Here is a 288,358-nt window from a genome sequence, read left to right as displayed (position 1 = left end):
ACAGCACAGAACAAAAGTTTTCGTTTGGTGATTTGTGATTTGTTGAGCTGTTTGAAAAGATGCATTTGAAAGTACCTGCCACTGTACTCCATTTATGTTCACTGCTCTTTAGTAGCACGAGCTAGATGCTGAAGTACCACGAGAGCAGCTCTTCCATCTGCACCATTAATGTATAAAAAGCAATGACTCACTAGTTAAACTACTACTTAAATACTCATTTACTTTAGGTGTCAGAACACCATTCCACATCATTCCAGTGCACTTTAACTCCTGCTTACAGCAGTAGAAGTAAAGAATTGACCACATAGTGCTGGGTGTATCTATACTAGAGATGTCAGTATCGGACCGATACCGATACGCAGTGTTGGGAAGGTTACTTTTAAAATGTATTCCATTACAGATTACAGAATACATACCCCAAAATGTATTCTGTAACGTATTCCGTTACGTTACTCAATGAGAGTAACGTATTCTGATTACTTTGGATTACTTAATATATTATCATGCTGTTTACAACTACATGAATGTACTATTGCTGTGATTTATTACTGTTACTGAAGGTCCGCGGCTCCAAACCGTAGTAAAGGGACCTCTGGCTAATACGGTGGGTTCTGTGTCGGGCTCGTAGCCGAAAACTAGCTTTAATAGCTCAATAGCTTACTTACAACTGGGCTGTCAGGCACTCTTCTTGGCTGCAGTGGTTATTATTATATTTACATGCTTCCAGCTCCCGTTTTTGCTCGATGACAGCTCGTACTTTTCCTTTTTCTCCCTCCCTCGCTCACAGACACATAACGGGTATGGCAGTCCATTCTCCCTGCAGCACGGACTACACTGCCTATGATGCTACATTCTTTAGAGCTATGCCTGTAGCATTCTGTCTATTAGCTTAGCACAACAACAACAGGCGCTTTCTCACCCAGGAAACACGCAGAGAGAGAGCGTCACCCTGTAACCATGGCAACCGTAACGCTGCCACCTGGAACAACAGAACGTAGCTGTCAAACAAAACCCAAACAGTCCTGACCCGCCACAATATGAAACAGGGAAGTACCGCCGTGTAATCCATTTATTTCAACAAAGTAACTGTATTCTAAATACCACCTTTTTAAACGGTAACTGTAACGGAATACAGTTACTCATATTTTGTATTTTAAATACGTAACGGCGGTACATGTATTCCGTTACTCCCCAACACTGCCGATACGTAATATCGGATCGGTTCATCTCTACTTCTAACATTTATTTATTTATTTATTGAAGTTTAAGACTGCCCAGTCTCAAATTGCTCGATAACTTTATATTGATAAATGACTGGGTGCAATGTGAAAAACGAAAAACAACAAGCAACTATCTGGTTCCTTTTAATTGTGCCTAAAGTTTTAGCGTCTTCATTATGTCTACAACTTAACTGTTAAATATTACCATATTTAAAAACTGCTGCGAATGTCTAAATGGATTTCACAAACTGCACAGACAACACCCGATGCTTGCAACTAACTTGAATGGTACAAAGAAATGAGGCTGTGAAAGGGACAGATTTTTCCTGAAACTGAAAACAGAATTAATTAGAGAAATTATGTTGAGTATTACTCTCAAATTTTTGGTGAAGTTACTTTATCTCTACTGGATATATAAATAAGCATCTGTTTTCTCACCCTGGTAATAAAAGCTACATTTGTTAATAATTTGTTTGCCTGAAAATGTTAACTTATTGATTCATTATTCCAATTCACTAACTAGATTCACTAATCTGTGCTGAGCGAAAAGAAAAATAAAATCCAAACCCCAAATGTTATTTATAATGTAGGAAGCGATATTTTTCTGGGCCTGGTGCTTGATACGTGTTACTGGCGAGTACTGGCCAGCTATAAACTATGTGAAGTGAGGTGAGGTCACCTTGAGAGTTTTCAAAAGCTGCCAGCAGTGGAAATGTTTTTCAGTGGAAATACTTCATTGAAAACATTAGTGGTAAACACTGAGTCATCAACCCTTCTAAATCAGCAGGGACATCTTCAAAAACTGGTCGACTGCTGTGCTCAAATTATACCGTTGGCCATTTGGAAGTATATTTTCTTGCAATAATCAAACCCAATTTCAGGAAAAGTAGAAATTCAAAAATCAAGGTACTGTTGAGTATACAGTTATCAGACTGATAAAGTGGGTAAAACAACACTGTAAATGACAAGCCGTTATTATTTAAAACATCGACTGAGTGTTCAAATGTCTCATATACCAACAACCACAACTGGATGCATTGCCCAATATCCAAATTATGGATTTCGTCCCTCAGAGATTTAGGTTATAATACTGGCCATCTGCCATTGTATGCAGTCCTGTTTATCCTGTTGTTTTCCCTTGGAGGACTATTTTCTTTCTTTCTTTGTTTTAGGATATAAAATGATCTGCATGTGGACAAATCAGAAGGAAAAATATTGAAAAAGATCTTGTATAAATGCAGATGGCGAGTAACTTTGACAAATGTTGGTTTTTTTTTAAGTATTGTCGAGTGTTTATTTTTCACGTGGCATTTTGCAAAGTGCCTGTTGTTTCAGCAGAGTCCATGGCTGAGTTCTCTAATTTGCTCCAGCTTTGGCTTCACTCTACCATGTAAATGCAATTAACTTGCTGACAAAGTAGTTCTTCTGGCAGAACTGTTGTCTGACTTTTGCATTAAGAAATGAAGAAATAGAGAAGTAGGAAAGTGATCCAAAAATAAAAAGATTAATCGCTTTGCCAGGCCTCGCTATAGGAAGCGGTTACTCGGAGAAGGTTACAGCCATTCGCCTTTTGAAGTCACACTGATTTCACCGAGTTGGTTCTACTGGTGTTTTTTGATTTGCACACAAGTATTTTTATCCTAATCTTACTTGACAAGGTTAATTTTGTGAGGCCCAGTATACAGTGAAACAGACTGCTGACCTTTTGACTTACAGATTCGCAGTCTACTTTTAATTAGGTTCCACGTTCAATTCATTACTTTGCTTTTCTAATACAGGCAGATTGCAAAAAGCAGATATATTAGATGTGATGTAACCTGAGTAGGTTAACCGCACATTGCTCCCCCAAGATTAAGACTGATTGCCCAGCCTTACTCTTGAAAAGGTTGCGTCAACCTTCAGTTAAAACTTTCTCCACAGTGATCATATTATGGGCTGAACAAGTAATGTAAATGTTAGTATAATGTTGGTTAGGTCAAGAGCCAGTATGTTAATGTCCGGGTGTCTAATTTGCATTGTTTCCTCAAGGGTCAGACATTACTTCTCATAAATGCATCATTACGCTTGTATTTCACTTCTGCCTTTAGGCCAGTATCAGACAGGTGTCACCTTGATTAGAGATGGATGTTACAGCCTCATAGGCTAGTAAATGCAGCATAAATCAATGTACAATTATAAAAGTGTGTGTTGATGTATAAAATTATTTTTGAAACAGGTTCTAAACATAGCACAATTTAAAAACTAAACTAAAAATGACTATATTAATTTGGGACAACGTAAAGACGCAGAGCAGATGTAGATATTGTACTATGAATATGACCAGCTGTCAGGGCCGTAAGCACTCTGAGGATATTGTGGCAATGAACCTTGGGGACACTGTTGGAGCATCTGTTATTGAGAATGCCAGGGCTCAGACCCCCTTAAAGTAAGACTGAAATTGATACTGACAGAGAAGCTCTTATGAATGTCACGGGATCCTGAATGCGATGACAAATTGTATTGTGGGTAGAGTTTAGGATTCTGGTGACAAAGTGTCATCTTGCATTAGCTTGCTGAAGATTGGCGGATCAGGCTAAACAAGGTGGCACTGAGGTGGAGAGAGGCAGTCAGCAGATGAGTCGGTTCACTCCTGACAAGCTTACGCTGCTCATGCTCGGAGTGGAAGAGCCGGTGCAGCCAAGCATTTTTTTTTCTTTCCCAGTTTCTGGGCTTTGGACTTTTCTACACTGGCTGAGAGACCTCAGCATACAACAACAACAACAACAAAACAGATAAAAAAAACCCACACACATACAGATTGAGCAGTACATATTAACCATGCAGATGAGCATGCTTAAAACACATATAATAATTTGTGATTTATTTTTCCAAAAATTTGCTTTTGTTGATTTTTATGCATTTTCTTCAGTTTGACTCACCGATCCACCTTTTCCACCACATTTTGGAATCCACGATGCCACGGGCTGAAACTCTTAAGAGCCATGTGTCAAAAAGGAAAAAAAATTCTTTATATCACACAGAAACAATCAGATTAAAGTTTAAACCTCTTTTGCTTATCAAACCTTCCTATCCACAGTATAAACTTGGAACAGGTGTAACATTCAATCTCCCCACGGCACCATGTTGGAATCAGAAAAATACGGTGATAAAATAAAGAAACCAGCTGAGATTTACCTCTTTCCATTACCTGCATGTTATTTTTAGCAATTCTTTGAGCAATCCTGGATCTAGGAAAGTAACTCAAGTTGGCTGTGCTTTTATATGTACACGCAACTTCACTATTCATTCAATTTCCACATTTATGCCCCTTAAAATCTTTCCAAGTCTTTCCACTGTTCACTGCTGTTGTTGTTGTTGTTGTTTTTAAGTGCGATATACTTTCTTTGATTCTATTAATTACATTTATATTTTTAGCACATTTTATACTCTTGTTTATTTTATTCAATTAAAATGCTGCTCAATATCCAGCAAATCACCTTGTTAACCTGAATTATTACTTATGGGATTAAAATGATTGATTTCAAAGGCAGGTTATTTTGGATGCTTTAATCCCCTTAATATATTTTCAAAGCTGCTTTTTTATGATTTACTGCTCATGTATGATTCCTCTTATACTGTGAGAGAAACAAATTTGTGGCTCTCTGTCATAATCATCCATTTCCTGCCAAAGCGTTCAGCTGAAAAGCAGGACATCTTTTGCTGTCCTTTCCTAACCTTCGCTGCGAGTTAGGGAAAAATAGGCCAAACATGTGGCTAAAGATTAGTGAAATCTATTGTGAAAACCCGCTTTATTCTATGCCATGCCTATGTCTCTTCTGCTTCTCAAACACATCAAACATCTGAGATGTATTCGGTACTACAGCAGGATAAAAATAACAAATGGTGTGAAGCAGATTCAGAAAATTGTCCTTGCTATATTATGATATTAATTTAATTTGTGTTTGCAATTTACAATTTGAAAGGACAATGTGACATCTCCCTGCATCCAAAGTAGGAAAAAATGTGTTATCTTAAAATAGCTAATTAGATTTCTGATACAAATACTGACATGCTAAACGGGCTTCTCCTACCAGTGTCCTTCATGGACCATACCCATGTTTATGATTGTTATTAATCCTTCCAACAGAGTGGAAACATCTCGCTGTCTGTGTAGAGAGCTCATCAGTTAGATCTAAAATGATGTTAATCATATGGCCTCGAGTTATTTCTCACTAAGAATTAATTTTCTTGTCTTTAGCTTCTTGATTAGTCTGGCCTTATGCATGTATTGTAAAAAAAAAAAGTAAAAACCTAGGGGCTATGTGTAACCCTTTAAATCTGTTAAATGAGATATGTCCGATGCTGGCATGATAACAAATTATGATTTTGCATAAGGTTGCTGCAGCCAAAATTATTGTATCGAGTATATGAGTCATTTTCTAAAAGACCTCTATTACAGTATATCTCCATATCTCTACAATGGTATCTGCTCAGTGAGAAATGAGATATGCTAAAAAATGTTTGTTTTGGGAGGGTTTAATCTCCACTGAGAGAAACTTGCCACACTGAGAGGTTTCTGGGGGGTGATGACAAATAGAAAGTTCGGTAGCTGTATGATCAGCTTATTTGAGGCGCCAAAGATGGAGCACCACTATTAACTGCACAGCAAGTTTTCATCGTCCTGGTCGGTAGACTCGGGGGACAGCTCCGTTAAACAGCAGGTTTTTCTGCATGTAATTAATGTGGGAAACCTTTACTTCATTTCTTGTTTTGTTTTTTTTTTAAATTTTGTTTTGTTTTTGTAGGTGGAAAATTAAAATGACCCTTTTCTCTCCAGTAAACTTGAAAGATTGTGTATAGATGGAAGCGGAAATCATATAAAACACGTTTGCTGCTCTGAATTTCAGAAAGAAAGATCCAGATGCTCACAACTGGTATCGGTTTAACATTGCCCTTTCCTTCTCAGCACTGACAGAAAGTTTGGCTTCACGTAATAAAACAAACACTGAGGTAATCTGAGATAGGCTGAGCAAATAAAATAACACATTAAATTCCTTACAGCTTGACTTTGATTTTTTTTTTTTCGCAACTCTTAATTGCATTGTTGGCATTGCTTCAGTTTCACCCTGAGATATCTTTAATAAAGGCCTTGCACTAAGTGCCTTGACTGTGGGACAGGGACGAGGGGGGGTTGCCTTGGACTGACAGTGACATATTCTCTCTAACCTGGCACTAACACTGCCACATGTTCTCGGTGTACTTAGCGCAAATAAGATGAATACAGTAAGCAGTCAAAGAACAGGAGTGCAAGCCAGATCGTATTCTTCAGAAGAGAGGGAATCTCATTTATCTATAAGGGGTTTAAAAAGTGATATTTAAAAACTTAAAATGGTTACAAACTAGCAATGTACATGATATGTCTCACCAGGCAGAGGAAAGGCTACCAGCCTCTACTAAGGTGGAAACTAAAATGTAGGAAGTCAATTAGGACTCTTAATTACTCAACATTGATGTGTAATTATTACATTGATTCATTTTTGGGAACTAATTAATACAGCATCATTTCTGAATATTTTGGTGTCCTAGGAGATTTGATGATTGCGCTTAGCTGATTTCATGTCTGACTTTTCACTTTAATATTTTATTAGCATTAAAATAGCTTTTAATGGTACTATTTAACACTACTACTAACTTAAAGTTAAGTTTAAGAACTCCTGCTCTGTGTCATGATCACCTATCAGTTTGTATATTTAAATGCCTGTTATCTTTTACCAGTTTTCACCATAATTTAGAAAACTATATAGATTGTTTACAAATATACACTCAATGGCCACTGTAGGTTATTGAAAATAATAAGCCCATTACATTGCAGCAACTCGGTGCATTTAACCATGTTGACAGGATCAAGATGACCTGCTGGCCACTTCAAATATTTGGTGGCATCATCAGATTGGCATCATGGATGTGTAGCGGACAAAGCTGCCCCAACTGTGCGATGGTATCAGTTCACTATGGACCAAAATCTCAGAGCAATACTTCCAGCATCCTTTTGAACTATGTCATGAAGAATTAAGACAGTTCTGAAGGCAAAAGGGTTTCCAACTCAGAACTACCAAAGTGTACTTAATAAAGTGACCAGTGAATGTGTGAGTGAATGTTTTATAATACACAGAGGGAGAAAGAATGTCAAAGTCTGACAGTGTCAATCCTTTAGAGAAATTCGGGACAGGATTTAGAGTTTGACAAAATACAACATGAACAAAACATCAGGCTGTCCTCAGTGTTGTAGAGCTGTGTTGACCTGCTACAAGAACTAGACCAAGACATCCTCTTACTTACCTCATGCACTCTTGAATCATTCTGACCACATCATCAGTGACATTATGATAGATTGAGGATGCAGCTGTTGGTCCTCATAATCTTTCTTTTTTCCAAATACAAACTATTTTTTCCAAGTATTGACTCACTGACTGCATCATACAAGTTGAGGACAAACTCTGTTATCCATATCCAGATTAGGGTTTATCCCCCCGTATGGATTAAATTATAATATCAGCATAGAACATTGCTTCACCTACTAACCTGTTTACCCAGTTACCTGTATATTTATACATGTTATTGTTTCATGTGATTAAAAAAACCCCTCATATGTAAGAGAATTATGAGTGTTTGCCAATATCAGGCATTAGCTCCTAACAGTCATGGTTTCCCAGACCTCTACCACCCATCTCTTCTCCATCCTTTTGCTCTCTCACTCTCTCCTCTGCCTGTGTATGCAGGTATGTGTTTAACTCCGCTTGTGTGTTCCAGAGGCGAAGCCTTACCTGGTTCTTCAACTGTCCTGCCTATTCAACTGGAGATTGTTTGATTGGTAGCGTGGTTCAGCACCTAGTTTTGGTACAGTGATGATGTCAGTGAAGTCTGTCATGCTTGTGTTTGGACTTTCTGGTCTTTTCCCCTCTACACACACCTTTGGGGAAAGGTCAAGAAGGAAAGGACACATGTGGAAAAAAAACCTGAGCTTGGAAGAAAACCTCTCGGATAACCTGCCCGTCCCCTAAATTATCCAAACACTGACAATATGATGAACTAAATGTTTCCATGTGTTGATGTCTATGTCCAGGCAGAGAGGGATAGATACATTAGGGTTTTTGTTTGTTTGCTTGTTTAGTGGTCTAAGTAAATGAAATTCCGATGCCTTAGAAAGACTTTGAGTAGTGAAAAACAGTCTATTCACACTGACCTTCACTCTCCCCAGTTATTTTAATTTTAAGTCCTTTTTTTTAAATTATTTTTTTCTTCTCTTTCCTGCAGTTTAGCTACAGAAACACCTGCTTCAGGTGTTATCAGTCCATTCAATGGATGCTATTAGCTGATATCAGATCATATTCAGATTGAGGATCACTAACAGGAGTATGGGAAGACCCCTGAATCCACTCTCGCTGAATCCACTGGAAATCAGTTTGAGTGGATATAATAGCTTTGAGATATATATGTAGATATTATTACATGTTTTATGGCGCTAGCTTAAAGTTGCCTTGTAAAAGTTAGCATATATTGCAGTAACGCAGTTACTATCTAAAGGATGTTATGACAGAATTATTAGCTTCTGTCATGGCTATTTAAGTTGATAGTTAATTAAGTTACCAGTAAAATTATTAATCACAGCCACAGATTTGAAATAAACATGCCGATTAGCTTAAGTGCATTTATATTCAATATGTGCTAGTTCCAGCGCTTCATTTAAACTGTATGAGACTCAGCCAGGGTCGATAAAATAAAATTCCACATTTCTGAACAAAGTCTGACTCCTTTAATCCTGCATGAGAAACCTCAGGATGCAGATTTATAGACCTTCCTTCCTGCTGGCACATCTGTCACACCTGAGAATCAGCTAGAAGTTTACACTAACATTTATATTTAATGCAACCACAGCCAGACTTAAGTTAAGCTCTCTGTCTGTGTGTCTCTGCTGGACATTTATAATCAGGTTTGAGTCAGGCTGCATTGAGTGTGAGACTTTTCTCAGTTGAAAACATGTTGAAGATGGTTCACAATTTAGGAGCCTAATGATGAATGTATTAATAGGTTTTACTAATTTATTAATAAGTTTTACATTGTTTGTTTTTGTTTAGTACAAAGAACAGATTTCAGAAGAAAAGCAAAGAGAAGCATTGTCACTTCATCCTTAATACTTTTAAGTTGCATCGGCTACAGTTTGGAAACCTGTGTTTAGTGCTGCACCAATAGGCAGCATGTCTAATTATTACATCACTGTGCTTTTTTCCTGTTGCTCTTTCAGAGCCGGATTGTAAATCAAAAGGTCTTTAAAAGCTTTTTTTTCTGCCTCAATCCTGAGCGCTGATGGCATGCAATTTTTTAAAGTGACATTCTGAGAAGCAAAGGTGAGCAACAATACTTATGTGCGTTTAACATATTTATCATTTATATACCAGTCTTGTATTCACTCGACATTTTCCAGGATGGTGTCTGGCAGTTTCTTCATCCACAGAAGTTTCATTTATCAGTGTGGGACTGCTGTGTCCCCTGAACAAAAATTCATTCTTTCTCACACAATGTTCATTTACAGAAATGTTTTAGAGAAATGGATTTCTCTACCATAGGGTGAGCTAGTGAGTTTCCATAGATTGTATGAATATATTTATTAAACGAAGACAAGTGTTTGTCCTTTTCTCCTTTAGACAGTGAATGATACTAAAGGCAGGCAGTCAATAGTAGGAGAAGACAAGAAGCAGAAGTACTTGCAGAGACAACTGCACTGAGGGTACAGCTGACCCTGAATTGGAAACATTGTTTCCAATTATGTTATCTGATAGTTTAAGAACTTACATTATGTAATCAAAATGTAAGTAATGACCAATTACAAAAACAGGAAAGCAGACAGAAAAAGTAATTGTGTTACATACACCTTATGTACAAAGACAGCTACATGTAGTCTGAAAAGTCTGAAAAAGTTTTGTCAAGTTTGCAAGTCTGTGAGCACGAGACATTCTCACATGTATTCACACATTTTCTTAACTAATTATCCAGTTCAGGATCACAGAGGTGCTGGAGGTGGATATGTTAAACAAATAAACCTTACAACAACCTGCATCCATGTACATAGTTTCCCACAGGATGAGAAAAACAAAATGATCAAACTGTGGAACACTGTGGAACATGTTTATGTCCTGGTGTTTCAGAGGAGGCTGGAGGCGCTGAAAGGATCCCCTACCAGTTCCTGGTAAATCAAAGCAGAACCATAAATGTTGTTGGACTGCATGATGGCCTTACCAGGGAGGAACCAGTTAGAAGCTGCTTTTAAAGTAGCTGAACAGATTTCATCTCAAGTAAGTGATTAACAATGGTTTGTTCATTTGTTCTGCCACTCAAAGGACATTTAAGAACATTTTTTAAATCTTTAGTTGAATATCATTCGAGTGACTCTTATCGTCATTTGCAATGATGGACATATTCTTCATGTTCATCCTGCTATTTAGTAAATTGTATGTGGCTGTTAGATCAGATGGTTGTTATCATATTACATAAGTATTTCTTACATATCAATCAGATGCTGTACAGTACAATACTGCTCACACGGGGGAGGGATAACTATGGCATTTCAATCTCATTACACACTGAAGTTGCATGATGCAAATAAAATGACGAAATCCTGTTTTTTTGTGCTTTATTGTCCTCAAACCAGGCGACAAGGCCGATGGCATTCAGAAGTCGGGGAAGAAATATTTGAGGCCGTGTACTGAAAGGGTATTTTATCCTGTTATCATAAGACATCTGGAGTGACAGCTTCTACAACTCAGTTTTTCGTTGTCCTTGAATAAAGCTTAGTCTAAGAGCTCTGCTGTTGATATTCAACACAAAGAGAAAAGCTCACATGTTCGAATTTATTTACGATTACAAAAAAATTACAAGATGAAACAACTTTTACAGGTTTGATATTCTTTGATGTTTGTTATCAAGTGATGGGATTTCATTTAAAAGGTTTCTATGTCCCAATGAGCCACTTATGTATCCTAGATAATTGTTTTTCTTTTTGTCACAGGAGACCTACCGCTACTACACAAGTCTGCAGTCAGTGCTAACTAGTGAGGGGTATTTCCAAACACAAATGCAGTTGGGTAAAAAGATCAACCAAAAAACTGGCAGCCTGCACAACCACAGATGTGCTTCTGAGCTAGAAGCTCTATCCACGTTCACTTCTACCTAAACACAACAAGTTCTTAGAGAAACTTGCTAACTGAGGACAGGCACTCCTGCACAAACTGACATAATATAACCCCAGATAGACCCCAGCCAGAAGGTGAACTAACTAATTTAGTTAAAGACAATATGGCACCAAATGTACCTAGCACCTCTAACTAGCCTGCACAAACCTGACATTTCTTTTCCACAAGTTAAATGGTTAAATGAATAGAAGTTAAATGACTACAAACATAAAAACCACTAGTTACCAAACAGGAGTTCCCTAACACAGAGTGTTACTTGTACAAAGCTGATATCAAGAGATGTAAAAGACTAAGCTACCTGAGACACTGCATTGAATTGCTGTGTAAATCCTAATTACGACACCTGAGTGATTTCACCTGACATATTCTTCTTTTTCCTTTTGGTAGATCAAAGTAGCTCGTGCTGCTTCTGCAACTTTCATTTTGATGCCAAGAACAAGAACACTTCAAACAAGTGGCGTTAATGGTCTCAGTGCACAGTGTGCCAGTCATGGTCACGCGCAACACGTGGTTTTAAAAGCAACATGTGTCTTTAGTTACTGATAAAAAACTTGCTAGGATTTTGTATTGAATATCAACAGAAAGTAAAAAAAAAAACATTTTAGTACAACATTCAAGTAATGTCTTTAACCTGTGCAGTGTGTTGAGGTGGTGCACACAATCACTTCATTCACTGCAGTAAACACTGACTGCTAGCTAACACTCTCTCTGTCTCTGTGGTTACATCACATTATTAGCTTTGTAAACAGCTTCCAAAGATACTGCCATAGCCCAGTGTGGCTGTAACAGTTTCATTGTTAGCAAATCATTTTATATTTTTGTTAGTTGTAGTTGTAGTTGATGTTTTACAGTCCTGCATGGCTCCTTGCACATTCCTATAATTCACTGAAGTGTAGTTTAAAATGCACATTGCATTCAGCCTGCACCGCCACTATTTATTTATTTTTTTACTTTGTTACCTTCAAATATGTCATGAATAAGGTTTACTTGCTGGAGATTTGATGGGTCAGGTGGACGATACAGTCAAAGACATACTTAAATATGCAACTTTTTTTCATGCAAGAATCCTTGTTTGATTTTTGTTTGCATTCATATTTTTGAACCAAATATTGAACATGACTATGATAGAATGGAGACCTGGCCAGGGTGTACATTGGTTTTCACTCAAGGATGCCAGGACAGAGCTCAACCCCACCACGAGCCTGGGTGGATACGTGGTTATAAATTGAAAGGACTGATAATGAATATGATTATTACATGAAAATTGAGTTATAATACTAGATATTTGTTAGATCCAGCAAGAGTAATATGGATTAATGTCTGAATTGCTAACCCTAACCCTAGCTCAACAAGCAATAATGTCCTGAACTGTCAGTATTATTACACTCTGTGAGCGTGCGTAGCTTTGATCACGGTTTCAGTTATAAAAGGAAAAGGAAAAGACAAACAAAAAAAAAAAGAAGCAAGAAAAAAAGCGTAACATTGTGAGGTCATTTTCTTCCCAGCTCACCAGACTTCGAAGAAAAATGGACCAATAAGCACATGTTAGATTGTTAATTGTGTACTTGTTTTAGTATGAATCTGTACAGTTAAGCGGCATTATCAAAAATAAAACATCTGTATCTTTAACACATTCACAGAGGAAGAGGACACAAATGGAGGACAGAGGGGCTGTATTAAGGCCAAAAATCCAAATCTTCAGTCAAAAACATGCAGTGGTTACAAACAGAAAGACAACCAGTCCATTGAACAATCCACAGGGGTCATAGAGAGAATTTAAACAGTATTAAAAAAAATAGCTGGACAAGCAACTGAGTATATTCACTGAATTACAATCACTTACAGAGAAAAAAACTCTTAAAGTGAGCATGCAAACTGAGCACAATACAGAAAGACCAGAGATTACAAAAGAAAACAGAAAATGAATTCAACCTTACTGAGAGTAAAGCCTCTTTTACAAATCTGAGAAAAATGTTTGTCACGACAAAACGTCTTTTCAAGGCCTTGGTATTTCATTTATTTAGAACACTGTACTGCATGTTTGATAAATTGCACAAGAACATGTATGAAAAGTCTTGATGCAACTTGATGTATTTATTCCTCTAGACATAGACATTAATACAATATAATATAATAATTTAGGGGACGGGCAGGTTATCCGAGAGGTTTTCTCCCAAGCTCAAGTTTTTCTTCCACATGTGTCCTTTCCTTCTTGAAACTTTCTCCAAAGGTTTCCACAAAGACAAAGGTGTGTGTAGAGAGGAAAAGACTGGAAAGTCTAAACACTAGTATGACAGATTTCACTGACATCATCACTGTGCCAAAACTCGGTGCTAAGCAACGCTTCCAATCAAACAATCTCCAGGTGAATAGGCAGGACAGTTGAAGAACCAGGTAAGGCTTCGCCTCTGGAACACACAAGCGGAGTTAAACACATACCTGCATACACAGGCAGAGGAGAGAGTGAGAGAGAAAACGATGGAGAAGAGATGGGTGGTAGAGGTATGGGAAACCATGACTGTTAGGAGCTAATGCCTGACACTGACAAACATTCATAATTCAAACTCATAATTCTCTTACATATGAGGGGTTAGGGGGATTTTTCTACCCTGTTTTTTGGTTTGTTTGTTTGTTTTTTTGATCCCATGAAACAATAACATTGGGTAAACAGGTAACAGGTAACTGGGTAAACAAGATAATAGATGAAGCAATGTTCCATGCTGATATTATAATTTAATCCATACGGGGGATAAATCCTAATCTGGATATGGATAATAGCATTTCTCCTCAATGATGTGGTGAGAATGCTTCAAGAGTGCCTGAGGTGAGTAAGAGGATGTTTTTGGTCTATTTCTTGTAGCAGGTCAACACACCTGTACAACACTGAGGACAGCCTGATGTTTTGTTCATGTTATATTGATTGACACTGTCAGACTTTGACATTCTTTCTCCCTCTGTGTATTATAAAACATTCCCTCACACATTCACTGGTCACTTTATTAGGTACACTTTGGTAGTTCTGGATTGCCTTCAGTCTCAATTCTTTGTTACATAGTTCGAAAGCATGCTGGAAACATTCCTCAGAGATTTCGGTCCGTAGTGATAGCATCACATAGTTGGGGCAGATTTGTCCGCTACACATCCATGATGCCAATCTGATGATGCCTCCACATATTTGAAGTTTGAACTTCATTAATCATTTTACTGGTAACTTAATTAACTAGTATCTTAATTAGCCACTTTTTCGGTCGACATTTCGGTCATAACATCCATTAAATCAGCTGTCCCCAACCAACGGGCCTCGGACCGGTACCAGTCCGTGAGTCGTTTGGTACCGGGCCGCGAGAGTTGAGGCTCAGGTGTGAAATGTATCATTTTCAGGGTTTTTATTGGTTTTCAGCATTATTTTGGTATCGTTTTTATCGTTTACTCGGTTTTCCTTGGTCTTTTCACGTGTGTTATGAATAAATTTTCTTTTTTTCGGTACCAGTACTAGTTTTATTTTGTTGTATTTATCCGCGACACCTTAAAGGCCTGTCCATGAAAATATTGTCGGGCATAAACTGGTCCGTGGCGCAAAAAAGGTTGGGGACCGCTGCCTTAAATGGTAACCGCTTAAGTACAATAGACGCTAACTTTTACACTGAATTATTGCTATTGGAGCTTGGTTTTGTTTGTTTTGTTGTTTCTAATAGTTTCGTCTCACTGTCTTCAGCGTTGTTCAATAACCACCTTACTTCTTGTAGTTCTCTCAACCGTTTCTCCTCTTGATGATTGATCTGTTTTTATTGAAAAGCCATCAAAATACTGAATGCTGCTATGAAATAGTTTTCAAATCTGTGCAATAATGTTTGTTCATGTGCAGTGATACCTTTTCATGTGCCATATATACAACTTGTTTATAGTGATCTTGCATATAGCATATGGGACTTTTAAACATGTTGACTGGATGTGTGCAAAATGTGTATTTAGTGTGTGAAGTGAATGTTTTCTTAATGGAAACCACCCTTTTTGAGATCTGTTTCTTACATTGGTGAAATTCAGTTTTGTTGTATTCCTTTTTACAGTGACATTAAAGGGAATCTTGAATCTGAATAGGCTGGACTACATAGTCATAGCCTAGTCATAGACATAATTTCCTTAGGAATTAATAAAGTATTCTGATTCATGCGCCCGGGAAAGGCTTCCAATCTAAAGCATATAGAGACAGACAAACATTCACGAGCACATTAAGGCTCTTGGGATCTTATTACAAACCTTCTTGCTACAAAGTCATTCAACATAAAGTGTGGGCAGGTGATAATGGCAGTTTCATTTTTGTTGTTGTTGTTGTTGTTATTGTTTTGAAGGATTATAGAAAAGTTCTTACTTTTGTTCTCATGCAAAACATTATCCTCATAGCATTCAAAACACAACAAAACCACAAGAAGCTAATTAACAAATCTGCAGAGTCTTGCATTTGATCCCTGGATTTCATTTTTAGACTGCAATAGCGATAATGATCTTTTCTTTCATTGAGCAGAGATTACATTTCAAATAATATTTCAAAAACTGTTGAACGGGGTCAATAAAATGCCACAGTACTTTGAACAGATTAAATGGCCACCACTGGAGGAACACTATTATACCCCCCGCTGCTTATAACAGTTATTGGGTATACGTGGCTTATTGAAAGGAACTGCAGAGAATTTTGATGCCTAAATTTAGATGGGTAAGATTGTCATCAAAGATGTTCTAGTACTGGAAACACAAACAAGCGGCTGATTGTAGAAAAGGGCTTTTTGATAAGAAAAACAAAGCATCTTTTGGTGTCAAACTGTCACTGAACAGCAATGATTAAGGTATTACAAAAAAATTACGTTTTCAAACAAAAATGTGGATACTGCTGCTGTTGTCACATGAAATGACAGTTGGGATCTAGAGAGTGCGATCGTGAAAAGAATATTTTTGTTCACCTGACATGGGAAATCAACTCGCCTAACAAATGACATGATTACATTTCCTGATTGTATTTTTTAAATTTCAAGAAATTAAAGGTCCCCACATTTGTCCCCACATCTGTAACTTCTGTCGGTGCTGTGCTTTTTGGAAACCGAATTTCCCAGAGGAACCCACCCGAGGGATTAATAAAGTTTTATCTTATCTTATCTTATCTTATTTCCAAAATAATGCAGTTTTCTGTATTGTACTGGCTCTGTTTTGTAGGCATTTATCGGCAGGGTATAAAAAAGGATAATTTCTTTTGTATCTTGTGTGTGTGTGTGAGTGCTTAAACTGTTAATAACACTAAAAGAATGGTGGGCCTTTTGCCTCTTTTTTCCATGGAGGAACAGAATAGGACACAAGAGCACAAATTAGATGCTATTGTTTTGTGCTGATTGATTTAGATAAATTTGCCCTGAAATACAGCATAATTAGCTCACAAGGGCTTTGCAAATTCATTGCAGTAGTCAGGGCATTCCTCTCTGCAGGGAGACTAACTCTGCATCATTTACCACTTATTGTACCTGCATGTTAAGACCAGTGAAATCAGATATTATAATGGTACTGCTGTACAAGAGGCCAAATAGGTTTTTCAGGCTGCTGCTGTAGAATTAAGGTGGTAATTACGGAGACAAATCACTTCAGCTTATCCCAACTGTGGGAAAATTGGAAAACCAATTTCCGAACACATTAAAGGCATTTCAGTACACACATCACAAATAGGTATCCAAGGCAAATCACATGTTGTGTAAAGATATTCTCTATTATTGTAACATACAATAAACAAATTTAACGTCTATAATATTTGGTATTTTGTGACTCACTGCTAACTTTATTACTGTAATTGTGTCAGTAAGATACATATATTTATAGTGCTTAACTAATTTTGTACAAAATTCATCATACAAATGAAAAAAACTATTTTGAAATTTAGAAAAATCTGCCATAGCTTGTTTAAAACTAAAAATGATATTGTTATTTATTAGGCACCTTTTTCATCTCATATTGACCTGCACATTGGATTTGTGCAGTTAGAAAAAAAATCCACCAGTAAAACAATTTTTATTGTTGAGCAATACAAATAAATAACTGTAATTAGGCAGCTTAATTAAAAAAATAATAACAACAATAATTATATGTTAACATTAAAAATACCACTTTAATTAAAGAGCTTGGACATGCTGGCGGGTTTACCATTGTAGAAGCATTAAAATTGATTTTGGTGATTACCAAATTACCATTTGGTAATCACCAATGGTGGTCTACTGAATTTATTAGACATAGACTTGATTAATCACACACCAGGGAAATCCACGGTTGCAGCAGCATATGGGTCAACAAGAAAACAGGAATTAGAGATATAGTAGAAATATAAAAAATAAAGAGAAAAAGTTTAGACACAAAAAAGTCAAGAAACTTTACAAGATTTTTATCTTTTTTTTTTTATCAATTTCTCTCTCTATATATATCAATTTATATATAGAAAATGAATATAAAGAGTTTTTCTATCATCACAGTTAGATTCAAGTACTTTCCTTCACACCATGTTCATCATCTTCAACACATTGTCAGCTGTCAGCGTCACCTTGTTTGTCTACAGCAAGCAAGAGCCAGATAAGTTTAAAAAAAGCATTACATCATTCACACAGCCAACAACAACTGTTGAACACCACACTTTAGACTGATGAAATCTTTTGTTGGGGGGAAAACAAACATTAAAACAAGAGTTATGTAAACCAATGCACTCAAAAATTCCTAGAAGAATGCAGAGATAGCAAAGGATATATTGGTCTTACTTCTTTGTTCTTACTTCAGCATGTCCAGGAAAATGAGACTGCTTCGTAAACTGTGTAGAAGAACACAGTTCTTCGGCACCACCTGATCGTCTTGCAGAGCATGTGTAGGCTTAAGTCTATCAACAGAGACAACCTCCTGCCGACCTCCAAAGTCCAAAAGGAAATGCTTTTGGCCCGGTTGAATAACCCCGAACGGGCCTTCATACAGTGGATGCAATGGAGGTCTATGGGCATCGTGCCTGACGAAAACAAACTGAGAAGAGTCCAACGGCCTTGGAACAATAGTGTCGAGCAGGCAATGGTGGACCGGGCCAGGAACAGAAAATGAGTTTCTTGGGGGATGGATACTACCTTTCTGCTCTCAGGCAGGAATTCCTGTAGGACCAGTTCAGCCGGGAAAACCCAGAGGTCTTCTTTAACTGCGCTGCACAATCCCACAGAAGATGGTCAACCCAGTTGCCACCTGTTAGAGAAGCCTGGAGAGTGGCCTCGAGTTACCGGTGAAACCGCTCGCACATTACGTCGGGGTCACCATTGTGGAGGTAAACACAGACGACACTAGAGCTCTCACTTCTCACTCCAGCTTTATTCTTCACCTCTTAACAACTGACCACATCGTACCACAAAACTCAGAAAAACACTTCCTCAACACTGGGTGTGAGTGGAGCCCTCTAGTGGCCCACCACAAACTAAAATTTGATGTCAAATACTGGTAGCAATAAAATTAAATCTAATCAAGTCTCACAAAAAATTCCATCAGAAATCAAAGAAAACCATATTCTCACTCACTAATAGTTTGTCAGGGCTTGACTCAACAGAATTACCTTTTTAGTCTTCTTAAAAATTGTCAGCATCAATCAGCTATGTAAAGAGTTTATTATTATAATTCGTCAAATCTAGTACCTTGCCTTCTCACTTGTGTGTAGTAAGTGCACTGATAATGAAACCTGATGGCTGTAAGAATCTCATTATTTTATTTTTTACTTCATTACAATAGTCTTATAGATTATTGATTATGGCATAATCAAAAGTTAAACATGCAATTAAAATTGGTGATCACATTTTTCTTTAAAGCAGAGCACTGCCATTATGAGCACGGCATCTAGAAATACAATTTAATGTTTGAATTATGGCACACGATCAGCAAATGCATCTCTGAAATTCAAATGTGGTGAAATTCAGTTATCGTTATGTGGGGATTCAGATGGAGCTGTTTGGACTTGGGGCTTTTCATTCATTTATTCACCATCGAGCTGCTCAGCTGTATTACTGAAATGATGCGCTGTGACAGTCTTAAGCTATTTTTATCTCAATTCTCCATCGTATTGAGAAATTACAGCTGCTATACAATGGAAAAGTCATGGATTTCCAAGCGACAGTGAACTGAACTTGATATAGCTCATAAAACTATCTAAGCCGAGTATTGAGTTTTGTTCCACTGTGACCTGTAGATCAAAGTAATGGACTGTTGGAGGCTGTGCACTTCAAACTAAAGAGGCTACTGAGAAGTTTAATGGTTTTGGGCAGGCTCTTAATTACCGGACAGTTTCCCCCGAGTGATTCCTCTCTTATGGCATAGCAAGGCAATTGTACATTTTCACCTGATCGATACAATGGGGATGTTGAATAAAAAGCTTGATGAATAAGCTCCATCAAATCAATTAAGACAAAGTTATTCAGAGCAGCAGCAATACAATATATTAGCCTCTTATGCCATAAGGTTGCAATAATACATATTTCATTAACAAAACGGCTCTTTCCAGACATTCCAGATTTGCACCATCAATATGATCGTCACCACTTTTTCAACACTTGTCTTATGACTCGATGATTTGTTTTATATTTGCCAGAAGTTTACAGGAGAGGATTCTTCGGGAAGTGCAGCCTGTTTGTCCACAACAAGCTGCCCTTGTTCTCTCTGTTGTTGTGGGCGTCTTGCACGAATGCTCTGATAATGGTCTGATGACTTTTTGTTCCAACAAGTTCAGCGGGTCAGACGTGTCATCCATTTTACTTTGGCGAGAGCTGGTATTGATCTCTTCTAAGTGTAGCTTCTTTTTCTCTCTTAGCAGGGATTTCTGTGGCAGTGAGAGAAAATACTTCTCTCCCTATTTGCCTGGGCCACACTCACTGTATGCATTAAATCCAAGCAACTGAATAGTGAACTCTACAGCAAATTGATTTTTTCTTTTACAGTAAAGTGAAAGTGCATTAACCACCACAGGTGCTGAACCAATTTTATTTTATTTTTTAGTACACCAAATAAGCAAAGGTTTAATCTAGCATAAATCCATACATCTGGTATAATGTATGAAGAATAATACACTTAGGATAATTTAAATAAAGAAAATGAGACTTTACTTGTATGAAATTTAAAATGTGATATATTAACAGTGATCTAGAACTGAAATTAGGATCATTATCCAAGTGTGCCAACAACTGGAGCGCCTGTCTAACACATCTTATTACAGCTCCGCAATGATTTTGCCAGTTTTGCTTGGTACAGCAGTTTGAGATCTAAACTTAGAACAAAATGCAGTTATGGAAAACAATATCACAGAGTTATGAAATGCACCCACTCCAACTCATATCAACTGGAACGAATTCAGAAAGATGGAACTTCTGGCGGTACACCTTAGTGTTTCAATACTTGTGTTTATTGACAACAATAGTCTATACAAAGCTTTCATGGTCACTGGCTCATGTGCTTTAACAGAAAGTGCCTATTAATCATGCAGCAAAAAGTTCCCTTTACACTGCTGTTTATACACATGCAGACCTATGGATATGCAAACAACACACAGCAGCCCTAAAGACGTCACATATAAAGTACTAATAAATAAACCAATGGACGAGCCAGAAGTAAACAAGCTGCCATTTTTGATGACATCTCCCTATAATATATTAATTAAAATATTTTATTTCAATGTTATGCACTCCTTTCTAAGACCATGCACTTTACATCAATTTCCTGGGTCTGCGGAAGACCAAGATATGTGTTGGGGTCAGTGATCTGTTATCAATCCAAATCTCACCATCTGTTAGGGCCCTAGGCAAAAATTTACAGGGTGCCCCTCTAACCAATGTTTATCACCATTCGATAATACATAACCTAAAACAAAGAAAAAACAGCAATATGTAAATTTTATAACTTGACAGTTAACTCAGTGGGACGCAGGTTTCACCAGTTAACTACAGAAAAAGGTAGTGTCCAAATCTGTTAAATTTACCCCTGCAAATTTTCTACTCCATAAAACATGCGATCAAGTTAATTGGTTATGAAGCGCTAATGATAGCTTCTTTCAGCCTGCTAGCTATGCTAACAAGTCAGCAGCAGCTGTGTTTATTCCAAACTAAGCTAATTCATGTGAAACCTCAAAGTAAACAAACAAATAATATAATCCTAGTGGAAGGGATGTCATTCAGTGTTGCCAACTTAGCGACTTTGTCGCTATATTTAGCGAGTTTTCAGACCCCCTAGCGACTTTTTTTCTAAAAAAAAGTCGCTAAAAAAGACGTGAAAGACATTACAAAAAACAATAATTGCTAAAAGAAATTTAATTTGTAGTTCTAAATAAATTCTAAATGCATTTAGGACGTTTTTTGCTCACTTTATGTCTCGTCCACGATGTTATTTCTCTCTCCAGCAGCATAGGTTACAATTACATTATCATGACCAATTATGCAAATTAGGTGATGACATCATTTAGCAACTTCTAGCGACTTTTAGGACAACCAATAGCGATTTTCCTTACTGAGGAGTTGGCAACACACTTCAAGTGTGTCTCCCCTACATTTAACCCTAGACTAGCAGCATGTAGTTATTTACCATTATATTTGATCATTACTATCAGATCCACTCAGCACTGGCTCGAGGATAGCTTTTCATCCTATTTGATGAATGTTTTTGTTGTTGTTGTAATTAGTTTTGTTTAAACAGAATTATGCATAAAGTAAGTGCAGTGAGGTGGAGCCTTCTACTGTTATTGCAAATATTTCACATTGCCACTGCAGTAACGTTTGTCAGGGAGGCTAATGTGCAGTTGTTTAGCTTACTGAAACAGGTAAGTTGAGCTACAATAGCTAGCTTCTTAGTGAGCTAATGTAAGTGAGCTAGGATGGAGTTGGACAGTTAATTAACATACTCTGGTGTCATAGTGAAATATAACATTAGTTGCTTTAAACAGTGACATCTAACACAAAGCCAAACACAAAGCTAACACCGCACGCATAACATTATCATAGGATACACCTATAGTAATGATTCTATAGAACACACAAATCACAGAAACCTAAATAATATGCATGTATAATATTGACATGAGCATTATTATTATGTTTTCACCACTTTAGGATTGTACCAATTGATCTGCGAATTAATTCAAAGAAGTAATCAGTTACTCAGAATAAAACAATCAGTACACATACAGAAAAAAGTTTGTTTTGCTAAAACCTTTTCACAACCCAAAGATTAATAAGCTGTCAAGGACAAGCAGTTTTTGTCGTGCTATCCTTTTTTTAATGACCCATTTCCACAAGAAGAATTTGTGCTACATGGTAATGATCAAAAACCTGTGACTCGTACTCTGATGGTATATAAAACGGATGTTTTGAGATGAAGGGCTGCCTTTGAATATTCTGACTGGTTTAAGACATATAAGCTTTATTCATCTGTCCATTACTTTATATAACAATATGATATATAATAATAGAGGACTTTAGCAGGGCGTTTTTACAATATGTGCAGTCACTCAGTTAAAATGTAAAAATACAGTAAAAGTACATTATAGTCATTTTAATAATATTAAATTATTATACAGTTGTTGGGGTTTTTTTTAGCTAGTCATCCACATCTGCCAAAAACACATTTTGCTTTTCAAGTGCAGTTCGTCATAAGGTCGCTGTAGTTCTCAGCAACCAGATAACTGTTCATTACCATACCTTTTTCTAAATTCTTCTTTCATCCAGCCGACTGAAATATTAGTGAGTGCCATTTGATATTCGCCTTTAATCCTGTTTGTAGAATTTCTTTGAATGTCTACATCTTTCTAAGAATGAAGAAGACACACAATTTTTTCCAACACCAGCTGAATAATTTAGTTAAATGAGACTGCCCTGAAAATCAAAGAGTGTGCTTGTCTGTAGCGGTGAAGTACCTTAGGTATGATCATGCTGCTCTTCGTCAGCTCAGTGTACTTAAAAGTCATTTTGCACACGTTTCATCACTCATGCATAACTTTTCTTTGAGCCACATGGCCAAAGACAGTGAATAATGTTATCCTGATTTTTTTTTATGGGGGATCACTTTTTTGCCAGTTTTTTAAATGTTTTATTTGGGGGTTTTTAATACTATATCCTCTATGTTCTCTTTTCAGGTCATATCTTTATTTGTTGACTGAGAATATTCATTAACTAATCTTAAAGATGCAAATATGCCACAGTGTCTAAAACAGTTTCTCCTGTTTTCAACAGTTGATATGTGATGTTAAGCAAAAACATTGCTCCTTTTCAGGAGCAATGTAAGAAATGCTGTGCTTCTGTCACTGGGCTCAGGGGTGAGCTAGTACAGACACTCAGCTCACTGCATGACTTTGAGAAGTTCTACAAGACCTCCGTTAGTCAACCCTCTGGACTAAGCTGGATGTGAATGATTTGAGGCAGACAGAGATATCATCCATCAGCCACTTCACCTGGGCCTAATGGCCTGCTGCAGACAGGCATGTTTGACTGTGTTTGATGTGTGCATACTACATATCCACCTACTCCTTTTATGTCAAAATATCAGCGGGCAGCAGCGTGTACGGGCTCACAAATGGATTTTTTAATCCAGTTGTTTGCTAGAAGATCTTTCAACCCCCTAGTTTTGAAGCCCAAGCCAAAAATGTACTTAAACACGAGCATTCCCTTAGACCCCTGTCTCCCTTTTACCCCGTGGCTGTCTTTGTGTGTTTTGACTGGCTGAAACATTTCCGTGGCAGAGACAAAGAGATGAAGGCAGGGAAGGAAGAGGACACCAGGAAAGCTCAAATAATGAGATGTCAAGCAGGGCAGTCCATAATTGTTAATTACATTTATTCCAGTGCTTTTGGAATACAGCCACGATGCTTTCAGGAATATAAAGTGGTGTCCTCAACATGTTCCAGGTCCAGCCTTTTAAATGAGTCTGAGTGATCACTCCTGAAATTCAATAAGTAGTAGTAGTACAGACAGGCCACACATGGACATACACAGAATAAAGACAGATGTTTAAAAGCGAGATAGATAAAGTCTGAATGAAACGAATGAAACTAAATGAAATACTGGCTTTATTATAATAACTGCCACGTGCACCCAGTCCATACAGTGGGGTCCAGAAAGACTGTTTCTTCATTAAAGAAGAATTTATGCTATCGAAGCCACCAAGACAGGCTGCACTAGTTTGACATTGTGTACCCATCAAACATGGCTCTGTTTAATGTCAACTGGAGAACACTCCCAGGATGTTTGCTTTGACTACACTGTTTGCTTGTTCTTGTCTTTAACTGGCAGATTAGATGATTTTTTTTCCCCAACTTTTTTCCTCCACTTGAACTTGTGTTGCTGGAAATAGAGGTCACTTTCCTCAGCATGTGAAAGCAATTAAAAAGAAAGTCTGTTATTCCCAAGTTTCAGCTCATCCCGCCCGTGATTCTGCATCTCCTAAAGAAAACTAGAACAGGTTTTATTGTGAAAGTCGGTAAATTATTCCTACCAAACAGTGCCTTATTTGACTACCAAAGAGAAACTGTCAATCTTCTCTCTTTTCTGTCACTCCAAAACAGATTGTTGTTGCAGTAAAGCTAGATAAGGCCCAGTAGTACTGCAAGCATGTCTCTTGTTTTGCAGTCAACAACTCCTTCTTTTACATGCATGCACAAGCACATACTCTGATGCACATATACCTTCCCAGTTTTGCTTGCCACCCCCAAACCATCTGCTGTCAGACATTGGTAATTAGTTTTATGGTGTTCTTGGCAGCCAGAGAATAGCTTCACGATAATTACCCTTTTATTGTGTTGTATTCTATTGTTAATGTTGTTGTTGTTTTGTGGCTTGTCCTAATTAAAAGTTTGGAGCTTCGTGGAATTAACACGGGCTGCCCTTTTTGTCCTTCTAAATTGCTTATCCTGCAAAGCTAACATTAAAAGGATATGATGGATGGAATGAGTGACTTGAGCAGATATGGTGTCGAACACTAAAGCGTCTCAGTAATGGAACAGACTAAATCCTCCAGACTACAATACACCAGAGTTTCTTTCTCTGCTGCAATGACTATGAGGTTTCCAGGTTGCCTGTATTTCTCTCAAAGAAGAAACTATCATCACTATTTTCTCACCCAAAGGTGCTGGAAACAACCTGCCTCGTTTGTTCAGATTTCTTTGACATTTCTTTATTTCCTGCTGCTGTGCAATCTCCAGGGACTTGCACGAGTCAATATCCTTCCAGCATTTCTCACCGAGCTGTTTGTTTAAATGGGTTTTAAGTTGACAGGTGGTCAGAGTTGGCTTTCTCAAGCCTCAACCGTGACGCGACGCCTGACATTCAACAACACACATTAACCTATATTAAAAGACGCGACTGATCTTATGGAAATGCAGGCATTCGCTGATCGCACAGATTAAATTGATCAGAAATGGGGCGCGTGAACATCACCAGTGTTCTGGTTTGCTCAAAACAGCGAGGCTGTTTGCATGTAATATTCCCACCCTGAATCGAATTCATTTTCTGTGCCCGCAATGAGTTTTTACTCTTAACAAGGAAGATTTTTGCATTTTACATTACAGTATGCGGCTGAAAAGATTGTGTCAGCTCTGTATTTTTCCCTGATTAAAAAATCAAAGTCTGCAGGCAAACGTTATCTCCTTTTTGCCGTCAGCCTTTCTTTTTTGCACAATTGCACGCAATCGGTAGTATGGTGGCAAGCAATAAGTGGTATGTGTGATACAGCCTCGATGGCTGATTGCTAGATCTTTAAGTCCCAGTTTAACTAGCAATCAAAATTGTTTTTTTGAGACTGCCTCAGTCTTTTCCTGATATCTGCTCTGCAAACTTAAATAAAAATTCTTAGATTTTAAAATAACAACTTGTTCTTTGTCTCCTTCTGGTGCACACAAACAATTAAAAACTAGCTTTGAATTTATGCACAAGGCACAGTCACCACTAGCCATAACACTAAAACACATTAGTGCTTTTTCTTCATGAATTGGTTAAGATCCATGCTTTTTATACACTACATGATTTAAATAGTCAGCTGTCAGTAGTGGTTACATCTGTATGTCAAGGCAGCCTCGATGATCTTGTAGCCAATAAAACATTTATTGTCTTATAACAGTGACTCACTGAAATGTTAAAATGAGAGGCACTTTTTTAAATTTGCAAGTGGTATGTATATTAATATATGATAAGCAGCCACACGCAAATATCTTCTCTTCCGGTTAATTATTACAATTAAATTGCAGTAAAGCATTTGGCAAATGAAGAAGAACATATAGGAAACTAATAAATGATTAATGAAGCATCACAGTGACGTTGGGAGTAACACACTGCAAAGTGATATATTATTTTAAAGTCATATGTAAAATATCCATCCATTCACTTTGCTGGTGCTCTTTGTCCTCCTTGTTAGGAGAAATAATTGTTATGCTTGTATGTGAAGTCTAAGATTATGTTGTTTACTGGTACTTATCTGATAATGCCTCATGTATCTGGCTAACACAGAAGTAATGGGTTGTGTAAAAGGAGTGAATAAGTAAAGTGCTGTTTTCAAATGCTGAAAGAAATGCTTCACGCTTACTTTGAAAAAAAATGTAATAGTGGACATTACACATTGTAAACTTTAATGGGCATTGTGTGAAATAAATACATATCAAAACCTTAACGCAAATGTGTTTAGTTTGGAAATATTTTCTAGCTCTTCTTCTGCTAAACAATAAAACATGACATTAGTGGATCATTGTCCTTTTAATTTTCCCCACATTTCCCTTTTCCCTAATTGCCCAAGTTTAACTTTACTTTAACATTACACCCTCTTCCTTAGCCTAAATGTCAGAGCATTACATATTTATGCTGGCTAATGACCTGTGCTGACAAAAGAGTGAGATATACAGAGAGTAATGATTTGCACTCAGAGGGGGCTCTAGTGAGGGCTGGACAGTCTGTGTCCTCTAATAGGGCCTGTCTCCAATGATTAGGGATTGTTGACAGGGGAAGTTGTAGTGCCTAGCACCAGATGGAGCGCTCTGTTTCTTTTTTCCTTTTATTACCATCACAATCTATGCTTACGAGTAAGTTCTAGCCCACACGCGCGCGCACGCAAACGAACACACGCGCGCGCACATACTTTTGCTCATTATGTCAAATATCAGATTGTGAAACAAACACTGTCAAGTCAGGGAGGAGAGCTTGGCTGTCTTTCCTCCCACGCCTTTTGAAAACTTCTGGGTCTCAGGGCCACATTGGCAATCACACTCCAGCTCTCTCATCATTACATCCTGGTTCACAGCGCAGCATCAGTACTTTCTTTCCTGAACCACGCTGGAACCTAACTAATTAGGCTGTCATCTCTATTCTCTTGTCTTTGAGGCTTCTAGATTTTCTGTGATTAGCTTTCTTTATTTTTTCATTTCCATTTCTAAAATGCTCCACAGGCCACAAACTCTTTTCTGTCTAAATTAATCAACAGTATCCTCTCCCCTCCTGGTAAAAAAAAAGAAAAAGCCCAGACCTTGAACTAATTGTAAAGGGATGACTGTTTCAAAGTCTTTTCCTTCCAGCAGACAAAACGTCCAATTCTCTTTTCGGTATTACAGTGCTTACTCTTTTCCAGTCTTCCCCATGCCTCTACAGATCAAACCCAGGTTCCCCCAGGGCTTACAGTTCTCAGCCACTGCAGGTTGTAATTGACCTGCACCTCTGACCTGCGCCTGTGCGCAAACTGTACAATCATAATTTAGTAGACAGCGTATGCTGAATACCTATGTCTTGGGCCGGGTGCTGAGGGCTAAATTAATTTGTATGAAAGTCAAGGATAACTAATGGACAGCCTGGACAAATAATGCAGCAAGAGACCTTGTATTCCACAGTAATTCAAACACACAAGGCTTTATTTGATTATATATTCCTCACAAATGCATACTCATCCCCATATGCAAAAGGGGACCTAATGGCATACTAATGCACAGTGTTACCCATTATGCATGAACCGTTTGAGCCTAAGCTACCATGAAAGCCAATCAAACCATAGCCTTCCAAATTCCACAGCGTGCCTTATGTTCGGAACAGTTTATTCTCTTGAAATCAGCAATTAATTGCATAGAGTTAATTGCAGACTGAACTGCAGATGACCTCTACTGCTCTGTTGCTGCAGGATGTGTGTGTACCCTAAGAGAAGAGTGTAATAGATGTACCCAAAGAGAAAGGATGCACTCAGGGGATTAGTATGGGCTCTCTTGTTGCAACTAAAGCTAGGATATGATCCTTGAAGATAATACCTGGCTGAAATATTGAAAAGCCACCGAATCATATTGTGCCCATCAGTACGGATAGAGGTTAAGGCACAGAGCCTCAACCTTCAAAGGCATTTTAAGCTCTGGAAAATTCGATCCAGCTTTGTCATTATCCATCATTTGTGACCATTAACCTATGACACATGGCATACCCTACCAATCATCTCCTGTTATAAATGACTCTGTCCTGTGAAACAATGCCATTTTTATGCCTTAACATGAAAGTCCACATGGGATTAAAAAGAAAAAAAGAAGAAGAAATTAAAGCAAGTAGTTACATTGCCTTGCTTCTTGTCACATGTAATGATGGTTGAATAGCTAGACTGTGTTGGTCGATGGGCTTGCCCAAGCGCATGCCAGCTCTGGCCTTAATTGACTATGATTATAACTAATGGCTATATTGATGTACATTTTCTCCCCAGCAAAATTGTTCAGTTAGAATCAAGCAAATTCTGTAGCTCCTCAGGCAGTCCCCGAACCCTCCTTTTTTCCACACTGTATTTAGCCAAGATAGCGCATTAGTGCACATCTGCTGTGCGAGTTTGTGTTTGTGTGTCTGTGCCAGTGCATGAGACAGAGAGAGAGAGAAAACAAGAAAGAGTGTGTTTATAATAGGGTTTAACTGTATAGCTGGTCACCTGCTTACCTTTAAACCGCAATCAAAACTCATATAAACCTTTTTCTCAAAACCAGCTTTGAAATGACTTCCTACATTGTGAAACCTCTAAAAATGAGTGCTATTAGGTTTGTTTACAATATTACAGGGTGATATATTCTCTCATTAGTAATGCTAGATTATACGCAGTACTGAAATGATACCTTTCTGGTCTTTTGTTTCTCCATAAATGAAAACGCTGATGTTTTTTTAAAACATTTAGCTCATACAGCCCTGGCATATTAAAATTAAGAGAATCATGTGCAAATATGTGCTGTAAGGATTTCACCAATTTTGTTAGATGGCTGCATTATTCATCGAACAAGACTTGCCTCTGGTAAAATTCTCAACCCTGCAACTTTGAAAGTTGTTTTTGTTTGTGGAAAAACCTCTCTATCGCTTACAACCACATCCTCTCAGGCACTGCTTGCTTTGGGCCAACAACACAGTGTGTCAGATTCATAGTGTGTTTCATTGGATCAATTACAGCTCTTTGGGAAAAGAGTTGAACAAACCCCTATTGTATTAAAATCAACATGTTGCCGCTATTGGTACAGTGGGGCAAAAAAGTATTTAGTCAGCCACCGATTGTGCAAGTTCCCCCACTTAAAATGATGACAGAGGTCAGTAATTTGCACCAGAGGTACACTTCAACTGTGAGAGACAGAATGTGAAAAAAAAATCCATGAATTCACATGGTAGGATTTGTAAAGAATTTATTCGTAAATCAGGGGGGAAAATAAGTATTTGGTCACCTCAAACAAGGAAAATCCCTGGCTCTCACAGACCTGTAACGTCTTCTGTAAGAAGCTTTTCTGTCCCCCACTCGTTACCTGTATGAATGGCACCTGTTTGACCTCATCATCTGTATAAAAGACACCTGTCCACAGCCTCAACCAGTCAGACTCCAAACTCCGCCATGGCCAAGACCAAAGAGCTTTCGAAGGACACCAGGAAAAGAATTGTAGACCTGCACCAGACTGGGAAGAGTGAATCTACAATAGGCAAGCAGCTTGGTGTGAAAAAATCAACTGTGGGAGCAATCATCAGAAAATGGAAGACATACAAGACCACTGATAATCTCCCTCGATCTGGGGCTCCACGCAAGATCTCATCCCGTGGGGTCAAAATGATCGTGAGAACGGTGAGCAAAGATCCCAGAACCACACGGGGGGACCTGGTGAATGACCTGCAGAGAGCTGGGACCAAAGTAACAAAGGTCACCATCAGTAACACACTACAACGGCAGGGAATCAAATCCCGCAGTGCCAGACGTGTTCCGCTGCTGAAGCCAGTGCATGTCCAGGCCCGTCTGAAGTTTGCCAGAGAGCACATGGATGATACAGCAGAGGATTGGGAGAATGTCATGTGGTCAGATGAAACCAAAGTAGAACTTTTTGGTATAAACTCAACTCGTCGTGTTTGGAGGAAGAAGAATACTGAGTTGCATCCCAAGAACACCATACCTACTGTGAAGCATGGGGGTGGAAACATCATGCTATGGGGCTGTTTTTCTGCCAAGGGGACAGGACGACTGATCCGTGTTAAGGACAGAATGAATGGGGCCAAGTATCGTGAGATTTTGAGCCAAAACCTCCTTCCATCAGTGAGAACTTTGAAGATGAAACGAGGCTGGGTCTTCCAACATGACAATGATCCAAAACACACCGCCCGGGCAACAAAGGAGTGGCTCCGTAAGAAGCATTTGAAAGTCCTGGAGTGGCCTAGCCAGTCTCCAGACCTCAACCCCATAGAAAATCTGTGGCGGGAGTTGAAAGTCCGTGTTGCTCGGCGACAGCCCCAAAACATCACTGCTCTTGAGAAGATCTGCATGGAGGAATGGGCCAAAATACCAGCTACTGTGTGTGCAAACCTGGTAAAGACCTATAGTAAACGTTTGACCTCTGTTATTGCCAACAAAGGTTATGTTACAAAGTATTGAGTTGTATTTTTGTTATTGACCAAATACTTATTTTCCACCCTGATTTACGAATAAATTCTTTACAAATCCTACCATGTGAATTCATGGATTTTTTTTTCACATTCTGTCTCTCACAGTTGAAGTGTACCTCTGGTGCAAATTACTGACCTCTGTCATCATTTTAAGTGGGGGAACTTGCACAATCGGTGGCTGACTAAATACTTTTTTGCCCCACTGTATATTGATTTGTCCCTTAAAGGGTAATTCTTATCATATAGAATGGGTATTTAAACTAATAAAGGTTTTTAGGGTTTACTTTCAGCTATCTCTCTTTTCTACTAGCTTCTACTCTCATAAACATATTCTCATGTACACACAGATATACACATTGTACTCATCAAATCAAGCCATGTCTCCATGGAAACTGGAGTTGAATAAAGAGATTGCCTTAATCACTTGATAAGTAGTACAAACTCTGCTCTCGTCTTGCCAAAGACATTCCCTTTCCAATATAATTTCAAATTCACTGTGTGAAATATGTGGAGCCATTTCATTCTATTACCCAGAGTTATACATGGTGACATCTGGGACAGCTCTCCAATATGTTGTACTTGAGGTTAATTAAAAATGTAATGGTCAAGTCTGTATTTCTAATAGAGCTGACAGGAGCTCATAATTCATTCAGATTGATTAGATATTAAACCACTGGTCTGTATAACAGTAGTTGCAGATTAGGATATATATATATATATATATATATATATATATATATATATATATATATATATATATATATATATATATATAGATAGATAGATAGATAGATAGATAGATACTGTATTGTGCATTAGTATCTAGTTGTATATAACAAGATGCTTTTCAAGTAGTGCCTGCTCAGGATTTTTGCATAAACGATCACCTCCAGTTTAAACCACAAACAAAGCTACTTTGCATAAAATTGCTTCTTTGCATCTACTTTAGAAGCTACTTGATGTTGAACTTAGAGGCTAAAACATACTGCTAAGCAATCAAGACAAATTTCTCCAAGGCCCCAGATGGCAAATTGCACTGTCAAATCTTTAGGTATAAAATAGTGGTTAATGATTTGTCACATTTCTGTTGTGCTGAGCTGATAATTGAACAGAGCTCTCTGAATTTAACTGACTGTTACAAATGCTTATTATGAGAAATGACAACCTAGGTGCTGTTGATCCTTTTATTAGAATTGTTAATGTGCAAGCGTGTATTATGAGAAAGCAACAAACGTGATTTACTGCTTTTAGCGGGCAAAAAATAAAATAAAAATTAAAAAAACACTGATTGATGTGCCAGTTTTTAAAGTCTTTCTACGCATCACAAACAGAACTACACAGACTCTATCTGTGCTATCCATCCCGCTCCCCTGAGGCATTGCTCTGATGTGGATAAAGTGAAGAATTATCACTTGCCTGCTGTACCTGGGTTTCATTGCATATTTTCATTCCGGTGTGATTTATTGCATTAAAAGGAGAAAGAATGACAAGTAATGAAAAGGGAGGGCTGAATTTCTGGTTTGCACATTAACCAAATTTCGCAAATCCTTTTCAGACATAGATAACAACATTGGGGTAATCCTAAAACCAGTCTCAAAGATTTAAAAAGGCAATTCTGCAAGTGTCTTCACACTTGTTCACCATGTTTTGTTTTGTTTTTTAACTATTATAGACTTGAATATGGAGAATGCAGCAGAAGTCCTTTTTTATTTTAATTTACCTTTTATTTGTAATCAAACTGTCAAAAGCCCATAGTAGTTTTTTTCATTCTTTATGCTTGTGAATGGTTATTGTTTATTCTGAAACCAGATTTAACATGACTTGATAAACCAAAGGATAAGATATGGGAGTTTGAAGGCTAAAATTAATTCCTCTTTGAAATGCTGTGCTTCTTTTCTTCTGAAAGGCAAAAGAGAAAATATCATTTGTTTCATGTAAACACTGCAAGACACATTTCCTTCTTCGCCACTAAGATTTAGTCATGGAAGCTTGCACTTCTGAGCAGAGTGATTTCAGGCACAAGCTTATATTTTCTTCCGCTCATGCTTTGGCAAAAGACATTATACCTGTCCAAATATAAGTAAAACAACATTCGACATGTATGGAAAAACTCATGAACAGTAACAGGGAAAATACCTCCACTAAAATCCACTAAAAGCATAAATATCAGGCCACATTTCCAAAGTGATTATAGCATTGTAAAAATATGCCTTTTTCTTCATGCTAGTGGCAAACACTAGAATATTGTTAACGCTTCATTAAAATACTGTCCTGAGCATAGACCATTTAAAAGATGGATGTAGCTAGTATGAGTCACCCACTGGTTTGTGAAATCCCATTTGGAAGCATTGAGATGAACGTTTTCACTGCTGCATTTTTGCTGTTTTGAAACCGTTTGTGATGAGACGGGGAAAGCCTGAGAGTAGGACTGCGTGCTCATTGGTTAAAGACTTGTTAATCACAAGTTGTTACCCAGTGGACATACCCCGGATAGTCCTCCTTTCCAAGACACAATATGACCAAAATTTTAAAACTAGACTTTTTATGACCTGAACTGAGCAACTGAACCCACAAACTCATCATAAGTGTTTACCACATGTATCACCCACTGGTGATCATTAAAAAGAATATAGGTTTAAGGCACATTCTTGTCAAGCGATCAGATCAGTTCCAGAGTTTGAACTTCCCGGGATTCTGATTAATAGATTTTACAGTCTTCATGTACAGAGTGTAAGAAATGAAGGCCCGAGTAAAAGAAAAAGTAAACTAATTACTAACTAAAAGTATCATATTTGCAAAAATCAGGCTTATAGTTCATTGAAGCAAACTATAAATTCACCTCTAACTTCAGTCTGTAGGCAGCACTGCAAAATTTGAGGCACATACACCAAATTTTAATGGGTTCTTTCCCTTTCTCATCTCTACATTAACTTCCATGTAAATAAGTTGAGTACTTTTTGTGTAATCCTACTAGAAGTCAATGTGGCAAACAAATAGTAATGCAAACATAACCTCCTTGGCAGAAGCAATAAAAACTCTCATTAAGTCAAGGAGTGAAATGGATCTGCAGCACTTAAGCTTAAACCCGAAAAAGACGGAAGACAAATCACATGAATAACAAGTAATATCGTAAATAACATTTGGGAATGAATGAAGCTGTCCGTCTTCACTAAAAGTAAGATGAGCATAAAAACCAAAAATCTAAGCTGACAAGCTTGAACAGGTGACACATTTTACTTATGCAAAGTGTTCATTTAGTGGAATAATAGGCAGCGCCTTCGTTCTACTTTGCCTTTCTCAGTGATCTGATCCTGTATTCAGCATGTGTCTACAACAGCCTCGCTTTGCAACCATGCAAAACATTTTTAGTTCTTCATCAATTTTTTCAAGTGTCTGCACCTCAAGCAGCCCAGTGACAACAATGAACTGAAATGAGAGGTACTATTACCTAAGTAACCTTTTTAACTGTATATACCAGTTTTCTAAAACTGACGTACTCACTGTGATCAAACCAGGTTCAAAGAAATGTTCATCTGTCTTATCAAACACCTCAGTTATCTCAAATCATATTAAAATGTTCAGTGGCATTGTCACAGTCACTGTAATTTCCTTATGCTTGTATAATGGCACTACAAAGTCTTAATCATAATCCTTTTTTTGTGAGTTTTTGCCATAATTAAAATGGGCACAAATGATCTATTACCATCTGCATGCCACTGTTGTCCCCTCTTTGTTCACAAAAACATGTCCAAGTTATCTTTTATTCCTAAAGCTAGCACATTTTTTTCCCCTGAACAACACATTTGTTGCCAAATTGTTGTGGCCAAAATCATCTCCAAGATGCAAGGAGAGCAAAAGTGTCTGCATGTTGTGTGCTTATCTTTTTATTTTACGTTGATGTGATTTTGCTTAGTTGTTTTTTGTGGCATGTACATATGTCCGGTGACTTATGTTGCAAGCCAATTTCCCCAAGGGGACAAATAACTGTAACCATCTATCTGATCGTCAGACCAAGATTAAAGAAATCTACTACTTCTTACAAGCTACACTCAAATTCAAATGCATGTATTGCGAAACTGACTATTTTATTTATTAATAAATCTACGTAGAGTGCACGCACACATGCATTCACAGCAAAAGATGCTAATGGTAATGACAGTAGTCTCTATATAATCCCACCTAGCTCACATTTTGTAACATGTCTATTGCTGCACTGACAAGATTTGCTTTTGAGAACACTGTGTTTGGAGCACTGCTACATTATTTTCAGACTTAGGGGTGCTTACAGATGCAAGGCCCCAGTCTCCCACTCTCCTGCCCCCACCATTCATTTGAAAGACAAACAGACTTTCCATCTGTCTAAAAGAAGCTGTCCATTCTAATCGATGTCTATGTGACACCTTATCCCTCTTCTTAGCTTAGTCTTAGCAAAGACAGGACATCTGTGAGAAAGAACAGGTGGAAGACATAGTAAATGCCCTCAGGGTGGAATCAAACCCCGGACTCTGCATTAGCTTCATGGCATATGGCTAATGGCCACTGGTATACTTCACCCCAGTGAATACTTAAATGTTTTGATTGATACATAATAAAGTTTTTGTTAATTAACATACTTATACCAGTTGCATATTGACTTAGTTAAAAATTGAGAGCCACTGTTCACAGTACAATATAATAAGTTGGCTCAGTATAAACATATTAGGCCATAAAACTATCCAATAACTTATTTATGCACATATTACAAAATACAGCACCTTATCATTAAGGTTCTCTTAGGGAACTAAACCCAACTGTATAAAGTTAGTCCCGCTAGGCTATCCTACTAGCTAAGTTAACTAAAGTAAACAAGATAAACAATGTGATGCTACTGGAAGTCACAATGTTCGACCGTTTGGGAGTGATGGGAAAGAGAAGAGAGCAGGGAGAGACAGGACAAAATAGGAGAGAGACGGAGCCAGAGTTTCATAATAGCTAATGATTAAATACAGCACTGGTGTGTAAACACACAGGGAGTGAAAAGAGGTAATGGCTTCACGAGAAGCCCTCCCAGCAGCCTAAACCTATTGCAACATAACTAAGGTATGGTTAAGGGTCACCTGATCCAGCCCTACCTATAAGCTTTATCAAAAAGAGAAGTTTTAAGCTTAATCTCAACAGCACAGAGTGTTTGTCTCCTCAATCCAAACTGGGAGCTTGTTTCATAGTTAAGCCCCCTATAGTTGAAGGCTGCTTATTCAACTTTTAAAAACTCCAGAACTCACCAGTAAGCCAGCACTCTGAGAGCGATTTGCTTTGTTTGGATTATCATAATGTACTGTGAGGTCTTTAAGATATGAAAGGGGCATTAATATTTAAGCTTTTATATGTGAAGCTAAAGATATTAAATTGAAGTCTGAATGTAACGGGGAGCTAATAAAGGGAAGTTAACATGGGAGATGTATGATCTCTCTTTTTAGTCTGACTTAATAATGTCAGTGTAGCATTCTGGATCAACTAAAAACTTTTCAGGGAGCTGTCAGAGAACTAACTAACTAATCTTGACTGGTTTCTCTTTTGTTGTTTTCAGATTACTGCAATCATTACAATCAATTCCTTTTGAAGGGAAACCTCTTGCAGTGGCAGTTACAAAGTTTCAATAATAAAATAAATAGCTATATTTAAACACATGGAGACACAAAAGTATATAGACACTCAGTCACACAAAGTTTCCCTTTTGTGTGAAAAATTATTCCATATTACTAAAAATGTAACTAGCTCCTGTGAGCTTTTCAAGGTTTGAAGGCATTCTGAGGATTTTAGGATCATTTTTGCCTTTTTCATCAGTCTAAAATTAAATCCAAGCGCAGTCAGCTGACTCATGCTTTCCTTTACAAATCACGTAAAGCAACTTCCAGCGTGTTACCACGCATAAGTACATCAGCAATGTACATTCTATATTTTGTCAATCACAAATGTTTAAAGTGCTTTAAAATTTGTTCAGTTTCAAACGCAAATGTTTGACGCGAAGCTTCAGCATATAAATAACACCAACATAACACTCGCAGTCTGCTACACAGCAGCTGTAGTAGCAACAGGACACAGCAATATAGCTGTAAGTTTAGACAGGTCATTTATCACATGTAACACAGCATGTGCTCGTCATCTGTATGTGGCTGGTAGAGTAATGGTTAGAAAAAGATATTGCAGCAATTGAGAGTTTCTTTTATGTAGCTGAAAATCATGCAAGCCTCAAGGCACGCTCACAATAAGTTCAGGTCTTTCAGTCAATTCCATGGCCACAGGTGTGAAAACCAAACATGTAGGCATGCAGACTGCTTGTACAAACATTTGCGAATGAATGGGTTGCTCTCAGGAGCTCAGTGAATTCCAGCATAGTGCTCTGATAGGATGCCACCTGTGCAACAAGTCCAGTTGTGAAATTTCCTCGCTACTAAATATTTCACAGTCAACTGTTAGTGGTATTACAACAAAGTGGAAGAGACTGGGAATCGCGGCAACTCAGCAACTCAGCAACTCAGCCACAAAGTCGTAGGCCATGTAAATCACAGAGCGGGCTCAACGGATGCTGAGGTGCATAGTGTGCAAATTTGAACAACTTTCCCAAACTTCATGTGACCTTCACATTAGCTCAATAACAGTGTGTAGAGAAATTCATGGAATGGGTTTCCATGGCTGAGCAGCTGCATCCATGCCTTACATCACCAAGTGCAAGGATAGCATCGGCTGCAGTGGTATAAAGCACTCTGCCAAGGGACACTAGAGCAGTGGAGACTTGTTCTATAGAAGGATAAATCATGCTTCTCCATCTACTCTAATCTGATGGCCGAGTCTGGGTTTGGTGGTTGCTAGGCAATGGCACTAGTCTGACTGTATTGTGCCAAGTGTAAAGTAAGGTGAAGGGAGATTTATGGGGTTGTTTTTTTAGGAGTTGGGCCCGGCCCCTTAGATACACTGAAAGGAACTCTTAACGCTTCAGCATACCAAGAACTTTTGGACAATTTCATGGTCCCAACTTGGGACCATGAAATTGTGGGAATAGTTTGGGGATGGCCACTTCCTGTTCCAACATTACTGCGCACCAGTGCACAAAGTAAGATCCATAAAGACATGAATGAGAAGTTTAGTGTGGAAGAACTTGACTGGCCTGCACAGAGTCCTGATCGCAACCTGACAGAACAACTTTGGGATGAATTAGAGCGGAAACTGAAAGTCAGGCCTTCTCGTCCAACATCAGTTACTCACCTCACAAATGACCTAAAATTCCCCTAAACACTCCTAAATCTTGTGGAGCTCGTATAGATGCAAAGCGTGGGCAGACACCATATTAAACCCTATGGATTAAGAATGGAAGTTCATATACATGTAAAGGCAGACGTGTATATGAACATTTTTATTTATGTAATGTTTTCTGTGGGATAGCATTCCTGTCTGAAGTGATGGGAAAATATTTTAATAACCTGTCTGAGAAATGTGGTGGTAAAAAAAAACCCTTAACCTGTAGTATGTGAGAAAATATCTGAGTAGCTTTATTCTGTGGAAATTCTGCCAAATTGAGTTTTCTTATAAGCTTTGGTGTCACCTGGGAAACGAGGGTTATCTGTCGACTCAACAATTGGTTGTTTTAATTGGTATTCGCCCAACAGCGCTGTCAGACTCAAGGATTTAAAAGAGAATCACAAATCATAATCCTGCTTTTACAAGATTTTAAGTTGTTGAAAGCCCCGGTGATTCTTTAAACTTTCTGTACAAGCAGACACCTCAGTGGATGCGTACTATGCAAGGCCTCGAGAGCCCTCGCCACAGGGCTTCGACAGCATGCGCTTTGATGTGTGGTTAGATGCATAGACACTGAGAGAGGAAGACAGGCAGAGAGAGGGAACAAGCAAGTATTAAGTTGAAGGCCATGTTAGTTTGAATCTACACTCTCAAGCCTGAGAAAAGCCTTTCAAGTAAAGGAGAATACTGAAGAAAAGTCACTGGAGGAAAAACTGCACTATCAACAAAGTGTAATCGGGTCATTTTCATAATTACTCATTTACTGATGTTTAGCAACCAACAGACAACAAGATGAGCCTTGCATAGCCCCTAATAATGTGTATGCTCTAAATCAAATGCTTTGCTTTTTTTTTTTTTGGGGGGGGGGGGCTGCCAGAGATTCAGTGTATTAATAAGGAAGAGTTATTTTTTAACTTGCAACATTTTTATTTTAAAAAATCTATGAACAGCTAATGTCTATTCTCTGTAAAAAAAACAACCAACCAAACAAACAAACAAAAACAAAACCCTGAAAACTATTTAATAAATGAAAGTAATAAGTGAAGAAAAAAAGCAGTAAAATATTTTGTGATTTGTAAACAATCGAGAATCCAAATGTTTCCTCTCTTCAATATGTGGCCTGAAATATATAAATGTATTGTTTTTTGTTTTGCTTTTAATATATGATCTTAATATACAAACATCATATGAGTTTTAAGAGATGATGCATGAGCAGCATAGCTAAGCAATGGCTCCCCTAATTTGTGAGACATATGTTCCACTCACTCACATTTATAGCAATATGTCACTGTTAGTAGGACAGGTCTTGCCAACCCTTCGAGATAAAAAATATGAGGAGGGTGATTTTATTTAAAAGCTCATTTAGCATTCATGTATAGTACCTTTAGCCCAGGTTCCTAATGGCCTGTATCCCCTTGGATTTGTAAGAAGATGTATGAAAATGCAAATATATCAGCAGGAAGTGCACTCAGCTGTCTTGGCATGGAGAAAGATTTGATAGAATTGCATTAAAAACTCAGACTTCAGGGGGGAACCTTTGGCTTATTTTAAACATTTAACCACTGGGACACTTGAATTGTGTGCAATGTCAGGAGAATTGAAAATTATGACTATTCAGTACTGTTTTGATTTTATTCTAACTGATAATGTCAAATTAAAATGCAACACTCTTCTCTGACAGTTCTTTACATATCGAAAACACCTGCAGAAAAGCTATATAAGTGCACTTTTATTTGCAACAGTACCCTTTAGATAGGCATGCAAGCTATCCATCTATAAGTATTCAAGGAGAAGCTAATGCTAACATGTGTACAATGATTGAGACAAAAATCTGGAATGGAGATGCTTGAATATGAGATCTCATTATCTAATTCCTATTTCCTTTATCCCTTCTCAACATTTCAGTTACCTCTAAAGCACCTAGTGCACCACTACGATGTGTGCTGGGGTATTTAAAGAGAGAAATTAATTGTTTTTCTTTCATTTTGGTGAATTAATGAAGTTTGCAGGAAACAAAGAAACTCCAGAGAATTTATGTTCACAGATTATGTTATTGGGTTGTAATATTCTTTCTGACATAGAGTTTTACAGAGACACACACATCCAAATGCACTGTTCCTCCACTTTCTGTGTTTACCCAATTCAATAATGAACCTCCTGTTATATGACAGACTAAAATTGTGGGTATACTTTGCTGTGCAAAACCAGTTTAACCCTTATATATTGTAAGTGATCCAAAATACACAAAAATGAAAGTATGTTAAAGTTCTAGATCGCTCTGCACATAATACAATTTTTTGTACGTTGAGGGTGTTTTGCTTCGTATTTCACAAGTATCCATTCATATGGATTTTTGACCCCCCCAGACCAGTGATGGTTTTTTGTGAATTCTGAAACACTGTACATGTCATACGTGTATTTTTATGAGACAGTGGAGACAGAATTCAAGGATGAACTTGACACTATCAGAAGACAGTGTTTTTGTTCCCATGACATTTGCCCAGATTCCCACAGAGACAGGCACCTGCTGATCTTTGAAGGATCACGGAGGAAACTTGAAACAGTGAAACAGTAAAACAGCATAAAGGATGCTTCACATGCAATGCAACAACAGTATCTATTCAGCGACTGTGGCACACTGTGATGCATGACCAATCAAAACCAAATGTGCAGAGGCCATAAGAGCGATTATATATGTTGCATCTGCACTTAAAAGAACCTGCAATTTAACAAAATAACCTTAAAAAAGAATGAATTCATTCTGACCTAACGGAGATTAAACCAACTGAGAGCTAATTGAGATTAAAATAGACATCAAAAGAGGGGTTAGAGGGTCATGAGAGTATAAAGGCAGCTAAGAAGCCATTTCAGTGAGTGTATGAAACCAAGTCGCACACACACACACAGTTTCCTACCACTGCTGCTGCACAAAATAAGTGTTTCACTAAGTATTTTTTGTTCTCTAAGTGTTGACATGATATTTATGATGATTTTTATGATATAGCAGTTAGAACATCACTGTAACGGTCATACATGATTGTATAAAAAGGTCCAACAGCTTTAGAATTTGTTTGCCATTTTCTTTAAAATATATTTCGGTCATCGTGGCTATTATCTTTTCATGTCTTAAGTAAACAGTACATCTATTATTATAGATATTTTACCTCAAAAATGACCGTTCCAAAGTCTAAAAAATAGACTCTCCCTGATCACTAATGCATTTATAGATTATAAATCAATATATAGTTTAAAATTTGGTATAGACACATGACCTGGACCTATACTGTGAAAGCATTGAGTACTTATCAGGGTTATAAATGGTACTAGTGTACTAGTGGCTTGTTAAGGGTTTATCCCAGGGTACTGCTAATTACTCCAACCCTAACAAGAGGTAATACAATCCCAAATGATTTCCTCTGGACAGCTGGGACCGAATGTAGGAAACACGCTTATCAGGTGCTGTAATGTGTCTTCGGTAAGTGTTGGTTCATGAATGTGTGGAAGTCCACTGTCTCCTTGTCAGCAGATGTCAGCTGGACGTCTGCCAAGCCGGCCCAAGCAAGCCTTTTTGTTTTTTCTTCTTTTTCTTTCCTTTTCCTTTTCACAGCAATCTCACTGTAGAGCTATGTAGAGAGAAAAATGCGGTATTTCAACATAAGTTAACTTTCTTTATTGAAACAAAGCTACAAGGAACCGCTATGCATATCCAGAGTGACAAAGTGACACGGTCAATTGTTACAGTATATGACTCGTGTCAGAAACTCACATATTTAATGTTTTCTTGTGAGTGGACTTAAGTTAGCAAAGTAAGAGTGAACATACACCACAGAGAGCCTAATATTTGCTTGAAGTCTAGAGTTTCCCACGGTTTTCACAAGCTGTCTGATAAATGAGAGCACGCTGTGGGAGGCATATTAATCACTGAAGCTCAACACTGAGACACAAAATCCTCTTTTGTTTTTATACTCAGCCCACCTAGCTAGGTTTTATAGTACTAAGGGTCAGTCTTTAGTAACACCAGGCACACTGTTTTTTGGGGATTTCTTTTTATTTACAGCACTCAAAGGATGAGCATGTGTGCATATGTGTCTGTGTTTGTGTAAAGTTCAGGCCTCGGGTTTGTGAGCTTAAACCTTTTTCTTCTTGCGCACATACTGTCAGAAACTCTGGTAAGATAAACACCTTGCATGCCTGGCAGATATCACACCTTCTGCATCGCATCTGCAGTTCTTAAAGTGGGAACTTGTAGGGAGAGATGAGCAGTGCAATAATGTATAATAACCCATTTAACACTGGTGTAAAGGATCATTTCCTTGTATTTAATTTGCTGGAAAGCTGCACCAGATGAAAAAAAGATCAGAACCAATCACCACAGGCCAATACATTCAATTTGAGCACAACTCAGTTAGGGGCACGCTGATGTTAACTGCACAGTTTAACCTTCACCACAGATGATGATTATGAGCTGTGATTACTTATAATTCTTCAGCGGCTGATTCGAGTACTATAAACATATTTTCCGAGTTTCTCTAAAAATAACCGTGCAGTTTCTTTTTTTTCCTCTTTTCCTTTCCTTGTTTTGTCAAGTAGGAGGACCTTTACTTTCTTTTTTTGATTGCTTGAGCATGGCCCCTGAGTTGGGAGCTTGCTCAACTTGATCCGCTTTTTTCATTCTCACTGCTTGCCAATTTTCCTGACAACTGAAGCAGAATACAGACGGAGAGAGAGAGAAAAGGAGGTTTGAGGCTGACGCAAAAGCATGACAGTCTGTCTCTGCCCTTTGTGATGGCTGTGGTCACCCTTTAAGCAACACCCCCAACATCCCCTCCTTTTTTCCTCCCGCTAGCCTTACCAGAACAGGGTTTATCATCTGTGATGAAGTATCCGTGGTCTGGGAGGGATCAGCCCTGGATGTTTATTACATTAGGTCAGCATGTACTAATGGAGAAACTCCTGCAGACCATGTCATCATCACAGGGCAAAAACCGATACTAAGCAGTATTACCTCTTCCTCTTCTTGCCCTTTCTGTTCTTTTCTTTTTTCTTTTCAAAAGGTTAAAAAAGCGCACACATACACACACACATTCACATTAACACAAGAAGGGTCATAAACAGAAACAATTTTTTTATATTACTGTGTTTACTTCTGTAAATGTTTCATTATATATTAATATATAGTCCCTTTCTCTCATATGCAGTATTGCACAAAGATTTTATTTCACTAATTCATATTTTGTTAGAATAATGATAAACAGCTTTTATTGCATTGACAGTGCGTTTTGGGTCATTCTTATACTAAAAAATAATCCTGATGCCAGTCAATCATTAACGAGATTCTGTTGCGCAGTGGATCAAAATCTGCTCTGCATTCATCAGTTTTGATAAGATCCCCTCAAACAAGCCTCAGACCATGACAGAGCCTCCACCGTGCTTTATAGATGGCTGTAGACACTCACTGTTGTACCTCTCTCCTGACCTCCACACAGAAGGACAGCAATTTCAAATTTAGATTCATCACTCAATCTAAATTTCCATTCTCATCAGGCTTCAGCAGACAGTAATTCTTAAGGATATAATTTTCAGATACCGTTCATAAATAGTTCTCACTACTTCATTGGTCCTCCTTATCCGGTTTCCTTAGATTTTTTTACGACACACTGTAAACCATGCTGAGATAAGTTTTTGTTAGGTGTCTTTTTATGCTAGAATGTTTCATAGGTCAGTGTCAAGTGGCATAACAAACAGAAAACATGATCAGGTACAAGGACTAGACTGAAAATAAGATTTAAAAAGAAAAAAAGCACCTAATGTCTAAGGGAAAGTGCAACTAGTCAAGACCACTTCAAAAAAAAATAATACAAGAAAGTGCTTAGAAGTAAAACTTAAACTCTATATGGTCTACTATAGACTGTCTATTATAAGTTTTCACAATACTCTAAGATTCTAAATATTTGGCATGAAGTAATGAAAGAATCAGGTAAAATATTTTAAAAATCAGTGTTTAGTATACTATTGTGTTTGTCTGCTTATGTTAAATGAGAATGCACCTTTATATAAGATATGCATGTGCTTTGCCCCAGCAGTGACTTTGCTCTGACTTGTGCTGTTCAGGTGTTTGACAAAGAATAAGCTGCCAACTCACCGGAGGCCCACAATTAGCGCTGAGCAGCTGCTAAGCTTTCTGTGCCATAACAATTCACACTCTGTGGACACAGACTGTCAGCCTTGCGAGATCAGCTGTACAGAGCCATAAGCTTACTTGTCTTCTTTCCTAGTTTCAGTCTCCTCTCCTAGATTTGTGAATGTATGCAGGAAGGCAGTACACCTTCTACTTTTATGCTGAATGCTAAGTGCCAGTGATCCGTCCCAGAGCATGCCACACATTAAAGTGACTTTCATTCATTTTCATCAGTGTGCCTTAGGATGGACACATTCCTTCAATTTCAACTGCTTGTTGACCCCCCGCAGAACTGGCCCATAGGTAACCCTGGCTAGTGCAACATCAATAGCCATGGTGGCACCATTAATGAGACACGCTAGCTGTGTGTGATGTGAATCATAGGGAGGGCTGTAGGGTGCCTGCGCTGTGCTAGGCACACCATGTTTAATGAATATTAGGAAAGTCAGAAAAAGCCTGGACAGATGGTATCTCTTGAGGCATTTCCTGTTGGGAGCAACTGTCACAAGTAGAACTAGTTACCTTAAATCATCCAGTCAGATACTGTGGATCTGCACCAACATCATCATCATTATAAAAGTGCACAGAAAGGCATATACAGTAGCCACATGAATTTTTCTCCTGCTTAATTTAGCTGTAGTCTTTATAATATCTGACATTCTTTCAAGACATTTAGAAAGCAGCACCTCAGTCAATACGTGCCACACTGTGGCCAAGCTGTCTCCAGGGTTACAATTCTCCCTGTTAAGAGTCAAGTCAGAATAATCCTTGTCCGTGTTTCAACCACTAATGCCAGAAAATAAATTAATATATTTTAATTAATAAACAGGAATGACACTGTTTCTTTTGAAAAAGATACTTATTGTAGTTTGAGATGCTTTGCAAGAAATGTTAACTAGCTTGTCCAGTCTGCTTTGGTGGATGAAATTCTGCTCAAAAGAGCGAGCACACTGAGCAACATGTCTTTTTTTTTTTTTTAAATATGCAGTCGGCTTCCACACAATCATCTACAATAGCAGAAGCTAAGTAATCCCAAAAGCAGCTGAATGACATTTAATCGCTGGTGAAGGTACGATGCAAAACATTTGAGCTTTAAATATGCCGAAATGTATTAACAAAGACTTTATATTCAAATACCGCTTACACACACAGACATTGGATTCTGTGACACACACTGGAATAACGTGTAGTACCAGTGAGCCCGACATCATGGAGCATGAGTTACAGTAGCAATTTATGCTGGCGCTGCCAGGTGTTACTGTATAAGCCAATGTTTACATAAGTGTGTGGTGTGGAAATACCTTCAAAGCAGAACAGATAAAGGAACGCGGAATGTGTTATGCACTGTATATTGCGGTGAAAAGTATTTCCTGGAAGCAGGACAAGTACCTGCCTCGGCGCCTCTTATTTTCTGTGAATTTTCTCTCGAAGGTGTGAAGGTGCGTATCTGCTCAGAGAGAGAAAACATGTTGCTACCGTAGCAAAACAAACAGGATAAATCTCACCAGCAGAGGCAGTGGTGCAGAGACGAGCCTGACAACAGCCACAGGGCCCAGCGTCTACTGCACTCTGCCTAATCAAGCAGTCATTTGAAAACGTTGTCACTTGTAACATGGTAAAAAGAAGAGTGTGGAAATACAGTTTCGGGTGCCCTTGCAAACAATAGAAAGATATTAAAAAAGAGTGAGGGCTTTGTTTGTTTCTTTGTTTTATGAGTTGCAGCAGAGCAGAGCTTAGAAAAGAGGAATACAAGCATGATTAGTAGAAAACCTGATTCATTGCTGTGAGCATTTCAAGAAAAACAAAGTGTGCAAAGTTTGGAATGTCGTCATGTGACCACTGAATAGCAGTTTTCAGGGCAATTAACAGTGCCCCTGCCAGTTAGTGTAGACTTACCCTGTCTCTTTATCTACTGTAAAATCTAAGTGGCAACGAATCAGCATCGGAATATGCCAAATGTGGATTTAGACAAAAAAAATGTTTAAAACCTTGAAAGCTAACATTGGTGATCAAAAATCCTCAATATGGCTCCAAAAAGTATTCTTAAATTACTTTAAGATCAAAAAAGAAGAACGTGTGATGAAGGACAGTCATACTTTTCATTGACATGTCCTCTCTGTAGCCATGAGACGAGGTTCAACCTTTCATCAACACAGAAATAATTATCTCCACCTTGGGGAGATATTTTATTTTCGCTCCCAAACACATCACTGAGATGTTCATTGTAATGTTATGGGAAGATGACTGGTTCAGTCATGTGCTATTTTGTATATTATCACCTTTTAGAGACTAGCATAAAGTGGAAAAAGGTCCCATACTTGGCACAGAAATATATAATGAAGATTTTAAAATAGATCACATTGACTTTCCTGACGGTTTAAAAACAATACCACTCTTACAACTCTCTGCTTGAATTATTTCATTTCTTTTGGTACACCTGCATTCCTGTAAAGCATTTATTCCTTCAGTGTTTTTTTTCTAGTGTTGCATGATGCAGTGAGACAGCAATAGCAAATGACCTTCTACTTTTTTCTTTCCCCTCAGTTAAGGGTCTCATAATTACTGGCCTTTACTGCCACTGCATTTCAATGACTCTCTTTCAAGTCAGAATAACTCAAGGTTTAACTTTAATCATTTATTCTAAATAATTTCATTAAACCCATCATGGTGAAAAGTCCACAATTACATTAAAAGGAAGGAAATTCATTGAAAGAGAAAAAAAAATAGTAAAAGTGGGAACTGTGGAAGAATGTTCAGTACAGTCCACCTTCTTTGAATCTTAAGTATAAAGCTTTAAAGTCTGTCTGCTTCATATTTTGTTACATTCCCTATTAGCTGTAGTATTGAATCTATACACTTTCATAGTCTAAGACCAAGCCAAGAATTTTCTAACGTGTGCTAAAAAAAAAAAGATAAATACAAAGAGGATAAGCTGGCTGTAAACCATTACTTAGCCAGCTGTCTAAGCCCCAGTCACACAGGCCTAGAGACCAGTCGGTGACCATCTGGTGGCCACTGGTCACGATGTTAAAAATGTTTATTCCCCAGCTGATTAGTGAGTGGTTGATAGAAGTTGCTGGCAATTTCTAGGGTAAAATTGGTCAAAAAGAGGTACATAGTGCTGCACTGAAAAAATGTACAATTACTTTGGTTGCTAGAAGACAAGGAAACAAATTGTATGTAAACTGAAACTGTGAAAAGTGTGAAGCAAACCAGAAACAGACAAACTTCTGCTCTCAAAATAAAAGCTGAGCAACTAGCACTTTTAAAAAGACACAACTTTTATTGTGAAGGAGAGTGGTCTTTTAGCTTGTTAAGCTACTGCTCGGAGAATAAATGGCAAGCGTTTTGTAGACAAATAGGGGTCTTCCATCAGATGACCCTGAGCCACCTTTGGCTATGCTGCTATAGGCTAAGACTGCTATGGGACTGCCCATGACGCGCAGATATTCTTCTTCAGTTAGGGATATTCAAACACTTGGGGAGTGAAAAGATCTATTGCCATTTTTTTTCCTTCTCGCTCCTGTTGTTTGTTTCTCCTTTCTTTCTTTCCCCTCACTCCCCAAGCAGATAACTACCCCTCACTGAGCCTAGTACTTGCTCACAGGGTTGTGCACCACTGTTGTGATTTGGTGCTACATTTTAGCATTTGTTATGCGAAGCACTTTGTGATATTTATCCTGAAGCCTATAATATTTTTTTTTCCTCAATTACTTACTTTACTTGCTATATAAATAAAAGTATAGGGGGCAGCCCACATCATATCCAAATAACACATTTATTTGGTTTAAAAGCAGGCACTGGGATATTTCAATCTCATTTGAATGCCATTCTCCTTGCCTATAACCAAAGCTAGCATCATAAGATAAATCATTCACACGATAAAATGTTGTCAAAAGAGCAGCGCTCAACTTGGGGACATGATGTTGCTGACACAATATATGAGGCTAATCTACTGCATGTTGCTCATACATATCTTAATTATCCATTGAAGAGACCGTATTATACTTTTTTATTATTGTATTTTCTTCTCTTTCATGCCGCACGCTCTGTTTAGAGAGTCAAGAGATTTCCCACTTCCTTTCTGCAATGTATCCTTGTGCTAAATGAAAAAGAAAATTACTTTAAATAACTATTAGCCATCATTAGCAATCAGCTAGTAAGTAATCCAAAGGAAACACGTTAGAATAACAGACACTGGGGAGAAAAAAAAAATCTTGCATGTGTAGATGCGTTCGCCAAAGCTGAGGACTTAATGGAAACCATGTTTATAGCTCCCAGTTCTTGTGTCTGTGGTACCAGTGTTTCCATCAAGTACGCCTCTCTGCAGAAAATCCTTCAGCCTTACCAAGCTTTGTAAGGCAAATTAAACAATGTTCAAATTTAGCCTCTCCACCCTCCAGCTGAAGAAAGACGACTTTTGTTCTTCTCCCACCCGTGAAAAACGTAGAGCAACAAACTTGCTGTGAAAATAAAAATAAGGTTCATGCGAGGAGATGAAAGAAAAACTCGGGAACATCTGGCAAGCAGACGATGGCAGGTTAAGGTAAACAGAATGTCCTTTTATGGTAGTACTCCTACTCTCCTCAGAATCAGAGGTATGATGTGGAACACCTTCAAAGGAGTGAGGGGCCAGCACATCTTGTTTTAATTTTTCCTCTCACTGGCAGACATGCTCTTTGGCCATAATACACCCCCCTAAAGAGTATACTAGACATAGTCTCATACAACTGTGCACTTAATAGGGAGTCGTGCCTGCTTTTCCCCAAAACAAACGCTTTAGTCAAAATATGCATGCGATACAATGCAGACATTCCCAGCCTTGCATATTTTCAGTGTGACCTTCTGAGGGACCGGAGCGGGAGTAGATTAATTAGTTCACGGCCAGCCCTGGAAACCTCATGCCAGACCTGCATGTCAGCCTGTACAACATCTGGCAGCAGGCATCTGGTGCCATACATCAAACTAGCTCCTCCACGTTCCACGCCCATCACACTGAATGCTGGCCTGATCAAACTAACTTCTAAAACTAACATTTGTTTTACAGAGGAAAAGGGGCACTGAATTGTCCAGAGGCAGAACAAGAATATTTTTAAAGGTCGATGCCAGTCCAAGAAGTGCAAGTCTACTGCATCTGCCTGGTTTTAGGCAAAATATTGAAAAAGAGGAAATGTGTGCATAGGAATGCTTGTTCATCCAGTTTGCGTGTGTGCGTGCATGTGTTGGTGTGTATGCAACCAATTCCAAGCTAAGGCTCCCACCCCGATACCCCCAGCTGCTCCGTGTATCCCCCGTGCCAAAGCCTTTGATGTGACTAGCAGAAATGTCATGAACCTACAAGCACTCCAACCGCTTAGAAAGCTCTAATGAACAGAATAAAAACACAACCCCTAAATCAGTGAGCAGGCAGCAGCATCCCTGTAGCTGTCACACTGATATCAGACGGGGTCTGCCCTCCATGCCGAAGCTGCAGGAGAAAAAAGCCTTCCCCTGTGATAATAGGTAGCAGGCTTAGGGCTGTTAAACTGGGTCATTTAGTGGCACGTGTAACAGTAGAGTTCTCCTCTCCTTTGTCTCATTTTTCTCATTTTCACTCTTCACCCCATAGTCCTTTTATTGCTTCAGCAGAGCAACACCACCCACTATCGCCCCCAACCCCTGATAAAATTAACTACATTCCTCTCCAGTGATACCACCAAGTATTGCTGCTGGTTATAGAGAACATGTCTGACTGCCGTGTTTTTATCATCACGAAGCGCCGTGCTGAATGGAGCGGCCTGTCTGTCTCCTCGTGTGTGGTATTCCGTTATCATATTCCATTGAGTTATGGCTTTCTTATTCTGTAATGGGGGAAAAAAAGAGATTGTTACCTCTGCTGCTTTTTCCTGGTGTGCATGGTGCTATACTCAGCGGTGGAGTATAATTGAATGATTTTGTAAAGGGGATCAATGAGATTAGGGATTGTGTTTATTCCTCTGTCGCTCTGGATTAGTGGTCGTTTTATATCTGTCTTGAAGAATACTATGTACAGTACACACATTTAACACAAAGACACACATACACATATGTACAATGGTTGATAGCAATGAGGTGCTAAAGCTATACATGTGCTTATCAAAGAGCAAAGGAATTTCTTTTTAAATTACAGCAAATTATGAGTCATCTTCATGTTTATGTAAGAAACCTATACATTTTTATTTTGGTTGTATTTGTACGTCGAGGCTTTCCGTATGCTTTGTTATTGTGCTTGTATGTACCTTGGTACACGTGTTAGCATTCTCCGGGGTATCAAAGCAGCTTTAGAGGAGAGCGTTCTGGGAATTTTTCTCATGGACTGCATTCTAAAAGACTGGGGTAGGCTCAGACGTTTATAATGTAGGGAAAGCCCCGAGGCCGGTCTATCTGGTGTTATATGGGTAAAAGGAGAGTTTGCTATTATTAACCTTGTTATGAATCACTTTCCTTCTACCAATCCACCAGTAATCCTAATAATCCAAGCTTGTGCTCCCATCCCTGTGTAATAAGTGCCAGATGCCGATAGTACAGATAAACAGCAAACCTGTGTTTTTATCCAAGAAAAATAAAGCAGAGAGGCCCACTGGAATCCACATGCTGTGATGAAAGAATGTGAAAACAAAAGCACGCATAAGAGGAGAAAATCTCTCAATACTGAGAAAATAACCCTCATAATACTCATGTGGACAGATTTGTTTTTAAGTGGCACAAAATTATTTGAGAATATTTTGGTTTTTACAACCCCAGTTTCTGGGAACCAGTGATGTTAAAGATTATATCTTAGCAATAGGCATCAGCTCTTACTTAAATAGCATTCATTATGTTTAAGTAAGCAAGTTATGGCAAGTTAAGAGAGTTTAGCTGAAGTTGGACCAGCTAAACAAGGAAACCTAAAGGGAAAAAGAGAAAAAGAGGGAAAAAAAGAGGGCACATTTGCACTTTAGGCAAAAAATGTACGCATTAAGAAACATACTTACACATGATGGTGCTTAAGTATTATAGTGATTTGTGTGATTCTGTACTGCAGGCACTTGAACATCTACTCAGAATCTACAATTTAAAGAGACAGTATTAGCCACAAATGTAACTGATTATCACCTGGGTCAAAAAAGTATAGGTAATGTATTTGTGCAATTTTTGTGAATACGGACGCTAATTTTAGGGCATGTGGATTTCTGGCTTAGCAATCACTCACCTGCTATCTCCTTTGTCCTCTCCAGGGTCTGGGGAAATGTGTCCCTGGGGGTCTAACCTTATTTAAAGATCATGGGATAAACCAAGTAGGAAGTTGGGCGGGGGGAGTTGCTTGGCATTTTTAAGTGCTGTTTGAGATTTGTAGGATTATATTGTTTAAATGAAAATATAGGGTTTATGGGTGCTTTTGGGTGATTGTCTTAATTATAAATTATAATATACAAAATGGTTATATGGCTTAATTGCCTGTTTGGGAATTTTGGAAACACCCCTGGCATATTATGAGCAAAATGTTGCCCATCAGCAGCTGGGTATAAAAGGCTGCCAATTACAGCTGATTTTTTTTTTTTTTTTTTTTTTTTTGCTGCTGGTATAGGGCACCAGTGCTGCACAGAGCTATCATGTTAAGCTTTGTAAATTAAAGCTTTGATAAATAAAATAGCAAACTTGGGCTGTATTAAATCCTGTCTTTGCCTGCAGTGATTGTAGCCTGGCTGCTCAATGTGGGTGTAACACATCCAATGCTTACTATAATCACATTTTCCAACAATGCAAAAATGCATTACTGTGCTAGATTTTAGTAATCACAATACATCTACACTTATGTCACTCCTGGCAGTACAAAGATTCTTCAGTTATATGCACAGTGGGTAGATAAAATACATAAAGAAATAAAAATAAAGAAATCAAACATGCCCTTCTCTTCCTGCTAACTTTCACTGCAAACAGCTGATTTCAGCTTGTGTGCAGGGAAGAGAAAAATAGTGCAGTGTCTAAAACTTTTGAGGAGGGGAGATATGGGCATTGGGTTTTTTTTGTTTGTTTTGTTTTTATTGCAGGAAAAGATAAGAGCACTGGGGTTGACTGCAAAGTGCATCCAGTACAGAAAATTCAGTCGGAGCTGAGCATAAGCCCATCTCAGCTCAGCACCCAGAGCCTGATCGTCATCAGGTAACAAAGTCAATAATGAACAGCTTGTGGTATTGCGCCCTCCATTTCTCCCTGTAAATGTTTCTATGGTAGAAGCATCACTCTGAAGTCTCTTTGGGCTGGATTTCAGCTTTGCTGAGTGTTGTCAGCTTTGTCTTTAAACTAAAAGAAACACAACAAAAAGACAGTTTTTATGTCCTCATTAGGATAGTGATTTGTGTAGGTGTGTGGGACTGTAGCCTAAGGTTCATATTGTTAACTGGTAATTATGTGCAACTGCATTTCAGCGCATGTTACAGAGTAATGCAAAAGTATTATAACAGGTAGCGTAACAAATTAAATTCTCCAGAGAGCATTTAAGTCCCATAATGCATTACTGCATAAAAATGTTATGTATTGCATTTTTTTGAGTCATGACCTGAAAAAACCCCCCAAAAAAACTGACTGACTTGTGCTAGCGTCAAAACCCTGGCACCGGCACAACACCATATAATTGTCAGGGCTAAATTTGGAAAGTTGGAACCGCTGACGTCAGTAGCAACGGGAGCTGCTACTGCATTAAATTCACCCGTAGTTAACAGATGCAGCCTGCAGTTTTTGTCTACCATGATGTTCTTTCCACGGCAATTATCCCGACATCTACTCTGTATGTAACATTTGCTTCAAGAAACTCCAAGTGAGAGTCTCCTGGTTCTCAAAAGGCACCAAAGCAGAACTAGTTCTGGTATGGGCACTGAGTCAGCGCAAAATAGGTAAGACAGAGCGTAAAGCAGTGGAGCATTTTTCAGAGGTCTTTTTGGATTGCATGTACTGGAGTCTAGTGGGATAGAAGTTTAAAGAGAAGAGTACTTGGGGTGCAACAAAAAAAGAGGACTTTTCTGTTCATATAGCTCACAAACGTTCAACGAGGAATCCTGATGCACAGCTTGTAAAGACAGCGCTTTAGTTCAGTGGAATTCTTTTTGGTTTACACTGAAACAAAACATTTCAGTGGGAAAGAAAAAACGAAATGTTGGCTACTTTTATATGGGACCTACAACTAAGTGACACTTTTCAAGTGAGCCAGTTAATTAAACTAATTCTCAGAAATGTCACTTCAGCAGCACGTCTCAGTAGATGTTATTGAATTGTTTCTTTTGTCTCTTCTGACAGTGATTCATTTTGGGAGGCGAAAGAGGCGAAAGAGTCCGTCTGACCCACTTAGAGGAATGCTTTGTTTCCTTTTTCCTTACAGCTGAAAAATACTTTGGCCTTGACTAATACTCCCACACAGTACCTTGCCTTTAAGGTTTTTACATGCCCCTTGCTCACACACTGTTCAGCGCTGTCTTGTGATCTGAGACACGCCAACAATGCATTTCCAGCATTTTCTTTTTTCATCCTTCGTTAATTCAAGGCCCACTGTGTTTAAGACGAAATATAAGAATTTTAAACTGTAGAAAGTGCAGCACAATATGGGAAAATTAGCATAAAATATCTACTTCAAAGTGGGTTGAAGACAAGTTTGATTGCAGTGATGAAGAGGGTAATAATGACATCCAAGCACTGATGTCTATGAAGATTAAACGCAGATGTCTTAATAGTCCCACTGCTGTTTTAATGCCAAATATATCTTTTTAACACAACAGAATGCTAAGTCGCGGTCTTCAGTTTGCATTGTTTAAACATCAACTGTGCCTTTGTTTACCACCTAGCAGCCTATCAGCATCCTTCCTCCACAGACAGGAAAAACAAGAGAACGGATAGCGAGGAAGAATCGATCATAGTAATGGTTTTTCCCTGTGGCGAGTGAAGCCCGGGCAGGTGACATATCCACCCCCATCATACACATCACAGCACTCCATCACCTCTGTCAGCCACAACACCAGACTGCTCATTCTATCCAGTATATTGGCCCTTTACCTTATCTCTCCGACCAATCCTTTTTGGTCTTTATCCCACCCCCTCAACCAATTTAAATTCTCAAGCTTCACTTTAACCAAGTCAGAAGCCCTTTATCAAACCAAGCGGTCAAATTAATAGCCGCTACCTTTACATATAACATCAGAAGGATAAGCAAGGCAAGTGGGACAAAGGCATGACTCCTGCTGCTGTTCTTCAATACCCTTCTGGAAACAAAGTCAAGCACAAGAATCATTTGCACGGTTAAAGAAATATGTAATATTATGGTGTTTTCTTGGTGGACATAGAGTCCACATTGCACTCATTAAAGCTCTAAAGTAATTAATCTAGTTTCACATTTTCACACTTTTGCAGCGCTTGTTAACGCTCAGTCATACTAATCAGCTGAAATAAATTACATTAGACTTGAAAAGAAGTTGTGCAATTAATTCAAGTCGCATTTGGTCCTTATTATCACATAAGAAAAAATAATAAAAGCAACTTTCTGTCCCTTAAGACATATTTTCAAATAAAATATCAAGAGCTAAATAACTATACTCATTTATAAGATGTAACTTCTCTTTGATCTCACCATTCTGTTAAATAAAATGGCATGAGTATGACCGAGCACCGTCTGCTTTGTTGAAAGGATGATAATGGCGATGACTTGTTCACATGGTATCTTTATGTCTGGCTAATGGTGGCCCCCATTAGTCAGAAATGTGTAATTGCATGAGTCAGAAAGCTAACAGCTTCTTCGTGTCTCCCTTCTTGTCAGTCTGTACATCACACCGACTACAGAAGAGGGCAGTCTGCCAGCTCAAACTGCAGAGTCCTGATTCTTTATCTGATCTGTGTGTGCGTTTGTGCGTGCGTGTGTGTGTGTATGTGTGGGGGCGCCTCTGTAATTGTGTGCATATGTGCTCATTTCATGCTCACTTCTTATTTATTGATCTTTTTGTCTCATTATTTGTATATTTGTCTTCAGTCCAGCATTATTGCTAATAATTGCCCTCTGGAATAAATCATCCAGGAGGCTATAAAGTAGTCAGCCCATATACTGTACAATGAAGCATATCTCAGATACATATTAACTAAATTGTGATGTTTATTAGCAGAGTAAGGATAATTGTATAAGCAGCTGACCAATGAGATGAAACCAAACAGGTTCAACCAGCCTCACAAAGACTGAAAGTGTGCTGAGATTATTTCTATAAGCAGCAGTTTTGGTGACTTTTCAATGGAAAACAAATGAGCTCATTTGTACTTGAAAGCCTTTCTCCAATATTACAAATTACTGGAGTAAAAATAGCATTTATTCATTTATCCCTTGTGGAGATGCGAGATATTAGATAAACCTTTCTCAAAGCACATGTAACTGGAGAAGGAGAGCTGCACTCTGTGTTTGTTTGGTTCTTTTTTTAAAGTTTAAATGTAATTTTAATCAAATGTAATCAGACACCATGTAGTGAAAACAATTAGCATGAGTATAACTTTTGTATGCACTCATAATATGAAATTTTGCTTTTCTAAAAAACATTACTTCATTACTGCACATTAGTCCGTCAGAAAATGAAACTGTAAAGTTTAAAAGCTGCTCGGGTCCTTTTTGCTTGTTCAGCTTGTGAACGAGTGGCTTTCTCTCTTTTCATCTTTTCAAAGTCATTTGCAGTTTTGGTCATGTCACGTTACATGTTATTTGGCACTCAGACACAATGGCACCAGTGTCTGCTTACCTTCAAAAATACAGAGGTTGGCATCTACGCCTACTACTTCATCTTATCACTTCTTAACCCAGTGATATTGTGAGTACTCCTATTACAACCATGTCAGCTACACAAGGAAGCCACATCTGACAGGAGTCCCTATGCAGTTTGAAATAAAACTGTCCCTTAGCTAAAATATTGCTGCTTATAAATAATTAATGTGATGGCATTTCCTATTTTTTTCCTTGTTTTTCTTCCTTGTTTTTTTGAGGCATAATTAAAATCTCAGGAGCCCTCTGACTGTGCTGGGGATTAATCTCCCATGGCAGGTCTCCATCTGCAGACTGGATCATCAGCCATCCCTCTCTGCATTAGCCCCCAACTGTGCAACTGTCTGCCCATCCCTTTATCATCAGGCTTTAGCGTGATGCAGAGGGGCTCACTTGGGAAAGGAGTGGGAGATGAGAGACAAGGTAGGCAACAGAAAGAAGGAGATGTTGATAGAGGTTGCTGTTGAACAGCAGCAATAAGTCATTATTTTTGAGCTTCATTTCCCCCTAAATGACCCTCTCCACAACGATAGCTTCCTAATAGTAGATACATTTTTAATGCAAATAGTTGAGATTGTGATTGTAAATTTCTCTTTCTTGTGATGTTACTCTTAGGGTGGTGAGGCTGGAAGCCTTTCAGAAAGTCCATCTGCACTTGCTATGAAGACATCAATACACCAATAGGGCAATTATTTATTTATCTTTTTTTTAATTGAAAAAAAAAGAGATAAAATGGAGTAAATTTGGATTAAAATGCAAACTTTATCGGTTGAGCTAATTGAGCATAGCATTAGTTCAGGCAGACCACAATCTCAGTTCTTCGGCTGATCTTCATGCTGGTGATTGGTACATTTGTGTATTTTTAGTGGCGGAGATAATATTTTTTCCCAGTCCGCTGCCAATTCCTCTGCCGGGCAAATTCGGACTCATTTGGCATCAAAATACACAACGACAGGTTTGCTACATTCAAAACATAGCTACACAATAGCAACAAGCAGTATGTAGGTTTGGTACATATGTGTAAGCGGAACAGAAAGCATTCCTTAAATGAGCAATGCAATATGACAGCAGTCAGTCACAGGGACCCATGGGTTTATAATTCTCCCAGGCTTTGAATTGGAAAGCGTCTCTTCATCTAAATAGCCAAGTATTTGGCTGCTTCACAGTCCAGGCGATTTAGCAAGCCCTGGGCTCCAGCATGCAAGATATGGTTGATCCAATTTAGGCCATGCTCAATCAACCTAATTCTACAGGGGACACGGCGGCTGGATACTGCAGTGTGTGCAAGAATGGATTGCTCAACAAAGCAGCTTTTAAAGGTCATGTTTTCGCTGCAGCCATGCCTACAAGATCCTTATAGAAGGCACATTTTGGAAACCGAGTCCTGTATGTAAATTCATTTTAAGTCTCTGTATTAACAGTGATTTATGCTGCGAGCCTAAGGGGCCCCAGTTTTGACTCAGAAAGAAAGTGTGAAATGCTGTATGACATCAGCAAGGCCCCGTTTATGGAAGGCGCACGTCTCTGCGAATAACACTGACACTACAAGTATCCGAAGCACTTCTGAATAAATAAATAAAAGCAGCAAGCTCTTGTTTCCCTGTTTACTCTCGCTTTCTTTCTCTTGTTGACACAACGTAATCACTTGCTAATGCTGTAACTTGTCACAAACGTATGCATGTGCGCACGTCAACAAGGTTTCCATGTTTCTTCCTAAGATCCTCATCTTTCTCATGGGGAGAGCGGTGTCATGCTTTTGCTTCTGCCATACAAGGAGCCAATTATATTATCAGCGTGGGACCTCGGCTTGACATCGCATGTCCTGATGGTATAATGAAATAAAAGAGGTTTCACATACATGCCCCCACTGCGTCCTTGACGTTTGGATATGTCTACTTTGCAGTTTCTGTAATTTGCGTGAAAGGTATGTTTTCAAAGATACCGTGGAGATGAGCGTTCTCCACAGGGGAGCGGCGACTCTGGCAACCAATTCGAGGGGCAGCTTATGGAGGCAGAGAATGCTATACTCCACATTTTGAAATTTGCTTTTGTGGTCCATATATTTTTTTTTTAAGTTGAATTGGAAAGAATATTGTAGGAATGGAAGAGCTGCATGATCAGTATTGTCCTTAACTTGGTCTGCTTATAAAGCTTAAATAGTCAGTTTAAATAACAAATAAAGAAAGAAATACCTAACATGAACAACAACATATGACATATTACACTGTGTCACATAACAAATATCAAGCCATAATGCAAAAACAGCCTTTGAAAAACCAAGTACACTCTTACTGCTCCATAGGAATTAAGAGTGTAAATAGCAGCCAGGTACTTCTAATCAGAAGCACTTGTTTAACTGATCATCAGCAAGTGTGAGCACGTCTATAATGGCAGGTCTGGAATATTCAGGTGTGTGCCAACACAATGCTAAGGTTATTACTCATTAAAGACATCAACAGTCTTAGATGGGTTATAAGCCTGTTTCCAAACAATTTCGAGTCCGTCATTCTAAACTGAGAACTATTATTCACAAGTGAAAAACATTTAAGACAGATGCAGATCTTCCTAGGAGTGGATGCTCCAGCAAATTCACCCCAAGATCAGACCATAAGAAGAAAATGCAAAATACGAAAAAGCTACATATCAGACTCTACAGGTATGTTAAAATTTAAATTCTTTTAATTTCCATCCATCCATCCATCCGCTTCCACTTATCCTTTTCAGGGTCGTGGTGGGCGCTGGAGCCTATCCCAGCTGTCATAGGGCGAGAGGCGGGGTACACCCTGGACAGGTCGCCAGTCTGCCGCAGGGCCAACACATAGGGATAGACAACCATTCACACTCACATTCACACCCAGTGGCAATTTGGACTATCCAATTAACCTATCCCCACAAGCTGCATGTCTTTGGACGGTGGGAGGAAGCCAGAGTACCTGGAGGGAACCCACACAAACACGGGGAGAACATGCAAACTAAACACACAAAAAGACCCCGGCCTGATAGTGGAATTGAACTCAGGACCTTCTTGCTGTGCGGCAACAGTGCTAACCACCGTGCCACTTGCAGTTGTCCAGTCAAAGTCCAGACCTCAACATAATTGAAATGCTATGGTTTTAATCTTTAAGACAGCTTATGTGCATAAACAAAAAACTTGCAAAACTCAATGAACTGAAGCGATACCGTAAGGAAAAGTGGGCTAAAGTTCCTCCACACTGATATAATAAGACATGACTAATAAGGTCATGTAGGAAATGATTACTTCGTTTCATTACTGATAAATATGGTCTACAAACTACCAGGCTATGGGTTATACCTAGATTTCCCCAAATAAATTCAGTTTGACTTTCTTAGTTAAATAAATGCCATGGTGTAATATGTCATTTGCTCATTTGAGGTTGTATTTACCTAATATTAAGACCTGGTAAGATACTGACTGGTACTTATGCCAGTCTATGTATTCTACTTTTCTACTGCAGGCTTCATTCACCCAATCACACACACACAGTCCACAGTTACAGAAGTGCTTTCCTCTATGTCTAAGCACTTTTTTATCTAACATTCACACACACACGCACACACTCCGATGAACATATTCAGCCTTCATTTATTTCCCCAAAGATACTTTGACATACAGACTATAGAAGAGGGGGATTGAGCCACTGATTGGTGGACGATCTGCTCAAGCTCCTGAACCACAGCTGCCCCTGAGCCAGAACCAGATGATGTTTCATTATGTCCTGATATGTAAAATCTTATTTTTACCATGATTATAATATAGTGCTCTAAATGTTATAAGTCAGTAGGAGTTTCCCAGTTCTGTCCTGCTTTCTGATACTCACTGTTGGATGTTTGTCTTCCTGCAAATTCATCCACTTCACATAGTTTCTGCATTTCTCTCAAAGGTGTCATTCCAAAATTGGTCAATCTCAGCTCTGGCCTTTTTATTTTCTGTCCTTTTTCCCCCCTTACAGCTGGGAGTTCACCCAAGATGTTTCTTCTTTTATTTATGTATTTTATTATGTATTTTTTACAGCCTATGAGCCAGAGTATGGAGTGCATTTTTGGCTGTTTCTAAAACATCACTTATAAACTTCTTCCTGTAGTTCGTATCCATCCTGGAACCAAGAACATGTCTGTTTTCATCCCTAGTTTATTTACAGTTTCAATTTGTCACTTGCAGAGTACTTGGCTTGCATCTTTTCACAGACAAGTTGTATCTTATAAGGTAAAGTACTGCATGGCAAATCATATTGGCAATTTGAATTTGCAATGTGAAACAAAGGTTGGCATCGAAATCATCGTCTTGATGACAAGGAGAATTTTACTGACTGTTGGAAGTCATTTAATCTAACATACAAAGTTTTACCGCAGTCAGGAATGTTTGTTGTAAATGTTCAACATGCTGCTATAAAATGTGCCAAGCAGTGCTTGATGCTGGCGCTTAAAACATGCTTGTTATAATGAGATCTCCCACCAACAAACAGATGTGGCGAACCAGCATTATGTGAAGTTAACATCTGTAGATAATTGGATGGTGTAGCTTTTTGTGGAAAACATATTGTGGGCCCCTGTTCCTCAGTGAGAAGTCATTATCAATGTTTATGTTAATAGCTTTGCCATACCAAAGCAGCATGTGCTCTTGGACTGAAGGGGGTTTGGACGACTATTTTTGTTTTCCATTTCTTAGTCATAGGTGCATTGCTGCTTAGATTTTCAAAAGTACTGAATATCAAATTTCACTTCACTCACTAGATGGCTTGACCTAAAAACTAAACTTACATTAATTTTAAGTCTTTTTAAAACAGCTTTATTAACCTATACCCAAAATGTATGAGGACAGAAAATATTTTAATGGACAGCATCACCCATCTTGTATCCTCTTTTTATGTCTTTCTCAATAAGGTTTGCACTTGACTGTAGTTTTATCACATTTACATTCAGCTTGATGGTAAATTCAATGCATCATTCATCCATTTCACATAATAAGTGTAACCAAGGACTAGGCATGAAACATGAATGCAGCACGATAGGCAATTGAAAATGTTTGCGGTTAAGCTTGGAATGAAGGTAATTTAACATGTCAAGCAATGAAAATGACTTGAAGTGATGAAGGCTGCAATAGGTAATCATTTGTTTTCAGTCTCCTCCTGAACACTAACAGCTCACACATCCATCCAGTCATTTCCTTGTAAATAAACCTCAAGTATAAAGCGTGCAGACAGCTGTGGCCAGTTCATTTCCTGCTTGACTAAATGTTAAGATGGGCAAGTTGTGATATACTGTAAATGATTCAAACTTGTGTTGTGTGTATAGAGAGGTGGCCAATATGCCTCTAGCATCTCTGAATACTCTGTGACCTCAAGCACCCTTGGGGTTTTCATGCAGCAGATCTTTTAGAAAAATAGAAAAAGATGCCTGAGAGAGAAGTCCTGCTTTGGTGTAGGAAACAAGGGGGGACTGCAGGGCACATTTAAGCTAAACATAGGTAAATAGCTTCATACGCTGATGTTCACAGTGGCAATGTGGAGAAGCCAGAGTGTTATTTTGCTTGTAGACCAAATTTGCAATTTTGTATTGCTTCATTCAGTCAGTCTGGTAGTGTGTGCACATGCCATTAGCAATTTAGGAGCTTTGTTTCTACTATTAACTTTAACAGAGCTGACCTGTGTGTTGATCACAATGATATCTTGCTATACTGGTAAAATAGAAAGTCATACAACTCCTATTTCAATCATCCAGCACTCTTAACAGAGGGAGGTAACATCGCAGATTTTACTCCTACTAAATATAAAGTTGGGATCTGGGTGCTTCCCAATCGTGTGTGAGCTAGAAAGCAGCAGAACTCCTCTGACCATTCAAGGTAAACTAACTGAAAATGGGCACACCACCAAACCCATAATTGTGGGACAAATAAAAAAATAATCTAAGCTGTGATTGAGAGCAGATGCTTTAGTCTACTCTGTGTTAAATATATACAATGGAAGGATACCGCATTAAAACAGGTTTCATCCAAACAGAATTAAAGACCATGGCAGCAACTTTTGTTTACTTCTGCCCGGCTCACAATCTGAATCCATGCCCGGAAGATTTCAGCCTGTTTTGTAGACAAATGTTGGTTTACATGTTTACCATTCGAAGTAACAGGCGAGCTAATTAAAAGTGAGAACAAGAGACTCCTGAGCTTCAGTGGTTGCTGGCATACTTGGACATGCTTAGTACTCCATACAGCTGTAAAGTGTTATTTAATATGGTTCCATGTATTTCTATTAACTAGGCTTAAAGTAAACACATTTAACACTTTTAAAAAAGAAACACTCCCATGCTCCAAATTAATTAGATGTATTAGACAATATATTCACATCAGGTACCAGCCCATCTGGTACCAAGAACCATGCCATGTTCAAAGTCACAAATCGCCTTTCTTCTCTATTCTGTGCTCGGTTTGGACTTCAGTGGGTCATCTTGACTATGCTGACATGCATAAATGCATTGAGTTGCTGCCATGTGTCTGGCTGATTAGACATTTGCATTAACAAGCAGTTGAATAGGCGTACCTAACAAAGTGACTTGTGAGTGTGTGTAAGTATACTGCACAGAGTCCGAGTGTAGCTTTAGGTTTAAGTCAGTCTTTAAAGTCTTTCAACAAACTGATACAATATGACTATATAAATAAAGCAATGAAGTCATATTTCAGTGTTTATCCCTGGTGTTTACACGTTTCATAGTAATGTCATAGAATACACTAAGAAAACAGGGAATTAACAATTTAACAAAAATAATAAATAAATAAAACATTAAGCAGTCACTCAGCCCAAAAGAAGGTAGTACTGAGGTAAAAAAAAAAAGAAAAAAAAAAGTAGTGTTTCTACTGAAGATGTAAATATCACTGGATGAAAATCTAGGTATGTTTAGCTTTTGTGTTCAAGGCAGGAATGTTTTGCCTAGATTATATTAGTTATATACAATAAATGACTTACACTTAGTATTTTTTTATTGTAGTGAAAGTTTCTTCATAATCAGGAATGGGTCATATAGTCATCTGCTTTGACACCTATGATGCTGTAACTTGTTCTAAACAGGCAAAGTATTAATTGTTTTCAACACAAATTAGTATATAAGTACCTGAAGAAATGTTTTGTAATGGCAATAGAGTGATATAGCATGTAATTATCTCCCACTGTCTTGGGCTGATAAGGAAAAAAAATGCCAAGTGTCAAAAATGTTAATCTGGGTATTAGACGAGAGGGAAGATGCATGTCTCAGGCTGGGAATTAATTTTCAAACACTTTCATTTGGGCGCTGTGATTGAAATAACTCCCTGACTGAAAAAAAGAAACTTTTCAATGAATTTCATTTGTTTTAATAGCAAAAAAAAAAAAACCCAAACAAACAAACTCAGCAGTGTTTGCACTGTAACTGTATAACTTTATAGTGGTAAAAACTTGTTCAGATTGCAAAGAGTGCAGAGATTGCAGTTTTTGGATATAAAAAGGCCATAACTGCTATCGTGGAATATCTGAGAAAATGTGTTGTTATCTGTTAAAGCTTTTAAGCCATTGTCTAAAGCCAATGTTTAATGGCCAAATAAAACTGGAAGGGAAGATTTGAATGTTTTCAGAATAATGTGGTATTACTGATGTATTAATCTTATTTGACAGCAGTTTGAAAAAATCTCAATTAGGCAACACAAAGTGCTTCTGTTAACAAAGAAAGACCACTGAACAATCTGAACAAGCATAAGAGCCTACAATTCAGCAAATGTATTCTATTTTATTCCAGCTTTTCTCTCCATGATTATGACCTTTCTTTGGACTTTTCCTATAGCTAAGCAAATAAAAGTATATAGCAATATTTTCTGTGAAGTCTCACAGTTTTTTTTATGCAAGCTATACAAAGCGCATCTAAAAAATTCTGGCCATAAAACTTATTATCGCAATCGATATCAAAGGGCAGTCCTGGGGGAATACAATGCCAACTGGGAACAAGTATGACTTATTGCCGGCAGCGTAGACCAAGCTCTCACTACAGTTGCATGGGGACTAAATAGCCACTAACAGCATTCCCAGTACTCCATACTCCCACGGCACTTACCACAGGACAACCAGAGTGATACGGTTGATGCTTTTTTCAAGACCACAAATCAGACTGGTTCAGTAAATCTATATATTCCCTCAAGTGTCCTTGAAAGGATAAAGAGTTGCTCCAGTGTTAAACTCAGAACCAGGTGATGATCAGCTGGCAGCTCACTTCCTTTCTTCACTGAGTGTCCAAGACATACAGCTACAGATGTGAAGATATGATTTCAAAATCAGTAATCAGCCTCTGACCTAGGGTGTCCTGGTGCCAACTAGAGATGGCACGATACCACTTTTTAATGTCCGATACCGATTCCGATATCATAAATTTGGATATCTGCCGATACCGATATGAATCCGATATTTTGTAATCAATAAAACTGTTTTTTTTATAAATATCTTGTTGCATTTTGTATAAGTTCATTATCAAGTTTTAAAAAAACGAGAGACTGAAGCTATTCTGACATACCTGTATGCAAAAAATACACTGCACCCAAAACATTTTATAGTTCAGCAACACTGATCAATCTACTAAATTTAAACCTACACCATTCCCCCTATTCTGGTATTTTTCTGGTATTTTAAAGAGTACTTAGTGAAAATATTAAGCAACCTATCTAATAGGGTTGCCAACTCCCTGCAAAAATATTAGGGAACCACCCCCTGCCCTCCACCTCATGATGCTTAATCGATGTAATCAACTTTAATTTAATGCAAGTGTAAAACAAATGCACAGAAATGAATTATTTTTCTACAATAATTGAATAGATTCAACATCTTTCTTCAACAGAATTGCAGACTACATAGATGGTACCTTCCCAAAGGAAAAGGTACTATAGCTTACTAAGGTGTATATAGGACTTATTCCTTACTATATACAATAATGGATTTCTATACATTTAATCAGATGACCACTTTTGTTGTAAGATTCAGATAATTATTTATTCAAAGTTTTTAAATGACATAACAAAGAAAAGTATTTCTTTGTGCCCCCCTTTCCCTGTTAATGCCCAACCTGGCCCCCCTGGCAAAACTTTGCTAGACCTGCCCCTGCACAGTTACCAGCTGCCAGCTCAGTGATTCCTGAGATTAGGCACAAAACAGGTTTTAATTTTCTAAAATATATTTTTTGGTTTTTCAAAAACATATTTATATATAATTGTTACACAAAGTTTTGGCTGTCTCACCATGTTTTGGTACAATCTCCCAGGTGTAACATTTTTTAATAATTTATGTTTTTGCTGGAGAAGTGCAAGGTTTTTGTCAACACCGTCAGACACAAAGAAATGCAAAAATATATATTTTAAATTAAGTTGTTTCAGCTATTTTGACTATTAGCAGCTTCTCTGTTGTTTATGCACATATGTTTTCAAAGTAATTATACCACATTTAAAAGTAAGATTGTTTTGGCTTTTTATTATTAGAGTTACAGTCATACATATTTTCAGAAGCTTGTATTTAATCTCTATAAGAAACAATCATATTAAGCAGCATGCAAATTACACATTTATTGAGAAAATTACGTATTTTTATTGGAAGATCATGAGGGAGGAAAATATATGGTTCTCCAAAAGAGAAAAATAAACCAAAACTCCATATTATGGAGTTGACAAGGTGCTGACGGTGGTGACACAAATCTGACGGTGGTGACACACTAGTAGAAAACAAGATATTATTTCTTTCAAAATGACCATTAAACCTTAGCAACCTTTGTAATATCACAAGACACATAATAACAATTCTGTTTTTGCACATGTCAAGTTCTACACCTTAGCAGTTCACCAGCAAGTAGCTACCTACCACTCCTTGATTCCTAAAGTACTCTGTGATTGTGTGTTTAGACCCTGCTGGACTTTCTCTCCTTTTGACTCTCAGTGCTTTCTTCCAAAACCTTCTCTTCTGCCTTTTTTCTCTTTCCTTCAGATCACTGATGTTCTTTATTTTTCTCTTTTTCACTCTATTTCTCCATCTTTCCCTTTCCTTTATGAGAAACTCTTTCTTCAACTTGGGCTGGCTGTTAATTTTTTTTCTCTCCTTCTTTTTTGATCCTCCCTGTTCCTTCTCTTTCGTTCCTCTACTGACAGGTTCCCCTTTGCTATTCTAGCCTGAAATGTACCATTTTGTAATTACTATAATTTTTCTGAATCTTATGCTTTTTTACAGATTAAGGATGAATATTCACAACACAATTATGCATTAAACAATAGAGATGCTATCCGGTCTTTAAGTCTGATGTCATTAGCCGTTTCCAGGTCCAAACTCTGCTGCAGATCCCAAAGTCAAAGGAACTCTGCGGCATCACTGAGAGTTACAAACTGTCTAAATTCTTTCATCTTTAATAAAATGATCAGTGTGGCTGCTCTACCAGGTGTAACATCCAGGCATCCATGAAAACAGAATATATGAAATTTAACAGAGTTAGAAGTTAGATTGCTTGTTTCCACCTGAACATGATATACCAGCTCTGCTGCCACTTCCAACATAAATGGAGACAGAAAATTAAACAGCAGTGACTATTGTCAGGTTACTGAAGTTGGGCTAGCTGGTATATAGTGATATGCTACATGATCGTTAGCGACACAGCTATGTTAGCATAATATAAACACAGTGAAGCTGGAGGATGAATGCTAACTTGATAAAAGTTAACGTGAGGGTTCCCGATGGTTAAGCCGACAGTGATCACTGACTTTTTTTAGGGGCTTGTTCAGATGTAATAGAACAAGATAAAAAGCATTAAAACATTTTAACAGCACAACAGGCTTAATAAACAGAGTAGTTTAGGCCCGGAAGCAGGATTCATACATCATCACTTAAAGACCAACTCTCGGGGCACAGCTAGCTCAGTAGATGCCACATGATCGGAAGGTTGGGCATTCAAATCCAATGAACAGCGGCTATCCTGGATTTGTAGCTGCCCACTGCATCACTGAGTGAATGGGTTAAATGCAGAGGACTAAGCATTTTCCTACAGGATTAATAATGTATACATAAACAATGAGATTCAAGATAAGACAAATTTGATAATATTTCACACATCTGTGAAGCAGAAATATCAGTAAAATACACAGGAAGTAATATATCTGAAATATTAGTAAAAAATAACTTAATATAAATGGTGAATAGCACACTTTTGTGGCATTTGTCAACACCATTAGAAAAAGGGTCGACACCGTCAGACAAAAATCCTGATGGTGTTGACATCTGATGGTGTTGACAAAATACCCTACTTTCTCTCATAACACTTGTTTTTCTGACAGATGCCATCTTGTTTTTCATCAGTTTCTTATGGCTTCTACAATCTACCTAAATTGAGCTCTTTTTATAAAACAAAAATAACTCAATCTTGTATTACATCGACTTCGGTGTTGACGCACCGTTGTGACACAGAGTTTTATCAGAAAGGTGTGCAATAAATGAAAAAAAAAAAAATTTATCGCAGCAGTGACCTCATGGCATGTGTATGAAACAGGAAGTGGTAAAGGGGTCCTCAGAGTGTAAGCTACCCACAATAATTCCTGATTCTTTTGTACTTTTAAAATCTGATAATCACTTAAAAAATATGTAAAAATAAATTTTCAATTGCATATTTTGATATTATATAAGGTATTGACTTAAATACTTAGTGACGAGAGCCATGATGTTTAATTTTACATTACTTTTATTTTTTTTTTTCTGTATTTTAAAATTATCACACCTGCTTATGGACAATGGATTTTTAAGGTACTGGTAATGTATTGTACCATTTAAAATAAATATATATGTATAAAAAATGCAAAATCATACTTTTGTTGTATAAAAATTGCCTTGGTTGGTCTTTTAGGCAGTTGGGTTAACACTTGTATGCATATTTTTCACCACAAAATTGGGTTTTATCTGCCGGACATGTTTTGTCCCTTATCTCAAGAATCACTGAGCTACACAGAAAAGGATCCTGGTGTTATTTGTCTCTCAGAAACAGTTCATAACTTCCCTTCAACTCATTCGTGTCACCTAAAAGGTAAAGCTGTTTCTCCAGTAAGGACAGTAAGGACATCTCCTGGTTCCAAAACCTGTCTTGTACGTTGATGTGAGTCTGACTGTATGTATTAAACCTCACGGAGAGAGCGCTTCAAAATAATAATAATAATAATAATAATAATAATAATAATAATAATAATAATAATAATAATAATAATAATAATAAATACATTCAAGTTGAAGTTTTAAAGAACTTAATTGAACAGCACCGTGGTGCAGTGATTAGCATCGTCAACTCACAGCAACAGTTTCCTGGGTTTGAATCTAGCCTGGAGTCTTTCTGTGTGGGGTTTACAGGTTTTCCCCACGTCTGAGTGGATTCTCTCAGAGTACTCCAGCTTCTTCAAAAAGACATGTTTTTGGTTAGGTTAACTGTTGATTCTAAATGGACTACAACTGTGAACGGTTCTGTTAGCCCTATGACAGACTGGTGACCCTGAAGTGAATAAGCAGAAGAAATGGATAGATGAATGGAAGAGCTTTTCATTTAAGCATTCTCTTAATATCTTTGAGCATTCCCTTTCTACGAAAGTAAACAACTGATCTATAAAGCACTCTTTAGCAAGATTCTTCAAGAGCTAATGAGCAGTTGTGAGGTACCAAATAATAGTATGGCACAGGCAAGAATTTAGACTAGTTGAACATAAATAGCAGTAATCTTATGCTGCCTTTAATTAGACTTAGACAATTTTATACCACCAGCAGTGCTAATAAGTGTTACCGTGGTAAGCGTCGATGTAGACTACATATTATCCACCTACGCACTCTTCATCAGCTCACCAGCACCCTCCACCTACTGATGAAGCTGTCACAGCCACTATCAGTGTTTTTCGTTTTGCAACAGTGAAGGACCTGTGGGAACAGCTGTGCATGCTCACGTGAAAGAAAGGCAATATATATGTGCTTGTATGTGAGTGTGTGTGAATGAAAAAATCTAAAGCTCTGTGTTGGCGTGATGAATTAGAGTTGCATGATCTTATGTTTAAGACCTTAAGAAAATCCTGTCATACAATAACACAGTCTTTTTTTTTAATAATCTCCACACTAAGTCATGACAGAGAGATAAAATTAGAGATCCATTATGTGCGGATGTCTCTTTTAAATACTTCTATCTTACTGATGTGTACTCAGCCCGCACTATCGCCCCACTCACCTCGACCCTCCACTAGCACTGCTTCTCTCCGTCTCTTTATTAGACTTAATGCTGATAAATGAGCCGGTTCTTACCCATTTCTTATTCTGAGCAGCTTCGTTGGATTTACTTCACAATATCTTTTCCCTTCTTTAGTTATGTACTTGAGGTTTTCTTAATTGCACCAAAGGTTGTGTTTTATACGCCTAACAAGACAAAAACCAGCCTTTTTATACTAGAAGCTGGTGCAAGACAAATCAGATCATTTTTAAAAATATTTTTATTACACAATAGTTTTTTCCTGTATGTAACTGTATGGCATGATCATCAGAAAACCTTTCAAAATGTTAAAAGGAAAAATACTGGAGTAGTTATTGCAGATTAGAAAAGAACACTACAATTGCTAATTTTTACCTTGGAGACCTAAACTCTTTAAAGCATTCCCATTTATGTAAATGAACACTACTATTCTCCCAACAGTTTTCGAGAACATTATTATAATTACCATAATTATATATTGTAAAAAAAAAAAAAAGGGGGGGGGGGGGGGGGACTGAAGAAGTGTCTCGACTGCCTCACTGTGCAGTGTACACTTGCACAATTTTCTTCAGATACACTAACTCTTTTCAAAAACTTCTTCTGTCTCTCTGCAGCGTTTTTCTCTGTAGCTCTACAGAAGGCGCAACGGTAACAGAAAGAACTTTGTTCAAGCAAGAGAGAGGTGACGTGCTTTACTGATGTTGCTGGCTGCTGCTGTGTGATGCTGGGATGCCATAACTAGGTCAGGCCTCCCAGCCTGATTTAGGCATCATGTGAGATTCCACGGAGAGTTCTCTTTAATACTAACATGGGTGAGAAGAAGATGGATTTGTGAGAACATCTTGTTCTGCGGGTGTGGCATGGTAGATAAACACTTCCTGGTGAGATAGCTGAGCAGAGATTCATCAGCAGCTCAGTGGGTCTAAGACATTCACAGTCCAGCTGGTATTCTCTCAGAGCTAGTGATGCCACAGAATTACACTTGAAATCTTACCACTTGTGTCCACCTTGGTCGGTAGTTTGTTTCTAACACAGATAAAAGGCGGCAGTCTACAACCTTCACCCACCCTACAGTGCCTTGCCCTTGGGTTACCTCTGGGTTGCAGAGCTGTTCATGTACATAGTTTAATCAAACTGGCAGGGCAGCCACTGCTGACAGGGTTGGTTATTTGAGCACACTGTGTTCTGTTGCTGGCTATTCAACTCTCTTCATTCCTTAACACTGGAATCAACGTTTAGGGTTACAAAGACAGATTAGCTACACCTTCGATCACAGAGTCAAGAGTACTAACCAGGAACGCTCTCCTGCGCTTGTTGATCTAACATTTCAGGAAGGTTTCTGCTTCATTACAGTCATCAGACATAGGTGATAGTACTTATATAGTAATATAAGAATTTAAACTTCGGTGGCATGCAAGAATCTTCTCTGATTAAAGCTCCTAATAGCATTTTGTCTTCTGTCACTGAGTGAGAATATTTTAGACCTCAAGCACTTTAATTTAAAATGTCATGATTCCTCTCGGTGGTACCTCGGGCTTCTTGTGCATTCAAGTGGAAGCATTTGACTGTATTTGCAAGCAGGCACAGTTTCTGCACATGATCTGGGTGCCTGCACAGTGGAGAGTGGAAATGTGGGAGACAGCATTAACCTATCATGTGTTAGAGCTTCCTGCTGAAGCTCATTGGTAGCAGGTGAAAGGAAGCTGCTGATAACGTGTCACGTGTCACGTAAATAGCAAAATAGCACATGATCGTCTATAGCTCTGCTACAATTACTGCAGGGCACGAGAGACGGAGCACACTTAGAGTGAAACTCTGTGAAGAAAAATGTTTTATTCCTCACTTGTGGGTTGACTGAATGCTGTAGCTTTCCATGTGTTGTTAATTGCAAAATTCTGCTTGACCTTGCCAAACAACAGATTTTGAGAGGAAAAACTATTTTAGAGGCATTGCTTTTTTCCCCCTTTTTTCAGAAGAGAATGTGTGTGGGCCTTGATATTTATCTGAACTTTAGAAACAGAGGTCTAAAAATAAAGCTAAATGTACTTAGAGCAGAACTGTCGTGCATTAACATATACCCAGGAAGCAAGCTAGGCCGTAGCTCAGTGTAACCATGTTTGAGGATGTGTATATACAAGCGTGTCTCTCCTCTGCCTTTGGGAAACTAGCTTTCTCAGCAAACTACACAATAAAGGGAAGCTGCTGTTGCTAACAGTTAACACTACAGAATGAGTAGAATGCCTTTCAGTGAAGAGAACATTTAGGACTAAAAGAATGCAGAAAACAGGCTACTTTAGCTGTCATCCTACCCACGTATTACCAACTGAGGTCCCCAATGTAAAAAAAAAAATAATTTACTGTAAGAAACAATCATAATAACGAAATAATAGAATAGGAAAACGTATTTCTTCTCAAGCAATATTATTTATGAAGTTAATTCCATGTAAAAATAAAAAAAGAGGCTACTGTTATTACTGCAAAGTTTAAATGAATTAAAATCTAGATTTTTCTGTAATAGAACAACCCACATTATTATTTTGCATTATATTTACAATTTAGCTCTAATATCACTTAGTTTTCAAGTAATTTCAACTAAACATTATTTATCTTGCATTTAAATTATGAAACCAATCAGGGTCATTTTGACCTCAATATAAAATGACTGAAATAAACACACAGCCAGCCCAGAGATGTGTTCTCTCCAGCAGGTTCTGGGTTTGCCCCAGGGTCTCTAAGGACATGGCTGAAACCCCTCAACTAAGAAGCACCCGCGAGGCATCCTGGTCACATACTCAACCATTTCAACTGGCTCCTTTTAATGTGGAAGAAAGGAGCCAATTCTGGCTCAATTCTGCGGCCTGGAGGAAGCTGATTTCAGACGCTTGTACCTGCAATCTCCTTCTTTCAGTCACAGTTCACAGCTCGTGGCCATAGGTAAGAGTAGGATCTTTAAATCAACAGCCTCACTCTCTCTTCATCACAACTGACTGGTACAGGGTCCACGTTACTGGAGATGTTAAACCAATCCATCTGTCAATCTCCTCCTCCACTTTCTCCTAACAAGACGGAGAGACTTAACTCCTCCACTTGGGGCAGCAACTCGTTTCTGTTCCAAAGCGGCCACTCCGACTCTTTTAGTTGATAACAGAGGTGTTCATTTTCATCCAAGCCGCTTCATACCACCCAGCGCCACCTGGAGGTCATTTATCAATGAAGCTAAGCAAACCAAATCTTCTGCAAAAACCAGAGATGAGAAACCCTAATTATCTATTTGCCACCCACTGGCAGTGCCTAAAAAATCTTTCAATACATATTATGAACAGAATCTGTTAAAAAGGGCAGAGACCCTCAGCAGAGTCTGACTTATTGACTTTGACTTATTGGTGGCAACGCAAACAAAGCTCTCACTATAATTGTATAGAGACTGGAATCAACTAACAGCTAAAGCTAAACACACACACTACAGGCAATTATAGCACAGGATTCTCCTTATGCTATGGTCAGTCCGCGCTGGCATGTGACAGGAGGAGAAAACAGCCACTACCTTCCTATCAAGAGCAAAGGTAACACATCTTTTAAGTAGGTTTTTCCAACCAAGCCTTAGTCACAGCCAACTCACTCCTAGGAGAGTCATTGCTGTTCAGATTGGGGTTTGCAATGTAGCCGCGGCAGCTCTCCTTTTCATATGTGGCATGACCAGGGAAAGCCCCAGCTTAGGTAGTTGCTCCAATGTCCTGATAACTTCCAAGTTCTCTATCTAGAAGGTGAAGGCAGCGATGGTATTTTTGCTTCTTTAAAATGACAACGTGCCCCTGCAATGTTTGATACAGGGTTACTTTAATTTAGAAACCAAACATCAACAACTTAATTAGTTAAAATTATTTGTGTATGTGCACTGGCTTTTCACTGGGATTCCCTGGGACTGCAAAACATTTCTATTTTTAAAAAAACATGGAAGCAGAAATAGAAAACAAAGGTGATATTATTGAATATTATTGAATTTAGAATTAAATTAACTGATACTGGTATCGGAACAGAATTTGCAGGCCCTGTTATGTCTTATCTGCCTTGAAATGGCAGATTAGAGGGCCTATTTGAAATTATTTTTAATTTTATTCTGCTATATCATATAGGGCAATTATTTTCTCTATTGTTTTGCAGGTTATTTAGGTAGAACTGCAAAAGTGGCTTCCTTTTTTGCAATCACACCGAGGGGAATTCTACCATGCTGTAGATGAGCTTCTGTTCATTTTTCTATTTTAAGCATACGCTCCAATGTTGTGCAAGCTGGTGATCTCTGATAAACACTTTTCTTTGGCCAGACTATTAGCTCTGCTTTGTGCTTTAAACTAGTTTTAGCTCGTTTCCTGTTAGGATCATGAGTCACAAGGCCTGATCAATGAAGCCTCATACCGAGTAGTGCACAATCATTTCAATCAGAGTCAGGGATGGTGGGTTGAGTGGACTGAAGAAAGTCAGCACACTACCACCCACTATGGTCACCCTGCCTGGATAGCCTCTGGATGCTGGTAAATGGGCATGAGCGTGGACATTCACATGGTGAGTCAGCTTAATAAGCTTTGTAAGTGGGTAGGCAGCAGTTAGGTCATCTCAGCAGGGCTCAGATAAACATGCAGCAAAGTCTGAGGACATTACTCCTTTGGCTCTGCAATCTAGTACCGTTTATCTATGTGTCAGTATTGTAAGAACAGACAGTACAGTGTCATCCAAAAGTTTCATTAGGCATAATCGTGAGAGATTATAATGTCAAGCAATAAAGGCAGTTCAGAGGTGCAGAGTCTCTCCCTCTCTCTCTCAGACACACACTCACACAAAGAAAGGGAAATGTGCATTACAAAGGTTTCATCATCTGGTTAGCTAAAGAAAATTCTTTGAACAGAAAGGTCATATAAAACATCAACAGTTTGTGCCTTCACTGGATTTTTCAAATATAATACACCTCAATCAATACTCCAAACTCCTTCCTGCCTCCTCCCTTACTTCTCTTACTCTCTCTGTATCTTCCTAAATGTACCCACATTTACAGACATGCACGCATGCATGCTTGCTCATCCCTTTTCTCCAGGACTAATTACTTTAAATGAAAAAAGCTCTCCTTTGGGGCACCAATTTCACCCAGTGTCTGATGAGCAGAAATTACATGTCTAATGGAATGGAATAGTTGTTCAAATTGAAGAAATGAAACACACTTTTTTATCTTGGTGCCACCTTAAATTAGATTTTAATTTGGACCACACTCACGCATAATAGAGTGCTGCAAGCCTTCTTTGGCACCTCTCCTAATTGCTCGTGGCTTTCTTATTTCTGCAGATCGCCTGCTGTATCCGTTATCAACTCCACTGGCTGCCATGTTAAGCAAGATTGTGTGTGTGAGGCAGAAACGGGATGTCGAGACACTGGCTGAAGCAGAACCACTTCCTGTGTCCAAACCTTTCTTGAAAGTGGAACTGTGACTTAAACTCTAAGAGAAAAAAATGCCTGAGGCAGAATCCTTCATCGTGGAGGAAATGCTGTATGGTCCTGCTTTTTGTTGAAGGGCCTGCCTGCTGGGTTGTACCCTGCCAACCAGAGCAATTTTGGCTTGCTTTTGACTGAATCTCTAGTTTTATGGGGGGGGGGGAAAGTTCACCAACTGATAGCGGGCGATTTCTGCACTGCAGTGTGATTCTGCATGCTCAGAAGTGGATAATATGACCATTTTATATTTCTTTATTTTTGAGAAATTTACTCCGTGGACAGATGTGCTTTATACACATAATGAGCTGAGATAAGGAGTATTTTAAACTGATTGATTGTAATCTGCTTGTCACATAGGCACACAGCCAGCCTGTGGGAGACAGAATTCCATCTAAGTGAGCAAACTTACAAATTCAGCAGGTGATCAAATAATGATTCCCCCCACTGTAAATGTTGGACTTCACTTTGACTTATTGCAGCTTAATAATAATAAAGCTGTTGACACATATCAGCATGAGGTAAAACTCGATTATTTGCTGGGTTGCAGTCGTATAATTAGGCAAATAAAATGCATGGTGTGTACAGTGCTATTATTACTTACTATATATACTATATATTGACTTGTATATACTGCCAACGTTGATTCTTCACAGCACAAACTCTCTTAGTCAAGCATTCTTGTAATTTCTTTAAATTATTTTCAAGAATAGTTCTGCGAGTGTCTTGAAGGACATTCACAGCTCTTCTTTCCGTTCTCTGTCAAAATGATCCCACACTGCTTCAATAATATTGACACCTGGGCTCTGGGGAGGCTCATTATGACTGCTAGTATTCCACTGTGCGTAATTCTAACCAGGTATCCTTTTACTGCACTGGCACCGTGTTTGGGTTTATTGTCATGCTGAAAAATAAGATCAGATGTACAGTGGATCAAAATCTGTCTACACTTAGAAATCATAGCGAAATATCACTTTTTTTTTCAGCCAATGATTTCTACTGGATTTAACCAACAAAATTGGAATAAATTATATGCACTTAATATGATGATTTGGTAGGAAAAGGCTACTAACACAGTGCCTAAGGATACATTTTAAAACAGGTTCTTTCTTTTTTTAAACTGTTGTGTGTTTTATTAATTTGGTTAAGTTACTTGTTTATGCTAGAATTAAGTTAACAAGCAAAGAAATATTCCTGTAATCATGGTTATATACAACAATTGGACACAAAAATAAGAAAATTTGCTTCCGTGGAAGAAAAACATAAAGAAATGACCTATGCACAGTGCTCTATATAGAATATGTTATTAGCCACAAAGGGTGCCCGAATCTAAGATAGTAGAGCAGGTCGACTACCTATCGGAAAATCAGTGGACTGATCCCTGACTCCTCCAGTCCACATGCCGAAGTATCCTTGGACAAGACACTGAACCCTGAGTTGCCCCCAATGCATCCATCAGAGTGTGAGTGTGTGTGCAAATGTTAGAAAGTGCTAGGCATCGATGAAAGCACCGTATTAATGTGTGCATGTGATTGGGTGAATGAGGCTTGCAGTAGAAAGCGCTTTGAGTGCTCAACTAAGTAGAGGGGCGCCATATAAGTACCAGTCCATTTACCATTCAAAGCTGTGAAGCCAGCCATTAGTTTGTGAAGTTTTGACTGAGAATACATTTTAATGAGTCACTAAAATGCACGAACAACTAGCAGCAGGCATTGGTAAGACAGTTTTAAAGTCATTACCTTTTACAAGTTAGCTTTTGCACCCATATGGCGGCCGTGAAGTAGATTGCACATTTTGACACCTTGGGGTTAAGTTTTCAGCCCCAGAGGCTCCCAATTATTCTAAAAACATTATGCAAACCACAACATGACATATAACCTGCAATGCTTAATTATAGTAGGAAAGGTTTAGACTGAGAATAAACTTTAAATAATTATTTATTTTGTAGAGGGGGGTGTTACTGTTGAGTGCTGGTTAGTAGTCTTTTTACTGGATTTACTTGATTATCAGAGGTAGTGAGCCATTTGTTGGTCGCATTTCCTGACTCATGGGTCTAGTTAGGCAAAGAAGAGTGACCACATTGTGTGAATATATTGGTAGTCTAATGCTTGGCTTGTAAATGCCTGCACTATTACCACCCGCAGCAGCACAGAGAAACACAAGGCTGTTAAATTTTAACAGGATTTCTTTTTTTCCTTGCTCTTTTGGGGGAGGAGTGGATGAAGCTGAGGAATGTTTGCTTTGCCTCCTCCATCTGAGCTTATCTGAAAACATGTCTGAGTTACAAAAAAGGGTGAAAGGAAAGACAAGATACAGCTGCCAAAGTTAAAAATAAACAGAAACTGCACTTACAGGAAGAGAGCTGGAGAGCTTTATAGAGGCAGCTTCAAGAGGCTCTGACCTCATGGCCTAGAGGTCGCACTGTGTGTGTGAGAGACAGAGACAGAAGAGAGATGATTTAGAAAGTCTGCAAATTTTGAAAGTTCTGAACAAACTTTTGCAGCACAAAAGGCTGCTAAAGATAGAGTTCTGATTGAATTCAACTCATATTTTTTTTCATTATTGTATGAAAATATACAACTTCCACATTAAAAACATTCAAATAGTGTATTTTATATTGTATGTGTGTAAAATACAGATGATGTGCGTGTGAATAAACATCAAGTTACATGGAATGAAAACGCAACAATACAAAAACATTCATTCAGTCGAATTCTTCCCCCATTTTTAACGTTCATCTCCACTCAGGATTGTGGGCAACCAATTCTAATACCAGCACACTTTCAATAATAAATGAAAAATGTCTTTATCTAGTCTTATTAAGATTCTGCTACAACCCGCTATGGGCTGGTATATTAAAAAAAAAAAGATAGAGGGAGAAAAAAGCTTTTATGTCATACATGAGGGAATACTGGCAGCTGTCAAGATACTTCTCTGATAATGTGAGCTGGGTAGACAAGGCAGATATGTTGAAAGAATTGCAGTAACAAAAGTAAGTTATCAACAGGACTATATCCTGGCTCTTTAGCTACACCACCTAACTGAATTAATGCCCCAGTGCTCTCTTTTGTACATTTTCTAGTTGAAGAAATGTGAAAAAATCCCATACATATTGTGCAAGCAAATGAAAATTGAGTTATGTATAACTTTAACTGTTTTGTGCGTGTGCATGACATGACAGCTATATAGTGGAAAATTTGTCAACTCATTTTCATTAAAATGTATTCTGCCTCTCTTTTGGTTAATTAGTCCTCTCATTCACTTGAATTGGGAAGGTATATAATAATTAGGGAATCAGATGTATTATTATTGTTATTAATAGGAACAATTTATCCATACAACATATAGTTGGATTATTGTTTTTGGAACAATCCCAACAATTATCAAGACACCATTTTTATTACTATCATCATTATTATTTGTGTCCCATCTTCTGTATGAGGTTGGATGCTAGAAATTGTTTAGATCTTCACTGATTACTATAGTACATTTTACATAAAATTTGTGCGAATGTAAAAGTATTTCTCAAACTCACCCATTCATAATGCAGCTGTCCACACATACCATGTAATTTAACTGCATTAATTTCCAGTATTTATTTATTCTTTGTGGCTTAAGCTTGATTTTTCTTTTTTTTCTTTTTTTGCATGAGAATAAACAGATCCAACCAATCACATGGCTTCATTTGGCAAAAATTGCTCTCAGAATTCAAAAATTGCGTGGATACTAAATATACTATACTTTCGGCTCTCTATACTTCTGCCTCCTCAGATGTGGACCGAACTCTGTCAACAAGAGCTCAAACTGCCCCGCCGACATTCTGAAATGTGTATGAAAGCAGTCGTGATACAGCTTCAACTCCTTCAACCATGAAATTCTCCCTGCTCTGCTTTCTCTTGAGAATGGGGTGGATGAACCCAGAATCTCCGTTTTCTCCTATTCTTCTTTAGAAACATCCGAACCAGCTCATCATCACTCAACGTCAATTTCTTTTTGCAGTGTGTTTTTTGAGTAGAAATTTTTTGCGTGTACGTATGTTACACAACTCATTTGTAATTTCATGTTGTTTTTTCGCAACAGATTCAGTGTCCGACTGCTACACAATGCTTTACTCTTCAAGAATCATCAGGAACAAGGCTCCTAGAAAGCAAAAGGTAAACTCCTGCTAATAACATGTTATTTAAAACTTAAATCCCAAAATAATTCACCATTGTGTTAGTTTGTCATATTGGACCAAACATCAGCTATAGGATTGTAACCCTAGAAGCTGGAATGTTATTCTCAAAATAGAAGAATTAGGCTGGTGCAATATAAGCATGGGTGGAGAAGCAAACATCTTGTTGTGGTAGAGAGAGGTAAGCCACTGAGATATTGTTTCATGTAAGTTTTAATACCTATAAATAAAGTGCACATCAGGTTATTATTTTTTTAAGTTTTGCTTCAGTTATGTGTTGGCTGTAACATGAGAATTTCATTTCCTTTATATCAACTGATTGTTTGCCCAGCTTACCTACACTCCTGTCTGCCTACATAATTTCCCCAGCACAGTGAAAAACGGCTGGCATTTTCAGCCATATAATGCTTGCGGGATGAATGCAGATGCTACTCTAAACTATTTGGTTGAAGGACAAAAGAAGAAATGCATTACATTTACAAATACAGCATAAAGTGTGTTGCATGGAGAATTACCTGCTATAAATGAAAGCGCAAGCAGGAGAGGAAGAGATAAAGTGAGAGGGTAAAAATAGAGGAGTGCTCCCACCATTTGCAGATTTGTTGTGTGAAATAGCGGGCCATTATCTGGACAGCCAGGAAGGTTTAGCACAGTGTGAGGAATGCGAAGGTGAGTCCCGGCGTGTAATTAACAGATAAAACTGTTGGTTCATTAAATGCATATGCAGTGTCATGCATTTACTATGCCAGTATTGATCGTCCGGACATCTCCACGCACCTCCCTGCTCACCGGACTTCTGACACACTACATCCATCACGCCACCTACCTCCACCATATTTATAGAATTTTAATTAGCTCTGAGCTCAAGCCAACATCATTAGCTTTTCTGTCTTGTTTTTTTTTTTTTTTTCAGCAAACAGCCGTGCACGGTAATAATGGTGCTCTTAAGAAGTGGGTACAAGGACACAGCATCACAGAGATATAGCACAGGAAAAAAGGTTGACAGTTTAAAATGACTATGAAAAATGGAAGCTATAGAGGTAAAAAAAAAAAAAACAAAAACAAAAAAAAAACCAGCATGTGGAATGCATTCAGTAATGTCACCTTGGAATAATTTCAGTATGATTAAATGAGTAGCTCAAACAATACCTGTGTGATGACAGCATCTAAAAAAAAGTAAAGAAGCTGGGCGCGAAATTCTTCTATCTCCACCCTAAAAGACAAGACTGTCATGTTTAGCCTTCAAACATGACCTGACTTACATAAAAAGATGTTGGAAACAAACTATATTGTACAGAATACATTTTCTAAACAATACCAGTTCTACTAGTACACGTGTTATGCATTTTAAAATCCATTTTTGCACGTGAAAAAAAAAGAAGACAGGAACAGTCTTTGGTTTAAGTCAACTTTTTTACTGTAATCACGCTCAGCTATTGAGGTAACGCAATCAGAGACGCCCAAAGAGACAATCACCAGAAATTTAAAATATAAACTTGCATGTTACAAAAAAAACCCCCTTAGTCCTCAGTGTTCTATCATATGCACCACAAAACGATGAAAAACAGCTGTTGACTCATAACTAATTGTGTGCGTGAAAGCAGTCTCATTGTGTATGCTTTCCTAAATTTGCCCTTGGCCGTACAGAGAGGCACTTTTCAGCACCCCCACTGTAAATTCACTCTGATCCTGTGATTCATGGATATGACCCCGTGGTCTGTTGGGAGTTTTCACACACACACATTCACTCATGGCCATTATGAACGCACACTATCACACAATGCTCACTTAAGGGTGACCTAATTAAGCCCGCAGATAGGTGTAATTACTGGCAACCTTGATCTGCCCCATTTTCCATTGTTGTGGCTACTTGCTGGCAATGGACTGAGTCACTGTGTGCCATTGCAGCTTTCGCTCAGACTTCTTTTTTTTGTCCATTAGATGCACAAGTCCACAGGCACACAAATAACAGCTATAGATAAATTTAGCCCTGCCGTGCTGTTGACTGTTTCATAGAACTCTGTATAAGATTGAGGGCCTCTTCACTTGATTTGATGTTGAAAAAGTTCTGAAACAGTTATTCAAATAAATTAAGGTTCCCTTTTATTTGCGAGCAACTCTTGTTTCCCTCTTCTCTGAGCATGTGCATTATGTGTGTTTGAATTTAATATGCTGATATATTGTATGCACAGATTTGAAGTAGTTACCAACCTAGAGCCTGGTATTGCATACTTGCTGTTTACACACAGTGGAGCTCTTCAAAGCTACATATCTTGCTCTGGCAACAACCTTGAATTTCACATTCTAACAATGATTCCAGAGTGTGTACATAAATACTGATATCAAGTCAAAACTGAATATTTGACTCTCCTTAAGATGCGGAGCTAAAAGTCAAATATTCAGTGGTTATTATACAGAGCATTTCTACACTGAGCACTCAAAACACTTTATACAACTCTCCTCATTCACCAAAGCAGTTTTTTTCTAAGGTTTTTGCTTTCTATGTAATATTCATACACAGATGCATTGGAGGGTTTCTATTTTACCCAAGGATGTTTGGCATGCAGACAGGAGCAGCCAGAGATCAAACCACCAACCTTCTGATTAGTAGACTACCTGCTCTACCTCCTGAGCTACAGCCACCCCAGACAGACAGATGGATTTTTTTTAATAATCTGCAAGTAGTTGTTGCAACCAACTGATCGTGCAGTCCCCCATCAACCTCTGGATGACCACTTTCAGATGCAAGGTAATTCCACAGGTCACTTGGTGGGAGACAGCCTGATTCCAAGCAATCCCAGTCTAACATGGACTGCAGTCGTTCAGCGTCAGAGCCAGTCTGTACCAATGAGAGCAACTTATCTATGATGCGCCTCTTTTCAATGGGGGACTTGACTTGATTGTTAAGAGCGGACAGAAGGACGGACCCACACTGGACCCACACTGGAATGTTTTCACAAGTTTTCACTGCTATCTTGGCTTACAGGTCTCTGGATTTGTGAAGAGGTGTGGACAGAAATAGTGATTAACCCAGGGCAAGATGAACAGACAGACAGAGCAGACTGAGGCCAAGCACGTTACCTGGCTTATCTAGCAACGTGGCAATGACCGAGTCTGTGCTTCACCCTTAAATAATCTGCTTCCAGAGCCACTGATGAGTTGCAGGTGAGTTGATTACTAAATGCTTACAGGTGAGTGACTTACCAGGAGGCGGTTAAAAAAAACAGGAAGGAGCCACCTCAAAGGTAAATAACGCACACATATAGACAGAGAGAGATAGAGAGAACAAGAATGAGCAAAAAACCAAGGGCACGAGGAAAAAGAAAAAAACAGACGGGACAACACGAGAGACGACAGGGACCATGACAACAATGGGTTGTTAGCTGGTTTCATTTGGGTTAGATTCCTGTATAAAAACAAGATCACCAAGCACCTGCGACATATAGCAGTGAAATTGCCATTCTGCAGCTACTATGTCACTATTTGCATCACAATTTCTGAATCTCTGTTTCAGATATATGAGGTTCTGGTTAGACTCCGAACAAACGCAGTTAATGTGAATTTCTATTTGAATTAAGTTCATGTGAATTTAGACAAATTTGCAGTTTACCCCAGTTTATCACAATTAGTCACTGTAGGCATGTAATTGCTGACTTGACCTCATTCAGTCACAAACTAATAGCAGCCTGATAGGAGACTGACTCCATCATTTTGTCGTTTTCACGCAGTCTTGACGCACAAAAGAAGATGGCATCTGACTGCGAGCGGTCACAGGGACGGTCCCTCCCTTTGAAGCAACCATTTCAAAGGCGACAAGACTGCAACTTCATTCCACACAATCACATTAATTTGAGTCTCCAACCGTGTGTGGCTGGAGCGTTACAATCCACATCCAAATGTCTGATAATAAAGAGAGCAGTCATGTGTTTGAAAACAATAGCTCTACTAAGAAAAGGCTAAACACGGGTGTGTGCGATTTATGTAAATTGCGGATGGGCTGAGAGAGATCGCTAATATGAAAAGTTATCACACGAGCTGACATCTGTGGTACCTATTCGCTGTAGGCACTGCAAGTAATTAATCACAGGCACCTGGTAATGTATTCATTCAGTGACAGTGACCCTCAAAAGGTGAAACTTCCCAAGGCGCCGGTCACTCTTTGAGATGTGTATTTGCACTATGCAATGAGTGCTCCTCACTCAGAACCACTTAATCAATATGTACATATTAAATAGGTCCCTTGCAAGACTGAAATTTAATGTGCTTAAAAGAACCTTATTAATGTACAGAAATTATTCACCAGCAATCTACAACATTTAAAAGAAACTATTTACTTTCTTACCAATCTGTTATTTGCTTCTTATTTTTAAGCATTAAATGTTTTATTAAAATCGTTTTTCTAGTTATGGAAAAGAGCCACATGCAGACACATTTCACACCACTGAGTAGAATTAAAGCAAAATGCTACATTCATTCCCTACTTGTTGGAACTGCTGATAGCGATGCTTTGATTTGACCTCTTGGTGGAGAGGATGAAAGGTTAGAGAAAAGGAATGACTGCCAAATGTACTTGCATTGATTTCTCCTCCTCCATTATTCGTCTACCTGCCACTCACAGTGGATGGAGTGATTTCTGGGATGTTGGTCTGGCAATCAATGAAAGAAGAAGAAGTACCTCTTCTTCTTGGTGTGCAGGAGAAAAGGGAAAAAAGGGAACCTTGTCCCTGTTTAAAGGGAAAGGCACAGACAGAGAGGAACAGCAGGGGAACAGGTGATCCTGCATGTTAAGCAAATACAATAGGTCGAGGTTGCCTCTTTGCAGAATGAGATGTGTGTGGTGAGCAGATGTTGAAAGTGAAACATTGTGACAAAGGGTAATTACTAAGGCTGACAACAGCACTGCATTAGATTACCTTGCGGCCAGTGAGATGGAGGTTAAAATGACCAACCAGTAGCAGTGCAAAAATCCCCACACCAACACAAATCTGTTCAATTCTGTTTATCCATATAAAAAACGATTTGCCATTTTCAGAGTTATGTCACAGACTGTTTCTGAGCAACTGCCAGACATCCTGTGGAGACTCCAGGAAATTACTGCATCCAGCCAAGAAAGAGTCCAGCACACAACCCCGTGCAAAATGGCAAATTGTCGTCCATGCACAACCATTGAGATTTAGAGAGCTGCTGGTAGACAGATTTTGTCCTCTCTGCAACATCTATATGAAAGGCATAGTGTGTGTCTTTGTGTGCTTGTATGTGGTTGTCTACATGTGTGTATATGTGCATGACTTCATAGTGGCAGATCACTCAGAGAACTGGGCTATAGGTCACCTACATTTTGGCATCACTGTACACACAATGTCTGTAAAGAAGTGAAGAAAATCGAGGGAAAACTGACTTAAAGCATAAAAATACACTTTTACATACATAAATCACAGATGAATTGTGAATCGTTATATACAACTCTATGCGGCTGCAAGGCTTTTAATATAGACACAGCTTTAAACAGAGCCTGAATAGCAGTTTTGCCCTATTATCTTTGTGCCAAGCCAAACTAATTGCCTGCCTTTTCTGCAGTTTACACACCACAGATGTGACAGCAATTTCAATCTCATCATCAAATTCTGTAGCAGAAATTATTTTATTTGTCCATTTTTTAGTCCGTTTTTGACTCTTATTACAAACCGACCTCTTTTTTAAAAAGCTATAAAGCAGCGGTATGGAGGGAAATGTTTGTGTACATAAATGGTTTCTGGATTTGATAAACATAGCTGTTAAAATTGATTAAAATGCACCAAACTGACCTTGCTGGAAGATGCTAAACTTTCCAGAAAAGAAGATACATCTGTTGAAGTACAGTGCAATACTCTGATTCTTTTTTCTTTTTTTCCCAATTGATTATTCTATATATCTACTCAGTTGAATCTGGTCTTCACAGACATCTATCACTTGGTTGTCAATCGTCTGGGAACGCAAGATGAGTGAACTCAATGGGGCACCGCCGATTTTAGTGATGTTACTACTTTTGAGTCACTTTAATGAGATATGGGGTCAAACCCTGTGTTTTCCTCAGTAAACATCATCATTTTTCTCTATCTCTGCTCTGCTCCTTATCTGATGGCACTGCTGTTACACTAAAAGCCTTTGGATAGGAGGATGAAGGCTGACAGCAAATCAATAAATTGTATACTGTTGGAATCAGTGTTGGTGGATTTATATATATATATATTAAGAAAGTCTTTAGAGCTCAGTTTCAGAACATGAAAGGGATCAACATGTAAGGAGTGTTGGTGTGCTTTAACTTCTCCAGACTTTGGTATAAAGAAACAGCAAAGTGGTCACAGGGCTTAGTAGGAGATTTGCTGCTGTGCCATATTGGATTTTTTGCTACCATGGTGGATATATTTATTCAAAGATAATGAAGTTGCAAACTTATGCGTCCTTATATGCATGCTGTGTTTGCAGCTTTTACTTATTTTGTCCCACTGAGCCTTGTCAATAACCTCAGAAAGGGTCAGTCCCAGTTGATGCTCATGTTTGGCATGGTATTTTCAGAATAAGTGGAAAGGGATGGGTTTGTTTGAAAACACTACACAAAAAGCAAATTCCTGAAATGGTTAATATTTTATATTTACCTCAGTAATCTTATTTATTTATTTATTTATTTTAATTTGAGTAGTTACTTATGGCTTAAAACTTCCTCAAGTATCCTCATCAATATGTAAATTTTTTGTTATGGCCATTGAGCTTAGAGATTTGAGGGGGCTGAGATTTGGCTGCACGCTTTTTGCTCATCCTGTTTTGACACCTACAGTGTCAAAATACTCCCCGAGTAAAACGCGCAATGCACCAATTAAATTCCACATTAAAACTGTGTGGTTATCAGGGCATAACCCCTTGGTGAGATTATGTTTTGTAGTCAGCTGAAGTCTCTTTCTGCATCCAGCTAAGAGACAGGCGGTGAGGCAAGAAGTAGCAGCTCACGCAGAAGGTGGTCTGATCAGCCTTATAGATCTTCACTGCAGGGGTTGCGCACTGAGAGCCTAGTTAGACGAGTCTTTGCACCAACTTAATGCCTAACATCAGTCCCCGAAATCAACTCACTCCCATGAAAATTGTCTCCCCTCTTCGGGTGCGTATGTCAGGCACTCTGCCTGTCTTCTTTATGCTCTTAATCTACCTGTTTATCCTCCCCTCCTCTGCCTGTCTGAACCACCTACATCTCTTTCTTTCTACTCAGGCAACTTGCTCAGTGCTGATCCTTGCATGTTCAGCTGTTAAATTCTAGCAGTTCGTCAAACACGACACCAAGATTTTGCAGAGGGCTCACTTTGTTCGTGATAACTACACAAGAAAACACTTTGTCAGGTCCCCTTTTTTTCCATTTCATCAAAGCAAATATATCGGGGCCACTGTACTAATATGCGGCGCTTTTGACGGGCAACGTCACACAGAGGCTCGGTTAGATGTTCCTTCTTTTTCTGGAGTCTGCCTGCACTAATAATGCCCTACTGATATTACATTTATTGTCTGTGTTTTGTGTGTGTGCTGGGGCAATCATGAAACAGATTATGACGTGCTGACTTTTGAAAGACAAAATTTGTGGAAATAATTGCAGCATCATACCAGCAAGACCAAAACAAGCTGTGAGTTTCCCTCAAAACATCGTTCAAAGCTTAACCACCTATCCCAAAGTGAGATGTGTGTATACCTCAGCTGGATGAACAGTAATGAACAGGAACCACACTTTATGATCATCATGCCTGCTGCTGCACTCTAGCATTCGACTTATTGTACTTCTGTATTCTGTTCAACAAAGGCCAACACAAGCAGGATCCTCAACCACAAATCTAAACAGTATTCTGAGTGTGGAGCTTGAGGTATCAGTATCAGTTTGAGGCTTGTTGTTGTGATGGACACCTAAAACAGTTTATTCTCACTATCTTATTACTCACTATATTGTTGTGTCACTAATTGTTTTGAGGGGAAAACAATTTGTCACCAAGCTTAACTAATTACTTCACCATATTCCCAATACGAGTCAATGGCGTCCTTGTGTCCACTTATTACAACAAAGCAACAACCTGCCACAATGGAAAATTAAGCCAGCATGAAAATACCAGAAACTGAATCCCCTTTGGTGGCCACTTATATGCGGCTTCAAATAGTGAGTCAGTTCCCACAGACCGCCCAGGCAGTTCAATAAGGAGAGATCATTTGGAGGAATTGAACATGATTTACTGAGATTCAGAATTCAATTAAGCTGCCTGGCTATTAGACTCCGATGACCCATCACAGCAGAACAGAATCAGCAATAGGAATTAGGACAGGACTCCTCCAGAGTCTAGACGCTGGTGGTGGTGAAGATGAAGATCGGGGCTTGGCGATGGGGAGGAAGTGAGTTGCACAAAGGAGAGTCTAAAAGGCCGAGTTACAGAAGAGCGGTGAGATTTAAAGTACGCAGAACAGAAGCTGATTGACTCGGAGCAGGAGGGCAGGAACATGGTTGACTAGAGCAATGATGTCAGCGCTGAATTTGAAAGCGCGGGTAAGGGGAAGTGCAGAACACCCAGGAAAGCAGGCAGGGGAGCTTCATTATTAAAGTTAAACTGAGCAACTTCATCATCGCCATCTTGGTATTTTGAAACTGGACTTTAACCAATCAGTATGCACTTTACAATGTTCTTTACCTGAAGTTTTATTTTGTATGGCATTAGTGTGTAAAATACAGTAAGACCATAAACTCATAAGTATTTACTGAGATCATCCACACTCAGTAGAACATAATGACAAAATCAAAACCAATTGATTAAAAATTAAAAACGAAAGTTTCCCATTGATCAAATCACCTGATCTAATGATTTGTAGCAGTCTCTATGGCAGATATTACAGCTTCGGGTCTTCTTGGGTAAGTCTTTACCAGTTTTGCAATTCTGCATTTTTGCACTTTTTCCCATCCTCCTGGAAGAACCTGTGAAGGTTCATAAGTTATGAAGTGAAGCATCTGCGAAGTGTTATCTTCAGGTCTCTTCACAGATATTCTGGAGCTTTCAAGTCTGCACTTGGCTGTGGTACTCAAAGACAGACAGTGACTTGTTCAGAAGACATTCCAGAATTGCCTTCACTGCACACTTTGGTTCACGATTGTGCACAGAAAGAATCTCAGGTCAGGGAGGGGGGGTTTTCATCAAAGACTTCTCTGTTTTTGGCTGCATTTATTCTTTCTTCGGTTTTCAGTTACTCAAATTGGAGAAATTTTGTAGTTTTGTTATTTTGAGCTATTTAGTGTGGATTCATGAAAAAAAGAATCCATATGGCACTGTTGCCTTCCACCTAGAGGATTCTGGGTTTGAATCTAGCAGCCAGCTGAGGCCTGTGTGGAATTTGCATGTGCTCCCTGTGCCTGCGTGGGTTCTTTCCAGTTATTCTGGCTTCCTCCCACAGTCCAAAGAGATGCAGGTGTGAAGGTGAACATGACTGGCGACTTGTCCATGTTGTACCCCGCCTCTCACTCTGTGACAGTTGGGATAAGCTCCAACACCCCCATGTGACCTTAAATGTCATGAGCAGTTAAAATATAGATGAATAGATGGATGGTGTTTCATACCTTAATTAACTGTGAAGAAAGTGAATGAATCTCAGTACTTTCTGAAGTAACTGTAATATTGTATTAATCGCACATTAATATCAGCACAGCAAATAAAAAGTAAAATAAAATAACTGATTTTGTTTTGCAATAAAACAAGAGAATGAATTCTGTGTAGGTACTCTACTGTCAGTAATTACAGGTTCATTTCAATTAATTAATATAGCATTTTTATATATATTCCTTAGACTGCTTTTTTATTTGAACCTTTTTGACTAATTAAGACCAAGGTATCTCACCGAGGCTTTCTGCTGCCAGGCAGAATTATCTAATTAATATGTAAGTCGCACAGTGCACTTGAGTTTCAGTGATAGAGAACTCCCGGAAGAAAAACAATACCTCAAGCAAACAATGTAACAAGTGCTTTAGGGTCTATGAAAGTACACGTTTAAATTAACACATTCTGCTAAATTGTACTTTATACAATAAAAATATTTAGTAAAATTATCTTCTCTAATTATCTTCTCTCTAGGAAAATCGATATAGTTATTAGAAATGTACATACATTAAAAAATAGCCATACACAGTATGAATTGTCCTACAGTTTTATGCCATGCCCACCATCCATACATCACTAACAGTGATAAAATGTCTGAATCAGTGAAACTACGAGCTTTAAATAGACTATAATTACTTTAGTCGGTTTCACTCACTCCATTGGCAGAGAATCTTGTTAGGTTAAGTGACACCAAATATCATTAAAGAGTGTATAACTACAGTCTGGCGCATGCCACATCAGAGTATGATGAGGCTTCTGCCACAACTCTTCAAATCGCTTCCCTATCGAGACCTCAAAGACTAATTGAAGTGATTTCAGGTGTTCAGTAAGACATGCGACAGACAGCGAGGAGTCTTTACAAAAATCAGCCATCTTCTATAAGTAGTCCCCACAGTCCCCCTCCTCAGCTGGTGCTTTACTCACATAAAGGGGAAGTGTGACATCTAGTGTCTCTCATAGTAATAACATCTTGGATTTGTGCAGCTAAATGATGCATGGTTATTCTGGGATGCACATTATTTTAGTCTGGTTCTAAATGATACAACCAAATCAGTACCTCAGGAAGTCTGTTTCTTTTCTTTACTTGAGAAGCTATGCATCTTCATGTCAGGCTCATGCATTCACAACAAATAGCTATATGTTCAGCAAGAAATGTATAGATGCCCGCCCAGAGAGCTTCACCCAAGCTTGATGATATGGAGGCATTTTGCACAATATGATGGACGGGCTACTTACAGTGTTCCATGTTCTCAAAGATGCTGCTAATGGGAGAAGTGGGGAAAGGTCTGTGGAGGCTTGGGGACTACGTGCCCAAATTGACTTACCTTTCATTATGCTTCTAGCTACATTCCACAAACCTTTGGGCACCTCCAAGATTCTACTCAATTCCATTCAATGCAATTTTATTTATATAGAACCAGATCACAACAACAGAGATGCTTCAAGATGCTTAATGTTGCAATGTAAAGACCCTACAATAACATAAAGAAACCCCAACAATTAGACCACACCCTATAAGGAACCAGTGGTGACTGTGGAAAGGAAAAAGGAAGAAACCTCCAGCAGAGCCAGGCTCTGGGAAGGATAGTCATCTGCCGCAACCAGCAGGGGGCTATCTGGCATACTTCAGTCACCATCACTGGATCTAGCTCTATCAAAAGCTGTTCAGCTTGTTGAAGTACTTCAGGACACATCTCAGAATTAAAAAGATTACTCAGTTTTTGATGAGTTATGGAGAGAGGTCTTAGGCAGCTCACAAACACAGTATTAGTATTGGAATAGTGGGGGGAAAATGGCATCAGATGACCAGCTCCAGACTAAAAGGCTCAGCTGTTGGTAAGAGTGACCAATAGGACAAAGATGGTTTAAGAAATTGCATCTTCAATCCAATCCTTGACTCTTTGACTGGTGACTTGCAGAAGCATTTCTTCAAGCCCAACTGCAATTTGAGAGGTGTTCAGACACTCCATCCTAACAGTGACAGCTTTTTATAAGAATTTCTGCTTTGTTTTCTTATTTGCAGAGATATATGACTTGGATGATCTCAAACATGAGCTGCACACAAGTCAAAAGGATTTTGTAAAAACTGACCAGGATACTGGAAATACTTAATTTCTTGAACCTTTCAAAAAGGTGTAAGTGAATTACAAGTAATTTGATGAGATTATGTGGTCTGTAGATTTTTAAATTATGCATATCTACTGAGCATTTGTATTAATGCACAACACGACAGAGGAACTATTAGCACTTTGAGCATTTACTCTTGCAGCCCTACACCTTTTTAAATGTACTGCGACAATACATACAAAATGTATGTACAGTGCCCCAGGAAGGCACTACTCCATATTGAACTCGGATTTAGCCAAGTGTCCTCAGACAGTCTGTTGGAAGGAGAAAACATCCTATCTGGAAAGATTGTTTTCACAGTATGACAAAAACTAATTACAAGCAATAAATTAATTTCACGCTACTGCTTTAGAATTAATTGCATCCTTACAGAAGTAACTGGAAGTGATGGTTCAAACGGGCCTGATAAGGGTGGACACACAAAATAGTCTATTGAATTTTGTGGCTTATCAGTGTCATTGCTTTGCGTAGGAAGGCATTTCATAGCAATTAAAGAAAATAATCTAAAATTCTCTTTGTTGTTATTTTAATTGCTGGTTGGGTATTTTTGTCATGCATTTCCAGCAGCACGTATTGCATTAGGGCAGCTGTGCATGCTGTTTTGTACAGCAGGCCCTTCTTATGTTTGTTATGGGGGGTTTTGTTTTGTTTTTATATATAAAAATGTGTGAAAATAAAATCTTTGTAGTGAACTAGTAAGGCAGGATAGGGTCTTTTTAATTTTGATGAAACTGCCACGTCAATCTCTCCCACCCTGCTTCTCAGTTTAAACATACTTGAGACATATCACAGTCATTGAGTGGTCAGCACCTATAATTAAACTGTCAAATGATTTTGCTTATCGGCTATCTTTCACACCCTTGATCTCGAGGCTAAGTCATCACTGTGAGCAATTCCAGAGTCATGAGTTCATAACACCAAAAGAGTTGCTATATTAGCAAGTTTTAAACATCTAAACTGCTTGAAAAGAAAAGAATCAGGGTTATGGCTTTAAAAATACTTAGGAATCTGAAACAAAGACACTTTTTATTGCAGATTACTACAAGATCAGTCATCAACAAAAGGGTTTTACCTTAGTAGAGAACATTTCCTTTTTAAAATATGGGTAGAAGAGCTGCTTTCTCTGCTTGGATCGCATTCTTCAGATATTTGGGTTAAGCTTTTTTTTGTGGAGGGGGGTCATTATTTTCAGTTAGGTGACTTATGTTCAAGATCACCTAATTAGTCCCTTTGGGATTTTGAGCAAAAACCCTTCATGTTCACATGTTGTTCACATCTCCCCATAATTGTGACAGTATTATTTTAATCTGTACAGATATTGTTGCATTTCTTTCACTGTTTGATCAGGGTGACATTTTTTCCAGGAATTAATTTCACCATTTGTTCTTCTCTCTGCCATCATATTTTATACTCATCATCACAATGTGACAGATGGCCCTTTCCAGAGCCTGCGATTGCATATTTCGAGCCTCAGGTGTCCTTTGTACGTCATCATATTGATAAATTGCATCAGAGACTGGTGACTTGTTTATAACTTCAATGCTTAATTACATTATCTATAAATTAATCCAAAGTGTTACGAGAACTCTGGGGAATTTCAGTTGAGGTTTCAATACATTTTTCATTGAATATTATTTATTCACAGAGGTTTTTGAATAACAAAGCAAAGTTTGTTATCTATACTATCTGACCATTTAAAACTAATTATTGATAATTGTTCAATTACACTAATTGGGCCATTGCATAAATTTCCTGTAACCAGAAACTTTATGTCTAAAGAAGTCATTTACTGTTTACAAAATAGAGTTTGTTACCATGATTACAGTTAGAACTTTTTAACAATAGGGTAGAACAATGTTGCCATAATAACACCAGTGCACCAACTGGATCTGCCAAAGACTGAAAGTAATTATTAGCCAAGGAGTTGAGGAGTTGGAACATTGAACTCATTGTATTACGCAAGCTATCTGTGCCCCACCCTGTAAAACATTCACCAGAGTGCACACAAAGCCCGAGCACAATAAGCAACCAGGCTGCGACCTTTCTGTACAACCAGAAAAAAAGAATGAGGACGTTTTTTTAAAAAACAAACTAAAATTTAAATAAACAGTGAAGACTATAAGCACAAACAGCAGTGCTTATAGTTGTACAGCTACATAAATGCTTATTGCATGTGTGCTGACTATGGTATTTTATAATCTTCATCTTGCACTTATAGTTCCTTTAAATGTAGAAAAAGAAAAAAACAACTGCTACTGTAGCAAAAATTAAACAACACTCTTTAATGTTAATGTCAAATTACAACTAAAACCACATAATATACATATAAGGTATACAGTTTTTTGACTGGGTTTTTCCTGTGCGGCCAGTTATATTTAGTTTCGGGCAGTGTCAGTAACACCTTACCCCTCCGGTTCACACCCTTGTGCAGATTTAAACAGGACTACTGTTGGGAATGTTGCAATAACCTGACTGACAGCGAGCTCAAACTGCACCCGTCTGACAGTCAGGGAGTTGAAGTAAATCATGGTTACACACAATTACTGTGTAAAATAGACCATTATAAATGTGTAGTTTTACATTAAATATTGTGAAATATTAGAAAAGATTATTTTGTTTCATTATTTGTTTTACTTCAAATATATCGGCAAAGCCTGAAATTCAATAAGGATAAAAAAACAGCAACATGACTGAAATAGAAATGCATTCTTTTTTTACACCAGACAACGATTAATAAACAAAGTTTTTTAAAAAAATACCAAAGTTCCTACTAACTGATAGAAAGACAAACATGTTAATACTCAGTAGCCGCATTTCAACCCAAAATAACAAGAACTTCTAGTCCCAAGAGCTTTTTTTGTCTGTACTCCCACCAATGTCTTCAGACCCACAAAGCTTAAGCAGATGTCGTGCAATTAAATATGAAAAAGCAACACCAGTTTTGTTGTTCTCCATCTCCCTTCACTGCTCTCTGATAGTTAAGTCAGAGAGCAGATAAGTTAGATAAGTTTAAGTTAATGATTACCAACAATTTATGTGGTAAACCTTGAAGGCAGTGTGATTTTTATGAGAAGTTGCTTTCCAACCAGAAACACTGCAATCCCTGGACCAAAGGCTCCTGAAGTGTCACAAAGTGCTACCCTCCAAAAATATAAAGATATGAAATCATTTTTCCAAGAACTTCATTTAGACCTTGGTTCCTGAGGTACAAACCTCCAAAAGACTGCAGTCCCTGTGGTGGAAACGCGGCTATTAACATACAACATAAAGTATGCACAACCAACAGCATCTACATCATTTTCAGTGCAAATGACTTTTACATAAAAAAAAAAACTAAAATAACAACAACAAAGCCATAAAGCAACTAAGAGCAATAGCATATACACACCAGCACCACCTGCCTGTTCTTTTTTTACATTCTTACCCCAGTAACAAGCCAAGCATTCAAACCCAATCTGCATCTTTTACAGCTTAAAGTAAACAATATTATCTGGAGTGTCACTTTTCATGTCTTTCTGCAGACCTCTGCAAGAGTTTTGAACTTTGGTCCGAGTGTGTTCAGAAAGTCAAGGTTATCATTGTCATTATTATCACTGCAGCATCCGACAGAGCCAGCTACAGAGCCACGTCCCTCGAACCCGTAGGAGTGGATGATATCATCTGCGTATCGCCCATCCTCCTCTGTTCCCATTTGGATCAATTTCTGGAAGACACAGGCAGTTTGTTATTACTCCTTGGACTAAGCCTGGACGATAGGAGCAAGCATACAACACTTTCAAAGCTGCTCGGGATATGACTGACGGACGGATATTACACATCGAGCAAACAGATCAACAACAGGTTAGAGAAATAATATCTTTCACCAAAGGCTGAGAAATATTGAGGTTTACACAGGATGCTATCACAGCTTAGAGAAGAAGATAATATTACAAATGGGAGTCAACTTATCTGTAACAGGTAACACATTATTAAACTGCAGAAAAAGAAACTTCTCATGCTCTCTTTTTCACTTTTTATGCAAACTTCTGCCACTAAAACAAATAAATAATATGTTTGTAATCATAAAATAACAATACCTGATGTAGATAGCGGCCATTTGTTTCCCAATTATACAGAAGAGCTGGGTCCATGTTGTGTTGTCTGTAGTCAAAGTCTACACCACTACCAACAAGCTGACCATAGGATTGACGATCTATGGTCATGTCATACTGGCCGGTATAGTAATCCTGCATATTAGCTGCAGAAAAATCAGTCCTTCCATGCATCCCATTCTCATGAACACCAAGGGTTCCAATAGTGCTTCCACTCTTGTTCCCGATCCATGAAGGATTCATCATTACACCCTTGACAGAACCCTTTGCTGCCTGGTCAATCTCAAAAGGGGGACCACTGATGAGACTTGCATCCTGTCAATCAAAGCAAACGTGGCAATTAAATAAATGAAGCAGAAGGGGAAAAGAAAAGAAGCAAATATGGTTTCCTTGTGAGTAACGGTAAGCCAAGGCAATGCTTCCCCATTACTGTCCTTACCACTTCGTCCCCTGGGGCCTCCGTGTTGGATTTGAGTAGGATTCCTCCTGTGTCTGCTGAGTCGTCAAGTTGCAACTTCTCTCTCTTTGTTAGACAGAAAAATGCAAGGAGCAGGACTGCAACAACAAAGCAAGCGTGTTCAAAATGACAGCTCACAGAGTACTTTTATGCGCGGTAAGCGTCACAAGAATGAGCATAGCAGCATTATACACTACACTATTGTATGCAAAATTGCTTTTTGCATATTGGAAACTGAACAAACTACGAAAGAACCTCCAGCTAACCCTTACTACTTATAATTACAGTGGAAGACTCACAGAGCAGTAGGAGGAGGGCCACAGGCAACAGCATAGTCAGTATTCCCTGCGGTCCGAGCGACACAGACCTGTCCTTGCCAGGGCAGACGCCATTCTTGCACTTGCAGACTCTCAGATTCACTGTCTGTGTTTTGCCACTGCCCTGAAGATCTGTAACAGTCAGGTCAACGGTGTGCATCCCCAAATAAAGCGGTTTGAGCTGCTCCAATGTAGCTGCAGTGTCTAAGAAGGAAACGCGTGATAATTATAAAGACTCAAGCTTAACCAAGAAAAGCAACAAAAAAAGACTGAAAGACTTGTTTCAGGCTACATCATGTGACTTTAACATATACTTAATACTAAGATTTGTAATAAAATATTTATACTTCATAAAACAGAGTATTACTGTGTGAATGTATGTGATTTATGATTTTACTGTCCATGCAGTAAAACCCATGTCCACATTTTTAGCCCCCAACATATACTAATCTACTCGTTTTCAAAAGTGCACAAACAAAACAAAAGATGCGTCGACAAGTTCACGCAGTTCCAAGTCTTTTTCTCAACTACATTTGTTCTTCATTACATATTTACTTCTGAAAACCGAGTATTCAGAGAGTTGTGAAACAAAACAGCTCCGCAACACCCCCACATATTTGTTTCTTTTCTCACCACTGGAATGATACCATGTCACATTTTGGATCATGCTGTACATAGCGTACTACAAGCATTTGTAAAGAATTCTTTTCGTTCCCGTTTGATTAAAAAGATACACTTTGCACTTCATCGTGTACAAAGACAGCCACTTACCATTAAGACTTTTCACAGACCATGTGCCATCTTTGTTATTTGGTAAACTGAAGGTGAATGGAGAAGAAAAGGGACTCTGATCTTTGTCTTCGGCCACCACCACCACAAAGCCGAGCACTCCATCCTTCTGACACAACGTGAGCTCACTAGGAATCGTAGGAATGTTGTCGTTTTCATCCTCCACCCAAATGACAACTGTTCCTGTTGCTGACTTGGAGCCTGAAACACAACAGCATTACTGGTTCTCACGTAGTCGTGTGGACATGTTGGCACACAGGAACAATGGAACACGCCATTTTCATTACAATAACGCGGTGTGCAAGTTTTAAGTTCTGCCAAGCACTGGGATATGTGCCCAATTTCCACAAAACACTCGAAGGAACATGAGTCATTGTAAATGACTAGCCACTTGATTTTTTTTCCAACAGGTTTTATCTTGTCAACAGGTGTTCTCATGAAAAATAAAGCCGTTCAGACAAACAGCTCAAGGTGGAGCTTGTACTTTTAACAACTTAGTCACACAAATGATACCTTAAATGATCTGGCAAATATTCATCAGGTAATATAGAATTGAGTACAGAAAGGACCACTTGTGTATTGTTGAAGGTTGTGTTTTCTTCATCAGTACTGAAGTGCCCACAAAAAACTTACTAGCATCAACAGCCCTCACTGTGATGTTGTAAAACCCATCGTGAACAAGCGGTGACTCTCTGTCAATTGTGTTTGCCACCCTCAGCTCTCCCGTGTCTTTGTCGACATTGATCCAGGAGCCCGGGTCTGTAACCTTGAAATACCTAAGAGACAAAAAAGTACTTGTGCATTACTCGCATGTTCACTTTTGTAGTCCAAGTCACAAGAACATTAAGTGTTATTGGGGCAAATTGAAGTCCTTACTTGATGCCTTTGCTGCTCTTGGTCTCAGGGTCTGTAGCTGTATAAGTTCCTATCACTGTGCCATTTGGTGTGTTCTCTTTGACATTGAAGCGGATCGAAGGAGCAGAGAATTCTGGGCCTTCATCGACATCGGTGACACTGACCTTCACAGGGATGGAGTTCCAACTGGCGCTGCCGCCACTCAGCGGTGCTTGATTTTGTGCCGTGATCTGAAGCTGTACACTGTTCGTCTTCTCATAATCTAATGGCTGAAAAAAAAGGAAGACATTTAAAAGTTTATGACTATAAATCAGTTTTATAAAGCCGGACTTTCCGTTAGATGTGATCCATGTAAAATGCTACTACCAACATTACTAAATGATAATAATGAATTTAATAAGAAGTCAGTCTCACCTTTGAGACGTACAGAAGCCCTTCATTTGTTTGGGGGTCAGTAACAATCCTGAAATTTCCATTTTCATTTCCTTGAGTAATGACAAACTTTGATATCCAGTTTGGTGTGTTTATCAAATCTTTATCTTGAACTGGAATCCGAAGTAGAAGTTTTTCACTTTCATTCTCTTGCACAGCGACATCATACTAAAAGAAAAAACACGTTTTTTGGGGGGGGAGGGGAGATTACTAAACAACCAATGTTCATGGAAAATAAGTATGACAAATGTAAGTATTAGTTATTCAGCCAGATTAGATACTGACAGTTTTTTCAAACACTTACAGATGTTTTCATGAAGGTTGGCGGGTTGTCATTGATGTCACTCAGAACAATTGTTGCTGTTGATGTGGCAACCAGACCATTTGCTGCACCATCCATATCCTGGATTTGTACAACCACCAAATGGTTGTCTGTTAACTTAAAAAGAAATGTTGCAAAAATATCATAAGGAAAATATGTTTATAAAGCACTTGTATCATCTTCTTCAAAGCTATTTTCATTTAAATAAAGTTCACAGGTTTCACTGATGCAGAAGCAGTGCTCACCTCTCTGTCTAGGGTGTTGGTTTTTGTTGTGATGACACCTGTTTTCGGGTGAATGGCAAACATGGCTGTTCCAGTTAGGAGTGTATACCTAATCTTCACATGGTCGGTGCCAATTTGGTCTTTGTCGGTTGTATTCACCTTTCCCACCACAGTCCCTGTATTGGAAACCATGATCATTTAGAGCAACTGCACTGAAAGTCAAACACCACAGACTTATCTGTTACTGTATTTTGCTTTTCTCACCTACACTACAGTGCTCAGGAACCGTAAACTGTAGTGGACCTACAAACTCCGGTGGATTGTCATTTACATCATCTACAATCACTTTCAATGGCAGTTTATCATCTCTCTCCTGATTTGTGTTCCTGTCCCAAGCACGCACCACAAACTATAAACGAAAAAGACAAACATGTAAGCAAAGTAAAAGGCAAAAACATTATAAGACATATATAAATTGTGTCACTTCCAGGTTTGAGTGAACAATATAAAAAAAATGCATAATAGAGAATCAAAACTAACAAGTTGACAATCCGTAATTATTTTATTTAATGATAAATCGTTCTTTTTGAATGACTGCTGAACAGTAATGCAACTGACTAAAAACCTTTCATGTTCACACTCACACTATATATTGGGAACGCCTCACGGTCCACTGATTGGAGCAAGAGCAGATCCCCTGTGTCTCTGTTCAGTCTGAACACTCCAGTTGGATATGTAGTGACTCCTTCTCCTTCGATAGTATAGAACAAATTATATTTGGCTGAGGTATCTGACACCAGCTACAGGAAAAACCAAATAAAACACACATATTAAAGAAAACAAAAACAACTAAAATTCTGCTATTCAATTTTCATAAAGCAGCCTACTGTGAGCTCTTTCAGCTCGTAGCGTTATTAAATAGATCAAAACTGTAGACAGTTTCCAATCTGACATGCTGGTAATGTAACTTAAAAAAGAACATCAAAGGAAATAATCACTTTGTCGGCTGAATTTAATTAACAGGTGTGACTCCTGAAATAATCAGATAATTTAAGGGGGGAAGTGAGAAAAGAGAACAATGTGTACTGAAAATAAACATTTAAATAGCACAGTGCTTATAAATGATATGAATTACACATTTAATTTACCGTTTCGATTATTTTTGGATAGGGTCCTTCATAATTCTCCACTACAGTGAGGTTCGGAGGTGCCCAGCGTCTTTTAGACCGACTCAGGAATCTTTGGACTCGTTGCTGTGAAATTCCAACAAGTCAGGATATGTTAGAAAAAAAAAGCACCATGCTTTCTGAGCTGTATAAACGGCTCACAATATGCAGTTGCCTTACATGTTTTTTCAGCATTGTACTGCGGACAAGGTGAACTTCCATCTTACTTTCCGGTCCACTATTGTTCTGAGCAAACACAAAAAATGTCCGTCCGCTTTCTGCCACTGAGACAGACGTTAAAGCTACCACTGCTCCATTACTGTTTATTGTAAAACTCGGGTCCTTCACAGTTAACTGCGTTGATTTGGCATCACAGCCGACGGTTTCAACTGAAAACCGAGAAAGAGAAAGTTAAAAAGAGCCATAAAACACAAAACAGTCGGCCTACAACACTTTTTCACACAGACGGAATGAAAAAAAAAAGTAAGCAGAGCAGCACCTTTTGCTACTTGGTATTCAGGTGGAATTGTTTCAGGTACAATTACGTAGAGAGAACTCGAGAGAGAGCACGACTCCACACAGGACAGGATCTGAAGGTGAAAGTGAGTTTCAAACTGGCTTGTCGCGTTTAAAAGTTGCTATAGCAAACAGCACTGACAGAAGTAACCGACAGCAAAGCGTATTGGTGATGTAGGAGTGCTATAAAACTAAACTAGACGCACTTACCAGCATTAGGCAGATGGTGGAAATTAAAACTCTCCCCATCTTTGGAAGAAAAAAAAGTAAAAGGCTGACTTTGTCCTGGGTCCAAGTGGGGAGAGTCCGGTTAGTGTTTCAGAGTAATAGAAAACAAATGCGTCTAGTCTACTCGAGAGTTTCGTCTCTTGTCTGTTGCTTCACTTCTCTGTTAATGCGAAAAGGCAGGCGTTTCTCAGACGGCTCTATCTGTCGCTGCTGGGTGAGTCAGCAGACACACCTTTGCTGACACACCCAAGTGAAATTTCAAACAAGCGAAGTACCTTTGGGCTGTGCTCGCTGGTGTCTGCTGAGAAAGCCAACTCCCTCAAAGCTGCTGATATTCGCGTTTTTCCCGCCAGCAGGGGGAAACATTACTCTTTTACTGGAAGACATTAAACCGCTCTTTTATTTCCAATTAAAGAGTTTTAGCAGGAGTATAAGAGCTAAAATACATATAATTAAAGCTTTAAGCACTATTTGTATACATCCATGCATATAACGCAAAAACAATAGTCGTATACTAGCGCATGCTGCAGGTACACTTATTTGAAGAAATACTGGTCTGTCTGCTTTTTTTTTTTCTTTTGTCAAGACTTGTTCCAGGTCTACACAGAAAATTGACCCCTACGTCCTCCTCTCTCCTTTAGCTCTACTCTGTAGGAGGAGCACACTTGAGCTCCTCTCTGAACACCACAGGAATTTGAGCCGAATGAACCCTGGTGTGGGAGAGGCTGTGGTTCCCACAGCAAAACGCTCACAATCTTTAGAAACTGCTGATAAAAGTGAAGAGACAAAAACGATGGACCTATGTCCATCTGGATATACTTTAATAGTTAGATTGTTATTAAAGGAGCTTTTTGAAAGCAGGATATATGGGTCTGCAACAGGAAAGGTGAGAAAAATGTCAGGAAGACGGTGGGAGTCATGGGCGTGGACATAATGAAGACTTTAAGGCTTTAACGCTTTACCAGCAAATGCAAAACAGACACAGTAAAACCCCATGCGATGTTATTCCCGAGATAAAAAAAGTAAAAGCTAACTGCTATCGTACTCAGGCTTCTGTGTGTTCTCAGAATTAAAAGTCTAAACAAGCCTATGTGTAACAAACTTATCACATTTCCAGTTATTCAGCTGGTTTAATCATTACTGATGAAATATCCCCCACAGTATCCTGATAAGATTACTCATAACTGATGTTTTTAGATTGTACTTGCAGAGTTGTGCAGTGACGAGAAAGCATGTAACCTTTCTCTGGAAGACATTTTCCTTTTTTAGGTTCAAATGAAATTCCTAAGATGTCATATGACCTCATGCATTTTACTCCCAAAATGCAGTTTTCTGTTAGTTTGAACTCATCTGTTACGAAATGGTGTGTTTTGCCAAGACTCCACGTAAATGCTGGGGAGCTAAGACATGATGTTGTGAGATGCAGTGTTTTAAAGGAAGTGAAAAGCTTACAAAGGGAGTATAAAGGTATCTGAGCTGCCACTTCACTGGGTGTGGACAACACATGTTCAAGTCCCGCACATGCAAGGTTTCCTACCACTGCTTTGAAAGCACACACTAGTATGCATTAAGCAGGTTTTGTGTTCTAAGTGCTTATTAATGTTGCATTAATACTGATAATTAGATGCTAGTTATGAGGATTCTTCAATGAAATTGAATATTTTTATTTCATTTGTTAACATTTAATCCCAAAAAATACTCTTGCCATGCAACCCTGCTTTAATTAAAGATTAATCTTGTGTTTATTAATGTCAGATAGGCTTGCTATATATTCTAAATAGTTCTATAGTTCAAAATTTGATATAAAAACTTATTATCAGCAAATTATTGACTTGAGTCAAGTTTGATCCTGAACATACTGCGAGGACATGAAATATCAACAGTACACAAGGGTTAATTCAGCGGCTCGGTTTATGACTGTGACACACGTTACAAAGTTTCTGGATCCACCCAAAGCAGCTACAACACCCAGTTTTCTCCACCCTTTGCATGAGTATCAAATAAAGTACTCGCGTCATCACGTGTACGAAAGTAGTATTCTACTGAAACCATTTGAGGATTAATTCACTGATGCCAAAGTCATTATTACTAATACCTTTGTGATTTGTAGCGTGTACTCTGTAATCTAGACTGATCATTCTGAAACGTGAAATGATTTCCTGAAAGATTTTCCTCTAGAGCAGTCACCTGTGTCTACATAGACATGTTGAATTAGTCTGTGTTCATAAGGACTAATACATCAACCAGTTATTTGATCAGTGCACAAGCAAATATCCTTCTGTATGTATTCCTGAATGTTTACTGCACTCAAATCGGCCAAAGAGGTTTCAGTGTTGTTGTTGTTTCTCAGAGTTTCGGTGTTGTCAGCTTACTTCTGCTGCATTTCAAAACTCACTTTTAGTTTGGCACCGCATAATTTAAGAGCCTCGTTTTTTTCTGTCTCCTGCTTTTCATGATCTGTTATAAATGATCTGTCATAAATCATGTGACACCATCAAAACCACTCTCTGTGTTTTTAAATACTAAGAAAGCCATGGAATGAATGATTGATTGCTTATAAAAAAAAAAACAGCAATTGCATAATTCCCCCATATTATGTGATATATTGCCTCCGTGGTGCTCCCTACCACCCAAAAGTCATTGGGAATTCTTGGTAACAGCCAATGGTTTTTCAGTCTGCTGCTACAGATCTATCAGCATTCAGAGTTGTGGCCAACCAGCACTTGTATCACCACCAAGATTTCACTTAGACTCCACCAAGAAACCCAATCTATTCACTAACTAAGACATTTTAAAAAAAGTCAGTTATAGTATTTCTCATTGCAAATAATACCAGCATAAGCTATGTTTGCGACTTGTGATACCATATATCACAACCTATTGTATAGCTTGTTGCAAAAAATATGCATACATGGCACAAAACATCAGGATCGACATAACAAGGTGGTCATGACTAGATATAAATGGTGATAATATAATATACACAGGTGGCTCAAGCCAAATTCTTGGAATTTTCCTTTTTTTTCTGGCATTTCTTTCTCACCATTATGGTTGTGAATCTTACTTCATGGGATAGGTCGTCTAAATCGAAATCAAGCAAGGTTAGAGAGAGCAATGAAGGAAGGCCATGGCCATAATCCATGATGCCAGAGAGAACCCTGAATAGCATAAAAATGTGTGAAAATGAAAAGAAGAAGACCACAGATTCATGCATATAGTGTAGTGAAGGAGGACATGCAGAGGGTGTCATGGTCCTGGGTCGTGTGACCCAGTGTTTTATGCATCTTTTGTATTTATTTATGCTTTAGCTTAGTTCGTCTAGTTAATTTCTAGGGTGCTGTTTAGCCCTTTGTTTCTTAGTTGTTTGTCCTCTCCCTGTACTCAGTCTCCCTGGTTCATGCGTCTACCTGTCATGCGTCATGTCTGCGTGGTTATATTTAGTTCATGTCATGTCTAATCTCCATGTTTCCTCTTTTACTTTGAAAGTCTGTATTCAATGTCAGTGTATTTAGTTTCACTTCTCCTGTCCTGTCTTTAGGTTCATGTGTGTCAGCTGTGCTCCCATGTGTGGCCACTTCCCCTGATCATCCCTCATGTGTATTTAGTCTCTGGCTGTTTCCCAATTCAGGGTCTGCAGCCTTAAAGGCCGGATTTTAAGGCCGATTACGTCACTGCGACGCAACGAAGGCTGTCCCAATTCAAAGGCTGCTCAAAATGCGGCCCTCAAATGCGTCCTTAATTTCCCTGAATTTTAAGGACGTGGCGGTGTAGACTTCGTGGCCCAACATATCCCAGAATGCATAGCGCGGCGGTGGATGTGGATAATTTTGCCGAAAAAAAACGGCGGATGAAGGGCGGCCGAAGAGTAAACTTTAAGTAAGTACTGAATATTATGTCACTTATCTATGTGCAAATGTTTAATAACAAAGAACATTAAAACATTACTGCTGGCCACATGTCGGCAAAGTTATGTGACATTAGTGACATTTGTACTAACTTGGTTTTAAAGCCTTTACTTCAAAATATACGCCGTTCAATAGCTGAGCTTAATCTTACAGAGAATGATCAAAGCTCATGTAGAAACAAACAAACAAATGAACAAAAGATTTTCTCCTTCATTTCTGTCAAACAAAGCTGTATGAAACGTTTCCAGCTGTTAGTATCATGGTTGCTGGGCAACCTGGGCAGCGCAACGGAGGCTAGACCGTCCCATTTCACAAGCCTCGCACTTCCGGCCTTAGCGGTCTTTAAGTACGCGGCCCTTGAACATCGTTGAGGCTGCGTACTTTAAGGCTGCAGACCCTGAATTGGGATACAGCCTCTGTGTTTCATGCAGTCTGTGTCGCGTCGTCTGTGTTCCCACCCTCCATGTCCTCACAGCCAGTCTTTACAGTCATCGTCATGGTTTTCTGAGTCTTCATAGCTTATCAGTATCTGCTTCCAGTTTAGTTTAAGTTCAGTTTAGTCACGGTATTTCTGCTTTGTTTGAAACCTGTCATCAGCCATAATAAAGGCTCGCTTTCAGTTTAAGTTTACTCTGGTCTACTCTCTTGTGTTCGCACCTGGGTCCACCACACACACCACCACACGGTCTGTCTCCTCAGATCGTGACAGAGGGCTTGTGTGTGAGAGGAGGATAACAGGGATAATGTGAGATGGAGGCAGATGATCCATAGTGGCGACCCTTAAGGGTACAGTCAAAAAAGAAGATTATTATTTCAACCTGAGATTCCTTGCCTTTGGCCCATTTTGTGTGAAGAACATATAAAATATTTAAGTGGCTTCAGACTCTCACCAACCCACCCAGCCCTCACATGTTCGAGTCCACTGAACCGAAGGGTCATACAAGGCTAGAAGCACTTTGCCCTTTCACCCTGTCCTCCTCCTAGATCACCTGCTATTAGTATTTCTGTGTACATTTGGTCTGTGTGAGTGTGTGTGTGTGTTTATTGTTCTAAGGTGAATCTACCTTCACATCTCACCTACTATTGTTAAGTTGTTGCCATGGTTTAACTGTTGTAAATTTTAAGATGGTAAACAATACTGAGATATATAATCACAGTCCTAAATACACTCCATTTACTTTAAATACGAACTAGTGTGGCTTCAGGGCAGTAACCAGCTAAAATAAACAAAACAGCAATGAACCAGTTAAACCTACTGTGCAATCCTATGACTGATTCCTTATCAAAGTGAAACTGGAACAACGACAAAACAAACAAAGTCTACACAATCTCTTAGGGCAGCAGATCAGCATGTCCCTGTAAAAAATAAAAGTAAATAAAAATTGCTGTATGGCAGTTGCAAACCTGAGTTAAGCCTTTTATTGATAATAGCAATAACAAATTGAAATTTGGGTAACTGTCAATATTAGAGATATTTTTACCCAGAATCCATTTTGCAGAATATCGACTGCTGGATTTTTATTGTCACAGTGTTAATGCCTTTGTGGATGTTTGGTTCTCCAAGCTCACCACTTTTACACTCTTTAAGAATATAACAGGCAGTTTCTCAAAACATATTACCAGGAACCCTCCAAACCTCTTCGTTTTGCACTGTCTTGGTTTTTAATAAAATGCTGACTTTCTTTTGGGACCTTCTGGATGAGTAGTCAGTGGACTCTTGGAGTAATTATGGTTGGCCAGCAATTCCTGGGAAGATTCACCACTGTTCCAGTATTTCTCCAATTGTGAATAACGGCTCTCACCGTGGTTCTCTGGAGTCCCAAAGCCATAGAAATGGCATTGTAAGACTTGCTGCTGCTTTAGGTGGTGAAACAATGTGTAGATTTTTGAGGTTTTTAGCATGCTTTACTTTGTCAGAGAGGGTTCCATTTAAGGGATTTGCTGCTCTTCGTCTCAGGACACTGACATTCACAGGGATGGAGTTCCAACTGGCACTGCTGCCATTCAGCGGTGCTTGATTTTGTGCTGTGATCTGAAGCTGGACATTGTTGGTCTTCTCATAATCTAATGGCTGAAAAAAAGAGACATTTAAAAGTTCATGAATATAAATTCGTTTTATAAAGGCGGACTTTCCGTTAAATGTGATCCATGTAAAATGCTACTACCAACATTACTTCAATTTTATTTATGTAGCGCCAAATCGCAACAACAGTCACCTCAAGGCGCTTTATATTGTACCGTACAATAATATAAGATTGTTATAATGATAATAATGAATTTAATAAGAAGTCAGTCTCACCTTTGAGACGTACAGAAGCCCTTCATTTGTTTGGGGGTCAGTAACAATCCTGAAATTTCCATTTTCATTTCCTTGAGTAATGACAAACTTTGATATCCAGTTTGGTGTGTTTATCAAATCGTTATCTTGAACTGGAATCTGAAGTAGAAGTTTTTCACTTTCATTCTCTTGCACAGCGACATCATACTAAAAGAAAAAACACGTTTTTTTGGGGGGGAGGGGAGATTACTAAACAACCAATGTTCATGGAAAATAAGTATGACAAATGTAAGTATTAGTTATTCAGCCAGATTAGATACCGACAGTTTTTTCAAACACTTACAGATGTTTTCATGAAGGTTGGCGGGTTGTCATTGATGTCACTCAGAACAATTGTTGCTGTTGATGTGGCAACCAGACCATTTGCTGCACCATCCATATCCTGGATTTGTACAACCACCAAATGGTTGTCTTTTAACTTAAAAAGAAATGTTGCAAAATATAATAAGGACAACATGTCAATGCTATTTTCATTTAAATAAAGTTCACAGGTTTCACTGATGCAGAAGCAGTGCTCACCTCTCTGTCTAGGGTGTTGGTTGTTGTTGAAATGACACCTGTTTCCGGATGAATGACAAACATGGCTGTTCCAGTTAGGAGTGTATACCTAATCTTCACATGGTCGGTGCCAATTTGGTCTTTGTCGGTTGTATTCACCTTTCCCACCACAGTCCCTGTATTGGAAACCATGATCATTTAGAGCAACTGCACTGAAAGTCAAACACCACAGATTTATCTGTTACTGTATTTTGCTTTTCTCACCTACACTACAGTGCTCAGGAACCGTAAACTGTAGTGGACCTACAAACTCCGGTGGATTGTCATTTACATCATCTACAACCACTTTCAATGGCAGATTATCATCTCTCTCCTCAATTGTGTTCCTGTCCCAAGCACGCACCACAAACTATAAACGAAAAAGACAAACGTGTAAGCAAAGTAAAAGGCAAAAACATTATAAGACATATATAAATTGTGTCACTTCCAGGTTTGAGTGAACAATATAAAAAAAATGCATAATAGAGAATCAAAACTAACAAGTTGACAATCCGTAATTATTTTAATTAATGATAAATCGTTCTTTTTGAATGACTGCTGAACAGTAATGCAACTGACTAAAAACCTTTCATGTTCACACTCACACTATATACTGGGAACGCCTCACGGTCCACTGATTTGAGCAAGAACAGATCCCCTGTGTATTTGTCCAGTCTGAACACTCCAGTTGGATATGTAGTGACTCCTTCTCCTTCGATAGTATAGAACAAATTATATTTGGCTGAGGTATCTGACACCAGCTACAGGAAAAACCAAATAAAACACACATATTAAAGAAAACAAAAACAACTAAAATTCTGTTATTCAATTTTCATAAAGCAGCCTACTGTGAGCTCTTTCAGCTCGTAGAGTTATTAAATAGATCAAAACTGTAGACAGTTTCCAATCTGACATGCTGGTAATGTAACTTAAAAAAGAACATCAAAGGAAATAATCACTTTGTCAGCTGAATTTAATTAACAGGTGTGACTCCTGAAATAATCAGATGATTTGAGGGGGGAAGTGAGAAAAGAGAACAATGTGTACTGACAATAAACATTTGAATAGCACAGTGCTTATAAATGATATGAATTATACATTTAATTTACCCTTTCGATTAGTTTTGGATAGGGTCCTTCATAATTCTCCACTACAGTGAGGTTCGGAGGTGCCCAGCGTCTTTTAGACCGACTCAGGAATCTTTGGACTCGTTGCTGTGACATTCCAACAAGTCAGGATATGTTAGAAAAAAACGCACCATGCTTTCTGAGCTGTATAAACGGCTCACAATATGCAGTTGCCTTACATGTTTTTTCAGCATTGTACTGCGGACAAGGTGAACTTCCATCTTACTTTCCGGTCCACTATTGTCCTGAGCAAACACAAAAAATGTCCGTCCTCTTTCTGCCACTGAGACAGACGTTAAAGCTACCACTGCTCCATTACTGTTTATTGTAAAACTCGGGTCCTTCACAGTTAACTGCGTTGATTTGGCATCACAGCCGACGGTTTCAACTGAAAACCGAGAAAGAGAAAGTTAAAAAGAGCCATAAAACACAAAACAGTCGGCCTACAACACTTTTTCCAAAAAAAAAAGTAAGCAGAGCAGCACCTTTTGCTACTTGGTATTCAGGTGGAATTGTTTCAGGTACAATTACATAGAGAGACCTCGGGAGAGAGCACGACTCCACACAGGACAGGATCTGAAGGTGAAAGTGAGTTTCAAACTGGCTTGTCGTATTTTAATGGTGTTAATGCTTCTGAGCATTAACTTTGTTGCTATAGCAAACAGCACTGACAGAAGTAACAGACAGCAAGCATTAAGAGAAATGTATTGTAGGCGAGACTGAGGATCACTGCAGCCCTTTGTGTATCTGCAATTACAGCTCACAGAATATTTGTGCTGGGATTGTTACATATTGACATTAAACCTTGTGTATCAACTACAAATATTTATCAGTATATCACAATTGTAATTCAGTTAATTTCCCTCTCACAGCGATAATGCTTTTATCACTGACTGTCTTGAAAAGCTGAAAAATGAGTAGTACAGGGAAAATGCAGTTATTTTTTATCCGTAGGATAGCTTTAACACTTTTTAATAAGATTTTACAATCCTCCCTACCCCAGTTATGCATACTTAAAACTAGTTGTAGCAGTATAGTGGTTTAAAGTTAGCATAGTTGGAATGCCTTAAATTTTACCTAAGACATGGCTCTTTAAAAAAAAATACAGGTTACATGACTTAACAAGTATCAGTACTAATCAAAGTAGACAAGTGATGAAATAAAATACTGGAAATCATCGATTTTACTGTAAACTCTGAATTCTTCTTCATACAGCTTTGCAATTTCACTTGCAAGGTCAGAGTGAGTTTTCGTACATGGAACTAATTACATGTAAGGTAATCCCTACTTACTTAGCTTTTGCGTTGAACCTTTGTTATAATACCCATGGTCATCCCTAACAGTGGAATAAAGAAAACTAGAAACACTTACCAACATTAGGCAGGTGCTGGAAATAAAACATTTTGCCATTTTTGAATAAAAAAGAAGACGCTTTGTCACTTGTCTGTGCCCCCGCTTCTAACAGGTGGTCATTTATCAGCTGCAGTATCTGTTGCAACAAGTGAAATTTCAAACAAGCACAGTACCTTTGGACTGTGCTCCTCATTGCCAACTGTGAAAAACAACTCCCCCCAAAAGTTCCAAATATTTTTACGATATATATATATAGTTTTTTCCCTGAAACATTACTCTTTTACTGCAATACACAGCTAAAAATGTAATTTTCCCTTGCTACAAATACACGTGAGGCATGTTGCATTTATCAAAGTGACCAGGTCTCCAAAAAAGTAAATGTGAGCCAAACACTGTATTTGTGTCTGTCAATGTGGGACATGTTAGTAATGACAGGGGTTGGACAGTTTGGTGTCCAAATTAAAAAATAAAAAGGACATATATAAATGTGCCAGTATACCAGATTTGTAATTAGCATGTAAAGGTCAAATAAATGATGGTCAACTCCTTTGCTAAGTAAGGGTAAAGTGAATTTGTTCTTGTGGTCTCATTTGATACTCTTTATATACCCCTCTATTTTTTTTTTCTAGTTGCTTAACTGTCTGGGAACCATCATTGGACTTCAATATGCATCCATAGACTATCAGTTTTCTTCTTTTCTTGGTCTCATCCTCCCCACATGCTGTTTAAACCAGTGTTCTGTGTTTCCCCTTTAATTTCCCAGTTTGGTGTTGTTAGCTCCAGCCAGCTTTGTTTCATATTTTCTGTAAGCTCCAGCAGTAAAGCTGTGTTTTTTTTTTTTTAGTTTAGTTCTGCTTCTGAGTCTTGCATTTGGATCCAAATTCTACAAAGCAGGACATTGTTGACATTGCAGTTACATGAGATCACCCTATGCATTTTGCATATGAATGCATCAGTACAAAGCAATAGTAATAGTCTTATAACACTATGGCATGCTACAAGTATAGGCGCCTGTCTGCTTGTTTGTGGAGGCTTATCTCAGGTCTACACAGAGACTGACCCCTGCTTGCTCCTCCTCTCTTGACTGCAGCTCTACTGTGTAGGAGGAACAAACTTGAGCTCCACTCTGAACACCACAGGAATTTGATCTGAATGAAGCCTGGTGTGGGGGAGACTGTGTAACCACAGCCAAACACTCATTATCTCTATAAACTGTTGATAAAAGTGAAGCAGCAGAAACTCTGGCCCTACTTCATTTAAACTACGTCCAGTTCGGAAATACTCTACTGGCTTGACCTTGTTTACTAAAGCATTTTGAAGGCAGGATATATGGGCCTGCAACAGGAAAGGTGAGAAAATGTCAGGAAGACTTATGGTGGGAGTCATGGGCGTGGACATAATGAAAGTGCTTACATCTTTAACGCTTTACCAGCAAATGCAAAACAGACACAGCAAAATACCATGTGATTTTATTATATAAAAAAAACCGTTAATTATCGTTGTGCTCAGGCTTCTGTGTGTTTACAGAATTTAGAGTCTAAGCGAGCCTGTGTGGAAGACACCTATTGTACTTCTGGTTATTCAGCCGGTCTCCCTATTTCTGACTACTTTTTCCCTACAGTATCCTGGTAAGATTAGTCATAACAGATGTTTTTACATTCTATAAGTAACCATGTTTTGCTTTTGCTGAGTTGTGCAGTTTGGAGAAAGCCAAAATGTGAACTTTCTCTGAAATATTTTCAGCCATTTTTTTCACTTCCAATTAAATTCACCCAGTGTCTTTTCTGTCATTAAAACATGACTTCATCCAGTAAGCTCTTCTAGTCTGAACACATACATTGCAAAATGATGACAAAGAAATGTCCTTGTTTGTTTGCCAGGATTCCACCCAAATGCTGCAGGGCTCAGACCAAATGTTTTGAGAAGCAACATTTTAAAGGTACTGAGTGCTAGCACTAATTGAACTGCTCACTTTGCGAAAGTGACACACATGTCCCCGAGGTAAGAACGTTCTTCAATCCACCTAAAACACCTACCACACCCAGCTTTCATCACCCTTTGGATGAGTGCCGAATGAGGCATTCACGTCATGTGTAGGAGAGATGTATTCAGGTGAAACAAGGTGCTTAAGAGTATTGAATCTTTAATACTAGTGTATTATTACTAACAACTACGTGTCTGGGAGTGTGTGCTGGACAAACTGAAGAATGTGAAGTGTCATAATCAAAAATGTTCCTCAAAAACTGTCACATGTGTCTGCTTAAAAGGTTGAACTGGCTTTTGTTCATAAGAACTACTACATTAAACAGTTATTTGGTCATTATCTAAGACAGTTTAGCACCACATCCTTACCCTCAGACTTTTAATCATATGACGCAATCGAAACCATCCACCTCTGTGTTGTGTTTTTAAATGCTCACCAAGAAAGGTACCGCATAAATTATAGAAAGAAAGATTGCCGGTTGTGTAATTCCAGTATTATCAGAAACATGTCTAATTTCTTTGTTAATGCAAAATAAGTAATCAGATTAATTTCCTATTGTACTGTCGCAACACGCCTTTGACCATTCAGGATAAACGTTGCGTGTGGCCTAGCAACCAAACTGTGAGTGTGCCAACAGCTAGTCGAGCTGGGAACCCAGGAGTCAGTGGTGCACTCTTTAGGAATTTCACGGGCACTGGTAAAGTTTTTCAGATAAGTGGGAAAGCACGTTAGCCAAAAGGACTGTGATACATTTTTAGGTGCACAAAAAAGGAAAGAAAAGAAGAAAAAAAAAGAATGTAGTGTGGAAGTGGAAATAGTCAAATAGTCTATAGTTTGGATTCACGCGGTCCATTTTGGAGTCTTTCCCTCTCGTTTCGGTCTAGTTCATATTGTTTTTAATAACAAACAATGGGCTGCTCGGAGATAATACAGACCAGAATAAAATGGACATAGGACTCCACCTTTCTCCGCCTGCTATCAGCAGTCATGAGTAACCAGAGTGGGGGGGAAGAACCGCCCAGCGCTGTAAAACTTCTTCCTCCCCCTCTGGACGGTCAAAGTGTAAACGCAGTTAACAATAGGCTACAGATGCAGTCAAACTGAAGCCGAACTCTTACTCAGGGATTGACAACATTTTGTTTTATTTCTAGACGCGATGGGATCACTAAAGAAAAGCAGCATTTTTATTCTCCTGGCGTTCTTTCAAGCTGTAAGTAACACATTCAGTACGTGCAATGTATTGCTACGCATTTAGTGTCGAATGCAGAAAAGCGGATCTATACAGGTGTGGCTCTGGCTTGTGGTGTCTATGTGAGCGCTAAAGATGCCGAAGATGATATGTCCTTAATCTTCCTGTTAAAAAAAAAGAGAAAGAAAAAAAGAGAAGCGTTTTCATCACTTTTATCACTTTTATTCGAAGGTCACAGGACAGTTCATTTGGTTTATTTCGCCATACGGGACGTGGGAGGAAAGTTTCGGGGAACAAAGTCTTAATCAGGTCCACTTGTAAGACAGACGTAATGATTACATTATCAGATATTCTGCTACATCATAACACAGTGGGAATAATGTGCAGATTGTATTGTGTTTGGACTTCACATTATATAGATAAATAGATAGATAGATAGATAGATAGATAGATAGATAGACAGATTTGTATAATAATGTACCTTTTCCTCGCTTTTTGTTCATTTGCAGCTTGTTTCGGTGGGAGCAGAAGGAAATGGACGACTGCTGCACAGGCAGAAGAGACACTGGATCGCACCGCCCCGAAAGCTATATGAGAACCATGATTACACCGGCCTTAATTGCTTTGCTAGAGTGTGTATTTATTTTCTGAAAAATTCCATTGTAAAATTAATGTTTTTCATCTAACAGATATAAATATACATATTTATATGTATATTATTTTCCATAGTCATACAAATATTTTTATGCTGGCAAAGCAACAGTTTAATGTGTTTTAATGTATTTTACTGTGTGAAACAAATCATTTTCAAGAGCTGCATGTCCTTCAGCCACCTTTGCTTTTCACTTACTTGCCTTTAACAAGAATATGTGAGAGTTGCTTCAGATGCAGATACTGGCAGACGGCCATATTCATAATGAGTCAGTTCCGACACAGAGACAAATGACAGATACTGCTTTGTGCGCTTTTATTTATTTATTTTTTTACACAACCCTGTTTATTGTTCTAAAGTGTATTAATCTTCATAACTCACCTACTAATGTTAAGTAACTGCAGAGTTTAACTGATGTATGCACAGATGGTCTCAAAGCAGTCTGAATGACAACCTGCAATATTCGTCATGCTTATATTTGTCAGAAATATATTCTACTATAATTATGATTTTAAAAATACAACTTTTTAAATATATGGTATAATATGTTCAGTAAATGTTTTCTTACGTTGTTAACTGAAGGTTTTGGCCTTCCAGATGGATTCATTCTGTTTGTGTATCTGAATTTCAGATTCGCTCTGATAAGGAGGAGTATGCGAAGATGCTCTACTATATAACAGGGCCTGGTGCTGACCAGGACCCTGTTGGTAGATTTCGTATTGACCATAGCACCGGCTGTTTGAGAGTCTATTCTATTCTGGATCGAGAGGAGATTGCCTTCTATCGTGTAAGAGTCAAATCCTCTTTATAAAGAGCCATGAGTTACAAAGTGAATCAGTTTTTAATACAGTTGTGCTTTATAGTTAAGAGGTGTGGCAAGATACATCAATGGGACCCAGGCTGAAAACTACATTGACCTTAATATCACCGTTGATGATGAGAATGACAACTCGCCAGTCATTCAATTACAGCAAGTTGGATATGTCAATGAATCTAGTCGATCAGGTATGTTAAGATTTGTTTGTGTCTTTTTTTATTTGATGGATCACAAAAACAATCCTGTCCTTAACTGAATTCATTTACCGGAGTTGCTATTTTTCATTTACCTTCGATTTCCTAGGTGTTGTTATCATGAAAATAATAGCTACTGATGCCGATGATGAGAGAACAAAGAACGCCCAGCTCTCATACAGCATTGTTGAGCAGGCTAACACAGCTGGGTTGTTCTGGATGAACTCTCACACTGGAGAGCTCACGGTTCAAAGTACCTCACTGGATCGGGAGGTGAGCCCATTTATGACCTTTTAGGTATTGTGAAAATCATCTTGCGCCTCTACAATTATTTAATGGAAAAGCTTGCAACTCACAAGACTGTAGTCAAATCAGTAACAGTATGTAGATTTTGTCACAGCCCACAAGTTCATCATAGTACGACCTCATATTATAAACGTAATTTGTAAGAAATTAGTCAAATTTTATTCACCACACTGTGTGTACATATTCCAACATATTCATCTGTGAAATAATCATTTCTAACTTTTGTTTTTAGAAACAAGATACATATAAGTTAATGATTAAAGTCTGTGATTTAAATGGAGACCCAGGAGGACGAACGTCAACTGGAGAAGTCGAGATCCGACTTCTCGACATAAATGACAACATTCCAACGCTGGAAAAAGAAACCGTAGGTCTTCCACATTTACCACATCCAGCCCTTCTTTTCTTGTGTTAAGTTTTTCTTGTTTTTTGTTTTCATAGTGGTCAACAGTAAGCTTTTTTCAAAAACAATTGTTGTTCATGTGCACTTTATTTGCAGTATGAAGGGCGTATTGAAGAGAACACTGTCGGTGTGGAAGTTATGAGGATAAAAGCCATTGATATGGACCTAATTCACACAGACAACTGGCTTGCTGCTTACCAAATCGTTTCAGGGAATGAGGGAGGTTATTTCGATATCACTACGGATGCAAAAACCAATGAGGGAATTATCATGGTTCGGAAGGTAAAGAGTGCTGTGGAAATTAGAGGTAAAAGGAAAAATGTGTTTCGACCAGCAGAGTCAAAATTCATGCATTACCCTTTTATCTACAGGCTCTCGACTATGAGGAACTGAAGGTGATGAACTTGCATGTCATGGTTTCCAACAAAGCAGCGTATAATTTTGGCAGCAGTCAGTCTGCAACAGGGGCAACAGGTATCAAAACCTACCCAGTCACAATTAATGTGGTCAATCAGAAGGAGGGACCTCGTTTCCAACCAAGCGTAAAAGTGGTGACTGTCTCAGAGGAGTACACATCCACCTCCCTCAGCAAAGTCATAACTAATTACGCTGCTATTGACACTGACACACAAAAGATTGCCACCAACGTGAGGTACAGTTAAACTGAAAGTGTCGCCTGCGCATATATCAACTAATTCTTACACTGAATATGAAAAGTTTCTTTTTGTTCTTACATTAATTTACGTGTGTTCTTCAAGGTATGCCAAACACCGTGACATTGACAACTGGTTGATTATCGATGAAAAGACAGCAGATATCAGGCTGAGTAAACTCCCTGACCGAGAGTCCGTGCACTTGATCAATGGAACATATTATGCAGAAATTATATGCATGACCAATGGTGAGTTCTGTCAACACGGCAGCAAACATCAGTCTAATCAGGAGTAATATCGTACCCAACAGATTAATATTGATCTTACACTGGCTTTCAGATCTGCCCTCAAAAACTGCTACGGGGACCATAGCTATTCAGGTGGAGGACTTCAATGATCACTGCCCAACACTGACCTCTAAAACTCAGACCATGTGCCTTCAGGATAGCGTGATCTATGTCACTGCTGTAGATGAAGACCACTTCCCCAATTCATCACCATTTGAATTTACTGTGGTTGAAGAGGGCACCACGGGGAAGTGGAGAGTGGAGCATTTTAATGGTAATGCCATGTAAACAATCACTGTACGGCAAAGTCCAGCAAAAGCTTGTTAGCTCAACCGTCTGAGCTTCCTTTAAGAGTAAAGGCATTTATGGACAAATTGTATATTGTGTTTTAGAAAAAAATAGTTTCTTGCTATTTTTTTAAGCATTTATTTTGAGCGTTATCCATGTGCACTTCCTTACACGTTGCAAGACAAAAAGTAAACACTTTGTGCAGTATTTTTTTCATAATTTACTAATTTCTTTCTTCAGAAACTACAGTCATTCTGCGAGAAGAAAACTATGTGTGGCCTGGCGTCCACAAAGTGACACTGAAGATCACAGACCAGCAGGGAAAGTCATGTGCTGATGCTCAGATAATAGATTTGACTGTATGTACCTGCAATAAAAACACCAGATCCTGTGTGTCGCGCTCTACGTCGACTGCAACTTTTGGAGCTGGGGGGATTCTGCTGATGTTGCTGGGACTGCTGCTGCTGCTTTGTGAGTAAAGCCCTTGTTTGAGGATTTTACTCTTCCTAGTTTATGGGGGGGGGGGGGGGGGGGTTCTCCATACTTTCATTTAAAAGGTTGCCTAATTATACATGTTGCAGCAGGCCTAGAGAGACTGACTAATGTGAATAGTTGTGTCATGCACAGATGCCGGTTATTTCATGAATACATTCCTTTCCTGTTAAATCTGTTTATTCAGTTAAAGTAATTCATTGATTATTGGACTTAATTTGACCTAATCAGTCAAGCCTATTTTGATCTAGTGGAAAATGTGCCTGTTTTTCAGTGGTGCCTCTCCTGTTGCTCTTCTGCCTGTGTGGGAGTACAGCGGCTATCGGCGATTTCAAGTCTATTCCATACGACACAAAGCAACAGCTGATCTCATATCACACTGAAGGACAGGGAGAAGACAAGGTATTACTGTAGTTTTGATGTGTGCAGGCACCTTCAACTCTGAACGTTTGATAATCATATTTATCTGACTGGATCCCACTCTTCTCTTGCAGGAGGTTCCTCTTATGCATGTCCCAGTGGAGGTTGATGGTGGTGCAGTGACTAAGGATGTCAACATGTTTGAGGGACATGGATACTATGGAGGGCTGGCTGAGTCAGGAGGAGCAGCAGGTGGAAGAGGGCCCTATAAAGGCAGTGCTATATACACATCCAATATGACAGCTGACAACATGAACCTGTACAACCAGTACAAATACTCCAGTGGACAGAATATGGACTTCCTGAATACAGGAACGATGGCCAGACAAGATATGAATTTCTCTCAATACAGAGGTGGGGCATGGGATGGCATAGCTCTATCTGAAGAATTTCTATGGGACTACTATTCAAGAGTAAGTGATCCCTAAGTTAAGTTGAAATTGCAGTCTTTCAGGTCAAATAAAGACATAATGTCTGAAGCTGTAACATATTCTTTTTCTTCCCCACTTCTTTGCAGAAATCGGATCATGCTGCACAGCAACCTCAGGTGAAGGACAGCATGCTGATCCACAACTATGAGGGTCAAGAGTCGCTGGCAGGTTCTGTAGGCTGCTGCAGCCTTCTTGAAAATGATGATGATCTTGCATTCCTTAATGACCTCGGGCCTAAATTCAAAACTCTGGCTGAGATTTGCCAGGGATCCACCATGGTCACTGAATCTGTAGATGTGGCAGTTTCTTCCACTCCAGTCAGACCCGTCTCTCCTTTCAGGCCTTCCACATCCACACACACACATGTCCGTAGTCACACAGAAACCATCAGGGACAGGGATCGCGTCAATATTAACACCCTAAATACCTCCAATGTATCATCCGGCTCTTCTACCGTTATCCAGGAGGAACGTATCACTGGGAGAGCACAGAGTTCAGCAACTCTTCCCAATGTACACGTCCAGGACAACATAGTGATTCCCAGTCAGACACTGCTCATACAGCAACCTGCTATGTACTATGCTGCTACGCCCATGTATGTAGTCGAGTCCAAGCCCCAAGTAATGCTTGTGGCAGGAGGCACGCAGCAGGCAGTGGGTTCAGTAGGCCAAGCTGGGCTAAGTCATGGGCTGGTGCAAGTCAGTGGCCTCCAAAGTTCTCAGGGTGTGGTACTTGTCGATAGACAGGGAGGAATGGGTGAAGCAACTGGGCAGGCAGCACAAGGACTTTCACGAGGAACCATCTCCAGGTCTAGACAACTATTAGTGGTGGAGAATGGATCCTCGGGAGGAGAGCAAGGTGTGCATTTAGCGCAGGGCGTTGTGCAGACTGGACAAAGGTCTGCAGAGCAGGGCTTTGAAGTCCGAAGTGTGCCAGTGAAAGCTCAGGGTTTTTCAGTGGGGTCGCACAGTTCTCTAGGGTCAAATGAGGAAGCTAAGCTGACAGTCACACCCAAGTCACAAGGGACCAAGAGAGTGGTTGTGCAGCAGAAAAAGATCTTGGTGACAGAGAGAAATTTGGAGTCTAGTTCAAGAGCTTAGAGCAACCATTTTCTGTAGCCTCGCTACAAATATTACTCCTGTTTTGACATGTAATGATATACTGACTGGACTGGAATGTACTACAGTACATCAACATGCTGTATTTCTATTAATGCAGATTATTAATTGTGGTATAAACTGGAGTTTGGTCTGCTTGACCTAAAGTCTTATACTGCAGGTTCTCATCCATCAACCTGAGAAGTTAGTATGTAATGCGGACTGTAAGGTGCACTTAGCCATCAGAGGCTGAAATTTCAAACTGAAACTAGTTAAAATAACATCTCCTCTTTTTCTATACCAAGCTTGTATTTGTTTTGAATGATATGTCAAAATTCAGTTCTGTCAACAGCAGGGGAATACAATACAGTGTTGACTATAGAGAGGGAAAAAAGTGTAACATTTCTACACGGTCTTACATGACTTGTGTTATTAGAATCCAGCCGAGGGAAAAAAACAAAACATTGAGTGCACTTAACAGATCTATATGTGCTACATTTTTTTTAGGTACAAAACTAATATGGCTTCGGGGCAGTAAAACAACTAGTCCTAAACCAGTTTTACGTGAACTTTGTGTACTTTAAAAAGAGAAAGTAAAGTAAAAGCAAGTCTACACCCTTACCTTGGGCAGCAATAACTGTCAGATCATTGCATATCCTGTCTATTATAGCTTCCAGCCTGCCAAGCTGCTGTAGGAGCAGGAACTGCTGCACTGTTTTTAAGTGGTTACGGTACTGAATTAGTCAATAGCCAGAAATCACATGCACAAACTTGATATTCAATTAAAGCGCAACAGATAGGTCTAAACAGATACATCCACACTCCAAGAAAAACACAACGTGAGCGCTATAAATCTTAGTAAAAGACTTTTTGCAATGAAAATTCCCACGCAAGATTGTTCTCTGCTTAGCGATAATTTCTTCAAACGAACACGGTTTTTGGCACAGGAGGAGGCTGTAGATTTTTCATTTATCTTTAAAGGCTGTCAATATTATATTTATTGCACAGACTGATGTATTATTTTAGTGTGTTGTGATTTTTAAGGTGCTTAATTTGTACATTGGTATATTTGTTTAGCCATGACTAAAGTTGTCGTGCTAACTGTTAGATTGTTCGCCTACTTCATAATGTGTTCAGAAGCTGTACAGAAACTAGATAAATACTGAGTGTGCTCAAATAACACATCCTCTATTTGAATTGTTGCACTATTTTTATATTTTTCCTGAAAGTATGCATTTTTTATATATATATATATAAGTATTAATTCCATGAGATCTAAGTGCCAAAGCTGAAGAAATGTATTTTGTGGGATCATTACCAGATTGATTTTGTGTGTGTGTGTGTGTGTGTGTGTGTGTGTGTGTGTGTGTGTGTGTGTGTGTGGGTGTGTGTGTGTGTGTGTGTGGGTGTGTGTGAGATGGGATGGGCTTGCCAGTTTAATGCTGCTTTTCTTGCTACTGACCTGTATTTTTAAACCTGCTTTCTAAAATGCTGTAAGAATATAGCAGTGCACTGCTAATCCACGGGGATAATGAAGAAGATGTTTTTATTTTAAGGGGTTTTTCAACTTGTATCACAATAAACTCAAACAAAAAAGAATCTGCTTTACACGTTTTATTTTCTGATTTCACACATGACACGATTTATCGTACATCTTTGAGTTAAAAAAAAGTTAAGAACTAAGTTTCTGTTCTTTTTACAACATTATAAGCTTTTGGATGTCATGTGATATGCAACATTATGCAAATTGCTATCCAGAGGACTGTTTTGCAAAATATCAAACATTATACTATTTGCCAGATAGAATGAAAATGAGCATTAATTGGTATTTAATTGTTATTGTTAAGTTATTTATATTTATATAAACATATTTCATATTTGTAATATATTTTATTATATATTTCATATATAAACAATTTAGTTTCAGATTCTTTGGTTACATTTGAAAAAGTTTATTCAATAGTAAACATAAATGGAAAAAATAGTCCTTATTTGAATCTAACCATAAGCTGATATAATAGTTCTACATAGGTTGTTAATTGAAAGAGACAGTGTATGTAGAGCAATTCTTCAAAGTTAAAAACTTTTTTTTTCCAATAATGTGTTTTAAGCATATGGCTTGGTGATCACCAACAAATTGACTGCATATTTGCATGTCAACTAAAACATGCCGCAGGTAGAGACGTTAAAATTAGCATTAGCTTCAGGGTTTTCCAACCCGACAGGAGTGTTTCTGCATAGAAGGGATACAACAGGTTTCTCTGTAGTTGACTGACAAAGGTTCATTCATGCTTCACATAAACAGAGGAGAAAGTAAAGTAGAAACTCAGGTTTCAGTTACTGATAATGCAGGAACAGCGCTTTCCTTTTTTGTGTCTTTTTTTTCCCTTCGAGAAACAAAGTAAGCATTATATGCTCGCTATCTGCGAAGTGCACAAAGTAAGAGGGTGTTCTGCCTTTAGCTCAAATTTCAGATAGCAGTCTGTCCGCATAGGGTGTCTGGGTGTTAATGCTTGACTGACTGAGCTAGTGTGTGGTATGGAAACAAACAAAAAAAAAAGGTAATTACAACTTCAAATGTATCATTAAATGTCAGAAATAGTAATCAAATTAAGAAAACAGTACTGTTCAATAACTTCAAGTGCTAGAGAATACATTAGCATCACAGAGGCTGCACAGGGGACAGATCACAGCCTGTCAAGTATGTGTATTTGAGAAGCCGAGGCTCAGTTTATCCATATTGAATGTGGGGAAGCATTGTTTCGAGCTCTCAGAGGGTTCTCGACATATGGCCTTTTTGATGTGGAAGAAGGCAGCTCTTGTTGCCACTGAAATCCAAAATTGGCATTAAGGTTATAATCATTAAACATGTTTTTTAAAATTATTGGGGCGTTGTTTTGTTTAATTCCCTAAATAAAATGTAGTTGTGATACATAGTTTAATCAACAGTTCCAACCGTCTTTTTTAAGCCCATTTAATGCTTTGTTTCTGGCGACAATGCACTGCTTTGTTTCTTTGCTCCTCTGTAGACAGAAGTGGATCACTTGCAAAGTTTTTCTTTTCAAACCTCAGTCTGAGCTGTCAACATACAAAGCATTAAAGTAGACACAGCTCTGAGCAACTTTGCTAATGAGCTTTTCTTCTTTTGTGACATACAAGAAAAAGGTGGCTCAATTTATGACCTGTAATTTGTCATTTGTTCCCATGTAAGGTAATCTGACCAAAAGCTTGTAATGGGCCAGATCTGTTTCTCAGTCATAAAAACAACTTCCTTGTTTTCTTTCCTTTGGGATAACTGGTTCAGAAGTAGTATTCTGTGTTGTTCCCTGGATAATTTACCCAAAATAAAGTTTTTATTTATTGACATTCTGTCTGTCTCTTTTCTCTCTCTCTCTCTCCGATGGAAAATTTTGGATTCAAAGTTCAGACTTGGGTGTGTCAAGAAGCATAAAATATTTCTCGTTTAAAAAACTTTTCACGCACTTTGAAAGGTGCGTGTGAAAGTCACAACCCTGACATGTTCCTTTGATATTACGCATTATAGTGTGAGATTATCAGCGATCACTGTGTGCTTTGAAATTCTTTTTTAACTTTTCCTTTGTGCACTGTACAGGCTGTTTATTCGCTGTTGCCGGGAACCTTCCTACTTGGGTTGGGCTTCTTTGTCTTTGATTGGATGGGTGGCAATCTGATACCTGCTTGCAAAACAATGCAATAGATCAAGATGTCACGAGCTGTGTGGGTTGTACATATTTCGACGTAGCTTTTGCACATTATATACCTTTGAAAAAAGAAACCGGACAAGAAGTACAGATTGGATCTTTTATTAGAGACATGAGGAAAAGAATGCACGTTTGAGTTATTGTTACAAAACTGTACTTGCTTGTTGACACTGACATAGCATGACTTGGATAACTTTAGATTCTAACACCATTCACTGTCATTGTCAGTAAAGGCTATATTTATATTCAGCGCAATATAGGCTAAACAACTATAGTTGACCATTATCTGCACACCACAACATTTATTGAAATCAGCATCCCTAGCGTACATCTTGTGGTCTCATTGCACTCCAACAGCTGTTATTATTAGGAACTGGCTCATTGCGTTTTAGAATCAGTGGTGAACATCATGGCGGACTTCTTCATCATCCTCCATTTCATCTTCTTCGTATTCACCCATTTCATCAGCGGTGGCATCCTGGTACTGCTGATACTCAGACACAAGGTCATTCATGTTGCTCTCGGCCTCAGTGAACTCCATCTCATCCATTCCCTCCCCTGTGTACCAGTGGAGGAAAGCCTTGCGGCGGAACATGGCGGTGAACTGCTCTGAGATCCTCCTGAACAGCTCCTGGATGGCGGTGCTGTTACCAATGAAGGTGGCGGACATCTTGAGGCCACGGGGCGGGATGTCGCAAACTGCAGTCTTGACATTATTTGGAATCCATTCCACAAAGTAGCTGCTGTTTTTGTTTTGCACACTCAGCATCTGCTCATCCACTTCTTTCATTGACATACGGCCACGGAAGATGGCTGCCACGGTGAGGTAGCGTCCGTGACGGGGGTCACACGCTGCCATCATGTTCTTGGCATCGAACATTTGCTGTGTGAGCTCTGGCACGGAGAGGGCACGATACTGCTGACTGCCCCTGCTTGTCAGAGGTGCAAAGCCCGGCATGAAGAAATGCAAGCGGGGGAAGGGCACCATGTTGACAGCTAGCTTACGGAGGTCAGCGTTGAGCTGTCCAGGGAAGCGGAGACACGTTGTCACACCACTCATGGTGGCTGATACCAGGTGGTTAAGATCTCCATAGGTGGGTGTGGTTAGCTTTAAAGTGCGGAAGCAGATATCATACAAAGCTTCGTTATCAATGCTAAAGGTCTCATCTGTATTTTCCACTAGCTGGTGTACAGAGAGAGTGGCATTGTAGGGCTCCACCACAGTGTCAGACACTTTCGGGGAAGGCATGACACTGAAGGTGTTCATAATGCGATCAGGATACTCCTCACGGATTTTGCTGATGAGCAGTGTGCCCATTCCTGAACCTGTGCCTCCACCCAGGGAGTGGGTGAGCTGAAAGCCCTGAAGGCAGTCGCAGTTTTCGGACTCCTTTCTCACCACATCTAGCACAGAGTCCACCAGCTCAGCTCCTTCGGTGTAGTGACCTTTAGCCCAGTTATTTCCTGCTCCACTTTGACCTGCATGAAATAATTTTTAAAGACAATTGATGTTGAAAAATATTGTTTTAGTTAACACATCTATACACATAAAGGTTTTACATTTGTGACCAAAGAATCAATTGACTGACACGAAATCTTGCACAGACAATAGTGATACACAATGGATCATAATAAATTAGTGATTATTTAACTTTTTATCTGGCATCAAGATGAAGTTGATAGTTTTGATATGTCTTGTCAGTTGTTGGATACAAAATATGTTACAGTTATTCATAATTATAGCCCAACAATTTATCGATACGTTGATACTATCAGCTGATATTTGCTATTTGCCAATCTATCAGTATCAGCATTAATAAAAGAGACAGGAGAAACACCCTTCAACCATGTTATGAGTGTTGTGGCTGCATAGTTTGTCCACCAGAGGGCACTCTGCAACTTCCCTGTACGCAGTAGATATTCACAGCACTACAAAGATCATAGAATATCGGTATCTGTATTGGTCTTGAAAATCATCGACTGGATGGTTCGCCATGAAATTAAGACCAGTGGTCAACACTTATTATGCCATAATTTTGTCAAACGTTGCCAAATGAAACTGGCAAGATAATAAAGGTTCCCACTTGTCTGATATGTATCGACAAGCTAAGCAAAACAGCAGCTGTTGTGAAATTTTGGATATTTCCATGTGTGCACTACCAGTTCACTCAAAACAAAAGTGAGCCTTGGTGTAGTTTTACAAAACTTCTTAGAAAGCTGATTAAAACTTGGCAACCAATTTGTAATTCAAAATAACTTATTTCTCTGGAAAGCATCAGTAAGTGATTTATCTGCCATTTTCAACTTGTTAGCACTTGTTATCCAGTGACAAAATAGATTGCCATCTTGGGATAAATGTTTTTGGCCCTCATATTATTATTTGCTTTCTGTTCTGCTGCAGAATCTCCACATAGACTGTATTTTTGCTAAGTCACCACAAGAGCTGTCTCAGTCGACACATGGGCAATGCATCACCGAGGGACTGCAGGAGATGTGTGCCCAGAATATATAGTACTGTGCAGTGCAGTGGAAACGAAGTGCAGCTTCATTGTCTGTGACAGTAGGTCAGACACATGCTGCACACATGCACGGATGACTCACACATGTGGAGTCGGTTCAGGATGAACGGTCTGATCCCGATTTATTGTCAACTCACCGAAAACAAAGTTGTCAGGCCTGAATAGCTGCCCAAATGGACCAGAGCGAACTGAATCCATGGTTCCTGGTTCCAGGTCCACCAGAATGGCTCGGGGCACAAATTTGCTGCCTTTGAATTCGAGGACAGGGAGGGATGTGGAGGGGTAATGGATGGAAGGGTGGAGTAAAATATCGACAGTCTCAGTAACCTCAGCAACACTGGCAGTAAACCATGAAGAAAAACCTCAGCATATTTCAAAAGATTCGCAAGCAGCATTTCCTTAAAGATACAAGCCTGTCAATTAAGCTAGGAATTCAAAGCGTCTTCTGTTCTTTTCCTGCTTTTTGCCTTGCCCCACCCTTTCTGTCTGTCACCCTTCTTGCAAAACTGCTGCAGCGTGCTGCACAGCTTAATCTAAACCAGTGGGGCTTTCAAAGTGCTGAGTCTTGCAGGATGTATTCAGACACAGAAGCAGTCTTCGTTGACTCTGCCTCATTTCGCTTTCTTGCTCAGTGCTGAAGTTTTTATGTTGCTTATGAATCTGCACTTTTTATTTTAAGGACAATTTGTTTTGTTCAGTCTGCATTAGGTAGTTACCTCGCTGGTGACACTGAAGCCAGCATGCAACGTGGAAACAAAGAATCAATAATGCATGCTGCTGGGAAATAGGATATGGGTAGGTTGTTGTCCTTTATTGCCAATGCAGATGAGTAAAGGGTTTGATATCAACCCTGGGTGCATGTGGATTGAGATGTTGACCGAAAACATGAGGCCTAATGATGAAACACAAATACTAATTCTTTATTATCCCTGCGCCTTTATTTACCAGGCACTGATTGACTGCTTGATGTACGGCAGCTGTGAGCAACAAAGCAGGTTGTATTTAGAAGGACCTGCAACACAGGCACCAGTAAAATCAGATACTGAGCATGAGTTCAGCTATACTGAGACTGCAGATACCTGTGCTCCCTATAGAAAGACAGAGGGGGAGGGGTGAGACAAGGACACAGAAAGAGAGATTTTTAGCAGGTGCACTGTCCTCATTTGTGTCCCTTCACTCATAGCAGAACCTAGTTTCCACTGCAGCTAAATTAGTGACATGAGCAAACTGTTACAGTCAAATGAGGTCTGTGTAGCATAAGGCCATGCAAGAATAATGATCAGTGGTTAACAAAGCTGCTTTGTGTATAGTGGAAAATTCAGATGCAAGCATGTGGTTTATATTAAAGCAACCTTTTCTTTCTCACCTGATGCCTCATTGTAGTAGACATTTATCCTCTCCAACTGCAGCTCACTGTCACCTTGGTAACTACCGGTTGGATCGATGCCATGTTCATCACTTATCACCTCCCAGAACTAAGACGAGGCAAACAAATTACTATTCATTAGCATTAAACATTAATTAATTTACTTATTTTTTTAAAGTAACACAGCAAAAACGAAAACATGAAGCAAGTTTGAAGTGTGTGCGTCAGGCCTTGTTTTAGCTTTTGCGCATCTGGTGACACAATGACGCGCAGCAGCGCAGGCCACATCACCTGAAAGATCAACCAGACTGAACCGCTCCATATAGGTATGTTAAGCCGTGATTGGTCGATATTAAACTCTTAAAGACAGATTTGTAATCACTTCGATTTAAATGTGCCAAACTAACAGCGCTTTGTAAACTATTAAGGCACACAGACGCGGTGGCGTTCCGCATTTAAATGAAAATTACTCCTTTAAATCCCTTCTTCAGAGATTAAATGAAGACATTTATACCTTGGCCCCAATCTGATTTCCGCACTGACCAGCCTGGATGTGAACGATTTCCCTCATGGTGAACTGCGGGTGCGTGCAGACAGCGTCCTTTCTCGACTTTAACTGGCGTCCACTCTTCAGTGTCTTGCCGCGGTGTTTCTCAAAATCAGGACTTGCCTCATTTCTCGGGTGAGTGTTGAGCCGGCGAGATAGATAAACGTGCTGCTGGTCAGATGACGTTATACACAACGCAGCATCCTCAGCATCCCTGTCAGCCAATGGGAGCGCCCCGGTTTGATGCAGTGGACCAGCGGATCATGCCGCATCATGGCCCTGACATCACCCTGTCCCATACAGGCAAGCATAAAAAAGGGGGTTGGCTTTCTCACTCGAATGGGGATGTTTTAAAAGATCCACATAATTAATTTCGCTATTAGAAGATGTCAGACTTTACCAGTTTAATGCTCCAGACTGCAGCTGCTGATTCATCCCAGTCGTCTTTTAAGCAGCTACCTGTAGAAACGAGGCCAGTTTTTAAGGCTCATGTGGGTTTTAAGGCTCAGCTAAGGCTAGTAGCGCACCTTTCCTTAGAAGGCACAGATTCTCCAGCTAGTTGTGCCACTGTATGTTACCTAAATGAATTAAATAACCGACTCTATGTAAGACTGGTCCTCAAGAGATAAGAGGTAAAAGTCATCTCTAGAGCACATTACACTTTACATTTGATGCAGGCTAAAAAGGAAAATATCTTAACATTTAGGAAACGCGAGGAGTTATAAATCCTACTTTCTGATGCAATTGATTGCGAAATGTCTCAGCTTGTCTATAACGACTTGAAGCCTAAGGGCTTCAAGTCGTTATAGACTGCATTCAAGTTCGCCTATTTCCCCCTTCTTCATCTTCTTTGAATGCCATTATTAGAATACTTGAATAGACTTTTACTTTAAAAATGATTTTTGTAAAAGACGCAGAGAAGTCATAAATGTCATAAAAACACATCAATATCAACAGTTGATCAATAAATAGTGGTTTATTTTAACAACAGGTATGGCTTATATACAAGTGCATGATGACTGTTAAACTGAAAACAATATGAAACCAAACAACTGGAATTTATAAATGGTACAATCCATGTTTTTTTTTTGTTTTTTTTTGTTATCATTTTATTTATTTTACATTCATTTAAATCTCCCCTTTAAAGAGATCTTAAGTCGCATGGTTAAGAGAAGCAACACCTGAAATGTGTATACTGGGGCCGTCCTATGTGAGACTTTCATCTGCCGGGTTCAAAACAAGTCCTTGCTAAGATCCAGGATCCTTCATCTTATTTAAGCTCGATGTTTCCACACATTTACCGTATTTACAAAAGACAATCTTCTTCTTCCTCCTCTTTTTTGCTTGCTTTTCCAACAATTAAAAAATCCTATTCTATCGCTGGTGCTAACATTGCTTTGGATTACTTTCACTAAACTTTCATTTCGCTTCAAACAGAGCCAAATAAAAGGATTATTAACAAAAAAGTGTAGTTACTCCCATCTGCACGGAAGAAACGTGAGGAAGCAACATATCTCAGAAGACACTGGTTGCATCGTGCTGTGTCATTAACGTTACAGATGTCGCGTGGGATTTAGTTGATACACACTTCAATTTTTGCAATACACACTTAGATAGAGAGAGATCAACATTCACCGAGGAGGATTCCGAGTAAAATGAAGCTACTGACCACTGCAGTCCACCCACTCTCAACTGCAGATGCCAAGATTTCCTTATTAAATCTAGTGTCAACACCCTTTTCAACATTGTAGACTGCATGCTGATCTATTGCGTGCAGTCTACAATGTTGAAAAGGGTGTTGTCAACTCCAACAAAATCTGACATCACACGATTGCAGGTCATTGTGCTTTCACGTGTAGCAGCACAGCATACACAGGTTTAAATGATCTCAAGAAATATTTAAACAATATTAATGACTAGATGGTCGTCGTTCACAGCCACCCTAGATCAATCAAAAAGTGGAGCCATCGTGGTGTGATTTAAGCTGCATTTGAGTAAAACAACCACAGGTAGGCTTTTGCAATCATTCAAATAAATATCAAAGGATATGCAGGCTTTAGTCAGTGCAAAGTTGAGTTTGATAAAAGCAAAACTTAATTCTAGTGACTGAAGTAGCTGTAAGGTTTACGGAAAATCTTCCGTCAAGTCGGCTGTTGCGTTTGACTCCTGAATGACACCTTAATAGAACTCCAAATACTCCCTGGATATAAGTATTTATGATACACTGTGATCATTTTAGCACATTTGAAATGACAACACATCACTCAGTTGGCTCTAAAGTTTTACAGTACAGTGTAATTATTATTATTATTATTAATAATAATGATCATTATTACGAGGATTGTTGTAAACAGTGGATTATCTGTAATCACACATCCTTCCTTAGACAAATATTACAACCTCCAAAGCACAAAGTACTACAACAACTGTCAAGTTTCACACACATTTAAGTCAAGTATAATGTTGTCCTCAGACGGACATGGGCTTTGGAAGGAAAAGTGCCTCCTCAAGCAGAAGTCTATCAATTTAAGAATATCAGTCGGTTAATCTGACTGAACGGTTGTGACCTGTATTTTTAAAATGTCGTTTTGACAAATGTAAGAAGTATTGCATTTTTTTTTCCTTCTTTTAAGGTAAACTTAGTTGTGCATGTGAAAGTATGAACACCCCGACGTTAATAAGCTCTTAATGTCGGACCACGATTCGGAAAACACAAGGTTAGTGGTGCTGCGACATTTGGCAATCACGTCAAACATTTTCGGGTTTAGGTTCAAAAATAATTTTTTTTTAGGATTTGATTTTTTTTTCTTCTTCTTTTTTTTTTTTTTAAGCTTTTTTGTTTGTTGCCGACACATTCACAATAAATTGTCATGCTTAGTCCCCACTTCGAAAGATAAAGTGCCACCACACCGAGGTGCCACGAATACTGTAAGAATGAAGTATAGCTCTGTACAATAAGGGCACGCCATGAGAGATTATTCAAAACAATACTTGGAATTAAAAAAAACCAAAACAATCAAGCGTAACAAGTAATTATCAATATACTTACATTAATACATTTACAAAAAAAATCAAAAAACGTTTGCATACCATAAATTTCATTGGCTTGAATGATTGGAAAAATAAAAGTTTTTTCTGACCGACAAAATGTGGGTCATTCTTTCTCACCCACATCACTGCTCATATGCATCACAGATATGCTTTCTGTCAATTTTAATTCATCAAATGGTGATAAATTGTTCATTCTTCTTCTTTACTTCCTAGTTTTGGAATAGGTATCCACATATAGCCTATAGCAGGGGAGAGCACTTAACAGTATTCTCCCAAACAGGCAAATACTATGTCACTAAAGTTTTGGCACTATTTCTACACTTTATTTTGGTCAGGGTAGTTTTTTGGCATTTTCTTTTTAAGAAAAAAAAAACTATTCCAATTCTGATTGCTTACCTCTATAGCAACAAAAAGCACTTTGTAACATTCAGATTTACTTGTCCATACATATAAAGCAACCTTTTTGTACAAATATCTTGACATTACCTTTGAGCACAAGTACCAGTGATTTTTGTTTGTTTGTTTGCTATTAGTACCATTGCATTTCTTCCCCAGTGCTGATGACACGTCTCAGTAATTATGGGAATTGCTTTAAGTCTCTTAAAAATGACAGTGATTTTGTCCCCGTTCATTTACGTCAGAGTAGTTAAAACGCTGGTGATTTCCAGTGACATTCAACGAAGCGCAGAAGTTACTGTCACATTGTCACATACCAGCCTGTGGCATTCTCCCGCTTGCATGGTCTCATTAGGTGGCTAAATGCACATAAGGGTGCAGCAGCACTGAAAAAACTAAATACAAAAAAAACCCCAAAACAAAACAAAACCAAAAAAAAAAAAAAACTGAAACTTTGCAAACATGTTAACTCAACTCCAGGTGGGGAACAGTCTTCATTAAGTGCCTGCAGTCTAAGCAGGCCAGTTCCTGTTCCCATTGATGCAATGTTCATGTGGGTGGCTGCATCCTGGTGAGACAATTAAAGCTTCAATTCCTGGCTGAAGAAGTGGATCACGATGATGCCATGCCATTGACAGTGCTGTTTTCTGTGCTGGCACTGTCCCTGTCCCTGATCGAGAGAACACCCGAGTCTATGGGGGAGGACACCGTCCAGTCCATTAGAGAGGAGGGAGTTGCGTCTGTGGAGGCTGAATCTGTGATGGAAGATGGTACTGAATCTAAGACGAGGCGAGCGGCTGATCGTGGTTCAGTGTCTGTGACAGTCAGAGTGGTTGATTCTAGAGTGGAGGTACGTGCAATGTCTGTGACGGGGAGAATGGAAGGAGACTGTGCTGCATTGTTGACTGTATTTATGACAGCGCGAGTGGAAGAGTCCTCTGAGTCAGTGGATGGAGGAGGTGTGTTTGGAGGTAAAACGTATTTTTCTTCAACGCAGGGAGAGGTAGAATCTAACTGAGGTGGCCGGGAGTCTATGAGAAGGAGGGTGGTTTGATCTCTTACGGAAGGAGGAGATAAATCCTCATCTCCTCCATCCATAGGAGAAGGAGGACTGTCTCTTATGGAAGGGGGAGAAGGAAAACCCGCTGAAGTGGCGTGAGTATCCTTGAGCAAAGGCGGGTCAGATGTTGTGCTTATATTTTCAATGTCATTATCCAGCGGGTTCGGAGATTTTAAAGTGGAGCTCGGTGGGGGCTCGATGATGGGCGTGGTGCAGATCAGCAAAGAGGAGGGTACAGTTTGAGGGACGGGGGGAGTTGAAGGATCCAATGAAGCAGCAGGTGTAATTTCTGCTTCTCTTGTTGGGGATTCACCACTGTCGTTCATTACAGGTAGGGATGAATCTAACAGTGGTTCCACAGACTCCAGGACGATTGCAGGAGGTTCTTCTGCAGCAGCTAAAAGTGGGTCTGTGACACACGGGGCTTTGTGTAAAGGAGTGGAAGACAGCAGGTGCTCTTTACTGCCCTGTGTGACGGCGTCTTTACCCAGTGTCATCATGTTGCCCGTAGATGAAGATGAAACCGAGTGGCCGTTGGGATCTTTAGGGCCAGCCACACAGGAGTGCATCTCGATTAACTGCATACCTCCAGTCAAATCACTAGCTGAAGAGGCAGTAGAGTCCATGATGATGATGGGCGCTTCATGAAGTGGTGTGTCACGCACTCTTGTGTAGTCCCTGGTGCTGTCAGATGTGTGCAGCAATCCAGGTTTCCTCGGGGGAAGCAGGGGTGGACGGGTGTAGTTCTCGACATCAGCCAGGGTCTCGGGGAGTGGCTGATTGCGCGTTTCAGGCAACAGGAGAATGCAGATGATACAGATGAGAGTGCAGCAGGCAAAAATTATGTGATGAAGGAAATAGCCCTTCTGATTGTGGAGTTCCATGATGGGTTCAGTAAGCATGCCAAAGCCAGCGCTGGCCAGGACCAAGCCTAAACCACCACCCCTATGGGAAGACAGAATATTTATTAGCTTGTAATATCAATAGAGAATTGGGATGATCTCACAAACCTTTAAAACCTCTCACAAATATTGAAATTACTGCAATTTAAGGGAATCACAAACTGCACGTTGTTCTGGAAAGCTAAATCTTGTATTTAAAAGCAGTTTTGTTTTACCCTCCTCTTCATTTCTGCCTTTTTCCCGAGGATCAGCAGAGAGTGCTGCAGTACCGTCTAACACCCTCTACTCCATGTTGGAAATTCCCTTTCCTGTCATTGCCAAAGTTAGCCACTAGATGGTGCACTTCACACATTGTTAGCAGAGCAATGCTTTAAAAAAAACTATATTTTTATACATCAAGTGCTGTGTCACACATCCCCAAAAGGCTGGATAATTTGTGCAAGTTGTGGATTACATTTGATACGGGGTTGTGAGTCTGTCTTTTCTAGCAGTTCAGGAATTTCATACCGATATTAAACAGGAGGAGGAGCAGAATGGATGGTCACGATTAAAAACAAAAACAACAGCTACACTAAAAAAATGAATTATAAGTTCTCCAGAACAATGAAACAGATTTTTAAAACACAGATTTTGAATTGTGCAACACTTGTCAGCCTGAATATTGTTTTACTCCTCTGCAAAATAAGAACACATTTCCCACATTATCTCCCCCTCCTCTGGTGGTACAGTCTTGCGCTTGCAGTGGGTTTACCTGATCACAGTGGGAGTGATCTCAGCACAGAAGAAGATGCTCAGGGCGCTGACTGCTTTGGAGGAGAACATACCGATAGCGGAGAAGCCAATAGTGAAATGCGTATTCATTGTACTTGTGGTATCTGCAAAAGAATCAGGAGACACAAACATGGAGATTTTTCACTCAGTATGCTGTGTAATCAGTGAAAGTGGTGTATATGTAAAAATGTGTTAAATTTACTTTTCAGGGAAAATGATTGCAAGTATTTGCCAAAATTATTATTTTCAAAAATTACAATGTTACAACAATTCTGGTAAATTCAATGGAGTTAGATCAGGCAATGCAATGACAACAAAGGCTATTATTTTAGCTTTTATTTCGGTGTAAGTTCAACAAAAAGAGATATAGAATGAGGAGCTGTTGAGAAATGAATCTGCAAACAATGAGCCAATTTAGCCCAAAGACGGTTTAAATAGGGTGTTTTACAAATAAGACATACTAAAGATGGCATAATGACATAAAGAGGTTTAGAGGAGAACTACCCTGAAATCAGCTGTTGCTTACCACAGGGGGATTAGTGTGGAGAGATTACAGCGATGGATAAACAGAAGAGAAAAGTAAAGGAAGGCTGGTGGTGAGTTCATAGTTCTGTAACAAAGAGGCTCGCCCTCTTTAACATAAGGGGATAAATAAATAAAAAGCGAGCCTAGAACTTCATCATGAGTCTCCACAAGGCTTGCATAGGCCTGACAAAATGCTGGGTATCTGCATGAAGCATATTTTCCTAAACCTTTATCAAGTGAATGCAACAGTCTGAGTTATGAGATTGAGATATATATATATATATATATATATATATATATATATATATATATAAAACATAAGCTAATATTTTTACAAAATGCAACACTTATGAATATATATGAATATATGAGTATATATGAACAGATAGACTTACTTATTTTCAGGTGTTCACTGTATTTCCCCAACACTAGAAAAATATTGAAAATATGAGGAATTATTAGAAAAGAGTGACAAATAGTGAGAATTAACACATGTCGAGCTAAGCCTTTCAGCACAGCGTAACAAAGGGAAAATAGAACATGAGCATAACCTTGATGTGTTGACTCAGGTTAAACATTAAGTGTAACTCGTTTGTAACTGGATAAACTGTTGCTGGCTGTTTTGATCATCTGAGGCACTTCTGGTACTCACTGACAATGTAATCAAGTTCAGGGACTGAACAGGGACAAAACAACTAAAGGTAGCAAATCTCGTAACAACCATCATGTTTAATGTGTCTATGAATAGCAAAAATGTAGGACTTTTTTTTTTTTTCGACGTATGCACTTGTAAGCATGTGTCATTTACACAACATTTGTTAAAAATGTTAGAATTGGGAGAAGGAATAGCTCAGTATTTGGTAGCATGACAGAATTACATTTATTACTCACAGTTGTGCTTTAAAAAAATCTGCGAAGTATACATACTTCTATGGGTTCTGTTTTTGTTGCTGTTGTTACTTTTGCTTTGTTTATATTGAGTAAATTACCTTATAGTTACCACTGTAGTTATTGATACAAATGTTAAACTATTACTTTGATTTATGTGACTAAGAATTCTTTTTGGGGGGTTTTATATTGTGGACTTTAGACCACAGTCAATCTCAATAAACTGCATGAGAGTGGCCTCCTCAAGAACCGCTAGAGCTTTTTCATGTTATAGGAGTTCCTATGTAATACTCACAGTTAAGTAGACCCAACTGCAGCAGAGATGCGAGGGCAGTGATGATCATAAACAGAAGAAGGCCACCACGACGGCCCATCAGGCAGACCGCTGGACATAGTGCAATGCATGATGCAACAGCGATGCCTGCCATTGTGTAATAGTGTGTATAGAAGTCAGGGAATATGGTGGTTCCCTGAGCTTCAGGATCCATCATGCTGCGGGCAAAGCAGTGGTGGATCCCATAACCAGTTAACCTGAATAAAAAACAGAGAAAAGAGAAAAGCAAGTCAAAAAAAGCGACATCTCAAACAATACAACGGCTACATCAGGAGACACTGAACTACATCTTTCGTAATGGTACTAAGTAAACTGTGTAAAGCAGTGAAGAGGCGCTTTATTTCATGCTTTCTCTAATCTTAGTGTATTTTGAAAAAAACCCAAAAATCCTCACATGTGTAAACACGGATTTATTGGCACACAGAAACACACCCTATGTACACACAAAAAAAAACAAAAGCAAGCCCTCACACCCTCCTTCCGAGTTGTCTAATGTTTCATAAGGACAAAGCTCATGTAAAATTTATGCAAACAGGGAATCAAGGACACTGTGCACTAAAGCAGAGGTAGAGCTCGGTCTGCCAGGCAAGAGATGAGATCTCAGATCGAAGGAAGAGTTCATTGGAGATGAAAAGGGAGAGCAGCACAAATATGGAAGGACAAAAGAAGAAACAGCTAAAGATCAATCCTCTATCCAGCCTGCAGGTTAATAGTGGCATCTTGACTCCACAAAATGGCAAGTCTGAGTGGTATTGCACTCCAAGTACCTGTATTATATACATCTTTTCAAATCCTGACACACTCACAAACACACACACACACACCCCCGTTAGCACACTGACACATATAACCCTGTTCTCAAAAAGACAGAATACACTGTAAAAAGCAAAAAACAGACCCTTTATTGGATCCTATGCTGGACTGAAAATGAACTTTATGTATATCAGACTACATATGTTAGAAACAGGAAATTATGTTTCTGTGTGTCTTGGGTTAAAGAGGGTGATTGGCTTGTTACCAGTATACACGTCTATGTTTTTATTCTTTTTTTAAATCAATCACTATTGCGCCAAACTTCAAAAGCAATTATCTAAAAGGCTTTAAGAGGGCATTAGTGCACTTGGCATGGAAAACATACACATCTGCAAAGGCACTGTTAGCGCTGTATATTATTACAGTACATGGGTTATGGAGAGATGATTGCCCCCATTCACATGTTTTTTTAGGGAAATACTTGCTCATTACACAGTACACATGTATTACAACTGCATGAGTCTGCAGTACAAGAGTCCAGAGGCTAAACCAGCGTGTCTGTAGTCGAGTACTGTGACCGACTGAAAAATGTGAATCATTACATTATAAAACTAAAAACATGCCAGAAAAGAGTCTGCAACCTGCAGCAGAAATCCTATATCAAGGAAGCAAAGCATTGTGCTTACATAACCACACACTTGGCTTCATGCTTACAGAGTGTTAAAATGTATTAAAATAAGAACTCTCTTTTTAAATGATCCTAGCATCAAATTCAAGGTGAACAATTATCAGAAAAAGTTAGAGACACAAATAAAGATACAGCTTCTTGATTTATGTCACTGATCTACCATTTCAAATAATTGATTTAAATGATTTGCATTCTTTAACACAGAATTATTTTTACATTTTAAGACAGCCACTTACGAGGTGACACAGAGCACAACGATATTCTTCCAAAGGGTCCTCGTCCCAACCATTTTCACAATGCATGTTTTTTTGGGCCTCTGTTGAAGAGATCTTTGTAGTTCTGGGAACAGGAAAACACAGATATTATTAAAGCTTTGCCAAAAATAAAAAAAATTATCATAAAAATTATAGAACTCCATCATCCATCATCAACTTTATTTACACACATTTGTTTCTTTTTCCCCCCCTATTTACTGTTTCACATATACAACCGGGCTGGTTCTTATTTCCCCACTGAGGGACATTAAATAAAGGATACGTCTATTCTATTCTATTCTTATATAACACTATTCTACTCCTCTTGAGCACTCAAAGCACTTTATACAAGTTGCCTCATTCACCAAGTGCTTCCTATCTAACATTAGAGAAATTAACAAACTGTTATTTATTTAATAAATACATTGAAAAAGGAATGAAATGAAAGTGAAAGTGGTAGAATATTTCCTTTTTTTTTCTGGCATTTCGATTAAAAAGTCAACATCCATCTGTTGTTGCACTGCAGTACAGTAGTACACAAACCTGAATAATAAACTAAGTAGAATTACCTTAAAGTGTAGGCAAAATTCAAATGTTTCAAACCCTTCTATAAGAATAGGGTTCTGGAAAGTTTTGTATTTGAATGATAGTACTGTAAATATAATGAGTAAAAGTTGGACAGCTATCTGGGTTTGAAACCACAGAAACTCCATGTTTTGGTGAACTCATTCATTCCACACAGGTATCATCCCACAGCTTTGTCAAACAGGTATGGTAACACAAACAGGAGAGCAGCTACCAGCGGGCAACACCCCTGAGCTGCTCATGATACATGATATAACACACTTAATGTTTTGGTATCAGTCTGCAGGTTGCCACAGTAACACACCTCTGCCTCATGCTAGTCCATTTTTCACATTGACTCAGGCATGCGAAGGTTATCTCTGGCTAACCACTCAGGTTTTCCAGTGATCCCCTGAGTAAGATCAACTGTGCTCAGAACTATGCAAATCATTCCACTTTTTTAAAAGGGAACCAAGTAAATTGTTCTACGTGAATAAGACATGCTTCAGTCTGCTTCTATAGCATAATTTAGTGCTGAGCAATTGAAAGTAGAGAAATAGCTAATGCTTCTCTGCCGTATGGGGAAGTTTATACATAAAAAAAAAGAAAAAAGATAAATCTACGTCTATGGTAATGCACTTATTTCCCTAAATGCTAAGAGTCAGCACAGAGACTCCAACTTCTAAAAATATGCAATCAATTTCACACTGTGGCTCCTCTTAAAGCCTTTTATCTCATAGTGGCACTTCCCTTCCCTCATTTTTCAAAAAGGAGTGATAACTACGCAATGGCAGGACAAAAACAGGGAGAAAAAGTATATATAATAAACAAACACTTATACAAATCTGCTATTGATTTTCACAACAACACAATCCAAACTGCTTTGTTCTGGCTGGTCTGAGTACAGTTAACACGGGGTCAAATGCCTGACCTACAACCATCTGCCATCTGCCCACTATTGTGTCAGCTCATGTCCACCCATCCAAGCTATAATGATATTAATGAACATTTGAGAGTGCCATAATCCAATGTTCAACACCCAATGCTACCTTTGTAGTGGATTATTTCTGTGTTAGCAAGATGGGAAATGTATATAACCTTGTCAATCTGTCTCATTTGGATAAGGGAAGCTGGGAATAACAATGCAGACCACACCATTCAAAATAAAGGCCCAGCAGACACCTTTGCAGGGAAGCAGTATGTCGTCCAAAACATATCAAAATGTAAAATGCAGACATTGAGTCTGATATCTTTAAATTACTGTTGAAGGATTCATTACCTGCGAGGATGTTCTCTGGGTCAAGCTCCACGTTCACTTGATTTTTCTCTACTATGTGTCCCATGATCCACTTGGAGCGACCGTACTGCTGAGTGGCAAGCAGCCAACGCAGTGACTCAGGGAAGATCCTGTCAAAAAGATGGGGGATGTCCTTGTTAATATGACATGAAAAATGAGTCAGGGTGAAAAAGGAAAAAAAAGAGTTCTCCTTTTATTAGGTTGTATGTAATCTAACTTTGTTAGGGCTCGCAGTGCTAAATCTTGTTTTTGTCTGTCATTGCACCATTTCAACACAGTTTGGATATGAGGCAGAGAAGAAAAGTGCAATGTTAAGCTAAAGCTATACACCAGATCCCAAACAGCCGATGGGTCGGCTGCGGTGTGACACACACAACACAATTTACAGTGGTACTGTCTCACAGCCAATGTCACCCCCTGTGCCGCTCTATTATTTGTGTCTATTATTTTCCATAATGTTGCATAAACTTCTCAAAGAGGTTAGGTATCAGCTTGCAGAAAGAGTACGTGTGTATATGAAGACAGTCAATAACATAACGACTGGTGCTGCATTTGGATGAACCTCTGTCTACAAAGTAGATGTGCAGGTTTCATCATTTTCCACATGTGTGGTTTGCAACTATCCCTCCGCCCACCCTCACCTAACCTAATTAGATCACCTGCAGCGTTTAAATTTTCAACCTAATCAGCTGTATTCCAGATGTTTGCAGAGTCAGCCACAGTTAATCAGGAAAGTTAACACAGCTTTGGAAATGACCTCAAAGGCTCTTGCCAACTTTTGTGTGCTAAAAAATGTGTGCTGTGTGACAGAGCCATCACACTTTGATGACACAGTATCACATGACAGATTGTTAGATTGCTGGATTGATAATAAATGAGAGAACCTCTCAGGCTGAGTTCACTGTGCAATGTCCAAACTTGTGGTACCAACAGAAGTTCCACAAGTTTCACAACCTGCTTCATGTCCTTGAATTGTGTAGTCTTTAGCAAACAAGGCCATGATTGCGTCACAGCATACAACTGTTGCAAATCCCATTCAACAGCTGAGCCATCAAACTGCTGAGTGATAATGAACGCTGTATTTTTTTTATGATCGGAACAATGGAACTGAGGACATATCAACATTTCCTTATTTACCAAATCACAATGACTAACCTGACATGTGCCCGAGGTGTATTTCCATCCCTTCTCCACACTGTGTCTTATGCTAATGAAAGTGTATTGCATGACAAAGACTGATGTTTGACAAGTTGTTTGCTTTGGATTACTTCTGACTGTTACTGAACAGAACCCCCCTTTGTTTTGCAGGGACATCAAAGATACCAAGGCCTTTGAAACTCTGGCAAAATCTATATTCCTGCCATCTTTGTAGACATCAGCACTATTACAGAACTGTGTTCAGTGAGGTAGAATAAATGGTGTATTTATTGCTTATGCTTTGGAAAAAGTCAGAGCAGAGGTTTAAGTGTAAAAGATACCTCAGCTTGGACTTTAGTACTATTTTTAAGCTTGTAAAAAATAATAATAATAAGAAAAACCTCTGCAAGTGTATCTTTTGTTAAACAGTGCTTAATTTACTCAATGGGAAATCAATGAATCAAGTCACACCTGATTGCCATGGATGCACCTATGTGTCTTTTTTAAACTGTTGTGTAACTGAAAAAAATATTTTAAGTTTAACAGAATATCAAAATCAAGATAAGATAACCCGGTACCAAAGTGCAGCGAATGCTAAGGTCTTTTCCTTACCAAATGTAGGACAGCATAAGCAGCAGGGGACAGATGATGACAGCTTGAAGTACCTGCCAGTTGCGACAGAGGTACGCCACTCCAGGCATCAAGAGCCGACCACCCAAAACCACAAAGCTGGCCACCATGGTCATGGAAAATCGCCATCCTGGCAGGCACAGCTCGATCCCTGGCAAAGAGAACAACGAAAAGGGGGGAAAAAGTACAATGTGTTTTTTTCTAGTCGAGACATATTTAGAAAAATGATATAAAACGAGTGGAAATACCAGAATTTCAAAATTTCTTGGGAAGATGACACATGGGACTGAGACTAGTTTTTGTATGTCCAAACTAGCTATAATCTTTGGAAATTTTGGAGCACAAAATAAAATGAAGTTGCTTCAAATAAAAGGGTTCCCATAAATTAGTTGTTCTGAGATGTTGGTACCCATTCATATGCAGTTGAATTACCTGGCAAATGTAACATTATAATGATGATATTTACCTTTTTGCAATGAAGAAAAATATTTTCAATCACTTTAGAGAAAAACTGAGAACAACATAATGCGCTCATTGACTTTTGGGGGAATGAAATGTGCAATCTAGAGCAAAGTTGATGAGTAAACGGAAAAAAAACCCCAGAGCAACAACTCTGACTAGGCGAGGCAGGCAGGTCAGAACAGGAATCCTGGCACTGTCATCAGCAAATGAGGTTTGTTGTTTCAATGCAACACATCCTAAAATCCAGAAATTACTGCTGTTGCGGCATGGCTTTTTACACAGAGTAAAACTAAGTTGACACCAAAAACACCCACACACCAGAGAAAATTGTTATCTTTTTAATAAGTCTGGAATATTCCTAGTTTCTCACAACAGGAGGATGGAAGCTACGCTATTGTGCTAATCTTAGTTTTTGAGATTTAATTAATGAAACGCTTAAGTCATCAGTCAGAAAATTATATGACTCCAGTACTTTTTTTTTTATTCTGACACAGTACAGAGATGAAGACAGTAGGCTGCTGAACAAACTAGAAAGGGGTTCCTTGTGCTCCTTTCCCCTCGATCAGAATGGCACTGATTCATTCACTCGGTCATTAGCATGCACACCCCACTGGCAGCCAGCAACCACAGACAGTTCAGCCCTTTAGTTACTGCAGTACAGAGGAGAAGTTCACACCACACCATAGAAAGCCAATGCTGCTGTAATGCCGCTGCTCTTATACAACCAGAATCTTTTGTCTTGCTTCATTGGTCCCTTTTGTTATACATCACTTTTCTTCTACCCGGGAATTTTAACCGTCTCCAGTGGGCCTTTCAAGGTGACAGGCCCAGCATAATACAGTGGATGTCGGCTGCTTCACTTCATTCCAGTGGAAAAGACTGGAATTTCAATTAGGATGTGCCCCCCTCTGAGGACATGAATAATGCTCTCTGTTCACAGACACTATCGCAGCTGGTATGACAAAGCCAATGAGTGGAGAGCAGGGCGATGGGTGCAAGACCCGCTGAGTTTGAACCAACTAACCTCAAGACTCCTTCGCTGTGTGCCTGTGGGAGAATAGCACCGGCTCACTGGTTAAGGACCGCATGGGATTTGAATTCTTTGGTTTTGTATTTATGTACGCAAGGCATCATGTGCACTGAGACTCATGCACTCTGACCAGAAAAGTACATCCCGTGGTGAGGTGTGGAAAAGCGTTAGGCAGAGTGGCACAAACTTCATTAAGATATCAATTATGACAATAAGGATATTTAATTAAACTAAATGCAAAATAAGAAGCAGAAGCTGTGGAAAAGAGCCCTGAGCTTCTTACTCATGTTGACCCTAATCCTCCACAACCTGCTAGATCAGCATTCCCATAATGCTCTGCGGCAGAGTCTGTCCTACTGACATAAATCTACCAATTACAAATCTAATGTTACATATAAGAAATTGACTAAACTTGGAAACCAAAGGCCTCCCGAGGGTGGCGGAAAAGTGACACAAAAGATAATAGGAAAAAAAAAACATTTAAATGTATTTGTACCACTCCCATTAGTAAAAATAGAAATTACATCATCAATGATTAGGCTAAAAATCCAATTAATGACAATGATAATCCCCAAAGAAGATTTAGCTGGTTTGCTGACTTTGGCAATGTGAGAATGTGAATCACACTCAAGCACAAAGTGCAGCAGCTCACCAGTAGCTCATGAGTCCCTCTTTGTAACAGGGATTTAAATGCGTCTTCTGAGATCTGGTCACAACTCAGACTGCAGAATGAGCGAGAACGCAACCAAGATACATTGAGGATACATTAAGATGTGACCACTCAGAACACCTCAGAGTGGTCCAGGCCACGCGTGCATGTTTCCTGTGCCACATTACAGTACAATACTACACTGATATGTGTGTGTGTGCCACTGCTGAAAAACAATAGAATTGGCAGTCTTGCACCACGTCGAATACCCTCAGCTGTTATTTCACAACTGCCTTGCATAAAGCTGCTAGCTAATTGCATAAATAAAAGTAAAACCCTTTAAGACGATTGACTGTGTAGCCTATGTGTTTAATCATCAGCTCATCGAAGTTATTAATGGGGTGAAGCAGATCCAGCATTTGTCTTTTAGCCCTCTTGCAGGCATCACAAGGCACAAGGCTGCCGTTGATCAATTACGCCCTTCTTCTCATCACGTTTCCCACACTTTGCTCTGAATACCTACGCTTCAGCATCAATATATTTTGATTTTGAATCACCAAGGAGTTCTCGGATTCACTCAGCAATTAAAACACATCTCGCGTCTGCTCATTAAATATCATTTCCCCCGCCCCGACTGAAGAAACAATGAATCAATTACAGCACTCCTGGTGGGTTAAAAAGGGAAGAAAAAAAACGTCATATTCTTGTAAAGCAAGCTATAGTCACATCCAGCAGTGAAAGAAAATAATCACAGTGAAATCAGGAATGGGATCAACACAGCTGTACCTCTGTCACACAGCTGAAATCTGCATATTTCTTTGCTAATTGTTTTAAAAGAAGGCACCAAAAAAAGTTGTCACCACAGCTTCCGCATCAAGTGAAAAGGAAATAGGCAGGGTGTGCATATCCCTTTGCTACTAATTCCTTACTAAACACAAATAACATCCCACACAGAAATGAGTTAAAATAAACAGGCTGTGTCAGTGCCTCCAGCAGTTCCAATCAATCCTGGACCGTAACGTTTGTAGCTTCCAGATTCTAACCAATATCCTGAAGAATCTCTTAACATTTTAGTTAAACAGTATTTCCAAATGGAATTCCTTCAGTGTGTGTTGTGATAATGGTTGGAGCACAGTCTCTGGAGATTGTGGTATGCTTAAAGTGGTTTACAGAGTGCATTGTCTGATTACATTGTAAGGCAAAAAAAGGTTACAGATAGTCTGAGTGACCACATTAAAAAGTAAGGTAAGAAGCCTACAATAAACATTTGATACTTTGCCTTTTACAGCATTTATGGTGTTGCCAAAGTTAAAAAAAAAAATTAAAATTAAAAAGTACAGCATGGTTAGGCCTGGTATGCACTCAGATGTGAGAACAACTGGAGATACCAGGTGTTGTATTTAGGGCCGACTGTGGCTCAGGCGGCCGACTGGATTGTCGACCTATCAAAAGGTTGGGGTGGCCAGATTCCCCGGCTACAACATTTCATGCAAGCATGTGATTCACATTATTTTAAATTTTTAAGAAATTCAGATGTATCAAGTCAGGGAACCACTGGTGCACTGAATGGAAGTATATATATCAGCCCCACCTGGGGCTGATCCAAACCTTACTGGACAGGTATGCCATTCACTGCATGATCAATACACCATTAAAGTTCAAAGGATGGACGGTCACAGATGGAAATGCCTAGTGAGGCTAAACTCAAATCAGGCATGTTTAAAGTTTCTGATGAACGTCTGAAGCATTTCTTCTGAGTGGCAGACCAGTGAAGCATTGTCAGCAAACAGCATTTCCCTGATTAGGGTCAGGGTGAACTTTGGTCTTTGGCTGGCATTACTATAGATCAAATAAGGTGTTTTTCCCCCAATAGGGGTAAACTCTATCCTTTGTGGAGGACATGTAGAAGAAATAAAATATTACTGGCATAGATGTACAAGCTGTTTGCCGTGCAGTTAGCCATGAAAGTCTGTGAGAAAAAAGGAACGTCGCTCTTAAGATATCCTTCATATTTTAGTACAACATAATCACCTAAGAAGACATGGCAGAAAGCCAGTTCTCTAACAGAGCATGAAAACATTTATCCTGACAAGGTTAAAGGCCTCAGGTCAATTAAAGGGCAAAGTAAAACTATCTTCTCTCTCTCTCTCTTCTGTGGCCTTTCTTTAGAATTAGTGCAGTTAGACAATTGTACTAATTGTACTACCGGAATTCTGGGTATAAATGAACAAGAGCAAACTGATAAGTCATTCTGGTAAATAACCTTGATACTTTATTTTTTCTGCCCGCTGTGTATTTTTATACACACAAAAATGTTGATGTCTCCTCTCTCCCTTTTTTTCAAGCTCCAAATAGGGGCTATTGACTAAGAATAAGGTCATGCTTATTGATTAGTCTCAGGAGCCGAGCAGAATGTCAAACAATTCCAGCTATCCACAAGCCCTTTGCTTTGATTCATGTGCTCAAATTCTCAGTAATCAGGACAGTAAATCCCCACCTGGAGAGTATATTAGTGTGTTAGTGTGCTGTGTTGGCACACAGCATATTCCAAAACCACTGCATTAAAGAAAGATCAACACAAAACAACCTACTGGCTGTTCAGAAGACACTGTTTGTGAACTGAGTGACTGAGCTTACATTTGTCACAGTCGTAGATTTGCTTAACTAAACACAACTTCAGCCTAACCAAAGAAGAACTGAAACTGCATTGATTTTTTTTTTTTCTTCCACTCATCAAAAGAAAGTGCAAAGGTTGCCAGTAAAGATTTTACCAGTTACTGGACTTCACTCAGGAATTTGTGGTTTGAGATAGTTTAAGGTTATGTCATGCAACAAAGGTTTAAAATTATTTCCACTCCGGGCCAATTAGAACATGACCCTTAAGTCAGTACTACTGCTTTAAAAATTAAAAATAAATGCAGCCTAACGTTTTAGCAAAGTGCATTTGCTGAGCCACCAAAAATGTAATCTTAGCACAAAAGGGAACTTTAACCCTGCTCAGAGTTTAACCCTCCACTCATTTATCAGGAGACAGCTAAAGTGGATCATGAGGAAGACTGTGGTCAGTGTTTCATCAGCAACAATTGTTTTTTGTTTGTTTTTTGAGTGAAAGAATTTCCACTCAATACCAGGACTGCCTCTTTAGGGTATTTCACCGTTCAGTTTCTTTAATTCATTCTAAGCATACAGAATGAAAAGACAGTTGAATTAGCATGGTCTGCCGAATGTTGGTAAACTACATTAGCAGTGGTGTGAGGCAGACCTAGCTGTGATTTTAGGGAGACATAGCTACTTGGTGCTTAATGAAAAAATTCTGTTTTTAATAGTCCAGATCTTGCCCACACTGAGCAATAATTACACGAGCAGTAAGAAGAACAAGCAGACCAACAAAGAACACCGTCTGTCAAAGCAGGAATTCGCCCCAGACACAAAGGAAATCACTGAGGATAGATGAATTTGCAGAGACCTGTTTTGTTTTTTTGTGCCTTGAGTATCTTTATGAGTGAAAGAGAGATAAGTGTTTGCTGTAAGTGGAGGGTGCCACTGACAGGAACCACCTTATTACAGCTAACAGAGGAGAGAGATGAGAAAAAGGTTAGCCTGGCCTGCCTAAACTGACAAAAGGCAGCAGAGCACTGCAGCAGGAAGCGTAAAAGACCGATCATCCAGCCTGACCAGAAGAGCATTGCCACTCTGTAAAAAGAAGGAAAAAAATCCCGGCAGAGAACTAAAGGGACACTGTGCAACATCAAATCTCACAATGGCATGTTGTAAAAATATCAACCAATTTTTTTTTGCTCTGGGCATTTAAAAAAAAATTCCTCTGACACCCTATTTCTGAAATTTTTCCACACCGTATGACTTTTACTTCCCCTTTCTGTCCATCTAGATAATTTCCAGTTGCACCTGTGTATTTACCAGCTACACATACAAGCCCAGTGCATATACCAAAGGTGTGACAGTAAAAACAATATCCACACAGCGAGTCTCTCGGCATGTCAGCAGCAATATTTCCACACTGATGCAAATAAAAACAATGCCCCTTTTCCCCAAAGTAACCACTGCTGCTGAAATTTATAGCTAAACAAAAGCCAAGTCTTTTTGGGACAACACAATGTGTGCAGTGTGCATTTTATCTAAGAGCAAATATGGAAAACAAAAATACCCTTTCAGTGCAGGACTTAATAGTATTTTTTTCTGTCAACGTCCCACTTTAACATAAGATATACTACGTAACCAAGTGTGTGTATTGTTTTTTTTTCTTTTTTTGACATAATCTGGTGAGGTTGTAACCAGTAATTTATTTTTTTAAATGGTAGCAACCATTTTCACTTTGGAGGTGCCAGATCCCAGCTGAAGTGAACATGAGTGAACAGTGATTTCAGGATTGATGTGTTTGACAGTACTCGCCATCAAAATGAGGGGATATCTTTTTCTGGAGCAATGGTTTTCCACTCTTCTGATAGAGACTCAATGCTGTAATGCATTTGTAGATTTATTCTGGCAGTATATGGTAGCTGAAACCCTTACAGACACTTTGTGCTGGTTTTTAGTTTGCAAATCTGTAAATATACAAAAAGGTGGACTAGCAAATTAAGCTAACAAACAATGCGCTAAAAACTAGCTAGCTGCGCTAGCTAACAACTGTGAGTTCTCCATTATTCCCCAAACCACACGAGTCATGAATACTATAACATTCAGATGGGCTCTACGTGGAAAACAGATAAACGTCTCATTTTTTTTCTCCGTCGCTTTTCATTTCTCTCTCTATTAAGGCATCTAGGCTCTTATACACACACCCATGACATGATTAGGCATGCAAATAATTCAGAAAGTGAGCAAGCATTCTTCTTAAGGTAAGCTCAATGCAAACTAGTCCTTCCTTCATAACAGTAAGATGAAAAACATTGAGCTAGTGTGCACAGTTATACATACAAAAACATTTAATCTGACAGTGTTTTGTAACAGAGAGAAACTACTTTAACTCATAAATGTTTCACACAGTCATAAGGGCTGTGGACTACTGCCCTAGATCAGAATCACTGTGCTCTCAACCTGATCACAAAATTCCTCAGCAGCCTGTGCAGTCTGCTACCATGACTCAGCTAGCTGAAGCCTGTTTGTAAGTGGGGGGGCGGGGGTTGGAAACTGCGTGGCAGGGGTAAGGGAGGGGTTTGATGTTTACTGTAAAAATGCATTAGTGCGCAGCACCACAAAGCTATAAGCACAATGAGGCCTGTGGCGTGATGCTAAAAAGACTAGCTTACACTGATGGAGCAGTGGGGTATAAATAGCAGCGCTGCATCAGATGACTTTCTATAGCCATTGGCCTTTCTTTTGTGCTCGTTATACTTCGAATCAGTGAAGTAGAGAGATGCATCAACTTGGTTGATATATGAAAGAGGCTAATGTTAATATACAAAACACTTCACTTGTGGTGTTGCTGTAATTGCATCACATTAGTCAAGCACTCTTCAGATGTGAAAAATTCTACTCTAGCAGCTGTGCAACTTCCACAAATCTCTTAATCTTCTTGATCGGTTTATTTTATTTTAGCCTAATCAACCTTTCCCACAACCTGTCTTATTCCACACAACCAGAAAATCCTCCTTTTAAATTTATTGTGTCTCTTTTGTAAGAGTCATATAGCTGTCACTCTGCATCTGCTATGTCGGACCATGCAGTGGGATGGAGTTTGACTGGGAACCCTAGCACAACAGATAAGATATGTATCAGTCGCTCCACAGTCTTACAAAACTCAAAGACTAATGGATTTCCTGAATGATGCCTCAAAGGCACAAGTAAATAATATACACGGGTGGGTGGGAAGGAGCTGTATTCTATTAACTCCATTAGCATATACTAGCTAAATAAAGATGATTAAAACTTTCAGTCAAATTAAACAGGAAGATTGCAATCATCATAAGATTTTCTAGATCAAAATTATTGCACATGATGTTTCCCACTCTCCATGGTGCATATAATGAAACTAGCACATGGATGGATGAGAAATGGGGGATTAGTGTAATGTCTCCAGTGCAAACACAGCTGAACTTGGGATTTGACTCTGGCTTCCTGTTGAAAGCAGGATAAAACAAAGCAAGCCACAAACGAAGGTCATGTGGTTTACAATGCTGCATGTGATATGACTGAGTGTCAAGACTACAATGTTTCCTAAACTTTTAAATATGTGACACACTTTCTTGCGAAGGCAATGCATGTATTCCACAAAATAAAATGATCCATTCTCTCTAACAACATGTTGCTGCATGACCGTGTTCCTACTCTTCGAGCAGCTGTAGAGCAGTTTTGTCAATACAGAGTGGCTGCAGGGAAAATATCACGTGACAGGGGCCGAACATTATTAGAAATAAGGGCGGCAGTATGGCAACACAAAACCTGCACAAAGATCAAACATACAGCTGTCCAGCTAATCCCTGCTCAACCTGAGTGTATTACATCTTACAGTGCAGCAGGACTACAAAGATCTGTAGTATAAAAGGATAATCATAACGATGTTAGAAACATACAAATCCTACTGAAACTGATTTGTTTTTTTGCTAAGGAATGTGTTTTTAATAAGTATGGAATGAAATGGGAAACCCTGCACCATCATGGAAGGATTATTATATAATACTGTAAGACTGCTGTTTGGGTTTAACTGCCTCATTTTTATATGTAAATGAGGAACTAGTAATCTTTATTCTAATGACAGCCTGAAGCAAGTTAACTGAGAAGATTCTCTGTTTACAGTTAATGCAAATGGATCAACATCAACGATTGGGTTATCCACCTCCAGTCCTGGCCCTGGGGATTTATGATGAACCCAACTACCTCTAGGGTTAGTTTTCTATAAAGATTTAAAGCCTCTAAATATAATGTTTGATATATTATTGGCAAACACTAGACTTCCCAGAAAGGAGAAGGAACACATCAAATTACAGCATGTTTATGACAACTTTATTGCAATAAAGTTAAGCCAAAGTTAAGTTATATTAGATCAAATACGAAAAAATATTGAATGCGAATAAAGTGGAAAACATCTAACAGTAATCTGTGTGTGTTCTTGTGTGTTCACTGGAACCGGTGGAACAAATGTTATCTTGGTCTCTGACTAGAGATGATTCATTAAAATGGTTCTGGAATGTTGCAATGAAGCTTTTGAGATGATCCCATTTTTATTTACAATTGACTAGCTCAACTATTCAATAATTACTCTTCTTGTTTTGTTTGACTCTCCGTTTTGCAGTCTGTTTAAGGATGACAAATATAACAAAAAAAAATGTAAAAAAGAAAAGAGAGAGAGAGGGGAAAAAAAACACAAAAAAAATAAATATGATGACTCCAAAACTCTCTCCCTCTTACCGGGCTCCAACCACTCTGCTGAGGATGATTAAACCACAAACTTGTTGAAAACGATGACTAAATGTCAGGTTAATTTTAATTTGATGGGTTCAAGTCTACCCCTTTGCCTCTTTCCATCTCACCCCCTTGTATTGGGAGCAGACAAAAACAGTCCCACCATTCTGGGTGTGCTGTAAAGCTTTTCAAGGTATGCAGCGTGGATTAAATTAGAATGACAAGGATGCTGAGGGCCCCATCCTTCATCATCTCATCCTTGCTCCCTCTCTCTCATTTGTCCTTTTTCCCTTGCCTCTGCACTGGTCAATTACTGCAGCCAAAGAGGCTCTTAAGGATCCACCGCTGAGCCGAGAACGTTCATCAACTGCATCGCCAATTACTAGGACGCAGCACAGCACAAAATATTCACAAACTATTACTTTACCGTTCAGATAGAAGGTCACATTAAGAGAGATGATTCATCCCCAGAAATATTACAGTGTCTACAGACTCTTCCTGCAGTGATGGGAAAGTGTAGTGAAGACAACCACTTTTGTCCTTATTAGATTATTGATTAGAAGTAACAAAGATTAAAGGAGGAAAAAAAATTGTGGTTCACGTAAATGAAAATGAAAGAGTTCAATTTAGAGCTAAGCAGGTTGGTAGTTTGTAAGTAATGAGAATTTACGCCCGTATAGGCATTCAGTTTAATAAATGTTAATAGGTTAGTGCAACATAATTACTCTTCTTTCAGCTGATCACTATCCTCGGCTACAGGCGAGTATTAAAGTGGAGTACCTTCAATTCAATTCAATTTTATTTATATAGCGCCAAATCACAACAACAGTTGCCTCAAGGTGCTTTATATTGTACAGTAGATCGTACAATAATAGATACAGAGAAAAACCCAACAATCATATGACCCCCGATGGGCAAGCACCTTGGCGACAGTGGGAAGGAAAAACTTTTAACAGGAAGAAACCACCGGCAAATCTGCTGCGACTGGCTGGGATGAGAGAAGGAAAACAGGAGAAAGACATAATGTGGAAAAGAGAAAGAGATTTATAACAGATATGATTCAATGCAGAGAGGTTTATTAACATATAGTGAGTGAGAAAGGTGACTAGAAAGGAAAAACTCAATGCATCATGGGAATCCCCCGGCAGCCTACGTCTATTGCAGCATAACTAAGGGAGATTCAGGGTCACCTGGTCCAGCCCTAACTATATGCTTTAGCAAAAAGGAAAGTTTGAAGCCTAATCTTAAAAGTAGAGATAGTGTTTGTCTCCCGAATCCAAACTGGAAGCTGGTTCCACAGAAGAGGGGCCTGAAAACTGAAGGCTCTGACTCCCATTCTACTTTTAAATACTCTAGGAACAACAAGTAAGCCTGCAGTGCGAGAGCGAAGTGCTCTAATAGGGTGGTATGGTACTATAAGGTCATTAAGATAAGATGGGGCCTGATTATTTAAGACCTTGTATGTGAGGAGCAGGATTTTGAATTCAATTCTGGATTTAACAGGAAGCCAATGAAAGGAAGCCAATACAGGAGAAATATGCTCCTGATACACCTGATTCGCACAGTATCAACAAGGAACTCTGATCGTGATGTGTAAACAAACTGGCTCTTACTTCCTCTGCAAGCAGCCAAACCGAAAACAAACCAGTTTAACTAAACCACCAAGACCAACAAGTAACCAAGATGTTATTTAGCAATGAACAGAGGAACGAAAGGGAAGATTTTGATTTGTTAACGAGCAGTTCTTGCATTGGACTGTTGAGTGGTCTACTGCTTTTTTACATGAATGTTTTTAGTTTATCATTATTAAAAGACAAAAACAAAAACAAGTACTATGAATACACTGGTTTTCATATGCAGTAAGCATTAGCATGAGCAGTTAAGTAATTTGGCACCTAGTAAAAGTTCAAATCCAGGTATACACTGTAAAAAATTATCTTTGTAGCACATTTAATTAAGTATGGTGATGGCACTGGGTCGTGCACTTAACATGATTTACAGAAGTTTAATTCCAGTCCAGCCAAAAAGTGCTTTTAATCAGCAGACTCTTTTCAAGGCAACATTCTTATAAAATTATGAGCTCTTTCAGAAAGCTGTTAGCTTAAACCTATTTCCATTAACATTACTTAGCTACAGTCACATGAAAAAGAAAGTACTCCAGAAAGGACTATACAGTCATGTGAAAAATCAAGTACACCCTTTCTGCTTCCATAGGAATTAAGAGGGTATGCAGCAAGCAGCCAGATGCTGCTAATCAAGCCCACTTGATTAACTCATCATTAATAAGTGTGACCACTTCAATGAAAGCAGAGGTTTGGGCAGTTTGCTGGTATCGGGTATTCAGATAAGTGTTAACACAATGCCACAGTCTTCCCTGGAAAAGTACCCGAAGACTGTGCACTGCTCAGAAACCTGCAAAAGGTCTGTGGAACCTGAGCTACATACCAGATTATACAGACTTAGAATCTGTAGAACATTGAGAAAAAGAGTGAATCAGTATAGGTTAGGCTCAGCCTAGTTTTTAAAGTTGCATCTGAACAAACCATAAAATGTCTGGAATAATGTCCTTTGGACAGATGAGACTAAAGACGCCAGTGTTTGGCCATGACGCACAGCGCCATGTTTGGTGAAAAGCAAACAAAAGATATCAGACCTCAAGACCTCATACTGACTGTCAAGCACGGAGGTGGAGGGGTGATGAATTGGCATTTTTTTTGCAGCCACAGGACCTGTGCACCCTGCAGTCATTAGGCTTACCATGAACTCTTCTGTTTACCAAAGTAATCTAGAGTCAAATGCCCGACATCTAAACCTTAACCAAAAGTGAGTAACGCAACAGGACAACGCTCCTCATTTACTAATATGTGTGTGGAAACATTCTTACCCTTAGCCAAAAATACGTGCGTACAAAATAAATTACTGTCAGATTTATGAAGCATGCGCACCAACCTATTTTCTTTCTTATGTGTATGTTAGTAAATCAGAATCATTCCAGACCAACAGCCTGATGCAATCTGCATACCAACTGCCACACTCAAATTTCTCTATAAGGAAGGTGTTTAGGAAGGCAGAAAAGGCACAGCGTTCCAGAGAGTCATCACTCCCATGGAAAACAAAAGTGAGCCTCAGGCTTAAATAACGGTCTTTGAAATGACTTTTGGCCTAAGACATTCAATGTGGCCTAAGTGGGGGCATCAAATAAGAAAATAAATAAATCAGCAGCCACTTAGTCAAAAAATTAGACTAACTGATGACATCCAACAATGGTAGAAGTCACTGTTGATAAGATGATATGGGAGAATAATGTAATATATTTAAATCAAAGGGTTAAAGCCTGTTTTTCTAAATGGTGGATTCCAAGTATTTTGTGGCTTATGGTGTTTGTGAAAATTATAAATAATGACCAAAAGGTAGCAATCATATTATTATTAGTAGCATTAATATTAGTAACAATAGCAGCAGTAGTAGTAATAGTATTCAACCTGAATTTATTCTAATTTACCTACTACTAGTACTAACAAATAAACTCGGGTAAGAAAATTTTGGTAAATCACAGATTTTTGTGTGACACTTTTGTACGTGCAAATTATGCACAGATTTTTGTGTAAGTACTTTTAGTAAATGAGGGCCTAAGGTCCCAAGCACGGCCTAAAATCTGCAGATTTTCTACAAAAAAAAAGAAAAAAAGAATTAAGGTGTTGCAATCAATGGCCCACTCAAGTCCAGGCCTCATCCTGCAAGAAATGTTGTGGCAGAACGTCAGGAGAGCTGTGCATAATTGAATACCTACAAACCTCAAAGAAATGAAGCAATACAGTGAGCCAAAATTCCTCCACAAGCAAGTGAGAGACTGATTAAGTCATGCAGAAATCCATTACTTCAAGTTATTGCTACTAAAGGTGGCCGTACAAGATACTGATTCAAGACGTGTACTTAGTTCTTTATGACTGTGTATAACCATCATATGAATATTTAAACAGCTGTATGAAGTTGAACTTGTGAAAAAGAGCAACTTGGAGATTGAAATCTTCAAATAACACAACAGAGTGTAAGTTAGCCGACTAACAAGCTACCTACAGGTAAGATTTTCTAACAATGTGTTTATATATCAGTCTATATTTAATCATAGATTATTATTAATGTCTGGCTCTCTTTCACAGCGTGCCTTTTGTCCTGTCTTTGTTCCTTCACCTCCAACTGGCAGGCAGCTGAGTGCATCTCCCTAACCCCGTTTCTGCAGGGAGAGATTTCTCTCCTGAGATTTCTTTCCACTAAAAGAGTTTCTCCTTCCCACTGTCGCCAAAGCGCTTGCTGATAGGGGGTCATCTGATTGTTGGGGTTTCTCTGCTCTCTCTGTATTATTGTAGGGTCTTTACTTGACACTGTAAAGCTTGGGGTGACTTTTGTGGTGATTTTGCACTATATAAATAAAACCGAATTGAATTGAAAAGCTGCCGTTTCATGTAACAAAACTGTTATTGTGTTTTTCTAGGAAACCTTCCATTGTTTTCTTTCATGTAATGAACAAACAACCTTAGCAACTACCTGAGGATATAAGGTGTTTGACAAAGGAGCCCTTGGGACTTTTAGTAGGGAGTAACTGAATTACTTACTAAGGACGTAGAGAGAAAGGGTGATTCCTGCCAGGCAGAAGCCCTCAAAGAAACGCAATGTGCTGAACATGGGGACGTTCCTAGAAAAGGCCACAGTAAAACCAAACACCAACATGAACAGTACTGATATGATCAGCACTGGGTGGCGGCCAAACCTACAGAATAAGGTAAGAGCAAAAATGACACTTGTAATAAGCATAAAACACCTTTAAGGTTTGCATGATATTTCAATTAAGGATGGTGCGAAAGTCTTACCAGTCAGCTAATATTCCAAACACCAGATATCCAAAGATGGATCCAACCAACAGAGAAAACTTTGCAATATGGACTTTCCATGCTGACTCACCCATCAGACTCCACTGTAGAGACAAATAAACAGGTATTAGTTTCAAGAAAATGATGCTGTGTAGATAATGTGGAGGACAAAGATCAATATTATCTTTTGAGTATGCTGCATTTTTATCTCTTGATTAACATTCACCTCTAAGTTTGTCTAATTCATTGACAAATATCATCACTCATAACGATATGTAAGAAGGATATACCCTGCAACAGAAGAGCTTCTTGGTATTTAGTCTATAGCAACACTGACACAACATCAATATCTTTTTTCTGTTATTTAATCCCGACAAGACACCAATGCTCCAAAACAGAGCATCTTGCCAAACGTGATATTTCGCTATAGTTCACTTATGATTACTTATTTAAGCACAAATTCTTCAATTACATTCTGCCTGGTTCAAAAGCAATGCAATATATATATATATATATATATATATATATATATATATATATATATGATGAATTACACATTAGGCGTTTTCCTTCATTATTTGGAGAACTTTACTTAAGTCGATAATCAAGGTTAACTCCACATAAGCAAACACTTTCTTATTACATCATTTATTTTTGTTTCTATGTAGGCTGTCAAGAGGGTGACCTATAATACAGTAACTCTACTTTTACTTTGTGACTGAATCCCTGCTAAAAAAAAAAAACAAAAACAAAAAAAAAGCGATTCCTAGATTATGACAACGATGTGGTGTAGACTTGTCTCTGCATGTTGGTACACCCTGTTTTTTGCTCTCCAGCAAGAGTGCTAGGTTGTGACAAGCAGACTCAACACGTGCGTCTTAGATTTGAACTTACAGCTTTGACTACCACGGGCATTGTAATGATTATGCATCTGAGGAAGGGGTAAAGGTTGGCACTTTTACAAAAAATGTACTAATGTGTGTGTAAACATATGTGGAAATGCGGTATATAAAGGCAAAAACTGAATTTGTATAATCTATGAAAAGTTATTATTTAGTCTGCCCATCTTTATTCTTTAACAGCCTTCAAAAGCCTGAACTCTCTTAAGTGTGATTTAGAGATACACACACACACACAAAAAATCTACATTGTAACTTGTGTTGTAACCAGAAACCCCTTACAGCCATACAGTCATTGTGGGCTGTGTCATCCCGACGTGTAGTTATACTTTTCAGGAGCTGCATGTCAGGTCACATGGAAGGTTAGGTTGTAGGGTTAAAAGGAGTTTCCAGTTACCTTATAAGTTATGATGTAGCTTTCCCACTGAAGTCTAAATCATGTCTTAGGCATGCTTTCTTGTAAATTCTTTTAAGCAGTCTTCAGGATTCCCCAGGCTGCTTGAAGTACATTCAAATGGACATGGGCTGCCTTTTGTTTCCTTTTCTGTGATGATAATTTGCAACCGCTTCAATAATGTTGAAGTTCTGGGGAGGTCAATCCATGAGTGGAAGTGTTACATTGTATGTTTTTCTGTACAAGTTTTGACAAGATCCCCAACACCACTGGCTGAAATACAGCCCCACTTCTTGTGTAATTTGGCATATCACAGCCTTTTTCCCCAGTTTCGCTTCTTTAAGAATGGCTTCTTGATAGCCCCTGAGACCATTTATAATAAAGCATTAGTGAAGAGTATATGGCCCAGTTGAAGGATTAGAGCCATCTCCCAGGTCCTGACTCAGGTCTTAGCAGTTTTTTTATTTTTTAGATCTCTGAAGGACATTACTTTCAGATCATCTGCTGTAGCAGTAGTAGTTTGGATGGGGGGAGGGGCTTTTTTCAAATTTACATAAAGGTTGGCTCAAGCAAGTCTATGTATGTAGTAAGTCTACGATACTCTCAAGTACAAAGTGAAATTAGCAAAAGGCTTTTTGTTTCTTTTACTTTTGTATTTGAGTTGTTTCTGAAGGGTCATAACCTATCGTAAACTCTACCATAGTGACGTGCTCAAAATGGAATGCCCCAGGAATTACACAGAGCCACCAAGCAGTCACATGACTCACACATGCCACTCGTGCATGGTTTCAGTATCGATGTCAGACACAGAAAAACGCAGAGGAGAAAACAAGTTTCTTTTGTGCAACCACAAGACAGCAAAGACTATAAAAAACAGAAAGTGGAAGCTGGAGAGACTACCAAAATAAAACTCGCATTTCAATCTACAGTAAAACACACTATGACGACATGTATCAGCAGAGCTGGAAGACTGGTGACTGAGCAGAACTGAGATATGTAGGCGACCACAGACAGATGACCAGTGTTATAAAACACGAACATCAGCATTCCCCATGTCACACGTTACAGACAAAGCACCAATGTCTTACAAGGCAGTTAAACTGTCTGTGGCTTCATTTAGATTGCTTGGCATCATTAATGTGCTTTATTTCAAAGCCTTCATTAACTTTAACGGTAATTAAAAGTTTTGGAAAAGAGAATCCTACAAACTACAAAAAGCGGGGTTACATCCTTTGCTCAATGCTTTTAATATACCAGGCTGTTTTATGCAACCTTTATAAAAGTGATCAAACCAGTCTAGAATATGAATGTTAGTTAAAAAAATAAAAAAAATAAATAAACAAATGGAATTTACAAAAAGAATATAACTTACTAGTCAGGAAATGGACTGACTAATAAATAAGCTTACCCTGCTATCTGCTCATATTTTTACTTTAACCATTGCCTTTATTCGGACAAAGTCAGCCTAAAAATGAATCAGGTATTTTTAAAGGCTGGTAATAGAGAAGCACTCAACATGAGGAAGTAACCACTGCAGACAGAGTTACACAACAACCACTTGGATCATTTCAATATAACAAATTATCTTTATTTATAGAGCATTTTTCTAAAGACTCAGTGCAAGTACTTCACACAAGGCAATGCATTTATAGGAGCATATAAAAACATTCATAATGTATCTGTAGATTTAATGTAAAGAAAAAAAATTCAACAGCTCACACACTGTGGAGTTCCTATTTTGCCCATTTATTTTGCACATGGATTTAAAAAAACACTGCTGAATGTCAAAAATATCTGCATTTTAACACGCTTTAACAGAAGCAGGAAAACACGGGTGTAATTTGCATGATAGCTTCTGTCACTTATCAGTTGTATTACACGCTTGTTCCCGGGGAGAGTCAGCTAACACGTCTCTTTGAATTGTTGGACCGTATTATCGGCCTTCCTTTCATAAAGTATGTCACTGTATCCTGTGTTCATAAAGGACCTTTCTACAGTAGAAGGCTTGACCAGCTGTTATTAAGGTTACTTCTAGATCATTTAACTCTGTTTCGAACTTTGACTAAAACCTGGTCCTTTATCTGTGCAACAGCCATTACTGGGCATACGGTTTTTGGAAAAGCCAGGGAGACATGGGATGACAAATATTTAAGCCATAACATAAAAATAGCATCTTTAAAATTTAGATTGATCATCACCTTGAGTCAGATCTATGCTTTTTGTCAGGTTTAATTTGTCACTTGTTTCCTTGCTATTGTCTTGCTCATTTTGTTAGTAATGAATAGAAGTCAGTGAGAGAGAATGTTTCTGTACACATGAATCACTTAACTGAGATAAGATGCAAACCATGAAAGGGCTAAGATCAAATCAGTCAAAATCTCAAGGAAATCTGTTGATCTCTTTCAAAAGAACGGCCACCAGTGATCAGTCTAGACCATCGAGTCCACTGAGATGAAGATGTTCAACCACAGCTGCACATTTTTGCACTCGCTGAACTACACAGTGGTGGGTGGGGGTTTCAAAGGAGAGGGAGCAGGCCACAGGGGAGGGAGGGGGGAAGAGAGAGATGAAGGCAAGCACAGGGGGAAGGAGGCATAATTGTACAATGTAACCACAGAACATACAAAGATATGGAGGGAGAAGCAAAAAAACAAAGCAGGGAACACATTTATGCAAAAGATAACTGGATAGAAAGAGACAGACAGACAGAGAGAGGGAAAGAAATGCTCAAAAGCAGTTGTGAGGAGCCAGCAGAAAACACAGGGAGAGACTGCTGCATAGTTACTGCCTAGCAACAGACCATCACTGAGGTTATCTGACTCTGTCTGCTTCCAAGTGCAAGTTTTACCACCGCTGGAGGGGTGAAACCCTATATTGTGGTGGTAGCTGGGTGAGGATATAACAAACTATTGTATAAGGAGGGTGAGTTCTTGGAAAAACATAGACCTATAGCATGCGTCCCATAACACACTGAAAATATGGGGTAAAAGAAGTCAAAAAAGGGAACATTACACATGTGATGCTGGATCTGCAGCCTTAGGGACTGAACCTGATGTCACATTATCAGTGTGACCATGTTTCAGATGCAGGCTATGCTAAACATTACATAAGATACCATACCATGTTTGACAAGTTGGCTGATGGCAGTGTTATTTTACTGTGATCAACAGTGACAGCTTGTGAAACAACAAACCTTTGCCTGTCCATGCATTATTCATGCCCTCCTGTTGTTGATAGTTAGCACAACTACACATATCTGTCAACAGTCAGACTTCATATGTATTGAAAAGCCATTACTCCTATTACCCAAATTCCATCACACCATCCATAGAAAACACAAACTTAAACCATAGCAAAGGGTCACAGCTTTCACCCCTCCCTGTTCCAAAACAGCACTTATCAGAAAAGAGCAGCACAGCACACATTCTTGTCACACACACAGCGCCTCAGCAGAGTTTTATCATCTGGTCACACAAGCATCTTTCCTCCCAGCTGACACTGTGAGAGGCTGTCATTGTGTGCTGACTGGGTATCTGCAGTGGGGTCGTCGCCTTTTGACAGCTGAGGCTATTTCAAAGAGTCCCGCACTGATCCAGAGTCTGTGGAAGGAGCCAACCAGCTGGGTAAACAGCATGAAGGGACACAGAGCAGAGGGGCCTGCATGGGTGTTCAGCTACAGTATCATCTTTCAGATCTATGGGTGTGCAGCCTCGAGCTAGAGATACCGTGTCTGGGTGTACCCACCAAGGCTTTTAAAACATATCGTCCTTATCACATTCATAAGAACCTAACCTACACTACGAGGAGAACAACATGAAGATGGCACAGTTGTATGAGTGCAGTACGGGCACAGCTAAACAGTTGTTAATCAATCCGTCTGCTCCTAACAGTTATTCTAATGTTCTCAATTATATTTCTCAATTATTAAATAAAGCGCGGGGCTCCAATTAACTAACTGATTAACTGGCTAACCATTTCAGCTCAGCAATTAGCAGTTCTTTATTTAATCATTTAGGTCATTTATTATTTAAAGATGCCATTTCTTGTTGATTTCAGTGCGAGGAATACACAACTGGTTTACAATGCAATGCAGTGCAGTTTAGAGACACATCAGGAGATACTTCATCTTTTTTTGTTTTGTTTTATTTTTTTGACAACGAAAAGGTAATTCTTTTTTAAAGGGTCATGATAATCCAATTTCCAAGAGGAGAATCCATCATGTAAATATTACATCATCATCAGTCCTTTACTGCCCGGTGCATCTGATTATCATACAACAACCAAATTGATAAAGCATGAGTTAGAGAGGTTAATCTGTCATTTGAAGAGGTTCTCAGGCCACTATTTCAGGCAGTATGTGCAGCTGCTGCCCATCCCAAAGCAAGATGAGTAGGGTAGGTTGCACAGAGACTGTGTCTGAGTAATGGTATATTCTGATTTCAAAGGCTCGGTTCAATTAAGAAGGACCCTGAGGAGAGCTTTGACTCAATTAGGATGGGTCTCCACATTAACCACTTTGGATCTTTCAACACTGCCTTCTTTCTGTGTCACCCTGAGAAAGCACTGTGTGAGCAGTGGCACCTCATCACGTGTCAAGTTCGGAAAAATGGCACAGAGTTTGAATATCTACAAGTATTTAAGTGCCGACCTCGTGCAGAGCAGTGTGGGGTTAGATTGTCTTCAGACAGTGTGTAAGAGACACTAAGGCGTTTCGTCAGAATTGACACTCTGTTCTGCTTTTTAGGGATAGTGTGTCATGGATAGGTGAGACCCAGGCGTGTGCAGTTTTTCTGTGGCAATCCAAACACAGGGATAAAAGCCAAGTCATCACTTCCTATTCGAGTGCCACATTCTATAGTTTGTGTTCTATGGTGGGGGAGCAAAAAGGAGGCCTGGAAGACTGAGGGCCAGTGTCAAAATAGAAAAAGAAAATGACAAGTACAAGCACAAGAGATATTTTTGCTTCAATTTCGGATTTTGACAGCGTGCCATTCGATTCAGCTTCTCCTCACCGTGACCTTGTCTGAATGTGGACAGCCAGGAGTTAGAGAAGACGAGCATTGCCAGACACTTTTAGCAACTGTCCAGGCCCGTTACTGATCTCCAGAGGTGGTAGTGTCAACATGACATTCTCAGTATGTGTTCAAAGGCAACATAAATCTTAGCATGTACAAAGTTACAACGGCAGCGTGAGCAGAGAGCAATGACTGTTTTCAAATCATCAGCCTTCATATGGGAAACCTGTTTTCAGCTTTAGCCACAGGGAAACTGAAATATTCTGATTATTAGTAATTTACATCCACCCAGTCAAATTCTTTCACGTATGACTTTATATTCAGCTGCACTTGTGAGAATCCCCTAGTGCGTGAGAACAGTTTATCACGCTGGCCTTTTATGCAGCCCCGGCCCTCAAATTACCCTGTGGACAGCAAATGAAATCAAGATTTCAACTGCCCCAGCTCCCACAGCTAAATTAAAATGCCACAGCTGCATTTTATTTGCTTTATTGTAATAAGGGACATTATCAATGATAAGCAGACACCACAATGGAGGCGAGCAGTGTGCAATACAGTGAAGCTTCCAAGCTCATCCTTTTTTTAAAAACCCTTGAAAAGGTACAGCTGCTGCCAGCTAGAATGTGACTTGCTGTGCTCTTCAACTGAGTGTGTGTGTGACAGCAAGAGTGGACATTAAAGGTTTTAAACAAACTGATTGTACAACATTTAGATTATTTCTAAGATTTAATTGCACCTTGTTCTAAGAATTAATAAGTATTATTTTTTGCATATTTCCAATAATGAAGAAGGTCTGCTCTTCTTTTTTCTTGTACAAAAACAATAATGTTTGTATCCTCATATGCACATGCAGCATCTGCAGCTGGAGACAAGCAGACTGGCAAAAGGAGATATAAAAGTGTTCCTCCTGCAGCTCGCAGTCCAACTACAAAGACTGCAGGCACAGATATTGGAATGCAAAGGCCTCAATCCTGAGTCACAAACAACCTGAAAGTGTCCAATATGAGAGCCATAAGATTATCTTACTGCTGTTTGGTTAGGACAGCAATGGGCCGGGTGATGTTTGATCAGGGATGGGGTTGCATTATTCTAGAGAGTACAGTAATGACCTTTGCTCCAAATCAAATGCTCCCTGTCTATTATATCCATTACGACAACCGACCGGCAAATTCCACTAGCCCTGGCAGTTTGCCCCCATGTGCCAATGGTGGCTTGTTTCTGTGACAGGTCACCCATTGTGTCAGATGGTGCGATGACTCACTGTCAGCACCATGCATGCCCTCACCTGAATCCTACTACTTTTAGGTCCAACGTGAGCCAATTCGTGGCTGTGTAAATCCGCACTGGAGATGACGGTGCTAGACGCCCCAAAGTGGAGAGAAGACTGCAACAATGGAGGCATAACCACAACCACTACCGAGGTGCTTTCACAACACAATCAGACAGAATTTTAACGTGGCCGTTTAAGGCTAACTGTTTTGTTTTTTCACTGTAACTGCAGCGTTAATAAGCGCATCTTACTAATGTAATATCGACCCTGTTATTAGGATGCATAACAAATTATACAAAGGACCCCCCACCCTATCCTCAAGATGGATAGCTTACCTTAGTAACCACATTTTCCTTAAGTCCTGTGTGCAGCTCGCATATCCACTCATTGTTGTTACAAGGCATGCTGGTCGTGATTTTGTTTGTGGAACTTCCATTGACACAAATTGGATCCGGTCGCTCACTAATGTTTTTTGGCCTGCCTAACAGCGAGGAATGATCTCTACTATGGTTAGTCAGATTTGCCAAAGGCTGGATACAAGTGCTGTTTGGCTGGGCGAGGAGGAAATTATCAGAGAACTGACTGAATCCAATAAATAACGCCGGAATCCATGTCAGCACAATCAGCTGTTTCTGGTACTTCCCAAATCCACCTAGAAATGGCAGAACAGAGCCGTCGATGCGTGTCAGCAGATCCGGCGACGTGGTTTCGGGTGACACGAAGCCGTTCTCAGGTTGATGGTCCCCCGTTTCGAGCTGCACCACGGCCATCGCGGTTTCCCCTACAGATGCCTCCGTTGTGTAGCGAAGCCGGGGTTGCAGTGCTACCCCCTGTCGACTCCACAATGCGTCAATACCTCCAGTTCCGGCGGTGAAAGCCGTGCGCAGTCAATCACTGGAATGGAAATAAGACGCACCTCCTTATTATCAGGAAGCACTTCCCTCCGTCTGACACCAAAACCCGTGCGGGAGTGACTGCAGACACGCGTCCTGAAACAAAAGGCGGATTGCGATGAATTGGGAAACGACGACATATACTATCCCACGCTTTTTTCTGTCGGCTGATTCTGTTTGTGTAGGTGAGCTGTAGCACCAGAGCGAAAGAATTGCTTCCTGGGGAAGCCACAGGTAACGCACCTGCCCATGGAGGATGTGGCTAATCACTTTAACCTAACGTGGCCACTTGTAACCAGTGGTAACTACCACTTTGTCTTGCAGTCAGACAATGAACAGTAATGTAATCACATAGGTTAAAATAGGCCCTGCATAAAGAAAAAAAAAAAGGAATTAGTACAAAGTTTGTCTGAGTGATGCTATATATTTTTGATAAATGGTCACATTTCTGTCTCGGTGTTCTTTGTAGCCTATTTATATATTTCTATAATTTAAGGATTGGGTATATTAAAGTAGTCTAAGCGTAAACCATAGATAAAAACCACATATTCTCAAATTTAAAACATCAACAACAGGTAAGATTATGTTCTGTAATGGGAAGGGGGAGGGACTGTAGTGTTGTCCCCGCCTATATTTCCAGCAAACAAAACAACTGTGCGTGCCAGCAATTTAAGCAAACAGTATTACGCGCAATAAGAAGTCGTGTTGCTTCAGGTCTACACAAAAATGACCAATCAGTGGGCTGATTTTTAACTGATGACTCGGGACAATTAAGTGAGTGGGAGAAGGTTTTAATTTGCTTTCAAACTGAAAGTAAACGGAGTTCGTTTTCTCCCAGTTAACTGTAGCCTGACTCCAAGAGAGACGGGGAAATCAATAATTTACCTTGTCTAAGACTGAACTGTAGCACATAATAAAGTTTATTTAGAAGCTTGGGACGATGACCACAAACTGCTGTCTTATTGTAATTAAAAACTCACATAGGTTTTCTTCTAAACACTGGCAGCCCCTGATTTCCTGTGTGGTATGTTTATAACTAAGATATAAATTAGTATGTTCAAGTGTACTTAAACAAATGCTCATATGGTACTGATAAAAGATTTTTATTTTGTTTCTACTTAAAGTAGTGAAAATAGTCATAGATTTTTTTTCACCACCAGATTTGAGGTTATTAAATTGTATAAATGATTTGGCCACCTCCAGCAGCTCAGGATTGTGTTCCAGATTTTTAGCGCCTTATATCAACCTAACATCACCCCAGAACCCCAGATGGATGATTACTTTGCTTTTAAAACGTTTAATCAAAACATGGACTACAGCTTAGAAACGTTTTTGCAGTAATCACTAGTAAGCATCACCACATTAAATAGCAACCATTTTACTCAGTGAAATTTTGAGTAAATCCCTTTTTTTAACCTTGAAGACATGTTTATAACTCACTATGATAATTCTAATCATTAAAGACTACATTTACTTGGTCACTTAGTTCCCCCCCCCCCCCCCAAATATACAAATTCAACATCACAGACATGTTGAATAAATAACTTTTTTTTTCTCGGTTAATTGTCGGGGAGGTTCGATTCACATCTTCATAACCTATATTTATCTGACCATGTGATGGCAGACTCCTTATCTACACCACATGTGCATTTGGCAATGCCTCACCCTCCTGGCCGTTTTGTGCTAGTGCATGTGTATTTTTATTTATTTATTTTTGTCTCTCTTTTTTTTAATCTTTTTAAAAACTTTTTAATAGTATTTTTTCTTCGTTTCTCAAATAAGGCATTTATTACTTAGTTCGTTTGTTTTTATTATTATTTCAGGTGTGTACAGTTCCTAACGATTATTAATAAAGCAATTATAATAAATACATTTAGGTAAACCTTGATGTCATGCAAACATCTTTTATATATGACCCATATTGTACGTTATACATTATACCGTGGGTTGGAAACATGACCATTTTTTGGAGGGCAATGGAAGGACGATTAAGGGTGCAAATGGGCTGCGGTGTCTTGGTGTCTTTTGTTGCACACTGATGTCCCCTGGCGGCAGACTGGAACAACAGCACTGCTGTTTTCTCATTGTAGTGTATGCAGACCATTTTTAAACCACGCAACATCCAAAGCAAAAAAAATTATTATTATTATTTTTTTTTACAGAAAAGTCAGTGCTGGTGAAATATGAACATGTTCATAATGTTTGTGGTGTCACCTGACTGTTACATACAGATCTAAAATTCTCCCAAAATACAGGAAAACATATTTCCCATTATTAAAGGCCTGTTATTAATTATCATTGTATTGTGCAACATCTAATGAGTGAATTAGAAATCTCCTTTATCTGGACCTTTCCTCTTTTGTCTGTTTATGTACTCTACTATGTCTACCAGATAACAAAAAATAAATCATTAATCACAGGGTTTATTTTCTGTATCCTATCCAAATGTTCCATTCACACAATGCTTTTGATTGTAATCCAGCATGCTTGTGAGTCAACAGAAACCAGTCAACCGTTGGACCATCACATCATTGCTGCGGTGCTGTTTGTTATCATTCAAACTTGCTTATTACTCCCTAGCAACTCATACAGGTGTGTCCAGGATCCGCCCCTTATGATGATATGAGTCAGCTCAAGTCTGCGTGTGTGTGTCTGCCTGAACAGGTGTGATGCTGTTCTGTCTGTCGGTGTCTGTATCATAAACCAGCTAGTGACACATGAGCTGCAAAACATTATCACTGCAGTTTCACAGCACTCAGTATTCCAGAAGTAATCTCACGTAGGCCACATTTAATGTGCTCAAATACTGCGATCCAATAAGATAGCATGTCCTGATCAAAACCATAGGATAACCTTTCACAGAGACAAAAAGAGCCATCATGATAGTGTTTTAGTGCAGTTTGGGTTCAAAGTCTAACACAGAGTAAATGTTTGATTTATTCTTTAGGAGTCACTGTCAAAGTAAGTAAAGTAATAAAATCATAGACAATGAGACTGATTGTGGACACTATCACTGCAAAATGATAAACACACATCATGACATTAAAGCATCTTGGTTTTAAAATTCTTTCAAATATTATTGAAGAAAAGAAATGACAAAAAAAGGAAGCTCATTGTGAAATAGCCTATTTTGGGAACTGACAACTGAGGCATGGTCATTATGCTGTTTCTGGCTAAGGTCGTGTCCTCTGTTATAGTGTCAGGAATTTGGGGGGGTTTAATGACCTGCTAAAGGATTGGCCTTTTCAAGGCTAATTATGTTTATTTTTTTTTTATTCCAAACAAAACCATGGGAAAGTGAGCAGAGTTTCTGTTTTTCTATTGCTGGGTTAACAAGTGTGACAATCCCAGATCCTTGACTCATGCACTACAGCATTTTGTTTTTTGTTTTTCTTGTAAGTTATCTTGAGGAAATGTCTCTTTTACAGCATTGTTCTGCACACTGGAAAGTCTGAAGAACCATCTGTGTGGACAACAGGTTAATGGGTGACACAGTGTCACTTGCCTGCAGTTAAATATACCAGCTGTCAGGGTTCATTTTTCCTGTTTACTCAGCGCATGATGTCAGTATCAGTGTCTGGAAATGATATCAAATGTGTGAGGTTACAGTATTAGCTGGTATCAGGGTAAGTGTGACTAATTAGACATAATGTTGGAACGTATTTGGATGGTTGAGTGAACTCCTTTAATGCTCGTTTAAAGTGTATATTTTTATTCAGCTTTTGCAGCCTTGCATTTGATTTAGTGACCTTCACGTCTGTGTTCTAGCAAAGCCCATGATGGATTTGAGACCTGGAAACAAACATTAGGTTATATATTTACTATAAGCTGAACTAAAGAGAAAGTCAACAGCCTGCTTACTTTCACCAGCGTCTCTTCCATGTATATCTGAATGACTCATGCAGACGGAAAGAATAAAGGGTGGCTTCTCCACTGCACGATGACAGATGAGTATTACCAAATCTGACTTAATGAACCATGTCTGCAGCATTTGCAACACCTTGACTTATCTGATGCAACAGAAAGATTCCAGAGGAATTATCCTGCAGTGTAAAATGTCACATTATCTAATGACAGAGTACAGAAAGTCCACCATCCCAGTTTTCACTTTATTGCTTTTAAAACAAAAGCTGTTACTAGACTAGTTTTAGACAAACTCTACAAGTTCAGTCTTGCAGTGTCTTTTGTTTGGGTATCATGTATTACACACACACACACACACACACACACACACACACACACACACACACACACACACACACACACACACACACACACACACACACACACAACCAACCCACCTGAGCTTCGATATAGGGTGTGTCTTTCCAGAGTGGGACTCTGGACTTTCGAGAAACATTTATTATCACATATTCATTTTGTGTTGCTTTGCGTTTATAAATGAAACCATATCTCGGTGAAACATTTGCACTACTGCTGAAAATATTTTGCATAGGCAAGCTATGCCAAGTTTGTCAAGCGCAATCAAAACGTTTGACGTGGGAAACTAAGCGACTGAAAATGGTATGAAAATTCCAGTTTAGGGCGTTGGCTCCTTAAAGTCACCGGCTCAGTATTGAATGGGCGTCCATGCCTCCCTCCCCCAACTACCTCCTCCTCCCTGTTATCGCATGTCTGAGGGGAAGGTCGAGGAGTATGTATGTGTCCGTTGGCTATAGGTTAAAACACCAGAGGGCACACTCGATCAGCAAGGTGAACTATTGTTACTTTCTGCTGAACAGATAATTGCAGACACTTTACAATACAGCGTGCAAGAAGTGATTGCACCTACAAATCTGCACCAACATCTTTTTTAAAACACGGGCACTGTAGGTGTGTGCCCCTCCCTACTATGCCTCTTTGTCTTTCTCGCACCCTTTCACTCTTCAGAGCTCAGACACAAGTGTCTTCTTCAACACTTCTGGAAAACTATGAACTCACATGAATTTCATTCTGACCTCAAGAATGTTGAACTCAAGATGATACATTCTTCATGTAACCACAACCTTCATGCACTCCCATGGGAATTCAGTGAGCTGATTGCATTGCGTCTTAATTACTGTCAGTACTTGCCGGGCTTTCATTTAAATTTATTTTTCTTCTGTATAAAGGGAGGCGAGGAGCAAACAGGAAGACACAAGGAGCTATTAATTGTGGGAAGAAAAATAGTTACAGTTAACCCTCAAGATCAATAAAGTAACAGGGAGGCTTCACAAGCACACACAAAAACTTTTAAATAATTAATTTCATGGAAAATGTGAATTGTATGGAGCGACTCCGCACAGAATAAACGGAATAGCAAAATATAATGTAAGCCTATGTGATTATTGGAGTCAGGTTAGTCCCCCCGCCCCCGTCCCCAGCTCAACTGCGTAAAGTTGGACCTCTACTGTACTTTATAATTCTATCAAGTGGTATTACAACATAAAATACGCACTTTCTGCAGAGTGAAAGGACATGCCCAGCACCTATCTTCCCACACAGGACTGTGTTCGCTGTGTTTCGTAAACACACCAAGGTGTGGTTTCTTTAGTCCAAAAGCAGCCAGCTTCCGTCTATTCTCAACACACCATTATCTGCGCAACAGGAGACGGGGCGGGGAGAGGCGCAAGGTCTGTCCGCTGTCCGAAAAGCAGAGAAAAAAGACAACGAAAAAGTTATTATTTTAAAATTTTAAATATAGAGAGCAACCCAAAACAAACTCATAAACAATGAGTCTGTACGGATCCCAGTCAAAACTGCCCATGAGCGGCTTGAGCAGAAGTACTTCACGACCGGAGTTGTCGAATTACAGAAACGACGTGTTCGGTGGAAACGGCTTCCAAGGGGAATACCAAGCAGGGGATGGCGGATACACCTACACCACCTTCTCCAGGCACTCCGTGCACGGCGGAGGTGTCGGAGGGCAGAACATGCAAGTTGGCATGGGTGGGGGCGGCGGTGCTATCAGGTAAGTGCCCTGAAATCACCTGTTGCTTTTGAGAGGCTTCAGTGGTGGGAAAATTGCCGGTGTATTTGTAATTGTAAAGTGTAAAATGCATACGCATATACGACGGGGGAAAGTAGCCGGGGTCTTAGGTGACGCATTAAAAAAAAGAAAAGAATGGAATTACCTGGGAGAAAACGAAACTAGTTTACATAGTATGCAAGGTTTTGTCAGCTGATTACTGGCAAGTTGGGAGCATTTATTTATTTTGATGAAGTAGTTCTTAAATTATATAATTGAACATGTAATCAAGCAGATAACTGGGGGGGGGGGGGGGGGGGGGTCACTGGAGGCCCACCTTTGATTAGAACAAGCACACATAAAATGGACACTGCACAGCACAGTGCAGTTCTGACGTTGGCCTGCATTAGTGGTTAAAACTAGTCTTTCGTCAGTCACACGGCCTAGATCTACTTACCAGAGTCGTCATTTTCTCATTTCCCCCAGGAATACGTACCCAAGTAATCCTGACATGTTGCGCAATTTTCCGAGTCATATTGAAACATCCTCCCACTACTGTAATTCATGGTGATGTCAGCACCAAAAACTGTCGAGCTATTTCGCTTTCAATAATGTGGTGAAATTAATATATATATATATTAATATGCGGTGGATGTGGTGGAGTTGAAAGATTACAGCGTCTGTTTTTCCCTTTTGCACTAATCGCTCTTTTGCCATCTCCATAATTACTGTGGACGGGAATAAAATGCAGACTAGTCATTTTTAAGTCCTTTTTTATTTCAAGAAAGTTAGATCTGCGTCTGTTCACTTTAGTTTCCGTGAAAAGCAATTCACAGCATCTGTCTTTGAAACTTTGTGTACTCAAAGCATTAAAAATTCCCCAGAACCTAGCATTCCTTTTCTTCATTTTTACCTCTTCTGCTTATGTTGTTACGCGAGTCGTTTACAATCATGTTAAACAAATTTTCTCTGTGTACATAAAGAAATAAATCCTGCTTCGTTGTTCTCTGAATAATAATCCTTTTCCCCCATGTGCAGTGCAAATGCTATTCAGCAAAAAGCCGCATTCTTGCAACAACAGTGTCATGATCAGCTGGAAAGAGCCAAAGTGATTCTCCGGACTGTAAGTATTTTTGGCATATTACGCTGAACCCAACAGATTTGACTTGTGTTTTTTAACCTTTGGTTATAGGGAAAACATCATATAGAATACTAAAAAAAGTCTTCTTAATTTAGGTGTGTCAGTAGCTTAACACAATTTTGCAGCATGTAAGATGTCAGTGTGTGTTTTATGTGATTTTATAGGGGGGTTCCATGAAGGATGCTGAGAGGTTTTTACTTCTTGCTGAAGAATCGATCGAGCAGCTGAGGAACTGTGGCCAAACCATGAATCAATTGCGTATACCAAATGGTATTTTCAGAAGGTAAAACAGGATGCAATATGTTTATCTTTGCAAAGTGCAGGTGTACACTCGTGTGAGTGAGTCTGTGTACTGTCTTGGTTTGCATTTGCATGCATTAATTCATTACCGTGTAGCAGTATGAGTAATCCTGAATACACTTTTGTATATGTATGTGGGTTTAGAGATTATATGCACTTATAATCAGCTTGTGTATTAGTGTTTATTTTAAAAGATTCAAAGTATTTCTTTCTTTCTTTTGTAAAACTCTGCAGCATCGAACAGTTCCAGCACATGCATGCCGCTATGGCTCAGCAGCTTGTGGGCAGCGTGACTATAAGACGAAATAGAGGCAGTGGAAGCGTTGAGGGGGGGAAGTTGTTAAATGATGCTATGGGCTGGATTTCCCAACAAAAGGTGAGCCCCGCATGTTCAGAGACAATAAACACAACAAATATATGCTGCATGGTTAAACTCAGCCATGGGATAGGCTTGTGATTTCTGCAGAGTAACCCTGCCTCCCTTTCAGGGATCTTTGTACCACTTTAAAACATGCAAAAACTTTAGAAATCAGTTGTCACAATTACAGTTTTTGCACACCAATTCCTTCTTACTAGCATCAGAATCCACGTCTGACGCTTTTAGGGTCGTCGTGCGAGTTGAGCTGTTTGTTCTGGCTTAATAATTGTAACTCTTTGTGTATGCATGCCTACGTGGGTGCACTAGTGTGCATCATTTTTTTTTATGCAAAAGGAGGAAGGCAAGGTTGTGCTCTTTTTCTATCAGGCTTTCTGACCACTCGTAACTGAAACCATCTGGACAAAACCTGCCAAAACCTGATCCGTGAGTGAAAGAAGCCGAGAGGGGTGTAGGAGGATTGAAACAAAGCAGGGAAGAGAGTGCCAATGATAGACAGGGAGAGAGAGCAAGAGAAAGAGAGAGGTAGAAATAAATAGAGCAGGAAAAGAGAGGGTGAAAAAGCTGTGGCGGCAAAAAGTAAGGGAGTGTGATATATGACACCCTTCACTGAGTCAGTTGCTATTGCACAGGGCAGTTTAGCCTATCTCCTAACATGCTCGTGGGAAAATGGCCTCCCCAGACCTCTCACCTCACTAGAAACACACCCTATTATTCATTCAGCTTGTCCAGCCTCACCCTTCTGTGTGTCATAATTCATTTACCTGCTGTGAAAACATTTTTTCTCTATCAGTTTATGCATGCTGGGCATTGCTTTTCTTAAATGGCTACAAAGCTAGAGACAGATCACCTAATGTGGCCTTGTGCTGCAAGTTAGGCTTTCAGCTAATGTGCTGACATTCCAGTACATGCCTTTGTTGACCTTTTCCTGTTAGACTTTAAACCATGCTGGTTAATGTCAGACCCTTTGTCTGTAGCTTCAGTTAAGTTTTCATAAAAGCAAAAGGGAGTGGCAAGAGAACAAAAGCCTTAAGAGAGAGGCGAGAGAGAGAGAGAAAAAAAAACATTCAAGTAAAGAACAGAGACTGACTTGAGTTGCATTGCTGGCAGAGCTCCTATCAAAGCTAAGTGCTTTCAACAGGGGGGGAATAGTTGGAATAGTTGCTTAACAATGCACTTAATGATTTTATACTGACACCTAGAGGACCTACAGGGTAGGGTAGGTAAATAAGTCAAGACATGAATTTTACTGTATTATTTCCTGCATTTAATAGTTAATAAACCTTCATAGGGCCAAGCATTTGGGTATTCCATATAACACTTTATTTTCCAGTTCAGTGTGTAGTTTAGCATGTTAGATAAACTGTTATTCTTCATCTTATAGCGCATGGTTGAGACCGCTCCATGGGGAGATGACTCCGCTGCCATAGAAAAGCAAATCCTAAGTCACAACAGCTTCCACAGCTCCATTCAAAGGAGCTCAGAAGTGGAACGTGCCAGAGATGAACTGGTAAGTTTTCGTCCTCTGCCACGCTATGAAGTTTCTCATAAAGCTTCTCTTTTAGCTCAAAGGTTATTCTTTAAAACATAAAAATGCCATGCCATTCTTTGCATTAGGGGTGCATTAATGGTGCAGAAGAAGAAACTCAGGGGAGGGAGCCAATCTGACAGTTAACTGAATAACAGAAAAATAGATGACTAAATGAATACCATAATGCATCCGTCTTGAGTTACTTAATGTTTTGTTATTAAGTGTTGCATTTGTAGCGTAATGTGATATTATTGTATTGTAAGTTACCCCTTGTTTTCTATGTCCCCTGTGCATTAAGTATTTTTGTGGGCATTTTCAAAACGGAGCTAAATTAAACATCTCTTTCTTTAGAGTGCAAATGGTGAAAAGTACCACCTCTCCCTACTGGACCAAGAATGGGAAAGCCTGATGGTAAAAAACAACAATAACGATACTAATAAAACCTACATAAATAAATAAATAAATAACCTCTTAGAAACATGTTTTAGTTTGTTGGAGTCTTTAGTTTTCACATTATTATCATTATTACAATTTGAAATTTGCCTTGTTTCAGAAAATGTCCCACAGCCGTCTGAATCAGCTGCGTGAGCTTCAGAACATCATCGAGGAGATCTCCCAGGCCATCATTTGGGTGAACGAGAGAGAGGAGGAAGAACTAATCTTTGACTGGGGAGACAAGAACATCGACTATTACATCCCCAAGAAGCAAGAGAGCTACTCTGTGAGAATCGCCTTTTCTTTTTTCCTTATGTCTTGTGTGTTTTGGTTCTCTGGGCATTGTGGAGTCCTTACTTTCTGTTTTGTTTCGTTTTTTGACAGAGGCTGATGAGAGACCTGGAGGTGAAGGAGAAAGAGTTAAACAAGCTGAAGGTGAAATCAGACGGCCTTCTGGCCAACAACCATCCTGCCTCTGATAAGATTGACGTAAGGTGTTCTGGTTTCATTTTCATTTTCATTTCAAACAGCGCATTATTCTGCAGTTTTGTGCTGAGATGTCCATTTGTGCCTGCAGGCCTACATGGACACCTTACAGACCCAGTGGAGCTGGCTTCTGCAGATCACTAAATGCATCCATGTTCATTTGAAAGAGAATTCTGCCTACAGCCAAGTAAATGCTCATATCTACCTCTGGTTTGACTAAAAAAAAGTATATAGCCTTGTAATGTTTTTATGTAACTAATAACAAACCTTAATTCCTCAGTTTTTCAAGGAGGCCAATGAGACCTATATGAAGCTACAGAAGCAGCACAAGACAATTCGAAGCAAATTCACTTGTAACAAGAACACACCCCTGGACAAACTCGCCGAACTCCTGAAAAACCTGGAGGTATCTTTTTGTAGTGCTTGGTTACAATACCACGGGAAACACCTAAATGGATTTTCCTGTACATGCTAAACTCAAACTTTTCCTCTTAAGTGACATGGAAATCATTAAGGCCAGTTTTTTAAAGACTACATGAAGGTATCTAACTTTTAAAGCTCAGTTAAGAACTTCGATTTGCTCTCACACAGACAGAGAAAGCACGCATCATGGAGAATAAGAGGCAGGTCCAAAGTCTGGTCAGCAAGTCCAAGTCTATTGTCAGGCTGAAGCCTCGCAACCCCGAGGAAAAGAGCAGCGGCCCGATCATGGTCCAGGCGTTATGTGACTTTAAACAAGACCAGGTAAGATACATTTTTACACCCACACACATATATGAATAGAATAGAAGAGTTAAATCTTGCAGGTATAATTCAGTATGATCTGCGTGTTTCAGAAAGGTATTATGAAAGGAAATGAGGGCATCCTGAAGGACAACTCACAGCGCAGCAAGTGGCTTGTGACGGGGCCAGGAGGTCTCGACATGATGATTCCCTCGGTGTGCCTGCTCATCCCCCCGCCAAACCCCCTCAGCATCGGAATCGCCACCAAGTAAGAAACATTCAGTCACGTATTTATTTAGCCTGCTGAAGCTCATCTTATTCTTCTGTTCTATAGAATGTGATGCTTCATATACAGTACTGGATGCATTGTGGGGCATTTTTTTCTGCAGTTTTGCTTTATCCAGTTCTTCCTTGTGGCGATTTTGTCATAATTTTTTCTACATTTGCAGTTTTATTTTAAAAAGTGACTGTTTGCTTGTGCCGTTCCCCAGAAATGAGCAGTATTATGAAGCCATCATGAGCATCTGGAATCAACTCTTCATCAACATCAAGAGTCTCATTTCCTGGCAGTATTGCCTGAAAGACATCGATTACATCAACTCTCTCACCATCACCATGGTAAGATCACAAAAAACATTAAAATGAAATATTGCATTCATACTAAGCAAAGTTTGTGTTTGCTCCTGTTTCCATTGTTTCATTGTGCCTGGTGCTGTGTCTAACCCTTCTCAATTGTCCTGCAGCTGTCAAAGATGCGTCCTGAGGAGTACCGCAACGTCATCAAAGGACTGGAGACTCATTACCAGGAGTTCATGCGTACCAGTCAAGGTTCTGAAATGTTTGGGGAAGAGGAAAAGAAATTAATCCAGGGCAACTTTGACAAAGCCCAGGCCCACTATGATACACTGATCATCCAGCTGCCTGCGTACAGTGAGTTTAAATTCTCTTTGCCCTATTCCTACGAGTGTAACGGTTTGTTACTTTGGATTGTTATGACCTTTTTCTTCTCGTTACAATTGCCTGCTTTACCATGCTAGCAAAGCTGGCTTTAAGCAGCAGATTTAACTATGAATAAAAATTACTTATATTCATTTATATTAATCTTAATCAGTATTTTGTAATCAGTTTATATTCTGGAGTTTAGCAGTTGTATTAGTCATTATGAGCCATTGTTAAAAGTGTAAAACAAAAATCCAAAACCAAAGACCAGGGTGTATGCTTCACCCATGAATGTTGTATAAGGACAAACCAGCACAATTCTTTGAAGATGATTTTTTAAGAAAATAGTTCTTTTATGTCAATAAATTCATCTTTGTCATTCAATAAAGGAGAGAAAGAGACAGAATCCAAAAAAGTGGAAAAGGACAATGTGATCAAAGTCTCTGCCCCAAAACCCAATAACCAGACTCCACCACCGAGCTCCTCCTTAAACCTCACACTGCTCACTAGTCTGCATGAGCTTCGACGCAGGCTGGAGTTGGCTGAATCCGGTCTTACCAGTCATCTCCACATTCCTCTGGGGGATAACAGCGTGTATGAGTGCTCAGTGCATATTCAGAAGCTCCAGGTAATTTATTCTTATGAAGTATAAATAAAATATACAAAATATAGATAATACTCACATTGTATTGCATAAGATCATTTACAGTCTATTAGCGATGATAGCATCATGAAACCCTCTTTTTGAAAGGAAAAAAATAAATTTTAAGATTTGATTTAACTGAATATCAGATAATATTAATTTCTAGGCTATGAACCAAGACCTGGACTCAATTTACGATGAGTACTTGCGCCTCCGAGAGATGATTACAAAGCAGCTGGAAGGGATTCCTGCGGACTCGGAGCAAGCCAAGTTCCTTCGCTCTGAATTAGATGTAGTCAGTCAAAAACTTGCAGGCCTGCAGGACCTCCAGTCAACCTACCTTCAGAGGTACATTATATCCATTCTGTCATGGTTGAGTAAATGCTGTTTTTTTTTTTTTTTTTTTTTTTTTTTTTAAAGTGATAAAGTGTAGGTTGTAGTTGTTCTTACAAGTTCAATATCCTTAACATTATTTTTTAATGTCTTGACTACATTTTTGCAACAGACTATCAGCACTTAAGGCCTTGCTTCAGAGCCTTATCCAGGTCGAGGATATCATTAAAGTTCACGAGGCCCGACTGACCGAGAAGGAGACCAGCTCTCTGGATTCTCGGGAGCTGGAAAACCATCGGCTCACACTAAAGGTTTGATGCACATTTTATATTTTCGTCTGTGTTGTCTCTTGCTTTGCTGATATGTAATCCTTCTCTGAGCTCCCATCTGTATCTTAGAATTGTATCATCTAGGCGGGCAAGAACAAAAAATACATGAATAAATATTTAATATCAGCCTATATTCCAGTATCAGTATGTCTGTGGTAGAGTAATATAGGCCTCTAATATGGGTTGAATGATGTAAAAATAGTGTATTATTAATAAGCTTTTCAGCTTTCTTTGAAAGCAAGTTGCTCTAAAGGTTATAATTCAGAGCCAGTATTAAATGGCTCATCAGGCTATAAAATGTGTTATAACAATGTTATAATATTGGTCATTTTTCTGCATCATGAGTTGCTGCCATTTCTTTATGACACATTTTAAATGGCACACTTAAAATTTTTATAGGAGTGTTTTGACATTGCAGCTGCTTTTATGCAAGTAGGGATCGAAATCTACAATCATTTTGCTTGGCTCCTTTTTACTAGCAGTGATCAAATAATAACCAGTTCATTTTGGTGATAAAAACCTTGAGATTTTACTTTAACTCAACACTATTAAGAGTTTAGTCTTTTGATACTTTTTTTGTGTATATAAAATAACCAGATGCCAATGTCTGTTTTTGTCTCAAGTTAGGGTTTTTTTTTTTTTAATATATCAAAATCATGACATACACTGTCCAAGTGTGCAGCACCAGTTTTAAAAATGTAATGTGGTTTAGATAAATGGTTCTAAGTATTCTTTTTTTGCGTCTGTTATTCTGTATTGTAGCAAATGAAGAGTGATTTGGAACAGAAAAGAGACCTGCTGACATCTATGGAGTCTGAGCTTTCTACAGCAGTGCACTTGAATGGTCAAATTTCTGACTCCTTCCACAAATGCGACATAGATTTATCCAAATACTCAGTCTTGGTGCGTCAGTTGACTGACCGCTGGCGCCGCATCCAATCACAGATAGATAGCAGGTATGGTAGAATTATTCGTTCATGTTCATATTGGTCCAATACTTATTTTTCTGTGTTGCCCATTCACCATTGCTGGTAACAACACTAAAAATATTCTTTCATTCCTTCCACTTCCTTTTCCTTCAGAGTGTGGGACCTGGAGAAGCAGGAGAATCAGTTAAAGCATTATCAGCAGGGCAGCACTTCCCTGGAACAGTGGATAGACAATGCCAGGAAGCGCCAGGACACCCTTCAGACCATTAAGATCAGTGACATCCAGACCCTAATGGACCACCTTAATCAGCAGAAGGTATGTCTTTCTCTGTTTACATCATGTTTATTGTTTTGTATTGATTTGAACTGGCCTGATCTGATTTTGACTTGGAAATATCCACTATTTACTGCTATCTGTTTCATGGATTTTGTATTTTTCAGTAACAACTCTGTGTTTGTTTGTTTGTTTGTTTTTTTAATGTATAGGCACTTCACAATGAAATCAAAGGAAAGAAAGAGAAAGTAGAGGATGTACAGAAAAATGCAGACACATGTGCTGCCTCTATAAAGGTCGGTAGTTGAATTTAAAATGCAGTTTTACATCTAAAAGTGTGCTAGACTAGACAGCAAAATGAAAGTTTATGTTGCATTGTATGTTTTCAGGACTATGAGCTGCAGCTGGCTTCTTACAGTGCAGGCCTGGAAACTCTTCTTAATGTTCCCATCAAGAGAACCATGCTGCAGTCCCCTGCTTCTGCTGTCAGACAAGAGGTATGGACGTTGGCCTTCAAACTCTTTGCTCTAATCACCTTTTCATATGCATATTTATTAATATTCTAACTTTATGTTTATTGCGAGCATTGCCATTGTTATTATTGCACATTTGGAAAACAAATTAGCCGTTGTATATTTTTGGAGTTATTGGTTAATTGCCATTTGTTTGTTGAATTGAACAGTGGATACTTTCTTTATAGGTTTATATAATATAATTAAAGTTACTCCCTTATTTCTTTGTGTCCTTTAAAAATGTAATCATTACCAAATTACTCATCATCTGTTCATTTTGTCTCATCAGGCAGGTGACCTACAGACTCATTATATAGAGCTACTTACCCGCTCTAGTGACTACTACAAGTTCTTAGGGGAGTTGCTGAAGAACATGGAAGAGCTGAAGGTGGTTACTGAATTTGCATATTGTTGTTTAAAAACTAGTATTTCTGTTAATTAATGATATTTTAATAATAAATTCTAATATTAGAAAAAGAATGAATGATAAATTTAAAAAGAGGTTTATGTGAGAGTATGACAGGATGTAACTGATGTGCTTTCTGTTTTCGCCCTTTCTTTCCTCAGATGAGGAACACCAAGATTGAGATGCTTGAGGAGGAACTGAGGCGTCTGAAGGAGGACCTCAATGATCGTAACCAGAAAAACAAGTCTCTGGAGGATGCTATGGCCCAGTATAAGATGGAGCTTAGTCAGTTACAAGATCAAGTCATTTGTACTGAGGAAGTGAAAAGAACCTCAGTAATACAGGTTAATGCTGCCAAGGAGAGCCTGGACAGCACACAGAGCAAGCTTCATAAGCTTAATGATGAGCTGACGCGTATTAAATACCAACTTGATGAAGAAAAACGGAAAAGGAGGCTGGCAGAGGAGCGCTACAACAGCCAACAAGAGGAGTATGAAGGGGCTGTTCGCCGCAGACAGAAAGAACTGGAAGAACTCAGCTGGACTAAGATTGACTTAGAAAAGGCAGTGAAAGACAAGGAACGTGAGGTTGAGAGGATGAAGATGCAGCTGGAGGAGGAGGCGGCACGTCGACGAAATGCTGAATCTGAAATGTCAAAGGTAAGAACACAGTGCACCCAGGAGATTAATCAACTTAAGCAGACATATGAGACAGAGATCCACGTTACCAAGACCACAATCCTGAAAGCCTCACAGCAGAAAGAAGAAGACGCAACAGAGCTGAGGCTGCAACTTGAAAGACTCGCTGCTGAGAAGAGAGATGTAGAGGAGGAGCTGAGGAGACTGAGGCAAGCGATTGCTATTACAGAGGAGCAGAAAAGCAGGGCAGAGCAGGAGGTCAACCAGCAGAGGGCCTCAGTGGCACAAGAGACTAGGGTGCGCAGTGAGCTGGAGGTGCATCTGATAACGCTCAAGCAGCAGAGAGAAGAGAATGAGCTCAAGTTGAAGGAATCCACCAGAAACAATCAGGAAAAGTCCCGGCAAATCAGCGTCCTAACATTTAACCTGGAGGAAGAAGGGAAGAAGCGGAGAGCTCTGGAGTTGGAAGTAAATCACCTGAAACAAGCTGAGGCAGAGCTGAAGACAAAGAACACTTCGTATCAGGAGACAATTAACAAACTGAAAGTGTCTGAGCAGGAGATCCGTATCACTCGAGTGGAGCTGGAAAAGCAGGCCAGTGAGAAAACTAAGGCTGAGCAGAATTATGCCAGGCTGCAGAGCCGTGTCAGGGAACTTCAAAGCTCTCTGGATGGGAAAGAAGCTGAGCTGGCAAAGCAGAAGCAGGCAACTCAGGAGGAGTTCACTCGTAGAAAGCGAATGGAGGCTGAGTTGGAGAGGATGACACATACTTGCAGAGAGCATACCACCACAATTAGCTCGCTAAAATCAATTCAGATAGAAGCTTCCACCTCTGGGAGAAAGTCTGAGCAGGATCTCAAGGCTCTTCAGGAGGCTCTGGATAAGAGTCTGAGGGATCACAAAGCCACCAAGGAGGAACTGGCAAGTGTAACAGCTGAGCTGAAGATACAGAAACAGAAGCTCCAGCAGGAATTGACCCGTATTCATGAACTAAACCTGCGTAATGAAAGCCTTTATAAGACTATTGAGGAGAAGAGCCGCCAACTTAATGAGTACACCACAGAGATTGAGAAGCTAAAGACTCTGACACAGAACCTCACAAAGGAGAGACTGAAATTGGAGGAGGAGCTGAGAACCGTTAGACAAGAGAAAGATGAGATGAAGCTCAGCAAAGATGCTATTGATGGAGAAAGTGCTACACAGATTTCAGCCTTGCATGTCCAACTCCAGAGTAGCATCAAGAGGACGTCAGAGCTCCAGGGTCTCATCAATGACCTAACCAACGAGAGAGAAAAGCTTAAATCGGAAATAAACAAATTCCAAAAGCAGTCAATTGAGGTATTTTTGATTGTACTGACGGATCATTACCATATAATCATCACATCTAATTTATATCGCTCCTTGCATGACTTGGTATACATGCAATAAAAGTGAGCCTGATATCAGAGTAGCCGTCTATAATTTGTGATTTGCTTCTTTTAGCTTAGCATTTTTGCATGTTTTTACTTACTTACAAAATAACATTTCATTTACCCATTCACTTATGGCACTTATAAAATTCATTCATACCATTAAACAGTTTAACACTAACATGCTGGTATGCACAAATATGTACTTTAGTTCAGACAGGTCTAACAAATGAAGGACATGTAATTTAATTTAAATTGTTTGTATTCTATATGTGGGAAAATGTCTTGTATACATGACAATATATTTTCTTATCTCTTCACAGACTTCGCTTGTGGTGCAAGAATCCCAAAGCAAATACAGTGAGCTTCTGCTGGAGAAGGATAGTTTTCTGTCCAGGATTAAACTGTTGGAGCAGGACAAGAATCGTCAGCTGCGGTTAGAAGAGGAGCTCAATCGCATCAAAGTCACACTAGAGTCCGAGCGTCGAAACAAACAACAGCTGCAGGAGGAGAAAAATTCAATTTTCAAGGAGCTAAGCACTATAAAGAGCCAGTATGAGCTGAAAAGTTCTCAGATTAGGCAGTGCGAGTCAGACAGAGATAGGGCCGATCGAGAGAGGCTTTCCCTCAAGAGCGAGATCGAGAGGCTCACGAGGGAGCTAATGAGTATTGAAGAAAGGTACAAGAGCCGTCTGTTGATCTCAGAGAAAGAGGCAAAAGAGCTGGCTCTCAAGAAGGAGTCCCTGGAAAGAGAAATACGCAGACTGCAGCAGAGGCCCAACACCCTGAATATGCAGACCCAGACAGATGAGAAGGTCCAAACCATTGATCCTTCAAAGCTTCTGTTTGACAGCGTGCGCCGCAAAGTTACAGCCCATCAGCTTTGCGACTGTGGTATCATTAGTAAAGCTACTCTAGATGAACTCCTAAAGGGAAGACGGACAGTGAGCGAGGTAGCTGCAGACATCCAGGTTAACCTTAAGGGCAGTGGCATCATTGCTGGTATGACATCTACTTCTCAAAGGAAAATCCCATTCACTGAAGCCAAAAACAAGAATATGCTCAGCCCAGAGAGTGCCCTTAAGCTTCTGGAAGCTCAGGCAGCAACAGGCTACATAGTGGATCCTGCATTTAATGAGAAGATGCCTGTGGATACCGCCTGTTCAAGAGGGATTGTAGACACAGAAGACAGAGATGCCTTGTTGAAAGCTGAAGCTGCTAGCACAGGTTTCAAAGATCCATACTCTGGCAAAGTGCTATCTGTGGGTCAGGCTTGCAAACAAGGCCACATAGACAAAGAGACAACCATCCGCTTGCTCCAGGCTCAAGAGTCTGTTGGGGGTATACTGGATCCTGTTTTGGGTGTCTTCCTACCAAAAGATCTGGCCTTGGACCGCAATCTTATTGACGAGGACCTCTACAGGGCTCTGACTAAAAAACCAACCTGCTATCTGGATCCAACAACTGGACAGAAGACAACTTACAATGACCTTCGGATGAAGTGTACAGTGGAACCTGTTTCTGGCTTGCTTCTGATCTCTGGTCCAGAAAAACCCTTGACAGTGAAAGGTCTCCGTGGTGAAGTCTCTGTCTCGAAACTCATCGAATCTGAACTTCTGGATGAAACTGACTTGCAGAAGCTCAGTCAGGGCCAACTCACTAGCAGAGATATTGAAGACAAGCTAAAGACCTATCTCCATGGCTCTACCTGTATTGCCGGGATCTATGATGAAGCCAATGACAGAATACTACCTTTTTATCAGGCAATGAAGGAGGGTCTGCTTATGAGAGGCACCACGTTGGAGCTTCTTGAGGCCCAGGCTGCTTCTGGCTTCATAGTTGATCCAGTCAACAATGTTTTCTTGACAGTGGAAGACGCCAGCAAGAGGGGTGTGATAGGGAAGGAGTTTAAGAGCAAGCTGTTGTCTGCAGAGAAGGCAGTAATAGGATACAGAGACCCAAACACAGGAAAAACTATATCCCTCTTCCAAGCTATTGAGAAAGATCTTATTGAGAAGGGTCATGGAATCCGACTGCTCGAGGCTCAGATTGCCAGTGGTGGGATTATTGACCCCAAAGAGAGCCATCGTATTGATGTTGCTGTTGCCTATAAGAGAGGATACTTTGATAAGGAGATGAATGAAATCTTATCTTATGAAGGGGATGACACAAAAGGATTCTTTGATCCTAATACCAAGGAAAACCTGACATATCTTCAGCTGAAGGAAAGGTGCATCAAAGATGAAAAAACAGGTCTAATACTGCTGCCACTAAGAGACAAGAGAAAGCCCCAGAAGACGCAGGAAAGCCGCACAAATATCCTACGCAAGAGGCGGGTTGTAATTGTTGATCCAGACACTGGGCTTGAAATGTCAGTGAGGGAGGCCTACCACCGTGAGCTGATTGACTACGATACTTTCCTGGACTTGTCAGAGCAGGAGTGCGAGTGGGAGGAAATAACTATAACAGGGTCAGATGGCTCTGCACGCTTGGTTATAGTAGATAGAAAAACTGGAATCCAACATGATATTCAGGACTGCCTAGAGCGTGGTGTCATTAACCAGAGCACTTTGGATAAGTATCGTGCTGGAACAATGACCTTGACCCAATTTGCTGACGAAATTGCCAGCAGAAGCAGCAGCCTTGAAATGACCATTGCAGCCAGCAATGTTGATGACATGATCACCTGCAGCAGCCCCACCCACACAACACCATCTTCTCCTACTGTCCGTAAACGCTTCAACAGTATATCTATTACAGTCTCTCCCCCTGAGATGTTTGATGACCACAGCCCTGTGGGGGCTATATTTGACACAGAGACCTTGGAGAAAATAACTGTTAGTGAAGCGCTTAGAAGAGGCATAGTTGACACTCTTACAGCACAGAGGTTGCTGGAGGCCCAGGCATGCACAGGTGGTATCATCAACCCTGCTACTGGTGAGAGACTGCCACTGCAAGATGCTGTCCATCAGAGCATCATTGATGAAAGCATGGCCAGTAAACTGAAACCTGCCCAGAAAGCTTATGTTGGCTTTGAGGATGTGAAGACTAAAAGAAGGATGTCTGCGGCAGAAGCAGTCAAGGAGACATGGCTGCCTTATGAGGCTGGCCAGAGATTTTTGGAGTTTCAGTACCTGACAGGGGGCCTGATTGAACCTGGCACTGGACGTCGCGTCAGTATTGAAGAGGCTATCCGCAGAAAATGGGTAGATGGTCAGGGGGCCCAGAAGCTTCAAGACACTCGGAACCACCAGAAAAACCTGACCTGTCCCAAGACTAAACTGAAAATATCATACAAAGAAGCCATGGACAGCTGCATGGTGGAGGAAAGCAATGGCATGAAGATGCTGCAAGCCTCGTCTGTGTCTACCAAGGGAATCAGCAGCCCTTACAATGTCTCTAACCCAGGATCTCGCTCTGGCTCAAGGGCTGGGTCTCGTACCGGCTCGAGGAGTGGATCACGTAGAGGCAGTGTGGATTACACCTCTACTATGACCTTTACATCCACCAGCAGTACCATTTATAGTTCTAACACACACTTTTAATTCACTCCACAGAATGATAATAGTTAATCACATAAGAGTAGCATGTCCTTTGTAGTTTGCTTGTTTGCTTTTTTTTTTCAATAACCATTTTCTTTAAAAAACAAAACAAAAAAGAAGTATTGTACTTAAAAGATTGGGGAGGTGTTTTGTTTTTGTTTGGGGTTTTTTTTTTTTTTTTAGACCTTTTTTTGTTTGCAGGTTGTAATGATAAGTTTCAATATTAGATGCTGAGTGCTATTTACACCTTTATCACAATAGATTTTTAGTAGATATAACCTTATTTCAGTTCATTTTACTACATGATGACTTTTTATAGCAATATATAATAAATGCCTGTTGATTTTGTCTTTAACGTGACCTCTGAATAAATTTTGCTTTTGTTGTGTTGTGTGAACATGACCGGTTAATTCATGCATTATTGAAAGAACATTTTTTTTGTTGTTAATTGGAAATCCTGAGGCTTAGCAATATATGTTTTACATTGCAATACAACATATTTTACATTGTAACTGTAGAAAATTGTTGCTACTAAAATGCTGTTGCCCGCTATCAAAATAAAGTTGTTACAGAATTTTACATGCCTTTTTGTCCTGGTTCATTTAAATTAGCTGTTGCATAGGAGAAGCTAGCTAGACAGCATTGTTTATAAGGATGACTCTGATTGTAATGCTAAAGTTGTTCTGGGATCCCTGTTTAAATGCAACTCACTATATTACCTTTGATCTTACACAGATTGAGAGTGAAGTTTTACTCTTCAGTTGATTGATGGTGGCTTGAAATATCTGTTAATAAACTACATAAATAAAAAAACATTGCATAAGATATCATGAAAGACCCAAGATTTACCTTCTGAAGGAGGTTGATTTGGACCACTGGAGATCCTTATAATATGTGTAATTTGAACTCGGTCTATGTTAATGTAATAAAGTGACTATTCTAAAAAATAAATAAATAAAAAAAATGACGGTTTGAATATTCGTAATACACCTTTGAACTACTGAGGAAATAAAATGTGCATTTATGAAACCTTAAAAAGTTGTGGCCTAATTTAAACTTACTTATATATTAAAGGTTTTAAACGGTAGGTTATAATTTCTTACAATTATATATTTCATTATGTCATGAATATGTATTTACTTGTACAGCAGCCATATGAAAGGTGATTATGTGGGTGTGGGGTGGCAGGAAGTTAAAGTCTGTGTATGAGTAGTGAGGGTGAGAACAAACAAATGGAAGGGGGCAGAGGGAGGAGGCCAAAGCGAGGGGAGGTAGGTTGAAAGGGGAGGGAAGAAGGCAGACACCCACGGCGGAGCGGTAGGAGGACTATCCCATGCCAGGACTTGTGGCGGCTGCAGCGGTAGCCTGGACTAGAGGAAGTGTTTTGGAGGCATAGGAGAAATAGCAGCAGCAGCTATTCCCTTTTTTTTTTCCAGGATACGAGCAAGATTTTATTTTATTACCAGCAGTGACAGAAAGGAGCGAAAGGAGCCCCTGGGTCCAAGCAAACTCCGAATAGCCAGAGAGCGCATTCCAGCAGAGGAAAATGAGCCTCCCAGCCCGCAGTAAGCCTGTTTGACGGCTGAGGGCTCTTTGAGACTCCGGACTTTATCATATTCCTTTTCTTTCTACAGCTTAAACTTACTTAAAAAAAAGGAGGAAAAGAAGAAAAAAAACCAAGTCGTCGCTTTCACTTTAAAAAGGTAAGGCATGTTGCCCGAAACAGTTCGCCAGAAGAAGACAAGAGTTGTAACTGGGGCTGGTCAGCGCTTTAAAAAGCGGGATGAGACTTCCACTCTGTGGAGAACTTTTCAACAGTCACACTGCAGTGAGGTCGTCCACAGAGTAAAATAGGGCAATGCTTTGTATTTACTTTGGCTAGAGACAGGGTGTGCGTGCGTGTGTGCGCGCTCTGGTGTAAAAATTCTGAAAACAGGCAAGCGAGTCATTCATTCTGATCATATTGTTTTAATGTCTTTACTTTTACATCATGTTTTTAAATAGAACTATTTAAATGCCTTTTACTGAAACTTCCTAAAGTCAGGCTTAGTAGTCTTTTTAGCTTTTAAACGTTTACCCCAGTGGATTGTATTCTGCAATAGCTATAATTTGGGGTTCCTTGCTGTTGTGGGCTATGGTCTACTGAAGACCTTTTATAATGTGAAACATATGGGACTATGGAGGACTTGCGTCCAGTAGTCCAGAAAGCTTCAACAGAGATAGGGCCTACCTTTCTGTTTGGGGTGTTGTACTCGTGAACAAGTATTCGAGAGACATGACTGATTAAGAAAGTTTGTCTTTTTTCTTTCTGTCTGTCTTTTGAGCTAGAGCTGCTGCATGGTATGTGCAGCCTTAAGGCTATGATTCTCAGGCAGCCTTTGTTGATGACATGCACTAGTGTCCTTACATGATAGCAGGTACAGAGTCTACGTCTTCCTGCGTTTACACCCTCTTGCAACTAGTTTGTGAGTTGTTGTGAGCATTTTACAGGCTGAACTCTTCCAAGATTTGGTTTAATTTAGAGTTGCATGACTAATATCTAACCCTCCAGGCGAAAAGAAATGAGTCAGAAACACAAAGAGTTATTATTATTATTTTGCATGACTGGTAATAGGAGGCACTTAGAAAGGGCTGGCAGAGCAACACATGAATGGGGATCCTGATAGTGTCGTTTGGACAGGTGGGTTGGCAGAAGGTTGGGACTGTGTACTGTAAGCAGAACACTGTGATCCCAGCAGGAGACAGAGCAGTGGGGCATTTCATTTTGTCACAGCACCACTCTCTGTACATGTGCAAGTCATTAAACAGAGAGGAGACCTGGAGTATGAAAGCAATAAAGTGGCAAAAATTGTTTTAAAGAGAAAGAGAGGGTGGCGGGGATAGAAAAAGGGAGAGTGCTAACGTAATCCATTCTGGAGCACATTCCACGCTGACCCTGGGATTGAAAATGGTAATTAGGGACTGCTTTAGGAGCCTTCTGGGTGCACAGATTTGCTCAGAGCCAGGGTTGTCATTTTTATTTCCTTCAAAATGCCTCGTGAAAATGTGAGACAAATACATGCTAGAGTTCCAGAGTTACAAAATAAACGTACTAAAAATACTCTGCATCCACGTCTGTGGCTTTTTTCAATAGTTCTCAGGGCTTGTTTATTTCAGTCCTTCAGCAGTGAATGGGTGTCAAAGCCACAGCATAAACATACTGAGCCCCTGACAGGAAAAGGCCAGAACAAACTGTGGCCTTGTCCTTCTCTGGGCTCTTAAAGCCTGTCATGTCTCTGTGAGCATGTTATTCCACAGCATGGTGCCACACTCACGCCAAGTATGAATACATGGCGGTTTTCGAATGGTGAAGCTGATGGTATCAGAGTTATTAGATACCATCATTAGATGTAATCGCTAAATGTTATCAGGGGACTCCAGCCACACGACAGAGGGAGAAAAAAACAAATGGGTTCTGCTTGCTGGAGAGGGCAAAGAAAGAATTAAAGCTAAATGCAGTGTAGGAAAACATTTTTGTCCGGCAGCAGCCTGCAGGCAGCCAGACTTCCTGAAGCATTTTATGGCACTTTAGGTGTTACTCAGGTTTGCAGACAACAGCTTCGAAGGCTGTTAATCTTTCCAAATTCTCCCAAAGAGACAGCAGTGTTATGCATGTGTACCTGCTTTTTCCATAGGTGTTTAATAGAGGACTTCTGCGTGCTGGGAAGTTTTGAGGTTTATCACCTCAACTTTGGCTGAGGCTGCGCTCACTCTGTACCAGATAAAGCAAGCTTGATGATTTTTATTTTTTCATTTCAGTCCCATCATTTCAGTTTAATTGACCTGTGAAAATATTCGAGCGGTCTCAAAAATGGAGGCTGTTGCCGCAGCATGTCAATCACAGGACTGAAGTTTGAGCCAACAGAACCAATTTCGGAGTGTGAATGGGGGAAGGGATGCCCTGATTGCTTTCATATGTGCGCTGTTTTTTTTTGTTTTGCTCCGTCTCATCTTGTTTCTTAGTGATTTGCAAGCTATCCGCTTGATTATGCATTGGGGAATTTAGTTAGGTAATACCGATTTGTTTTGGATTCTAATAATGGCTTGTAATGCAAATGTGTCATATTTTCAATAGGATTTTACGAGCAAGAAAATAATGCATTGATTAGTTCAGAAAATTGCATATCCTGCACATATTTTAAAGCTTAGGGTTTATTTGTCATTGTAGCAGTGATGTTTTCAGAAAAAAAATAATATGCAGCATTCACCCTAAACTTGAAAATTACATTTTTCTTTCTTTAATCTCAACAAGCCTATTTCTTCTGCTAGTTTGTGCACATATTACATTACATATTAAATTCACTAATGGAAAATCCAGTTAGGGATGCTGTAGACAGCTTAATCACAATGTTGCACATAAATCAGTTTAGTTGCCGAGGCTCTGCAGAGTCTTATTATTTGTGAGTGACAAGTATGTAAAATTTTTGCCAACTCTTGTTACCACAATAGACTTAAAAATAAACAGCCATGAGGTCATTGCTCACATGATCAGGCTGTGATTTAACCCACAGGGCTTGCCCATGTCTGGATACAAAGACGGTCCTCATTTGTTTTTTATGCCCTATTCCACGATGCCGCTTCTTTTATCTCATGGTTCACCTGCTCGTGCAGAGTGGAAGATTCCATCTGGTGGCCAGGTGACGGGTGTGGCCCATTAAAGAGGCCTTCATCCCAGCACGCTTCACCGTACTCTCCTCAACATTTCATTACTCATAAAGGAATGTTTGATTAATTCATTTTCAGCAAGGTTCCAGGTAAGAAAGGCATTTGGAATGAGTCCTAAGTGATGGTCATGCGTGTGTGAACGTGGCTGACAGCAGCAATGCAGCCTAGTCAAGCACCTACCTGCAAGGGTTGGAGCTTGGGGAGCCAGACACACCCTAATCCCCCAACATCCTGACCTTAGTAAACCTGTTGCAGCTTGTTCACCGTAAAACCTGGCAACCTCGAATCTCTCTCCGTCTCCCGCACTCCTCTACCAGCCTTGCTCTCACAGTGCCATGGGTGGGCTCTGGATTTGAGTTCCTTGGTACTGCTTATTCTGTCTTTGTGAGCTAATGCTGTGCCTCAAACCAGGAACAAAAGCAGTCAGTGCAAATTAAAGACCAATTATCTTTAGTGCGTGCTGGGGCAAGCTGCTCTCGGTGGACTGAGTGAAGGGTGGGAGAAGTGAGAGGAAAATGCTGATTACTGCAGTGCCACTGCACATGAATGTTTCATATGAAAAATCAAATACTACTTTATTTCATTTTTAGATACTGGCTACATTTACACATCTTTAAAGATGGGTTCTGCCCATTTGAACTGGGTGGAAACCTTTCCTTTTTCACTCTGTTTAGTCTTATTCAATTTGGTGGTATAATTAAAAATTTATTAGTTTTTTGTTGGAAAATGTACAGATTTTTTCTTTTTTTTACTTTTGAACAAAGCCAGACTAAAGCTTCATTTTTTTTTTTACTTTATGAACTTAAAAGTTATGTCTCTAAAGAAGAAGGGAACACATTAGAGTTATGTTTTAAGATACAATTATTCTGCTTCTTGCAGAAAATTGAGCCAGTATCATTCTTTGGTTAAGTTGATACCTTTTCCACACAGTTAGCACAGTACTTTGACACTTTCAAAATATTACGGGGCCTTCTTCCCATTGCCATGCCCTTGACGCAGAGCCTAACTCCTGGCCTTTCTGTTCATTAATTTCCCATTAGTCAACAGTTTTTCCTTAAAGTCACTAGGGAAATAAACTAACCCGGTCATTAGCTTCAACGACCTGAGGACCTGAGCGCCTCCTCCACCAACACACACACTCACAAAAACACAGCACAGTCCGTACCAGTGATGACCTCTTCACATGGCCTCTTTCATTCCGCTCTGAGGGTTCATTTAAGCCATGGCTACACTGTCCCTGATTTATGGCTCCCTCACTGTGCCCGTTCAAAGTGATGGGCTGTAGCCTGCAGTCGTCTCAGAGTTAATTAATGGACGCATTCTCGACAGGGTCGTTTAATCACAACAAACAACCGGGTTCAGTCAAGAAGAGCGATGATGATATCTTTGGCAGTTTTAGCAATGTGCTTCTGTTTTTGTGAGTGTGCTTGTGAAAAATTTAATATTTGAGAAAAAAAAAAAGATTCAGATTCTGTTGAACAGTAGTCTCCTACAAATGCAAGACAGGAGTATAAATCATTTCTTAACCTGGGATTTGGTTTCATTTACAGACAGTTTTCTGTTTATAAAATTTAACATAACACAGTTTTCGAAAAAGAAAAAAAATCTATATCTCAAATCTTAGTTAATTAACTCTTCCATCGATAGGAAATTAAATTGAAAGACAGATCAGTACTGGCTTTAATTTGGAATGTAAGAGCACATGAAGAACGAAAGAAACAAAGCTTAAGAATTGAAGACTTTAATTAATCAAAAACGTGATTTTTGGAACGATTTTACTCCCTTTTAATTTGAAATTTTTTTGTCACAAGCAGGAGACAGAATTCCATAACCAAGCTAGATTTAGGTTTTCCACACTAACTTATGACTATGAGGTCAATTGGCAACAACTTGCTACTCTCTCGCTGCCGAGCTGTACAAAGTGACAAAGAGGCCGTACTAAGATACCGATATAAGAGAGCAAGAGAAGAGTCTGTGGGATGTGTTGAGTAGCAGTGGGAGACTGGCTCTTCCTAGACCACCATAGCAGGAAGTTCATGGCCATGAGGTCACAGGGACACGCCGTCACTCAGGGATTTACAGAAACTGGTTTCAACCGGAGTTCTTTGAAAGTTTTCTTTGTCTTTGTCATTGTTGCTGTGGATCACTGACTGCGGCTCCTAGATTGCTCATGTCCAGTCTTCTCCTGTGTGTCTTTTTGCAGTCCAGAGAAGTTAATTATCTGTCGTGCTCAAAAGGTTAAAAAGATTGTGATATGTTGTATTGTCTAAGAGAGTATAGTATCTGTGGCACACACTGCTGACCGTTGCTGTGTAAACACAGTATGCTGTGTCATACAATCTGGCATTGAAGTCACTCCCTAAAGTTATCTATGAGAACATGTACACAATGACACAAGCTGAGGACTTTGAGCGTCAAATATTGACTTGAGTCACCTGCAGTGCTGTGAGACTGAAGGGCTTTTTCCTCTTGTGTCTCTGCTTGGATATTTTTTAACAGGAAAGCCAAAGATTCATAATGGAGGAGGGATACGAACTCGACCTTACGTATATCACAGAACGTATCATAGCTGTGTCCTTCCCCCGGGGGTGCTCCGAGGAGATCTACTCACACAACCTGAAGGATGTCACGCGTATGCTCAAGTCCAAGCATGCAGACAATTACCTGGTCAGTGCCGGTCCATTTGCTGCTTTCCCCTGGAAAAGTGCTGTAACTGTGTTGAAAGTGTTGAAAGGTGGTGGGCTTTGATGTAATGTTGACTTGATCCCAGAGTGATTTCATGCATTTGTAAGAACTCTTGTTAAGGAAGAATGCTGAAATCTTAGAGACAACATTTTAAGACTTGTGCTTTGTTGTGTTATGTTTTCTTTAGATCATCAACCTGTCAGAGAAAAGACAAGATCTCTCTAGAATGAACCCAAAGGTAAGGCATCTGGCATTTACTTCAAATAGCGCAACTGTACACCTCTGTCAGTCTACTTGATTAACTCAGGCTAGTGAGCTAATGTGAGCAAGATATTATTGATTTGTAAAGCATAGAGTCTTGTGGTTGTGAGAGATAGTGAGTGTGTGTGTGTCTAATGGTGTTGCTTTTAGACCCTGGATACAGGTTGGCCTGACCTGCATGCTCCACCTTTGGATAAGATCTGCACCATTTGTAAGGCCATGGAGAGCTGGCTTAATGCTGATCCGCTACATGTGGTTGTTATACACTGCAGGGTGAGCACCTACAGAACCTTTATACAAATATAATATTGTAAAACATAGAACAGTTTAAGACTAAGTGTGATTCGATCAGATTTGGTTAACGTCTACTGAACAGTCCACCAGCTGTCATGAGAATGTGGTTTTACATGTTTGCTGAATCTGGGTAAGTGCAAACCAGTGAAACGAGAAAGGAAAAACACAAAATAAGCAGAAAACAGTTATGTGAAATAAACAATGTGGTTCTGCAGTGTGGTGCAAAAGTCTCAAGGCACCTGTTCATTTTAATGTTTTGCTAGGAAAATGGAAAACAGTGATTTATTGGAATATGTGCAAAAATGCTTGGAAATACAATATATAGACAAACAAATAAACAAAAAACAGAGTTTGTGCAGTTCTTCCAAACTTGAATGTCAGCAAGTTGCTACGGCCACCTTTATTCTTTGACACAGCCAGAATTCAATTGGGGAAAATTTCTTCTAATTTCTATTACTCGTCCTCTGGAATAGTTCTACAGGCATCTTGAAGGACAAAGGTCAAAGTTCATTTTTGGATGTTCTCGATCAAGATGATCCCAAACTGTTTCAGTAATATTGAGGTCGGGGTTCTGGGGAAGTGACTCCATGACTGATAGTGCTCCATGTTGTATTTTTCTATCCAGGTATGGTTTTACTGCATTTACAGTGCAGTAAAGCATAATCAGATGCTTTCCAGGTGGTATTAGATAATTGATCAAAATCTGATGAATCAAAATCTGATGGTATTTTTCTGCAGTCATAATTTCATCAATTTTGATAAGATCCCCAATACTATTGGCTGAAATAGAGCCTCATACCCCGAAAATACCTCCGCCGTGCCTCATAGATTGCTGTAAACACTCACTCTACAGCAGTTTGGCCACCTCCGTACAACAGATGAAACTAAAAATCTCAAATTTGCCCCTCAATTTCTGTTAGGTTGTTGTGCAATTTGGCATACCTCAGCCTTTTTTCTCTGTTTGCCTTAATTAAGAAAGGCTTCTTGACTGCCACCTTTCATCCACAGAGACCATTTCTGATGAGGATTTGACAAACAATTGATGTTTCTTATATGTGTAAACACTATTAATGTATATATAACTGTGTTATCCCTGGCAGTTTGCTAATAATAAAGTATCTAAAGATAAAGATCTTTGCTAAGTTGTCTTATATGTGTAGACACTACACTGGTTCACCCCTTAAGTTGGTACATTTTCACACTTGAATGATTCTTAGGTCAGTGTTAAATGGGTTGGCAAACAAACAAAAAACATTGATCTGAAAATAGCTAAGTAGACGGACTGGATGACTGGACTGAAAATGAATAAGCAGCAAATAGCCAAAGGAAAGCTTTGAAAGACCTCCAGAAAGCCTGGAGAAATGTTGCTCAAGACTACCTTAAAACATTTTATCTTAAAAACAACATTTAATCTTTACAAAAAAAAAAAGAGTCTGGCTCAGTGGAAGCAAAATATAAAAGAAATGAGAGGTGACTCATGACTTTTGGACAATACTGTTCGTTTGGCTGGAACTTGTGTTTATGAAGACTGTGGGGGGCCTTTTGGCTTTGGTTTCATTTTTAGTAAGACTGCTGCTGCTGCGTGTGTAGTGAATCATCTCCTGTTTTTTTTGTTTTGTGTGGGTTTTTTTTAGGGTGGCAAGGGTCGAATTGGCGTCGTCATCTCATCATTTGTGCATTTCACTGACGTGTCAGCCAGGTAACCAACACACTTCTCATGTTTTGTTACTATAAATGATGTTTTTTTCTTTTTGCTCTGAAGTCATGGTTCGTCATGCTATGTGCGACCGCTCACTTCTGGTAGTGAAGCAGTATGAACAACAAACCACAACAGTTCACGAAGACTCGATATGTTGTGTTTTTGTAGACGATAAGCAATGTCAAACCAACCACCAGGGGTTTATTCACCTCCTATAATTTCGGGTTAATGTGAATCAGAAAGTGAGTCAAAAGAAAAGTCACTTCTCTCCGATTCAAAGAAAAGCCACACAATTTAAGCAATGAATCACCCCGTATTGAATTGCGTGAATCAACTTAGAAACATGTTAGTTACTTAAATGCCTTCTAGCCACAGTGTCAGTTTCAATGTATCATGAAGAAAACGGATTATAATTTTCTGACCAAGCAAGCAAATTCGGAAGTGCCGAAGGTTTAAGTAAGAGCTGTTATTGACATGATCTGCTGATATGGCATTGCATAGATTCTTTCTGCACACAGCAGACATTGTGGCATGGCCATATATTGGCTCTTAATTCAGACAGTTTGTGCATTTCTTAGCACTTTTCTTTCCCACTTCCCACTGAGGAATACCATTGCAGTAAGGTGAATGTGAAAGACAGGGGGCAAAAGAAAGGTAGAGAAAGAGATAGGAAAACACAATGGGACAGATTTACAAAGGAATAGATTCCGGGGTGGGGGGGAGGAGATGAGCGAGATGGCCGATGACAGTAACAGAGCTTTGGTGAAAGGGCTCCAGAGCCTGTTGGTTTTAGGTCTGTCTGAATAGCCAAGCTGCGCACACACTCTGGCCTCTCTGTGTCCTCCTCTCCCCCTTTGTGTTTACTTAAAGCTGGCATTCCCTTCCTCTCTGTTGGAATCCTCTGTTTCTCTGGTTACTTTCCCTCTTGTCTATGCATGTATGCATGCATGTGTGTGTGTCTCTGTGTATGTATGCATTTCCTTAATTGGATGTTACAGTCCACACTATTCAATTATAGAGGAGAGTATAATCTTTCTCTTGAGTCATAATTACCTAAAGCGTTTTACGTGTCTCTCTCTTTCTGTCAAAGTGCTGACCAGGCGTTGGACCGCTTCGCCATGAGGAAATACTACGATGATAAGGTCTCAGCTCTGATGACACCTTCACAGAAGCGGTAAGACCCAAAACATAAGCACGCCCTTCTGTTTGGTAATAGAGCTCTAGCAGTGTGTTTGGCTCCTCATTGACCCACGTCTCCATCCAAACAATCAGATCCCAGACCCAGCTGATACCATACAATTCATTCAGTCCCCATGCTGCTTGTTTACTTTTTGAGCTGACAGCTAGTCATTGTTTATCATTTTAATAGGATCCCATGGTAACCTGATGTAATCTTAAACCTACATATCTCGCTCGCACTCATGGCTCTTGGGCAAAACTGGTTTATCATTTCTGTCTAGTCTCTGTGCTTATCAGTGATAAACAGTAATGGTGACAGTTACTGTTTTCTAGAGATGCTAGACAGCAGATTCTGATTTATTTCAACAGAGTCGTGTTGGCCGTTTTATTTTTTTTCCCACATATTTAGCATAAGCAAAGCTGATGTGCCATTCTCACCTTGCAAAAAAAAGCAAATAAGCCTGTTTTTCCAAAATGCTGAAGTGCTGTCAGGTTTGGAAAAAATATCTTAGCGATATCACTTTACCTGTGAAAAATACATATTTTTTTACAGAAAGGTCTGTAATAGAATCAGGGGTATTTACTAGGCAAGGTCAATGTAATGAAAAGATATTATCAAGTTGCATTATGGGTGTTGAATGAGCCAACATTTGGAGACTGACAGTAGTGGCTAAACGACAGGATATCTTGGCTTCAATGAACAATGACATTGTTCTTTTTATATCTCACTTTTCAGTCCCCCTTCACATTGAATATGTAATACTAAATCACTGAAGCAATACAAAGTCTTGTGTAATGTTGATATCCACCTCCGCTTTCCTCTCAGGTATGTTTGGATCCTCAACAGCCTGCTAAGCGGATCCATGAAGATCAACGCCTCCCCCTTGTTCATGCACTGCGTCATCCTTCATGGGATTCCAGATTTCAACTCCGCAAGAGGTTAAATGCATATTGTTTATCACTGTATATAGTTTCAAAGAAAATACCATCACTTCTAGCATGGCACAAAGAAAGGAATTCGGAGACAGCCACATCAGAGTTCGAGGGGTAAACAAAAGTGGAGTCTGATTGGAACCGTGTCTCTCTTTTTCCAACTCTCACAAGCATGCTCAAACAGATAGAGGTTGTTTACATAAACAGAACTGAAGAAATGAACTTCCCAGTTCCAAGTGAAACCATGGGAACACACACATGCGCATTTTCGTGTGTACACGTAAATGCTGTTTTCACTAATTTTGCTGAAACAACAAAAAGGTTTTCATCACATCGTGGAGCTCAAATCCCTTTCTCACAGCAGCAGCTTATCACACTTCAGCTGTGAGCAAAACAAGCCAGGAAGCGTCTCCTGAATATTTTAGCTAACTGGTTTCTCGAGGTCTTGATAAGAAGGAACCTGTGACTAACATTTTGAAAACACTTTGTCCTTTTTTTATATATAGTGTGCTGTCCTTACATCAAGGTCTACCAGGGAATGCAAGCAGTGTATTCATCTGGAGTCTAGTAAGTAGCTTACACATGTGGTACAGTAATTTGAACATTATAGTTTACTTCAAAGTATGTTGGAAGGCTTTAAAGCAGTTTTCTGTTTTAGTTAGTTTAATGTTAATTTGAATTAGTTATTGCTTTCTGTAAATATCTGTAATTGCTTCCACACTCTGGCTCCATGCGACAGACTTCTCTGTTGTTTTTGTTTAAGTCACATTGGTCCAGGCCACAGAGACCGTGTATGCATCATGCTGGAGCCTGCGCAGCTCCTAAAAGGGGACATCATGGTAGGGAAAAAACAACAAACTGCGTTTTCAGACGTTGCGAAATCTGTGCTTTTGTATTCATCGTGACATTTGTTTGTTTTGTCTCTTGTAGATTAAATGCTATCATAAAAGTGAGGTGACTTCAGAGCGTGAGGTTATTTTCCGGGTGCAGTTTCACACGGGAGCAGTACAGGGTTACAACCTGATGTTTGAAAAAGAGGACATGGAGACTGCCAACAAAGGTAGACCTAGAAAAAAAATCCCATGAACAGCAACTCCTCTACTCTGCACAGCATCTGCGAGGTTCAGCTTGAACTTAATTTAGACATGCTGCTTTTAGACCAATAATTTGGTTTCCCCAAACATGTTACAATTACCGAGAGAGCTGCAAACTAACAGCAACTTTCATCTTGCTGGTTCTGGCTCTCATTTATGCACTTCTCTCCTTTGTGCTGTCAATTCAGATCCCAGATTTCCAGATTATGGTAAAGTGGAGCTGGTTTTCTCCGAGGGACCAGAGAAGATCCCAGGTAGACTTCTAACTCTTTATCTTTATTTAAAATTACTATAGGGAGTAGTGGGAAAATTTGAAAACCAGATACAATGTTCTCTTCTACTTTTACGTGCTGTCCTGTGCTCTGGTCTTCTCCCTCTGCCCCCTGATGAGAAGGGAAATGTAGTGTGAAGTGTGTGCTGACAGAGAGGCAAAGAAGCACAGCATGAGCTGCAACAGAGGCCCCACAAACTATGTGGGGCCTCTGTGCAGGTCTGGTATACAATGAAATGTATATATTTCTATTGTCTGCTCTGTTTCTGATTAAGTCTTTTGGTCATCAGCCATATTGTGGTGGCACTTTCTATTACAGCTTGGTAATAATGTGGTTCCTGAGGGGTAATAAGAAGGTAATAATATGGAAATAGCAAATTATTAACACTTAAATACCAACTATACGTAGTAATAACTAGGTAATATGTTCTGTCAACAGTGGTTATACTTGAGTAATATTAAACTGATATTTACATAATTAGGAAAGAAGTGTGGAAACAAACTGTGCATTGGTTGACAGCACTACTTAGTAATAAAATAGAGCTATAAGTTATATAATAACAATATAATCACATTCTAGCAATAACATAGTAACATCTGAGCATATGAATTTTTATATACTGAAATATACTGAATACTAATATTAGTTGATTGTGCTTTGTTTCTCCTCTAAGGTAGCAGTTTAAATATTGTTTTTGCTGCTGTGGCTAATGACGTGGACAATGAGCAGTAGTTTATGTGTAATAACCAGCAATCATGAGTGTAAAATACAAAACTTCACATTTTTAGTAATGTTTCCTGCATTTAAACCTAGGACTCCAAAACTATGTCAGTATTTGCTAGATGTAAATAAATAATAATGACTCAAGCGTGGGTTTATGCTATACAGATTATTTGTTGCTACACTAATAGAATACAGGCCATGGTTCTGACAAGATTGGAGTAAATGCAAGAAAAAAAAAAGAGCACCCTTTAACATCCTGACCTTATGACAGCTCAGCTTAGCTGTCTTTTAATAATAAAACAATTTCTCTGAATATGAATTTGCGTTTTCATTTGTAATAGCATTCAGCTTGTTTGAAGTTACATATGCTACCAAGGTTACCAAGCTGTAATAGAAAGAGCTACCAATAATATTTTTGCTGATGATTTGGGGTCTTAAATAAAAACCTTAATTTTATTTTATCTTAGTTTGTAGTCATCCCACAAAAAAAATAAAATAGTTTCTTTAAAATTTAAAAATAAAAATGTTCAGAAATGACATGGCTTTCCTGCTATCAGATTAATGAGAATGGTCAGTGCTACTTTCCAGTCACTTTACGATATATATGACACTACAGCCATCTAGCTTAACATAGCATGCAAACTGGACAGTAATGTGTGTGTTTGTTTGTTTTTTGTTTTTTTTTATTCCAGGTGCTGACAAGTGGAAAAATGGAGGAGATGTTATTGTGGACTACAACACAGCAGATCCTCTAACTCGCTGGGACTCGTACCAGAACATCTGTGATGGCGAAGGTACTGTTGTGATGCCTCAGTGGTCTTTACGTGACTCACGAGACTAGTATTCATCCAACTTTATTTCCTTATCATTTTCCCAGCTTGCAGTGCGTTCTTTCTCTTTTACATTTACATGAACACATGCACCCTTTTTTTCTCTCTCTTGGTTATCAACCCCCCTTGACAGGGCCTGTTGTGCATGTTAGTGAGTGGCTACAGCGTGATCGCAATAACATCCACGCACAGTCACCGCTACATGTTATGGGTGTTTCTATAGGAGTGGGACTTCAATCCAAGTTATGACACTTTCGAAGCTAAACTTACCTTTTAGACTTCAGGGTGATGGAAATGGCATGGAGTGTGTCTGTGTGAGGGAGAGGGAGGATTGTTGTTGTACGCAGGAAATGCTGGGTTCAAAGGAAGAGCAGTCAGTTCTCAGGAGATTTCTGTTTTGTTGTTTCATGAAATGAAAGGCATGCTTTAACCCACTCACACATACACACACTCTCACTACCGCCCACACACATTCACACACGGACACACGCACATATATTTATATATATATACACATTCTCACACACACACAGAGCCACCCTGTCAGGGCGTCCCGTCCTAGCTGTGGTTGTTGCTCTCCACTCGACCACAGAATTCACAACAACCTCCCAGAATAGAGCAACGTGGTAGTGGCATTAAAACACAGATCCACCCTGTTCCAGAATTCATTGAGTGTTTTTATAAGCTAAGTTCAGCATGCCTTTTTTTTTTTTTGTTGTTGTTGCTTTTTTTTTTTTTTTTTGCTTTCATTTGAAATACTCCAATAGATTTCTTCATGCTCACTTGTGGGAATGCAATAAAAACACAACCACTCAAATTTAAGAATTCATCAAAGCAAAGCAATGACAACAACAAAGAAGCATTTTTTTCTATTGCCTCGATTCCCGAGCATTCATGTGGGATATTTACAGCCTTATTTTTCTCATGTAAACGCTACATTTGAGAAGCAAGACTAGGAGCTTTGTTGGAATTCTACATCCACTTACCACCCCGTCTTCTGGCAGGGATAGTTTACCTCCGCGAGGCTGTCACTCGGAGCTTCTTCAGGAGGAGGAAGTCTAGGAAACGTTTGCCACTTTAGTGCTAATGTTTTGAAAAGAAAACCTCATTTACTTCAGTGGCTTTTCATCAATCGTCAGTGTGTGTTTATCCCCTTGTGTGAATTGATGGCTAACAAATTGTTAATTCAAGAAAGGTTGTTGACTATTTTTTTAATGTATTTGGCTGGCAGTGTTGATTTTTTTTTTAAATTTAAATAGAAAGGGGGATATCCATGGAAATGTCTCCTCTTTGCTGTAAATAATCCAGCATTTTTCATTGGACTTTTTCCCTAATTAAATGCAGTTCTGTATAATCTGGTCACAGCAACCAATATATATAATGTCCTAATTATAACATAGAATACAAATAGTTCAAAAATGTTAGTCCACATTAAATGAAAGCAGATCCTGTAAAAGTTGATTAAATGGTTTTGAAAAGGTTTTGAATGATACTTTGAATCAATGAGGCTTTGATACTTGAAATCCTCTGACAAATTAACAAAAAAAATGGATAGATGTCTTTTTTTAAATTTCTTTTTAAATCATAGACAGTTACATTTTGTTTTTGTCTTCTTTTGAAGTGATGCTTTGGACTTGAGGGTGAAGTGTCAAATTAACTATGGAGCAAGCTGTGTTATTTGCCAAATTACATTCACTTTATTTTAAAAATAAGCTATAAAATGCACAAATCCTATAAAAATGTTTAAAAGGTCAAGTTAAGTGACATATTAGTTGAGTGTCTAGTGTTTCTTTCCTCTGTAAAGTTGAGCATCTTAACATGAGATGGGAGATTGACTCATATTTGGAAGAATCGCATGAACTTTAATTTTCAACACTTGTGCATTGGTTTTATGAAGCGTGGAGAATCTCAATTTAACTAAGTATATTGAATTTTAGGAAAGACTAGCATCAGATATACACCTATAAAATGAAACCTTTGACTTAAGCCACTGAAAGACTGTATCTCTTCTGTTTCTGATTACTGTGTTGACCATGTCAACTCCAAAACTAAGAAAATAAAACTTTCCTCATGGTGAGATACTGCTAGGGTTGAGTATTGTTCAATAATAGTCATTATTTGTTCATCTCTTTGTACAGTGGAATTTAAAGTGATTCCCTGTGTGCGGCAGTATACAGATCGTAGGCACATGCAGAAGGCTGGGTGGAAGCAAATGAGGATGCTCATCATCATTATGTGTTTGACTCACATTTTTGGCATTCATGGGGTGCAGGATGGTAGTAACTGAGAAGGAATGGAAAGGGTTGGGTAATTGCATAGGCATACACAACCAGACCTCCTCCTGTGATACAAAAGCAGCTGGAGGAGCAGTCCTGGTTTCGCTGCTTTCGTGCACTGTAATTGGTAGATTATTCAGAGACTGACCATACCACAACAGCCAAAATGATGAATGCTTGATGTAAATGGTTTGACTGATTTTCTTAGGTTTGCTACCTAAAAACACGTTTGGTGAACCATCTATGGCTTTCTTAATGTCAAGATTGGTAAAACTGTTTTGAAAACAATGCGTGAACCCCGTAATTGGGTTTGAGGCACATCTGTTTCTTGCCTGCATTGCGCATGAGGGCATCGGGCGTGTAATTTCACGACACACAAGGGTAAAAGAAAAACAAACTTGGCTGCCACTTTTCGTGAAATTTGCCCCGAGGTCCCTGCAGACGCTAATGACTGTTTTAATTGAAAAGTGTCTTTTTGAGGAGCGAAAATTTCTTGAAGTACAAGAATGTTGTTTTCATTCTTTGATCTTCTCTGGCCTGCCCTCTCTTTTCTTTCATTCCCTGATTTTTTTTTTTTTCTTCTTCCCCCTCTTCTCTCCCCTATGGGGTAGTCCCCTAATGCAGAGCAAGAGGTTGAGGCGGGCTGGTTTCCTCCAGCCCGCCTCAGCTCCTTAGTCCCGCCTCACTTGTTTACATTCCTCTGCCCTTATTTGGAGAACTCAAGGTCCCCCCTCGCCACCACCCCAGCCCTCCCTCTTCCCTTGTATAGAGTGCAAACACCTTCCTGGCAGTGAAAGAAAGCAGGGCCAACTTATTCGAAGTCTCTGAATTTGCCCCTTACGATTACCTGAGTGTTAAAAGCAATGTCTGCTCCTCTGTGCATTCACCGCCTGTTCAGCTCTTCAAGTTTTATTTCACCGGAGGCTGGGATTGTCTTGTTTGCTTACCTGGCAGGGACAGTGAAGGTAAGAGATTTTATTCCGCAGCCAAATGGGTGGCCATGAAGGAGGAGGCAAGGTGTGGGGGGGTGGTGATGATGAGAGGGATTGATGAAGAAAGATGGCTAGTATTCAGATTCAAACCCGCTTAAACCTTAGTAGAAGGAATTTCCACTAAGACTGGGGGGGGAAAAAATCCCAGCAGCACATGCCTGAAAGCAATTTTAAATAGTGCATTTTGTGTGACGGGAGGGACAAGTCATGCAGAGAGAGGGAGGGGGGCTTTTATCATGCATGTCTGGCATTCAAATCCTCTGGTTGTGGATTGACTGAAAAGCAAGTACTTTAACGCAGTAGGCTAAGGAAGAATTGTAGGAGTCATGTTCCCTGCTCTCTTTTGTTGTAGCGGAGGGAGAGTGACAGTGAGATGGCAGTTCTGCTTACTTGGCAACATTGTTCCCTCACCCTTGGAATTCAACTCCAGACCTCATTTTGCAAGATGTCTAGCATGGCTGAAACCAGATTTTTCTATTGTCGTGCATGCCGTGATTTAGCTCGGCCTTTCAAAATGACTGACCTCTTGAGATTTATCTGTTACTTCTGAGGATTAAGGAGCTTGTTTGGACATATGCTGAGGGTCAAGGGGCAAGAGCGAGGGAGTTGGGTGGCTTCATCACAGCTGGGTGAGGAATGCAGGGGTCAGAGAAGATCCACAGCTGTCCGACTGTTGCAGCAGCAGATAGAAGACTTCACATCTCATATATAATCTATATAATGAAGAACACCTTTTGCCTGTTATACACGCTACTCTACTACTAAACAAGCACTCTAACAGTTGGCCTATTGGGAATGGATGAGTGGAAGATCTTTAGTTGAAGTAAGTTTAGATTACAGAAAAAATATGTGGTCGAGCCTACATAACATTACACTTTTTTTCCCAACACATCTAATTTAATGGCTTGTCTCAGTTCAGTATTATAAGTCATATCTCTCTCTTCTCGTACTCTGTGTTGTAGTCTCTGTTGTCATGGTCATGTGAGGCGTGAGTGTTTGGCGTCTGTAGTGAGTCTTCTCGTTAACAGAGCCTTCTCTTGTCTGTGGTTTCTTGTCCCGTTTGTGAGTCTCTGCTGTTTGTGCGTCTCTGTGTGTGCCCATACCAGCTGACTGTATGAAGCGCCGCATCTCTTCTGTTTTGCAGCACCACGATCTCAAGGCCTAACACAGGACAGGACGGCAAACAAGAGGAGCCCCACCAGAGGAGACGTCGCGCTGGCCCAAGGGCCGCGCACAACCTCCGCAACCTCTAGCCCTGACCACAGTGACCACGCTCTCTCTGTCAGCAGTGACTCAGGCTTATCTAGCACTTCCCTGTGGGCGGACAAACCCACACCTGTCGCCAGCGCTACCACCACCACCACCTCCGTCAAAGCTAACCAGGGACCAAGTCAGCAGGAAAAGGTCCAGCTAAAGCGTCTCCTAAGTGGTTTTGGCCTTGAGGATCCGTCACTGGAGGAGATGACTGACGAAGGCTCTAGAGTGGGCGTCCAGCAGGTAGTCCCAGCGCAGGTGCACATCAATGGAGACCCACAAACCCGAGAGAGGGAAACAGACATTCTTGATGATGAAGTCATTACAGGTCACGATCTGCACAGTGTGGACAGCTTAGGAACCTTGTCGTCATCGTGCCACAAGAGCAGCCAGAACTCCCTGCTGTCAGATGGCTTTGGGAGTCCCGGAGGAGAGGAGCAGCAAAGCCAAAGCCAGCACCACATCCACCATGTCGCACCTCATCCTATCGAGGACTATGAGAGATCCTATGCTGAGGCTAGAAGGGGCTGTCTGAGCTACAGGAGCAACTCTATAGCCTCCTCTAATCCCAGCAATGCCCCTGTACCCCAGCAGCATGTCTACAGACAGGGAAGCTATTCCACACAGTCCTGGGTTCGGCAGCAGCAAATGGTTGCCGCGCAACACTTTACCTATATGCCAGAGGATGGAAACGATGCAGATCGATTCCACCGGAACAAGCAGAGTGGTAGTCTACCTAAAGCAGGCCTGCCCGCTGAACCACAGGGCCTTACCAGGGACTCCGCAGCAGATCTTATTAGAAACGCAGCACCCCACAAAGAACAAACGTCGATAAACAACAACAATAACAACAAACGGGATGAGGAGTTCAAATCTCTCACGAAGGACATCGACAACTCCATCGACCAGCTCAATCAGCTGATCATGGACCTGGATCCCACGTTTGTGCCGAGCCACGGCAGCTCCATTAAGAGAAAAGGTGGAACCCCGGTTAACGGCTCGGTCGGCAAATGTTCAAACGGCATCAACCTCAGATTCAGCGATAATAACTCAGCAGACCTGAAAAGCACACAGCAGACAGGTAAGATAGTCAGTCTGGGTGTGGTGGTGGTGGTGATGATGGTGTTGATGTGGTGTTGTCCTGGAAAAAAACGTGTGACTAATCTCAGACAGGAAGTTGTTTGCCTTGATACAGCAAATAAACACAGAAAAAATATATATAAGCAGCAAGACCTATTTCATCCCAAGTTGTTTGGCTCCAGCACCATCAGCTTTTCTTCCACTTCACTCAAGAGCGAACATAACAAAGCACACCTTCTCTCCCCTTCCCACCTGGCGTGTTTTAGTGGCTGAAATAGCAGGGTTGTTGCCAGGTTTTCAGATGTTTTCAGATATTTTCTGAGGAAAGAGCGCTGTCCTGACTTGTTTTTAGCTGTGTGCTTAGCTATCTGAGGGCGGGATCGGTGTGGTACATGAAGACAGACAGAGCAGCTATCGTCCTCTCTTCTGAACCTTACCGTCTCACTGTTTGTTAATAGAGATTTCATCATGTGCACACAGATATGTCCACAATCGGTGACTATCGTGCACTGAAAGCTCGTTGTTGAGTATAGATGTTCAAAGCACCACATTTGAAATGTGCACTTCATTCCTTCATTTAACATTAATCATCTTTTTGAGTTCTTATCCATGATTCTGTGATGCTGAAGCATCTGCTTTGATTGTTGTTAGACTTGCTGAGCAAACACGGGTTATGCAACACGATGGCTATAGTATCTACAACGATAAAGTTATTTCCTCTTTCTTCAAGTTGAAACTGATTCCTGGAGTCATGCTGAGGTTCTTGAAAAGCTGCAAAAGAATTCACATTATCTCCTTCCGTACCTCTCTGCTTCTGTCTACATCTCTAAATTTTAATAGAGCCTAACATTTCTGATAAATATATTCAGAAACCAGAAAAAAAATACAGCATTTTTTTAAATTAAAATGCAACATTTTTATTCATTTAGTGCAATTTTAGTAAAAACTAGTAATGCAGAGGTAATTCAGAAAGCTATCTACGTGGATAAATCACAGCATGTATGCATGGTTGTAGGACGGGGGTGCAAAATAAGGAGGCCTGAGGAATTTCCAGAAGAGAAACAAGTCAGCCCGCAGGCGATGTTTCTTTCCGTTTGATTCAACAGGCATACCTGTCTGCACATATCCACTACATGGGTGCACCATTCCAAGTAAAAAAAAAAAAATGCCAAAGGCGCTAACGTTTCTAATTTGCAAATAACCTGTGGGAAGCATAAGAGTGTTTGTTTATAAAAGTTCTTCACGATATAGGATGTCTGTTTAAAGTTAATGCTTTGGGCCTTGTTTTTTGCACTTTCGAAGTTGCATCTAGGATCTATGCAGCTAGACGTCTTTTTTGCTTGTGTTCATCATGTTATTGCTTGTAGCTTCCACGCTGTTACTCTTTTAAGCATAACACTAGCTGTTGCGCCTTTTAACTTCGTTAAAAGGTGTAAAAAGAATATTAGGGCTATGGAGAGAAGTTATGTTTTTTTGCTTATAGTGTTAACTGAAAATGATCCTCTGAAATTCATTATTAGCCTGGTCAAGTGACAAGCAACATGAGAAGGCATTCATAAACATAATTCCAACATGGCACGAACTGCCTTATTGGTTATTGTCTAGGTATCCCTCCACAATACTGTAGATAATGTATTATACTTCCCATCTCATCCTTACTCTTGAAGTCATGATAGGTTGCAGAAATAATGGTACATTTTTCCACGAACACGGTCGAGCTGTTTTTTGTTTGGTCGTAAGCAGAGAGTGCTTGCTAGCGCTGTCCTTAGACGTTAAACGTGACAAAACTATTGAGGGAAAAATGCCGCGTGTATATTGTTTATCATGACTCTGGTTTTACGTGGCCTATCAACACAATTTAAAAACTGGTATATATCACATTATTGCTTTGTCATTTTAAAGTGGTCGTGTGATTGGTTTACCACGACTAATATATTCTTCCTCAGTCAAACAGCAGCACTCATGCAATTGTTTTGCCCCCCTTAGCTCCAGGTGTTGTGCCAAAAAGTGATCAACTGCCAGAAAGTGATTGCCGTCCGCGGGAGCGCGCGCAGCTGCTGAAAGCTGTAGCGCCCAGATTACTTACGTAGTCAGCTACTTCCATGCAACTGATATAAGGTGCGGTCACCTGAACACAGCTTCAACCATCTGTTTGTTGAAAAATAGTAACGCGACCGCATTTTCTTGTTTGTAACGGTAACCCCGCTGTAACGATAGGGATAGTAATTAGTTAGATTACTCATTACTGAAAAAAGTAACGCCGTTATTCCCATCACTGTTAAAGTGGTTTAACAAGCCAAAAAAAATCATCTGAAAATGATCAGCTACAAGGACTAGAACATAAGGGGGGGAAAGCAGTCAATGTCCAAAGAAAAACTTTAAGACCTTCAGAAAGCCTGGAGAACTATTCAAGACCATATTACAAATTTGGCCGCCTAGAACGAAAAATATAAAGAAATAAGGGGTGGCTCAAGAGTTTTGCAAAGTACTCTACATAGACCTGCAGTAAGAAGAAATAATGTCATCTATGAATACAGCTCTGTCTGTGTCATCTGTAGATCAGACAAAGTGATTAATGAGGCCAGGCATTAGCATTCTTCAGGCCTGAGAGGTCAGAACTCACTGGGAGGGCTCAAATTAACACCCTGGTGCTGAGTGGCCACACTCTTCAGAGCAGTCACAACACTGAACACCCTTCACCCCGAATACACACTGAACACCATCTAGCTAGACCTCCGGCATTCCTCAGCTGTCCACTCAAAACATTACACAAGTGGCAAACCTTTTCACTTTTGTGCATGCCCAAATTCAGGTGTAACACATTCTCAAACTGTTCCACATAAAGCCAAATTAGATTATGATAAATGCAATTGTGTTATCATAATATATAGTTATTCCTGTGCTATACTGTGTCTGATTAAAGGAGTCTAAGTAAGATGTAATTAAAAACTAACAACATGACAGAGGTGAAGACTGGAGGTTCCATTAAACTGCTTTGATATTGAAGAAATTTGCCATTTGATTCATTGCAATCAGAAAAAAAGTGTTAGAAATACTGTGATTACTCTGTGTAACCATACTGCTTCAAAAAGTTTTTTAGGAATTCAGTTTAGACAAACCCTGTCTGCACTGTGCGTACTTTCCTCAAAGGTACCAAAGGTCAAAGCACCACTGTTTCTCATTGGTGTCTTTAAGGCACTTCACTTCCTTGAAAGCAGTGATGCATGTAAATCTGTTAACATTTAATGACCTTCCTGCTGCTGTCTACCTGTGTGTATGCAGCTGTCCAATCCAGTGACGGACGAGTGGGCATAACACGGACTCTGAGTTGCCAAGGAAGGGACGTCATAGATCATTCAGGCTTCTGTAACTCAAGATGGGCTGAAACAGAGGAGTACAGAGGCCAGCGGAGATGTCCCCCCTGTGTGCCACAGTCCCAGGTAGATACAGCACATGTGTGCAGTATATTTAAATGACCTCTTTCCCTCTTAACTTTCAGTTCCGGTTATACATACGTGTGTAATGTTTGTTTCAGCATTCCATATTGTGTCGAAGTGACAGTGCGGATTACAGATCCAATGGCCCAGATGTAGATAATAGTGACATACCTCCACCCACTCCTGCATTCCCCATCTCTCCACCAACACCTTATGGTGAGTACACTGCAGTTCAGTTTTCATGCATGCACTAAAGGCCTTAGGGAGATGTTTGCAATAATCTAGATGCCTACCACCATAGACGAATTAGAATAAGGATCAACCAGCCCTCTGATACAAATGCAGTTTGGCACCCATGTGATTTCCACCTGTGAGAATAACATAATATTCACAGCAAGCAAGTTATGGTCTGTTCCCTGCCTGCTGCACCCCTCACCCAATCCATTACTTCCAGGATTGAGAATGTGACTGATTTGTGTCGTGTGCTCCGTGTGAATACTGGCAGCGGTGGGCGATGATCCTACCAGCGTGGGGAAACAGCTTATTTGTCTCTGTAACTGTCACCGGATTTCTCAGCGCAGTTGATAATGTGTGTTGTCCCATGCTCCATGTGCTTTCAGTGAAAAACTTCTCAGAAGTGACTCACAACAGGAATACTCAATCTCCCAGCATGCAATCTTTTGGAGGCTACAGAACCGACCACGGTGGGTTCTTCAAAGTTCTTCAAACTGAGGTTGTTTTTGGTATTTTGTCCATTTTCTGAGAAATTAAAATGAAATGACAGAAAAACAACACATCCATGCAAACAATAATAATATGTATGTATGCTTTTTAGCATGTTTTCATTACAAAAGAGACAGGACAGGCATTTTCTGCGTTATATTATAATTATGCTTGCATTGTTTTCTGTGCAGTATCAGCAGTTTTGAGACAGATGGTAAAAGTTGTCTGGAAAGCAGGGAGATTCCTAACCATTGTCTGCCTTTCATGGTTGGTTTTTAAAGAATGTCTGCATGGTCATGACCTGCACAGAAAACCCCTTTTTTGGGACATAACTGTGTTGTTTTTTATATTAAAATCTTTTTTTTCTTTTTTCTTCATGTTTTTCTTGTTTTTTCTTTGGTCTTTATCCAGTGCAGAAAAAAAAACCCAGACTGTGAGATTGTTTTTAGAGACGGATGGATGGAGTTTAAGAAAGAGTGCATTTATAGCACTTTGTTGCTACAGGCCTGGTGGACTTTCCAGAATTCTTAAATGTTACCTTTTTTTATATTTACTCTTTGTCATAGAGCTCTCTCAAAACTATGAAACTGATTTAAACGTCAATCTAAAGTCTGGTGTTTGATCCAATACGGAGATAAAATAGATCAAACCCGTTTGTTTCCATATAGATCTACAGTATGTCTAAAGGTTGTAGGTCCTGGGAGCAGATCTGTGCCCCTGCTGTGCCTCTTACTACCTCAGATATTCAGGCAAGAATCGCTGCATTCAGCCCTGCCACATCTCCATGGTTACTGTGGGTCAGGAAGCATGGCACAAGAAAAACAACTTCTCCTCCCCATGAAAGTGTCTCTGTGTATACAAGCGGAAATGGGGACAAGAAGAAACCAGTTCCTCTTTCAGCTTTGCACCTCTTGTTTCCATAAACCCAGAGAAAACCTGCCTGCAAAGACACAGTTTGAGTTTTTGGGGATGTCAGTGTGCCCAGACTGACTGAAATAAAGCTTTAGGTAATTGTTGGTGTAGGCGTTTAATTTGTAGCTACCGTTAAGTCTTATTTGCTGAACACCTGGGTGGGTATAAGGCCATACGAACAGTTCTGGTTACATTTCAAACTACAATTGTAAGTATTTGTTACTTGAATGAACACCAACCTTTTTCCCTGTGATTTATTTCACGTGTTGCAGAAATTTTCTTTCTTTTTTTTGCAGCTTTTCTCTCCATACTTATCCCTGCTTATGTTTATGTTCTTTTAAAATTATAAAATGCATACCTTGACTCAGACTCTGTGCAGAAATGTGATTTCTAACATTCTGTATTTGGTCTTACACAGAACCCAGGGAATATTCAGAGATCAACCATTTCGGAGTGGAGAGTTTGCCAGACCCCTCCATTAACTGCCACAGGACACAAAGTTCCTCATACTCTGCCTCTATTGTTGGGAGCCTTCAGCAGACAGACAGGTAGAGCTCTGACTTACACAAAAACTCCAAGCACCCTTTTTTTTTTTTAGATACTGTGTTAACACCAGCAGTAATAAAATGCTCCCTTAATCTGTTTTTTTTCCCAGTTCAAACAAGAACCAGCACTGGCCAGAGCATCCTGTCCTGAGCCACCACTCCTCTTTGAGTAGCTACCCCTCTGCAAGACAACCTCTGCCACACTCCGTGTCACTGGACTATGGCCACCACTCTCCTCCCCTTAACCACCCCCACATCCACCCTGCCCCGAATGCTCACAGCTCTCCTCGAAGCAACCAGCGCAGCCGTATAGCTAACTATGCTCTCAACCGTAGTCCTGCTCAAAGCTTTGAGGAACAGGATGATTCATGTCTCGGCTATGGCGCAGACTGTCCAAACCTGGACAGGGATCTTTTACCCTCAATGGATGGGCAGAATCAGTTAGCACAAATGCAGCCTCCACTTCTGCCTGAAAAGAAGAGGACGTCAGATGGGGAGCATTCGCTGGGAACAGCCTCTCCAGCCCTCAGTGGATTCTCAAGTCCCCACAGTGGTAGCTCCCTGAGTATTCCTTTCCCTAACATATTGCCTGACTTGTCAACTCAGACGCCAGGCACAGCCTCACCTCTGCCAGGTAAGCTAGGGTCTGCTAAAGAAACTGAAAGCCTCGTGGGTGTCATACGGCTTGTTGAGTGATTTTTGTTGTTTTCTTTGTCTGTGTATTTTCCAGATGTGCTAGCCAACAAGCAGGTCACTGTAAAATTTGTGCAGGATACATCAAAATTCTGGTACAAGCCAGACATCTCAAGGGATCAAGGTAGGTGCCAAATGTAAACACTTTTTTTGTTAAGAAAATTCTCGAGCCACTTCAATCATTGTTTCTCTCTCTTCAGCTATTTCAGTCTTGAAAGACAAGGAGCCAGGCTGCTTTATTGTGCGGGACAGCCACTCCTTCAGGGGGGCCTACGGTCTGGCTATGAAGGTGGCTACACCCCCTCCCTCAGTTCTTCAGCAGAACAAAAAAGGTATGGTACATGTGGGTGATTAAAAGACCGCATGAGCACTTCAACATTTGGGACAGACATATTTGCTGGCTTTTTATGTCTGTGTGTTAAATATTGAGTTAAAATCTATGTGAATAACTTTGCGTAAGACATTGGAAGTGGGTGGAAGCGATTCTAATACAGAAATCCCAACAAGCAAAGCAATCCAACACTTAATTTTATTAAATTCAGTTCTGTTCAGTTCAGTTTTATTTATATAGCGTCAAATAACAACAACAGTCGCTTTATGGTAAACACTTGGCAACAGTGGAAAGGAAAAACTCCCTTTAAACAAGAAGAGACCTCTGGCAGAAACAGGCTCAGGGAGCCATCAGGCCATCTGCTGCGACCAGTTGACCGGTCCTTCTGCTTTGAATAATCGTGCAAAGTTAACCTAAAGCTCTCTTGGAATGTGCAATATACTTTAAGTGGATCATTTGGGTCAGTTTGTATTTGTATTGTACATAACACATACATAACATACATAAATATCTCAGGGAAATAAACATACATCACAGTATTACAGAATTTCATTGATAGTTAAGATATCAGATTGGCCCAGTGGTCTGGACAATCCTGGGAATGGTGCATAGCATAAGCACAGACAAAGCCATCTTCAGTTACAGCCCACTGTGCGCACCATCACAGTGGAACCTAAGAGTCCCTCTCTCCCTCTGCTTGTGAGTGAACTCCTGTCTTTCTGTTTCTCTCTCCTGGGCATCATCATCACGATGCCAAAGGGACCCCTATTGCCTGATACGCTTAGATGTACAGCTAACGTTTCACTCATTAACAAAGGATGTGCTGGGTCTGTAAGCCTGCTATAATCCCAGTGTCTTCTTGTGCAAGTGCACTTTCCCACATACTGTAACTCTCTTTCTGAGAAGTCTGTCAGTCCCTCAACTGAAGTCAAAACAAGATTTTTGTTTGGTCATCAACTTCCTGGTTTGTTGGTTTAGCATATTTAGAAAATAGGCTAAAGTTTTTTTTTCTTTGTTTGTTTCTTTGTTTCTTTGGTAACAAACACGCAGTCTCTAGAGGACTCTGGTCAAACATTCTCTGGATTGTTTCCACATGTAAGGAAGTACTGACCGAGTTACAATACAGACCCAATTTTCTTATTTGGAAAAGGAAAGGAAAGAACACTAAACCCCACGCAGTGTGTCAGGAAAAAGTCTGCTTATTCTGAGGGGCACAAAGGATGCCCTTATGCCCTGTCTGCAGTCCTTTCGTGTGCCCCTCTCCCCGATTCACACCTGCCCTTTTGTTTGATTTCACCCTTCTTCAATCCAACAGCACCTGTGACACAAACCATCTCCACACTTTGAGCTTTGGGTATTGTGACTGCTTATAAGTGTGAAACCCAACCCACTTTGTGGAGCAGGCTTTTCTCCAAGCTTTTGTATCAAGACATTCCTCACATACGCTCATCCAGCCCCTTCAGAAGAGCTTCTGTTGAATCATAATCCACCTAATCTCTCTAGAGAATGAATGTAGCAATTTAATGTGTTTGACGCAACACTTAAAGGCTGGGAAATTATGTGTGGTACTGAGATAACTGCTATGAGATGTTATGCAAGTCAGAGTAAGTGTAGAGCAGAGGTTAATTTGTTGGTTTGCATGCCACATGGAGCCCAATTTTATGTGAAGTGGGTCGGAAAAACCTTTCACTATAACTCATATGTCTATGTTCTTTTTTTCTTTTTGTGTAAAGACGTTTCTGGAAAATGTTTGCATTTCTTGAACTGTCACTTTACAAAAATGATGATGAACAAGTTTAAATTTTAAAAAGCACAGTTTTAACAATATGTTTCATTAGCTATGAGTTACTAATGAAAGATCACAACAGATTTCCATCATTTTTGACTATTTTGGAACTAGTAATTTACTTCTCTGTAATGCAAACAACGAGGAATAGCAGTGCAGACGAGTATTTTTTATTCAGAAGGAAAGAAAAAGTGATAATCAATGACTTCCCTGCAGTTTTCAAACTTGCCATAGGCCAGACAGGATTCTTGGGCACGCCAAGTTTTACACCCCCAATTCTAGATTTTCAAATACAAGAAAGTTTGCTGAAAAGAAAGTATACTATTCTAGCTAGTTACATATTTCTTCTTTCTTTTTCTAATAGGAGGAGATTTGTCCAGTGAATTAGTGCGCCACTTTCTGATTGAGTGCACACAGAAAGGAGTGCGGCTGAAGGGTTGCCCCAATGAGCCATATTTTGGTAAGACTTCTACATGGTTAGCAAACATCAGTGACACCATCTGGATTTTTGGCTACACTACAGAAATTGCATTGTACCACCACCAGTAGAGGGCAGGAGAATTTCATGAACGCCAAATAATGATAGATCATAGACTGTGATAGACTGGAATTTACCCATACAGTGTTTCATGGTTTATGTCTGATTTCTGTGGCATTTTTTGTGCCCCGCTTTCTTCAAATATAGCAACTATTGAATATATATAATCAAATTAAGTGTTCCACTGATGAGAATTTTATTTTATCGTGGTGATAGAAGTTTTTCTCTGTTGTGTTTTTTCTCCTTCTTTTTCTTTTTTTTTCTGGCAGTTTGCAAATTAAGCTTTTGCAATTTTTCATGAAATTTTGCATATTGTTTTTAAATAAACATGTCATTAACCAAAACAGATTTATAACTAGAAGTCTAATTTAATATGGTATTGTTTTACAGGAAGCTTAACCGCATTGGTCTACCAACATTCAATCACTCCTCTGGCCCTGCCCTGTAAACTTATCATACCTGACAAAGGTAGTATTCAAGTTGTGGCTACCAACATCTGCCTCTCTATGTTTAACTGTCTGCCAGCTTAGTGTTTTCATCTGCTGATGTAACTGTTGAGGGCTTTTTTTGCTGGATAATCTCATTGTTTTCTTGTTCGCAGATCCTCTTGAAGATGTCATTGAGAACACCTCGCAATCAGTAACAAACTCTGCCGCTGAGCTGCTAAAACAGGGAGCAGGTAATCAGGTTTCTTATATCAGTTGCTATGAAAAGACACTGTCACAAACAGGTGGCATGACTTCATACGAACGCTGACGCAATCTCTGTGTGCTGTTCTGTTGTAGAAATGAGCCATTTTCCTTGTCCTGTTATTATGCCGCGTGTCACCGAATGCACTCGCTTTGCCGTTATTTGCGTTTTGCAAATCCAAGTGTAATTTTGAACTTGTCTGCTGCTGCAGCCTGTAATGTTTGGTTCCTGGGCTCTGTGGAAATGGAGTCACTAACGGGTGTCCAGGCAGTGCAGAAGGCCACCACTATGGTCCTGAACTCTAACGCTCCACCAACCTCCACTGTGGTCCACTTCAAAGTTTCTTCTCAGGGAATCACCCTCACTGACAACCAGAGAAAGTGAGTAAACACAGTTTTTGCATTCTTCATATATGCATAGCTTAGAAATTTCTTACCATAATTTTGCTTCTTTTAGGCTCTTTTTCAGGAGGCATTACAATGTCAATACAGTAATATACTGTGCTCTGGACCCTCAAGATAGAAAGTAAGTATTGTTGATTTAATGTCAAAACACATGCCCACTTGCTATTTGTGTTTCACTAGTTAGAGAAGTATGTCAGTTGCATGTGGTGAATGGGTGATGAGTATTTATTTAATATGGTTTTCATTTTTTGACCACTTGAATCCCTTTTACATTCCATACATTTATATCCCTTTTATTCTCTAAAGTATCTAGGAAAATCCAAATATGGCAAAAGATGAAATTAAATAACTTCATGCAAATCTAATTGACACTTTTGAATGTAAATATTTAGGTGGAAAGCACGATTCAGTGTAGCAAAAATGACACTATTATCCCTTTTTTTACTTCCAATAGGTGGAAAAAAGATGGCTGCCCATCAGCAAGGTAAGTAGATAATTATATTTTTGCACAGAGACAATGAAAGCAGTTCTTTTTAAAGGTGCACTGCCTGTTTGAGGCAGATGACAGTAATGCTACTAACTACACTGCTCCTCCTCTACAGAATCTTCGGCTTTGTGGCGAGGAAAACTGGCACTTCGACGGGCAACGTATGCCACCTGTTTGCTGAGCATGACCCCGAGCAGCCAGCAAGCGCTATTGTCAACTTTGTGTCAAAGGTGATGATTGGTTCACATAAGAGTAAGTAGAGGACAAAGCAGATCACTTGGACAGACGATTGCAACGTCTAGAACAACGAATGAAAGACTGAGAGGCTGAAGAACGGACTAAATATAATGACCCGAGATCGTGATGATCTGAATTTGAACTGAAAAACGGGCAAATGTAAAGTGATCACTGTACGAGGACATTCAGTGACACCTTTAATCGAAAAGTATAAACAACCTTTTTAAATTTTTGTTCCTTTCAGTGTATGAACTGTAAATTAGCTACATAACAAATAACAAAATCATTATCATTGTCACATTGTTTACAACTGTAATGTCTTACACAGTAATACAGTCATTATTAACATATTTTAAGTTCCTCATACTAAAGCTGCTTTTCTTACTCATTCATAGCATTTTATGGGCCAACCAAGAAAACCCTACATTGTTGTATGTTTCTCTCATATTTAACCAAAAAAGAAAGGAAAAAAAAAACTTCATGCAAGCATTCATTAAGATTTCTTTAGTTGTATCTGATGTAGAAACACCTCATCTAACCAAGCAGGCAGGATTTCTCTGTGGATTTAAAAACATGCAAAAGCAGTGTTGCAAATGTGTATGATTTGGACTTTGTGCCTAACTTCATCACATGCATGATTATTTTATCTATGCAATGTAAATGTTGTTTTTGCTTTTTTTTTAACGTGTCGTTTTGTGAAATGTGCTGCATGTAAGTGGCTTTTTTGAAGGTGTTAAATCAATTTTGTCATAAGATGTATTGGAGTATGACCACTTTTAAAGCTGTCAACATTTTAATGAAAGTGTGAGCGTGCGTGCGGGTGCGTGTAAGAGCGTTTGAATGAGAGAAATTGTAGAAAGATATTTGAATGAAACCATAATATTCTTTTATTATATATATTCTGCTTTGACAGTAACTGATTAAAAACACATCAGTACTTTTGTAGATGGTACAAAAGACTAAGAACGTAGGGTTACCTTGTAACCTCGGTTCTCTGAGTAAAGAGTCGATTGTGCCAATTCTAGGGCTGCTTGGAGATCAAATTATCAGTGATTTCACGGCAGCACAGGTGCTCTATAAGTGAGCCAGAGTGTCTGTCCACACACCCTGAATAGCATTGGGATTATCCTTGTACATATCAAATATGTAACAAATTGAAGATTGAGATCAACACTGCAATCTGTCAGTGTCAAAAATAAAGCAGTATACACAGACCCCCACCCCCCCTTTTTTAAACATTTATACTAAATGTGTAAAAACACACATCCACACACAGGCTGCTATGTTACAAGAACAAATGCTGTTATTAAAAAGAAAACAAAGAAGAAAGAAAGAGGTCAGTGTTGGAATTTGCACAAATAGGTTTAGTGTTTAGCACACTCAGCTAGTCATCTGTCAATGATACACATTTGCTCTTGGAAAAATCTGTTTGTACTCCAGCTGATTGTTCACATTGTGTAAACGACGATGACCATAGAAATGGATTTGTGTTGGGTGACCATTTTATCCAGAGAGGGATCGACAACCACACTGACAGCTGGTGTTATTCTTTGCTTCAAGCGCACGCTTATTATCACTTTCCATGACCTATTATGTGTACCTCATCCTTATCTCATTCAATACTGTGCCTCAGTGTAAAACATGCTACATGTGAACGGTTTATTTGTATATGGGCATTTCCATGTTTTTGTTGAGTTTGTAAATACTAAACATAATGAAACATTTATTTAATCTTGATCCACTAGATTCAGCAACTAGTGGGAGTGTTAGCCTTGTACCCAGAGCTGTAAATATCAGGCTGTTTGTTGGTTTTTGCATGAACTGTAGCGGTGGTAGATTGGGTAATTGTTTCCCTTTTATTAGAAAAAGGTTAGCTCTGTCTTGTGTCCTTGTATCTCTGTGCTAAGCTATGCTGTGCAGCTTTATGTAAGTATAGAGACACCAGGATGGTAATATCTACCAGCAAAGCAGCAAATAAAGGAAATTTGAATACACCGCTGTTGGTTGGCTTCAATCCAGTAAACAAATACATAAATTAATAGCTTAGGATTATTAGGAGTAACTTTGTAAATTTAATGGTATCGGTATTGTGACATTTGAAATATATTGAATACATTTGAATATTATGAGTTTGTCATAACTGCAGGGAGGCTGCAGATGAATTCTGCTAAACCAAAGACTCTAAGCACAATTCCAGCTTTTCAGGACTTGGCAACAGCTGAACTGATAGCTAAGGCATTTTAGCTTTAGGCTTCTATATAAACATTTCACTGTATTTGGTATCTGGCTACTTTCTCAGAAAATAAATGATAAGTAAAAAAAGGCTGTGGACCCAGTAAATTTATTTTATCAGTGGAAATAAAAGATATACAATCAGAGATCAGTGTATTAGGTACACTGTGTTGGATCCCCTTAAATTTCAGAGCTGCTTTAATTCTTATTAACATGTCCATGCTGACATAGTGTCACACATGTACTATGTGACGCTACATTATGCATTTGATAATGTACATTGTTAAATGCACATCCGTGATTTAAATCTCCTGTTTTAGCACATTCCAAACTTGCTCTATTTGATTGAGGTCTGGTGACTGTAGGCCAGTACATCAGTTTGAGATAAGATGAGCTTAGTGTCATACTGTGTTATCCTGCTGAAAGCAGCCATCAGATGATGGGTACAGTGTAGTTATAAAGAGACATGGACACGGTCAACAACAATACACATGTTGTCATATTCTGGGGTTGCAGACTGTGTGGCGATGGTTGATGAGTGAACCCAAAAGCAGACGTGTGGAAACCAAAGCTTAACTTAAACCAAGAGTGAGCCGTTTATTTAGGCTGAGTGATACAAAAGAAAAGGCAGGAGGACACTAAAGCAAAACTAACTGGAATACACTGGGAAAACTAAATACTGGAACATGAATACCTGAACATGACACATGAAAAAACAGCAGAATAGTGAACAGATGACCTGACCAAAAATGAATGACAACTCACAAAATACACAAGAGTGTGACGAGGGAAGAGGAAACACACGGGGAACACAGCTGTGGCTACAATTGTAGCTTGCCTCCACCAGTGTGTGAATGTGAGAGTGAATGAATAATGGAATTGTAAAGCACTTTGGGTGCCTTGAAAAGCGCTATATAAATCCAATCCATTATTATTAGAGAACTGCTGCTAACTAGATATGTTGTGCTATTTGGACTGTTTTCTATGATGGTCCACCAGCGATGATTGTTCAAGAAATTTCTAGTATATTGGTTGTTTCTGAAGCAACCAGCCTTTGTGGCACCAACAATTGTGCCACGTTCAAAGTCACTTAAATCACCTTTTTGCCATTTTCGGATGCTCATTTTGAATTTCAGCAGGTTGTCTTCCCCGAGTCTACATGACTACATTGGACAGTTGAACCTATTAAAGTGGACACACTGTGTATGATTCATGTCAATCTGTGGCCAGCAGAGGACACTAGCGACACAAAACCTTTGTGACTGTGAAAGTCCCAAGTCAATATCACCTTTGTTGTTTTAGAGCAAAACAGGCTAGCAATTATTACACACTGAAGTGTAACACCACATCTTTTGATGCGTCTGACACACAAATGTCTGTAGAGTGTGAATGCACCTTTCTTACCTGTTGCGTGTGCACATATCCAATGCACATGTCCACCCTCATTTACAAAGTGCACTAAAAGAGTTTCTTCCCTCCAGGCAAGCCTGGGCAGGTTGCTCTTAAGGTGCAGAGAGGGAATAAATTTGCAGAGATAAGAAGGAGGAAAGGTGTGCAGTGAAGGACCCCTCCACCCACATTACTGTGTGTCTGCAGGTGGTGAAAGTGAAGAATTCCCGGGGAGGGCAGGAAGGAAGTGAAGGCCCAGTTGTGGCGACTGCATAGAGCCCATCTTCCTCTGTTATTTAGTGTGGAGTGGTCTTGAAATAAAAGGAGCAGGGGAAAGTCCAGAGAAGCAACCAACATTATCAGATTACAAAGGAAACTGTCAGGAGAAACACCATTTCACATGGGAAATATAAGTGTGTGTTAGCATGTAAGATATGTAGGTCTAATGCAGCAATAATTTCCCATTAAGATTAATTAATACATCTTTACATTTACTATTCCCAGGCTATGTTTTATTATATAAGAATGGCTAAAACCAGACACTACATGTGGGTTTCTTTGTCAACTTTCTGAAGCTATAAGAACTAGTTGACCTTATGGGGAAAAAAACAACTATAAGAAACAATGATGAAAATTAAGTCACATAGATTATCCTTCTCCCAGCAAATACCAGCTTTGCAATAACCCCTTACAGATTTACACCAGCCTCTCCAAATTTCATTTTGCAGATAATTTGGTCTTGTTTACCCGGCTGACAGAACTAGTTCTCATTCCTCGATCACCCCAGTTCTGCAGCTTTTTTACAGCCACTTAATTGGCGGGGCAGGGCCCATCTCTTTCCTCTGAACCAGAACAAAGGTTTGTGGACAGAAATAGAAACTGGATTCTGGGATGGCTGCACAATTTGAGGCCCATGCTTGGCTTTCAGCAGAGGCCAAAACCTGGAAAGGCACCGTGAGAAAACTGTAGGCTTTCATAACGCTTGTTAAATTGAGATAAGTCCAGGTCACATTGAGATGACAAACAAGTAGATCACTTCATCATAACTTGTAATGTTACTAACGTAATATTGGTAGTAGGTTGAGTCTGTGGCATCACAGCGCTCATACATGCGTGGTGAAACTGGGCATGTTCCAAGGTCATTGATTGAGACTGTGGAGGGGTTTCAGTTAGGTCATGGTCTCCGAACAAGAAACAAAAAACTGTGGGATAAAGAGCTTCCTTCGTGGTGTCAATTTGCATTTACAACAGGGTTTTAGAATTTGTGCTAATTGGATGATTGTGGTTTCCAACATAGACTCATCTACCCAAACTACCTCAAAACCAAAAGCACATTTGTTTGTAGATTAATGCATGATTTCTACTAGTTTGCAATTTTAATTTTAATGACACATGTCCAAGTCACATTTGAATATCTGTTTCTTGTCATATAAAAGTAGTGAGAAACAAGAGAGAGGTATTTTACACATGTGGGAAAATGTGCCTAAGATGTATGAATACATGTTCAACTATCCTCATAAGTCTAGGTGAGACAGAGACATAGGAAGTGTAACTGTCTTGGGGGGGACTTGGGGTCAAATTGAGTGGCGCCACTCACAGCCCACTTCTGACTACTCTGTAATCCGTCAGGGTGAGTGCTGAGAGTTCCTCTCTCTTTCTCTGTGTCCTTCACTTTGCTTAGGCCTAATTACAGCTTTGGGCTGCTTCAGGGGCCAAGCCTCCAGAAACAGGGACCACGATAGACCACTCCAACAAAAAAAAAGAAAGAAAATGATTAACTGGCCTTGGAATTAGATGAAAGCTGGCCTCTAGTTTGTTCGCCATTCGACCAACATCCAATAATCACATAATAGCTGAAGCTATGTATGGGTCCAGGACAGAGCAGAATCAAAGAGAAACAATTATCATATTAATCACTATAGAGACTCCAATTTATCTGTGATCTTATTCGGCTCAAAAAGCTCTCAGACAGAAGCAATTACATGACAGACAGTCATGAGACCATTCAGGGAAAAGAATAACTTTAAATGTACCAGACTTGTCATGTGATCTGCAACCGCCTCATTCCTCTCCTACTCCAGCACACCTCCACACTGTGTGTATTCCACACACTCTCTCCACAAGCACAGACGCACTGGACCCTGACAAGCAAAAATAGGGAAAGGGTTGTTTTGTGTTTGAGAGTGAGGGACATGCACGCACACACACACACACACACACACTTACACACACACACACACTTACATTGTTCTTCTGGGCTAACTCAGGCATGTTTTGCAGATATCCATCTGATTACAGTACGTGATTTATTTGTCTATGAATGTTGGTACTGCACATTCCTTTGCTTTTACTTCCTTACATCCTTTAAGCTACTAAAAGAGCTGCTGTGTTAAAATGCCAAATATAATACCAGAGATAATCACAAGAAGAATTATGAAAATAGCTGTGGAGAAAATTATGGTATAACTTATGTAAAGGTTTTAAAGTGAAATAAAACCTACTTGTTTTATTATAGATTATATTTACCTGTGGGAAGTGGTGCATTATGGCTAATGTGAGCTACAGTCTGGTTGCTGGAGCTAGTGCAGCCCAGTCTGAGGTCTTCAAGCAAGTGTATCTGATTTGTCCAAATCGTCTTAAAACTGGAAAATTGTTCCATAGTACCATTTGACAAGCTGTTGCGGCTGGCCATAGTTGCCTCTGACAGCAGGTTATGTTAAACACATGTACAGTAATATCCTGTGTGTGCAAACGTACATTCTTCACACTCCCTCTTTATTGAGAGGCTGCTCTGCGAGACGACATTCCTCCAGTACATTACTCTTAGTCTCCTCTGCTATGCTGAATATGCACAGGTGGCTGAGAGACCCCCTTTCAAAGAGCTATGAGTAGAGGAAAGGGCGGAAAATCAGCAAGCTTTTTCTTTTTTCAGCATATGAACCAAATGTTTTGCATTCCAGAGAGCACTGCTCTGCTGTAGACCTGTCTGTTAACAAATGGCAGGGCTGGTTGGCAATGGATTTGACACTGACTTCTCAGAAATGTAAAAAATACAAAAAAAACCAAAAACCCTGAACTGTACACCTCAACTCTGCTGCTGTTATTCTGTTGAGGTATTTTGGACAATTTCTGCTATGGTATTTGCTCTCTCATCTGTAACCAATAGTGGACCTAAAAACACCACAGATGTAATTACGCAGGAATTTTCTCACTTACATGTGTGGTATGCGTCCTTATTTTAAGGACTGCTTTGTAGCGGAGACAAATGACCGGGACGGAACCGGCTATGTCGCCCATACAAACAAGTCAAGAGACAAATACATGGCTGTACGTGTGAGGAGCAGGTACACAAGGTAGACTTTTTGCATGACACAATAACACCAAATAGCAGATGGGGGTCCTTAATTATATTTATGGAATGTTTTGCTTCATGCACATAGAAGCAAAACAACAAGTTAAACAAAAATGATAAGTTTACTGTTATTCATAATATTTCTAAAGATGATGTATAGTGTGGGGAAAGCACTATGGTGCAGTGTTTGGCACTAGTGGCTCACAGAAGAAAGGTTCTGGATTTGAACATGAGGACTTCTTCAGGTCTTTGCTGTACCCAAAATCAGCCTTGGACACGCAACTCTACTGATAAATGAATGAAATCGGTGGATGTGAATTATTATGCATTATCTGCACAAGGAAGTTCATCATTGAGCAGTATTTAATAAATGAATATGGTCAATGTGCAGCTAATGCACACAGCATATACATCTAGTCTGTGTAGTCTGTGAAGTATAAAACAAAATTAAAAACAGAGAGACAAATATATATATATATGCCACCACTGATTTTGGTTATTCTTTAATATTTTAGACCTCAGGGTGTACTGTTTGCATAAATAATAATAATAATAATAATAATAATAATAATAATAATAATAATAATAATAATAATAATAATAATAATAATAATAATAATTTAATAATAATATATCAAATAATATACTAAAATTTGTAACTGTTTGATTGTTTATAATGTAGGCCTTTAAATTATTTACAAAGCATTTGGATCACCCTATAGGACATCTTTGGATGTACTGCTCTACTGGAACAAAACGTTAAGTGCAGCTATGTGACCTTTTACCATGTAAAAGAACGGAAAGAAACAAATGATTCTGACTTTTCAATGTTAAATAGCGTTTAGTAGTAAGTGTTGATGAATTACTGTAAAGTCGAAGAGGCACATTGTAATAATAATGCTTGACACACATGACAACTGGCTCCCCCTATGGATTAAGGCGAACATAGCAGATTGCTGAGTTTCCTCTCGTGTGGGGACTTAAGACTTTATATGCACCGTCAGTAAACTGCAAATATGTATTTGTTTTATTAGTATTTAATTTATTTTTGTGGAACATCATTAGTACCGTGCTTCTAATGCTCTTGATTACATTTTGATTATTCCATTTTTTTTTTAAAGATCTCAACTACATTGTTCACTTAAAAGTCATGAGTGAGAGGGTGAAGGAAATAAATGCCTTGGCCTGTGATTTTCTTTTTTTCCTTTTTGATGTTATTTAATATCTGTCTTAAAGAGCCACACCTTAAATCTTGCCTTGCTTTTCAGCAAAACCCCAGCATATTTCTCTGATGTCTTGAAGGAATAACGGAGTAGACGCAATTCATCAGCACACCACAAGCTATTCGGGGGTGTGACTACAGTCATTGGGGTCTATATATTGAGATGTTTTGTCCGCTGTCTTTATGTGAATGGGAGAGAAGCTGCCCAGTGAAAAGTCCCCACAGCGCACCTCCTCACTTCATACGCTCTCAGACACAGCACCATGGGTTCCTGTTTTCGCGCACTTTGCATGACTTTTGTCCTGGCAACGTTCACCTGGAGGTCAGGTGCGTTCGGACCTGTTATCAGATGCGAACCATGTGATCCTGCTGCACGGCTTCTGTGCAAACCTTTACCCAAGGACTGCTCGGAGAAGGTCCGCGAACCGGGCTGCGGCTGCTGCTTGACTTGCGCGCTGAGTTTCGGCCAGCCGTGCGGCGTGTACACCGGGAGATGTGGCTCCGGCCTGATTTGTCAACATCAACCCGGTGAAACGAAACCTCTGCAGGCTCTGCTGGAGGGACGGGGTATTTGTGCAAACGCTACTAACAAGCGACAAACTACCAGACCAACAGTGCCAGTCAATGAGCTACCAGGTAATTCATCAGTGTGAGTGTTTATGCCTCAAAGTGCGCTCTTTTAGACACCTTACGTATCACTGGTTAATGACCACAATTTCGGTAGTTGCAGAAGAACTGGTAAATCTTTGCCAGTGGTCGTCGGGCAATGTAAGAATTACCAGATGTTGTATAAAAAGAGAAAACTTTTTTCTTTTAGCAATAAAAATCCAGCTAATATGTGAAAACACTTTAAAACGTCTTTACATTAGAGGAACGAAGGGTGGTGGATAAGGCTTTAAGCAGTGAGCACTGGAGAGATTTCGATTGTGGAAAGAAGAAGTGCCTCTTTGTGCAGCAGAGGGAAGACTTGAACCCTCCCTGAATTCATTGTAAAGAATTCAGGTCAGATAAATGTTAAAGCCTAGCCTGCATCTTCAAGGTTGCATGGTTTCTAGTTTGGACTTTTGAATAAAATCAAATTTAAAAAACAAAAAAGGTGGAGTTTTTATTTTTATTTTTTTACTGGTAAAGTTTTTCAGAAGATGCTTTTAAAGCACACAATACCCATGTCCCTCCCCTGAACCCTAGCCTGTTGAAAAAATGTGAAATTAACACTCTGCTATGTTTGTTTATAAACACATTTTTATGTTCACAATTTTTTAGCAGAGAATGCTGATACTCAGGATGAAGAGCGCAATTCCACTGATTCGGGTGTTCAGACCACTACGTACAGCACCCACAGACCTATTGGACCATTTAAGCCTCCACTTCACCCTTTCATCCCCCCAGACATCCTGAGACGGGAACAACAGAGAAGAACCCAGTTCTTTAAAACGGGGGAGCTACCGGGGCCACTCGTCACAGATCAACAAAACTCTCTAGAGACCAAACGGGAGCCTGAGTATGTAAGTACCACAACCAATATTTTTTCTGTCTTCAGAGCACACTGGAGGAATGTTTTTCTCTTCTTCCTCTGTGCTTTGGTGTTTTTTCCCCCTGCGGGTGATGAAATGCTTTGGGTCGCGGTGCTGACGTTTGGCAGAGATTGTGAGCCAGTAGAATGGCATGGCAGCAAGCGGGTGCCATAGCCCTGCGGCTGACCTGGGTCAGGCGGTTGTTTGGCCACAAGGCGTCCGCGTGCCGGCTATACTGAGAGCCAGCGAATGATGGATTGGCTTATGTGAGTGCCTGTTGGGAAGCCCTGCTGCTATTTTGATCTTCTCTTTGGCCCGAGAAGTGAGCACACTGTAGTAATGGGCTTTGACTGGCTGTTCTGATTAGTGACTTGAGTACTTGGACTTGAGGACAAGCCTTTTGACTCCGTCTTTGAGCTGTTTGAATTCACTTTAGCCCCCCCCCCAGTCTTTGTGTAAGACTTCTAAGCAGCTTTGGCAAACTGCTAAACCTTCACAAGCCAGATGAATTCATTCCTCATCTGCCACCTCTTTCATATTGCAGCCATTGTTTAGGTATTACAGCAAGGCAGCGTGAGTCAGCTTTATTAAAGTGTTAATTCACCAAAACATTAATGTCAAAAACCCACTGCCAAATGGCATTGCTAATGAGGAAGTATAAACGCTTTATTCGCTTTTTATCTGTCTTCAAAATGAAACTATAGAATTTCTGACGTTAATGGAAGGTACTAAAAACTGGTGATGTCTTCCCTCATTCACAGGGTCCCTGCCGAAGAGAGATTGAGAGCATTCTCAGCAACCTCAAGATCTCCAACATTCTCAACCCCCGAGGTTTCCGCATACCCAACTGTGACAAGAAGGGCTTCTATAAGAAAAAGCAGGTGAGAAAAAGTATACATAATAAATTGATATTTGAGTGTTTTAGTAGTGCAGTGGTTCTCAAGCTTTTTCTGGCAGGCCTCAGTACAAAAGCCAAAAGAATGCTTGCACCCCACACCCTACAGTGTTTATCGACATTTAACAATCTAAAAGAATTCAAGATGAATTTTACTTTTAAAAAAATGTCAGTGCAGTTTCATCAGCAAACACATCACAGTCAGTCTTCTTAGTTTCTCCTAGTTGTTTGTGCCCACCACCAGTGGCTCATTGCCCCCCTAGTGGGACCTGCCCAGCAGTTTGAGAATCATTGGCTTAGTGCATCCTTATTCAGCGGACACGAAGGGCTGTGCATTATTTCACAATCTGCTTAATGCAAACTTGGTTACGGAATCAAAATGCTGTAAAAAGGAAATCAGCATTTGCAGAGTACATTCATAATGATTACAAGACGAATGACTCAAACTTAAAGTCTCCTGCAGCCCAATTACAGATTTGTTGCTGTCCTCATGTATTCATTGGTAGTTATTAGAGCCTCATCATTGCACCACCACACCAGTGAGGTATACCCTAGCCACTGGCTCTGGAAACTGGAACCACAGGGACCAAACCCCAGCGGGGTTGACGGCAGGGACGATGGCCATTTAACGGAAACCCTCCCAGGGAGACAGACGTCAAGGTGGCCACCGGCACCCCATGTGCTTGCCCCATAATTGCTGGACTTTTGAGAGGCAGACACAGAAATAGAGCCGAAGCCATCCCAACGCTCACATGGTTCACCCACGATCGGGTTGTAATAAATGAGTGGTTCTGACGCATTCATATGGAGGCACTTAGGGCTCCCGCGCCACTGCATCACAGAGGCAGCTTCCCCTATTACATAGCAGTCCCTCCCGCTTAATAGAAGTGTTCTTCTTGACCTGCAATCATCTCATAACCAGCCTTACAACGCCAGGCTCATTGTCTTTGTTTATGCAGAATGGACCTTCTACACCGCGCTAAGCCTTTAGGCACTGAAGGAGTGGCAGAGACGTTGTGGTGTTCAGTTGAATTTGAACACTCGGATGACTCTAAGGGAGAACAGCTCTTGTTACAATGATTATTAACAGTAAATGCCTCTTAGAGGGAACATAACAAACGACCCAATAATGATTTTGGTGTTGAAGAAGATGCATTTATAAAAATAAATAAATAAATTGAGTGTACTTAAGATTTTGATTAATGTATTTGGTTTCCCCAATAGACAGCCTGCGTTTTTTTTTGTTTTTTTTTTAACTTGCCGCCAAAATTTATGGTTCACTAAGAATTTTTCATTCATCATGATGAAGACTGTTTATGAAACTCTCCACCTAAGATCAGACCTAACTGAGTAAGGACGTCTCCCCGCGTGACCAGTCTCTTCTGTGCAGCAGCAGTACAGTTGCTTTAGCCCTTGAAATGAATGGCTGTATGTTTAACTAGAGTGGAGGTTGACCTTTAGTAAAATTGGCAGTAAAATAACAGCCCTTGGGTAGCTCCACAGACTCTGTAAGTCATTTGTAGTAGGCCTACCCATAATTTGGAGCTGTGGGGTATAATCAGCAACAGATGATTCGTACTGGCCACCAGCTTCTGAAAATAGATCTTGGTTCACAGTTGTTCACAAACGGGACTAAGCAAATATTTTACCAGGTTTCTGTTTACCTTAAAGGTCTCTATATGTGTGTGTAACAGGAGGTAGACCATAAAAGCAGCTCAAAATACCACAGCGTGTTGGATAGCAAAGGCTCAGCACAATCTGACCATTAATGCCTCTTAACTATGCTTTTCTGCTTCATTGACTAAAGTGGCCTGTTATCCATAATGCTTCATATTCAACCGGATTTGTACATTCAGCTTTCCCACCTCCCCCCACCGGTCTTCCCTCCCTTCACCTTGTTCTCTCCTTCACTTTCAGTGCCGTCCTTCCAAAGGCAGAAAGCGAGGCTACTGTTGGTGTGTGGACAAATATGGGCAGCCTCTGCCAGGTCTTGATAGAAGGGAGCGAGGAGATACCCAGTACTACAACTCTGACAGCCAATAGGAGCAGAGCAGGATGGGAGGGAGGGAGGCTGGGATTGAACGGCAAGAACTGTAAACAAATGGAGAAACCGAGGATATTGGAAGAGAGGTCAAGAGATGGCTCAGCCGATATATGGATGTTTGCTATTTCTAACTGTTGCCTGTGGGACCTTTTTCTGAGGCGCAGCGCAGAGCGCAGCAGAAGAGTACCGGGCAGAAAAAGCCTGTAGCCTCTGTACATGGATGGATTCTTCATAACCTGTTTGTCTCAGACTCAACCCGGACACCTTTTGGAATAATGTTACACTTAAAGAAACTATCTCAGAGGCCTTATTCTGATTTTAAAGCACAAAGACATGTCACAAGCAGTGATAAGAGAGCTCTTCATTTACGCACAATTAAATGGCATTGCATATGTGTAAATGCTTGTGATTTGTAATCATTATTTGTATGCTTGTGATTTGTTATAAAGCCATTGTGTTTTGTCTTGACAATGTATGTATATTTGAATAAGTAAGCATGCAGTGATTTAAGTATGAACTCCTATTTGTATGAATTCCATTATTCCGGTTGCTTCCTGCTCCAAGTAGGGAGTTGGTTGGGACCGTGCAGCTCAGACAACACAGCGCATAGAAAGTTATTTTTTACTCTGGGTCTCACGCCACAGAAAAAGAGATTTTGTTTCATGATCTGTACTGTGTGTGCGTGTGTGGGGTTTTTTTTGTTTGTTTGTTTGTTTTGTTGTCGCTTTGCATAAGCTGAATATAAGAGATAAGGGGTCCTTACAGTTATCTCCAGTCTCTGTGTAGCCAGTGATATTTTTTTAGCACTTGTCTTGGATTAAGTGGTCAGTTTAAATATGCTGTTTGCATGTACAATGCAACCCTCAGAAGTCTATTTTTACTTAATAAAGGCAGTATAAAGTTACCCAAGTATTGTTGTTTTTTTTAAAATGTTTTGTAGATAGACACAAAACAAAACTCCTTTGTGATAAAATAAGATTTTATTAAGATGCACATCCACAGAATTAGAGTATATACAACAAACCCAATAATGGAAAAAGCAGCATTCCAGGGCAATTAGCATTCAGTTGAAACTGGATCTACTGCACATAGCTACAACAACAAACAAATCTTTAAACACAAGTGAATGATAATAAATACTAGAGTAGGTAGTCAGATAAAGAAAAGGTCAAATAAAGTCCCTAATGTGAGAAGATGTAGCTGAGAAGAGGTCTCAGAAATCCTCTGCTCAAACTGTGGACCTGCAGAGACCAGCAGAGGTAGACGAATGATGAACAACCCATCCCAAACCTCAGTGTGGCTTGGAAGAGCACTGATATGTTTGTGCTAGGCCACCATGCACATACTTGTGGCACTTTAAGCATTTCACCCAATACCCATTGAGGAAACGCCAATGGAGATACATTCAGACAATGTCAACAGAATGAATGAATGAGCTGCTGTGTTGTTTGCTGCCGTGCACAGCTCTAGTTATGAATGAATTAAAAAAAAAATTTATCCTGAAGTCTCTCAAATGGGCTTGGCACCGTAATGCACCTGTGGTTTTGAGCAATGGAGTTATTTAGTCAGAAACACAAATGTATACAGTGTCGCCCTATATTTACAACTGAAAAAAATAAAACAGGCAAACATATAAAAGATCTAAAAATGACAAATGGTTAATGCTTGTACGAATATACAGGCAGCGAATAAATAAGTTGATCATACATACACCACGTAAATAAGATGGGAGGAAATTTCCTCCACTCAAATAAGTTTTCACAGTTTCATTTTTGCAAAGGAGAGCCGGCTCATCAGGCGGCTGAAGGTACATTTATCTCGACCTCCTGCTGCTGTTAATGTGTGTGCCTTTGTGTGTGTGAAAGTTGGTTTTTGAGTGAAAACAGTCCATCCTTCAGTGAGTAACTTCTTGATGGCACTCTGAGTCACCGACCAAGTCGCTCGATCCTGGGAGCCTCTTCCCATTCCAAGACGAGACGCACCAGCAGCGAGCGGGTGGTCCAACGAGAGATGACTCGCACTGAAAAGGAAATAAAAATGGCATCTCTCACAAATAAATCACTCAGTATTTTATCATAAATCCCTTTTGGGAGTCAAAATTCATTTTGTTATGTGAAATGTCCGAAAAAACAAACAAACAAAAAGTTAAATTCTCACCTGCTTGGCCTTGTAGAAGCCATGCTTATCACAGTTGGGAAGGTAGAAAGTTGTGAACTTCTCTCCTAACCTCTGCTGAGAGGTGGCTATGGTGTCCAGTGCTTCGTGCAGTTCAGTGTGACATGGACCCTGTGTGGGAAGAGAAACAATGAGAGCTACAGTCTCCTAAACACAAATGCACCAGCAAATTATCTACACCCCCTCAGAGCCATCTACTCCCTCTTGTGGAAAGAGAGATGAATTACTTTGAATAACCAGTTAGTTGGATTGTTTATTTTTTCCCTCACCTGTTGCACCAGTTTGTTGCGTATGGCATTGACCTTAGCCTTGAGACTCTCCTGGCCTTCAGCAAAATCTTGGTGATCAAAGGGAAGGTTAAGTCCCAGAATGTGCTGCAATGAGCCATGGTCAGGGACTCCTCCATCTTCCTCTGTAGAATTTTTAGAAAACAGAGAGCATACATGACACATGAAATGGAATGAGGTTGCATTAAAGATGTAATTTCAATGCTGTGAACTTTTTTTATTTAATGAATATCAATATGAGCACATATGAAACAGCCAGGCTACCTTGGCCGAGGTCCACAGTGCAGATTCCCTGTCCTCTGGTCAGAGCGTGCAGTGGTCTTGCTTCACCAGGCCTGGGAGTGCAGCGGAGACCCTCAGCACAGTGGGCTGTGTGAACTCCACAGGAAGCCCCCTCCTCGAGCGCACAGGCCATGCAGCAGCCACAGCCTGGCTCCCTTAACACCTGCTTGCATTCTGCTGGGATGGCGGGGCAGTCGTTCAGCTTCTGTTGAGTACAGGGGGCACAGCGGATGGGCTCTGGCCCCACCACCGGAGATGACCTCACTACGGACAAGACAACCAGAGCCGCCGCTGCCACAAACGTCAGCTTCTCGCTTAATCCAAACATTTCCTTCTGACGAAATTCTTTAGCTTTTTAGAATCGTTTAAAACTGTCAGTTTCTTCTAACAAGTCTTCTCTGAACTGGCAGTATTTATATGAACGCTTTGGCCTCCAGAAGGGTTAATAATTGACACAGCACAGATATAAAATATTTTTCTCAAAGCTGCTGTAAAAGGTGGATGACCCCGCTTGCCTTGCGTAGTTTGAGGTCATTTGTCAATATTGACGCTGGAATGCACATCAAAACAACTTCTGACGTGCGTTAGTCATCTTTCTTTAACTTTAGAGTTATGAAAACAACTGGACAGTGCTGCTGAAATTCAGTACGATGATGAATAGTGAATAACGTGTTTAACAGAGAGCATCACGTGATCCAAGGAGCTCTAGGCTTTGGGAAAATGGCTTGTTAATGTTAAAAACTATCTTATGGGGGTCGTCAAACTTTATCTTGTGAAGTAATTCTGACAGGTTGGGTGCTGACATTGTTTTGACAGAAAAAAGTCCTATTTGTCCTTTTAGTCTTGTTGGTGAAGGTTCATCTTATCACACAGGTAGATAAACAAGGTCCTCCACCTTGTTTATCTACCTGTGTGATAACCCAGTCTGCCTTGCATAACCCAGAAATGGTGAAATGACACATTTATCTGGGAAAAGATGGCAGTAAATGGCCGTTTCCTTGCTGTAATATTTGTCATAAATACCTAAGTCAAATGCCACATACCTTTAGTCATACGACGTGTGACACAAATTTCAATAGGCAGTGATCCCGTGCTTTTCATTCACTGAAGAACTTGTTTTTACCCTGAAAACTTTTAATTGCATTTTTTATTTAATAATTATTCACCAAGGAAACAGATACAGTCATCAGGACCAATTACTAAAAACACAGGTCTTAATAACAAAAACTATGTGTACAGTCTGTGGATAAAAATATGAAGTTAAAGAGATAAAATGCTGATGAATATGAGGATATGGGCACAATGAGAAATAACAAAAATGAGCACATTGTGTGTGTACATTTTGCATTTAATAGGAAGGTAAAATATGTTGTCTTTGAATATCTTAATTTTTTAAAATCTTAACTAGAGAAAAATATGCTTTTAAATGAAACACTTATACGTTTAAATTGCTAGAAATGTGTACACCCAGCAGTATATAAAAGTCTGCATTTGCTCTTCTTTAAAGTACTGCAGACTATGCATGAATCGCACATATGTTACTAATTTAATAACATAATCATGATGTAAGAAAAGGACCACGGCGTTACTACTTTTGCATGTGCATGAACTGATACTTTAATATGTATTTTAATGCAAATTTACTTTAGCTTACATAGGTTAGATGAAAACACTTTCTTTTCATAAAAAATAGAAAAATACATTTTATTGATTTATTTTGAGTCAACTCTGACTGACGGTACACTAAAGTGCACCAGCCATGTTGCTCCCACACAGTAGGGGAGGGGTCAGCTTTGATGTTGCTATGCTTGCTGAAGAGAGCTTTGGTTCTTCATGTTACTACATTCTTCACTGGCATCCAAATCTAGTAACTTAAGAAACGGTAAACGGGTTCAGGTTGAACCTAAGAGCAGCAAGTGCTGGTTGAAAAAGGGATTGATACACAAAATAAAAATACAGCGAAGACAGTAGTGGGTTAGAAGCACAAATATCGTGCCTTTTGTTTATTCACGTATCACAACAAACCAAACGGGCCCGCACATGGACTTCACTCTCTTGTCAGTGGCTACCTTAAATAAGGCACATTAGGCAGGATTTGTTCAACGTTCAGTTTGTCACGAATGAGGTCCCAGGTTTGTGTGTCCCAAATGTTTCACGTTCATCTCACGAGATAATGTCACTCAACCACTAGCTGATGAGTTGTTGCCTCTTCGATGCTGACCATCAGATCCGCTAACCAGGGGGGAAACGGTTCCTCCTTTGAAATATGTTAGAGGGCATTAGTGGAAAAGAGATTTGATTAAGGTCCATATTTTTTTTTAAGTCAAGACAGCTTTGCTTAAAATTATACTCACAGCTATAAAGTTCTTCTTAGAGCGTTCCCTTGGCCTCCGGACTGGCTGTTTAGATCTTCTCGGTTTCTGCCACTTAATCTTGGAGGCCTTGAAGCAAAAATAAACTAGTCTTTTTTTTCAGATTTTTTAAAAAAATTATTATTATTTATTTAAATAGAAGCAAATAGTAAATACTCAGTAACACCTACCTTTATTTTCACCTTACTGCTCGGCTGTCCTGGTGTTGTAGCTTCACCACGTAGATTAAAAGAAAGCGTGCTCACATCAGACACGGAAAAGCTTTCGGTTCCTTCGTGTGGATGGTTTGAAAACTGGCTCAGGGAACGAGACAGCCTCCCAGGTCTCAGAACCCTCAGTTGAACAGCATCGTCATCTTTATCGCTCTCATCTTCTGCCAGCGCATCCTCTTCCTCCACACCTACTTGAAATGGAAAATCGCCCTCATTTCCTTCTCTTGTTCTGTTCCCTTCAGTTTCATCCTCAAGCTCTGACTCTTCCTGGATGGGCTCCAGACCAGGTCTCTGTTCCATCAAAAAGCCTATTTACTCATGACATTTACCTTTTTTATCATTTGATTTACTTTATTCAAAGAATAGTGATAACAGATTAGACTTACATTTGGCTGTTGAATGTCCATTTAGCTGGATGGCTGAGCTTTTTGGAACGAGAGTAAAGATACTGCAGTCTCTGGTGTGAGTGTGGCCTCCTTGTCATCAGTTGATTATTGGAATCAGGTGCAGAGGCTTAACATTTTTCACAGTAGATGTTTTGACAGATCATTGCAGGTGGGAAAATGACTTGCATTGCCCAATTTTACAATATACATGCAAAATAAAGCAATGCAGCTTAAAGTCACTCAGCTTATTGTGGCTATTATTGTGACAGCAATGTTAATTTTGCACCATTTTGCACCATTTACCATTTACGGGGCGATCGTGGCTCAAGAGTTGGAAGTTCGCCTTGTAATCGGCTTGTAATCGGAAGATTATCGGCTCGAGCCCCGGCTTGGACAGTCTCGGTCGTTGTGTCCTTCTACTGTCTACTGGTGGTGGTAGCACCAGTGTCCGGCAGCCTCGCCTCTGTCAGTGCGCCCCAGGGTGGCTGTGGCTACAATGTAGCTTGCCATCACCAGTGTGTGAATGGGTGGGTGACTGGATGTGTAAAGTGCTTTGGGGTCCTTAGGGACTAGTAAAGCGCTATACAAATACAGGCCATTTACCATTTAAAAATGAATTAATTCCAATTGGCTAAAAAAAAGAAACTAATAAGCATTCTTGAGGTTAGTGCACAGTAAAAGGTAGTAAGTAAAATATATAGCAAATACCTTAGTCTAACATCGTATCAAATGACTTCCAATTACTTAGTCTGATTAGTGAATACTTTCAGGTATATATCAGTTGTAAACTTATAGCATCAGTGAAATCATTAACTTCAGACTTTTCCATCATGTCACACATTAATAGGTATCAAAGCAAAAAAGGTCATATATCAATATATTACATCATTGTTCAGGAATGAAGATTTTGATCTATGTATTAAAATATCAATAAATAAAATAATAATTCTGTTGTGTATATAACCCAGAATGTGGAGTTATTGGTTAAGGTCCAATAGACTTAACCACAGTAATTTAATAAATATACAGGCAGAAGGCAGTCAGTGTGCAAGATTTCCATTTGGTTGCCTACACATCAAAAATTAAATTTGTCTGACTATCATGGATTTCTGCATCTCTATAGACTACTGATGAGGAGAGAATGAATGCATATAAACTGTGGTCAAAATTCCTTTTGAAGTAGAAATGTGTTACAAATGCTCTCTTTTTTTTTCTTAAAACAGACTAGCAAATTGTATTTTTTTTTGTTCACAGAAAAATGTTCACATAAATCATTAATTTATGGGTATATATATATCCATCCATTCGCTTCCGCTTATCCTTTTCAGGGTCGCGGGGGGCGCTGGAGCATATATATATATATATATATATATATATATATATATATATATATATATATATATATATATAGCTATTTGTCTTTATGTAATTCTAACCATTCAGGAGTGCAACAACCAAATTATTCATTTCAATCCCCTTTGGCCCTGATGACATCATGACAAGAGTTGCTCCTTAACCATTATTTGCAGTAGTTTCCCTTTACTGTTTGAGCTCAGCTTAAATTAGAGTGAAGGCGACATGAACTTAAAAGCTCAAAGATATCACTCCTGTTAGTAAATGAAGAACTTCATCGAGGTAAATCAACATAAAACTACAAAAAACAAAGCATTGTATCCTCTCTCCAAGCCCATAAAGAGCTAAATAGTTGAGCAAATGAAGTGTTTGTTGACTTAACTGTTACACTGAGTGAACCTTAAACAAACTTGACATCATTACCAGGAAAACAGTTTTGGCCCCTGCCCCGTGTGTGACACAAGGTGACACCCATCTAGCCGTGGGCTGTCAAAGTACATTGACCGGCATGATAAACATGTTATTGTCTTAAATATTTTCCTGTTGAGAAAGAAAACCTTTACAACGAAAGTGATTAAATAATGTCTGAGAAAATAAAAATAAAAAAAGGTGATCTTTCACATTTGTAGCCAAAACTCAAGAAACTACTTTCTTTATCATAGCGATACTGATGATATTTTATACACCAATATTGTCTTTATTACAAAATATTCAATAACCCAACTTTACACTGTACAAGATACAACATAGTTTACAACTTTTGACTATTTACAAAAAGTATGATCTGCATATCAAAGTGAATATATCTAAAAAGGCAAGTTGCAATCACTGTAAGCTTATTGAGTAAGGCAAGAACTTGAAACGTGACGTATTTACACTTTTGCAGATCGAGTGAAAGTTCTATGTGCTGATAAAGATACAGGCTATAAAGATAATCTGAAGCGCATCATGTTTCTGACAGTATATCTGAGAGATGTGCTAAAGCTAAAATTTCTTGAGGAAAACTCAAAAATGTAGCTGCTAGATAACAAAAAGCAATAGTACAGTAATGTGTATGCCTGAAAGACGACAGCAGCAAGACACTGCAGGAAATCTTCTGTGGCCTCAAGGAAATGTTTGAAAGTACTTACAGCATTTGAAATGTTTAGGCTAAAGGAGTTAGTCATGCATTTGTGGAAGTCATGTGCTTATAGTATATGCTCTCTTCTGTGTGGATGAATGCCATTCTTAACTCTCTTTAGATATCTGTATGTAAGGATGTGTGGGCCCTCTGTGTGATGTTCTACAATACTGGTCCCATTTTGGCATAAACTAGCATCTATAGAAGCACAAATCCAACTCAGTATGACTTCTGTTTAGATTTGTTAACCTTTGTCTTTTCCTCGTATTATCTTTTTGCCTCCTCATCAGGAAAGCTGCCCCTATCTGTGTATTATGTGTACATGCCATATTGCACTACAATACAAAAGAATGTCATGTATTAAAGAAAACTGATTTTGTCTTTCCAGGGTTCAAAAACACACCTTTGTCTTCTACCAGTGATCGAGCATGTGGTAAACATCTACTGCAACTTTCTCTCTCATCTTTGTTGAGGCAATATAAGTATCGCTAGTGATCTATGGAAAGCTCGGTACTTTGGTTTTCTTTCAACAGGAGTATCATTACTATGGCTGTCAACTTTTAAAAAGTCATGCACTATTAACTGTAAATATGTATCATAAAAAGCATATTTCATCCAGTGAGCTCCAAGTAAAAAAAGAAAAAGAAAAGAGACTGTTTTGTGCTGTTTTGTTACAATTCAAAATTGACCACACATGCATACGCACACTCACAAGTACACACTTGCATGCTTACATACACCAAAAAGAAACAACACCATTTTACGCTAAATAACGCAATGAATCCTTGGCATAATAAGAAAGACAGTGCAAAAGCAATAGCATGATCAGTCTCTTTCTGGATATCACCGCACATATCCCCCGAACACGGAATATGTACAACATAGTAAAAAATAAATATGCTCATTATACCTGGATCTGATGGAACCCAACAAAACCACACATCTAATCATCTGTTACAGAGATGTTAAAAGAGGATTTGAGATTCCGGGTACCCGTCTCTGCACTCTGCATTTTGTCTCTGAAAAGTGGCAAGCAGTTAAAAATCCCTAAAGCAAGTATGATTATCCATACAATGACTTCATATTTCTGGAAGTTCACATCCTGAATGGGTGTATCCTGGGTTGTGCCAGTACAGACTAGACGCTTCAAGTCCTCCAACCAGGTTTTCTTGCTTTATTTAAGATGAATATATTTTCTTTCTTCCTACACTGACACATCTGCAGCAGCTGCCACCGTCTCAATTTCAATCTCTGTCACCTCTACAACCCTCTCTTCATCAACCTTACCCACTGCGGGCACACAGGATGAGGGTAGGCATGCGGCTTGGCTGTTGCTGCTGCTGTTGGCAGTGTTCATCTGCATGTTGCTACCCATGCCGGGATGAGCAGTGAGGCTGGCAGCAGAGGAGACGCTGGCCAGATTGGTCGGGACGCTCGTCTTTCCACAGGAGTGGATCCGACGTGCCAGGCTGGCGGAACGCATCACCGAAGAAGTGGTTGCAGTGCCCACTCCCTGAACCTTCCCTTCCAGGAAGTAGGTCAGCATCTCACCTTTGCCTTTTACACTGACCTTGCCGCGGCAAACCAGGTCATAGTTGGTATTCAGTAGCCGATAAACCTCCTCAGTCACCTAGGAAATACAGATATTTGTTATTGTAAGTGTTGGTAGATGTGACAGTGGAGCTTGGCGAGCTGTTTACACTTGACTCCACCATATTTGTGGATCATTTGTAATTGAAAACAAGTACCTGTATTTTCCCAGGTACTCCAGTGCTGTCCATTCGACTGGCCACATTGACCGTGTTACCCCAGATATCGTACTGAGGTCGCCGTGCTCCAATCACCCCTGCAACCACTGGACCCACATTGATTCCTGTTCACAGACATAAAAACATTAAACTAAAACAGAGTCATTGAAAGTCAGTCACATTTAAATTGTCTTTGCCAGGGAACCAAAACAGTTCAATTTTATTTATATAGCATCAAATTAGACCCATAAATCCAACAAGGTGGTTTATATTGTATGTCTACTTACCAACTCTCAGGACAAACTCATTGTATGACTGATAATTGATTTCATCCAAAACATCAAACATTTCAATGGCGTAGTCTGCTATCGTGCTCAGATGGTCGTACACAGATTTCTTGTTCTACAGAGGGAAAGAGCACCAAGCAGTTAGTGTACATGTGAGAAAGGATCCTTCATATTCCTTTTAAAAACTACGACAGAAGATAAACACATAAATAAAAAGGAAAATCCAAACCTTGGTCCCAATGGTGGGGACGAGTCCCACAGCTGCCATGTATGTGCTGCCAATGGTTTTGATTTTCTCTATGTCTTTGTAGCACTCCTTATCCATGAGCTGTGAAGCACACATTCAATAAACACCTGACACTACAAGGCAAAAACAAACAACTCCAAATTTACAAAGTAAAGAAATAAAAAAAAAAATACTAAGACCTCGTCAAAGTCAGCAATGATCTCGTTCAGTAGCCTCAAGCATTCCACTCCCATGTTGTTGCCATCCAGCTCGATGTAGAAATCGTTGAAGTTTGGGATTGAGGCAAATAGGACACCAACTTGTGCGTAGGACTGATAGTACAGATCCTAAAGGAAAAGAAAAACAATACAGTAAAAAAATATTCTTAGATGTGATCATTAGTCGTTTCTGGTTTCAGCCTTTTTATCTACCTGTTTGTCTGTCTGCCTGCCTGCCTGTCTATTATCGTGGCTCACCATGTTTCTTGGGTTTGACATTAAGAAGTGTTGAGCCACGTGTGCAGGCAGCAGATTGAAGAGGATCCTCCTGTTGTCCAGCTTTACTTTCTCCATTCCATCTCTTTCCTCCTCCGCCTGGCAGGAAAAGTAGCACACAAAATATCCAGATTTAGCTGTGAGAACCAAAGCTTGCTTCATATTTCCACCACATGGTGTCGCTAAAATGACTTGTGAGCATCAGACCACTGACTGCAGTAAGCCTCAGAGTATGATTAATAGACTTGGGTACATTACATGACTAATCCTGCTAGTTAAAGGGTTAAATGGCTTAAATTCAGCTTCAACACTTCTATCCCCCTATGCAAAACGTTCAGTGCCAAATGAAACTGAGCCAGAAGAAGCTTCTTACTCTTTTTTTGTTGCCAAGAACAGACATCTGGCAGCCTATAAATATACAACCTCATTTCCAAAAGAAGTTGGATTGCTTTGTAAAAAGTAAAAAAACAAACCAAAGAATTTTTTAAAAATCCAATTGCAATGATTCAATAATCATTTTAACGCAACTTCTTTTTGTTGTGTTTGATCAAACATGCACACAAACACTTGTTTGCTCATTTTAAATGTGATCCCTGCAACACCTGTAAACAAAAACTAGAAAAAGTTTTTTCAGAGTTTACTTTGGAAACATGGTTGCACATCCTCCAGAAATGTATATCCATAGCCTTTTTTCATATGTACAGACATATCATTGCACACTTCCTGACCTGTATAGCCCATAGGAAGTCCAGACGTAGTTTGAGGTCAAGTTGCCTGGAGTGGAGGGCAAGGGCACTGACAAAGAGCAACAGAGACAGGATGGGCTCATAGCCCCGGATGTGGAAGGACCCCCCACTGCGGAAGAGACCAATTGCACAAGTCAGCACTGGACCAGACCACACAGAAAACTACACAGGAGGGTTGAATGGACCCCCCACAGCGTCGGGAGTGATCACAAGTAGAGTTACTTCACAAAAGTATGAAAGCAAGGGCTTTTTTAGAAGGACATGAAAACAAAGCAAGCAAAAAAACCCAAAACAAAACAACTTTATTGTGCTTAGAACGTATTCTGAAATCATGGAATATTACTATTAATTTGTGCATGATTAAATCTAAAAGTTTTTTTTTTTTCAAAACTAATCCTTACCTTGACCTGAACGAATTCAGAATAATTATTTTTTTCAGTTGCACATTTGGGATCTGAGCTCTAATAAAATTGGCATGGTCCCTCAGTACTGGGTTGAAATAGCTAACGTGGTCCCATCATGCAGCCCACATTGTCCTTTTAGGCTTCTGATTTGGAACTAATAAGCATGTGTGCTGCTTCAAAGGGTGGAAAATGAAAGAGTGTGTGGGCTGAAGACAAGCAACAACTCCTCCACACACATACATCTCAGCACATGTACTGTAAATGCTCTTCCAACTCTTGCCTATCTGTTTATTACACAGCCAGGCATTACCTCTGATACCCGACTGACGCGCATAATGCATGATGCATAACAACTGTGCGAGATCTCTCACTTCATTGTTGTCATATAACTTCAGGGAAAGTCGGGAATGTGTCTGAGCTTTCTGAATACGTCATGGCGTGAACCTCTCACCCTGCAGTCTTGCGAAAGCCGCTGAGCTCCAACACGGTGAGATACAGCACCCCCAGAAGAAGCATTAGCGCCATCTTTGGCATCCAGGAGACGCGCAAGAAAAGTGCCAGGGTAAGTGCGCCCACCACACATGAGAGAAAGGCGTAGCGGGCGCCGTCACAAGGAAGCTCTGCCATGGTGTGGTTGGCGCCGCTATCCACATCAATGATGATGATGGAACTGTTTGTATTGGCACTACCCCACAGCCAGGGCATGCAGCCCACCTGTCAAAAGCAAACACAGCGATGCAAAGTGAGAAATATTTCTGGAGAAAGGCTTAATGCTCATCTACATTCACGGTCTGCCTTGTCTGCACTTTTCATTAAAGAAAAACAAAACACATGAGTTGAACAGCACTGTACAGCTGGATAGTGTAAGCTGTTTTAATACATAGCATGACCATAATTTAAACTTTGAATGCTTTCAGATTTATGTTATACATGACATATGTAAACACAGCAAAAACGTGATAATTAAATTATGATAACGCCACAATTTTAGCTTTATTAATTTCACAGTCAACTGCACATCATCTAAAGCAACACCTCTAAAATAATAATTAAACATATTTTTAAAATAAGCCCACTGGCACAGTTAAATCAGAGGGAACAGCAGCAGCTCAAAACACGGTGAGATTTTTCTTAGCTGGCTGGCCAGTCAGGTGGGTAGTTTGTGGCAGATGACACTTTTTTATTGTTGCATTTACACTTACCACACAGGCCTGGGCCACAGCGTAGATTAAGAGCACTATGAGAATACAGAGAGCAGTGCGAATCTGAATGGTCAGGCACCCTGGAAAACACTGACAGAAAAAAATGGGTGAAAAATATAGAGACTATTATATAAATACTGCCTAGAATACCTTGAATGCATTTAGACAACACCAATATAATCTGTCAGAGTGTTAATAACTATAAGTACAGCTTGAGGAAGAACAAATGTTATGATGGACAATAATTTTTTGGGTTTGAGGAAAGAACAGAGAGAAAAGACAAGCATGTGAGAATTTAAATACAACACAGGGGCATAGATGTAACCTCAAAGCTAGTGGTTATTAAATTGTTCTTACATGGTTTCACAAAATACATTTATAATTTGTCTTTGATCAGCAAAAACCTATACAGAAGAACATTTCCCTTGCCAGGTTTTTTAAACTGCAGATAACAGAAGGTAGATGCATCTGTGGTGTAGGTTAATGCTCTAATAAATGAGAAAAAAAAAAAAGACCTTCACTTTAATAGGATAAGGAAAGCATCTGTAGTTACCTGTATTCTAGTGATATGGAGGTACATGATACAAGCTACAAGGAAACAGATGCAGAAGACGAGAAGAACTAGCACCACTGTGCCCCTGAGAGAAAAAAAAAGGAGAGAGGGGAATGATGGGGTTAGTAAGACAGACCTCGGTATGTTAAAGAGGCAGCTGGAGAGATAAAATAATGGGAAGGGGGAAAAAAAAGAAAGAAAGAAGGGACCCACAGAAGCATTTTCGGTACATACTGTGGTATGATGAGAAGATAGACAAGGCCAAACAAAGCAGCTAGGATCAGGGAGAGGACCACTGCGCTGGTGAAGTACTCATCAGGCACCTGGTGGTACTGCACAATGGCAAAACCCAAAAAAGAGTGAGTAACCAAACAATAAAATGTGGAATTGTAACATGATTGAGCAACATCTCAGTGCAGTTTCTCAAATCCCTCACCCTGTGCTCACGCTCAGAGCATTTATACATGAGCGTGAGGAAGTTGAGGTCTGCCGTGTCAGACTCGGTCTGACGGGCTTCAATCAGCCGACCGATGTAGCGGTTGACCCGTGTTCTGGGGCTGCTCTGGATCACATTAGCCTGGTTAGCGTTGGAGCGGTTCCTCATTTTCTGTGGAGCCGTTCGCATGGCCCTCCGCTGGTGGAAAACAAAATGAAAAGAAATCTCCACTCACTTTACAATGCAGAGCTTAAACAACAATAGTTTGGTGAATACAGCACCCTGTATTCTCTGCAATGCCTGAGTATTATCATATTAGGAACAAGGGTGAATAAGAGTCAACAATAAACACAGGCAGCTGATTATACTTTCAAATTAGGACATTGCCTTCACACTTAACTTCATTACTGAAAGCACCCTGCTGTGTCCTCGGCAGCCAAAGTGAGCAGCTTAGCAAACACCTTGGGTGTGTGTGTGTGTACGTGTAGGTGTGTTTGTTCATGTAAGTTAGCATGCTATCTGAACACAGCACAGTAGGTGATCAGAGCATGATCAAGGATCACCGGTGTTCACAAGCTCGTGACACGACATGGATGTGCTCAGCTCACCGATGTCACTGATTTCTTCTGCTTCGTGTTCTGTGCCACTGTCTCCTTTCTTTGTCTCTTCTCTAAGTGTATCCACTTCCTTACTTCTTATTTTCCACTTCTGTTTTTTTGTAATACCATCTTCTTACCTCACCTTGCTCTTACTCACTCATCTTATGTATATTCATTCTTTATTTTTTCATATTTATTTCCTTATTTTTTTACCTGCTTCCATATATTCACTTCACTTTTTTCCCTGCTTCTGTTTATATTATCCCCTTCACCCGTCCAGTCTTTATATCTGGCCCATTTTCATTCCCCCCCCCCAATTTCTTTTTGCATTCCCCACTCTCTTGTTTTGGTTTATTTATAAGGCAGAAACACAGTGGCCTGCAGATCCTGATGTCTATTTATGTTCTATATTGTGCTCAGTGCAGCACGGGATACATCATGTAACCGTGTCTGCTGCACCAGCTATCCTATTCATTCATCCCTTGTCCCTCATATTGCTTGCATTCGTGCCTTGAATGCACACATCTTTTCACTGAGTACTAGTGTGTGTGGCCTGAATTTGAATTTACCATTCAGTGGAAGGTTTACTACAACTAAACCGCCCATGACAAAGGCCATCAGCTTTTACTGTTTTTGTGTATTATGCTAATCTGCTTGTTGTCTCTGATGGGAGGATGCTGTGATTACCGTTAATGGGGAGACATATAATCGTGCAGTGTGAGGTAAAGATTATTTGAACATCTTAAAAAGGGCAACATCTTAAAAACTGAAACGTCCATAAATTTCTAGGAAAAAAGCCACTTGTAAAATATGTTACACACAAACCAACATTATTGTACCTTTACGTTTATATATAACTTCTACAGACCTTACTAACAGGAAAATATGTACAATAGACACACAAACACACACACACGGACCCAGTAAACTCCTTGTTTAAGCAGTAGGTGCAAAAATTTACAGACATATAAGGTTAAATAACACAACACTTCTTTTAACAGTTAGCCATATTAACCCTCTCAAGGCAGGCGTTGCAGATTTGCAACAGTTAAAAGCTAACAACCTGATTACCCCACATACATATTTTATGAGTTTTTTTTTTACTCAGAAGTACCACTGCAGGTATTCTTTTGTGCATTAGCAACAAAAACTTAATTTGAGCCTGAGAGGGTTAACAGGCTCACTGACATTTCTGCCAAGACCAACATACTGACTGGATAGGGAACTTTAAAAAAGGACGCTCCATTACCCCTTTTCCTATGACACAGAACACACAAGCCTATTTTTTTTCACCAGGTTTTCACTCAGTGTTGCGTCTATTCGGAAATCACAGTAAGAACAAACACAGAAACGTCAACACAGACACTGAGAGTTTATACCTTATCACCGTCCTCGCAGTTCATGACATTGGAGAAGGGAATCTCAGCCTTGAACATCTTCCTGCAGTGCATAAGCTGCACTAGTAAGTAGCACACAGTTTTGAACTTCATCTTTTTGGCGGGCTTTATATCCGAAAGAATCAATCCTGGGAATATCTGCCACCAGATAAGAAATGGGAACAAGTATTTAGTCATGATATCCCATACAGTAATATATATTATGTAAGGGTCTATAATTCATGCACAGGCACTATGGACTTGACACATGCATCCAGTCATTATTATCATGCTCATGCTCAACAATGCAGTTAAAATAAGGTACATCAGTCCTTTGGTGATTTTAATAGCGTTAGGACTCTGATGCCCTCGTTTTCTCTTTCAGTAAACTGTTGTGTTTAAGCACCATTTGAAACAACAAAAATATGTCATCATCAACACATAAAGCTGAAAATAGAGACAAATGGCAAATTGAGGGGAAAATGCAACATAGCATTTCTTAGTAAGGCCATTTGTCCACCAGCTTCAGATCACTGGAAATCTACTGGAAACACAGAAATTCATTCTTCCAAAAGCTATTGGAAGGTGATGAGAGTGACAAGCCTTCACAAATCAGTCCAAAATTGCTGATAAATATTCAACAAGGTTGAGAGCTGGTGGCACCAATTATTTTCATACTCATCAAACCACTCAGTGACACCCAATGGATGGGGGCACTCTAATTGTGGGAGAGATCGCGCTTATTTAGATACAAAATGATTTAATATATAATATAAGTGATTGCTAAAAACGATTTGAACCTTCCTTGTAAGGGCACAAGAATAGCCAAACCATGCCAGCAAAATGCCCCCAGCAACATTATGAACATTATGAAACTACTTCAACCCTTAATTGTTGGGGTCAAGGGTTCAGCTTTTCCTTTAATCTGAAACCCCACTGTATGTCTCTAAGTGAGAATATCAGCCTATCCAACAATACAGTCTGTGCCTATCTTACTTTGAGCCATGTCTTTGATGAAGTTAAACCATCAGCTAGAGGATTAGCCAAGTCTCTTGGCTCACATTTCAAAGAAAGATACACGCAACGGGGATACAACAGGTTCATATAAGGCACCATGTAACCTATGTGCAAGCGTGGGCTTGCATAACATAAAACCTGCTGCAAGAAATATTGTTAGGCAGGTAAAAGGGAGGAGAGGAGAGGAGAGGAGAGAGGAGGAGGAAGGCTTTATAGAGTTATACAGTAACAAGACTGAAATTCCCTCTCCAGCTGCTTGGGGCACATCTGTTGGAAATGTGCATGCTTATGTGGATGCACTGACACACACATATCTCTTTAAGTTTGTCGGACTGTGCAAATTTAAGATGATAGATGCCACAGGCTGTTTTTTTTCTTCTTCTTTCTCTCTGTAGCCCCAGTCCAATCCATTACAGGCTGAACGTGAGATCAACTCAACAACAAATGGGGGAGAGCTCTGTAGTCAAACTGCACTACATTTCTACAGTCTTTGAAGCATGTTTTCTTGTAGATCCTTCTACTGAAGTATAGTGACTGGCCAGGATAAACCTGCTTTGTCAACCTGTCCTGTTCTGATTTACCAGTTAGGTCAATTAATATGGATTACCTATGGAAGCTAATATGTACAGTAAACTGTCTCAGTACGAAAAGGTGCATCCAAGGCAATGGTTTAAACAAATAGAAAACTATTTCTGTAATTTCATTCATTTTTACTGAAGATATAAATACAGAATATTACTAAACACAGAAGGGCAATTGGCTACCTTCCGTCGGTGAGATGGCACTATAAAGAAGGTTTCGATTTCATGTTTTTGAAGGAAGGCGCTCCTTTCATGGCCATTTCCAGGCTCCACCTCATAGTCTCCGTTTAGGCACTCGAGTGTAGATCTGGTAATGTGAACTTTCCTGTGGTACAGATAAGGGAAGCAGAGCAAATATTAAAACAAGTCTTATAAGCACACAGACCTGAGAAGGTCTGTTGCAGAAGAGTTAAGAGCTGAAGGATGTGTTCACAATAACTTCTGAAATTCTGCTTTGGTGGGTCTTAATAAGATTCTTTGGGTAATTTGTTTGTAATGATACACACAATTGCATTGCCTGAAGTTTGTGGATGAATTGAATCTGCTTCTGTGCTTCTCTTTATTTCCTTGTCCAGTGGGGAAAATTCAACCATAAGGGTCTTCCCTGCAGTTGGCCTTGTTTCCTGATTTAGCTTAAATCACCGACTAATGCTTTAAAAACACAGGGAACAAGACTGATTCTAGAGCAAAAAATATTAACACCTTATTAGTTAGAAATCACATAATGTGTCAAGATGTTTTTTCCACAACAGAGCGCAGACAAATAGTCTAAAGCTGTTCAGGCTTGTATGCTTTTAAAATGCTGAGTACTGACCCAGGTAGTCCTCCAGCTTCCATCACATTGGCCAGAGTCACATCATTTGACCACACATCATACTGCCATTTCCTAAGACCCAGCACTCCACACAGCACTCGACCGGTATGCAAGCCCACGCGCATGTTTAGGTTGACTTCTGTGGCCTCTGCTACTGACCTGTACAGACAAAAAACATGGAGAGTCTCAGTGAGGTAATATGGCAGGGCATTATCTATATATTTTTATCTATATCCAGAGTTGGGTCAGATTACTTTAAAAAAATTATTAATAACCTAATCCACTTGATTTAAAAAAATGTGTATTTTAATCTGAATACTTTTAAATGATATCTGGACCATTTCAATATTAAACACTTCCATAATTTTTAACTGTCATCTTTTAAAGTAATTGGCAGTGTAGCTATAATGTGACTACATTTTTCCCAACTGTCCAACTCTGTCTAAATCGAATAGTTTGCCTATAATTTAGCAGAGCATTAAAAACAGCACAAAAAACACAGTGTTACAATAACAATGTATTACATGTATGTATGACTGTATATGAACACATATAGTAATTAAATAAGAAGTTTACATCAACTAATTTGCCAACTCTTTCATGGTTTGAAATGTACACCCGGCGCTGATTTCATTCATTCAGCAAACGATCTCATTAACATTAAGATCACAAATAATTGAGGTCGAATGCAGGTGACACACACATCCAAAATTAAGAATCTGTTTCCACAAATGTCCTTTATAAATAGATATAACAATCTGTCACGATGTCTTCAAGGACCAGAAGCTGTTCAGAAATGCTCTGCTTTGCTCTAACGTACCAAAATAGACCGAGAACAAAAAGACTGAAAAGCTGGGCATTTTTTTTTAATCAGTGTTGGTGGAGAAATCTGATCTTAATCTTAATTAACAGACTTACAGTCAAATCATGAAAAGCATCTGATGTAATCTTCTGGAACTTCTCAGTCTCTAACTTTCTTGTGCATCCTTTTTCACTTCCAAACCATACAAAGAAAACAGCAACTTTCTAATTAAATTTAAAAAAGGAAAAACATAGCCTATTACATCCCCCCTAAAGCCCCCCCCCCCGGACTTTGAACGCTGCTGTTTTTTTGAAGACTTTTGTGTCTGAGTTTGGAAGGGGTAAATGTGTTCTCGGGTCACACATGAAAACCACAGGCATAAGAGACTCACGTTATGGTGTCAATCATATCGAGACCCATTTCTACACAGCAGTGGGCGTGGTCGGTCTTGGGTTGTGTCAGTCCGGACACACAGTAGTAACAATCTCCCAGGATCTTAATCCTGCGACAGTGGTTCTCCTGTCAGTCACAGAAACAATTTAAGGAGAATTTTTAAGAAAAGAAATCAACCTTACTTACAAATTCAAACTGATGCTACGGCAGTTTTAAAAGTATATAAAAAAATAGGAATTAGTCATGTTGACAAAAAATACACATTAACAAGCAACTTTCCTCCAGTTTAATCAAAGTCACACGAGAGGCATCTAAGAGCAGGGATGCTTTGATTGAAACATCCTGTCATTCAAATATAATTTTTCCCTTACACTGATTAATGTGATCCATACCCAGCAGTTTAATTTGTAAGTGTAGCTTCAGGCTGCTCGGTTTCCAAGATTGATTAGGTTCACGATGCAGGTGGTTTCAGACTTGCAGACTTGCAATGGTAACATCGCCACTATAAGATTTGAGTACATTTAAATTATGTCAAAATACATGATCACTCAGTATGTGATCACATTACAGTTATAAAAGCTCTGCCTTTTTTGATATAACATTATTTAATCAACAATTCGTTACAGAAACTCCTTGTTATCTCAGACCGGCAATGCCTCTAACTTGTTCTTGAGTGTCTTCAACTATTTCAAAGGTGCGCTGCATGGTGAGAAGGTCAAAAAACAACTAAATAGTGAAGTTGAGACTTTAAAACAGAACTTCACAAGACAACAGTTGATGTTTTGGTGTCTCTATATCTTTTTTGAGATGCTTAGCTGGCTAAGCAGCTTTTAGTTTTCTCCCCTCTATTTTAACCTCTGTGCTATTGAGAGAAACTGCCTGATGCTCATTCAGTATCGACACCACCTATGCCGTGGTCCTGCAACTTAAATTAGAGAGCTTGTCACGAAAGTGACATGGTCGTGCTAATCATACATTAAAATCTAAAAGCTGATTGTGAAGACAGGATGAGACTGGCTGTGTGGTGTATACGAGACAGTTCTGTGGCCAAACAAATCAATAGACTGCGACAGAAAGATATTTGCGCTTCTTTATCGGTATCTCATTAAAAATGTTAAAAATATGGACTCGTACTAAAAATGGCTCCCACAATGCTGTGACATATTAAAGGATCAGTTTCATTTTAGGGAATAAGGTGAGTCACTCTCTACTCACTCTCACTCTTTAGACACAATGAGCAGTGGCATGAAAAAAACAGCTTACAAATATAACCCACTATTACAGGATATGAGCAACAGGCATTCATTTTACCAGGGAGACCAGGTTTCTGTGGGTGCCTTCTCATAACCCTTCATTGTTTCCATGGAGGTAATGGGATTGCTGGCCATGCATGTGAACAGCACAAAGACTCATAATTATGCACATCTGTGGGCACATGACAAGACGGATGCTCTATTTTTAACATGGGAGCCATGTGAAATTCGGCAAGATAGCCAGGGCTCGTTAGCGGCTGCTCTTTGTCTTGTGCAAGTTTACCTGCTGTGGTCATGCTTTTTAAGTACTCAGTGGCACGGCGGCTGTTTGTACAAAATATATTCTTAGACACAAACCAAAAGACAGAGTGTTATGCAGTAGCAGTGTGCTGAGCAGCTCTTGGCAGTTTTGCTCTGTGAAAGACATCTTCTCTTAAATTAAAGCCCCATATATACAGTGTTGGGGAGTAACGGAATACATGTACCGCCGTTACGTGTTTAAAATACAAAATATGAGTAACTGTATTCCGTTACAGTTACCGTTTAAAAAAGGTGGTATTTAGAATACAGTTACTTTGTTGAAATAAATGGATTACACGGCGGTACTTCCCTGTTTCATATTGTGGCGAGTCAGGCCTGTTTGGGTTTTGTTTGACAGCTACGTTCTGTTGTTCCAGGTGGCAGCGTTACGGTTGCCATGGTTACAGGGTGACGCTCTCTCTCTGGGTGTTTCCTGGGTGAGAGAGGCCTTTTTGTTGTTGTTATGCTAAGCTAATAGGCAGAATGCTACCGGTATAGCTCTAAAGAATGTAGCATCATAGGCAGTGTAGTCCGTGCTGCAGGGAGAATGGACTGCCATACCCGTTATGTGTCTGTGAGCGAGGGAGGGAGAAAAAGGAAAAGTACGAGCTGTCATCGAGCAAAAATGGGAGCTGGAAGCATGTAAATATAATAATAACCACTGCAGCCAAGAAAAGTGCCTGACGAGCCCAGTTGTAAGTAAGACTCGACTGTACACTGTGTTCGTGTTTTCCTCCAAAAACAATAAGTTCCGTTGCAGCAGCCTTTCAACGCCTCTCTCCGTCTCTCGCTAGCAAACTTGACCCAGACAACAAAGTAAAGCTAGTTTTCGGCTACGAGCCCGACACAGAACCCGCCGTATTAGCCAGAGGTCCCTTTACTACGGTTTGGAGCAGCGAACCTTCAGTAACAGTAATAAATCACAGCAATAGTACATTCATGTAGTTGTAAACAGCATGATAATATATTAAGTAATCCAAAGTATTCAGAATACGTTACTCTCATTGAGTAACGTAACGGAATACGTTACAGATTACATTTTGGGACATGTATTCTGTCTTCTGTAATGGAATACAGTTTAAAAGTAACCTTCCCAACACTGCATATATAGAACTAAAGATCAAAAGAATACCAACTAATTTGTATGAGGATTAAAATTTTAAATAGCCTATTTTAAATAGATACAAAAATAAAATGACATTATTGTGCTACATAACATGTATAGCTTTCTAAATTTGGTCTGTTTTTATCTGCCTTTCTTTTTTTGCACTGCAATAAACCTTTGCTGCCTTGGTCGCTCTTGACACTTGATATAGTTGATTAAGAAAAGCATGAATTTACTACAGCAACTATGAAAGAAGCATGATCTAGCCTTTACTGGACTCTTGAAACTTTCAACAAAAAATTTGTTTTTTTGAGTCCTAGCATATTCACTTCTACAGCGACTAATTCCATATTTCTAACTATAGATTCTTTTAAAATGATAAATATAGCATTATACTAGACACTCACTGTTGTGCCGCTCTCCTAACATCTGTACATATTTCCAAAACTTGAACCAAAAACATCAAAGTTGGATGAATCGCTCCAAGATTTGCTGCCATTGATTTTCAGTCCAGCTCTTGTATGAGCTGGGATGCCTTTTCTCCTTGTTTCCCTTCCTTAAGGATGACTTCAAACAGCCACGTTTCAACTGAGACCATTTCTGATTAGGACTCAGCAAACAGTAGCCCTCAACTTGTTCAGTTTCCCCAAATCTTTTTAGATTAGAAAGGCAATGACATTTATTTGACAATAAGTCAAATGCATGAAGCTCTCTTTTTAGGCAGTTCTAAATTTAAATCTGTAAACAAACAAAAGGAGAGGCTGCTAGTAACAGAGTGCCTAAAGATATAAAGCTGGTTTGTGGCCATGCTGTCTTCTTTGTTTTGCCGCAACACTGGTTCATTTATGTGTTAGCTTTTGTGTTTGTGTGTGTGAATGAAATGTGGCTTAAAAATAAAAATCATCTGAAAATGAGTAGCGAAAGCAGCCTTGGAAGCCTCCTTGGAAGGAAACTATTAGAAATAAGAAATCAGAGGTGACTCAAGACTTTTGCGCAGCACTGTAAAGACTCCCACTAAGAACTTTTTTTAAAAAAAAATATTGTAACAGAGCCACTGAGGTCTCTTCAGCCTAACTCTGGGCAAAGTGGAGCAATAACAGATGGGGCTATAGTGAGACACAGCTGAAGCTACAGGAAGCAGGGGAAAGCCCCGGTGCTTACAGTGTCTCCTACTTTGTACTTTTCCTGTGCTAAGCTGCAGTGTGAGGGCTTAGGAGCTGATTCAGACCCAAGCAGGATTACCAGTGTCATATGACTGAAGCATTGTGGGCAGATCTGGGTGGTCATCAGTGTAACTAGTTACAGAACATTAGGTAGATTTTGACACTTACTTCCATTTACAAAGAAAGAAAAGCAGTTTTAAGATAACCTTTTTTTGCCATGTCTTAATGTGATTAGGATTTATACTGAGCACTGCAATCAGAACTATTGTGTGGTAGTATTAGCAGGAATGTAAATTAGCACACATTTCAGTCTACACAGACAAAGGGAAGGAGAGACACAAATACAGGGAAGAGGAACATTCAATAAATGATTATGAAGCAAAAAGATGAGCCAGCTCATCTCTTAATTTCCTACAAGTCCCTAAAGAGCAGTACACGCGGTTCTTTGCCTTTGGTACGAAGACAACTATTACTGCTGTGTTGATGAGCTAAAGATTCCATTCCTGCAACTTTTGGGGGCTGAAAGGACATATGACAAATGCCCCTCCCCACACGCGTTCCTGAATGTGCTCTGTGGTTGATCATATTGGTAGTTGCAATGTTTTTGCAGCATCTAATTAGAAGTAGTCAAACAGTTTTATGAATTTTACATAAGGCCATTACATATGTTCCTTTTTTTGGCTTATAAAGTTTTTCATGTCAACATTTCATCAATACAGGGAGTGATTTATTACAGGGGTAACTCAATATTTCCCCTGCCCCATTAATGCTTTTCCATCTCCTTCATATGCGTGGATGTTTCCCTTTTAGCCACCAGCTCTTTTAATGATTGAATTTAATTTCTGTGCAACGACAAATGAAAAATATATCAACACTTCCTCCTCCCAACTCAGCCTTGTGGGCTGGAGTGAGTGGGCATAAGAAAGAAATCTATTAATGTAGATGTGAAACATTTAACAGATATGGCAAATACCAACTGTTTGGCGTTTCAGGACTGGTTTATTTTCAAAGATGGCATTGGTGTTATTGAATGTTTGATCAGAATTGGAAACACACACGTTTTTCTTTAATTAACATAAAGAAATTGGTGAAAATGTATCTGAGTTGCAGCTAATGTCGTTTTGGACACTAAGTCTCGTGCAGCATTTTAAGACCAACATTAAGACCGGTCTCATAGGATATCAGTTATTTTGAGGAAAACAACATTGAAGTATCGTTACAAAACATGTAAGAGCCATTATATATGGGACTAAATTAAAATCCAGCTCACATGATACTACATTTATTTTGTAGCAAACAGCCTCCTTTTATTTGACCTACCTAATTCATTTGCTTCTTTTTGCTTTCTGTCTGGCCTTAGGTCAAAATGATAGCAAGAGAGCTACTTTCAGTTGCTCCCTTATTCAAGGGAAGAGGTCACGACAGCTGGCAGCTTGGCATGTTTGATTTGGCTGGCTCTTTTTTCACACTAAATAACCTCCCTGATCCGACCCCGACAGATTCGTGTCTCCTCCTGGCACTGAACCAGGGATATTTTGCTTGTTAAACAAATGTGTAAGCTAGTACAATACGAGCCGACTAGCTTAGAAATTATTACATTAAGATATTTAAAATAATGAAGTGGATTAACAGCAAAAATACATTACTGAGATACTGAAAAGGAGGTTATATAGCATTTTGTCACAGTATTCCCAGGCGATGAACTTGAACTAGAACTGAAGTTCTACAAGGAACTAAAACAAAACAGTTATAGAGTAATCCTAATCATATAACTATTAAACTACACGATAATAACAATGCTAATCTTTTTTGTATTTTGACCAACTGCTGAGAAGTTTAAAAAAAAAACATATAGATAATGTAACGCACGGATTTCATATACAAGAGGGTGCAAGAGTTTCACAATGATTTTGTGGGTCTCGAGGGAGCTTTGCCAAATCAGATAAAGAACCCTGATGATAATGTGAGATTATTCGTGTATGATCCTGGAGAGTAGAAAAACATTTCTATAAGTGGTACTGCTTTGTTTAAAACCAGAGATAATGAGACAACAGAAAGATTTACTATAGACAGCGTGAGAAAAATCATAAAACCTCACAAAATCTCAGCTTCATCCTGCTACATTTTGACCCTCCTGTTAAATCTACACCATGCTGTGTTTCAGGTATTATGCAAGTTTAGCTTTTGTTAAAACGGCAATAGAAACCATAATTGTAATTTTCTTTTCTTGAAACAGAAACACTTTTGCCCACTTTCTCCTAGTCAAGAGCCCACGCTGGTTTGTTTGGTTTGGGTTTAGCGCACAGGAGTCTGAAGGAAGCAGCAGGACTCAACAGCAATCCTTGCATCTGCTCATGGGACAAACCCAAACAGTGTTATTTAATTGTGTCTACACCCAGATTTTCCGTTCTGGCAGGCAGCTGTCATCATGTGGGCAGTGACAAGTTCCTGTGCTCCATTTAAGAATAATCCAGTTTTTGGCTAATATTTTATTCAGTTGTATTTGGCTCATACTAACTGGCGTACAGACAGCCTTTCTAAAGTTATTTTTTTTTCAGAAAATAACAGGTTTTGAGGTATGTTATTGTTGGATCTTAGGTTACGCATACTTAGGTGAGTCATCACTTGCAGATATTCTATTACAACTCAACTAGGAAATAATCGTACAGCCATTTGTTTGTCAGCTAGGTGAACTGCTATCCTCTTAAAATCATAATCAATCATTCAAATCATATGCATTCATGACCTGCACATGCAGAAAAGGGTTATTTTATAAGCTCTAACAGTCATGTATGAGAGAATGAAAAGGAACCTATAACTTGTCAAGGAAGTAAGAGACAGAAGATAGATACATCACTGAGCCATCCTAAAAATGGAAACATGAAAGAGGAAGAGAGTGCGGAGAACCACGGGGCATAAAAGACAGAGTTGAGAGAAGTAGGCTGCTGCATGTCAATCAAAAAGCTGAGAAACAAGGAGCGGAGGAGTCTGAAAGCTGTGATGCAGGGAGGTGTTGCAAGAGGAGAGAAAAGGGAGACAAGAATGAAAAGCTTTGTGAAACTTTGTCGCAGAAACAGCCACAACACACGCACGCATACGGGCACAAAAGCTCAACCAGTACAGAGCTATTAATGTTATATGGCACCCATAACAACCATAAATTAATCTCAGTTCCTCTCACAGTTGAAACTGTTGTTTTGGGTGCTGGACAGATTGCTGGAAACTCAGCCAGGGAGAGGAAGCGTTTACAGAGTGAGAGGGGGGCTCAAGAAGACCATTTGGTGTGCCAAATGACATTCTTGTCTTTGAAATAAATGTCCCTCATCTCTTCATGTCCTTAAAAAACAACCACTGCAAATGTCAATCTTTCTGTCTCTCTCTATATATTTTTTCTATATTATTTGTCAAACATCTAGCTAAGTTTAGATGATTTCTACAGTACAGTAAATCTGATCACTTCAGCTATGTATGGAATAATAATCTGGGTGTCAATCGTGTGTTGTATTTTCACAGCTTCAGCAAACACCAAGTCTGAGTAGCGATAAGGTTTCAAAGCCTTCCTAAGATGCGCTCCTTGTGTTTGGTCTCAGTGGTAGTCAGCCTGGTGGTGAAGAGTTATAATTACTCCCAGCTTGTGCTCATGTGGGTGGTGGGAATCAAACAGCAAATACTGATCAGTGTGAGTGGGTTTCCTGTAAACTTCAATTTTCAAGCTACCCCCATACCCCCTCCAACAGACACACCAACTTAATACGACACAGCGCAAGAAACACGGGCTTTTTTTCTCTCTTAAAAAAATAGGGGACAGGAGCATAAAATATATGTTATGCTCCTGTCAGCCCAGTGAAGAATCACACCTTTAAAGATCTGATGAAGTGTTATCGGCACGCGTACTGTAACAGATGAGCTCGCTAAGAGGCGAATATCTGGTAGCGTCATAAAATAGTCAGGTCACAGAGTTCTGCACAAGACTACAGCTGAGACCTAAACCTGACCTTGACCTGTAACTTCAAGAGCTGCTCCAGTCAAACTGTCAAATTTAAAATAAAAATCTGGACCTGATCCAAGACCTGAAGCTTTAAAAAAAAAAAAATAATAATTAATTACTACTATTAACTTGTGCGACAACACATGTACTGTATTTTCTTACCACCTGGGCAGTGCTTATTTACATGCAGCCCTTGGTACAGTATGAAGGGACCCAGACCACTGTCACAGTTATAGGTGTTGCTTGTAGACTCAGAGAAAACTGTCACCGGTGTCTTGGCATTATTAGGCCTCACATTCGGATTTTCTCCTTTATGTTTTTGTTCAGCCCTCACTGTTCTCGTCACCCTTTATCCAGCAAGAAGCAAGCATCAAGAAAAATGAATGCCACTGTGGTCAACCTGTGCCTTAAATCTGCATTCTATTGGACCACCAGGTGGCGATAGCTGTGGTTTTAAATAGACTTCTGGTTCTATAGAAGGCTATAGGTTTCTGTCTTAACCTCTGTAAACACTTTCCGGACACTTTCCCTAACCCTAACCCTAATGGGCTCAGTCAGTCTTTTTAGGTAATACTGAATAAAAACAAAAGTTTATTTTGTAAATACTGACCATACTGTGTTTTAAAATGGAGGATTTCCTGTGGTGTGCTCACTAGCTAGTGAATTGTGATTGACAGGTCATAATCCAATGCATGCAACCACTTTCACAGTCAGACTTTCTTTTGTCACACCTGGTTTTTTGAAACCAAGATGGCTTCAAAGGGTTCAAAACAAAACTTCAGAAACTAATGGGTGATTCATGGTAGGTACGTCCACCTTTGATATCAACAGACATACATATAAAAGTCCATCTCAATCAAATTACACTAAAGAGTATAGCCTCCAGTTGTTTAAAAAAAATTAAATGATCAATTTTGACATTTAATTCATCATTGAGCAGCTGGCCGGGGGCTCTCGTTGTGCATGTTCTTCCCCATGTCTGTGTGGGTTCTCTCCAGGGACTATGACTTCTGCCCACAATCTAAAAACATGTTGGTAAATCTAAATTGGACCTAAGTGTGAAGTGGATCTTGAATGGTTGTGTATTTCTATGCACTACCCCTGCAACAGAACGGTGACCAGTCCTGTGTGTACCCCACCCATCAACCTGCGACAGGTGAGATGGGCTCCAGCCAGACCACCGCCCTGAATTAGATAAGTGGAAGCAAATCGATGCTTAATGTAATTTTTTTATGTAATTTTTTTTTCATGGTGATGCACCAATGAAAGCACCAAACAGGCGTGCCACTCCCTATCACGTTTTCTGAGAAAATATGTAACAATTCTCAACGCTATCGTCTTTAATTACACTCTCTTTCTAGCAGAGATATCCCATTACTTCTGTATATGTTAGTCCTAAATAATCTTAAGACATAGTTGAAAAGTGGTGAAAAAGCTGACATGCTGAAATGTTATTGTATTTCTTTCACTCTAATGCTTATGTGGTATAAAAATTCAGACTCCCAAGCTCCCTCTGGTTAAAAGGAGATGAAACTACAGTTAGTATAGGCATTCTCATAAAGCCTGCTTCAGATTTGATGCCTTATTTCCGTTTGTGTTGAGAATTTTTGAGAGAAGAGAGAAGACTTGGTCTGCTACATCAACAGCACTTTAGGAGAACGCTGTGTTCCTGGCCCACTTCCCGTGCAGCTTGACAAGTCCAAAGCGTGGACAGGTGGTGTGGGGATGGTGCTGGAATGGTATTATGAGATGATGCCTGGTGGCCATGTGGCATCGCCCGCTCTTCGTATGGAGCAAGAGGAGTCTGCGTGCCCACAGTGACCACAGCTATGAGTCACTGGCTTTGCCACTTCCTGCCAAAGTCGATCAGTACGAGTGAGGTTTTGGGTCAGGGCATTTGATGACAAGCTTCGTGGCTGGGGACAACCTTTCGGTGTAACATGAGGCTCCCAGGAAGTGGCCAAAAGATGATCAGCCCATTCACGTTATTTGTAAGTAAATGAGTGAGACAGCAAAAATCACAGCAGCAATAAAACTGGCATCTTCTAGATATAGAATGTAGAAATAACTTCTTCTAGCCAAAAATCTGCGGGTGATGAAAATGTATCTGCCATGTTGTTTCAAGTCGGTATGTTTTAGAACAAGGAATAAAATAGCAGAGTAACAGCAACTTTCTATGGGATGAAAACAGAAATTCAAACCAACAATAATAAGGGAAATTAACTGAACACAGATGAATTAGAAAGGCGATGACATTTATTTGACAATATGTCAAATGCATGGAGCTCTCGTTTTAGGCAGTTCTAAATTTAAATCTGTAAACAAACGAGTTAAAAATACAAGCTCTCAACACAGCCAAGTAAAACCTTCTATGAAAGCAAAAAAGGGGTTGGTTGTAATCCCGTGGATTAATGGATTTGACAAGGGTATGTGGCTAGTGTAAGTAACAGAGGCCAGATTACATGTTACTAAGGTTGTGGCAGGGTGATCTGCAGGGGCTCAACCTCCTCACCAAACATCCAGTATTTTTTAAACCAAATTTACATGACAGGTGATGGGGGTGATATCATACCTTTTTGGAAGCATGTGTTCAGAGTATGCATAGTGTTTTGATTAAAAGATTTTGTGCTGATGGTGTCAAATAGGAAAGCAAATAGATTAACTGTGGCAGTAAAACTTAATGACAAAAGCCGAGCGGATTTTCAGCACCAAAATCAAAAAAGAGTGAAATATTGACAGATGGGTAGGCTGAAACCTTTTTCACATGCAAACCAAGAGCAACTGTGGCCAGTACAACTTTGCTCTTAAAATCATTCATTTTGTTCATTCAAACAACCAGAGAGGATGCAAGATTTAGCCCTGGGTAAATCTGGCTCAGATTAAAGAGGTCTGTCAACTCTTCCTCAAAATGAAGCACTGGATAATCATATTAAGCATCATATGGGCTTCCAATATTCATAGTGACATCATGCTAAGCTAGTGGAATGTGCCAACAGCTTGTGGCCAAAGCAGTACACATACACACACACACACACATATGCACAAAAACCCCACATGCTCACAACAATACACTATAGTTGTGTCGTGTTGCGGAGAAAGTGTGCACACAGAGAAAAAGCCACTTTGTAACAATGTCAACAGTGGCTGCAAGTGAGGGATATGTCTTCAAGGAAGGGAGACTGACTCACCGTGGCAAGCTCATCAAATTTTCCAAACAGTTCATTTAATAGTTTAACCAGTTCCTGGGCTGTACACTGAGAGGCCAGGCTGGTGAAGCCAACAATATCTGCAAACAGGATGCTGAAAAAGACAAAGGAAAGAACAATCTGAGTCAATGTAGGAAATTAATCACAGCAAACTGCATCAATGAAACAAGAATAATAGCCTGATCAGATTAGCTCCAAGAAATGTGCTTAAAATGACTTTTTAAAATCAGTTTGAGTATTGCTTTGGAATGATGCAAGCAACATTTAAATTAATTAAGTCTAGATAGATATATAGAGATAGATAGATACATAGATAGATAAACAGAGAGAGAGAGCCTGCCCCATTCTCTAACTGACTGGCAGCGCAGTGAAGCAGAGCCACTCAAAATAGAAGCAAGAGCATTCTCACGAGGATCACAGAGGAGACATTCTAGGATATAATGCAGCCATCAAGAGTACTGGTATTCCCTTTTGACAGGCTGCATATAGGACTGAAAGTGCCTGAACTGACATGTCTGGCATTTGTTTTACCCAAAATAAGCCATCTAAGTTTCACTTGCTCTTCTGGCATTGTCGGTGAATTGGAATAACCTTCCTGAGGTCAGCTGATTCAGTAGCTCATTTTAAATGTATGCTGAAAACACATTTGGGTGTTTTTAATGCGTGGATTTTATTCAAAATGTGAATCAGATTTAAATAGTTTTCTAAAGAAATCAAATACAAATTATTATATAAATATTCTTTCTGTGTGCAGTTTGTTTGTTCTCCCTGTGCCTGACTTTTTTTCTTTTTTGTGATTCTGTCGAGTGTGAATTGGATCTTTAATGGCTGTCTGTCTCCCTGTGTTGTCCATCTATCCAAGGCATTTCCTGCCTCTCACCCCATGACTGGCCAGACCACATAATAGAGTGTCATAGAGGTCACCTAGTGAGTTATAGTGCCAGTGGATTAGATGCCCAGAGTTTTTTTTTATGCTATTTTAATTTTATTTCACTAAAAAAACTCTATTCTAAACTCAATTTTATTGTTTGCCAATTTATTAAAAAATAACTTCCTTGGTGGGGGTGAAATTTCTTTTTTGCATTTGAATCAATGCATGCCAGATACTGTCTGCCCTTTGCGTGGTTTGCGCCCTAACCACAGCTATAATTCCACCTGTGTTGTGATTTTAATCATCGAGCAGTCTAATCCTGATTTTTGGCACCACAACTGGACCCAGAAAAGAGAGACAGCTTACTTTACTTAGCTGGCCCAGTCTTTATCTAATCCTGGACAATAATAACACTGAACAGGTAAAATGTGAGAGGAATCATGAAAGATAGCACTTATTTCCATAGTGTAAGGTAGTTAGCATAGCCTACTTGTTTTGACTTTGTAAGTGAGATACAAGCTTAGTAGCCTGATGGTTTAGTTGGATGGTTCAGGTTAAAACCAGCCCTGCTGTCCCTTTGGTTAAAAAAAGAAAAAATGCAAAATATTCTGTATTAACACTATAGTAGTTTAAATGGTTGGTCCATCCTGTGTGTATAGGCAAAACGTCCCCTGTCAGAGAACTGACATAGAATTATTTCAGATTATATTTTTGTTTTCCAAAAGTGTGAAGAGTTTAACATCCTGTTGTGCACATTAATATTTTAATACAGCTTGACCGGATACCCCAAAGAACTCTGTGATGAAAAGTGTTCGCAATGAGTTCTATGTGGCAGAGTGTGAACTCGATCAGTCACCAAATACTAACTGTCCCGAACAACCAGCATGTCTGCATCTTATACTGATGGCAGACTGTTGCTTTCATGTAGGCTTGAGTTTTCACAAAGTGACAGAGTGCTGGATCTCTGAGAGAGAGAGCTGCTAAATGTCATCTTGCTGTCTCACAGATGTCACCATAATGAGGGGCAGCGGACTCAGTTTGTGTTACTGTTTTAATTGGCAACCATCTGGGGCTGACAAATACTTGCAATGTTAAATACCATGTTAGTGTAAACACTTCAACTTGAATTGACTAAAACTCTAAAGAGAACTAAACTGAGCAAAGTGCAGGTTTGAGTATCAGTTACATTTATTCAAGATTTGTAATCACATTAGAATAAATATCTACTGGTTACAGTAGATGCTAATGCTAAAATATACTGATTGTTGTGATCCACGAATTTTCAGCTTTTCTGTTTTACAAAAAGGAAGAACAAAATAGTAGAAAACATTATGATTATTTTTTCTTGTCATTTACTAACATGGCTGAACATAAAAAAAGTTTTAGCAGTTGAATGCTATACTTGATTCATTTCCCAGTCCAGTGTGTTGGCACAAATTTGGATATAAAACATGTTTTTATTATGATATTTGCCTAATAAAGGCAAATGACTAGCTGATTGTTGTGTTTGTGAATTTCCAAATACATACATAGCCAAGAGGTAATTTGCAGAAAGCCCTCTAGTGGACAAACTATGCAATTAAGGGTGTTTCTCCCATATCTTCATTACTTTTAAAATGTTCATGTATCAACCATGATAATATATATATATATATATATATATATATATATATATATATATATATATATATATGCAATGAATCACAGAATTCTTCTATGCTGAACTGTTCAGATGTGATAAAAAACTAACATGACATGATGTATAACATAACTATGCATTCACCTCTAGCAAGAGCACACCTACTGAAACCACTGAATATTTCTTGCTGTGCGCCACATATGAGACAGGACAGAGTCAAAGGTAGCTTAAAGATAAAGGGATTGGTGAAGTTATAGGCCAAATTTTGATGAATGGAAAGGTGTTTCCAGCAGAGGAATTTTTGCAGTGAATTACAGAACAACTGAAGATAAAGGTGGATAAGAACCAAATTGATTTAGAGTGATCAGCCTACACAACACATGCCCAGTTATTTAATTCCTCAACCTAACACAGCTAATTTTGTTTGATACTTGAGCTCAGTTCCAAGCCAAAACTGTTGCAATTTTTCATGCAAGTAGTTTTGAATAACACTTAAAAGTTAAGTTGTTTGCAAGAATTTTCACCTTTATTCCTTTCATTTTTGGCGCCTTCAAAGGAGTGAAATGTAGAAAAGCTGAGTGAAAATCAACACTTTACTCAAGGATTCAAATTCTCACTTGATTCAGTGACCTGCTTTTTAAACCTTTAAGTCACTGTTGTTTCAATTTAAACGACACCACAAACACAAGTGGAACAGAACAGTTGAGTGACAGAGAGGCTGCAAAACACGCTATTATTATCATGATCATCGCTCACTTACGAGCATCTTTACACATGCACTAATGAGTATTAGAAGCGGAGGCTGAGTACACAAAAATGCTAATTATTTTTAAACTGTCTGCCTGGAGCACACGTCTCCTTGCTTTCAATACCCCTTTTATTTAGATGGTCCTTGTTATGGTAACTAATGTTCAAAACACACACACATGTTTCCTGAAAAAATATAAGGAAATATGAAGAATCTATTACTGTGGCCCCTATGAGTGTCTGTGCATGAATCAGACATGATGTGGTGCACAAAACATCCCATTGATTGCATAGTCCTAATGACTCATAACCTCATGTGATCCTTGGCTACAGTCACTTATTTTATTTTTTTTTACCTTCTTTCATCCAGAAAAACACACACACACACACACGCACACACACACACACACACACACACACACACACACACACACACACACACACACACACACACCATTATCTTAACACTCACATGCACTGATGCACAGAGCATGAATCCTGTGTTCTGTTCAAAGTCCAGGTCATTTAGGACACAGTGCACTTACTTGTAAAAACAAGACAGAAAAGTGCTTAAATCAGAATGCTAGACCTCTTTATAGGCAACAAACAATACAGATATAAAACCATACAACATTACTGATATAAAGATATTTGCTTATATCTAATATATTTGCTAACGTGTATTGTGGTTACAGATATGATGGTGCAGTTAGAATAAGCTAAATGTTGTTTGCACGAGGAACTGCATACTCAGTTCAGAAAAATGTGAGGAACATCATAAAGGCACGTAAATCCAATTATGTATTAACTAGGATAATTACACTGAAGTCTGTAACCCTTGTACATCTCCATCTAAATCAAAAGAAAAATTTAAATATATACACACAAAGATGCATTAACACAGTCCTTTATTTTGTGCACTTTTTAAGTATCACGTTTTGTTTTGTTTTTTTTATCTATGTAGCTGCAGCATTTTTTTTTATTCACTATCTTGCCTAAGGGTACTTCTGCATGCAGATTGGAGGAGCTGGGGATCAATTTATTGAATTCTAATCAGAAGACATCCTGATTTAGATCTCTTTTTTGTAATATATCTACAATACATGACATACATTTAGTCTCAGTGTACAAAATGTATGAATTTGTACTGAAAGACGCTACAGTCACAACATACATATGTTCTGTAATTCTTGGAATACTACATGTTGCCAAATATTTGTTAAGTTTTGACATTTTGAACACATTCAGTTTTAAATTAGCTAGCTACTCCTGGGTTGCAAACTGTCTGATTTTAAATGTCCATCAACAGCTATAACTCTCTTTTGCCAAAACCTACAGAACCACATCCCATTGACTGAGTTCAAAAAACTTTAGATCTACATCTACACAGCAAAGTGCTAAAATTAACCAAAATAAGCAAGTTACAAACAATTACTCCTGTGGTAACTGCAACTTTTATATGTAATATTGTCTAATCCAATCCTTCTCACATACTCTTTCATCATTTTCTCTCCAGTGGCACATATTTGAAGAAAATTATTGCCCTAATGATGCTAATCTCTTGTTTCTCCCTGTGGGAGTCATTACTGCTTTATGGCATGACGTGATATCAATTTAATCACAAAGCGGAAGCCACTAGCCACGTGAAAACTCGAGGTTTAATTTTGGATGGGTCCATCTGGAGATACAGCATGTGGGCAGTGGATGTGCTGATGCTGGACCAATAAAGGGGTGAACCCAGAGGAGTGGGAAATATGCTTACAACAAATTTTGCAATAATAAACTGTAGTTTCTTCAGTGTGAGTGAGCACCTTCAAACTTCCCATCATCAAAAACTTCTAATTGGTGACCTAAAAAGTCCTCTTACAGCAAAGTCATTTATTGCAAGACAATGTTCCTTGGATTCTTCTCACGTGCTGTTTTTCCAAGAATCATTAGTTATAATGTCAGATGTGCAACTTTGTATCTGTTTTACAAACTGGATACAGTAAGTTTACTGGTGAACATTTGTCTTAATAAGGATTTTGTATAAACAGTATCTCTCTCTCTCTCTCTCTCTCTCTCTCTCTCTCTCTGTGTGTGTGTGTGTGTGTGTGTGTTTGAGGTGAGGGAGTATGGAAGCTTAAAAGTGCCAAAATAAAAGAAATAAGTAAACTGTTAAATCATGAATTAAATGAATTAAGAATTACAATTGAATAATATATAAATTGTTATTATTATGTACATAATTAATTGATTCAATGTATCACTAATTAATTGGATTATCAATTAATTTCATTTTAAACATATTTAAACATTTCAGTATTTAATTAATTATTTCATAGTTCCTGCAGTGCAGTGCATCATGTATTTATTGTATTTGTCAACCTCAAAGCCAGGGTGTGGGACAAATCCTGCCATAGCTAGAACCGTTACTTTGGTCCGTAGTCGATTCTTTCAGTGGGTGTTTCTTAGTTCCAAATACAGAGTTTGTAGTTGCATACTTGCTTGGTAAGTACACTTAGGGTTAGATGGGATGGTTGGATGGAAAAGCACAGCTTACAGTGAGACAGCAGTATACTTGATAACAACAGTTCGTTTTAACTCCGTCCTTTACTGTCTTTTTACCCTTACGATTAATATTTACAATAAAAATAGCACAATAGTCTTAATTACCTTTGTTGTTTTAAAATACATTTGCTCATAAATGCTCATAAAAGGCCCATTTATGTGATTTTTTTAAACAATGGGCTGATTTGGGAAAGGTTGGTAAAAGCTGTATAGTAGTTAAATATTACTGATAATTCAACAGACTATTTCGCAGATCTCTCAATGTATACATAACTCTCACTTCTCAGTGACAATAATGAATGAAAAATGAATGCAGATATAATTATTTTTTTTCTTCTTGTAGATGGACAAAGAAATGGTATTTCATATTTTACTTACAGTTTGGGGTGTTTTCCTCCACCATTGTGATTTTTAGGTTTATAAGCATTCTGGGATACATGTCTGTCTTAAATCCACACCACCACCAACTGACTGTGATACTGCATGTATCCTTTATCTGGGAACGATCTGTCTTGACTAGCAGGAAAACTAATCAGATGTTAAGGACTGTTGATCAGAAACCATTAAATAATAATTAATTCAATAGTGAAATAAATAAATATGTTCTAAATTATGATGAATTTATGTTTTCATTAATTAAGTTATATATATAATTAACTGTGTGTTAATAAATTACCTGTTTATAACTTTGATTCATGACACATTTGATAAACTATCCAAAGATGTATTTGTTGGTTTCATTTTGGCACTTTTGATCCTCCATACAACGGAGGATAAAGGAAAATGTCAACTCTATGGAAATGATATATATGGAAAAACAAAGAGTGGTAGAAATATTTAATTAAGTGCTAAATCCTAATAAATCTGATGGCTCTTTGATCAAGAGGTAGGCAGTATTAATTTCTGATCATAATTTATCACTAAATAAAAATAAAATGGGTAATTTATTAAAATGACTTGACAAATCACTGACCTTGAAAAAAAATGTGAATTACTGTAAGTTTATGTAAGTTAATTTTCTGTTTGTGTATACTGTACTTACTGCAAATGTATACCTGTATGGTTCTATAATACAACTTGTATTGTGTTAAATAACACTTAAATATATTCTTTTTTAGTGGCTGATATATCCAAACATTCTTCCGTCTGTCCATCCGTTTTTCTAACAGCTTATCAATTCAGGGTCACAGGTTGGCTGAAGACTATTACTACAATATCCCTCTGGCTTAGTTTTAATAAGCCACAATCTCAAAACATAATAAATAAAACTGCATAAACTGTGCTGCACACAGTTTAGTTTCTAATTACAGCCCTCCAAATCACATAAATCATGCCTGCATCCAGTCCAGATCACTCTCAAAGGGTGGAGCTATCTGAAGAAGTTCAAGGCACAAAAGCAATCAGCAGAGCTCCACTGAGATCTGTCCATATTTAACCAGCACGCACACACAAAAGCACACACACACACACACACTGGCAAAGTGTTATGCAACAAGAATTTGGTCTCCATTGCATTTAATCCCCTGTAGCAACTTAATCCTAAGGCTAAGCAAACTCTCCTCCTCAAGCCTCCCTGCTGCTCTGAGAACACAGACGAAAGGAGGAAGTGAAAAAGATAAGAAACGGTAACAAGGAAATGCTAGAGCATGAAATGGGAAAGGTAGCAATACAGTTACCGAGGCATACCAAAATGGGTAATGAAAATGAGAATGCAGAACATCAAGTTTTTGGGGGGGGTTTTCCCACAGAATGAAGCAGTGAAAATCATACTCTCAAACACACATATTTAGTAATTTCTAATCAAAGGTTAAAGGTCAGACATAACTAACTACAGAGTGAGGAAGAAAAGTGAAGAAGTTATATATAATAAATAATATCCAAGCACCACACTTAACAAAATAATCAGATTATTTAAAAGAAAATTTACGTAAATAAAATGTTAATTAATTTCATACTTCAAAGCGAATTATTACATTTAGAAGGAGTTATAGTTACTTATAGATTTCTGCATTAAAATATAATTCGTTACTTCAGATTAAGTTATCCAGCATATGAAGCTGTGAAAGCAGCAACAGACTGGAACACTAAAATGCTCCTTAGTGGTGTGAACACATCAGCCATATGTAAAAATGCAGTAATATAATAAATATCACAAACAGAACTGTTTGAATGAGTGCTTGGAACTTTTTGCACGAAACTTTAAGTAGAAAGTGCAACATAATCTTTTTCCAGGCCATCAGTGTTACCTGGACAATTTAAAAAATACAAGTAAGGCTTCAGTGTAAACATAAACACCACCCCAACATACTAAAGCCCTCGTTGTTCCTCTGGACATTTTTGGTCAAGTTATTTAGTTTTTCTTAGCACTGAATCTCTTATGAGTATACTAATCTCTAAATGATTGTTTTAAAATGGAAAGGCTTTATTTAATTCACAAATGTCTCTAGGAAAGGTTCGCAGCTGTGTTGCCTTGATGATAGGGTCCTACCTGACATTGTCATGACGCTGGATATAGATTTTGTGAAAGATCCTTTCTGGGGGCTTCAGGAAATCCTCCTTCATCTCCATAGCTACATTCCTGGGCAACAGACTCATTAGCAGGCGCTCCTGAGAATATGAGTGTGTGTGTGTGTGTGTGTGTGTGTGTGTGTGTGTGCATTTGTGTGTGAGAAACAGAGCAAGAAAGGGGAAAAAAGATAAAGTAAGTCACTTATACAGTCGAAAGCGGCAAAGTTATCATAGGGCAAAGTGTTGGCGGTGATAAGAAATGTGCTAGACAAAAAGGCATGAAATCTAACAGAAATGAATAATGTGGCAAAATGACTTGAGGCATGGGGCGGTGGGGGTAGACATCCAATTTTACACATAGTTTGTGCAGCAAAAAAGGTGCCTATACCTGTTTTTCGTTCTCATCCTCCATGCGGAGTTTTTCTTCGATGCAGTTGCGAGCCTGCAGGAAGGCCTTCCTCTGGGCTCGTTCTGTTAGGATGCGCACAAACAGCCCTGACAGGTTGACACTGGTGAACAGTACTGTGTTGGCAACCAACTGCAAAAACACGCACATATTACACACTATTACTTCTATGGTACATTGTTGAAGACAAAAATATTTAAGAAACCATTAGGAAATATTTACATCACTTTAGTTAGATCAAATATTTATACGTGTGTTGTTATGATCAATGAAAAATGTATTTTCATGTATATTTTCATATATTGGATGTATGGTAAATAATCTAATGTGAAATATGTTTTGTCATTTGGCGTCTTTGTGAATTTGTTTGTGTGCATTGATGCACAGTGCAGCACAGGAAGTAATTTATTTCAATTTCTTACTTTATTTAAAAGGGGCAAGCACAGAACTATAACACTAAGCTGCATGAACAGATGTGTATATAACCAAAGCTAATGGTAAAAAAACAAAACATATCATAATACTTAAAATCAAAGCTGAATAACAATAAATAAGAAAAAACAAGCAGCCTATACACTACACTGATTAAAGTATCCATGGCATTCATATAACTACATATATACATGTGGATGGTTGCCAGATTTTGTTACCCCTGCTTTCAAGGACCTGAAACTGGAGTTTCACTACCCTAAACGGGCTGAATGGCAGTTTAAGGGTGTTATACCAGTTAATTCATTTACCTGGATATTTTTCAAATATATGATTTTTTATTCAATATTTTCTATGAGAAAATCTGTGACATCTCTTATAATAGACACACAGCAGCATGACTGTTTTTAATAATTTCTATTGCTTGGTTGAGGCTGGCTGAGTTACTTGACACAGTTCTGCGATTGCCTATGATGTGTAGACTAGCAAGCAGTCACTGCAGGTATTAAATACACAATATATTGATGAAAATAAATATGTTAACTCATATCCTCATTCACCTTTAGTATTTTCTGTTGTAGAACTTAGCGATGGAGCTTATTTGACTTTAAGAAATGTTACCCCAAAACACCTTATACTTTATTAAAATATAGCTTATATGTTTAGCTAAGCATCATGAAAACACTGTCATATTTTGAAATTATATATCCACTTCTTGTAAAATTTTTAAGAAACTTTTACTGCCACAGACAGGCACGTTTCCCAGAGCAACGAATAACGGATTGCCTTGAGAACGCTGTTTTTGGCAGCAGAAGTCTGGCTTTGTGCTTGGCAGCACTGTTGGCAAGGATCAGCATGTTCAAACGATGCTCAAGTAACTTTATAGCCCGGAGTGAATAAATGTGGACATCAGAGTTAATTGGTGTAAAATACTCTTGAGCTTCTCTGTTGTGTTAAACGCAGTGTGCTCATTATTGACCTTACTGCACTAGCAACAAAATCTTTCATTCTCGGCTGTTGTACCCATTCACTGGCAGTAATGAAGATCTTCAAACTTTTACGATGCAGTAAAAAAATAAAAGGAGTACATTAACTTTTATTCGGTGACATGATTAATTCCAAGGTGTCTCATTATGATGTATACAGGTATTCACTGAATACAATACAAGGTTTTTATTTGCAATGCTTTTTCCTCCCCTTTTCTTTAGGTTTTTCTTTTCTTTTCTTTTTTTTTTTGCTGTTGTACTTCATATTAATAGTAGTAGCAATAAGTTAATAAGTAAAAATGCCAATGATTGCTGAGTTTATTTACAATTATATTTTTGTCATTTCTTTCAATGGGGTCTAATAAAGTACCTATTTTTAGTTTTATTGTTTTTGTAATCTAAGCTTTATCTAGACAGGTAAGGCTATAAACCCATACCCCATTTAACATTTTATGGTATTTAAACTACCAACAATGAATAAATTATGCTACTAAAAGGACCTGATGCATGATGAGACAAAAGAGGCCCTACAATAACGTGCATTTGAAATTATAGTCAACACTTGCTTTAGTAATAAGGTATTTCATGTAGAAGTAGACACAACCGTAGGCTGAGTGCTTGGGACCTAGGTGGGTGGTTGTTGCAAGCCTGGACTGTGCAGGGTCATGCCACACAGCTCATCTCTAAGCTTAATGGATTAGCTATCTCCGGTAGTACAGCTAGCAGTGTCCTTCACATGGCTATGCAGGTACCGCATAGCCTACATACAGGAAAACAAAGCTCTGTAAATAGGCTGTCATCATTTGGGAGCACGATGAAACGACAGAATCTCAGTTTCACTTCCAAGAAATGCCCAATATTCGTGTCATATGTTGCACGTAGGCAGACATGTTCCATTATACCCCTGGTAGTTTTTGACTGATGTGACATATCTTATTTTCCCACAGCTGATGACAGCCAGGAATGTGAGCATATGTGTCTGAGTGTGACAGGAAAAGGTACAAAAGCTATACATTTCCAGAGAGCGGTGTACCAATTTCTATTCCGGCTCTGTAATGACATGCATGACTTTGCCCTATTTCTTTACGGAAGCATATGTAGAGTAGTCAAAGTGGTCTTCCTCTGTGTGTGGGTGGGTGTGTGTTTATGTGTGTGTGTGCTTGTCCCTCCAATTTGCCCTACTTCTGGTGCTTGGAGGATGTCACTCTAGTTCTTCATTCCTGACCTGCTTCTTTGGGATTGAATCATATCCCATAGAAAACAGTCGTAGACTGTTTTGCTTTACTATATTTTTTTAATCAGGGTGCCTGCAGGGAAGTCTTGGTTTCACCACACTATAATATACACTAGCCTAACACCATTAAATATCATAAATGTGTTACACGCATGGAATTTGTGTGGAAGAGGGAGAAAAACTATGTGAACTGATAGTCACCGTTACATTCACTTCCACTGCATACCACCAAGATAAAGCTACAAATTCTCAACATGTTTTGTCTTATGAGAGCAAATATGCTCTAACTTGTCTTGATCGTGTTATTGTTTTGCCGGATTTGATTAAAACCTAAGCAAAGCCCTTCAAGTCATACCACATGGAGCTATCCCTGGTGCTGAACTGACATCTAAATTGCTTCTCTCTACCTGAGCTTCATATCCTAATACGGGCTACTCCAGGAGTGTGTAGCTCATACGAATAGATTATTATATTCACACGCATAATAATATAAGCTTCAAGGTTACCAAGTATTAGAGGCACCATAATCATGTGCAACATGTACTTACTGTTCTCCATAGTTTTTGTGTTTTCACTGTGACGGAAGTGGCAGTAACAATCAAATGGGAGATGGACACCATTATTCCAAACACAACAGCCAAAAGCGTCCGTACAGGTAGCAGCGCATAGGCGACGAAGGTGACCAGGATGAGCTGCCACATGCCTTGCTCCGGGGACGTCGGGGGCTCTAGCCCCATGGCGCCCAGGGAGAAGGGACAGCAAAGGAAGGAGAAAGTAAACCCGAAGAGCAGCGTCAGGTTAACAATCTGTTGGAGCTGAGTCACTTGCAGGTACTTGACATTAGTTACAATGAACAGGGACACGAAGATGACACAGTGGACCGGATGGGACCCCTTGGAGATGGTGATGCTGGGGCCGGACAGCAACTCCACCACAGCTAGCGTCGAGGACAAGAATATGAGCACGGCCAGGGCTTTGAGAGTGGACGTCTGCTCCAGTTTCAGGTTGTAGTTCTGGAAGAGAGACTCGAGTTCTTTGCAGTCGAACTCGTCCTCGCATACGATGGTGGTCAAAGGGACAGCCGGTGGACAGTGACTTCTCTTCCGCCTGGTTTTGACTTTCTGAAACGGTATTTCCTCCATGTCAGTGCCATTCATAAACTGAATACCTGCTCACAGCTTAGCTTAAACAGAACAGCGGGTCCCGCGCCGACACAGACCCCGGGATGCAAACGTAAAAAGACGCGCACAACAGACTCCAGGCAGAGCGTCCCAGATAGCGGAGGAGACTGGCCGGTGGCCACAGACGCGCTCGGCACTATCCACAGGTTGGACTGTGCTGTCCGGAAAGATTAGCTGGCAAGCAAATCTTCATTTTTCAGCAGTGTTCCAGGCGATGTGCCATATACATGTAGCCTACTAAAAAATAATTACTATAATAAGAATTCAGCGTTCGCTTGAGCACCACTGAAGAGCACGTCGTCTACTTGTGACGGTAACAGCTTTTTTTCTTTTCTTTTCTTTTTTTTTTTTTGCGGGGCTCAGATAGGATCACGCCTGCGCATTATGAGGTGAAGATAAGACAGGTCTCAGCTACTCAACACACGCAGTCAAGACGATTTGACTAGCGCGGCTACAGAGCTCCCCTTCAGCCTGACAGAACAGCACATGCATTATCCTTAACAGCAACGTCTCCCTTTTCCACCTGCACACGACGTGTTTCCATCGTTAAAGCCCGTGCAGTGACTTTTGCTATGCTCTGATTCATTTACGCGCTCCCTTCCTCTGCCTAATTCCCTCACACACAAGCACAGAAGATGAGAGAAAGAAGCGCAATTAATAGCGCTACCGCACGTCACTGTGTTCGAGACACGACTATACTCTCATAAACTGGGAGCTACTGCGTTTGGTTGGCACAGACACAGAGTAACATGATTGCATAGCATTCATAATAAGACTCCTGTATTGCCATGAGGCAGCCACCCTCACAATCAGCACTCTTTTGGCATTCAGGGGGGTGGTGTCTCATTCATTACCAGGAGAAGATTAGTCATCCGTCACAGGCTGCCATTGCCATGACCCGTCGGTACCAGAGAGGATGTAAGAAAGTGACAGATTGATGGCCAGTGCCAAAGTCCAGCACTCTACCATGCTACCAGGACACTCACATGCCTTCTGTTCCACCTCCCTAGCTCTCACTATGTGTGTGTGTGTGTCTCTCTCTCTCTCTCTCAGCTGTTAGTGTTCTAGCTCTCACTGATCCAGCACAGCTATATACAGTGTGACAGGTAGATGGAGAGAGTGAAAGGGATGGGGCGAAAATAGAAACAGAGCAGTAAAGTATTTGGCAGCCTACTAAATTCTGAGACAAAAAGGGAAACAATGTTCTATAAAAGACTTGTGCTACCAGCAACATGGAAGTAGACAATTTGTGGCAAACAGATGAGGTGTTGGAGCTGATATGTTTGGTCATTAGTTTTAAAAAAAAAACATAAAACATAATTAGAATCACTAGCTCAAGCTTCTGAAATCCAAAAAGGTTTGGAAAATGTCACCTGGAAATTGATGATATAGAATATTCAGGTTTAATCAGGTTTTGTTGATTACCGAGTCAAGCTTGACACAGACTAAAACTGAACTAGGCTAAACTTTAGCTAAAGAGAAATCTTAAACAAGCCTGCTTGCTGTCACACTAAATGAACAAACAGCTGTCTGCATAACAATAGAGTTCACCTTTCCCTCTTGGGGACCTGCCAGGCTCATGTCTGTGTTATCTGTCCCTGCTGCTCTGAGAGGAAGATATGGGACACCAGATGTAGGACACATTGCTTTTACACTGATAATCTGTCTTATCTACAAGGCTTTTACTCCCTTTTTACTGAGCTTTTATTAGCTCCCACATATAAAAAAAAACATTCACATCGCTGTGTGTCAGCTGTCAGCTTCCGTCTCTCGCACAGGTGATCTGCAAATGAGAGAAAACGGTGGCATCATTTACAGTCTCCTGACTAGAGTGTAATTAAAGTGGCACCGATTTTATGTCATTGCCTTAATCAATTTTTCAATATTCCTTGTGTGGCACCTCCTAAATTAATCACAATAGCGAGGGCTGCAGTTTTTCAGTGTTGCATGGCATAGCCACAGTCTTTTTGAGGCGAATGCCAAACTGTGCGCTCAACAAAAGACCAAAATCAGCAACATCCGTGCTGTTTGCGTAGCTGCATGTGCAGGTTTCCAAATATTTATTTTGTCTGACACAGATTTGTACGGATCTCTTTGCATCTCATTGAAGGATTGCAGTATTCCAAGAGGACCTCCTGTCCTGTTTGCAGCCAAGTATATTGAAGGATGAGAGCAGAGCCATCATGCGGTTTAAATGTGTTATTCTCTCTGCTTTTGATGGCTTCAGGTTTAAGTGCACGGTCACACTCTGCCAGCTCTCATCTTCTGAGAACAAAAAAAGGTCTTTTGGGAGTTCACGCCACAAAGTTGCACTCCAAGGGTATTGGACAGACGCCAGCTTCCTGCTGCTTCTCTTCCAAATACTTCTATTTTTCCTCTTTAACGCCATCATCACATAAGCCCCCCTCCCCCACCCCCTAAAAACAGCTTGTCATCTGAAACGATGTGAAACAGCATTATATTGTTGTATATTTGACATATTTATGCTGCAAAATTGTTATTTAACAGGATGATGACTCATCAGCTTCATATCTCTGGAGCAGTTAAACGCTTGTCTGCCACATGTCAGTTGTATAGCTTCCTTCCTTCAATGTCTCCGATTAGGCTTCTGCTTTTAGGCAGGTGTTTTCAGAATGTACAAATAAAATGCTCACACACCACTAGGGGGAAAGAAAGAATAATAACAGTAGTAGGAATAACAAAAGTCCATCTCAGTGCTTGTTTGCACATGCTGAGATAAGATCATCTTCCATGATAGCTAAGCATCTGGCAAATCCCACCAGTGTTCACATGCGGTTGACGTATTGGTGGTCTTGTAATAACAGACACATTGGTTCAACACCAGCAAATGAAACAGCTAAAAGACACCCAAGAGGGAAAGCAGTGCATGTCATGAATTAGCTAATGTTAGCCATAATTAAAATGTGCCAAGAAAAAAGAAATGCAGGTTTTCTCGCAGTTGCCACTCAGGTGTGTATTCCCCTCAGATAAACACCCACAATCTTGGAAGGACAAGAAAAATATGGCATATACAAAATAGATGAAGCGAGAATATAAGATTTCTGTGAATGGTATTTTGTTTCATTTCGTTCAACACACGGTGATCAATCTGTTTCTTTTCCTTTACTTATGAAATAAATTACACAGCATAAATCAAATATGGCCACGAGTCAGCTAGCTTTCACATAAACTTAAAAGAAATGAGTGCAATTCCAGCCCTGAGCAGGAACCTGCAGAACTCCATTTGTCAGGGCTGAAAACACAATACACACATAATTACCAAATCAAAACTGGACTTGAGGAAAAAGTCCACAAGCGTATCCTTCATCAGAAGGATCCACATTAGAATGATTTGTCCCCTCTCAAAAAAAGTGTTTACAGTCACAGATGATAAATGCTGAAGCTACAGTACTCTCTCTGTCTTGAGTCACCCCTCATTTCTTTATATTGTGCTTGGAAAATGGGAAATAGCTGCAGAGAATTATTGCAACATAGAAATATAAATGGAAATGTAGCATATAAGGCAACATTTGTAGTATTTTAATGGCACTGAAAAACAATATTTCCTATGATTGCTTTTGTTCTTTAACACAGTCTGAACTCTGTTAGTGTGGATTTATTGTAATTTGTTTAACTAATCTTCAGGAATAGTTTTCCAGGCCTCCTCAAAGATGTTTAAAGCTCTTCTCTGGATGATGATCTGTTGTTCCGTTCTCTGTCAAGATGATCCCACATTGTTTCAATAAAATTGTCCAGGCTCTGAAAAGGCGTGATGACTGACTACCATAGTGTTCTACTGTATGTTTTCTGTCCACGTATGCTTTTACTGCATTGGCAATGTGTTTGTCGTGTTGAAAAATGAAGCTGCTGCCAATCAGATGCTTTCCACATGATGTTGCATGGTGGATCATAATCGGAAGGTATTTTCATTTTTTTTACACAACCCACTACATAAACCGAGACTCTATGATTCACATCAGTTAACTGGTTTTGACTCTATCTGAATTTTGTTAAGATGGGGATTATTTGTCATAGTCTCTCTTCACGATTGTAAGCTTGTTAATCTGGCACAGTTTCTCTGTAGTCACCTCGATCTGTATTTCAATTTCTGCTGAGCAGCACCTCCTAAGTTAATCTAAAAGATGAGCACTGCTGGTGTTCAGAGCCAAATAAGGCACAGTGCATTTAAACAAAATAAAAAATCAGCAACATTTGATTTCTATTCATGGAGCTGCATGTGCTGGTTTGGATATATTTCTTTTCTTGCTTATACAATTATACTTTCTTGAGATCTGATTGAAGGCGTGCAGTATTCCAGGAGGACTTCTTGGCCTGTTTGTGCCAGGTATATTGTAGGATGAGAGCAGAGCCATCGTGCGGTATAAATGTGTTATTCTCTCTGCTTTTGATTGCTTCAGGTGTAAGTGCACAGTCACATTCTGCTAGCCCTCATCTTCTGAGAACAAAGAGGTCTTTTGGGAGTTTGTGCCACAAGGCTGTACTGCAAGGGCATCAGATATGGAGACAGTAGCCAGCTTCCTGCTGTATGTCTCTTTACTAAAAATCCTTTTATTTCCTCTGCCTGCCTTTCTGTTTCAGGCTCTTACTCATTCATCACACACACACAAACCTCAGACTGCAAGACATGAAACAGCTGAGTATCAGAAATGATATAAAACAGCTGACATATTTACATTGCAAAATTGTTATCTGAATAACAGTTTGATGACTAGGCAACTTGAGCTCTTTTGAGCAATTAAAATCTTTTCCACCACATGTCAGTTGTTTTACTTCTTTCTAGAAAGCTCATCTATAGAATACATGAACCTTAGCTGGCTGGATTTATACAGACACTTTGATCCACGCCTCATATTTGGCTTCTCTTGTAAATCGAATGGTGAGAAATGTCACTCTGGCTCTGTCTCTCTCGCTCACTCTCTCAAGAAAAGCTGCAAAAAGATTTCCACAGCCTTTAATTCTCCAGCCAGCTGGGTTTTCAGAATCTGCTGGTTTGGGCCAGAATGGAGACAAGAGGACAGAAAAGATGAATTAAAAACTGTACAAGAAAAATATGCAAGCTACAAAATGAAAGGGACAGAATGAGATTTCTCTGCATGATATTTCTTATTATAACAATCACACTAATTCAGCACCAGCAAGTGAAATAGCCAAGAGAAAGCCAAAAGGAACCGGTAATGCATGTTGTCAATTAGCAAATGTCAGCCATAATTAAAATGTGCTAAGAAAAAAACAAACAAACAAAAAAACAGCAGGTTTTTCTGTCATTCAGATGCGTGCCTACATCAGAGAAACTGCTACATCTTGGGAGGACTTCTCTGCGTTGTATTTTGTTTCATTGCTTTTGGTCACAGATGTATTTCTTCTCCTTTTTTCGTGAAATAAAATACAATGAATAAATCAAATTTAACCACAACTTAGCTAGCTTTCACATATGCTGAAAAGAAATGTGTCCAAACGTGACCTCCGGCAGCAACAGAACATACTAATAATTACCAAATCAAAACTGGCCTTGGGGGTGAAAAATCCACAAACCTATTCAATTCAATTCAATTTTATTTATATAGCGCCAAATCACAACAAATGTCGCCTCAAGGCGCTTCATAGATACAGAGAAAAGCCCAACAATCATATGACCCCCTATGAGCAAGCACTTTGGCGACAGTGGGAAGGAAAAACTCCCTTTTAACAGGAAGAAACCTCCGGCAGAACCAGGCTCAGGGAGGGGCGGCCATCTGCTGCGACCGGTTGGGGTGAGAGAAGGAAGACAGGATAAAGACATGCTGTGGAAGAGAGACAGAGATTAATAACAGATACGATTCAATACAGAGAGGTCTGTTAATACATAGTGAGTGAGAAAGGTGACTGGAAAGGAAAAACTCAATGCATCATGGGAATCCCCCGGCAGCCTACATCTATTGCAGCATAACTAAGGGAGGATTCAGGGTCACCTGGTCCAGCCCTAACTATATGCTTTAGCAAAAAGGAAAGTTTTAAGCCTAATCTTAAAAGTAGAGATAGTGTCTGTCTCCCGAATCCAAACTGGAAGCTGGTTCCACAGAAGAGGGGCCTGAAAACTGAAGGCTCTCCCTCCCATTCTACTTTTAAATACTCTAGGAACAACAAGTAGGCCTGCAGAGCGAGAGCGAAGTGCTCTAATAGGGTGATATGGTACTACAAGGTCATTAAGATAAGATGGGGCCTGATTATTTAAGACCTTTTATGTGAGGAGCAGGATTTTGAATTCAATTCTGGATTTAACAGGAAGCCAATGAAGGGAAGCCAAAACAGGAGAAATATGCTCTCTCTTTCTAGTCCCTGTCAGTACTCTTGCTGCAGCATTTTGGATTAACTGAAGGCTTTTCAGTGAGTTTTTTGGACATCCTGATAATAATGAATTGCAGTAGTCCAGCCTGGAAGTAATAAATGCATGAACTAGTTTTTCAGCGTCACTCTGAGACAGGATATTTCTAATTTTAGAGATGTTGCGCAAATGGAAGAACGCAGTCTTACATATTTGTTTAATATGTGCGTTGAAGGACATATCCTGGTCAAAAATGACTCCAAGGTTCCTCACAGTGTTACTGGAGGCCAAGGTAATGCCATCCAGAGTAAGAATCTGGTTAGATACCAAATTTCTAAGCTTTTCAGCGCCGAGTACAATGACCTCAGTTTTATCTGAGTTGAGAAGCAGAAAGTTAGTGGCCATCCAAGTCTTTATGTCTTTAAGACATTCCTGCAGTTTAACTAATTGGTGTGTGTTATCTGGCTTCATGGACAGATAGAGCTGGGTGTCATCTGCATAGCAGTGAAAATGTATGCTATGTCTTCTAATGATGCTGCCTAGGGGAAGCATGTATAATGTAAACAGAATTGGTCCTAGCACTGAACCCTGTGGAACTCCATAATTAACCTCAGTGTGTGAAGAGGACTCTCCATTTACATGCACAAATTGGAGTCTATTAGATAGATATGATACAAACCACTGCAGTGCAATACCTGTAATACCTACAGCATGTTCTAATCGCTCTAATAGAATATTATGGTCAACAGTATCGAATGCTGCACTAAGGTCAAGAAGGACAAGCACAGAGATGAGTCCACTGTCAGAGGCCATAAGAAGATCATTTGTAACCTTCACTAAAGCTGTTTCTGTGCTGTGATGAGCTCTGAAACCTGACTGAAACTCTTCAAATAAACCATTCCTCTGCAGATGATCTGTTAGCTGTTTGACAACTACTCTTTCAAGGATTTTTGATATGAAAGGAAGGTTGGAGATTGGCCTATAATTAGCTAAGACTGCTGGGTCTAGAGATGGCTTTTTGAGTAAAGGTTTAACTGCAGCCACCTTGAAGGCCTGTGGTACATAGCCGATTATTAGAGATAGGTTGATCATATATAAGATCGAAGAATTAATCAATGGCAGAACTTCTTTGAGCAGTTTTGTAGGAATGGGGTCTAAAAGACACGTTGATGGTTTGGAGGAAGTAATTATTGAAGTTAACTCAGAAAGATCGATTGGAGAAAAAGAGTCTAACTTAACATCAATGGTACTAAGAGTAGCTGTAGATAATATTACATCTGTGGGATGATTATTGGTAATTTTTTCTCTAATGATAAAAATTTTATTTGTGAAGAAGTTCATGAAGTCATCACTAGTTAACGTTAAAGGGATGGTTGGCTCAAAAGAGCTCTGGCTTTTTGTCAGCCTGGCTACAGTGCTGAAGAGAAACCTGGGGTTGTTCTTATTTTCTTCAATCAGTGACGAATAGTAAGCTCTTCTGGCTTTGCGGAGGGCTTTCTTATAAAGCAACAAACTATTTCTCCAGGCTAAATGATGATCCTCTAAATTTGTGAAACCTATCCGTCATTCAACACATTCCAAAACATGCCGCAAGAGATAAATGCAGAAGCAATATAACTGCTTTGAACATGATTCATTTCTTGATGTACTTGCCATCACACTGACAGCAATACCACTGTTTTTGACTGTATCCTAATAATAAAAAATGAAACAGCCATTTAATACTGTTTTGCTTTAAAATAGCAATTTATTTGCAGCCATTGTTTAGAAAACTAAATAATTGTGCAAAATATTTAAGGCCTAGAGACGAGTCTGCAACCATCTAGCGATCGGTCACATGGGAAATCTGTGTATTCTACGATACACACATTGATCATTTTAATTACTTACCTGTATTGCCTAATCACATCTCTGTTGTGTGCTCATGCACCTTGTAGAACAGAGTTTAGTGTGGAAGAAGTACCAAAAAGGTGGAACTGAAAAGCTAAGTGAGAAAAAGAAACTAAAAATAGATGCAGCAAAATGTGTCAAATTAACTGGCATGTTAGCTGTCGGGCTGCTGCTGCTTCACCGTCAACAACAGCACCAGCAGCAACTAATAACCAGCCCTAACAGTCACAGGAGGCTGCTGCTGCTAGCAACAACTGTGGAGAAGTGCAGAAGGAGGGACAGCAGTCCCAACAAAGGATGAAGAAGAGACGGAGGAAGAAGAAATTAACATGGTAAGAAAATAGATGGAGAGATTCAAGGATTCAGGTAAAATGCATGGCTAATTTGACCATGAGCCACTTTCAATAGCTAAAGTGGAGTTTTTAATTGTCAATAATCAGCTTCATTTATCTGACTGGGAAACTATGTCTATGTTACATGCAGTGTTGGGGAGGTTACTTTTAAAATGTATTCCATTACAGAATACAGAATACATGCCCCAAAATGTATTCTGTAACGTATTCCGTTACGTTACTCAATGAGAGTAAGGTATTCTGAATACTTTGGATTACTTAATATATTATCATGCTGTTTACAACTACATGAATGTACTATTGCTGTGATTTATTACTGTTACTGAAGGTTCGCGGCTCCGAACCATAGTAAAGGGACCTCTGGCTAATAAGCCGGGTTCTCTGTCGGGCTCGTAGCGGAAAACTAGCTTTACTTTGTTGTCTGGGTCAAGTTTGCCAGCGAGAGACAGAGAGAGGAGTTGAAAGGCTGCTCCAACAGAACTTATTGTTTTTGGAGGAAAACACGAACACGGTGTACAGTCGAGTCTTAATAGCTTACTTACAACTGGGCTCGTCAGGCACTCTTCTTGGCTGCAGTGGTTATTATTATATTTACATGCTTCCAGCTCCCGTTTTTGCTCGATGACAGCTCGTACTTTTCCCTTTTCTCCCTCCTCGCGCTCACAGACACGTAACGGGTATGGCAGTCCATTCTCCCTGCAGCACGGACTACACTGCCCATGATGCTACATTCTTTAGAGCAGGGGTGTCAAACTCAAATACACAGTGGGCCAAAATTCAAAACTGGAACAAAGTCGCGGGCTAACATTAATATTTATTGAAATATATTTATTCCTCCAGATATAAGAATGAATCTTTTCTTATGGACTCAAACACGTTTTGCTGAAAAACTGAATATGGAACAAGCAAAAATTAATACTAAACAATATATATATATTAGCTGTATAATACCAGTAGGCCAGCTCTAATAGTAATTTGGTATGGCTTCGCGGGCCAAATGTAATTAGGCTGCGGGCCAAATTTGGCCCGCGGGCCAGAGTTTGACACCTATGCTTTAGAGCTATACCGCTAGCATTCTGCCTATTAGCTTAGCACAACAACAACAACATAAAGGCCTCTCTCACCCAGGAAACACGCAGAGAGAGAGCGTCACCGTGTAACCATGGCAACCGTAACGCTGCCACCTGGAACAACAGAACGTAGCTGTCAAACAAAACCCAAACAGTCCTGACCCGCCACAATATGAAACAGGGAAGTACCGCCGTGTAATCCATTTATTTCAACAAAGTAACTGTATTCTAAATACCACCTTTTTAAACGGTAACTGTAACGGAATACAGTTACTCATATTTTGTATTTTAAATACGTAACGGCGGTAGCTGTATTCCGTTACTCCCCAACACTGGTTACATGTGCTGTTGTAAAAATGTAAAAATACAGTTTGGTGAGTGATTACTGGCAGCTGCTAATGTAAAACTGGTTGCAAAGGTGTATCAGGTGTAGTTTCCAGGGATGAAGCTGACTTGTCTGCAAACACTTGCAAACTACACCCAAAAAGGTTTGAGCAGAAAAAATGAGAAACTGTGAAAAGTGCAACATAAACCAGAAGTGGAGAACATTTTCCTTTTAAGGAAATGTTGGGGCTTGACTGCAACTAACATGTTTCAGCTTTTACTTTGAAGGAGAAGGCTCTCAGCATGCATTCCATTTTTCACACTGCTGAGATTAGCATGTGAGCTGGTGACCTTCGTATTCTGCTAGCAACCCTTTTGGTGCACCACCCTCTTTGCAACCAATTTCACCTCACAAGCAACCACTCACCATCCAGTCATTGCAGATTTTTCCCTAGCGATAAGTGGTTGCCAGGAGGTGGCTGACTGATTTTTAGCCCTGCGTGATTGAGTCCTAAAGCAAAGCATTTCAGATTTGATTGTAGAACCACTCCTCTCGCTACAGTTTTTAGCTTATTTTATTTTCATTTAGAATTGTGTTCTAAAATGTAATTGAATTCAATGTCATTTCCATATTTTCTTCCAGTAACAATAACTTATATATATATATATAAACTATATAGGTCAAGGATAAAATAGAACAATGAATGATTTCCAAACAGGATAATTTTCCTTATCATTATTTTTCAAAGTTAAAGGTGCATCCTCAGCTTATGAAACATAATGTACTAGCAATGATTGTAATGCCAATGCAGTACCTGCCTTTGCCTGTAAAGAGCATTCATATCCTGTTTTCTCACATGTCAGCATCCTAATTCGAGCCCTTTACCTATCAACCTACACATCTGAGGTACTCCTTCAGTGTCTCCGTGGTTACAGACACCACCTTTCTAATCTACCGCTCACATCAGCATTGCTAATATGCATGCATATACTGTTGAGGGACTGATTTATTTAAAGGGTGGGCTGGATAGAAAATGACACAGTTTAATTTTCTCACTGTTTTTATTTTTTTGTTTTTCCTAAATAGTGTATGAACTGTTATTCAGATGTTTTGTGTTTATCAAAGAAATCCAGTGTTATAATGCAGGCCTTAGCGAAAACCCCACCAATCAAACATTCCCCTGTGACTACAAATGTTACAAAAGTGGGAAGGAAGAGACTTCCATGAGGGGCAGCTTTCTACTTCTGCTGGTGAGGGGGTAAAAGGAAAGAGAAGAGAAAGAAGACAACCACAGAGATACTGAAGTACTGACAACTAGAAACCATTTATTTCTGTTTATGAAGCCATGAAGTAACAGCTGTGTCTGTTACACGAGTGTGTTTCTGTGTGAAAGCTTAGCATGGATCAATAGCCATCAGGTCCATGAGATTGAAGTCCAGCACGCTCCCACTGTGAAATCCTCTTAAAGCTTCTGATAGTTCAAGTAATCTGGGAGAGGCAACAAGTGTGTGTTTGCGTCTAGTCCACGTGCCCTGTCGCCTCCAATAATGGCGGTCTTCCAGAGGGTCACGTGCCTCGCCGACTTTGAGCTCTTGAAGTGTTCGCCATGCAGCGCATAAGATCAGTGACAAGAAAGAAAATAAAGACACACACACACACACACAATATAAACACAGAAGCATCGGAGCCAGCTAACCAAGTAGTCACTTCATGTGTCGGATCTGTCGCATTAATTTGAACTTTTTCTCATTTTATCTAACATTCATTTCAGTGTGTACATGTGGCCTGGGAACACCGGTGGCCAATTAACTGGCCATTTTATAAAATGACCTTTATTTGGCAGCAAAAATAAAAGTAAAAACACCTGAAATACTGGTAAGAATCCTCCACACCACACAATACACGACTAAAACACCCCTGTTTGTTCAGATAATGTAGTCTTTCCAATAGCGTGTTTTTTTTTTTCATGGTACTTTCAGATCATTGGGAACATGTTTTAAAACCTTGTGTCAGTTTGCATTATCATATTGTACCAGTTAACAGTGAAATGATGAAAGTTATTTCCCACAACTTTAATTAAAAATAAATCTTGATGACAGATTAGCAGCATTCATTATACACGAGACCTTGAAGCAGACCAAAAGCAGATTTCATTGTCTGTTTTCCACGAGTCTTTATAAAAACTATAGATCAGTAGTAAAATGACAAATAGTCAAAGTATTTGTGTGCCACACTAAGTGAAATATCCAAATGTACAGACTTAAAGATAAAATAAATTCCTTATCAAATAATCTTGGGCAGATAGTAGCAAGCAGACAATAAAGGGATCATCATATTGATTTAGACATGTGTGCTGTATGTCACCACAAAGCCTATTTTAAATCTGTAAAGAGAGAGAAAAGTGAGCGAGATCTATGCATAAATAAGCGATAGAGACAGAGATGCCTGTGATGCTGGTCAACAGACACCTATACAGTGAATATTGAGTGGGTCTGATCTAGGAAACAGGCCAAAACAGAGCTGGCTGATTGGAGGCCTAACGGATGAGACTCAACAACACTTCGAAAGGCTTGATGTTGAATAGGAACTGGATATTGAATTTCAAAGACACAAACAACATTCAGCGGGCAGAGAGGGCAGAGCTTCCTCTTATGTGCGCCCTGTGTTGCTGTTCTCATAGGAGCCATACACTTGTCTGTGCAAGGCGGGGCAAGTGATCAATAACTAGGAGAAAGTGGCCGCTTGCCTTGATCCTAATTAGTGCAGGGTTAGAGCAGATTAGCTTGCACCTGAGCCCTATCTCAGCCTTTTTCAAACAACAACTCCCTCCCAATCAGGCTACCTAGAAGCACCAGTGTTATTCAGGGATGTGCTTGAGTTGTTGGGAAAAACAACTCGGTCTGCATATGAATAGTATCAATCTTTTCCACTCATTTTGCTTTATTGTTTGTTTGGGTTTGGGGATATCAGATTTAGGCCAAAAGTGGGTGGGTCTATCACAGAAGGATGTGGGGAGGGTGAGAAGCAACAATCTACCACATGATAATAGTTGCCATCATGGCAACAGGGGGATTATCTGCAAACTGTTGTTATTTCAGCCAAACTCAGGGAATGTATAGGAAGAGGAAACAGTAAGGAGATTAATATATGACTAAATAAAATGGAAGACCTAAAAAAATATCTACAACTGATGGACAGTATCTGAAAGTCATCCAGAAAAAGGCCGGATGCGGGACCTGAGAGATGTATCTGGTTGATCTGTGCACTGAAGCTTCATCAGAAATGGTCTCAGTGGAAGGGTGACTGTCAAGAAGGCATTTCTAAGGAAGGGGAACGGTGAGATGAGGTATGCCAGATTAGAGAAAAACTGGACTGAAAAATCAGTGGCAACAGCTTTTGTGGAGTGATGTGTCCAAATGTGAAATTTCAACATTATCAAAGCAGACAGTGAAACAAAAGAAAGCCAACATCCAAAGAACACCTCTGAATGTCATTCAAGGCAGCAGTCGGGATTCAAACAGGGAACCCTTCTTGCTGTGAGGCGAGACGCTATCGTAAAGCTATAAAATAAAACAAAATAAATATACAGAGGGAATGTCTTTGGTGTCAGTGTGATACAATTTTTCAACACAATCAACCTGAAGAGGCTTTGGTGCAGATGTTTACTGAGACTGTAACCTGAAGGTCGCCAGTTCGATTCCCGGGCTTTCTGTCCTGGTTGTTGTGTCACTGGTGTTGGCCAGAGGGGCCGATGGCAGCCTCGCTTTTGTCAGTTCACCGTAGCTTGCTTCCACCAGTGTGTGAATGAATAGTGGCATTGTAAAGTGCTTTGGGTGCCTTGAAAAAGCACTATATAAATCCAAAGCATTATTATTATTACTTAGCTTCGAAACTCAGCTTGTAAGCTGAGTTGTTGGGATACAGAAACAGAAAAATTAACTGTATATTTTACATTCATATCATGAAACATCATTTATATACAAATTTTAGAAAAGCAAAACTATGTGTGAAGTTTGCACATTCTCACTTTGTCTGAGTAGGTTTTCTCAGACTTCCTGCAGCAGACTAAAGACATCAATGTTATTTTGTGACTTTAAAATTTGTATTAGGTGTGAATGTGAGCGTGAATGCTTATCCAGTTATCTATTTGTGATATATGGTCAAGAAAATTTTGGATGCAGGAGTCCCAAAATGATCCAGCCTGGGATATAATATATTGCAATTCATACCTAGACATAGAATAAGATGGTTTGGGGGTACTGTATATATACTGTATATACTGCAAGGATAAACAGCAATTACAAGGTTTTTGTAATTGTTGTTGCCTAAAATGAATAGCTGGTTTATTTTATCACACATATTTTACAGGTCTGTCAAAAAGCCTGTATCAAACCAAATCTAGAGTTTGTAAGCCAGAAAAAATATGACAAACTGTTTAACTGTAAGAACTGGTCAGTTTTTATGTTGGTAATTAGTTTGTGCTGGGGCAGCCATGTTTTTACAATTCATCCTATATAGCTTTAACTTTATAAACAATAGATCCTTTAATATGTAGTTACTTTTTTAAGACTTGCCCACTTATTATTGCAATGCCTTTTACATAACCAATATGTAAACAGAAGTTCTTTGGAAAAAATGGACACTGAAATGGCAGAATGAGTCATGTCATGCCTAACACTGACAAGCTCGGTGTAACTGTAAAGGTACAGTATGTCTCTGTGCAATTTTCACAGCTCCTCTACCAGCCTGACCTGGTTTGGTCTGACACTTCCTCTTGTCATATGCATGTATACAGAATGAAAAATCACACCAGCACAAATACAGCACAAGACGCACTCTCTCAGGCGCCTTACACCTCTGATGCAAGCACATGTAAACACTAGTCCAGCTGCCAATCAAACATCTTTTTTTTTCATGTGCAGAGACTGCAACAAAACGAGTTATGGATTCAATCATGCATATAGTTCCTCTCATTAAAAGCAATATGTGGCTATATACTGTTAGGTCAGGTATGTATGACTGCAAGTGCAAATAGCGCTTTCTGATGATGTGTCTGTTTATAGAAGTGGCAGGATACATTCTGAAGCGTGCAGGGTTATATTCTCTGCTCAGATTTAGTCAAAAGCTGCACAACTGGCAGCTTCATAGATGGTCACAAATGGGTTTCTCAAGGCAAAAGAAATTAGATATTCTTTATTGGCCAAGTCAGTCATCTGATTACAACCAACAGAGCACGATTTTCAGTTAACGCAGAGAAAACTGAATGAGGAGAAGCCGGCAAACAAGCAGCAACTGAAGGCAGCTGCAGAGCATTTTATACGAGGGAGCAGCATAATTCTTCTATTTTATTTATTTCTTAAGCACTCTGCTGCCTACAGAGGCAGAATTATCAAAACTGTGTCATTCTATAGATCCAACTGCATACATGCCATCTACTGGCTTAGCCTTCTGCCTTCTCGCTCAGAGACAGAGAAACATCTCCCGCCTTTCCACCAAAGATGGCAAGTCTGTTAACCTTAAGGCTTTTGGAGCAGTCAAGAACTTTTCCACCTCCACACTTTCCTCTTGCCCACTGCATTCATGAATTAGCTGCAGGAGTTGGCAGAGTAGCTGTCCTCCTCTCTCTGGCAGCCTCGCTCACATCAGCTCCAGAAATGACTGTATCAGACAGTTGAGATTTCTCTTAAGTGCCTCTCCATGTACTTTTCTCCTGATGACAAATGGGACCTGGCCTTACCTCTCCTTAAAGGGGGCTACCAATAATAGAAAAGGAAATGAGGAAATCTAATCATGGCAATGGTGATGATGACATATATTAAAAGATACAGTTGATATGCTTAATTGATTTTAGATGCTAATTGATGAACAACAGCAGCACAGTGGGAGGGAGGGAGGATATTATGGATGTTTTTTTTTTATTCTTTAACCAATGTGGGCCAACTGCAGTGTGTTTGTGGTTTTATATTTGGGTTTGCGGTGCTGCAATGCTGTGTGAACTAAAAAATTTATAATCAGCGCTGAAACTACAGCGTGCATGAAATGAACTAACCCGAAGAGCCTCCCCCGAGACACCAAAGATAGATTAGGTACCTGTGCGAGTTTGCATGTGCTCGCCGCTACATTCGTACACACACACACACCAGCTCTCCTGGGATAACTCTTTTTATGACTGTCATCATATTAACATAACACTGTCTAATGAACACAACCTTCCAAAGCTAATTTGAATGACTCCTAACCCTCTGTCTCTCTCATTTCCATTGAATGACTTAACAATGTTAGCCCAGTCGGTAAATGAAGATAAAACACTTGAGAAGCATTTCCAGTTGCATGCATGGCCAGTGTCTCCAAACCTGGGAAATCACAACATAGCAGCGAGAAGAGGCTTTTGTTACACAGCAGCTTTTAACAGTTTTGTAGCCTTTGCGGTGGTTCTTCTGGTGACGTGTTTGATAGTTTCTGCAGGTAGGTGTCTAAAGCATCTCTGTAAACAGTCACCAGTGTTTGCAGGTTAACTTCGCTTTATGGGGTTAAACACTGCATGATGCAATGAGTCATAGCCTGAACAAGAGAAATTTAGGGAAAAATAAAAACTACACAAGGAAAAATATACTTTAGCAATCGGCTAACAAAAAAGTAACACAAAGACACACACTAATTCTAATAATAGTCTTAAAACATGCAATTTATCAAGATCCCTGTAAGAAATCAGCTTGGACAACAGAGGCCACCTTGCTTTCCACTTGAAACAGTTTCCATTTTCAGCAGCATTATGATTGAGCTCGATATCGTTTCCTCAGCTCAGCTCAGCCGTAACAACTCTCGGTTCACTGATGGCCTAGGGGTACTTAAATCTGCATTTCCTCTCACTCATGCATGCTAAGAGCAGAATCTGAGAGGCCTTTTTTCCCCCACCCTATCCCTCTCAGTGCAGAATTATACATCACTATGTAAGCAACATCTGAGATAGAAAGCTACACGCTGGC

The 288,358-nt window shown here is 39.4% G+C and overlaps 10 protein-coding genes across 15 annotated transcripts; 4 read left to right on the top strand and 6 right to left on the bottom strand.

The window, feature by feature from the left end:
* Positions 1-93,816: 93,816 nt before the first annotated feature.
* dsc2l (desmocollin 2 like) lies at positions 93,817-110,072 on the bottom strand. Of its 3 annotated transcripts, none has more exons than XM_087832470.1 (16): positions 109,944-110,072; positions 109,058-109,148; positions 108,752-108,960; positions 108,555-108,659; positions 108,051-108,206; positions 107,671-107,815; positions 107,428-107,582; positions 107,192-107,326; positions 98,192-98,377; positions 97,799-98,046; positions 97,556-97,698; positions 96,905-97,123; positions 96,116-96,337; positions 95,799-95,914; positions 95,345-95,674; positions 93,817-94,971 (listed from the first exon to the last, which is right to left on the bottom strand). In XM_087832470.1, the coding sequence occupies exons 1-16, from the start codon at positions 109,980-109,982 to the stop codon at positions 94,774-94,776; spliced, it is 2,697 nt and encodes an 898-aa protein (XP_087688596.1). In that variant the 5' UTR covers positions 109,983-110,072; the 3' UTR covers positions 93,817-94,773. The 3 variants fall into 3 exon arrangements, with proteins under 3 accessions (XP_087688596.1, XP_087688595.1, XP_006786503.2); XM_087832469.1 differs by lacking the exons at positions 107,192-107,326; positions 107,428-107,582; positions 107,671-107,815; positions 108,051-108,206 and adding exons at positions 98,514-98,648; positions 98,777-98,931; positions 99,020-99,164; positions 99,400-99,555; XM_006786440.3 differs by lacking the exons at positions 107,192-107,326; positions 107,428-107,582; positions 107,671-107,815; ... (3 more) ...; positions 109,058-109,148; positions 109,944-110,072 and adding exons at positions 98,514-98,648; positions 98,777-98,931; positions 99,020-99,164; ... (3 more) ...; positions 100,421-100,511; positions 100,648-101,066.
* Positions 110,073-112,577: 2,505 nt separating this feature from the next.
* Positions 112,578-120,737, top strand: dsg2l (desmoglein 2 like). Its single transcript, XM_087832468.1, has 15 exons — positions 112,578-112,606; positions 113,061-113,119; positions 113,608-113,730; positions 114,382-114,537; positions 114,614-114,755; positions 114,871-115,034; positions 115,300-115,434; positions 115,567-115,752; positions 115,842-116,122; positions 116,229-116,371; positions 116,463-116,684; positions 116,939-117,169; positions 117,465-117,592; positions 117,685-118,023; positions 118,128-120,737. The coding sequence occupies exons 2-15, from the start codon at positions 113,066-113,068 to the stop codon at positions 119,139-119,141; spliced, it is 3,318 nt and encodes a 1,105-aa protein (XP_087688594.1). The 5' UTR covers positions 112,578-112,606; positions 113,061-113,065; the 3' UTR covers positions 119,142-120,737.
* Positions 120,738-122,946: 2,209 nt separating this feature from the next.
* Positions 122,947-127,470, bottom strand: LOC102786948 (tubulin beta-2A chain). Its single transcript, XM_006786439.3, has 4 exons — positions 127,260-127,470; positions 126,746-126,854; positions 125,517-125,627; positions 122,947-124,339 (listed from the first exon to the last, which is right to left on the bottom strand). The coding sequence occupies exons 1-4, from the start codon at positions 127,314-127,316 to the stop codon at positions 123,255-123,257; spliced, it is 1,362 nt and encodes a 453-aa protein (XP_006786502.1). The 5' UTR covers positions 127,317-127,470; the 3' UTR covers positions 122,947-123,254.
* Positions 127,471-128,249: 779 nt separating this feature from the next.
* Positions 128,250-163,579, bottom strand: LOC102785858 (solute carrier family 22 member 23-like). Of its 2 annotated transcripts, none has more exons than XM_087831552.1 (10): positions 162,824-163,579; positions 154,911-155,014; positions 154,656-154,735; positions 140,525-140,693; positions 138,758-138,885; positions 136,897-136,999; positions 135,181-135,416; positions 134,393-134,425; positions 133,453-133,576; positions 128,250-132,744 (listed from the first exon to the last, which is right to left on the bottom strand). In XM_087831552.1, exons 1-10 carry the CDS (start codon positions 163,256-163,258, stop codon positions 131,352-131,354), a joined length of 2,805 nt encoding a protein of 934 aa, XP_087687678.1. In that variant the 5' UTR covers positions 163,259-163,579; the 3' UTR covers positions 128,250-131,351. The 2 variants fall into 2 exon arrangements, with proteins under 2 accessions (XP_087687678.1, XP_087687677.1); XM_087831551.1 differs by having other exon boundaries at positions 154,656-154,810; positions 162,824-163,578.
* Positions 163,580-168,955: 5,376 nt separating this feature from the next.
* Positions 168,956-184,853, top strand: dspa (desmoplakin a). 2 transcript variants are annotated; one of them, XM_006786437.3, is made up of 24 exons: positions 168,956-169,331; positions 170,367-170,451; positions 170,634-170,752; positions 171,004-171,145; positions 172,530-172,655; positions 173,028-173,087; positions 173,230-173,397; positions 173,496-173,600; positions 173,689-173,784; positions 173,878-174,003; positions 174,189-174,341; positions 174,434-174,588; positions 174,812-174,938; positions 175,064-175,250; positions 175,649-175,887; positions 176,069-176,250; positions 176,408-176,546; positions 177,327-177,520; positions 177,647-177,809; positions 177,980-178,063; positions 178,157-178,264; positions 178,569-178,667; positions 178,847-179,344; positions 181,056-184,853. In XM_006786437.3, exons 1-24 carry the CDS (start codon positions 169,093-169,095, stop codon positions 184,275-184,277), a joined length of 6,816 nt encoding a protein of 2,271 aa, XP_006786500.2. In that variant the 5' UTR covers positions 168,956-169,092; the 3' UTR covers positions 184,278-184,853. The 2 variants fall into 2 exon arrangements, with proteins under 2 accessions (XP_006786500.2, XP_006786499.2); XM_006786436.3 differs by having other exon boundaries at positions 178,847-180,661.
* Positions 184,854-185,610: 757 nt separating this feature from the next.
* Positions 185,611-217,327, top strand: LOC102785570 (tensin-3). The gene is made up of 27 exons (XM_087831282.1): positions 185,611-185,977; positions 191,478-191,645; positions 191,851-191,901; positions 192,075-192,197; positions 193,853-193,917; positions 195,008-195,091; positions 195,923-196,035; positions 196,536-196,596; positions 196,793-196,868; positions 196,960-197,089; positions 197,312-197,377; positions 198,811-198,912; positions 203,361-204,551; positions 207,833-207,990; positions 208,086-208,203; positions 208,608-208,691; positions 210,041-210,170; positions 210,278-210,801; positions 210,898-210,984; positions 211,061-211,192; positions 213,342-213,437; positions 213,906-213,983; positions 214,117-214,194; positions 214,417-214,585; positions 214,662-214,730; positions 215,064-215,093; positions 215,212-217,327. The coding sequence occupies exons 2-27, from the start codon at positions 191,496-191,498 to the stop codon at positions 215,354-215,356; spliced, it is 4,110 nt and encodes a 1,369-aa protein (XP_087687408.1). The 5' UTR covers positions 185,611-185,977; positions 191,478-191,495; the 3' UTR covers positions 215,357-217,327.
* Positions 217,328-223,742: 6,415 nt separating this feature from the next.
* LOC102786140 (insulin-like growth factor-binding protein 3) lies at positions 223,743-228,867 on the top strand. The gene is made up of 4 exons (XM_035906085.2): positions 223,743-224,164; positions 224,792-225,033; positions 225,804-225,923; positions 227,855-228,867. Exons 1-4 carry the CDS (start codon positions 223,792-223,794, stop codon positions 227,978-227,980), a joined length of 861 nt encoding a protein of 286 aa, XP_035761978.1. The 5' UTR covers positions 223,743-223,791; the 3' UTR covers positions 227,981-228,867.
* A 902-nt stretch (positions 228,868-229,769) lies between these two features.
* On the bottom strand, positions 229,770-231,126 carry LOC102785856 (insulin-like growth factor-binding protein 1). Its single transcript, XM_006786434.3, has 4 exons — positions 230,708-231,126; positions 230,426-230,568; positions 230,139-230,267; positions 229,770-230,001 (listed from the first exon to the last, which is right to left on the bottom strand). The coding sequence occupies exons 1-4, from the start codon at positions 231,051-231,053 to the stop codon at positions 229,876-229,878; spliced, it is 744 nt and encodes a 247-aa protein (XP_006786497.1). The 5' UTR covers positions 231,054-231,126; the 3' UTR covers positions 229,770-229,875.
* Positions 231,127-232,901: 1,775 nt separating this feature from the next.
* LOC148097742 (uncharacterized) lies at positions 232,902-233,716 on the bottom strand. The gene is made up of 4 exons (XM_087832631.1): positions 233,696-233,716; positions 233,268-233,600; positions 233,080-233,166; positions 232,902-232,982 (listed from the first exon to the last, which is right to left on the bottom strand). The coding sequence occupies exons 1-4, from the start codon at positions 233,714-233,716 to the stop codon at positions 232,902-232,904; spliced, it is 522 nt and encodes a 173-aa protein (XP_087688757.1).
* Positions 233,717-235,719: 2,003 nt separating this feature from the next.
* On the bottom strand, positions 235,720-272,166 carry LOC102785373 (adenylate cyclase type 1-like). 2 transcript variants are annotated; one of them, XM_006786432.2, is made up of 20 exons: positions 270,780-272,166; positions 267,565-267,714; positions 267,157-267,275; positions 258,844-258,955; positions 247,845-247,972; positions 246,652-246,810; positions 246,021-246,162; positions 244,243-244,398; positions 242,265-242,462; positions 242,063-242,160; positions 241,829-241,913; positions 241,276-241,365; positions 240,525-240,787; positions 239,652-239,778; positions 238,861-239,022; positions 238,630-238,776; positions 238,433-238,531; positions 238,204-238,318; positions 237,917-238,041; positions 235,720-237,798 (listed from the first exon to the last, which is right to left on the bottom strand). In XM_006786432.2, exons 1-20 carry the CDS (start codon positions 271,386-271,388, stop codon positions 237,373-237,375), a joined length of 3,510 nt encoding a protein of 1,169 aa, XP_006786495.1. In that variant the 5' UTR covers positions 271,389-272,166; the 3' UTR covers positions 235,720-237,372. The 2 variants fall into 2 exon arrangements, with proteins under 2 accessions (XP_006786495.1, XP_006786496.1); XM_006786433.2 differs by having other exon boundaries at positions 238,906-239,022.
* Positions 272,167-288,358: the final 16,192 nt, after the last annotated feature.

This window comes from Neolamprologus brichardi, chromosome 18 (genome assembly GCF_056152115.1).
Source record: "Neolamprologus brichardi isolate AB-2024 chromosome 18, ASM5615211v1, whole genome shotgun sequence".
In the NCBI taxonomy this organism is placed as follows: domain Eukaryota; kingdom Metazoa; phylum Chordata; class Actinopteri; order Cichliformes; family Cichlidae; genus Neolamprologus; species Neolamprologus brichardi.
Note: the sequence above shows the minus strand (reverse complement) of the source record. Positions and strands in the feature narration are given on the sequence as shown.

Bases quoted from the DNA above. Each gene is read 5' to 3' on its own strand.
- dsc2l (XM_087832470.1), bottom strand. From the start codon at position 109,982: ATGGCAAAATGTTTTATTTCCAGCACCTGCCTAATGTTG. The intron at 107,583-107,670 runs GTGAGAAAAGCA...TTTCCAATACAG, and splicing joins TCCTGAGCACTGTAGTGTAG to GGACTGTGGTGGGAAAGGTG. The intron at 95,915-96,115 runs GTGAGTCTTCCA...TTGTTGTTGCAG, and splicing joins GGCCCTCCTCCTACTGCTCT to TCCTGCTCCTTGCATTTTTC.
- dsg2l (XM_087832468.1), top strand. From the start codon at position 113,066: ATGGGATCACTAAAGAAAAGCAGCATTTTTATTCTCCTGGCGTTCTTT. The intron at 113,120-113,607 runs GTAAGTAACACA...GTTCATTTGCAG, and splicing joins TCCTGGCGTTCTTTCAAGCT to CTTGTTTCGGTGGGAGCAGA. The intron at 116,123-116,228 runs GTACAGTTAAAC...GTGTTCTTCAAG, and splicing joins AAGATTGCCACCAACGTGAG to GTATGCCAAACACCGTGACA.
- LOC102786948 (XM_006786439.3), bottom strand. From the start codon at position 127,316: ATGAGGGAAATCGTTCACATCCAGGCTGGTCAGTGCGGAAATCAGATT. The intron at 126,855-127,259 runs GTATAAATGTCT...GCCTCGTCTTAG, and splicing joins GAAATCAGATTGGGGCCAAG to TTCTGGGAGGTGATAAGTGA. The intron at 125,628-126,745 runs GTGAGAAAGAAA...TCGAATTCAAAG, and splicing joins CTACTACAATGAGGCATCAG to GCAGCAAATTTGTGCCCCGA.
- LOC102785858 (XM_087831551.1), bottom strand. From the start codon at position 163,258: ATGGCCGTGGTGCAGCTCGAAACGGGGGACCATCAACCTGAGAACGGC. The intron at 137,000-138,757 runs GTAATGAATCCT...TCCTGTTCCCAG, and splicing joins CCCAGAGAACATCCTCGCAG to AACTACAAAGATCTCTTCAA. The intron at 134,426-135,180 runs GTGAGTATTACA...ATATTTTTCTAG, and splicing joins GCAGTTGGGTCTACTTAACT to TGTTGGGGAAATACAGTGAA.
- dspa (XM_006786436.3), top strand. From the start codon at position 169,093: ATGAGTCTGTACGGATCCCAGTCAAAACTGCCCATGAGCGGCTTGAGC. The intron at 174,004-174,188 runs GTATCTTTTTGT...GCTCTCACACAG, and splicing joins AACTCCTGAAAAACCTGGAG to ACAGAGAAAGCACGCATCAT. The intron at 175,888-176,068 runs GTAATTTATTCT...ATTAATTTCTAG, and splicing joins TGCATATTCAGAAGCTCCAG to GCTATGAACCAAGACCTGGA.
- LOC102785570 (XM_087831282.1), top strand. From the start codon at position 191,496: ATGGAGGAGGGATACGAACTCGACCTTACGTATATCACAGAACGTATC. The intron at 198,913-203,360 runs GTACTGTTGTGA...TCTGTTTTGCAG, and splicing joins GAACATCTGTGATGGCGAAG to CACCACGATCTCAAGGCCTA. The intron at 210,171-210,277 runs GTAGAGCTCTGA...TTTTTTTCCCAG, and splicing joins AGCCTTCAGCAGACAGACAG to TTCAAACAAGAACCAGCACT.
- LOC102786140 (XM_035906085.2), top strand. From the start codon at position 223,792: ATGGGTTCCTGTTTTCGCGCACTTTGCATGACTTTTGTCCTGGCAACG. The intron at 224,165-224,791 runs GTAATTCATCAG...ACAATTTTTTAG, and splicing joins GCCAGTCAATGAGCTACCAG to CAGAGAATGCTGATACTCAG. The intron at 225,034-225,803 runs GTAAGTACCACA...CCTCATTCACAG, and splicing joins CCAAACGGGAGCCTGAGTAT to GGTCCCTGCCGAAGAGAGAT.
- LOC102785856 (XM_006786434.3), bottom strand. From the start codon at position 231,053: ATGTTTGGATTAAGCGAGAAGCTGACGTTTGTGGCAGCGGCGGCTCTG. The intron at 230,569-230,707 runs GTAGCCTGGCTG...AAAATTCTACAG, and splicing joins CACTGTGGACCTCGGCCAAG to AGGAAGATGGAGGAGTCCCT. The intron at 230,002-230,138 runs GTGAGAATTTAA...TTTCCTTTTCAG, and splicing joins GCTTCTACAAGGCCAAGCAG to TGCGAGTCATCTCTCGTTGG.
- LOC148097742 (XM_087832631.1), bottom strand. From the start codon at position 233,716: ATGGACATTCAACAGCCAAAT. The intron at 233,167-233,267 runs GTAGGTGTTACT...TTTTGCTTCAAG, and splicing joins GCAGTAAGGTGAAAATAAAG to GCCTCCAAGATTAAGTGGCA. The intron at 232,983-233,079 runs GTGAGTATAATT...CATATTTCAAAG, and splicing joins CTAAGAAGAACTTTATAGCT to GAGGAACCGTTTCCCCCCTG.
- LOC102785373 (XM_006786432.2), bottom strand. From the start codon at position 271,388: ATGAATGGCACTGACATGGAGGAAATACCGTTTCAGAAAGTCAAAACC. The intron at 267,276-267,564 runs GTATAGGCACCT...TCATATTCTCAG, and splicing joins AGGATGAGAACGAAAAACAG to GAGCGCCTGCTAATGAGTCT. The intron at 242,463-244,242 runs GTATAAACTCTC...GTTTTCCACCAG, and splicing joins ACTGCGAGGACGGTGATAAG to CGGAGGGCCATGCGAACGGC.